The sequence below is a fragment of the Sorghum bicolor genome, chromosome 4 (assembly GCF_000003195.3).
Source record: "Sorghum bicolor cultivar BTx623 chromosome 4, Sorghum_bicolor_NCBIv3, whole genome shotgun sequence".
Taxonomy (NCBI): Eukaryota; Viridiplantae; Streptophyta; class Magnoliopsida; order Poales; family Poaceae; genus Sorghum; species Sorghum bicolor.
The window spans coordinates 66,485,202-66,722,698 of record NC_012873.2 but is presented as its reverse complement, the minus strand read 5'-3'; the positions used below and the strand labels follow the sequence as shown (position 1 = coordinate 66,722,698).

General features: G+C 44.0%; 27 protein-coding genes and 1 pseudogene across 39 annotated transcripts; 12 read left to right on the top strand and 16 right to left on the bottom strand.

Annotated features, from left to right (window-relative positions):
* LOC110434961 (26S protease regulatory subunit 6A homolog) lies at nt 5,714-9,560 on the top strand. Its single transcript, XM_021460074.1, has 9 exons — nt 5,714-5,975; nt 6,073-6,189; nt 6,678-6,785; nt 7,104-7,295; nt 7,399-7,590; nt 8,038-8,156; nt 8,627-8,714; nt 8,905-9,024; nt 9,159-9,560. The coding sequence occupies exons 1-9, from the start codon at nt 5,844-5,846 to the stop codon at nt 9,375-9,377; spliced, it is 1,287 nt and encodes a 428-aa protein (XP_021315749.1). The 5' UTR covers nt 5,714-5,843; the 3' UTR covers nt 9,378-9,560.
* Nucleotides 9,794-11,522, bottom strand: LOC8084659 (vesicle-associated membrane protein 711). The gene is made up of 4 exons (XM_002452951.2): nt 10,987-11,522; nt 10,574-10,764; nt 10,248-10,411; nt 9,794-10,093 (listed from the first exon to the last, which is right to left on the bottom strand). Exons 1-4 carry the CDS (start codon nt 11,225-11,227, stop codon nt 10,003-10,005), a joined length of 687 nt encoding a protein of 228 aa, XP_002452996.1. The 5' UTR covers nt 11,228-11,522; the 3' UTR covers nt 9,794-10,002.
* On the top strand, nt 13,078-15,640 carry LOC8084658 (vacuolar protein sorting-associated protein 55 homolog). Its single transcript, XM_002454681.2, has 5 exons — nt 13,078-13,328; nt 14,363-14,556; nt 14,641-14,680; nt 14,773-14,857; nt 15,259-15,640. Exons 2-5 carry the CDS (start codon nt 14,461-14,463, stop codon nt 15,455-15,457), a joined length of 420 nt encoding a protein of 139 aa, XP_002454726.1. The 5' UTR covers nt 13,078-13,328; nt 14,363-14,460; the 3' UTR covers nt 15,458-15,640.
* Nucleotides 30,443-36,714, top strand: LOC110434859 (annotated as a pseudogene).
* Nucleotides 38,304-43,723, bottom strand: LOC8056401 (putative clathrin assembly protein At5g35200). Of its 3 annotated transcripts, none has more exons than XM_021458600.1 (16): nt 43,457-43,723; nt 42,133-42,260; nt 41,956-42,025; nt 41,779-41,876; nt 41,139-41,280; nt 40,956-41,056; nt 40,620-40,703; nt 40,461-40,511; nt 40,313-40,378; nt 40,156-40,221; nt 39,968-40,048; nt 39,791-39,868; nt 39,481-39,627; nt 39,316-39,391; nt 39,112-39,224; nt 38,304-39,034 (listed from the first exon to the last, which is right to left on the bottom strand). In XM_021458600.1, the coding sequence occupies exons 2-16, from the start codon at nt 42,223-42,225 to the stop codon at nt 38,648-38,650; spliced, it is 1,653 nt and encodes a 550-aa protein (XP_021314275.1). In that variant the 5' UTR covers nt 42,226-42,260; nt 43,457-43,723; the 3' UTR covers nt 38,304-38,647. The 3 variants fall into 3 exon arrangements, with proteins under 3 accessions (XP_021314275.1, XP_021314277.1, XP_021314276.1); XM_021458602.1 differs by lacking the exon at nt 43,457-43,723 and adding an exon at nt 42,906-43,055; XM_021458601.1 differs by lacking the exon at nt 43,457-43,723 and adding an exon at nt 42,589-42,887.
* Nucleotides 48,164-57,500, bottom strand: LOC8056400 (N-alpha-acetyltransferase 35, NatC auxiliary subunit). Of its 2 annotated transcripts, XM_021458598.1 has the most exons (16): nt 57,174-57,500; nt 55,784-55,851; nt 54,946-55,104; nt 54,698-54,865; nt 53,497-53,650; nt 52,847-52,926; nt 52,177-52,449; nt 51,892-52,035; nt 51,393-51,527; nt 51,196-51,294; nt 50,513-50,569; nt 50,224-50,428; nt 49,176-49,294; nt 48,999-49,067; nt 48,813-48,911; nt 48,164-48,728 (listed from the first exon to the last, which is right to left on the bottom strand). In XM_021458598.1, exons 1-16 carry the CDS (start codon nt 57,289-57,291, stop codon nt 48,489-48,491), a joined length of 2,187 nt encoding a protein of 728 aa, XP_021314273.1. In that variant the 5' UTR covers nt 57,292-57,500; the 3' UTR covers nt 48,164-48,488. The 2 variants fall into 2 exon arrangements, with proteins under 2 accessions (XP_021314273.1, XP_021314274.1); XM_021458599.1 differs by lacking the exons at nt 55,784-55,851; nt 57,174-57,500 and having other exon boundaries at nt 48,171-48,728; nt 54,951-55,092.
* Nucleotides 58,965-61,230, bottom strand: LOC8084657 (formin-like protein 3). 2 transcript variants are annotated; one of them, XM_021458546.1, is made up of 4 exons: nt 60,182-61,230; nt 59,939-60,081; nt 59,594-59,646; nt 58,965-59,466 (listed from the first exon to the last, which is right to left on the bottom strand). In XM_021458546.1, the coding sequence occupies exons 1-4, from the start codon at nt 61,130-61,132 to the stop codon at nt 59,462-59,464; spliced, it is 1,152 nt and encodes a 383-aa protein (XP_021314221.1). In that variant the 5' UTR covers nt 61,133-61,230; the 3' UTR covers nt 58,965-59,461. The 2 variants fall into 2 exon arrangements, with proteins under 2 accessions (XP_021314221.1, XP_002452993.1); XM_002452948.2 differs by having other exon boundaries at nt 59,970-60,081; nt 60,182-61,219.
* Nucleotides 66,568-70,520, bottom strand: LOC8084656 (probable monogalactosyldiacylglycerol synthase 3, chloroplastic). The gene is made up of 8 exons (XM_002452947.2): nt 70,143-70,520; nt 69,866-70,038; nt 68,831-68,992; nt 68,610-68,751; nt 68,107-68,331; nt 67,930-67,992; nt 67,755-67,829; nt 66,568-67,285 (listed from the first exon to the last, which is right to left on the bottom strand). The coding sequence occupies exons 1-8, from the start codon at nt 70,518-70,520 to the stop codon at nt 66,998-67,000; spliced, it is 1,506 nt and encodes a 501-aa protein (XP_002452992.1). The 3' UTR covers nt 66,568-66,997.
* LOC8084655 (pyrophosphate-energized vacuolar membrane proton pump) lies at nt 77,305-80,565 on the top strand. The gene is made up of 3 exons (XM_002454678.2): nt 77,305-78,329; nt 78,692-79,071; nt 79,168-80,565. Exons 1-3 carry the CDS (start codon nt 77,526-77,528, stop codon nt 80,261-80,263), a joined length of 2,280 nt encoding a protein of 759 aa, XP_002454723.1. The 5' UTR covers nt 77,305-77,525; the 3' UTR covers nt 80,264-80,565.
* Nucleotides 81,087-83,811, top strand: LOC8084654 (putative tRNA (cytidine(32)/guanosine(34)-2'-O)-methyltransferase). 2 transcript variants are annotated; one of them, XM_002454677.2, is made up of 11 exons: nt 81,088-81,246; nt 81,338-81,431; nt 81,551-81,600; nt 81,686-81,735; nt 81,851-81,959; nt 82,039-82,099; nt 82,211-82,263; nt 82,521-82,613; nt 82,830-82,893; nt 83,115-83,222; nt 83,331-83,811. In XM_002454677.2, the coding sequence occupies exons 1-11, from the start codon at nt 81,220-81,222 to the stop codon at nt 83,573-83,575; spliced, it is 954 nt and encodes a 317-aa protein (XP_002454722.1). In that variant the 5' UTR covers nt 81,088-81,219; the 3' UTR covers nt 83,576-83,811. The 2 variants fall into 2 exon arrangements, with proteins under 2 accessions (XP_021314986.1, XP_002454722.1); XM_021459311.1 differs by lacking the exons at nt 82,830-82,893; nt 83,331-83,811 and having other exon boundaries at nt 81,087-81,246; nt 83,115-83,186.
* LOC8056398 (calcineurin subunit B) lies at nt 83,973-87,110 on the top strand. The gene is made up of 6 exons (XM_002454676.2): nt 83,973-84,355; nt 84,513-84,637; nt 85,641-85,737; nt 85,887-85,996; nt 86,167-86,241; nt 86,676-87,110. The coding sequence occupies exons 1-6, from the start codon at nt 84,286-84,288 to the stop codon at nt 86,724-86,726; spliced, it is 528 nt and encodes a 175-aa protein (XP_002454721.1). The 5' UTR covers nt 83,973-84,285; the 3' UTR covers nt 86,727-87,110.
* On the bottom strand, nt 88,181-92,153 carry LOC8084653 (heparanase-like protein 3). Its single transcript, XM_002452946.2, has 9 exons — nt 91,442-92,153; nt 90,837-90,873; nt 90,401-90,584; nt 90,159-90,307; nt 89,550-89,783; nt 89,272-89,461; nt 89,055-89,180; nt 88,831-88,930; nt 88,181-88,727 (listed from the first exon to the last, which is right to left on the bottom strand). The coding sequence occupies exons 1-9, from the start codon at nt 91,685-91,687 to the stop codon at nt 88,371-88,373; spliced, it is 1,623 nt and encodes a 540-aa protein (XP_002452991.1). The 5' UTR covers nt 91,688-92,153; the 3' UTR covers nt 88,181-88,370.
* Nucleotides 99,574-102,088, bottom strand: LOC8084652 (cyclin-B1-2). Its single transcript, XM_021458343.1, has 4 exons — nt 101,874-102,088; nt 101,669-101,769; nt 100,601-100,698; nt 99,574-99,938 (listed from the first exon to the last, which is right to left on the bottom strand). The coding sequence occupies exons 1-4, from the start codon at nt 101,994-101,996 to the stop codon at nt 99,838-99,840; spliced, it is 423 nt and encodes a 140-aa protein (XP_021314018.1). The 5' UTR covers nt 101,997-102,088; the 3' UTR covers nt 99,574-99,837.
* LOC110434974 (COBW domain-containing protein 1-like) lies at nt 102,908-108,737 on the bottom strand. The gene is made up of 10 exons (XM_021460127.1): nt 108,326-108,737; nt 106,419-106,484; nt 106,020-106,200; nt 105,633-105,829; nt 105,476-105,526; nt 105,307-105,398; nt 104,508-104,650; nt 104,115-104,197; nt 103,866-103,970; nt 102,908-103,353 (listed from the first exon to the last, which is right to left on the bottom strand). The coding sequence occupies exons 1-10, from the start codon at nt 108,623-108,625 to the stop codon at nt 103,210-103,212; spliced, it is 1,362 nt and encodes a 453-aa protein (XP_021315802.1). The 5' UTR covers nt 108,626-108,737; the 3' UTR covers nt 102,908-103,209.
* Nucleotides 113,954-115,508, top strand: LOC8056396. Its single transcript, XM_021458540.1, has one exon. The coding sequence runs from the start codon at nt 114,592-114,594 to the stop codon at nt 115,147-115,149; it is 558 nt and encodes a 185-aa protein (XP_021314215.1). The 5' UTR covers nt 113,954-114,591; the 3' UTR covers nt 115,150-115,508.
* LOC110434930 lies at nt 143,854-149,075 on the bottom strand. 2 transcript variants are annotated; one of them, XM_021459966.1, is made up of 9 exons: nt 148,483-149,075; nt 147,180-147,355; nt 146,905-147,086; nt 146,523-146,810; nt 146,367-146,425; nt 146,231-146,267; nt 146,085-146,156; nt 144,630-144,954; nt 143,854-144,538 (listed from the first exon to the last, which is right to left on the bottom strand). In XM_021459966.1, exons 1-9 carry the CDS (start codon nt 148,610-148,612, stop codon nt 144,146-144,148), a joined length of 1,662 nt encoding a protein of 553 aa, XP_021315641.1. In that variant the 5' UTR covers nt 148,613-149,075; the 3' UTR covers nt 143,854-144,145. The 2 variants fall into 2 exon arrangements, with proteins under 2 accessions (XP_021315641.1, XP_021315642.1); XM_021459967.1 differs by having other exon boundaries at nt 147,180-147,352; nt 148,483-149,073.
* On the bottom strand, nt 163,900-164,833 carry LOC8155353. Of its 2 annotated transcripts, none has more exons than XM_021460551.1 (2): nt 164,593-164,833; nt 163,900-164,477 (listed from the first exon to the last, which is right to left on the bottom strand). In XM_021460551.1, exons 1-2 carry the CDS (start codon nt 164,743-164,745, stop codon nt 164,274-164,276), a joined length of 357 nt encoding a protein of 118 aa, XP_021316226.1. In that variant the 5' UTR covers nt 164,746-164,833; the 3' UTR covers nt 163,900-164,273. The 2 variants fall into 2 exon arrangements, with proteins under 2 accessions (XP_021316226.1, XP_002489012.1); XM_002488967.2 differs by having other exon boundaries at nt 163,904-164,480.
* On the bottom strand, nt 166,050-170,111 carry LOC8155526 (probable protein phosphatase 2C 27). Its single transcript, XM_002488966.2, has 4 exons — nt 169,568-170,111; nt 167,802-168,002; nt 167,330-167,541; nt 166,050-167,004 (listed from the first exon to the last, which is right to left on the bottom strand). The coding sequence occupies exons 1-4, from the start codon at nt 169,646-169,648 to the stop codon at nt 166,431-166,433; spliced, it is 1,068 nt and encodes a 355-aa protein (XP_002489011.1). The 5' UTR covers nt 169,649-170,111; the 3' UTR covers nt 166,050-166,430.
* On the top strand, nt 179,329-181,797 carry LOC8056395 (F-box/LRR-repeat protein 14). Of its 3 annotated transcripts, none has more exons than XM_021458682.1 (2): nt 179,329-179,501; nt 180,087-181,797. In XM_021458682.1, exon 2 carries the CDS (start codon nt 180,144-180,146, stop codon nt 181,539-181,541), a length of 1,398 nt encoding a protein of 465 aa, XP_021314357.1. In that variant the 5' UTR covers nt 179,329-179,501; nt 180,087-180,143; the 3' UTR covers nt 181,542-181,797. The 3 variants fall into 3 exon arrangements, with proteins under 3 accessions (XP_021314357.1, XP_021314356.1, XP_002454718.1); XM_021458681.1 differs by having other exon boundaries at nt 180,082-181,797; XM_002454673.2 differs by having other exon boundaries at nt 180,076-181,797.
* On the bottom strand, nt 183,511-185,154 carry LOC8084650 (sugar transport protein 1). The gene has a single exon (XM_002452943.2). It carries the CDS (start codon nt 185,152-185,154, stop codon nt 183,574-183,576), a length of 1,581 nt encoding a protein of 526 aa, XP_002452988.1. The 3' UTR covers nt 183,511-183,573.
* On the top strand, nt 186,649-191,749 carry LOC8084649 (F-box/LRR-repeat protein 14). 3 transcript variants are annotated; one of them, XM_021460120.1, is made up of 3 exons: nt 186,654-186,808; nt 187,899-187,920; nt 188,792-191,749. In XM_021460120.1, the coding sequence occupies exon 3, from the start codon at nt 189,887-189,889 to the stop codon at nt 191,495-191,497; it is 1,611 nt and encodes a 536-aa protein (XP_021315795.1). In that variant the 5' UTR covers nt 186,654-186,808; nt 187,899-187,920; nt 188,792-189,886; the 3' UTR covers nt 191,498-191,749. The 3 variants fall into 3 exon arrangements, with proteins under 3 accessions (XP_002454717.2, XP_021315795.1, XP_021315793.1); XM_002454672.2 differs by lacking the exon at nt 187,899-187,920 and having other exon boundaries at nt 186,649-186,808; nt 190,070-191,749; XM_021460118.1 differs by lacking the exon at nt 187,899-187,920 and having other exon boundaries at nt 186,657-186,808.
* LOC8056394 (E3 ubiquitin-protein ligase RNF181) lies at nt 191,965-193,101 on the top strand. Its single transcript, XM_002454671.2, has one exon. It carries the CDS (start codon nt 192,385-192,387, stop codon nt 192,904-192,906), a length of 522 nt encoding a protein of 173 aa, XP_002454716.1. The 5' UTR covers nt 191,965-192,384; the 3' UTR covers nt 192,907-193,101.
* On the bottom strand, nt 194,594-201,388 carry LOC8084648. Its single transcript, XM_002452942.2, has 17 exons — nt 200,951-201,388; nt 200,714-200,870; nt 200,428-200,564; nt 200,177-200,280; nt 199,979-200,074; nt 199,764-199,854; nt 198,796-198,916; nt 198,525-198,721; nt 197,739-197,839; nt 197,612-197,667; nt 197,121-197,210; nt 196,925-197,024; nt 196,371-196,472; nt 196,223-196,292; nt 195,575-195,729; nt 195,305-195,359; nt 194,594-195,216 (listed from the first exon to the last, which is right to left on the bottom strand). The coding sequence occupies exons 1-17, from the start codon at nt 201,210-201,212 to the stop codon at nt 195,149-195,151; spliced, it is 1,962 nt and encodes a 653-aa protein (XP_002452987.1). The 5' UTR covers nt 201,213-201,388; the 3' UTR covers nt 194,594-195,148.
* LOC8056393 lies at nt 205,730-209,375 on the top strand. The gene is made up of 6 exons (XM_002454670.2): nt 205,730-205,994; nt 206,608-207,513; nt 207,611-207,787; nt 208,148-208,290; nt 208,722-208,832; nt 208,945-209,375. The coding sequence occupies exons 1-6, from the start codon at nt 205,824-205,826 to the stop codon at nt 208,988-208,990; spliced, it is 1,554 nt and encodes a 517-aa protein (XP_002454715.2). The 5' UTR covers nt 205,730-205,823; the 3' UTR covers nt 208,991-209,375.
* On the bottom strand, nt 212,142-214,661 carry LOC8056392 (RING-H2 finger protein ATL80). 2 transcript variants are annotated; one of them, XM_021459293.1, is made up of 3 exons: nt 213,982-214,642; nt 213,746-213,885; nt 212,142-213,141 (listed from the first exon to the last, which is right to left on the bottom strand). In XM_021459293.1, the coding sequence occupies exons 1-3, from the start codon at nt 214,141-214,143 to the stop codon at nt 212,751-212,753; spliced, it is 693 nt and encodes a 230-aa protein (XP_021314968.1). In that variant the 5' UTR covers nt 214,144-214,642; the 3' UTR covers nt 212,142-212,750. The 2 variants fall into 2 exon arrangements, with proteins under 2 accessions (XP_021314968.1, XP_021314967.1); XM_021459292.1 differs by having other exon boundaries at nt 213,746-214,661.
* On the bottom strand, nt 220,394-222,193 carry LOC8084647 (alpha-1,6-mannosyl-glycoprotein 2-beta-N-acetylglucosaminyltransferase). The gene has a single exon (XM_002452940.2). It carries the CDS (start codon nt 222,016-222,018, stop codon nt 220,657-220,659), a length of 1,362 nt encoding a protein of 453 aa, XP_002452985.1. The 5' UTR covers nt 222,019-222,193; the 3' UTR covers nt 220,394-220,656.
* Nucleotides 227,982-230,602, top strand: LOC8056391 (transmembrane 9 superfamily member 11). Its single transcript, XM_002454669.2, has one exon. The coding sequence runs from the start codon at nt 228,282-228,284 to the stop codon at nt 230,265-230,267; it is 1,986 nt and encodes a 661-aa protein (XP_002454714.2). The 5' UTR covers nt 227,982-228,281; the 3' UTR covers nt 230,268-230,602.
* Nucleotides 233,174-234,727, bottom strand: LOC8084646 (translation initiation factor IF-2). The gene has a single exon (XM_002452939.2). The coding sequence runs from the start codon at nt 234,571-234,573 to the stop codon at nt 233,935-233,937; it is 639 nt and encodes a 212-aa protein (XP_002452984.1). The 5' UTR covers nt 234,574-234,727; the 3' UTR covers nt 233,174-233,934.

Below are 237,497 nucleotides of genomic sequence, written 5' to 3'. Positions count from 1 at the left end.
CCCTCGTTTTCTTCATGTAATGCAAGCACATATAAAATGTAATAATGTTATTTGTGATTAAGCAGCTAGTTACAAAGACAGACTGCTCATCTAAAATTACATTAGGTGGAATAACGCGTAGATGATTGACCACCATTTTTACGTTATTTTGGAACTCACATTACATAGGCTAATCAAGCTCATTGCGCTTCTCCACTTTTGGAATGAGCATGATACTCGTCTTTGTTGATTACGAGGTCATCCCCTCTCAACGCCTGTAAAAAAATCATGGACACCTCCTCTCCATAGATATGCTTGCGCCTCTAGAAAAAATGAGTTGGGTACCCATCCGGCCGAGACGCCTTTGTTGGGAACATATCGAGTCTTCACCTCATCACTACTAAATGACTTTACAAGTTGATCTTCATTGCCCCATAGTGACTTAACAAGTACCTTGTAACTGATCCATCCGTGTCGTCCCTTTTGACATATAAAGCTTCTATAGAATTTTGTCATAACATTAGCATCTCATCATATTCTGTGAAGTCATCACCATTTATTAATCAAAATATTTTGTTTTGTTTTTTCTTTGATTCACACTCATATGCAAAGAAGCGTGTATTCTGGTCCCTCAGTGAGTCAGACAATGCAAGATCGTTGTTTCCACATAATTTCCTCCTATAATTGGGTTCAACAATTCAGAGGGTCGTTCTTACCAGATCCAACCATAGTTGATCTACCGGTTGACACTTGCCGCTCCTAGCCACTCAGACTCATCGACAAAGCCTCCGGCTTCTTCTACATCTCGTCGAGGGTCGTTTTCCACGACTAGTCGCTCTAAACTTGGGCTAGCATACCTCTAAACTCTTAGTGTATCTTCTACATTAACTCATACTAGGAATTGCTTGCGGCCTCTTCCAGCTAAGTTAAACAGTCTTGTGTTCCAGCGTAATTCGATGGGACCATGATTCAAAGCCACCAACTCAGGTACTTGACCACAAGAGTTGGGAACCTGACACTCCACTCTGTGTTAGCATGCACCCGGTTGACACGATAGAAGGAACTCTGGCCACTTTCTTCTCAAACGTCCATTTTTAGGGGAGCACTGACTTTATTTATTTAGTAGGATATAAGAATTATAAAATCCATTCAGAGGCTCCAGAGACCAAACATGTCTACCTATTGATAAATTTGTAGAGCTTATAGCTAATATATGGGCATTGATTTTGACTTCTGTCCTTTAAAGGCAAAATCCGCTCTTGTGAAACTCCTTACATTTATCTCTCGAACCATTGCTCCATATCTACCGAACTATCACCCAACAAACTCCTCACCGCTGGCACAATCACTCGTAACTCCCAAACGTCCATTTGTTAGAATCTCTCAAACTTCCATCTAGGATCAAGCATCTTGAAAGCTAGTTATCTGCTTTTTTAGCAACAACTATCTACCGACATAGGGTCTGTTTGGTTACCTGGCTATCTCCTGACCAGCTTTCTGGAGCCAACTTAAACCTGTTTGGTTGGCTGTACAAGCATGATAGCTAGGCCCCAACAATCCACCTAGGGGGACTTAGCCAGGCCCTAGAAAAACATAGGAGTTGGGTGTTTTTCTGGAGCCAAGCCTTGGCCAACCGTCCCTAGTGTTCCCTTCACCTTCTTTGGCAACACTCATAGTGAGCTTGGGTGCAGCGCACTCGGGTGGGGTCTCACATGATGGTGCAGCCATGGAAATCGGGACGAGACATCGCACTTTAGCGGGTCTCACGCGGTGCCGTGGCCATGGAATTCGAGCAGGTGGGCACGAGCATGGAACTGGTGGCCATGGAACCAGTTAGAGGCGACATCGACAAGGGAGGCGCTGTCAAGTGACCACCACTATCGAGATGGAGGACCATGCTGAAAGGTCCTAATATGGCTAGAGGGGGGGGTGAATAGCCTATTTAAAAATTCTACAAACTCACTAGAGCAAAAGGTTAGTAAATAACAAAGCGAAGCTTTTGCTCTAGCTCTAATGGGGTGTTTGCAAGCCACCTATCCAACAATTCTAGTTGATATAATCACTAGGCACACAAGAGCTATGTCACTACTTACACTAGAAAGCTACTTAAAGTTTCTATACAAGTAAGTAAGCTACTCTAGTTTGCGGGAATGTAAAAGAGATGGTTTGAACTTTATACCGCCGCGTAGAGGGGATGAACCAATCAATAAAAAGAAGTCCAATCACCAGGAGAAATCCAATGAACAATCACAATGGAGACACACAATTTTTCTCCCTAGGTTCACGTGCTTGCCGGCACAGTACGTCCCCGTTGTGTCGACCAACACTTGGTGGTTCGGTGGCTAAGAGGTGTAGCACGAACCTCGTCCTCACTAGGACACCACAAGAACCTACCCACAAGTGAGGTAACTCAATGACACGAGCAATCTACTAGAGTTACCTTTCGGCTCTCCGCCGGGGAAGGTACAAGACCCCTCACAATCACCGGGAGATGGCCACGAACAATCACCAACTCGTGCCAATGCTCCTCCGCTGCTCCAAACCGTCTAGGTGGCGGCAACCACCAAGAGTAACAAGAAAACCGCAGCCAAATCGATCCCCAAGTGCCACTAGATGCAATCACTCAAGCAAATACACTTGGAATCACTCCCAATCTCACAAAGATGTATAATCTATGAAGGAGATGAGTGAGAGGTGTTTGCTTAGGCTCACAAGGATGTCAAGTATGTTAGAATGCCAAGAGAGTGAGCCCCAAGCCGGCCAAACACGTATTTATAGCCCCTCAAACAAATAGAGCCGTTGGCTCTTTCACTGGGCAAAACACGGGGTCACCGGACGCTCTTAAAGTGGCACCGGACGCTCAACACTAGCGTCCGGTGCTCCAACGTCAGCCGCGTGTCAGAGTCTAACGATCACCTGCAGTGCACCGGACGTTGAGCAAGTTAGCACCGGACGCGTCCGGTGCACACCGGACTCATGCGCAGAGAGTTCCGCAAACCTGCGGGACACCGGACGCGAGCCACCGACGCACCCCGAGCGTCCGGTGCTCACCGGACTCACACCCAGAGAGGTTTGCAAAACGCGCGGACACCGGACTCAGACCACCGGACGCTCTAGCTTGCGTCCGGTGCCTGGCGTCCGGTGCCTAACCCTAGCTGAGCCAGGCAGCCTGCACACCGGACGCTCAGACACAGCGTCCGGTGCCTCTGAGCCAGCGTTCGGTGAGTGTTCCTCATCGAGAAACACTCCCGCGACTTCTCCAAAAATTTCCACCGGCGCAATAGAAAAAAATGCACTTTGTTTTCTCGAAAAGCGCCGAATCCCGCCTCGCAAGCTCGGCGGGAGGGAGAGAGGAACCCATCCTCTCTCTACCCTTCAAACTCCACCTCCTTCTCAAAGTGTGCCAACACCACAAAGTGTAAACCAACATGTGCACGTGTGTTAGCATTTTCGCAAACATTTTCTTTGAAGGAGTTAAGTTAGCTCACTAGGTTCTAAATGCATGCACATGAACAAAGACACCTAGTGGCACTTGATAACCGCTTAGCCAAAGAATTCCCCTCTTTATAGTACGGCTATCTATCCTAAATGTGATCACACCCTCTATGGTGTCTTGATCACCAAAACTAAAACCCTAAGCAATACCTTTGCCTTGATCTCCATAGGGTTTTGTTTTTCTCTTTCTTTTTTTTCAAGTTGAGCACTTGATCACCTTGTGGTCATCACCATGATCATCTCTTGCTCCAACACTTGGTATGTACCAACCTCATTTAGTCTACACACTTAGTATAGAGGTTAGTACTAGGGTTTCATCAATTATCCAAAACCAAACTAGGGCTTTCACATGCCTAGGAGAATGGCGCGAGCTCCTTCCAGAAGAGCTACAGGCCAGACGCGAAGGCGCTACCACGGAGCACCTCGATGCCGGATCTAGAGGTGGAGATGGCGCGGCGGAGGTGGCCGTCGTTCGCTATGCTCCGCCATGGTCCATGTTCGTGTTCGCTACGTGGTCACGGTCGTGGCCTGCTGTGCACTCCTGCCAGCCATAGTGCCATGGCACTGGTTGCTGCTGCCTTGCCCAGTGCAAGCAAAGAAGCAGCAGGATCCTCACGGACGTTGAGCACAAGCACGATAGAGAGAGAAGCCCACCACCTGTTCGATAGAATACTTCAAAGAGGTAACCTTACCAAGCTAAATATATGGTGATTCTATGCAAGACAAAGCAGTCAACCAAACAAACTCTTATCAAAGCCAAGTTAGTGATAACAGCGTAACCAAACAAGGCCTTCTTTAGTTGCGAAAAGTTTTTGGATTTTGGCACTGTAGCACTTTCGTTTGTTTGAGGCAAATATTGTCCAATCACGGACTAATTAGAATCAAAAGATTTGTCTCGTGATTTATAGGCAAACTGTTCAATTAGTTTTTGTTTTTGTCTATATTTAGTGCTTCACGCATGTGCCGCAAGATTCGATGTAACGGAGAATCTTGAAAACTTTTTAGTTTTGGGGTAAACTAAACAAGGCCCAAATCTATACTAGTTTGCTAAGGACAAGTCTAGCTTAAGGAGGCTCCAATCCTAGCTAGAGACAGGCCTAGCTTAAGCAGGCAGAAAAAGTCTACTTTAGGTCCCTCAATTTTCACTAAAGTCTAATTTTCATACCTGAACTCTAAAACCGGATTAAATACATCCCTCAACTTTTAAATCCGTGCACATTACATCCCTGACCTGGTTTTGGAAGCGGTTTTGTCTTTTTTTTATTTATTTCGGCTGAATTTTTTGAAAAATCACAGTAAATCACATAAAATTCATAAAATAGAAAACTCAATTTTGTTGGACTTCAGATGAGTAGATCTACACATTGAATATATGATATAGTATGTTTTAGTACAAATTTTTTATGCAGCTTTAGATTTATGATTTTCTATAATTAATTAGACTAATTATAGCTATAGTTTCTATAGTCCAATTATGATGAAAATTATATAGTGGGCTAATTATTCTATGATTGAGTTGTGGTAAAAATTTCATACTCATTGAATCATGTATTACTCAGTTATAGATTTATTCAAGTTTATGCTTGTTAAATCTTAATAGATCTATAACTAAGTTATACATGATCAAATGAGTATGAAATTTTTACCATAGTTTAAACATATAATAATTAGCACAACATAAAAAATTCACCACAATTGGGCCATACAACATATAGCTATGAATTATTCAAATTAATTATAGAAAAACATAGATCTAAAACTACAACAAAAAAAATTGTAGTAAAGCATATCATATTATATGTTCACTGTATAGATCTACTTAGCTAGAGTCCAACAAAATCAGATTTACTATTTTATAAATTTTATGTGATTTACTATAATTTTACAAATATTCAACCGAAATAAATAAAAATGAAAAAGACAAAACTGCCTTCAAAACCGCTCGTAAACATGTCAGGGACGTAATATGCATGGTTTTAAAAGTTAAGGAATGTATTTTATCCGATTTTGAAGTTCAAAATTGAAAAGTAGACTTTCGCAAAAGTTGAGGCACCTAAAGTGATCCTAGCTAGGCTTCAGCTAAGACAGAAACCAAACAGACCCATATGGGCCATTGCCACATCCGCATGCTTTCGGTCAACAATCTTGGGCTTTTATCCGAACGGGCCGTGGATCAGCCCAACCGGGGACGGAGCACAGCGCACACATGACACGTCCGCTTCGGCCATCGCCCATCCGCGACCGCGACCATCTTCTTCCAGCACAAGTCGAGGGCACCGCCCCGCATCTTCTTCCTAAGCAAGTCGAGCGCGGCGGCCACAAAACCCCCTCCCACACGCACCCCTCCGTTCCGCGCGATCAGCCGACCGATGTCGTCGTCGGCGCCCGCACCGGCCGCCATGGCTGTGGACGACGCGGAGGACGACCAGCTCGCCTCCATGTCCACGGAGGAGATCATCAGGGCCTCCCGTCTCCTCGATAACGAGATCCGCGTCCACAAGGTGCGCAAACCCTAGCCTAGGCCCCGCTGCGGGTGGCGCAGAGTGTATGGGGTATTCTGACTGATTTGGGATGTTTTGGGGGTGGGGGTGTCCATAGGACGAACTGCAGCGGTCGAACCTGGAGCTGGAGTCTATCAAGGAGAAGACCAAGGAGAACCAGGAGAAGATTAAGCTCAACAAGCAACTACCATACCTCGTCGGCAACATCGTCGAGGTTCGTTTCTCGCCTCAATTCGGCGACGCTGTTGATGGTTCATCTTTGTATCCCTTATTTTTGGTGACTGGGAAGTTATGTTTGGGCTATCTATCGATCTGGTTCAGTCCTGTTGGTGGGATTAAGGGATTTTCATGATTTTACTTTAGTTTGTACACACTAGTTAGACGCAGTAGGTTTAGTTCCAGGATGCATCTAGTTTGGCTCAGTAGCCCATCTGCTACTGCAATGTAGGAAGAAGTTTATAGCTACAACTGTACTAGTAAGGAGTTCATAGTTACAACAGTACTGATTTGGTTAGTTTATTTCGATGGCGTACATATTTGATGGCTTCTGGTGTGAAGTTAATATGAACTCTTGTGTATCTTTGAGTCGCTAATAATGTTCTAAGGTTTTCAGAATTCCAAGTTTTTAAGATTTAATAAAGCTGCATACACAAGTTGGGCACAATTGGCTCTGAATTCTTATATATTTCTTAACTGTTTCAGATTTTGGAGATGAACCCTGAGGATGAGGCTGAAGAAGATGGTGCTAACATTGATCTGGACTCACAAAGGAAAGGGAAATGTGTTGTTCTGAAAACATCTACCAGACAAGTATGTAAACTTGCCTGAAATTTCTGTAGCCATCTAGACCTTGACATATTACAAACTTTATCCATCAGTGGTCAAACGAGTGCTGGAATTGGGATCCAATTTGAATGCAATTTATTTGCCTGCTGATAACCATCTACTCCCTCTTTAAAAGAACAATGATTCATGCTATCCTGATTCCTGATTGTTAGATTTGGATTACATTTTTGTTCCGTATCCAACAATGCATATGTTTAGTTCCACTTCACATTTGTAATTGGTTGATTTTGTGCATTATGAATAACTCAGATATTCATTTTTTAATTCTTGGATTAAATGCAGACCATATTCCTTCCTGTAATTGGATTAGTTGACCCTGATAAGCTTAAGCCTGGCGATTTGGTTGGAGTGAACAAAGACAGCTACTTGATACTAGACACATTGCCCTCGGAGTACGACTCACGGGTTAAGGCAATGGAAGTAGATGAGAAACCTACAGAGGATTACAATGACATTGGAGGACTCGAGAAACAGGTAATTTACTTTCTACAACTGATGGACTGTTAGAGCGACACTATGGCTGAGTTTGTACATTCCAAGCAGTAATACGAATATACGATGTTCTGTTGTAACACAGATTCAAGAGCTTGTGGAAGCAATAGTGTTGCCAATGACACACAAGGACCGATTTCAGAAATTGGGTATTCGTCCCCCCAAAGGTGTTCTTTTGTATGGACCGCCTGGGACCGGGAAGACACTCATGGCTCGTGCGTGTGCTGCACAGACTAATGCCACATTTCTGAAACTTGCTGGCCCACAACTTGTCCAGGTAGGTAACTAAATCTGTGAAATACATTTTTTTTTGGAAATGTACTAAAGTATCATACAAATGCTAGGGCTCCTAAACCTAACCATTTTAGCATTTCACTTTTTTTTGCATGATTTGTGGGTACAGTTAGCCTGATAAACAACTTCTTGCAGTTTACATAATTCATGCAGTGTGATTCTAGCAAACTCTTTTTTTTTTGGCGATGTATTCCTTTAGACATTATTTGGTATCTGCATGCTAGGTGGGAATCGATGTTATAGGATGATTATCAGCATCAGATTAGGATATGATTACATTAAGTACTGATTCATGTATTTGTCCAATATAATGGTTGATGAGTTACATGAAATACTGCTGGGTCCATTATCAGTTCATGTTCATTCTTGCTTAGTTTTGTTTAGTTTTTTTGGATTAAATTTTCTTTAACATCTGTGTGAATTGTTTCAGATGTTCATCGGTGATGGAGCTAAGCTTGTTCGAGATGCTTTTCAGCTTGCTAAGGAGAAAGCCCCCTGCATCATCTTTATTGATGAAATTGATGCCATTGGAACAAAGCGTTTTGACAGGTACAACTCCTATTTAGTTAGTAATTCAGTCTGATGTCTGTTTTAACACCTTTTCACCTATAATGACAATGTTTATTTACACGTTCTGGTTTAATGATACCAGTTTGTGACCAAGTTTGATCATCATTTCAATTTTTAATTCTGTTTAGTCTATTTCAGTGTAGACTAGATTGCCTTGACCACTATCCTTTTAATATTTAAGGTATATTTAGTGAGTGCTCTGCATAAGATTTGTTTTTTTTTTAAAAGGCTAGATTAGATTAGTGACTGAATCTTGTTAATATTTGGTGTGGTCAAATTTTCCTTACACTATCAACAATGGCTGTTGGTAGTTGTGTTTTGAACATCCGATTTCCCCATCTTTTGCCAACATGCTAGATAAACACTGTGTGCTTTTGGAATTGCGTGTGACTATGCATTATATATCTGCTGTTAATTAATTTGTATTTTTTTGTTTCATAATAAAACAGTGAAGTCAGTGGCGATAGAGAAGTGCAAAGGACTATGTTGGAATTGCTGAACCAGCTTGATGGATTTAGCAGTGATGAGAGGATAAAGGTCAGCATTCAACCTTCAATTTATTAGTTATTACCGTCTTGATGCTTCGGCTCAGGTTCTGTTCAATTGGAGATTGAGAATGCACAAAAAATACATCTATTGATGATGATATTGAGAGATGAACTGATATTTTTCAATGTTCTATTTAATATATGGTGTACTGAATGTTGGATTGTTGTGTGATTTGTAGGTGATAGCTGCAACAAATCGTGCTGATATTCTTGATCCTGCTCTGATGAGATCTGGTCGTCTGGATCGTAAGATTGAGTTCCCTCATCCATCGGAGGAAGCAAGAGCCAGGATCTTGCAGGTATGGCTCTGGGCACTGAAATTTGTTGAAGCTCAGTACTGACCTGCTATCCCATACTGTTTTCCTCCAAAGACCCCATATGGTTTTTGTTCTTGCGTAGCAAAATAATGTTGTTCTATGTTTTGTTTTTGTAGATTCACTCGAGGAAAATGAATGTGAATCCAGACGTCAACTTCGAAGAGTTGGCACGTTCAACTGATGATTTCAATGGTGCTCAGCTAAAGGCTGTTTGCGTAGAAGCTGGCATGCTTGCTCTACGCCGAGATGCTACAGAGGTTACACACGAGGATTTCAACGAGGGGATCATCCAAGTGCAGGCAAAGAAGAAGTCCAGCTTGAATTACTACGCATAAGGGGAGCACCCAGTCCTTCGTGATCGTTCAGTTGTTTGTGACACTGCCATTGTCTGGATAGGCTAACTTATGATTTGTATTAAGCAAGCACTGTCCTGCTTTGCTTTTGTATCTTACTCCGTACGAGAGTATCATATTTTATCTATTATATTAATCAAGTGGCATCCAGATGTTTTTTTTCTTTGCCTGCCGTTTTTGGTTTGTTTCTTCTCCTGGAGAGTACTCGGGCCAGCATGTTTACTCTGGTCCAGATTGTTGATGCATCTGCATCTCTGTTGCATACTCCGCTCTCACTGAATAATTGGGATGATTTACTAGAGAGATGCATACTCCGCTCACCCTGAATAGTTGGGATGATCTACTAGTTGGTGACTAAATGTGCCATTAGCGTCCTGGGAAGCACTGAACATGCGAGATGAAATCCCAACAATCAGATTCACTTGGTAAGCAAATTTGTCCAAGAAAAAAAAAATCAGAACTGCTCGAACTTCAGAATCGGTCGATGGAAATGTTGTTTCCCTCGGTACTCCGTACAAGAAAAAAATTGCAGCACCGCAGCTGCTCTTACAGAACGAAGTTGTGACGCAGCTAGAGCTAGGGCCGCACCAACACCGCACAGGGGAGATCACGGAACACAGGATGGTAGGGTGAAGCCGTGACACATGTAGGCGAGCACGAGGTACAATATTACGGTGAGGATGAATATCACCGCGGCGCTGCAAAGAACAGTGGAATTACAGGGACGTCAGGTGAGGTGATCATATTAATTACTGGAGTATTAATCAACTAATGAAATGCGTAAGATCACAAACAGTATTAACTACAGTACACACAACATGCATGCCTCAGGAAGGTGACGTAATAACGTACGTGAGCTTGACGTTCCTCCACCACATGGTGTTCCTGAAGCGGCGAGCTTGGCGCTTGAAGCGCATGGTGTTCCCCTGCATGGTTGCCGTCTTGTCCACCAGCAGCTCCAGACGCTCACCCCTCTCCAGCACCCTGTCGATGTTGTCTATCATCACGTTCCGGACCTGCAATGCAAATTAGTTAATGTTTCATTCAAGCCGGCCGCCAAAGACGGACAATGCGACTTGCATTTGCAAGACAAACGTTGTTAATGATGAGCAAAATCAAAGCCGAATTCTGTCCAGACTATAGATGAAGAAGAAAAACGTACGTATATCTGTATATACCTGGTCGATCTCACCCCTCATGCGGTTTATCCTGTCCGCGCTGGCGTCGTTGGAGTAGTAGTCCATCTGCTGGGCCAGAACCCTGGAGAACTCGTCGTTCATGGCGTACGCGAGCGCGGTGAGCGCCGCGCGGCCGTACGCCTTGACGAACCTCCCGTGGATGTCCTCCAGGAACGCGAACGGAACACGCCCTGAAAACGCGCGCGCATGCAGAATCAACACGATGCCACATCGGTTCACTTCGAGTTTCGAAAACTCCGATCAAATTGCAGGCCAATATATAGTTTGCAGGATACTACACCGATCGACCGTGCTGATGATCGAAATCTTGTGTCGATTGGATCGGATCGGATGGAAAATGCTGGGAAGTTTGAACAATGGATGCATGGCAGGATGGATGCGCGTGCACTTACGCCCGGCGGCGTCGTCGGCCATGCAGAGCGCGGTGAGGCCGTCGGTGCGCTTGACGTGGAACACGTGGAGGTCCTGCGTGTACGAGACGTTGCAGTCGTCGCCACCGGCGCCGCCGGCGGGGAGGCGCTCGAGGACCTGCCTCGCCACGGCGCCCGCGTTGCCGCCCGCCGCCGACGCGCCGTAGTGCTCCGCCAGCACCACCGCACCGCGCGCCACCACGGCGTACTCGATCTTGCCCATTGCCTACCGCCGAGAATCGAGTGCCGGCCGGTGGTCGTCGTTAGTTTGGCCGGCCGAGGCGACGACGACCCGCCCGATCACATGCACAACACCCTCTTCTTTTTGTCTCCTCGATCTCCTCTCTCTCCCCCCCTCTCGCGCGCGCGGCGAAAGGGATCGAGGGGAGGGAGCGAACGGGTAGGAGGAGAACCTCCTGGAGCCTGCCTCGCTTGTTTGACCGGGGCGCCTCCCCCCACCCCCGCGCGCGCGTACCGCGGTCTATAGCACTCGCTACGGCGGCGACGGTGCGGATCACAGATTCAGTCACCCTGTGGCTCCGCTTATTTTTGGGACGGCTTGTGACGGTCACGGCCCAGATTGTCACCATAACGGTGTAAACCTCTTTTTTAAGGTCCAATTTATCTCTCTTAGTTGTCATCATTGTTAGATTTTGTTTGCTCTTTGAACTATAAGAGCAACTCCAACAGCTTTCCTATTCTTATTATAGAGGCCTTTTAGAACTTTTATAGCAGAAAAATAGACTCCAACAGATGTGATATTTGGTTTTGTAAAATATAAAGTTTGCTATCCCTTTATTTTTGTTGGCTATATATAGCTAACCACTGACACTAGCTATCTGATAGCAAGGCTGTTGCGAACCTCTTCTTTTTTAAGAAGTTATCTATTTTACAAAACGGCTAAACATTAGAATTTGGCTACTAATTTTAGTCAAGCTCTTGGAGATGCTCTAAAACCAGTTCTTTTACCCCCTCCATTCTTTTTTTTTTGTGAAACTACATGTGTTTATATTTTGTAGGCTTTAGGATTTTTGATTGAACTATTTTGTAGGCTTTAGGGCAACACACAAGGCAAAAAAGCACCTCCCTCCGTCTCTTTGCGTCCTCTCTGCAGCGCAGGGCCCATCACCACGAGGAAAGGGGATGACCAGAGTTGGGGATAGAGAGGGAGTTGCCGTAGTGGAGGAGGCTACCATCAGAGATGGGGGTGGCGAGCTCGGTCGCTGCGGCGGGCCGAGGTGGGGCCATGAGGCCTTCCCTACGGCGAGGTGCGACTGACGCGGTGAAGGTGGATCCGTGGCGGTGCGACGAGGTGCGGCCGACGCGACGAAGGCGGATCCACGGCGGTGCGGCGAGGAGTGGCCGCCACGACGATGGCGAGCTCGGTCTCTGTCCCTACGCCGTCTCCTTTCGCGACAGCCTAGCCTCGCCCTGTACTGCTCTTTCCATATGACGTCGTCACGCTGCCCAACCCCACCCTTCTCCAGCGTGGCTCCGTTGTCGGCCACCTCATCCCCTCCATTGTCGACCCCACTCATCCCCTATGTTGGACTGGTGCGGCGAGGTGGATCCATGGCAGGGGCACCCCGCTCGACGAGGAGCATGCAAGGAGACAGGCGGCCCTAGGGGTGTGCTTGGCTAGGGGTGTTTGGGTGCGAGATTTGTGTCCCCTATTGGAAAGGGGAAGTTTTATATGAGAGACCTTTTGTCTGTGCGTGATCCAAATCAATAAATGCATTTTGTGTTTGGGTAAGAGCTGTTGAAGACAGTCTTAGAGCTGTCTTCAGCTCTGCTTATACAACTTTTCTAAGAAAATTATATAAATATAAAGAAAAATCATGGTTAAGATAAGATCTACATAGTTTATATGTATTAGTAGTTTAGTACAAATGAAGGTAGAGAGAAATTGTTCGAGAAAAAACGCAGTTTGTTCTCTATTTCAGCTTGATTTGATCATTGTAGAATCTCATTATAAGCTGTGCAAGACACGTCCTTAAACTAGTGATTAGACACCCATCATAAGGTTTTTTCAGAAAAAAAAAACACCCATCATAAGGTTTGCCCCTCGCCGCCACGCCACTTGGTGGGCCGTCCACATCCACATCACAAACCCTTCTCCAACTCCAACTGCTCTCCTCTCATCCCGGCATCCCCTCAACCAAGTCTCTGGTGCCTCGGCAACAGCAGCAGCCTGCCCCCGGCCCCCGGGCGTGGTGTGGCGGCGCTTTCTCCTCTCCGGCACGGTGGCGGTGTCATCCCGGCTCTTCCGAGCGGTTGCGGCGGCCGTCTCCTCTCCTGCGATCCTCCTGCCGCGCACAGCCTGAGTACGCACCTCTCCTCTCTCCCTCCCTCCCCGCGTGATTTGGTGGTTCGATCGATCGGTGCGAGCTGCTACCTAGTGTTTTTTCGAAATTAGAATGCGCGATTAGATTGTACCTTGGAATTGGCCTGCGATTGGATCTCTGGGCTGGACAGAACCGGACCAGACCTGAACCCATCATAAGGAATCACTTCGCTCCGGATGGGATCGCACGGGAATTCGGATCGGATTGGCTTATACGCAGACCGCACTGCCGCTGATCCCAATCTCGTCACAATTTAGTAGTAGCAGATTTCGTTGCTGCATGTCGAGCTAATTCAGTTTATGCATCAAACCACGCTTCTGGTTTGGGTCCTGTGTTCTTCAGACTTCAGAGGCAAATTCATATCCAAAAAGGATTAGAGGTTCCTTCATAGCTACTCAGATTCATGTCCAGAAAGGATTAGAGGTTCCTTCATAGCACTCAGATGTGGAAAAAGTCCATGCTAGGGCCTAGGAGCGCATACATGCTTGGAAGTGTAAGCCTACAGTTTTCAGCCATTTTGTAAGTCACAAGTAAGTGGCAAATGTTGATAGAAGTGGAACTGACAGAAACTCAGAAACCTGGTCGTGTTTTCCTTCATCTTAGCGCAGTTGCTCTTTTTGCCTTTCGCTGTACATTGGTGTGCCCTGATGCAGCTGGTTCTTTAGTTACAATGTAAAATACTCTGGTTTACTAGAAAATATATCAGTTAAAAGAGATAGGATCCCAGGGGAATTGAGGTGTTTTGTCTAAATCAGTCTTCACGATTGAGTGTGCTACATATGACAACCATATACGGAGTAGTTGTGAGTTGTGACTGAGTCACTGTAATTTTCCTTTTTTTTAACTTCTTTCCACTCTCCACATTAATTTATTGGGGAATTTGTTTACTATTTCTGCATCTCTACATTAACATTTTAATCCAAGGTTATATTCTCCATGTTGGTGGATCATTTATCACCCTGTTTTTTTAGTTGCTTCCATGAAACTGCTCATATGTTCTTTGCCCTTCCCAGAAATTGTAGCTGAGGTTTGTTCGAGAACAAGCAACAACTTTGTGAGCCATTCGCATTAAAGGAGAAACTGTAGCCGAAGTAACAAACAGAAGGGCACAATGGCACTATCACGAAGTATGAGAACATGTTTGCAGAGTGGAAGGCTTGCCCTTCTTGCCATATTGGTCTCTAGTGGAATTGTCTTGCAAATCTTGGTAAGCATCTGACTTAAATACCTCTGTGCCGGTTCATTATCTTTTCCACTGTCACCTAAACCTATATAATTTTTGCTCCTTCAGGCTTGTGCTCTCTATAACAACTGGTGGCCAATGCTAACAGGTTAGAAAATTTTGTGTAACACTAGCAAACTAAGCTTATATCCTGATAATTGTTTGTAGGACATTGTAAGTAACCCTTGACATTTTGTGCAGTTCTGATGTATCTTATCCTACCAATGCCCCTCATATTTTTCCTGGGTTCGGATACTTCCTCAATCATGTCTAATGGGGGAGACAGGTAAGTGATCCTCTCTAGTCCATGCTGCTGCTTTTTCTTGGGGTCTTAATCACCCTTGTCACCATACTTTTTAGCACTATTTGTTGCCCCTCAAGATATGCATTGCCTTGCTGGAATTCATTTTAGAGGTTCTAAAACCAAGGTCCTGATCCATCATGGTCGGATTGTTTTCCTAAACAACATTTCTGGGGCACAAAATGAATAGAGTTCATTGCCATGAAACAGTTTTCTTGTTACGTTAAACCTGAGCATTGGCTTGCACATCCTTTGCTACTTGCTTGTCAGCTGTTGTGCCTGCCTGCTAATTGCTGATTTACATTCCCTAGGTTCTCTTTCATATCTTTCTAACTATTTTTTCATACATGGCGAAGTTAATTGGTGTACCTTTATTGCCACTACAGTTGGGTGAACTTCACAAAATTCTTGACGGGCGCATCAATAGTGGGGAGCATTGCCATTCCGTCGATCCTGAAGCACGCTGGCGTCATTGGATGGGGAGCCCTGACGATGGAGCTATCATCCTTTGTGGTCTTTGGCGTGGCAATCCTGTGGTTCATCCAGATGAACGGTGAAGAGGACGAGTACAGCGGTGTGTTCTAGACCAAACCTGCTCGTTCTCTTTCCAGCGTGATACCTTTGCAAGGTAGTTGTGAACTCAGCTGTACAGCAACCTCGGACCTTATTTAGTGATACCACATACCAATACATGTTTGGTCTGCAATTTTTGTGCCTGACATTCAGAATTTTGTTTACGTGGGATCTGAACTCTCACAATATTCCCTACGCCATTTCTAAGTCCAAATAGATGCCAAATCGCCGTTGCCACTCCGTCAGCGCCGGTGCTCGCACGTTCCCTGAGCATTGGCCGTAAGGGACGGCGCCGGGTGCGTGACATTGCACGGTCTGTTTCTCTGCACTAGCAACGGACCAGTTCACACTGATTGCGCGAATACCAATCTGATCCTGCAAAGTGCACACCACACCAAATGTTCTCGAGGACAGATCCTCCTGATATGTTTCACAAGAGCATCTTCTACTAAAAAAATTGCATATGATAGAGTGGAATGGGGTTTTCTAGAAAAAGATGTGTTAAAAATGGGTTTTGATCGAAGATGGGTGGATCTGATCATGGCCTGTGTGGCTGTGTCAAGTCTGTGAAATATAAGGCCAGAGTAAACTCAATGAAGACTGAAACTTTTATTCCAACAAGAGGCCTACGGCAGGGGACCCTTATCACCCTACCTTCTCCTCTTGGTGGCAGAAGGCCTATCAAGTTTATTGAAAGGAGCTGAAATAGAGGTGAGTTGCATGGAGTACGAGTTTGCAGGAATGCACTAGTGGTATCCCATTTGCTATTTGCATGGAGTACGAGTTTGCACTAGTGGAACGCCAGACGATTTTGACGAGCGCGCACACGCGAGAGCACGGAGGGAGCCAGGCCTGAGCAAAATGCGTGAATCGGCCGTTCCTCTAGAGCCTGGCCAAGGGGCTCCTTTTGCACGAGCGCAGCCTGGCCGAGGAAGGAGAACAGATAAACAATCACCGGATACCTATATCCAGGAGCCTGATTGAAGGGATGCAGGGAACCAAACATGCTCTAAGAAGAGGGTATGCAGTGTGTACTTGTGTACACTGTACAATGATAGAAACACGATGGCAATCGCTGATTCTACAAGTAGAGTTTTCCCTTCCTATAACAAATCAAGACTCCATCGCTTGTAAATAAACTATGCATAAGAACCCTCCTAATTATGTATAATTTATTTAATAACAATATCCTGTTCTTTCTCAAGGAAAAGAAGAAATCTTTCACGTGATCCTTTTGCGTGGAAATTGCGAGCAACAATAATAACCACCAGAGGATGTGCAAAACATCCCCCAAAAAGACAAATTCCGCCCGGGAAGGAAACCGCATCTATCGCGCGGAAATCGATTCCTATGGGAACAGAACGGAGGAGATTAGAGCACGACGGAGTGAGTAATGTTTCCTTGCAGGTCTTCTTCTGATTGCACCAGCATCATTTGGCTTAGAATTGAAGCACCCTATATCCTGTTCATTTGGCTTAGATTTGTCTGTAAAATTTTTGCAACAGTTGCTACGCGTTGCCCGTTGGTTGCGTGTCTGACTCCACCGTCTCATCTTACGAACACCATGCCTAATCCCGAACAGTGCCACTTCAGCTAGCTCATAATAATTCATGTTATCATTTTTCTTAGGTGGAAGAGAATATGAAAAAGAGAAGAGACTATCTCTTATCTCAACACCTATCTCGCTCAAAAAATGAGGTAGTCACCTACTTATAAAGACTTAGAGAAGAAGGAGAGAAGATGTAGAATAAAATATCATTTACATGTGAGGTTCATATGATGAAATGACAATGGCATGACTCATATAAGATAGATGCCGACTCAACTGTTGAGGACGCCCTAATGGTTTTGAGTCAGGCATAATCACAGTCGAACCAATGGGCGGACTTCGATTCATTCGTCCATAGTTCGAGTATATCGATAGAATGTTTAAACATGTGGTTCAGTCTTGGAACGGCACTAGTTGTATTGGGCAGGACACTTTTGATAACAGGTCACACTGTTGCCTCTGACCTAAAGAATCAAATGGCTCGATGGATGAATTACGGGCCTTAAAATTTTAAAGCAACGACTTTAACATGAAACATTGTTTCACCATCCCTTACATATCTATAATCCAAGAATTAAGTAAGAACACCAAGTCTCATCGTTAGGGCTAACAAACTAAACCGAGTCCTTAGCAAAACTGTAGTAACAAATATTGTCCTTAAGGTCTAGAAATATAAAACCTAGCAACTGAAAGGGCAAACTAGTAAAAGATTAGATTTTAGTTGTTAGCAAGTAAACATAACAAGAATGCAATGCAAGAGAGTGAACAAGAGTCAACTGGATTTTTATCTTTGGTATCAAGGTCAATGGACACCCTCATAAATGCATGTTGAAGCACAAATTAAAGAGTTTAAGTTGTCTTGAGTCAACAAAGCTCAAGCTTCACTATATCCATTTGCCATCTTCAAAGTGGCAAATCTCCCATTATGCCAGTGATCACTGAGACCGTTTAGGTCCTCCCAACTACTAGGTGTTATGTAACAACTACACGAGTTCTCACTTGACCAAAACAAACTACGAGGTACTCACTTGACCAAAACAAACTACGAGGTAAGCAGTGTATAGTCTACCCAACACTAGTCATCGTTGTAAATCAAACATAAGTAAGTGTTGTTTGACACAGCTTAATTTCACTAGTAAAGCTGTTTTTTATAAAATAGCTTCATAAGTAACTTTCTAGATGAAACTAAGCTATTTTTGGAAAAAAATATTTAGTAAAATAGTTTCACCAACTGCTTCTTATATAGATGAGAGAGAAATGAGGAGAGCTGCAATAAGCTAATTTTTCAGCTTCATCCGAACTCATGCCTTTGTAAGAGAAAAAAAAAGTTTCACTATAAAATTGTTTTAGAAATAATTGTTTGACAAAAAAACAGCTACAAAGAGGCCCGTAGTTGCACCAATCCAACCTGAAACAAACGGGCCCAGATAAAACGTAGACGGCAAATATAACCTATACTACTCAGGCCCAAAGAAAGCCCAACTGTGAAGGGGACAAATGTCCGCCAAAAATCATGAAAAAACGTAGGCAAGTTGCTGGAGACAACCATACTGGACCAATGCAATTTGGCATAGCTTAATTTAGATTTGGTTGGGTGCGCCAGGCCCGGTCAGCAGTGCAACGGCTGAGCGACGCTCGAGGGACCCAGTGGCAAGCCACTGTGACGGCCCCTCCCCCACAAAAGATAAATTTAATATCAAAGTGGGCACATGGCCCACATATCAGATATTAAACTGATAAGAACAGATACTACACTTGATCTTAGCCAAAAGGCCGAGAAAGGTATGCTTCATAACGGAGCCCTGCGCCTTATTTTATAGCTCGTTCGACTGGCTCATCCGCCTTCAGCTAGCGAGGTGGTACTACCTGCGAGGAACCGGACGCGAGGCCGAGCGCAGCGCAGCGCAGCGCTGTTGCTCTGCCGTTCGGAGTTGCATACGTATTTTCTTACGGCCCATTACGAAGCTTGCAGCCCACGCTGCTCGGACGGCCCAGAAGGTCGCCTTCTGGACTAAGCCAGTTCACCCCCTTCCTCTGGTGCTAAAAAAACAAAGTCAGAGTCCCCTCCCTCATCCTCGGTCTCTCACTCTCTCTCGTGGGCTCGTGGCTTCTTCGTGTCGGCGCCGCCCTCCTCGTCGGGCTCTTCCCCGGCGACGAGCTTCCACCTGGTACGCCCTTCTCCTTCCTTTCCGCTGTGTGAAACCGAGTATCACAAACCCTAATGTAAGTTATCTGTATCCAGATCTGATGTGAGTTGGGTCCTATCATCTGACACACTTACATGTTTATATACACACTGAATTCGAAGTTTTCGTTTTGCAAAAAAGAAAAAAAAATCGAGAGGACGTATGTACACTGTACACCCATTTCATATACTGGATCCGCCCCTGCTTCATGTTTGCTTGATAGCTATGAAATTCCTAGGCTCAAAGGAGCCGTCAGTTTGCGTCTCCAGTGTAATGTCGTCATGTTTGTGTTGTGGTTTATTCATATCTTGCTGCTTGGGGCCTTTATCCTCACTACTCTGTGATAAAAATGTTCTAAGAAAACAAAATGAGCAAAGTCGCATAACTCTGTTATGGAGGTATGTAATGCTGCATCAGATTGTGGGTGGAACCTGCACAACAAGCATAACAGACAAAAATGAAAAACCTAAATGTTACAGTTGACTTAGCAAGTTCACTTGCCTTCAGACTCTTCATGCTTGTTGGTAACTGATACTCTTATACACTTATTATGACTAAATGCTACTGATGACTGTATAATTTGATCCAGGCTGCTTTGTGGTTGAGGCACCATGCCTGCTGGTGACAACCCGCACTCAATTTCAGAGAAAAAGGCAGCATTGAGGGAGTCTCCGAAACAGCTCAACAATGTTGTTAATGAGCAACCCACAACTTCTCATTTTCCTAAAGACAAAGTTGCTGCTACAGTTGGCATAAAGCGACCACAACCTTATGGCCCCTTGAGTCTGACCAACCATCACACGCTGAGCAAACCAGGGGCAAATGACCATCTTGTGTATGTGCGGAGGAGGTTTGAAAATGATCAAAGCAAAGGGGGTACTTCTTCTCGTGGAGAAAGTGCCAGTTCTACTTCTACAAGCTTGAAGAAAGCTGGTGCAGGCAGCTTGCAGTCACAGGAACGAACTCTGAAGCATCAAAACAATACATCTCACGCCCAGTGTGCTTCCCAATCTGCATCTCCAGCTGCAGCTGCAGCTACACCCTCCCCTGCTTTGCAATCTGCAGTTTTGCCTGCTCACCATTCTTTTGGGAAGCAATCTCCAGGAAAGGTTGCTGCTTGTTGCTGCTTATACTATTTTAGCTTATTTTTAGTTAGTGTGTTTGGAAATTTAACTACTAAAGTGACTAAAAATTAGCTGGCTAAAATTTAGCAAGGGGTTGTATGACCCAACGTCTAGTTGTGGACCACAAGATGAATAGTTGCTCAGCTGAAAACTAAGGGCGTGTTTACGAGAAATACGAAAAACTCTATATTATGAGTTTTTTTTTAAAAAAAAACTATATTATGAGTTTTCATATAACTTACAAATACATGTACGAGATTTTGGTTGACGATGATAAGTAACAAGAATAACTGAAATTACCATAAAATCAGTATACGTTGCATCATAGTTACGAGAATTCTACATTATGAATTTTCCTCCAACCTAACTCACACTAGTATTTAAGAGCATCTCCAGGAGTTTGGTAAAATAACTTCCTATCTTAATTTTTTAGCAAAAAGAGAAAAAAGCCTCCTCCAACAGTTTGGTAAAAAGACTTTCTTAAAAAATAAAAAGTTGTCAAATATCCTCCTTAACTTATAAGTTTTTCAAAGTCGAGAGAACTCCTTATCCATCCTTTGTGGACCTTTTTTCACGTGACTTCTCGTGCGAAAGAGTTCTATTGCCACGAGATATATTGTTGGCGTGAATCTATTTCCTCGCTGGTCTTTGGTCCGGCCGCCACCGGTACAGACCTGCCGTCGTCTGGCCTTTGTCTTGCAGAGCAGAGCAGCAATGCCTCTCTATGGTGCCATTGAACAACACCCGGTAAAGCAAGGACGCCTGACGTGATGTACAGTCGCCGCCATGAGTGACATGATCGGCTCTAATTAAAAAAAATAGATGTTATCCTACTATAAAATTTAAAATTTTAGAAAGTCATTATTTGTAACTGTTTGAGAGGAGTAAAATTTAAAGTTGTTGTTTCTTTTATTAACTTGCTAGATTCATCAATTCAGCAAGTAAATTATAGCAAACTGTTGGAGATGCTCTAAACGTAACCAATCAACTTGCTTCATTGATTTACCAAAAACAAGACGTTTACAACAATGGCATGATCAAGTTACTACAATGAGCCTCCTATCAATTAAATGAGCACTGTCTCTGTGCTTGTGGGTTCAAAATAAAATTACGACCAATTTATCAAAACCTTTATATATGTACTCCAACTTTCACAATATAGGTTACACCAATAGAAACTAGAGTTGGACGTAACACACACCATTTATCTCAAGCAAATCAGCTCCTATTGATGTGGTTGGTGGTTAGAGAGGGTTTGTAGCTATTGCAGACCTCTTGAATGAGGTTGCTGGGGCAGCAGTAGTTGCTGGTGCTGCTGCTGTTGCACCATGTGCTGCTCTTGGGCCCATGAGGTGGAACAACAATACCTCTAGGTTTTGTGCCGAGGAGGATGGCCCAAAGTATTTGGAAGAGTTTGTTCGGTTCCATAGGAATCGTTGCAGCCCTTGAACAGTTTCAAGCTAGGATCAAGTGGATCCACTTCCTCCACTCGTTCCTCTACTTGGGCCAAGAATTGATCTGGATAACAGGAGGTCCGGTTTCATTCCGGGCCATGGAAACTAGGAAAAAAGAAGCTAGTTTTGATTTTAGGTCAGTTTTTATTTTAAATCAGTCCAAAACGAACACATTTATTCACATCTAGATTGAAAACGGGCTACAATAATTCATCGGGAACAGGCCTAAAAACAGGCCAATCCGGCCAAAACGAACGAGGCCTTAGTTGATGTTAGACCTGACTGACTACTACGATATCAAACACATGATACTTACTTTGGGCCTGGTCGAATTGGTGGACAACCAAACAAGTGGACTTGCGCCACTTGGGGCAGGTGTGCGGACGAAGCTGGGCCTTGTTTGGCCTTGTTTAGTTCCAAAAATTTTTACAAAATCTACACTGCAGCATTTTCGTTTGTATTTGACAAATATTATCCAATCATGGACTAACTAGGCTCAAAAGATTCGTCTCCTCAATTTCAACCAAACTGTGCAATTAGTTTTTATTTTCGTCTATATTTAATACTTCATACATGTGTCTAAAGATTCGATGTGACGGGGAATCTGAAAAATTTTGCAAAATTTTCTGGGAACTAAACAAGGCCTTAGTTCCGAAAAGTGAAAAGTTTTCGGTACTGTAGCACTTTCGTTTGTTTGTGACAAATATTATCCAATTATGAACTAATTAGGATCAAAAGATTCGTCTCGTGTTTGACAGCTAAACTGTGTAATTAGTTTTTGTTTTTGTTTATATTTAACGTTTCATGTATATGCCACAAGATTCGATGTGACGGGGAATCTTGAAAACTTTTTGGTTTTCAGAGTGAACTAAACAAGGCCCTGGCCTCAGCCATGTTTCCAAAACACGCCCTGAATTCTTCTGCAGAACCAATGCAATGGAAGAAGGAGCTATATTTTAATGTCCTACCATGCATGATCGTGTGAAATTACAGGGAACGAGTTGACCCTTTGGGGTCTCTCCGCTTCATGTTATATAGCGTAAGAATAGCCCCTACGGTGGCAAGTACAACAGATCAGATCACAACGTGATCTGGGAGATTACATCTTGTGATACAAGTTAACTTATACTACAAGAACAAGCTAACTATTCTAAGGAAAGCCTAGACTAGCTAGCCGTACAGGTTAGGAAACATATCTTCTAACATCCCCTCTCAATCTCAGCCACTTACAAGGTTGAGATTGCGTCTGAACTGTAAAAGCTTCACTGTTGAAAGAGACTTGGTAAATCCATCAGCCAATTGATCACTTGAAGAAATAAACCGAACCTCCAGTAGCTTTTGAGCTACTCTTTCTCGAACAAAATGAAAATCGATTTCAATATGTTTGGTTCGTGCATGAAAGATTGGATTAGCAGAGAGATATTTAGCTCCAAGATTATCACACCATAACCGTGCAACCTTTTGATGCGGAATGCGCAGTTCTGTTAATAGTTTCTGAATCCACATCATCTCTGCAGTGGCATTAGCTAGCGCTTTATACTCAGCCTCTGTTGACGATCTAGATACTGTGGCTTGCTTGCGAGCAGTCCAGGAGATTAAATTCTCACCAAGGAACACAGCAAAACCCCCAGTTGAACGCCGATCATCAACACATCCCGCCCAATCTGCATCTGAGAAAGCACTAACCATCATACTCTTTGACTTTCGAATATGAAGACCAAGTTTTACTGTACCCCGAACATATCTCAAAATCCTTTTGACAGCACTAAAATGAGTTGAAGTAGGTGCATGCAAAAATTGGCAAACCTTGTTAACTGCAAAACTGATATCAGGCCTTGTTAGAGTGAGATACTGAAGTGCCCCGACTATGCTCCTGTACCTCGTAGCATCCTGTGCACAAAGTAATTGACCATCCTTAATACTCAGCTTCTGTGTACTAGGAAGAGGAGTGTCAACTGCTTTACACTTGTCCATTCCGGACCGTGATAGAATATCAGTAGCATATTTACTTTGTGACAAAACTAGGCCACCAGAATTCCTCTTGACTTCAATTCCCAAGAAATAGTGAAGATCACCCAAATCCTTCAAGGCAAAATCCCGTTGTAGATCTAAAAGAAGTGCTTTGGTTGCGTCTGCAGAAGAACTTGCAACAATAATATCATCCACATAAACCAGTACAAAAATGATCTGATTTCCTTTGTTATAATAGAAGAGTGAAGTATCTGCCTTGGACGATTTAAACCCCAAGGAAATCAACTTGCCACAAAGCCTAGCATACCAAGCACGAGGTGCTTGCTTTAACCCATACAAGGCCTTTTTTAACTTGCACACATAGTCAGGAAAAGATTTATCTGCATACCCTGGTGGTTGGTCCATATAAACCTCCTCATCCAGCACACCATGAAGGAAAGCATTCTGTACATCTAGTTGACGTAGTGACCATCCATTTGTGACAGCAATTGACAGAATGAGACGAATAGTAGCCGCCTTAACAACCGGACTAAAAGTGTCCTCATAATCAATACCATATCTTTGTTTAAAGCCTTTAGCTACTAGTCGTGCCTTGTATCTGTCGATCGACCCATCTGCTTTGCGCTTTATTTTGTAAACCCACTTACTGCCAATAATATTTTTACCTTTGGGTCTAGGCACCAATTGCCATGTATGATTCTTCAGCAAAGCTTGATGTTCCACATCCATAGCTTCTATCCACTTTGGATCATGCAACGCTGCCTCTACTGAAACTGGTTCAGTAGTGACTGAATCTGCAAGCATGCCCCATCTAATTGTTCCATCAGTATAAATCTTAGGCTTGACAATACCTCTCTGAAGTCGAGTAACAGGTCTTGTAATCCCAGACCCTTCAGAAGGTGCAACACCAGAGACCACAGCAGTCACATCCGCACCGGCCGAGGGAGCAGACGCATCTGATCCAGTCAGATCTGTGTGCTCAGCAGCAGGTACCGACTCCCGCCCTGGATCTGATGCGGCGCGCGGAGGAGAGCCGGTGATGGGCAGCAGAGTCGGCGCTTGCGTAGAAGATCCGCTAGCCGACAACCCTGCTGTCCCTACGCGTGGACTCGACGTGGAGCGCGAGGACTGACCGGACGCCACCTGCTGTCCCGATCCCGATGCCAATTCGATTCGGTCGGTGTCAGGCGGATCAGCCTCGACCCGGCTGCTGTCACCCCGAGGGAGGCACATGTGATGACAATGATTGAAACCATGGTTTGACCTGAAAACATCACCATTTGAAGCCAAATTTTGAGCAGCTAATTGTTCATCACGCTGCCCCCTGAAAGATCATTAGTGTTAGTAGAAGCATATGCATTTGGATCAAGTACAGTAGCATCCCCATGATGAACTAAAGGGTTTCTAAGATCATTAGGTAAAAGAAGAATTTCCGCACGAAGTCGTGCTCCGGCATTAGGATGGAGTTTTTTGAAGGGAAAGACAGATTCATCAAAGATGACGTCTCTAGAGATGTATACTCGACCATCTTTTGGATCGAGACACTTGAACCCTTTGTGGAGAATACTATTTCCGAGAAAAACACATTGCTTGGACCGAAATTGTAACTTCCTTGTGTTGTATGGACGCAAGTTGGGCCAGCAAGCACATCCGAACACACGCAGATCAGTATATTCAGGATCACGCCCATACAAACGATAGAAAGGTGTTTCATTATTGATGACTCGTGAAGGTAGGCGATTGATAAGATAAACAGCATGAGTAAAAGCCTCATCCCAAAATTTCAATGGCATTGATGCTTGTGACAAGAGAGTAAGTCCCACCTCAACTATATGTCTATGCTTGCGCTCAGCTGAGCCATTTTGTTGATGTGTGTGTGGACATGAAACACGATGAGATATGCCAATGCGCTGGAAAAAGGAATTTAAAGATTGGTATTCCCCTCCCCAGTCTGTTTGCATAGATAGAATTTTTTTATCGAATTGTCTTTCCACTAGACTCTGAAAATTGCGGAAAGTTTGAAAAACCTCAGATTTATGGCGCAAGAGATAGATCCAAACAAATTTGGTATGATCGTCTATGAAGCTAACATAATAATTTTGCCGGCCAACAGATGCTGGTACAGGTCCCCACACATCAGAATAGACAAGTTCAAAAGGTTGAGCTGAAATATTCATTGATCTAGCAAATGGCAATTGATGAGCTTTGCCTTCTTGGCAAGCATTACACACATCTCCTTTATTAAAATCATTAACAAAGGGAATACTATGGCGGCTAAGAATGCGATGCACTATAGGAACCGAAGCATGACCTAGCCTATTATGCCATAAGGATGTCGCAGATCTAGCAACACCAAGGGCTTGCTTATTCGAAGAGCTACTTGGAGATGAGCATAGGGGGTAGAGGCCACCTTCACACCTGCCTCTGAGGAGGGTTCTCCTCGTCTCCTCCTCCTTTACCGCGAAGTGATGAGGATGAAATTCAAGAAAGCAATTGTTATCACATGTAAAACGATGAACAGATAAAAGATTTTTCTGTGCTTGGGGAACATGAAGGATATTCTTTAATTTGAGGGTACTGGAAGGGGAGCATAAAGTACTATGACCAATATGCATAATTTTCATACCTCCACCATTAGCAGCGTGAACTTGATCACCACCATGATACTTGTCGCGGAAGGTCAGGCGCTCGAGATCACCAGTGATATGGTCCGTGGCTCCGGTATCCATATACCAGTTTGTGTCAACACCGTAGTTTGATGTGGTTGCCGTTGATGCTGTCTTCTGTGGAGGACCATTGAAATTGGCATTGAACCGCTTGAAGCAGCGGTGAGCAGGGTGACCTTCCTTGCCACAGATCTGGCAGACAACTCCTGGCTGGAACGGTGCACAAGCTATGTTGCCACGGCCAAAACCGCCACGGCTGCCTCCACGTCCTCCTCCATTGGGTCCTCCGCCGCCGCGCCCACCTCTTGGCGCGCTACCGCCACTGCGGTTGCCTTTGGTAGCCAGATTTGCAGATGACTGACTACCACCGTTCCTCATCTCAAGCCGCTATTCATGAGAGACCAGCTGGGTGAAGAGCTCGGTGATGGAGATGGGCTCCACACGCGCCGCGATGGCAGACACGGTCGAATCATAATCTTGATCTAGACCGGAAAGCACATAGGACACGAACTCTTCATCTTCAAGTTTGCGGCCTGCCGCCGCCATCTCATCTGCTAAACCCTTGATCTTGGTGAAGAACTCACTTATGGTGGAACTTCCCTTGGTGGCAGATGTCAACGCCATGCGCGTTGAGATGATCTTCGCACGGGATTGTGACGCAAACAAGCCCTCAATCTTGGCCCATGCGCCCTTGGCCGTGACCTCCGTGTTGACGTGGCCAAGGATCTCCTTGGACAGATTGGTTAGGAGGTAGCTGAGGACGATCTGGTCCTTTGCTACCCATGAACCATACTCAGGATTGACGACCGGCTCTTCCTTGTCATCATCAGGTTTCTTCTTGGGAAGAAAACGCACCGGTGGCTGAGCTGTTGCTTCCAGCCAGTCGGTGAGTTGAGCTCCACGCAGCGCCGCTTGCACCTGCGCCTTCCACGATTGATGGTTGGTGCGGGAGAGTTTCTCCGACACCGGCAGCAGAAATGTGGTCAGAGAGAGCGCAGCAGATAGCGCGGAGAAAGAAGAAGCGAAAGCCATGGAGATTTTTCGTGAGAAAGAAGGCTCTAGATACCATGTGAAATTACAGGGAACGAGTTGACCCTTTGGGGTCTCTCGGCTTCATGTTATATAGCGTAGGAATAGCCCCTACGGTGGCAAGTACAACAGATCAGATCACAACGTGATCTGGGAGATTACATCTTGTGATACAAGTTAACTTATACTACAAGAACAAGCTAACTATTCTAAGGAAAGCCTAGACTAGCTAACCGTACAGGTTAGGAAACATATCTTCTAACAGATCGATCTCAAAGGGTGTTCTTTAATTTGTTCTTACCCAGTGCTGAACTGATGGGGAGACCATTTGCTGTCCTCATATGTTCGTTCGCAGAGATCCTGACGCTGACACCACAAAGGGAATTCCATCTGCTTCCTTACTGCTGACACACAAATGGGTCAATCGTTGACGACGACGTTGAACCGGATGACAAATGAGCTGCTGGCCGGTGAGCCCCGCGGCTCTCTTCGACTTCCTGAGGGCAGCTCTACTTTTTCTATTAGCCAACAGTATTCTTCTCTCACACAATAAATCAGTCAACACTCAACAGTAATTTCAGTCATAATTTTTCAGAACGGCGAACAAGTTAGTGGAACGAACCAATGCAGGCATGCAACCAATCACGTCACGTCATGTCATGTCAGCGACCAGCCCCTGACCTGCGGGTCCTCCACTCCAGGATCGTCGTCCTCATCTATCCTCCAGTACAGCAGCACCGGCCCCTGACGTACCCGAGCTGCCAGATGGGCTGGAGAATGGAGTCCAGGCCCGCGCGCGGTGATGATCACGTCGAGGGTCCGGCCGGGCACGGCACGCACAGCAACCGGGGCAAGCGCATCGTGGAGGCCAACGGGAGGACGACGAGGATATTTTGAAGCAGTAGTGTAGTAGGTAGGTGGTGGCCGGCCGGCGTCGTCGCACCACACCGCCTGCGGCGCCGCCCCTTTTGCATGTATTCCCTACTAGCGCTCGCCTGCCGGTTCGTCTGCCGATGACGGACGACGCCGGCACACGGTGGACACCGTACCTGCTGCTGGCACATGAATAGTACACGATAGATCGATGCCACGATGCAATTAATTGAGCGGACTGGAAATCCAGTTAATGTCTTCCGGTGTATGTAACCTTCCTTCCTATATATGCTAGCAAGAGGAGGATGTATATGTACTAGTGTCCGTTTCATCGATCGAGGGACAAAGCCAGAAAAAATTTTAGCGGGCTGAACAAAAGTTACACATCGACTTAGCTCTACTACTACCCCTCGTAAATATAGATTAATGATGAAATTCACAAAATATATTAAAAAATAAAGTTCTCAGCCCACCCTACCTTATAAATTTGTGTCTAAAATTAGAAGAAGAACACTAAGATTCCACTAGACCAGCAGCGGTAGGGGGGGCTGGAGCCCCCCTAGCCCCACTACTGGCTTCGTCGCTAATGTCGCGCGCGGATCAGACACAGAGAGATGATATGTACACATCGATCGATCGAGACCCAATGGTAACAAGTATATCCCAAAATGGTGACCTAGCTACCAGCTACCCGATTCCCAAGGATGCAAGTCGGTGTGGCCTCTAAAAATAACCCAACGCGTGGAGAAAAACGCTATGTATTGGCGCAATTAACAATCTGGTGCATGACTGGGAGATGTAAAAGTGTGGGGGGACGATGTTTATTAGTCTCGAACACTTTTAATAATTCAAATTGAAAATTTCTTTCAAAATAGATGCCGGTGACTACAAAATTGATATGTTGTTGTACTATAACAAAATAATTTTTCTTTCCTTACAACCTTTCCATCAATTTCAACAGTAATCCATAATGTTAATTAGTTTACGCCAACTAGCTTGCACACAAGCAATGCAATGCAAGCTTACTGTAACCTCGCTCATTGTCAAGCATTCAACAAGATCGCAAAGCTGGCATGCATACATATTACCATGGAATGGAATATATATATATATATATATATATATATATATATATATATATATAGACACACACACCACACACGGACCTCATCCTCACCCCCTGTCCAAGTCAAAGCCTCCTTGAAAACATGCATCACTAGCTGACGAGTAATTATTCTCCCAGGCTCTCTTTTTTGTTTTGCCAATGACTGACTATATATCCTCCATCAAGGCATGATCATCAAATGCAAATTCCGAGTGGTTTGCCAGGACGATCTAGTCTACGGCTATAAGACATCCTAGGGCACTCCTTTGAAGTGTACGTGTTGTTTGTATGACTTAAATCTTCTTCTTAGTTGCAATGATATGTAAATCTTTTGCATATTTGAGGAAAAACATGAAATCATCTCGGATCGGATAAAGCAGGAGCTAAGTCCTCGTCAGGTTCTCGGCACGAACGCTGCTCCCACACGCTACCGCCCCTAGCTAGTACCTCATACTATTTCTGTTTCTACCGTGCGCGTGATACTTGTTGCACATAGCTAGTATCCCCGGAGGCAAATGACCCCGATCGATACTTGTTGGGTCAGAGACGAACGAAGCAACCACCACTCGTGCCTGCCAGTACTTTGCCTCTGAGCTGCTTGCTACTCACAAGTCACACCATACCACTCCGGGTAAGTTTATTTTGCCCTTGAGGGCATATGTCCTCACTCTTCCACCCATTGGATTCGCTTTGAGAAGTGTGCAAACACACTTTGAGATGTGTGTTTGCACACTTCTTAAAGCGAATTCAATGGGTGGGAGAGTGAGGGCATATGCCCTTAAGGGGCAAAAAAAAACCACGTCCGTGCCACTCCGAAGTGTTTCCCAAAATATGGCCGTGCTGCCGGACAGGCTGGAGACTGGCGGAGTCCAGGCCCGCGGTGATCACGTTGAGGAAGGAGGGCGGGTCGTTGGTCACCGTGGCCGTGGCGTTCCAAGCGCTCGTCTGCCGATGACGGGTGATGGTGATCACGTCGAGGAAGGAGGGCGGGTAGCTGTCGCCGTGGCGGCGTTCCACTTCCACAAGGCGCTCGCCTGCTGATGACGGATGATGGTGATCACGTCGAGGAAGGACAAGGAGGGCGGGTAGCTGCTGATCGCCGTGGCGGCGTTGCACCGGCCGCTCGTCTGCCGACGACGGATGACACCAGACGCGGTGGACACCGTGGCAAGTGTCAGCCTCCTCACCTCCTTGCCGTCGCTGTCGCCATCACTGTCGCCGCCAGTTTCTTCACCCCCTCCGCCGCGTCCACCAACGCAGACAGCCTATCTTTTGGCTCATCACTCGCCGGCAACGAGACTCTCATCTCCAATGGCAGCGTCTTCGAGCTGGGATTCTTCACGCCAGAGGGGGCCAGCGGCAGATCATATTTAGGGGTTTGGTACTATGGAATTCCGGGGCCGACCATTGTTTGGGTCGCCAACCGGCAGAGCCCAGTGATCGCATGGACGAAGCTAGCGGTGGGGCTAGGGGGGCTCTAGCCCTCCTACCGCTGCTGATTCAGTGGAGCTCCTAGTGTTTTTGCTTCTAATTTTAGAGACCTTTATTTTTAGATATATTTTATGAATTAATATAAGACTACTTCAAGCTAATAGATTTTTTTTCTATTGTGAGGGGTTATAGTAAAGTTAAGTCGATGTAGCAATTTTTTTCAGTCCCTCCTACAATTTTTTCTGGCTTCGTCCCTGAGTGATCAGCTCCCACGGAGACGGAGAGCTACGGCTCTCACTCTCGTCCGGCGGGCAGCTCCAGGTCATCGACGGCAAGAGCAAGACGGTGTTGTGGTCTTCGCCTTCGCCGGCGGGCAACGTGACCGGCGGCGGCGGCGCACGCCTACTTGACACCGGGAACTTGGTGATCAGGTGATTCTTGGTTGCTAATTTGTTTCTATTTCGCCTTTACCAGTGTGTTCTAAAATATATAGATTGCATTGCAAAAAGCCCTTGCCCATTGAGAAAATTTATCATATTTGGCCTGGCGGCCCTGGCCACGGGGGTGACCATAAAAAAAAAGAAATTGGGCCCAGGGGTGGATATGGGCCCTGAGCTGGTTAATTCCAAAGTTCATTAGTGACTCGTCTCTTCAGCCCAATCGCGAGTCACCTTCCTTAGGCTCCGAGTCACCTTCTTCTAAGCTCCGCTGGACGACACGACATTCTCGTTCTATAGGCCGGCCGTACTTGTGATGGTTCCCCAGGATCCAATAAATCCACTTAGGTCTACGTTGCCGCGATATTGTTCTAAGGAAGCGGGTGGGCTGCTTTTTATAAGTTCGGCCCGGTTTTTCATTAAAGAAAAGAAAGGGGGGGAGGGATTGACCTTTCTAACGCATATTCCGTCGTACCGGCATGGCCCCACTGATTTGTTTTCGTCCCAGTGCCCATGCTCCTACTACTACTTATGCAGCTATTCAACCTCCCATAGATGGTAATGGTGCTTCCCCAGCAGATGTTCCTACTCCTTTGGCTAGTGCCAAATCAGGTGACTTTTAAGTTCGCTTCCGCTTCGTCGACCCCCGCTTTCGCGTTTGCTTCCCTCTAAGGCGGAACACTCCCCTACCGATGCATTTTGACATCTCAGGCCTCTTCGATAGAATTCTCTTTATTGAACCACAATGCAAGACTATATGAAGAATGAGAGTCTCACCACTACCATCTAGAATCGTGCACTGAAGAAAAGACATCAAATATCACTTGCTTTCCCTACCGAATTTGCGTCTTTCATCCATCAGAAAGAATAGCCCCACGAAATAGGCCCAAACACAACTCCGGCCCATGACCGTTTCTGCAGATGAAAGAAACCGTTTGCAAAATCCTTTCCTCGCGGCTGCTGCGGCGGCGGGCATGCGCCAACCAGCCGCGCCGCCGGCAGGCCTCTCCACTTGGTACGCGTACGCCTCGGCGCCCGTACCTCTCTCTCCGCCACGGTCGTTGACCCCATCACGCTAGCGGCGGACACAGGCAGCGCTCCCCGCAGCCAGGGCAGCCGCTAGTTTTTATGACACCGGTTAGCTGTTTGACGAAATGTCTTGCTCGCCAAACCTTGGCCACACAATTCCTTGAGGTACTGAATTATCAAATACCCCCCCTTTAATTAGATATGCAATCCTACAACAGTAATTATTCAGAGAAACATAGATACTTGAGGAATGTCAATTAAGAGTGATTAGCATACAAGGAGAAACATTTTTTTTTTTGATAAACTGATCCAAATGAATCACCATGTGATATGCGATAATTGTAAGCTTTATTCCTTGATAGGCACTCAGTATATTTAAGACCAAACAATATTATTGTGCAGGGAAGGACACTTAGTTGTCATGTAGGCAACACTTGCAGTGTAGTGTAAATTAAATAGGACATTGCTGTGTTTATATTGTTTCTACTAAATAGGTCTTAGCGGCAGAATCTGAATTAGCTTTGATCCTGGCTGGTCATGCTGTTTTTTTCCTTTCCTTTAGACTAGTGACGGTGTGATGTAACCCCCCCCCCCCCCCCCCCCCCCCCCCCGCCCCACACACACACACATACCTGATCCCCGTATGAGTGGGGTTGATGTATGGGGATCTTGTTTCTTCTCTCTATAATGCAAAGAAGCGCAGGAGAGAGGTTCAAAGGCACCAACACAGGATTTTTTTTAGTTGATCCGAAGTCCAGGATTCTTTTTTATGTTTATATAAAATCTCACAGTGGGGATTTCCCCTGCTGTATTTTACGCTAAAAAAAAGGTGTCCCAGTCTATGTTGTTATCCTTCTCTGGCTGTTCATTTCACTGAATTATTATTGAACTAATTGTCTAATCACCTTGCAGCAGATCCAGGAAACCGCACAGTGGGCAGGGCACCACAAGCAACTGATCGATCCAAATCGCATAAGAAAACATGTAATAATTTCTTGTCTTTGGTCTTTTGCATCGTCCCATAATACTATTGATGTCACATATAGTCTTTGCATTTACATTATTTGTTCTAGTTATTATTGCTGGATCTGTGCTTAATCTTTGCATTTACATTATTTGTTCTAGTTACTATTGCTGGATCTGTGCTTAATCTTTGCATTTACATTATTTGTTGTAGTTACTATTGCTGGATCTGTGTTTGCTGGAATCACCACAATTGTTATCATCAGTGTACTGCTTCATTGCTATGGACTGGTGCCTTGGAAAAGGGGTTCAGACATCGAATCCTTCATGAAAACACAGGGCAGCTCCCAGCCTAGATGGCCAGTGAAATATACATTTGCACAGCTGAAACATATTACTAGGTCCTTTTCTGTGAAGCTAGGCACAGGAGGATATGGTGCTGTTTACCGAGGCCAGTTACCTGGTGGATCTAATGTATTGGTTGCAGTTAAGCTTTTGACAAACAAAAAGGGCAGGGGGGAAGACTTTGAAAATGAAGTTACAACCATTAGTCGGGCAAGTCACTTCAATATAATCTCTCTCTTAGGGTATTGCTTGGAAGGCTCTCACAGGGCATTGGTCTATGAATACATGCAGAATGGTTCTTTAAATTTATACACATTTGGAAGCATAGATTCAGTTGAGACAAAACAACTTCACTGGCAGAAGTTATATGAGATTGTCGTAGGAGTGGCACGGGGTATAGACTATTTGTATACTGGCTGCAGAACACAGATTCTCCATTTTGATATTAAACCAGAGAATATCCTGTTAGACCAGAACATGTGCCTGAAGATATCAGATTTCGGATTAGCAAAGCTCTGCAAAAAAAAAGGAAACAGAGGTCACTATTTCTGGTGCACGAGGCACTATTGGGTATATGGCACCAGAAGTGTTTTCAAGACAATATGGAAGACCAAGCAGCAAATCTGATATCTACAGTTTTGGCATGGTGATTCTGGAGATGGTGGGAGCAAGAAAAAAGGAAAATCTTCCTGCAAGTGGTGGCCAAACCTTCCCAACTTATCTGATTGATCAACTAGATGAGTTTTGCAGCAATGTGACCAATGTTACTGGTGAAAGAAACAGTGACACTGAGCTTGTAAAGAAAATGGTGATAGTGGCTCTGCATTGTGTTCAAATTCACCCAGCACAAAGGCCTTCACCAAGTAAAGTACTTGAAATGCTTGAAAGCCAATATTTTAAACTGGAGTTGCCACCAAAAGTGGAATTCTCAGTAAGTTAAAACCAAGGTATTATTAATTCTTTTGTCTTGCTTTGTAGCTCTTAGTCTTTGTTGTCAGTATGCCAATATGCATTTTGATTTAACTAGTTTTGTTATAACAGCATATAAAAGTACAGATGTTGATTAGTTAAAATTGCAGTAGTTACGATGAAAATGATGCAAAATAATAGTAAAGTAGGATCAAAATATTGGTGCGTTCAAAAAAAAGAATCAAAATACTGGGGAAAAGTTATTACCTTCTCATGTTGAGTATAAACCATTGTTTTCTAGGAGGATTGAACTGTTTATAGTTGATATCTCGAGTAGCAAATCACTGAATTGTTCATCATTTATTCTCTAAAGTCCAATCAATTTTCTGTTATATTTTACATCTTTTACAGAAAATATCAACTCCATCGCTACAGAAACAGGGTACAGGCAAAAGAATATATATACTCCATCTTAGCTTTCTAATTTCTAATGTATATTTTTTCCTATAAAATATTATCATAGTTGGAAAACCTATTCGACTTACCTTAGTCACTTGTACAGCAGCAGCTTGTATAGAATATCCATGTTTTGGGTTTGCTTCTTGTGCCCAGAACGATGGTAAACACAATGGATATGTAGAGGACTTTGATCCTTTTGATTGCTTCTGCCTAGACAATAGAAAATTCCATTCCATATTTACTCATGAGTAAATAAATCAAAAAAATGTTTTCACTGACACCCTTACATTTCAGTTGCTTCAACAGGCGAAAAGAGAACCCTTTTGAATCAACTGTAACCACAGAATGAGGTTTAATGGAGCGTGGCGATGCCGTGCCAGCATGGGTTGGCCTCCTAGTGGACTCGTGAGTACTTATTGGAAATATGGGTGTGTGTTCTTCATATGTATTTGCATTCTTTTATGTGTGGCTGTATAATCACTCTTAACATATGGATCATACTATCCTGATAAATTTTCAAATGTTTGAAAGCAAATTTATTTGTTATAGTGACCATCCCATTCCCCTGGTTGGATGCTGATCTTGCAAGGCTTTAGATTGATAACAAAAACATTTGGCCACTTGAAAAATAACAAAGCTGACATGTGACATTCCATGAGACACTTCCATTAGCATGTGGCTATGGCAAGGTAAGTTAAAACAAGGAATGAACCACGCTGTAAGGTAATCGGAAAAACGAGCATGATCAAATGATTGTTAGAAGCTCTGTACAAATCTGTTTAATCTCAGCAACATGTTCCCTTGTACAACAGAATGAAGTATGTTTTCCACAATAATTAAGATTGTAGATAATCTAAAACTTGATAGCATCTAGAATTTCAGAAAATTATGAACCGTCCATTCACTCATTTTATAGTGAAAACTGAAAAGAAAGCAAACTTCATTGGGTCAGGAACAATATAGGATGTACTGGGCCAATCTTGTGTCATCCTTGGCGTTGTGTTTGCTACCGACACAGGAGACTCTACTCAAGTTTGTGCAGTTGTTCAACAGGGCAGTCTTCTAAATTTTCACACATTTTTTTTTCTGAAACTCATGTAATGGAAATGAAACGCTGGCCTTTTGCTCACTTTCTAATGAAAGTTTCCGTGCATCGTCAAGAGAACCAAACAGGAAGAAAAATAGAAAATTGTAGTCATAAGACAATTTCTTAATCTCTTGTATTTGTGCTTGAAATGTATTGGGATCTGCAGAGCAAACTTATACGGTTATACCTGTCACAAATATTATTCCTAGTCAGAAAATTAGGTTTGGAGACCCTAGACATCTGAAAGGTATGAATCAAGTGCAGTACTATGTTGTTGATGAGCTGATTAAAAATGATCATGTGATCTACTGTGATGCCTTGTTCACTTTACTTTTTTTTTCCTTGTGCAATCTCCTGATCAATATGTAAAAATTACCTGAATGACTCATCAAGCTTTCCTGACATTGCAAGAAGAATGCAGATCATGCTTGGCCTTGAATCATCATAAAGAAACAGACGTGTCTGAAACAAGACATGCATCCGTATTTTTCTATTCTCCTAGCCTTGCTGATAGTTCAAATTCACTCCTATCACGACAATAAAACCCATGACAATTTATTTATTTATTTACATAGAAGAGCACATCGAAATACAGGCAGTCTTGAGTAAGTGCTGGCTCAAATTTCTCGGTCAGCTTTGCATCACCAGTTCACCACAGCATGTCACCTGTCAATATCATATTCTTGAAGTGCTTGTATCCATAATCTGAGCTCATCATGCCCTCTTCTCAGTCACCCATTTTCTTGCCTCCAAAACCCACTTGTTTGATACCCAAGTGCATGCAGGTGTAATCAAGGCAACAAAGCTGGTGCATTAATGTTTCCAAATCTGAAAAATAATATACAGCATTTCATTATGCATGTGGCCCGCTCTGAAGTGATGTTGTGTGGTCATCTACTATGCTATGTATATTCAGATTATAAAGCTAGCGCTCAAGGAATACAAAGTACTACACTATGTGCATAAAAATGGCTAGTTGAGTTAATACTTAGGAGTATACACCCTTCTAGAAGGGTTAAAGGTCTCTGACTCTTTCTAGGTTAATCTTCACATATCTAGTTTATTTAGCTACATACATATATCAGTAGCTACATACACATATATCAGGTTTCAGGAGCCAATTGATCTCCATATTTTGGGTGATAATGAGACGACGAGTAATAAAGCCATCTCCAAGCAAAGATTGCAATTTGCAACTATATTTTACATGATCAGTGAAAGATGTCTTACTCTGAGCTAAACTGTGTTAAGCAGTTTAGTAATACATCCAAGCCAAGATAATTCGAGGTTCCAAGGTCCACCCTGCAAGAAAAAAATGTGAGGGGAATTTCAGAATTTGCACACATCCTTTTGCCCAAACTGTCAAATGATTCCAATGCTCAATTGTCTTGGAACTCCACATCACTGATATCATGGAAAGATGATGGCATTACTGCTGAAGCTTCTTCAGAATCATATGAAGGGTCATAGTCCATCATCGAGTTGGCCAGCTGAAATTGGAATTGACAACATTACATGTTTTCAAAAGAGCTGACATGTTAAGTAGCCAACAAAGGAAATAAATAGATGGATTTGAATGAACCCAACCTGCAAATTTGAAGAATTATAAGCTCCTAGCCTTCCCATGACATACCAGGCCTGAATTACCTTTATGTCAAGACAGCATGTTGTTTTCTGAATTAGGAGAATCCAATGAATGTATAATGCCACTTTACACCGCCAAGCAGGTCAACATCTCGACCTGTTGGTTCTCCAAAGAGCTCAAACCAAATGAATGAATTCAACAGGTTGAAGCTGCAATAATAAAAGAACAAATGTCAGTCAAGGAACTTGCTAAAGCTCTTATTTTAGGAAAACAAGGATTTCATCAATCCCCAGCTTCAACAGAAGGTGGGATCTAAGGTCTATACATTTGAAAGTGGAATGTACAAGAAAAAAGAAACATGAATATTCAGATATTGGCACAGCTCATTTGGACTTGAAGGATCAGACATACAAAGAGCAAGGGAAGGAATGCTGTGGCAGAAAATCTACTGCCTGTGACATGTGATTGCCATTAACCAGATTGAGTGTTGATTCTTCTTCATGAGCTAGTGGCCCAGATTTATAATCTTTCAATGAGGAAATAAACCGATTAATACCAAAGTTTTAGCATGTAAACGCTCGTTGGTTGAAGATGTAATTGAGGAGATGATCATCTATTTATACTAGGCCATTAAAATTACACAGGATCAAAAAATATGAAGTCAAAGGAGGGCAAATATTTCTTTTTGCAGAAACATGGAGCCATTTCATTAGAAGCATATCTGTTTAGCAGTTCAGGGCAAATACATCTTCTTCCTCAATCATAGGGCTTGGACGTGGCAGTATTGAGCCATCAAAGCATCAACCCTCCTTGGTATGACTCGTGAACAACCAGAAAAAAAGAAAAAACTGAACGGCTGTGGCCATCTTGACGCTATATCAGGTATGTTCTAGTTCTAGTCCTAACACAGTTCTTACAATGGAAAAGAAATGAAAAAAAAAACAATAAAAGAACGGAAGCTGTCTGTCAAAACCAGATAGCAGATTATGTGCAACTCTCTCTACATCATCCCAGTTCCAGAGTATGCGTTGCCTGCATGGAGCTGCACCCCTGCAGCGTAAGGGTGGGCGCCAGCGTGCATATATAGGTTGGCGAAAGGATTTGAAGAAGCTTGTTGCTGCTGCTGTGCCATCATCATCATCTGCTGCTGCTGTTGCTGTTGCTGCTGGAGCATGAAGGCATGTTGCTGCTGCTCCATGGCAGCCATCTGAACGCTGCGGGCTGCAGCCATGGGATTGGAGGCATAGAACGGGTCGTACATTGGCTGCTGAATCACTGGACCTGATGCTGGATTGGTCTCCCAAGGGTTGTAGCTTGCGTTCTGCTGCGCTCTTTGGTGTGCCTCATTGTATAGACTGTCAAGTGTAAGCAGGTCCAGTCCACCGGCCTGTAGAAAGTTGAATTAGTATGATTGCAGAGAGACCAAATGAAGTAAAAATTATATATGAATATCAACTTATATACCATTTTGCTTGATGTAACAGCATTCCCATTTGAACTGGGTGCAGTGACTAGGGCCAGCTCCCAGCTAGTGGCAACACTTTCAGTACTGGTAGGAGCAGCTTTGAGCGCATTATCTGACACAAAAAAAAAGTCCATGAATACATTTCAGGACATTTCTTGAAAACTTTGAATAACAAGCAAAGTGTAGGATATATAATTATATACCCTGTGGAACAATGGCCAAGGCCGCTGCATTCTTTTGATCTATTTCAGATGTGTCAGGGGTTGATTCATTGATTCCCTGCCAACAAAAAACGAAAGTATTAGGATGCAGTACCAGGAACATGATAAGAATCGTCGCCTTATTAGTGCAGTATCATTGAAAATTACCAGTAAATCTGTTGGTTCAGCCACAGGTGGGACTTGTTTAACTGGCTCAGGCTCAGGCTCAGGTTCTTGAGCTGGAGGTGGGGGAGGAGGCAACGTTGATGGTTCTTCAACTTCTGATTTTTTGTTGTACTCTATGGCCAGTACAGCCTAAAAACATAGAAATGGAAATAAAGAGGTCATAAAAATGCCGCCTTAAAATAACTTCAATACAGAGATCAGAAGAAGCTTTATGGAGGTATCAGAAAACTAAGATTCCAGGAAGATATTGTAGTGAAAACAAAATATCACAAAACTTATAGTGCTTACAAACCTGATTTCTCTGAACTGTTGAAGCAAGCGGAGCATTGCTCACATATTCCTCCATAGTTGCCAAGAACGATGCAGGCGGCTGTACATATTGGTGTTACCAATAGGTTATCAGTGAACTACTCAAAACAGAAAATGACAATACCGTACACACTGATGATCATAGAATTGCCAGCCAAACCTGTTCGATTTTTAGGAATCTCTCACCCCGCCCAATATGTATACTTTTACACACTTCATAAAATTCTGAAAGTTGTTCTGCCTGTACAAAAGTAAATAAGAATTTTTAGCCATTAAATGTGTCATTTCTGATGTTCTAATGAAAAGGTTTATGAATTAACTAACAGAAGAAAATAAATCATGATTTACCTGTTCAATTGCTCTTTTATACATGTCAAGTGCCCTTATTGCATCATCTCTCTTCATCTCAAAGAACTGCAGTTTGCAGAATATGCAAGTTACCTCAAGAAAATAAAGACAAATGAACATTTTTCCTGATTTTGAACAACAAGCTGGTAGTACACACCTTGTCAACAAGATTGAGTATCCCATCATTGATGGCTGTTTGGATCCTAACACTCTCTAGAGCAACCTACCATTAACAACACATAAAACAAGTTCAAGGAATGCCAAAATTACTAGTATGCTACTAACAAATTATCTGAAATCCTCACCATTGAAAGCGCATGCTGAATTATGATGTTATAAGATGATGCCCCTTGTGGCTGGAAAAAAGAAAGAAAATATCAGCAAGACACCTGTTAAATTGCAATGACAACTCTGAAACACAAGAACTGATGTATTTCTAGAGATGATAACAATGACTAAATCACCTGGCAACCAAGTAGTCGAAAAAGAAGCTGCTGTAAAGCTGGCAACTGATTGAGCAATCCACTTGTATCAAGATCCTGAATTTTCTATGGAAACAAGAGATTTCATAAATAAAATTACAAGAAGCCCCTTGCAATTCTATGCTGTAATATTTTTATTCAGAACTGCACTAGGGCAGCACTCAAGAATGCAACATAAAAAAGCTTGGGCAATCTAAAGCCTTGATCTACTGATAGAAAAAAAAATGATAAACCCAGCATATATAATACAACCTAAACCATGACTAAGTTTGGATAGCAAATGCTATTAACTAGAGCAAATTGAATTCGATTGCCTACCGATGGATCCTTTTCAACATCATAGTTCAGTACACGGAAAGATTCAAGTTTCTCCTCCAAATATAAAGCATAGTTGCGCACCCAAGCAGAGTAATCCCAGGCTGCATAACAACAAATAATCACAATAAGTCCTTGCTAGTTTGAATACTAGTTGCAGCATCTGGCTGTAAGTTAGCGAAGAACCTTCTGCACTGGAATCGTCCTTAAAGTAGGACAGATAGAGCATATGGGAGCTTGATCTTCCATAACTGATAAGCTCTTCACGGAAAGCAGGACCAACTTCCAGAAGAGCACGGTGTATGACAATTAATGTCTTCAGAGCAACCTGTCAGATAAAATGCAAATACGAAAGTTTAGTACCAATACCATGTCGCTCCTACTTTTGTGCATTCCCCTGAAAAATCTTAGCATCAGGAAACCTAAGCTAAAAAAATCATTCCCACGATAATCGAAGGCTAACCGTTTTTTACTCAAATGAAGGTTAAGCAGTGTGGATTGGGAAAAAAAAACATATTTTTCAAAAACTACTATTCAGAACAGATCCATAGTTAGAAGGGACAATTTCGTTATCTGGGACAGATCTCAAGTTCTCAACAGGAAAAAAAAAACAAGGTGTGGAAGTTAAATGGCACAAATGAGATATTCTCTGAACAAAAGGAAGTTAAATATTGCGGTTGCGGTCCAAAGGAAATAACAAACAATGAAGAACTATGTTCCATCAGATTATCTTGTTCCTTGTATAGGTAAATTCCATCCAGTGGATTTGAAGCGGGGCATAACAATCAACAGGACTACTCATATATTAACATCAGGAAATACCTACCGCCCAGTTGCGTGTCTTTGAAAGACGTCTACCAAGGGTGCGGATGCAGTAGGCTACATCCGCCCGAGGCCTTCCAGGTGACAGATGGTAGAAGATTTCTGCAGACCAGGAATGTGTGAGCAGAGGCATGGTGAGAATTCACTAAGACAGAAGTCTATGAATGAATGACCAGCTCACCTCTTATGTATTTCTCCTTTGTTGGATTCTCGACATGGTTTGTGGCCTTCACAATAGCAATGTCCAACTCCTGTCACAAGGACAGTAGCAAAACAAGAACGTTTTAACACATGGCTAATGCAGCAACGAGAGGTCCCGGAGACGAGCTTTGAAGTTTAGGATGGCGATCATCAGTACCTTGTAATCGCTGTTCACTTTTGCTATGCTAACTGTTGTGGTGTCCTTGAGAGCACCCATGTATTTTCTGATGCCCGTGCCACCTCCCGCCATGCTCCCTGACCTCTGCTAGTCCGCTGGCAGATGGGCTGATTCAGATGCAAAACAAGAACCAAGAGTGAATACATACGAATCCACCCAAAAAAAACATACAAATCAGTACCAATCTTTATATGGAGTATCAGTCCAAGACATAAGACATCTATTTAATGGCGTCATTACCATCTTGCATTTTCATTTTAGTTATACAAAAAAAAAGATAATCAATGAACGGAAATTGCTTGCGTTGCTTTAGAAAAGCAGAAAACAAAAATGATTACATCTAACACCGAGAGGAAAAGAAAAGGCAGAAATTCCATCGAGACGGAGTTAGGGAAAGCGCCAATTCGGCTGGCAAAAGGCAAAACCAAAGCTAACCTTACAAAAAAAAAAACAGAGCTTTCCGAGACGATCGATCTAGACAAGAGAAGATAGGAACGTCCGACGCCACTCCTTGAATATAACGGCGAAGCAGTGTTGGAAAAATGGAAATCTGACGAGAAGGAACGGGCTGCGATTGACCTCTGATCTGAATAAACAAGTTTTTTGAACACGAGAGAGAGAGAGAGAGAGAAAAGGAGACACCGAAATATCGGCACCAACGTATACTTATGAAACGATCTCCCAACAAAAAAAATCCTAAAAACACGGCAGGGAACACCGTTCGAATCCTGGTCAGTTGGTGGATTACCAACCGGCGAAACAAACGGCGTTGGAGCTCGCCGGTGCGAGCTGTGTAACTTGCTTCAGGTATTATAAAAGGTATGGAGCACTGGTGGTTTTCTAGACGAACAGACTTTGACAAAAAACGCGTAACCCCGCAGCACACAAAGAATGCGACTTGTTAGATGCGGGGCATAATTGAACGGTCACATCTGCCATGCCAACCGCAGCCTCTAGCAACGAGGCGCAAGTTGGCCGGTGGGAATCGGAAGAAGATGCCTACTCTATAATGAACTAGAACGGGCCAGATTATCCTCCTGCGACCATCTCCGGAAAGAAAAGCCAGGAGCAACATCTTGCCAAAGGAATGAATGAATGAATCGGGATAGACAGGACAGCAACGCGCACGACCAACTGAAAGCGAAACAAAAAATGGAATCTTGCAGCAGCGGGCGATCGGTGCGAAATCCCTCCCTCCTCCCTCTTCGGGAAAGGAAGGATCGGATGAAATGTATATAACCGAGCCGCGGCAGCCAGCCGCCATGGCCAAAGCCGCCCGCCAAGCAGAGATGAACGAACGAACCTGGCGCAGAGAAGGGCCCCGACTTGAGGAGATCGCCGGAGTAACGTAACTGCAATCTGCAGTGCAAGCCGGAAGCAGGGGCGGACGTCTGCCGGCAGGGCAGGACGCAGTGGCGGCGTTGTCTTCTCCCTCCTGGTGTGGTGTGGTGTGGAGTCTGGAGTCTGGACGGGAGGGAAGGAAAGGAAGGAGGAGGCGGGGCGGGCGGCGTGTGAAACGGAACGGGGGCGGGGCTGGCGGAGGGAGGGAAGAGGAAGCAGGAGCTGGAGCTGGACTGGACGGGGTCTTTTTTTCTCTGCCTGTGCCGCCGCGTGGTGCGTGACATTAGCACACGTGTTCCCGTGCGTCGGCCAGCCCCGCCTCTCTGACCAACGGAGAACAGACTCGGGCCTTCACTTTGACTTTTTTTTTTATTAGCCCCGGCGGCGTAGGAGGAAGGCTTCCCATTGCTTTTCTCATCTCGGATCGATAGATGTGTCTCCTCTTTTCCTTTGCTTTGCTTGCTTGTGCTCCTATCGATCTGGAGTTCCCAATTTTACAACGAACAAAAAGGGCGTTTCAGGTGGCTAGTTTGGTCATTAATAAAGTTGACCATTAGCCTGCGATTCCACGCTCTTTTATTTGCAGCTGCAAGCATGGAATATTGCCATATTGGCACGCTTCTTCTTCTTCTTTTGGTCTGTAGACAAATTTAGGCCCCGTTTGGTTGGCGCCACTAAAATTTACTTTCTGTCACATCGAATGTTTAGACATATGTATAGAGTATTAAATATAGACTATTTAAGAAACTAAAAACATAGCTAGAGAGTAATTTATGAGACGATCATTTAAGCGTAGTTAGTCTATAATTGAATACTAATTGCCAAATAAAACGAAAATACTACCGCCGTTAAACTTTAACACCCTCAACCAAATACCCCTTTAGAATATTAATATACAAGATAATATTAGATTGTTTATTAATTATTAGTAGTACTTCCGCTGATTGTGCAAATATAAGTTAATTTTGTTTGTTTTCGGTTAATTTGTTTCAATCCGCCGATGGTTGACACTATCTAAGAGTTTAGCTAAGTTTTTTTTTCCTAAAGAAGTATTAAAATCTACAATTGTGGCTAATATAATATCAAGAGCAAGACATACGTTAAGTGGAGAATAACAAAAACAATTTTAAAATGTATATGTTGGTGTATTCTTCTATAAACTGAGTTAAAATTAGATAAATTAGGATATGAGTAAACTGACTGGTTATTTAGAACGAAGGGTATAGACCGAATTCGATATAAATGATATTTTTGTAACAAATTAATTATGTTTCTTATACTCCGTATATTAATTTGATCTGATTTCATCTGAGAAGTAGTATATACTACGTTTGTTATACATTAGAATTATAACTTGGACTTGGAGGTGCTCCCCCGGCCGGTCCATTCAACGCAATGCAACGCAGCCCGCATGACGAAGCACGCGGCCAGTTGCAGCTGCACGGTCCCATCCCAACCTGCATGCCAAAGTTTGGTGGCGTCAAAGTCAAACTCATGGAAACAAGATTATTATATTCAGTGCACCAAAAAAGTAATATTACGGACGGAAAATACTGTACTAGAGTCATGCTTGATGCGGTACCAACCGCTCCTCATCGGTTACCAGTTTACCACGTTCTCACTTCTCCTTATTATTGCTAGTAATATGTTATGTATCTATATGATCACATATTATATAGATAATATACTCCATCCACAAATTGATTAACTGAAATTAACTAATTAAGATTGTTTGTTCGTTTGTGTTTATCTATCGAATCGTGTTTTTCTCTCCCAACAAATCAGTGAATGGTACTTTCAGTCATGACTTATAAGCCAAACAAACAAGCTGCATATTTGGATCTAACTCATAATAACTATAGATGCTTGATCCCTAATAGTTTAGCTAATTTGAATACTCTATCTGTCCATGAAAGCTTCAACTTTTAGAGTTGTCCTGAGTCAAACTTTTAAAACTTTGACCGTATTTTTAGAAAAAAAAACACTAATATTTATAGTACCAAATTAATACCTTTAAATTTATTATAGAATATATTTTCATAAGATACTCATTTTATGTCATAGATTACTAAGAAGTGCTGTATTCTAAGATTTATAGTCAAAATTTTATGTTCTTTTTATAAAGCTAGTCAAATTTAAAAAAAAAGTTTGATTAATATAGATTCTAGGAGTTGAAGATTTTAAAGACAAAGGGAGTACTCAACTAGAGTAATACTAGTTAATAATAATTATGACCAATTAGACAGAACAATCACTAAGGATGATGATCTCACTGCGCCCGACTCGCAACAGATGGCCCAAAAAATAGGCACCGAGAAATAATGCCGGGAGACGTTTGTACTGAGGACTTGTTTAGTTCCGAAAAAATTTTGCAAATTTTTTCAGATTCTCCGTCACATCGAATCTTTAGACGCATGCATGTAGTATTAAATATAGACGAAAATAAAAACTAATTGTATAATTTGGTCGGAATTGACGAGACGAATCTTTTGAGCCTAGTTAGTCCATGATTGGACGATATTTGTCAAATACAAACAAAAGTGCTACAGTACCTGTTTTGCAAAAATTTTTGGAACTAAACAAGGCCTGAAATTCAAAGTACTCCAGAAAATGAAAGGGGGCGGGTGATGTCACGATGATTCATGTGGCGAAATGCTACGTGTACTACGCTGCTATCCAACAGTCAACTCTCTAGAAGAGCTAGGCTGAATGTACTACGTATAGCAATTAATTTCAGAACTCACGATGACCATGCAAGCATTATGCTTTTCTCAAGATCTGCATGCAGTATTCTCAAAAGACGCTTATAATCTTTCGCAAAAGAAAAAAAGAAAAAAGAGATGCTTATAATGACAGAGTGTGTGTCGTGCTTATAGAAGTTATTATGGATCAGGTCGGAGTATTTCTCAGGTTTTCTTATGTTAGCTCACGTTATGTCGGTTATAATATGGATCGAAAATTAGTGTGTCCCAAACCGGCTGAGCTTGCCCTCTTTTTATTACCCGTGGCCGTGGTAGCATCGGTGCCCTCTTCTTCCCCGTGGTCCATGATTAGCGTGTTTGCTAATCACACTTGGAACTTGAGAAGTCGAATTCAGCGCACGCACTGCATGCATTAGCGTGGTCAAGCAGCCAAAGTTTGATGATGGCGTCAGTGCAAAGTCCGGTCCTGATATTACGCCGAAAGAAGATTCTGTGAGCAATTATATCGCGAAAAATAATCGGTCACGGTGTTCTTCAGGAGCTTGAGCAATAGTCTCCGATCCCCTACTCCATTCGCATCCTCCTCCTCCTTATCAAAAACCAATAAGCCAGGAAATTAAAGATCTGGCTTAATTGGTTGGTTCCATGCATGTCCACGAACAAACAGGAGTACAATAATCGATTCCATAAGGATGAATTCGTGTGTCAACCAACACCCACGTAAAAGGATAGTAAAAAAAACAAGTCAAGAAATGCGCACTGAATTCGTAAATGAAAAAGGGAATGCATTGTCATGTTTCGAGTGTCGGAGATGCTCCTACCAGTAGTTGTACTGCATGCCCGACTACGTACGTTACCTGCAGCACTGAATTTGAGATCTAAAGTCAACTGTCTAGAATATCCACGCTGAATAATTGAACATTTCAAAAACTCGTCATGGTCCTGCAAGTGTGCCTAGGCCTTGTTTAGTTCTCAAAAAAATTTACAAATTTTTTTAGATTTCTTGTCACATCGAATCTTGCGGCATATGCATGAAGCATTAAGGCCTTGTTGAGTTCCCAAAATTTTTCAAGATTCTCCGTCACATCAAATCTTGTGGCATATGCATGGAGTATTAAATATAGATTAAAAAGATAATTAATTGCACAGTTTACCTGTAATTTACGAGACGAATCTTTTGAGCCTAGTTAGTCCATGATTGAACAATATTGTCAAATAAAAACAAAAAGTGCTACAGTAGCCAAACCCAAAAGTTTTCGCGAACTAAACAAGATCTAAATATAAATAAAAGAAATAATTTGCGAGACGAATCTTTTAAAGTGCTACAGTGTCTATTTTGTAAATATTTTTGAAACTAAACAAGACCTAACAATTATGACGGTGCGCTGGTTGTCTCGTTTTGTGAGCAAAATGTAGCTAGTTTTTCTTTCTACTTCTTTTAGGGGTCAATTATAGAAGTCAAAAAAAATAGTACACTAACCTCCAAATGCTGCTATATTTTCAAACTGTGAATCTGATTTATTATCAGTAAAATGAGATCCATATATCACTACATATTAGTGTAATTTTATTAGAAGACATAAATTACTTACATCAATATAGAAACATGACATTATAAAAGCAGTTAAGATGCTTATAAGTTATTTATATTCCAGAGTCCAGACTCATCTACGGTCTACAAGAGAAACATTTACTTGTTCCACTTTGTTGGATTCATCAGCGTTTTTTACAACAAACTATCATCAGAACTTACATAAGTGATGTCTTGGTTTGATGGGCTAATGAAAGGAATATAAAGATGCGATCAGATTTTAATTTTCAAAATTGCTGCAGGACCATCAATTACAAAAAGAAGGGAAAGGGGCAAGATGAATGTACAATGCGAAGGCAATGTACATTGTCAAAATAATACTGCAGTAATAGTCAGTTATCACCGCGAAAAGAATTATCAAACAAGAGACCAAAAGTCGACCCTGTCATACCAGTCAAACCCATTGAAGTAAATTCGTCAGTGACGAATGATCACAAAAATTACACATCTGTATAATTATGTTTCGCATAGTAAGTGAACTCAAAATTTGCTTACAAAATAATGCCAGGGGCGAGGGCTTTTTCCCGGCATCTGATTTTCCTTGCCTACAAAATTGCTACATGGTGTTTGTGTACAACCTAAAACACATGGTGTTGCGCTCTGAAGAACCAATGAACATGTGAGCAACACGTGAACAAGATTTTTCTGCTATAACTATCAAGATGAGGGGTAAAGAATTGGCACATGATGCCATACTTGAATCATGATCTCTTCACAACTGCCACTGCAAAGTGAGGGTGGTGTGTAAACTCAAACGAGACCCTCAGAGATGGATCGCCAGCTCCAACTTGGTTGATAATATTTAGGGCTATCCTGTTGTGCTCAGCTACCTGCTCTATACGACGGACCTCGGCAAGTTTTTCTGATTCACTTGCGAAACTGCCCCTTAGAGAGGGGGCTATCTTCTGAATTTCCTTGAAGAAGTTGTATTTCACCAAATCCTGTGACAAAAAGTGATATCGAGGCTTAGTCAAGCTAAGCAGATGAGAGAACTGATAAAAGGGATTTCAGTAGCGAACACTCACCGATATGCCTGCCCGGGAAGATGATTCCTTAAAACTATAGAAGGAAATGTGCTCAGGGACTCGAGCTTTCAGAAGAAGATCAAAGTGCTGCATGAATCTCTGTGAAGAGTGATTGAGATTATGTCAGACTCGTTCAAGCCATATTTAAAAGGATGTTAGAAGTCACAACAATAAATCCAATCACACCTCTTGTTCAGTGTTAAAGATACTTGGTAATTGGAATGACCTACTTTCGTTTCTGAGAACAGCTAGCATCTGCATTAGCAATAAGAGAGTTATTGTTCAGTTTCATAGAAGATAGTTGTACAAATGCATGTTTTGCACTGGAATGATTTCCAAATGACCATATTTTTCCATATGTACCATTGAGAGTCCCTCTGATAGCAAGAGATAGCATTGAAGCAATAAACAAGAGGATGAAAATGTTATATCCCGAGCTGAATCCTTTGAGTGATCCTTCTTCTTTTTCCCCTTTCTTCGTGCTGAACATTTGACAATACATGTTAAGTTACACAAAATTTTACTAAAAGGAAGCCATCACATATTAGTGAAAATGGCATGGCATCCATTTAAATGGTGGAAGAGACAAAAACAAATGTTTAACTGTAAATAGACAACCAAACAGCCGCTACATCATGTTTTTTCATGTGATGTAATTTCAGGGGAAGAGGCTCCTCTGACATCAAATCAGAGAGATCAGATCTCAGCTATCGTCCTCTGATGTCTGTCAGAGGAGCTTTCTTCGGTTTCAGGTACTGTTCTGCTTTATTTGCCATTGGGCCATAATTTGACTCAAATCAATCGTGCAGCATATGGGACCACCATTTTTAAACAGCTATGAAGCATGCATACTCTGCTTTATTTTAACACGTGAGCATTTGACATAGAACTGGACTGCATATTTTGTAAACTGTATGTTCTCAATTTTGTAATTCTTAATCAATTTTTCCATTAAGTTTTCCTCTTTCTGTAATTACTAATCACTTACAATTACAACCAAACTTCAAAACACAGTTAACATAAAAGCAACAAAACATCTGATAGATATTACTCCCTCTATCTTAATTTATAAGGCATTTCAAGAATCTTGGAAAGTCAAAGCATCTTTAAGTTTGACCAAATTTATATAATAAGATAATAACACTTATGATACCAATTAAGTATCATTAGGTTCTTCATTAATTATATTTTCATAATATATATCTATTTAATTTGATAAATCTTTGTAATTATTTCTATAACTTTGGTCAAACTCGAGATGTTTTGACTTTCCAAGATTCTTGGAATGACTAATAATTTGGGATGGAGGAAGTAGTAACCAAGTCACCTTGAATGCTACGTGGCCATCCTATTTTAGTGTCTATTACATGTCTAATATGAGAGCAGGATCACATGTGACATCAAAACTTACAGGTTTCGCTAATAGCAAGAACTCGTAACTGCATCTTTTCTATTAGCTTTGTAAGCACCACATACATGTACCAGTACACCATACAATATTCGCCTGGAGAATATAGGTCAAGTTCGAAACCCAATGTGAGAAACCGAAAAGCAACCCAGTATGCATGCTCCTGAGTCCAAATAAGAAGTTGCTTTGATACTCTCATGCACATATTCTGCACACCAACCAAAGCACGTTGAACAATGACAAGTATATGAAAGTGATATTTATCTCAGAAAGCACATTAAATCAGAGATACCTCATTCTGCAAGACATTTCTAGTTTCACCGAACTCTCTTTTCAGAGCAAGCTCCAACTGCCACATGTATAAGCACAAAACATTAAAAGTGCAAAAGCAACATCATACACATGGGAAAGAAGCACTCAAATACTCAAACTATCGTAGTCAAGGAATAGTCACAAACTATTTGAGTATTGCAACTACACCTAGAAGTAGCTAGAAATATACAGAAGAGATATCATAGCAGGTTTGCAACATCCTGGTATGCCTTTATAGCAGTTATTAAAACATCAGTAGAAAAAATTCATCTCCTGATAAGTTTTTAAAAGAACAGGTCAATGAGAAAACATCAAAACTTGCTACTTTGGGTCCACGAGAAATCTAGAATACATTATTCGTGTTCTTGAATATCAGCTACAACCCCTTTTTTCACCTTGCCGCTCTTGGGTCTAGCATGGGACCTTCTTCAACGCTCCAAAATTTAATATGTCGTTGGCAGTGCAATGGACTACTATTTATTCGTACTAACTACTAAGAAAATTTTATTTAGACAACTGAGTTTTCTCAGCTTGTTTATGACACAACCAAATTTGTTTACTGTGCCTGACGTGATTCTTTTGCCAACACGAAAGCATAACTTACGTCTACTAATGTAAGCTGAGGAAAGAAGAAATAAGCAAAACACCATTAATTTCACACACCTGTATGGAAATAGTACTCCAATCCTGTAAACTCTTCCCAAGCTTGCGCCGTTGCCATGCAGTGTTTGTACAAAGAATTTTTATCAAGTTGACAACTAACTGCAATGTCATCATATTAATTAATCAGTCATAATTCCAGATAAATGAAGATTCAAAGTAACCATCAACAGAAGAGAAGAATGATCCTGGTGTCTGACCTGACCTAGCTGCACAACAAACTCATTCATCTGAAATTCCTTATCTCCAATAATGTCCGGTAGTGATAAAGCCCTTGAAATGACATCAGAAAACAAGTGTTCACCATAAAGTTTGCCATCTTGGACCAATAAAGTCTGCATCACGGCCATTTTTGGATCATTGTTAATGCAAGAAAGAAGCAGCGAATGAGATGTAGTAAAAGAATTCAAAGACTGCACGTTGTACAGGATGAAACAAATCATGTTTCTAAAAGATAAATGAACCATACTAAATTTTCAACCAAATATACAAAAGATAAAATCTTCCCTCGCTTTATTAATCCAAGACTTTCATAACATAAGACATCACTAATGTTTGATTATAGCATAAGACTTTTATCAGTGAGATATTAAAACAGTAAAAGAAGCAAACGATTACCTAACATTAAATTGCAAGTTAGTCATACACTACCAACTGCTGTAGTGCAGATGGCCCACGAAGAATGTAAGTATGACCCACCTGAAGAAATGCTCTAGGAACCAAATCTGGCACTGTTTTTTGGAACTGTACAATAAAGTAAAGCACATTCTCAAGCACAGGATCGAGCGACGAAGTGCAGATGACATCAAGATCATGCAGAAGCCTCTCAAAGTACCTGATGGCCTGAAACATAATTATTACAGCATTACATGGGAAGCTGCAAAAGTGTGTCCATCTTTCAGATGTGATTCAACAAAACATAGAAACTTCAAGAATAATTAAGGTAGGAACTTGGAGCACAATTAATGCCTAATTCATACTTACATCGCTCCAGCTAAGTACTTTTACCGCACGTGGTGGTGTGGGACTCAAAAGTCTGCTGTTTAAGCTAACATCAAAGCCAACAGGTTGACAACCAGAAGCAGTGGTGCAGTTTCCATCACCTTGCTGTAACGTAGTGCTGGACTGGGACTTGAGAAACTCCCGAGACTTAAGCATCAAATTAAGCTCTGTCAAGCATGAAGCAACATGCTTCCGGGCCAACTCCAATCCTCTTCCATGAGGTTTCCTCATGCACATAACAACATGGTAGAAATGCTACAAAACCACCAAAAAAAGGTGATGGAGGCATTGAAAGATGAAAGGAAAAAAAAACTTCTATACAACATCAGAAATGATCCTACAACTGAAAGGCATTGAAAAATAAATGTGTAAGGCAATTGCAAGCGTAATAGTTTGTCCTTTTCCTTCATTTCGTCACTGGATAAGGAGAGAAATCAAGAAAAGGCCAACAGTTTCATGTTATTTCTCAAAAAAAAAAAGATTCTATCATGAAATTGTACATGCTTACTGTGAAATCAGTACATACGTAATAACAGAAGATGAACATAGATAAACAAACTGCTTTCAGAAATGCATTTGTTAATTGACAACAATCAGAAAAAAACAGTCAACCATTTTTTAACAGAATTGAACAGGAAATAAGGGTTAAGACCTTACGAAAACGTAATCTGCATAACAGAGCTCTGCAGTAATCCTCTTCCAGATCAGGATTATCCTGCAGGGATTCAAGACCTGCAGCAATAAAATATTCCTAGTCAATATCAGGACATCAACAATCTTCATATATTGATTAAAAAAAGAATATATTGGTTTTCATTCATTTATATTTATATAGTCAACATAAGACAAAATCAAAGTATATTGAGCTTGTCAAAGTAATAATCCAATTAATTACCTCCTCATTCTCAATGTAGGCTTCTGCACTTTTTTTTAACTTATTTAGTATTTTTATGTCAAACCATTCTAAAGACTGAGCTAGAAGTACTTAAAAGTGAAGGACCTAGTTGAGTGTTCAGAAACTTTGCATACATGCATGAGAATAATTTGATGCAAATTAATTAGCAGTTAGCGCGATTTCAAGATTGAACTAAAGAAAATTGAGCTAAAACAAAGCACATATAGTTTCTCCTATCTTCAGTAACTGGCAACAATTCTTTTCTTCTTCTTTTTGCATCAGGGAAACTTAATATACAACAATTATTCAAATTGGAGCAGTTTCAACAATACTAATGATACTCATGACATTAATAAACCGAGAAAACCAGAATAAGATTATATAGCACATACACTTAATACTGATACCTTCTAGTGTTTTTTTCTTGGACAATGCCTGGGCTTTACATGCACGTAATTGACGAGATATTGTCTCTTCAACCGAGTTTAGAATTGACAGGCACTTTTCATCACCTTCATCTCTCAAAGGCAGCCCAAAAGACATAGTAAAGAGATCCTCTTCCTACAGATACATGAAAAAGGATTTGTCTCACAAGTGGAATCATGGAGTTACAACTGCACAAAAGATGTTGATATCTCGCATATCAGGTTAAACACTAATAAAAACTGATGCTCATATTGGCGTATGAATTATGTACAGCAGATCTCACACATTACAGCACTGCACCCTAAAGCACTAAATATAGCTTCCCTCCATAATCACTTCTGCAACTAAAAAAGTAAGAAATGTAGGAAACATTCAGAGACTAATGAAATCTACTCCAGTACTCCACATGCAAGCTATCAGTCACTAGCTGTCTAACAAGGTTATGGACAACATATACTAAAAACTAAATGAGAACATATCTAGTGCAAACCACAACCTCTGTGAAAACCTGTGCAAACCATGGCAAAAAAGTCATCTAAATTCACCAAAAAAATCACACATGTAGATGATATGATGATACACAACCCTGTAAAATATCTTATCCAAACTCGAATTCATTTGTGAGATATAAAAATAACAAATTTCTAGCAAATTCTGTGGACACCTTTCTCGCTTGAAATTTGTTATTTTTATATCTCACAAACAAAGTTGAGTTTGGACAAGATATTTTACAATGTTGTGTATTATCAAATCATCTACATGTGCGATTTTTTTGATGAATTTAGACAACTTTTTTGCCATGGTTTGCATAGGTTTTCACGGAGGTTATGGTTTGCACTAGATATGTTCCCAAACTAAATTGCACAAATCTAGAAACAAAAATGTTAATTTGTGCGACTCATTTGCAAGGAGATGCTAGCTTACAAAAATAACTCGTCAAGGTGATTGTCTTCAGATCCAAACAAGTTAAGCAGCATGGCAGATTAAAGCAATTTTCAAGAAAGGGTTTAGTGGAGATAGTGAAATAAGGAGGCTATAAAGAACGAACTTTGTCAAGATAGTCAATATGCATAAATTATTTCTAGAACCATCAAATTTCATATTCTTGACATGCCGTAGATTATGGATAAAAGTAACCAGAGAAAAATGGAGATAGATAGCATCCAAGGTCCAACACAGTACCTCATGAGTTCGGGCAGTAGAAACAACAGAAATGACAGCATTACAAGTAGCACGCAAAATCCTGCAAAAGCTATTTAGTACAGCATGCGATGAAGTTCTCTCCATTCTCATAAGGTAGATACATGTAAATACAGTCTGAGCTAGAGTGTGCCCCTTGTGCCATGTTGCCTGATAAATAAAGCATTAAAATATGTGGTTTAGTGAAATTGAAAAGGTTGCACATATTACATGCAAGAGGACTTAAGTACCTCACATGAGAAAAGATGATCCATGACATCAATAGAGCGTTGAACATCAAGTGTCCTGTCCAAGCTAAGTGGGATTGGTGCAACACCATCTTCTATGGCCTCTTCAACGGAGTTGTATCGACTTCTCTCAATTCCAGAATCCATTTTTGGATCCATTATCTATCAGGACGGAGTACTACTGAGAACTAAAATCAAGCAATAGATTGGAACAATAAAACAACAAACCATTGAAGTGCCTCACTCAATGGACCTCACCAGTATGATGTTTGGCTTAGTCATTATGACATTAGCATTATGAACTAAAATGCCCTTTGAAGCATTCATTAATATTTTGAAAGGTTCCTTAAACATGTCTTCCCTTTTGATCCATACCACATTTTGAATTGCCTACTTACATGCATGCTTTGGATTTTGAAATAGTGAGCGAGTTCGCTCGCAGAGTATGTAATTAATGTTCTGTCTCATAGTTTTCAATGAAACTGACATCAGTGAGAAGAAAAAAAAACTGACCAAGCCAATCAAAATTTTTTAAAAAAAATTGCCTATCACATCAATGAGTGAATTGTCAAGAGATAGCTTTTCACAAGGATGCATGCATCCAGATCCTCAAGTGACCCAAAAAGTTGAGTGACAGTCAAGAAAAGCAACTCAGGTGACCGAGAAAATACTATGTCTACAAGGAAAAGATCAACCAATTGCTAAATCATAATAATAACTAAATGCACAAAATAGTTCAGTAAAACAAGAGCATCATGAGCCTTGATATCCACAATGCAGAATAGAAAGGAAAAAGGAGATGAAGCACAATCAAATAGCAGGGGATGTGGTGCAGGCTTACTTCCAATGCAGACATTGCAGCAAATAGACTAAAGTTTTCTCCATGTACAAGTTCCCCATCCTGGAGATCTACAAGCATGAACAGTCAGTAGGAGACAAAATAAAAGATAAGTTAGCTATTAGATCTGAGCATAGGCTCAACTCTCAGCTGTCTGTTTCTATCAGTACGGACAGAGTCTGAGATGCATCTAAATCCAGCATCAACATTTCCCATAGTGGACTTTGGCAACAAGCAGCCCTAGAAAACGACAAACCATCCCCACTTGAGATTGAACTAACTAATTAGTTTTGAAAAAAGAAGACTGCACTTCTACCAAATTGTAAAATATTTTAAAAAGTGCACAGATATATTTTCATGTGCAGCATTTTAACTTGATTACTTTCTCGAAATATGTTGTTCAAAGCGCCAATAATTTGTACATAAATGTTTGAATATAATAATTCTATATTTATAGAAAAGTCACTTCCCAAACAAACTTCACGAAAGCACCATGAGGCAAAGGATACATAATGGAAGATCAGAAATTTTGAGCTCAATTTGAGCCAGGGGGGTTTGCACAGGAGCCTTGCCACCCACAAACTTGGTCATTCCCTAAGTGATCGCATCTTATACTTCGCTTAGTTACAGAACTAATCCTCAAATAGTGCCTCCAGGCACATAAGCAGACAAGAGAGGAACATCAAGTTTGCTTCTCTTACTGCACATATACCAGTAGGCAGTAGCTCTGTTGCAACCCAGGCACCTCAATGACTAACCAATGCTAGTCAAAAGACCTTCCTAATTTGTAAAACAGATCCATTAAAATCCATACAGCCCTCCTAAAACCCTTAATCCATCCCTAAAAGGGAAGGTTGGTTACATGTTATCAATCATGAATTGAGAAAATCAGTAACTCTCGGGGCATGAAACTACATGTTCTCGATTCTCAGGTCTTTCAACGACACATCACTTACAGGTTACCTCAGAATGGGCAGGTGTTTGAATCTAGCGTTTAAAATGCAACGTAAAACAAACACCAAATCCTAGGACCTAGACAACGCATTCTACAGAATATCCCTATTGCCAGTACAGTTCTCCCACTGCAACGGCAACCCATTCATATTTACTATTGAATCAAACACAGTATGCGTGTTTTTTTCTCTACGGTTTAAAATTGACTGGGTACATCCCATATGCTGCTGACACCAAAATCTCCTGAAGCAACCAAGCATCTCGCATTGCTCGGTGCAAACCAAAACGAGAAACCGTCCACACCAGTATCCACATACACCGAGATCTACACGCACGATCCACCGCACAACAGAGCCTGCATGCAAGGCCTCCGAACAACAGAGACTAGCACGTTTCACATCAGCAAACAGCAAGGGGAAGGCTCTGCCTCGAGGTTTACCACAGCAAGCGGCGGCGAGGAGCGGCGAGACGTCAGCCCAGACGCCCTGGTCGCTGGACGAGGGTATGGAGGGGGGCGGCGGCACGGCGGCCGCAGAGGACGAGGATCTCGCCTCCATGGAAGAGAAGCGGGCGGCGGCGGAGATCTGGAGCCGCGTCCGAGGTCCGAGGGATAGGTCGCGTCCCTTTCGCGCTCCTTGGCCACGGCGGCGGCGTCGGCGGCGGAGGGGTTCGGGGGTGAGAGGTTTTTACTGGTTGCGTGGTAGTGAGGGGCAGCGAGACGAGGAAGCCGAGCCGCCGGCCGAGGACCGCAGGTCGGGTCGGATTGGTCGTGGAGCCTCCTCGTTCTGATATAGCAGTCTTCAAATCAAAATTAGGCCTTGTTTAGTTGTTAAAAGTTTTTGGATTTTGACACCGTATTATTTTTATTTATATTTAATAAATATTATTTAATTATAGACTAATTAGACTTAAAATTTGTCTCATAAATTATAGATAAATTGTGTAATTAGTTTTTGTTTCTATTTATGTTTAGTGTTTCATGTATGTGCTACAAAATTTGATGTGACGATGAATCTTGAAATTTTTTTTGAATTTTTGGGTGAACTAAACAAGGCCTTAGTAGAATTTCTATCAAAATGATACTTCGAGTACTGCAATGATAATGTGAGTACCAAATTACAAACGGACAATGCATTTTTTTTGTGCTCTAGCATGATTATCATATGGTTCATGCATTTTTTACAAAAATTATGGTTTCAGCTTATTTGTTTGAGCTTATCAGCCGAATCTATTAGTCATTCAATAATATTTTTTTCTCACAACAAATCAACCGACAAATATTTTCTAACATGACTTATCAACTAAACGAACAAGACGGACGAAACTACAGACTAACGATGATGTATTGGTATAGTACTACATAAAAGCTACATTCCACTCGAGTATTCTAGCAAATCTACAAATTGATGATGACATAAATGGTATAGTGCTACAGAAAAGTTACATCTCACTCGAGAGGAATACTCAGATTCTTTTTTTTTCTCTTCTTCTCAATCTCTGACGCATACTCTAGCAAGATTGGCATATGGTTCACGCTTTTTTTACAAGAATTATGGCCAAGTTATGTCAAGCACAAACAAGAATTTTTGTAAAGCTACAAATTGGCGATGACGTAATGGTATAGTGCTATAGAAAAGCTACATCTCACTTGAATGTTGGAGCACTTGATTCTTCTATCTTCTCTTCGTCTCCCTCTCTTCTTCTCCATCTTTGACATCTCCTATTGGCTTAGAAGATATTTTGGACAGCAGCAATGACGCCACCGCCGATGGAGCGAGCAGCGAAGGCAGCGCCTGAGCCAGATTAAGATAGAGGCAACCATGGTCATGACAGTGGCGTGAGAGGGGAAGAAGATCGTCGTGGGCACGATAGGGTCTCATTAGAGGCCCATGACAACAAAGCTCCAACAAAACAAGGTGTTAAGAAAAGAAATCTGAGTGTTATAGGACCAATACACTCGAGTGATCATAGACAGATTCTAGTACTATCGCATCTGTTACTTCACATCCCTTGTCGGCAAATTCAGCGGGAGAACTAAGGCCGTGTTTAGTTTCGGAAGGAAAAAATTTCACGTCACTGTAGCACTTTCGTTTGTTTATGGTAATTATTGTCCAACCATGGACTAACTAGGCTCAAAAAATTCATCTCGTAAATTCTAACCAAACTGTACAATTAATTTTTATTTTCGTCTATATTTAATACTTCATACATACGTCTAAAGATTTGATGATGGGGAATCTTAAAAAAAATTAAGTTTTGGGGTGGAAGTAAACAAGACCTAAGGGCAAGAAGAAATCAGTTGTTAGAGAAGGCTGCAGCTCCTAGCAAGACAAGGAAAAACATAGGCATCTAGACTCCAGAGAAATGGTTATTACAAACAGCTTCAAATACAGCATTGCAATACTGGATCGAGCCATCTCGGGCCTGAGCGTTTCTCTTCTTGCCCTTGCTCTTCTTCTTATAATTAGATTTGGCCAAAAGAAGGGCAGATTTGTTCACCACCTCTATGCCTTCACCTTTCTCTTCTTGCCCTTGCCCTTGCTCTTCTTCTTAGATTTGGCCTTGGTGGTTGCTTTGCTCTTGTAGTCAGGAGCTTTGTACTCTGGCACATCGCGAAGCCCCAGCTTTGACAGAACAAGACAGTACGAATCCCAGTCGGTTCTGCGCAAGTATTTCAGGTATTTCTTCCTCCTTTGGACCATCTCCTGAAGCCCCTTCCTAGAATGTTTATCCTGCATCATAACACGGTGCACGAATTACTTCTCTGAATCAAGATTAAACAGTTCCAAAAGCATTGCTGCCAGATGTTGCAGTGAAACAGCACACTAAATCATAAGGAGGACCTAGGATTTTGCATACCTTCTTGTGTAGAACAGCTGACAGATGCTTGATTTTCAGAGTCAGTTGGGCAACTGGAAACGAAATATGGACATATCAGTAACACGCATGATTCACATACAAAAGGCATTGAGCCACAAGGGCATACAAATATACAATGCTCGACATCTTTAAACGTACATCAGAGCGCTATCAGACCTCATGTAGAAAAATAAATAAATTAAAGAGATACAAGGGATTGACAAAGCAGAAAGGTGTGTACTGTTTAGTTCATATATAGCTACAGGTTTGTTTCAGATATAAGAATCAAATAACAACCAATAAAGGTAAACAAACACAGAATCGTGGACAGGGTTAAGTGTTTACTTCAAACTCAAGAAGAATAAAGTGAGTTTACTTTGAACTCGTGCAGAACCACAGTCACTCTCGGACATCTTGAACTCGTCCCTCACCCTTTGGAGCTCCAATTTCATCTTCTCTTCGGATGACATATGATCTGGACGGAAGTACTGAAGATAACAGCTTTGATCAGCAGTAGTAGATCACATCCTATCCTAAGACTGTAAATAAGCTAAGGAATTACTTTGATAAAAGGCCAATCTCACTCACCTTCTCTAACAACTCCTCCTGCGGAGGCCGATCCATGTAGTCCAGCTGGCCGCCAAGGTTCAGCAGTGAACTCATGTTTACCAGCGGAGCCGGTTTTCTTTGTTTCTGCAGGTTCTCAATGCCACTCCGGAGTTCGGAATACGGGTGCCTGGCAGTGGCACTGGCAAACCGGTACTCCTGCTTCTCCAACTCTGCCAGCTTGGCGATACGCCCCTGCAGCTCCGTGAGCGAGAACCACTCCTTGCCGTCTTTGCCCGCACCCACAGGCCGCAGCTCCCCTAGCCTCTTCCCAAGCTCTTCGTGGCTGTAGTGCCTCTTAAGCGCAATGGCAGAGCCCTTCTCTTCCTGCCCCGCACCCACAGCCTTCGAGTTCCTCTCTAGCTCCGGGCGGAAGGTGCTGCTCGGCAAAGGGGTCATTAAAGGCTTCGACGAACGGGGGGCCTTGAGGCTCCCTCGGACGGCATCGAGGCCGAGCACCCCCTGCCCGGCGTTGGGGCCCTGGGCGACGCTGGCATTCTTGAACAGGTCCGCGAACAAGGGGGACGCTCCGGGAGCGGAGGGTGACGAGGCGGCTCCTGGAGAGGAGGTGGAAGGCACGCCGCCGGTTGAGCGGAAGTTCAGGATCATCCGGCGGATGTCTTCAGGGGTCCGTTGCGAAGGAGGAGCTCCGCGCGAGGGGTTGGGGCGGGGCAGGTTCGTCGGGATCCGGGGCGGAGAGGGCGACGCGGGAGACGTGTGGAGACTATCTCTGATGTCCTGGAAGGCCGAGGACGCCGGGTTCCGCGGCGCGCCAGGGTTTGGGGAGGAAGAGGAGGATGGGGACTGGGCGGCTTCGGGGTCGTTCGCCGGAGGTGGGGGCGGACGGAACGGCGGGTAAGAGGACGAGGAGGAGAAGGCACGGGTGGCGGGGAGAACGGTTCTCCTCCGCGCGGTGATCCGTAGCAGCGCCATGGCGGCGGGCGGGTGGAGCTGGGCTGGGGGCTCCGCTTCTTCTTCATCCCGCTATAGGGTTTTGGTGAAGACGACGAGAGTGCCGACGAGCGGAGTGCAGGCACTGCTGGGCCGCTACGTCGTCGGCAGGAAACTGGGCTGAAGCCTGAAGCCTGAGCCTGCAGGCCTCGTGGCCCATCTCTTGAGACAGCCTTGATAGGGTGATGGTCTGACCGGCGGATGGCGGATCCGGGCCTTCGGGGTTAGCGAGCCACCACATGCGTGCACCAAAGCTGCTGCCTGCGTTCGTCAAAGCATGAAAGGCATATAAAACTTGTGCATATTCCGTGGATCTTTTTGCTCGTTGTGAGATCCGGATATACCGAGGAATGTATACCAGTAACACCAGTCACGCTAACATGTCCACGTCAGCAGAAGTACATCCTCCCTAGATTATATAAGAGCATAGAAAAAAAAAACACATTTGGTTTCTAATTACAACTTTATTTAGGACTATTTGGATCAGTCTAAAAACTCCATGGTTGAGCGACTCTGAAAACTTTTAGAGCACCTTTACACATGCTCCATCTCGAAATAAAATAAGGGGAACCTTCTTATGCATTTAGCTTTTCACTCCAAAATTTGGTGGAGTTGAGTTGTTTCGCAGGGAGTTAACTTCATGGAGCGAAAAAAAACATAAAGCGGAGGAGTTTGAGACAATGTTGTAGAGCCTATTTGGATCCTTGGAATTGATTCATTCTAATAATTACAATTTGATAATAGATTAATTAAGCTAATAAAATTGTATATGGAATATATTTGTACATTATTGTTAGCGATACAAGCAACACATTTTATAAAGACTTTTATATGTATGCCATTATAGAAGTTGGTAATTACCTATAAACTATTAAAAAATGAGCTCTCACATGTGCCATTGCAAACTCTTTTGCCATTCATGTCATTTCTGTCAGATTTAGCTTTAACGGTGCCAAATCGTGAGTGTGAAAAGTCAAAAATACCCTCAAGACTGAATATGTAATTAATTTTTTTGAGCATTTTAATAACCTCAAATGAAAAACTCAGAACTACAAAGTTGTAAATTTCGACAATATCTATCAGTTTTGTATAAAAATTATTTTAATTGAATTCCATACAAAAAATATATGATTTGATATGATTAATCTGTCTTAGGGAAAATATTTTTATACAAAATCAAATAAAAATTTTTTTATATAAATATTGTAGATCTCGACAAGATCTATGACTTTCTAGTTTAGAGTTTTTTCATTTGAGATCGTTAAGATGCTCAAAAAATAATTAGATATTTAGATATGAGGGTAGAATATCAAGCTTTAACTGAAATGACCTAATCAATTAAAGTACAGTAGATTCTAATTCCTCTCAAATAAAGAACCGACCCTTACTGAAAAATAGTTTAACCATCACGAGAGCCCGGCACGGCCAAACGGAAGTCTCCTGTCGTGGCATCCGACTTCATGAGTCATGATACGTGCGAGACTGGTACAGTCACAGCCAATTATGGCACTGCACAAATCGTATCAAAAACTACGTACATGTGTACATACTTTTTATTTACCATAATAACAGAATGTTTAATGCCTCTGATGATCGCATCTACTGAGCGCACCATTTTAATGCATCTCGAGATTCCAAGGTCACGTGCTCGCGGTGCCATTCAAGCCAAAGGTAAAACAGCCGCAGGCAGCAATCAGCCGATCACGCTTCGTAGCTGTCCTGCTTCTGTTTCTCGCGAGCATGCTCATTGCGCGGCGGGTGCGGAGCGCGGAAGCAGAGCCACCCGCGCGCGACCGGTAAAACGGCTCTGATTTCGCGGGACGACGCCGAGCTGAGGCCTTGTTTAGTTCACTCAAAAAAACCAAAAAGTTTTTAAGATTTTCTGTCACATCGAATCTTATGGCACATACATGAAATATTAAATATAAACGAAAATAAAAACTAATTATACAGTTTAGCTGTAAATCACGAGACAAATCTTTTAATCCTAGTTAATTTATAATTAGATAATATTTATCACAAACAAACGAAATTGTTACAATACCGAAAACTTTTCACTTTTTGGAACTAAACAAGTTGGTTTGGTTACCACTGTGTCACTTGCGGGTGCGCGCGTCGGCAGTATACTGTGCAGTAGACTAGTAGACTGTAGACGAGACGTGGAAACGACGAGCGAGATAAAAACGAGGCCTCGGGTGCCCTGTCTCCCCCCTTCTCCTCCATCTCCATGGAGGAGAGGGAGGGCTTCCTCCACGTGCTGCGAGCGCTGCGGGACGCCGCGCGGAGGGTGGAGGCCGGGGAGGTACGAGGGCCGGCGCTGCAGGCGCTCCTCGCGCTCGAGGCCGGCGCCGACGACCTCCTCGCCGGCGACCCCGATATCGTCTCCCTGCGCCGCCTGCTCTACCGGCTCAGAGCGCTGTCGTGCTCCCTCGACCTGTGCAGCGAGGGGGCAGCTGGCTCCGGCTCCCTGTCCCTTCGCGCGCGGTGCCGCCGGTGCGCCACGCAGAGGGCGGTCGCGCGCGTGGCTGGCGCCGTCGCCGGCGAGATCCAAGCGTGGGTCGACCGCGAGGCCATCGCGCGCCTCGTGGCCGCGCTGCGCGACGGAAGGGCGGACGCGGCGCGCGCGCTCCTCGCGGAGCTCGAGGCAAGGCTGGTGTTCTTGGGCGGGCGGTTCGACCCGCGGCTCCAGCGCGAGCTGCTTCGCCACGGCGTGTTCCCGGCGGTGGAGGCCGGGCTCGCGGACCCCGCCGTGGGCGACGGCTGCGCGGCCGCGGTGCTGGCGCTGGTGCGCTTCAACAAGGACGTGTTCGTCGGGCCCGTCCTCATGGGCCCCGCCGTCGGCGCGCTGGTTGAGTCCGCGTCCGCGTCCGGGTCCGGTTCCCCGGCGGCGCCGCTGCGTGCGCTCAACGGCCTGGTGGACGCCATCCGGAGCCCGCTGGTGGACGAGCTCCACGCGCGCGGCGAGCTCCCGCGGCTCGTCGCGCTGCTGTGCGCGCCCGACACGCGCGCCCGCGTCCCTGCGCTCGGCTTCGCGCTCCGCGTCGGGTACTACGGCCGCAAGGAAGTTGTGGACGCGCTCCTCGCCGAGGGCCTCGTGAAGCGCCTCCTCTGCCTGCAGCGCTCCGACCTCGGCGGCTTGCTCGCGGACACGGACACGGACGAGGACGACGACGGCTGCCCAAAGGCGGCGAAGCCCGACGACGCCAAAGCCGGCGGGTCCTTCCTCCTGGCCTGCCTCCCCACGGTGTGGCGGCGTCGCGAGGGCGACGGCGACGCGGACATGGATACGGAAGAGGGGCCGTTCGTGAGCGCGGTGGCGCGGTTCGCGGTGCAGGTGGAGGTGGGCGTGGGGCTGAGCCCCCGGGAGAAGCGCGAGATGAAGCTGGAGATCCTGCGGCGAGTGCGGGAGGCGGCCGTGTCGCCGGCCGAGGAGGCCACCGTGCTCGCCGAGGTGCTCTGGGGCGCCACGCCGTAGCCCGTAGCGGTGGCGGCGGCGCGGGCTCCTGGCTTCACCGATGACCGTTGACCCGCGGGTCCACGTGCCGCGTACGCTGTTTGCTGGACTTGTGGTTGGTGTGCGCCTTTCCTCTTGTCCTTTTTCCCTAGTTTTTCCTTTTGTTTGTAGCATAATATAGTTTTTCTTTTTGTTTGTAGCATAATATAGCTTTTTCTTTAGTTAATCTTTCTGTGAATATTGTTAGATATAGATAGATCTCCCGGTGTAGATAGGACTTGGTATACGGGAGACGACTCCAATCCATGTACGCACATATATATGGATGATGTACAAGAGAGTCAAGATGTAACCATTTTTTATAGCCTGTGAAAAGAAGTGGTAGGAGGAAATGGTTCATGATGCAATGACAGTGGTAGATTCTATTCTTTGAGATTGAGATACAAGGAGCGGTTAAAGTTGGTGCAAAGTACTTATACCCGACTATAAAACAGAGCAATTTTGTTTCAACACTCTCTTCCTATAACATAACAAACTAACTAACAAACAAACGTTGATGTCTCGTCGGCACCGTGAGAAGAAAGTAAAGAAACCAGACGTTTGATTTTGATGGAGTAGAATGGTCGCGAGGAGTTGGATTGGAACAAGACGTGTGGCTAACCCGGCAGAGTTCAATTTCCATACGCCGAGGCCGACGTTGCTGCATTTGGCGCGTAGATGTGCCAGTTTCTAGAGCGTACCGGGGCCATGAGGTTCGTTTCCAGGCTTTGCCAAATGTCCGTGGGGGTGTCGGAGCCTAGCACCGTTGCTGCAGGTCCATATACTACATGGCATGGCATCGATCGCTTTCGCCCGCGCGTCTTGATCCAGATCCACAACTAGACGGAGAAGCAGGCAGGCAGGGAGCCAACAAAACCGAGCGGAGAGCGCAGCTGCTGCTCCACTGATGCACAGCACAGTGGCGGCAACGCATCGGCCGCCGGTTTGTGCGGGGAAAGAGACAAGGCAATTGCGATGGAGCAGACGGGTCGCGGTGGATCGGCGAACGCGACCTGACCGAGACCGACGATGGGGGCCGGGGGCGGGCGTCGCGCAGGCGCAGGTGTGAAGTGCGGAGGAGAAGAATGCACCTGAAAAAGGCCACCCAAATTGATCCGATTCTGGTGGCCCCTGTTAGGCATCAAGCGTTGCCTTTTGCCTTTCAAAAGGGCCGGGCTTCATCATTGTCAGGATGAGTCCCCGGTCCCTCGCACTCACGCTGCTCCTCTCCACTCGACTCCTCTCTGGACCTGAAATCCGATTTGAACATCCGATGGATGGATGGCTGGAGACAGAACGGCCGGACTCGTTCGTCCAATGACGGCGCAGGAACCTGGCACCGGCTCTGGTTTAATGTCCCTGACCTGCCGCCGCAATCGATACAGAAAGGCCAAGCAGTGCCAACCACTCATCAGAAAACGGCAGCACAGCATGAGGTCCTACTACACCTACTCTGCCAGTTTAGTAGTCGACGGGGTTCACGTTCACTTCAGTTTGTTGAATTCTTCAGTAAGCTTTCACTGAACTGAATGACATTCTGGTATCGAGTTCATTGCTCCCAGATAATGTGCATGTCTCAGGAGAATTCGTGAACATCAGATTCATCTGATCCATTTTGTTATCAACACCTGATCCAGTTTGAAGACCTGATGTAGCTGTACAAATAGAAGAAGGCATGTTTGGTTGCTGCCCAGGGCAACAAATTCAGGTCACAAGGCACTTGAAACCGAGGGCCTGGATTTCTACCTGGCCAGGCAAAGTTGCCTAGGCAACAAACCAAACAAGACCTAAAAGCGCTGTACAGATAGAAATTCAAGGCATGTTTGGTTCCTTAGGCACATTCAGTTCACCACCAAACTCATACACCAAAAAAAACATAGGGAGGTACAATTCTGATCAATCTGCAGACAAAAAGAAAAAGAAAAAAACTTCCACTCGAACAATCTGTCATCATATTATACACATCTTCCACTTACACGAACGGATCACGTCAGTTAGTATACACAATAAGGGTCTGACATCTCCATGCACAAAATTTGAGTGTATTTTACAAGCCACCACCACCAATTCCCCTTTCATGACGGGGGAAGCCAGAAACATGATATGAATGAATGTGTTCCTTTTTTTTTACAAAGTTAAAATGAAGCCAGCATCATCACACACGAGAACCTGTCAGTCAAACGAGCCTGCCCATAACTACCATGGGAGCACATGAACCGAAAGTTGTGGAATCCCAGTACCAACAGCTGATGAGAAAGACTGCATGAAGTTCCATTTTTCAGGTCACGCTGTTGGGAGAATGCCAAGTTCACAGTTGCAAGAATAGAATCCTAGCTAGACACAGCTTGATGGTTTCAGATAAGTTGGAGAGGTGTGGTTTCAGGTGATGGTATGAAGAAGGATGAAGTCAAGGAACTAGAGATCTGTGATATCACGCCTTGCTCCTGAGAGAGCCCATGAATGTCTCTGACAATGTCAAAGACAGCTTCTGGCTGAGCCAATTTCAGTGCATTTTCTGACATTTTTTTCAGTTCCTCTGAATCTGGACCAAACCAGCGGGCAACAAGGTTAGCAGTTTCCTTAGGGCTTTTCGAGAACACACCTGCACCATTGTCCACAACATAAGGGACGTTGCCAACTTCCTGTCATACGAAACATAAACGAATGTAAGATCACGTTGACACATTAAAATACACCTTTAATTCATATATATTGCATTCAATCAAAGTACAATTGTTTTTAGGATTATGCTTTAGTGTGCTTATGTGATAGAAAAGATATTTGCTAGTCCTGTTCAGCAGGAGTGAAGAACAGAGGGTCATGCCTTCCGTGAGATTATCCCTTTCCTAACAATCTAGATGTGGTATATTGCACAACAAAGCTTTCCAAGGAATGACCATAATGAAGTAGTTCCCCCTAGAAAAAGAACTAAAGGGGCGTTTCACAACAGCAAAACAAGGTACAGAATCCATACAATCTTGTAACAACATATGATCCAAACAAATCACACTGTGAGACCCTTTATTAAGGAGATCAGAAATGCAGAAAGACACACTTTCCGTGCAAATTGTGACAAAACTACATGAGTGGAGAATGATAGTAGGAACAAACCTGTCCAGGTATGAAGTCATTAAGGATTATAGGAAGACCCCTTATCAACGCTTCAGCAATGGTTCCCGGTCCAGCCTAAGAAACCACAGCAGAAGAGAAACAAAATTAGGAAAACCACAAAAAACTTTCGAAAGAAAGCAAACATGATAAGAATCAATAGTTGTGGAGGATATACCTTTGTTATAATGCAATCACAAGCTCCCATCCACTTCTCCATTTGGGTTTCAAATCCCCTAACCTGTTGGCAAAAGAAACCGACAATGAGTGAAGAACACTACAGCCATCTGGGCTATGGACCAATAAGTTTGAATCCTTTAGAAAATAATTAAAACAGCACGGTTCTAGATTATACCTTTACTGGTATTTTCCATTCAAGTGCCTGCAGTGAGGAGCTTAGCGTTTTGTTCCGGCCACAAATGACAATAAGCTGCCCAATTGGTTTTCCAAGCTCTTTGTCAAACAATGATTCTCCTAGAGCTCTGGCAGTCTTCTTGACAGGACCCATGCCCTCTCCACCTCCCATGAGCAGCACTGCAGGAAGCTCAGGATCCAATTCAAGCTCCCTCCTCAAATCATCCTGATATAAGTGGTTTCATACAAAAAAAAAAAAACTTAAGTTCCAAAAAAAATGATGACAACAGAATAGCATTTCAGACAATTCAATGCACAGACAAATATTCATCTGTTTTTTTTGAAACTTGAACGGTAACGCTTTTAGGAATACAGCATATTCATTGAACACAACAGGTCAAAACCTTGAAAAGTGAACATCTCAGCATTTTGGAAGACCATGTATGATTTATTGAACTAAACTTAGCAGGAATAGAAACATTATAATTAGTGTGAACTAAATACCTTAACAAGAACTGCACGGCAGAATGATGGTCGAATTGGAAGACCGAACACGCGAATTTGAGAAGGTTGTAGATCATCCAGTGCTGCCCGCTTGGCAACTTCTTCTGAGGGGCAGTAACATCTGTTCACATCAGCATGGAACCTGCGTTTTTTTTCTAATTGTGAGATCAAGTCAACAAATTGGTTTACTATATGTTTTCCTTATCATTAACTGAACATACCATGTAGGGTGGCATGTGTTGAGGTCCGTGATCACAGTTACAAAGACTACTCTGTTCTGTAGGCCTTGCCATTTGAGAACCCACAGAGGAATGTGTTGCATGAGAGGATGGACGCTAATTATGATGTCTGGCTTGTATTTCTTCAGTCCAGCCTCCACCTTCCTTCATCCATAAACAACAAGGCATTCAGAAAGAAAACAATAAGCAACAGATCACGCAGCAGATAAGATGTGGATCATGGTCATGGTATATAAAAAACAATGAAACAATTATATAAAAGGAAATACTGCAATTCTGAAAGGACATACTGTATGTAAGATAAATGCTGCACAAGGAATGGCAGCACCGCAATGCACTACAGATTTACAGTTCCCCCAACCCGTGTTAAGATAAATGTTGCACTAGGAATGGCAGCACCGCAATGAACTACAGATTTACAGTGCCCCAAAGTCCCCAAGAACCCATCTGGATCTGGTGCCAGAGTGGCCATTTTGGTGGCTTCAGGCACATGGCAGTGGAACCAATTAGTTTGTTGAGATTCTTTATCATCATGCTCCTGTCCTACACCCTGGCAGTGGCAACCCATACCAACAAGTGGCTAAACATAGTGTATCTCCCACCTCAGTAGCAGTTTATTTGAAATTGCATTTCAGTTGCAACAAATTTATATGATGCATAACAGTGATTTCAGCATGGATATTTTAGTATCCGTAGACAAGGTCCAACCTCACAATTTGATAACTGTACTCAAGAGAATTGGCTGGGGGTCTATACAATTATTAGTGCAGAATCACGCGTTTAGATCCGACATTATAATAAAAGGCGTATGCGATAATGACAAAACTTCTGGGCCATCCGAAAAATCGGGCGATTAGGTGAGCAATGTGCAGTATGCCACCAAACATGGATACAAAGCCACAATTGACTGTGTTGTTTATTTACAATCCCGATGCCGAGGATGAAACAAGGGAAACGTTCCAAGGACAAATCGACCTCCCAGAACCAAAAGCGCTGGAGGGGATACGTGTATCTTACTTGGCATAGAATGAGGCGAGTGCGGCGAGGTAGAAGTTATGGACCCATCTCGGCGAGGTGCTGTGGAAGGCCACCTTCCAGAGCTGCACGTGCTTCACCATGAACTTGTACGAGCTCTCCATGTTGTTGAGCGGCCACCCGGCGTGATCCTTGCACAGATCCTTGACGAAGACCTGGCAGGCATGCCCAAAACGATTGATGATTATTACGAAATCCGTCGGTGCATGCGAGCGGACAGCTGACGAGAGACCGTGGTGCAGGAGGACAGCGCACCCACCCGGTACTCATCGCCGAACTCGATCCGGAAGGCGTCCTTGATGGCCTCGGCGGAGGCGCGGTGTCCGCCGCCGGTGTCGCTCATGAGGATGAGGACGTTCTTGGCGCGGTTGGCCCCAAGCTGGACGAGCTCGACGGTGCCCTCCTCCTCCTCCCAGAAGGGCTCGTCGTCGTCGTCGGGCCCGCAGAACGAGGAGACGGAGGTGGATGCGGAGGCGTCCCCGCGGGCCCGGCCCGCGGAGGAGAGCTCGCCGCCGGCGTAGGTGAGGCTCTTGCGCAGCTTCCTCCTGGCCCTCTGCTGGTGGTGGTACGCCGCCACGGTCTCCAGCACCGTCTCCCGGATCGACCGCCCCCGTGGCGACGCCATGGACGCCGCCATCGCGGTCGCGGAGCGGAGGAGCCGAGGCGCGCGCGGGGGGAGGGGAAGCGCCGGATGTGTGGGAGGAGAGGAGAGGCGGGGCGGGGCGGGGCCGGGAGGGGAGGGGAGGGAGGCGAGTGGGCAGGAGAGAGAAGGGGAAGTTTAAAATTGGGGATCGGGAGAGCGGCGGAGGGTGCGCGGGGGGCTCCGAGCTGAGCTGGCACGACCGGGGACGGGGGAGGAAGACAACTGGAATTGAAAGGCGGGGGATGGTGGTGGTTGTTGTCGCGTGTTTTATGCGTGCTCGGATGCTCGCCTCGCCTGCGTTGTTGTTTGCTTGCTTTCTGGTGATGGACCGGGTTCGCCTGTTCCATGTTGCCCTTGATGATTGCAGGAACTCGAGGGGTTTCAGTGAAAAAAAAAAAAGATGCTGACGATCAGCCAAGACCAAAGAGCTCCTACTCGTGTACGAGTACGTATGTGCTTGGAAAACGTAATCGTCGGGGGGCACCCTATCTGCTTGGAGAAAAATACCAGCTCTACGGCAATCGTTATACATCAGGTACAGCACGAGAATTCAATTCCCTGGGCAGCAACGAACGATGGATCCACGCAACGCTACCGCGTGTGCGCCACTACCGCCGCTTGCTCCCCTCTCTTTGCTGCGTTTCCTTTCCTTCGGATAAACGGACCCGTCGTCTGTCTCATCTCCCTTTCAAGACATCAATTCCTGAAAGGGAAAACATACGGAGAACCGATGCCGCTCCCGTCCGTGCTACTGCTACAGCACCGTCATCTCCAGCCAATGGCTGCCTCGTCCTCGTCCAACGCCCAACGGTATGGGAGGCGCAGGAAATATCAGGGCCTCAGGTGCGAATACTAGCGTCTGTGAGGGTGGCCGCGCAAAAGCGGGCGGACCGAATCATTGGCATCGGTGGAAAAGATCCGGCGCGACAGGAACGTGGGGGTGCGGCAGTGCCCACGGATGGCTCCGCTGTCGCCGCACCCAGATTCCGGAATAATTCTATTATTCCCCCTCGGCAGCCGCTCGCGTCGCGTCCTCCCATCCCCACCGCGAACGAATCCGCCTGGTCCGTGGCCCGTGGCCGCTCGTGCTCGGCACCGAGCGCTTGGTCGCTACGCTACGCTACAGCCGTCACGGGTTTCCTCGGACGCGGGTGCGCGCGGGGGCTATTTTTGGCGTGTGGTCACGCCGTTTTCTGGCGGAGACACGGAAACAGCGCGCGGCGTGGGCGTGTCGTACTGCCACCCTACGTCGTCGTGGGTGCCAAGCAAGGAAAACGGGTTGAGTTGAGTCGGGTCTAAGTCTTGCCGGATATAGGCCATGTTTGGATGCATGGGTTAGAGTTAGATTTAGCTATTTGGGACTCAAATAGCCCTAAAGTATCCAAACATGAGGGTTAGATTGGGGTTATTTACATCTAACCCACCCCAAAAAACTATCCCCCCAAAGAGGTGCTTATTTGGGCTATTTGGTGCTATTTGAGGCGGGGCCCACAGGGAAAGGGATCGGCTGTGTCACACGGGATCCCTACTCGCGATGCCTCCCAGCCACGACTCCGCCCGGTTAACAGCACTGCCGTCTCCCAGCTCGCCTCTCCGCTGCCTCTCAACCGCGCCGCCACCTCCAAGTGGCGTCGCCCGCCTCCCAACCGTGTCGCCGCCTCCCAACAATGGCAAAACAGCCCACAAGGTACCATATGGAGCAATGGCAAAATAGCCCACCGCTAGCAATGGCAAAACGACATGCAAGGTACTATGTGGAGCAATGTCATTTGTGAGCGGGAGGAGGCCGCACAACAGCCGGCCACACCAAATCTAGCTAGGAAGGAGACAAATGAATGAAAAAGTACATTTATTGTCAATCTAACTCTTACATCCAAACACCTCTTTGGTTAGAGTTAGTTGAGGGCTAGTCATGAGCTAGAGAATAACTCTAACCTCTAACTTAGTTAGAGTATCCAAACAGGGCCATAGTCACGAAGATACGCTGGGATTGGTTGGTGCTGACGGATGGCGACCGGGGCCGGAAGGATATCGTGCAAGGCTGCAGCTGCTGCTAACTGTTAAACTGTTAAGCTAGCTGCTATAACTTGGAAGCTTGGAGAACGCTCTCCGCTGCCGTTTTCAGATGCTCATTAAATTAAATGTCTACTGATGGATAATGCACACGCTTTGCCTTGATTTGGAGATCATAACATAACATGTGTGTTATCTTATCTTATTATCTCTATCCAATTTGTATGTACGTATATATGTACTGTATCTCTAATATAATCGCTTGCAGTCAGTCGACGGACGCTGCGTGTATCGGCATAGAGTTGGTTTCGTACAGTACAGATCTGCAAGTATGCGTGGACCTAGCCTTTCGAGTTCTCGGCGTCGCACGCTGCACGGCTTCTGGGTGTGTTCTTCTCCGTCGTACGTGTACACGCGCGGTCAGTGCAATTAGCGTCGGTCGCATCATGTCGATCGGGCGGACGTGCAGTAAACTGACCAGCGTTTATATTTTTTTTTAATTGACGCTATACTGATTGGCCGTAGAATTGAAACTGCCTGCCTGTCTGCACGGTGTGCACACAAGTGGATGTCTGTGCGTCTGAGGCCTCCTTTAGTTCCACCCAAAATTAAAAAACTTTTCAAAATTTTCTGTCACATTGAATCTTACGGCACATCTATGAAGCATTAAATATAGATTAAAATAATAACTAATTGCATAGTTTGTGTGTAAATTAATAGACGAATCTTTTGAGTCTAGTTAGTTCATAATTAGATAATAATTGTCAAATATAAACAAAAATATTATAGTACCTAAATTAAAAAAAAAATAGATCTAAACAAGGCCTAATGCGGCAGTGCTAGACTATGCATGGTCGTCGCATATGGATCAGTCAGTCATCAAGAGACTATTGTACAAGTCAAGTCAAGCTATACAAGCTGGGCTTATGTTTTTGTCACCACGAGAAACGGAAGAGTGATAAAAAAAAATAAACAACAGGTCATCGATGTTATAACTTCTAAGCAAAACACCAGTTCTAGCTGGCCATATGTAGAAGCAAATAGATAGGGTGGCCTATTCATGTTAGTAGGACCTTTTCCGCTTAACCCCTACGGCCCTACCTTGGAGATCATAATAAAGGGATGATAGTATGGTAATAGTCTTTTTAAGGCCAGTTTAATATGACTATGGATAGCTTTGGTATCCGGCAAAACACTATCAACATTCTACACAATAATCTATAGCGCCTGAGCCCTCCCTACAGCTTCACCAAACAAAAAGCCCTTATCGTTGTCGGGCGACAAACATTGGCCATTCTAATAAGAATATGTACTAATTGTTTTTTGGACTACCACTCTCATCGAAAGAACATGCGCTTAGGGATACTGGCATTTGTGGCATTTGGGGGCTTCAGGCCCATTCCCAATACCCCTTACGCTTGGTGTTGATGCTTACATTTGTTTGATTCGGTAGATAGATGAGATCGATGAGGCAATGTCTCTCAGGACAATAGCAATAACAATAATAAGCCAACATGTTGAGAACTGAGCAAGAGAGCTTTCTACTCCCTCCTTTCCAAATTATAAATCATTCTAAGAATCTTGGAGAATCAAAGCATTTTCAAGTTTGACAAAAAAATATAGAGAGAAATATAAAGATTTATGTCATAAAATAGGCACACTATAAAAATATAACTAACAAAGAATCTAATGATACTTGATTGGTACAAAAAATATTATTATTTTGCTATATAAATTTGGTGAAACTTGAAAAACTTTGACTCTTCACGATTTTTGGAATGACTTATAATTTGGACGACGGAGGGAGTATATATCTAGCGAATGGTGATGATTGGCGATGAACCGACTGACAGAGTTGCTATAGAGTATAGAAAAAAGTCTATTGTTTTTGTCTTTTGATTTCCTCTTTGAACTCTCAAAACTGTTCAAATTATCTATCTGACCTGATATAGTAGGTAAGCGAGGCCCAATGAGCATTTCCGCGAGCTACATAGGCCTCAAAAGCCCATTTCATATACGGGCCGCATGGGCCCTCAACAAACTAGAGAGCTTCAGCACGCAGGAAACAGAACCAAAGAACAGTTGACCCAGTTTATTTGACTTTCTCTCGGACTCCACAGCTCATTCTTGTTTCTCAGTTGATCCTAAATTCCTAATTCATAGTATATCCAAATATGCTCAAAGGCAGCTGGCCTATTTTACGCTTTAATGCTGTATGTGCGACTATATTTCGCGATTCCGCATATAAGTTCATCGAGTTTGTAAGCAGAGCACGTCTGACGTCTTTGCAATCTACGGCAGCACAAAACTCTGGTGTCCGGGATTCGGCCCCCGGATTAGCAACGAGATGCTTAGAAAATGGTTCCTTTTTCGTATGATGATGGTGGAGTCGTCATTCGTCAGGCAATAATAATACACTGACGTGTTACTCGTCGTATGGCCAGGATGGTGACATGGCGTCGCCTTAGTGCCAACAGTTTTTCACGAAACCTGGACCGTAGGAAATAAAGTGCTCATATTTGTCTACTAATAATAACGTTTTAAAATAGTTGAGAACTTAAAAAGACGATCTTGATGTTTTGGAAAGCTAAGTGACAAGGTATCAATTCGATCAATCCACTTCTTTGTTCGTCAGAGCAGAGACCTAGCATACTGCTCTACCAGGTGTCCAGCGGCAGTGTTGGTCTCCTCCATGCATCACCACGGCGAGCAGTGGAAGAAGACCTGAAGCATTGGCCAACTGCTCATTCCGTCGTTCACGCATGTCGGAATGCTCGCAGCTTGTGTAGTAGGGTCAGCCAAGCCAAGCAAGCCGCATTGGAGATTGGACAACCATTTTTTTTTTAAAAAAAGCTCTCTTTTTTTTCCCCTTCAGAAGATTGCTGCATATGCGTTCATGTATTTGAAGGTGCAGCCGATGCAGGCAGCAGCATCACATCACATTATCCGAGCACCGGCCTTGTTTACTTCGCAAAAATTTTCAAGATTTCCCGTCACATCGAATCTTTAGTCGTATGTATGGAGCATTAAATAAAGACAAAAATAAAAACTAATTACACAGTTTATCTGAAATTTGTGAGATGAATCTTTTGAGCCTAGTTACTCCGTGATTGGACAATGTTTATCAAATAAAAATAAAAGTGCTACAGTAGCCAAAAAAACCAAAATTTTGCGAACTAAACAAGGCCCAAGAATGGATCAATCGATGACCCAGCCGGGTAGCGTTTCGCTGAAAGGTGAAAACTGCCGTGGCCGCGGGAACGAAAACAGGCGACGGCGTTCGCCGGGTGACCCCTGCCGCCTCAGTTTTGTTTGGGGCTTTAGTTCTCAAAACTTTTCAGTTTTCGAAACTGTAGCACTTTCGTTTTTATTTGACAAACATTATCCAATTATGGAGTAACTAGGTTTAAAAAATTCATCTCGTGATTTACAGGTAAACTGTGTAATTAGTTTTTATTTTCGTCTATATTTAATACTCCATACATGTGGCGTAAGATTCGATGTGACGGGAAATTTCGAAAAGATTTTGGTTTTTTGGGTGAACTAAAGAAGGCCTGGGTAATTTTACTGGGCGGCGCAGAGGCGAAAGCGGCCACCGCTCCTGTCCTGCGTCCTGCCGTGGCCCATCGCTATCGGAGGGAGGCAGGGAGCGGAAGTGGAACGAAACCCGACGGCGTCGCCGAGGAATCAAAGCCGACACCGGCGGCGCGCGCGGCGTCTGGTGACCGGACGGGCAGGGGCCAGAGAATCGAGGGGGAAACTACAGGCGAAGGATAAGGATGATCCCATAGAAACTGCGACCACTTGAACGCGACGTCAACCACGGCTCTCTCGAATGTTTAGGCCCTGTTTAGTTCCCTATCTAAAATTTTTTCATCCATCCCATCGAATCTTTGGACACATGCATGGAACATTAAATGTAGATAAAAAAATAAACTAATTACACAGTTTAGTTAAGAATCGCGAGACGAATCTTTTAAGCCTAGTTACTCCATGATTAGCCTTAAGTGCTACAGTAACCCACATATGCTAATGACAGATTAATTATGCTTAATAAATTTGTCTTGCAGTTTCCTGACGAGATATGTAATTTGTTTTTTTATTAGTTTCTAAAAACCCCTCCCGACATCCTTCCGACACATCCGATGTGACATTCAAAAAATTTTCGTTCCCAATCTAAACAGGCCCTTATCGATCCCACTTGGCACTGGGGTCTCTCAGCTTCGTTGCACTCCTTTTCCTTTGCCGCCACCATGGCATTCCGGTTGGGCGACTAATCCTCCCCCTTCGTTCTTTCAGTTTGATCTGCACGACTGGACCAAAAGCCTCTCGTCGATAACATTTTGATTTGATAGAATCTCTGCTAAAAAAAAGTTGCTAAATTTTAGGTACTTCAATGTCCAGACATAATCTTAGACAAATCAACTATAATTATAATATAATTAAAACGATAACTTACAGCTGAAAGGAGATGGTTCATAAATCTTTTTAGTCAAACAGTGACAAATAAAATTACGTGGAAAAACAACAACAACAAAAGATCAGGCACCTATAAAATATATAAGAGAAGTACAAACATTTTGATATAGGTGCACGTGGCAATTCAGGTGCTTGATGATTAAATAAAACTACTATTTTTTATATAGGTATATACTTTTTTTAAAAGAAAAGAAAATTGTATGTTCGCCTCCGCCGCGCGCGCGTCCGCTAGTCCCTGTCCGGGTACCCCCTTCCTCCGTCCCGTGCTCACCCGACAGCTCCGAGCCTCCGACCGGTGCTCGCACCACCTATATAAACGGAGCACCTCCGGCGAGCACCAGGACGAAAAGACCGAAAGAGAGAGCACACTGCAACTGCACACGCACGCTGACCCTCCGCTCTGCACGAGCTCGTCGAGCGCAAGCTTCAGAGTTCACACGCACCCCCAGGCCACTCACTTCACTTCTTTCCGCCGCCACAAGTGTACAGTACAGGCCAGGTCCGATCATGGCGATCCTGTCGGAGGTCGCCACCGAGGTGCTTATCCCTCTCGCCGCGGCCGTCGGCATCGCCTTCGCCGTCGCGCAGTGGGTCCTCGTCTCGCGCGTCAAGCTGGCTCCATCGTCCGGACGCGACAAGGACGTGCTCGCCGAGTCGCTGATCGAGGAGGAAGAGGGGCTGAACGACCACAACGTGGTGGTGCGGTGCGCCGAGATCCAGTGCGCCATCGCCGAGGGCGCGACGTCGTTCCTCTTCACCGAGTACCGGTACGTGGGCGCCTTCATGTGCGTCTTCGCCGCCGTCATCTTCGTCTTCCTCGGCTCCGTCGACGGGTTCAGCACCCAGAGCCGGCCCTGCGCGTACAGCGAGGGCAAACAGTGCAAGCCCGCGCTGTTCAACGCCGTCTTCAGCACCGTCGCCTTCCTGCTCGGCGCCGCCACCTCCGTCGTGTCGGGGTTCCTCGGCATGAAGGTCGCCACGTACGCCAACGCCCGCACCACGCTCGAGGCCAGGAAGGGCGTCGGCAGGGCCTTTGTCACCGCGTTCCGGTCCGGCGCCGTCATGGGCTTCCTGCTCGCGTCCAGTGGCCTCCTCGTGCTCTACGTCGCCATCAACCTGTTCAAGCTCTACTACGGCGATGACTGGGAAGGGCTGTTCGAGTCCATCACCGGCTATGGCCTCGGTGGGTCTTCCATGGCGCTGTTCGGAAGGGTCGGTGGCGGCATCTACACCAAGGCGGCCGACGTCGGCGCGGACCTTGTCGGCAAAGTTGAGAGGAACATCCCTGAAGATGATCCCAGAAACCCTGCTGTAAGTTGATCACCTGTTCTATCCACTTCTTTAAGGCCTTGTTTACTTCGCAAAAATTTTCAAGATTCTCCATCACATCGAATCTTTGGTCGCATGCATGAAGCATTAAATATAGACAAAAACAAAAACTAATTGAATCTTTGGTCGCATGCATGAAGCATTAAATATAGACAAAAACAAAAACTAATTGCACAGTTTATCTGTAATTTGTGAGATGAATCTTTTGAGCCTAGTTACTTCGTGATTGGATAATGTTTGTCAAATAAAAACGAAAGTACTACAGAAGCCAAAAACCAAAATTTTTGCAAACTAAACAAGGCATCACTTCACTGAACCTGCAAGTTGTTGTCTTCCTTCCTCAGGTGATCGCCGACAACGTCGGAGACAACGTCGGCGACATCGCCGGGATGGGATCAGATCTCTTCGGCTCATACGCCGAATCCTCCTGCGCCGCCCTCGTCGTGGCATCCATCTCCTCGTTTGGTGTCAGTCATGACTTCACCGGGATGTGCTACCCGCTGCTGGTGAGCTCCGTCGGCATCGTCGTCTGCCTCGTCACCACGCTCTTCGCAACCGACTTCTTCGAGATCAAGGACGTCAAACAGATCGAGCCTGCACTGAAGAAGCAGCTCATCATCTCGACGGCGCTGATGACCGCCGGCATCGCGCTCATCACTTGGCTGGCACTCCCTGCTAACTTCACAATCTTCAATTTCGGTGAACAGAAGGAAGTTAGCAACTGGTAAGCTAGCTAGTTAGTACTAATTTGTGTTTTCATGGTGAAATTCACTGTTACCTTCTGATGATTAACCGCGATGAGAATGACATTGCTTTGCAGGGGATTGTTCTTGTGTGTTGCAATTGGTCTCTGGGCTGGTTTGATCATCGGATACGTCACGGAATACTATACGAGCAATGCATACAGCCCTGTGCAGGACGTGGCCGACGCCTGCAGAACCGGCGCGGCGACCAACGTCATATTCGGGCTGGCTCTGGGATACAAGTCGGTGATAATCCCCATCTTCTCCATCGCCGTCGGCATCTACGTCAGCTTCACCGTCGCGGCGATGTACGGCATCGCCGTGGCGGCACTCGGCATGCTGAGCACGATCGCGACGGGCCTCTCCATCGACGCGTACGGCCCCATCAGCGACAACGCGGGCGGCATCGCGGAGATGGCAGGGATGAGCCACAGGATCCGCGAGCGGACCGACGCGCTCGACGCGGCCGGGAACACGACGGCCGCCATCGGCAAGGGCTTCGCCATCGGCTCCGCCGCGCTGGTGTCGCTGGCGCTGTTCGGCGCGTTCGTGAGCAGGGCGGGCGTGAAGGTGGTGGACGTGCTGTCCCCGAAGGTGATCATCGGGCTGGTGACGGGCGCGATGCTCCCGTACTGGTTCTCGGCGATGACGATGAAGAGCGTGGGCCGGGCCGCGCTGGAGATGGTGGAGGAGGTCCGGCGGCAGTTCGCCACCATCCCGGGGCTGATGGAGGGGACGGGGAAGCCCGACTACGCGCGGTGCGTGAAGATCTCGACGGACGCGTCGATCCGGCAGATGGTCCCGCCGGGCGCGCTGGTGATGCTGACGCCGCTGGTGGTGGGCACGCTGCTGGGCGTGCACACGCTGGCCGGGGTGCTCGCCGGCGCGCTGGTGTCCGGGGTGCAGGTGGCCATCTCCGCCTCCAACACGGGCGGCGCGTGGGACAACGCCAAGAAGTACATCGAGGCCGGGGCCAGCGAGCACGCCCGGTCGCTGGGGCCCAAGGGATCCGACTGCCACAAGGCCGCCGTCATCGGGGACACCATCGGCGACCCGCTCAAGGACACGTCGGGACCCTCGCTCAACATCCTCATCAAGCTCATGGCTGTCGAGTCCCTCGTCTTCGCGCCGTTCTTCGCCGCCCACGGCGGCATCCTCTTCAAGCTCTTCTAGATTGCTGCTGCTCTGGTGTGACTGGGTCTGGGACCTGCGGATGACCTGAGATTTGCTCCGGCGCGTGTAGTGTCAATAAATTTAAACCCTCGATAAAGAGAACGGCACGATTCCTTGTGCTTGTACGTACTAGTATCCCTACATTTGTAAATAGCTTACTTGTAAGGTCGCCTTGCAGTGTGTAAGAACCTGAGGTTTAGCTTTGTGAAGTTGTGTAGCTTTTTCCGGCATTGCTCGTCCTCCTACAGTACAGAGTGACCAGATGGTGTTCATCTATAACTTTGCGTGTTTTGTTGGGTGAATGTGGTGTAAATTGTGATCCCTGATCATTTGATGCTTTCACCAAGGAACGCGCGCGCGCCCGGGCGGCGGGCGCGGCACAGCCGAAACTGAAAGGGCAACAGCGAACAGAGAATCCACAGCTTAAAGAGGGCCAGTGTATTTAACTCTATTTTGGATAAAACTCCACATTTGTTGCTTGGAATATCAAACCTGGAGGACTGCAGACGACACGAACGCCGACTTGTGCTTGGAGAATTTAGCATCGTTCCCTGAAACCAGAGGACGCATTTCAGATTCATCACGGAAGCTTTAGCTATATACAGACCAAACGAGGCCAGTGACAGTATTATTCAATCCAAGGGGAGAACCAGGGCGGCGAGCACACACGACACCAGGCCGCTCCGCGCCACCGCCTGACGGCGACGGTGGCCTCACGCAGGTTCTGACCGCCACCGCTGCTCACGCTTCTGATTTCTGATTTTTTTTTTTTTGATAATTTCTGATTTCTGAATTGGAACGGCACGGTTTTTCTTGGGCCGTCTAAAGGCCCAGTGGGCTCAAAACACTTGGCGGCGCCACCTCGCCCTCCTCCGACTACTCGCTCGCTCGTCCCGCCCCGTCTTCCGCCTCCGCCTCCGCCGCCGCCGCCCTTGGTTCGCCTCATCGTCGTCGCCATGGGCAAGGCCTCCAAGGACAAGAGAGTACGCTACTTCCGCCTCTCCACCCATCTTCTCATCTGCTTTTGCGTTTCCCCGCTTCTCACCGCACCGGTCTGTGGCGCCGGTTGCTCAGGACATCTACTACCGGAAGGCCAAAGAGGAGGGATGGAGAGCTCGCAGCGCCTTCAAGCTCCTCCAAATAGACCAGGAGTTCAACATCTTCCATGGTATCAGCTTGACTTACCTGCTTGCTCACCTTCACGTGCTGTATGTTGTAGCTGTAGAAGACCACAACAAACAATAGCGATCTGATGAAAAATATCCCCTTTTCCGGTTTTCCCCGTAGGAGTGAAGCGCGTGGTTGATCTGTGTGCTGCTCCCGGAAGCTGGAGCCAGGTATCCTTGTGCCCGTGCCCAGTAACCCATCCGTACCAGTGCTTTTTTTGGGTCTGATTACTTGATTCCCCTATTGTCACTGTAGGTTTTGAGCCGGAACTTGTATGTACCAGCAAAACAGTCTCCTGATTGCAAGTAAGCGTCAGTGCCAGCACCCAGCAGTGAGCCACCGTCTGTTCTTGCATAATTTTGTTGCGGATATCTGATGGCCTTGTTTGCTCTTCTGGGTTCTGTTGTGTTATGCTTCTAGGGAAGGTGACCTTCCTCTCATCGTTGCAATTGACTTGCAACCAATGGCCCCGATAGAAGGTGTTATACAAGTGCAGGGTGACATCACCAATGCTCGGACAGCGGAAGTGGTGAGATGGAAGGAAAAGAGGTGTAGGTTTTTTGTTGCTGCAGTTTGGCTGTGACTAATTAGTGTGGATTTGCTGCCAGGTTATTAGGCATTTTGATGGATGCAAAGCAGACTTGGTTGTTTGCGATGGAGCTCCGGATGGTAAGATATCATATCAGTGCAAGAGAAGAACTCCTGCCGTCAACTATACCAAATTTTGTCACTAGTGAGAATTACGTAATAACATGATTATTGCTCTTTCGGTGACTATAGTTACTGGCCTTCATGATATGGACGAATTTGTTCAGTCCCAGCTTATACTTGCGGTTAGTTTTTATCCATTTGTCTATCTGCATCCAATCTGCGTCAGCATGTTCTGTCATTAATGATTCACATTATTTGTGGGATAAAGTTCAATTTTGTGTTTCGGTGTAGCAGCTATGTTGAACAACCACCTTTTTTTACCTGATTTCTGGAGAACTCCTTGCTCTTTGTCAATTATGGCATAACTTTATCATCTTCAGTTTGAATTGTTATGATGGCTTCTGTTCTCTATTTAATTTATGTACCACCTTGCAATTAGGCATTGACTATCGTGACTCATGTACTCAAAGTTGGTGGAAAATTTGTCGCAAAGATATTTCGGGGTAAAGATACAAGTCTCCTGTACTGCCAGGTAACATTCACTTTGTTTGGAAGTTCTTTGCACCATCAGATTTCATGAGGCTGTGCTGTTCTGCAGTTCTCCATCATCATTAGTATGAAAGCTTTGCTAGTTATGGTTCATGACCATGTTATCAAGATTATTTTCCCACACTGTGCCCCTTAACTTTGTAAATGATTGGACGAGATGGTGATTGAGGTTTTTATTCCTATCTGTGGCTTTATGCAGCTAAAACTGTTCTTCTCACAAGTTACATTTGCGAAGCCAAAAAGTAGCCGGAACTCAAGCATTGGTAAGTCTTATATCTTGCATTTAGTTTCATACACGTGCTCCTTATATGCTTTCTCAACATCCAGTGGTTCGCGTAACTTATGGTCACAGTTGTTGAACATGTTTGGGACATTTCTATTAGGCAGCCTGTTCCCTATATCGTAACATGGATGCATATCCTTTCAGTTGGAAAATGTGTTTGTGGTCTTATACATTTGGTTTTCCTTTTGATTTGTCAAACAGAGGCATTTGCAGTTTGTGAGAACTATTCACCTCCAGAAGGGTTCAAGGAGGAAGATCTATACCACCTGCTAGAGAAAGTAGGGACTCCTTCAGGAGTTGACGATTTAGGTAAGGACTACAAATGCTCATACAACACTCTGCTCCCCCGACTGGGCACACCATATAATGACATAATAGACAGGTGTACTCAGCTCTAATGCCATTCGTCATGTGCAGATTGCAGAAGCGGATGGCTCGAGGGACCAAACAAGGTGTATATCCCGTTCCTTGCCTGTGGGGATCTCAGTGGCTACGACTCCGACCGCTCATACCCGCTCCCAATCACAGACGGTGGCTCCTACCGGAGCTTGGACCCCGTCCAGCCTCCCATCGCCCCGCCTTACAAAACCGCCCTTCAGATGAAGAAGGCCTCCAGCCACAGCGCCAGCAGGGACGCCATGAAACCATCCACAGACTCTTGAGCTGCAACCTGGGCCAGCCTGAACCCCCAGGCGATGATGTTTGTCCCACACTGGTAGCATCGCTGGGTCCTGGACCTGGCTCTCTCCTGAGCCTCGTCTATTAAAAAGGAAAAAGAAAATTTGGGAACATTTTGTGTCGAGGTGGGACATTTTGTGGTAGTTTTGAGCTGTGGCTCCGCAGCATGTACCTGATCACTACTGATTACGCAGAGATCCTGCTTGTGTCCTTGTGCATATTTTGCCTTGTGTGGATGGATGGATGTAGCCTGATCTGAATCTGACATGGGCCCTGGATGACATGGCCTGGTCCTAACACAACATCAGTTGGACTAGTGGGCCTGAATGGCTCAGGTCTGACAACCTTCCCCAAGGGAGAAGAAATACGGCCCCGCGCAAAACGGAAAGGGCAGCAGGCCCGCGTATTTACTTCTGTCCAACCCAGCCGCGACGAGGCCCACGACACGTAAGCCAATGAATGCTCGGTCGCGGTGGCAGTGGCAGGCAGACTCGGTGTCTCCTCCGGCAACCTGAATTCTGGCACGCAAAATACTTCTTGGCATCGTCTCGTCTCGTGCCCTCCCTTGTTCCATCCGCACGAGGCCACCGCCCGCCAATTTCACCGCCGCGCTCTTCGGTTCTGCAAGCTCAATAGGAGGAGGCGGCGGCGGCGGCAACTGGTGGATCGTAGCGTAGGGGAAGGAAGGGAAGCCATGGGGAACGCGTCGTCTATGCTGACCCAGTACGACATCGAGGAGGTGCAGGAGCACTGCAACTACCTTTGTAAGCGCCGCGCGCTCCATGGACGATCCGACCCTTGGCCCCCTCTCTTTCCCAATTTTGGTTTCTTCTCTATATAATCTACTAGACTCCTATATATCTAATTCCATTTTCTTTTTGTGATAATAATAATTAGTGTTTTAATTTGATTCTGGAGCAGTCTCGCAGCAGGAGATCGTGTCGCTGTACGAGCGCTTCTGCCAGCTCGACCGCAGCGCCAAGGGCTTCATCTCCGAGGACGAGTTCCTCTCCATCCCGGAGTTCTCCCTCAACCCGCTCTCCAAGGTGCCACCACCCACTTCCCCTCGTTCTCGATAAGTTTCCTGTGGCTTTGTTTTTTTTTTATATAGTTTGAGAAGATATATTGTGATTTTGTCTGTCCCATTCCTTTTCATTTCATTGGCAATTTCTTTACTTGTGTTGTACTACGTTGCCAATTAGGCGGATCTTGGTCTTGCAGTACTACTACTGTTCTTGGATTGGTGCTGTTGCTACAGATTATTGTACTTTCCTCCTTTTAGTTTTTGTTTGCATATCTGCCCTCGGAGAGCTGCCAATTTACAACGCTCCCTAATGCTACTGAATATAAGCCATTTAGTCCTCATGTGAATCTGAAACCAAAAGAAAAAGGGGAAGGTAAAGAAGACTAATCAGCTGCTATCCACTTTAATTATAGCTTAAGGCCATGTTTAGAAAAGTTGTACCTTTTCCAAAAGCATCTCCTGGAGGAGTTATGGAGCATCCTGAAAAAGCTCGAGAAGCTTCTCTGAGTGAGCTTTTCTACGTTTAGAAGTGTAGCTTTTGATGCTTGTCTGCTTGAAGAAGCAAGGAGCTTCTGGCTTTTCGAGCTTTCTGGAGAAGCAAAAGTTGCTAGAAACACTCCCAAACATGGCCATGGCCTAATCCACATGATCACATCAACCGCACTGAGGGCAAGTTTGGTTGGGTTCCTCTGTATCTGCTGCTTTGCTGAAGAACAGCCTGAATTGTGCTTACCAGAACAACTTGACCAATAGGATACATATACACGGCTAGAACACTAGGCATGAACCCTAACAGCCTGACCTGATCTTAACTCAACTTTTTGTAGCAGCGTGAGCCACACACTCAGATTTGTACTGCGTCATGTAAAGAAGTTTGTCTCCAATAACAAGCTAATAGTTTGAGGTCAATCATAGTACTATCTCTGGATATCATAAGTTACATGACAAAGATCTGCAAGGACAAACACAACCAACATCTTGCTCTCGAGTGATGATTTTGATTCTCTCTTTTTTGTTTTCTTCAGAGGTTGCTCCGTATGGTTGATGGATTGAACTTCAAGGATTTTGTTGCCTTTCTTTCTACTTTCAGTGCAAAGGCCAGTCTTCGGCAGAAGATCGAGCGTAATACCTAACTGCCATTTTTGTATTTCATTATTTTCTTCCTACTTTATCTGAAAAGGAAAAAAAAGATGTTGAGTGATGAAGTCCTCAATCCTCATGATCACTAAATTTCTCATTTTTTCTTTTCTGTTTTGTGTTTGGTGAAGCAGTAATATTCAAGGTTTATGACATTGATGGCAAGGGAAAAATAACCTTCAAGGATCTGCTAGAGGTTTCACGGGACCTAACAGGGTCATTCATGTCCGAAGAACAAAGAGAGGTGCACATCTATTATTTCATAAACTTCTGCTAGTGAAATGCTCATAATTTCCCACTTCAAATTTTGGGCACAAGCACACTATCTCTGTTCTTGTTTTCACTTAAATTGATTGTATGGTTTTTATATGGAAGTATAATATCAATGTGACAAATCATATTGATTTCTTGCAGCAAGTAGTAACTAAGGTACTGGAAGAAGCAGGGTACACAAGAGATTGCGCGTTCTCATTGGAAGATTTTATCCAGGTACAGAAATTCTTTTCTGTATACATATCCTTTTTTCCTGAACATGCAAGAGAATTGCGTGTGGTTGTATTGGTAGGTAGTATAAACAATCTCACTTAAAAGCACGTTTTTCCATTAATTTCTTATTTGAATACACTTGTATCCACCTCAATCCATGTGTGTTGGAGTGGAACTTAAATTATTTTCCACCACAATCCACTCCAACACACATGAATTGAGGTCGATATGAGTACATCCAAACAAGCCCTAAGAGGGGAAGCAAACACAAATAAAGGCGTAAGTAAGCCAAATCCATGGCCGTATCCATATTCATCTAGAGACCTTGTGACCGTCTTATATGTCGCTAGCACTCATCAGAATGAGCTTTTGTAATATCAGCCTATTCGCTGTGGTCTACTAGACGTCTGAACCCATTTTCGTGTTGTTCTTTACAGATCATCGACCATCCTGGCCTTAAGATGGAGGTGGAAGTGCCAATCGACTAGTGAAATATGGAAAGCAAGCTTCAGTTTTGCCTGCAGAACATGGTTGTCCATACACAGTGACACAACAGGGCAATGAGCATCCACTTTCGTTATCTTCTTTGTTACTACTGGTCCACTTGCCTAAATCGTAATCTTTGTTGTCTTCGCCTTTCAAATATCCAAAAAAAAAGCCTCGTGATGAGATTTTCGTCGGTTCCATGCTGAGTGAATGGCATTAGAGAAAAGCAGATTTTTTTTTTGAGAGAGAGGAAAGCAGATTTTTTTTTGAGAGAGAGGAAAGCAGAACTTTTTTGGAGGAAAATCAGATGGGAAGCATATGATGAGGCCCATCCCTGTTGGTGGATGCCAAAAAAAAAAGCTTCGTGATGAGATTTTCGTTGGTTCCATGCTGATACTTGGAGTGAATGGCATCAAAGGAAAGCAGAAACTTTTTGGAGAAAAATCAGAGGGAAAGCAGATGATGATTTTTTTTTGGCATCCCTGATTTTTTATTTTTTAAGAATCAGGCATCGCTGATGGTTGATGTACGGTGTTGACGTAGATGCTGCTATTTTGGCCCACATAAGTCTTGGTCCATCCAATAATTTAAATTTTGGGCCCGAAACGAAGGCCCATCCACCGGAATAAGCTTGCGTGGACCTGGGTCTAATTCTCCCCTGCTCACAACCTGGGAAGCGGAAGACTCTGTTCATCACATTCATCCAAGCTCGCATCTGAAAGAAAACTTTTTATGTTTAAAATTAAATAAAAAGCTTCTTGATACAACTGTTGCGAAGAGCCCTAAACTGCATGTAAGGCGAATGAGCCATGAGGCGTACCTAACCTACATTGCGAGACAATCAGACAACTGACAAGCAAGGGTCAGTCAGAGTTGGAGTCTTGCAGATCATGGGGGATACTGGGTTCGTGTCGGCTGCCGGCAATAATTGGCATCTTGGAGTTTTGGCACAAGGCAAACTGACCTAAAATCCCGCAGGACCCATGCATAGTGACCGAGGACTCCGGTGGCTGTACAACGTGGGTGGAACTTGCAAGGAAAGCGAGAGGCTGGTGTCGGTGACAGACAGCTCAGTCAACATGAGTCCAAACTCTTGTCCACCAATGCCGTCAAGCGATCTTCTGTAGTTGCAGTGACAAATAGTGCCAGCATGAAAGTGAAACCTTTGCATATGCGATCATTTTTTTTTTTTAAAAAAACTCCTCTTTTCTCTGATCTGAGGATGATGAAACTAAACTTCAGTTTGCGCTTTGCAGAGAGAAAACAGCTTTCTGGGATTTACCGATCTCCCCGGAGAAGGTGTTTGGTCTCTTCTCCCCTATTTTCCCCTGTCTTTTTCAACCGTGATATGATCATATGTTTCCTTGCCAACTTGTCACCTTTTTCTGCTTTCTCAAACAAAATGATAGACACATGGACGACAATTGCAAACCTTTTCTTTTCTTTTCTTTTATTATTTCATTTCCAGTTTCCTTCCTTTTGCTCACATACTATCTGAACACTTCTCTCTCAAACAATGATAAATCACAAACCTTTCAGCCTTGCAGCTTACTTCACGGACAGGTGAACAAGCTTCGCCGTTCACCTGGACTTATCTAATCTATGATTCACACGGAGAAGGCTGGAAAAAAATTCAGATGAAAATTCTAACTACAGGCTGGAGCATAGAAGCTGGGGATGTGAGCGAACACAATGGAGTAAGGACCCACGGTTATGGGCTGCGTCCCCTCCACCTGCACAGGCTCCAGCTTTGGGATGTCCCCATTGGCGTCAGTTGCCAGAACATTGCCATTCAGCAACATTTGTTGGCTCTGCAGATTCCCGCCCTTGGGAGTGAGATGGTACTCTTGTCTCGTGAGCTCGGCCGCTTCGCCAAGCCCAGGAATTTGATAAGACATTCTGCTCTCCTTCCTTGCACTCTGGGTCTGTGCGCCTTGGCTTGTAACGCAGATGTGGTTTGTGTTGTTGCCATCAAGGTTGATCAGGAGTAGAGTGATCCCTTCCTGAAAAATTCAAGGAAATAAATTAAGCATGCATGGTTCAGACAGTCACTATGAGCTGTTGCCAGAAAGAAACAGGAATTTTCCATTGTATGTGCCCCCTTACCGAATTTTTCGCGCAATGTGCATAAGCACGGATCTTGTTTGTGCCGTTGAATGTCGTCGAGAGGACCTTGGTACCCATGAGGCGATGCCACAGTAAAGCACTACAACGAAAGCATAAAGATGTTAAATTATGATGGTGGGATTGACACATTATTTTGCTGCACAATTTTTCTCTCTCCTATCATTCACTGAAGCTTTGGAAAAACTTATGTATGTTTAGTCTACCTGTAATAGTCAGGATTTGGTTCAAATGTAGTTGTGTTGAGCAGGCCATAGTTCCCTCCAACAAAGGTCTGTCTACAATAAGTCTTTGTGTCATACTTTGATGCCATCCCAAGCTGATCCAGATACCTGAAACATCACCATGATAGTCAATAAACACTTCTTCTTCAGATGGTAACTTCAATTGCTGAGCATAGGAAAAAAGAAACTCTTGGCTTACCAGAAGCTGAACACAAATGCATCAGTTACAAGGTGGTGGCCACTGTTGTAAGCCCCTCCAGCCTCGCCAACCCAGGCCACAGTGGATGTACCTGCAGACTTCAGTATTCCCTGAAGATTGCTGAATGTGCTCGCCTCACCATCGAGGTAAGAAGGATCAAGAATTTTCTGAACCAGATGATCATCAACCCCTGATACATTCAGCAGTTTATTCAGTTATTATGCAGATTCCAAGTTGACGAATCGTGTACTATGAACTGTAAACCAAGGCGAGCATACCAGGGCCTAAATTGTAGATATGGTGAGTGATCGCATTCATTTGATTCGGCTTTGTTTTGCTGATGAGTTCGGTGAACCAGGCTGCATCAAAGAAGCCTCCTGGTGCAATTACTAGAGGCTTTGATGGGTTGCTTTGGTAGGTGCTGTCAATAATGTGTTTCAGGGTGATCACGTCTGCTGCATATTGGTCTGCATCAATTCGAGCTCCAACTCCACTGCCACTGAGTTCATTTCCTACAGGAACATTGTAGTAAGGTCACAAAGTACTATACTATACTGTAGTATGCAGAAGTACTGCTAATATTAGATTGCTTCTTAAGCAAAACCAGTGTGCAATAAAAGTATTACTTTTGTACATTAGTGTGAAAAGACAAGGAAAGCATCATCTATGATCTGTCCCCATAGCTCTTTACAACTGATAACCAATTATCAAAAGTGATGTTGACATACTTGTCCGATTCCTTTTCTAAGTACTTATCAGAATATTTCTTTTCAACATACTTATTATTACTCTCTAAATAAAATGGCATAAAAACCTGTCATTTGGAGATGACGTGAGGTTCTTTTCTGACAAAACCAACACAATCCATAAGATTACACAGAACATACCAAGCTCCCATCCATGTATATCATATCCTTTGTTCACGGTGTAGCGAATAAAAGAAGCTGCATTGGTGTAATTCCATGGACCCCCTAAAGAACCATCAGGCATTGGGACCCGTCCAGTCAGAGCATTCAGCCCAAAAATAACTTTTGGCCTGCAAAATCAAACAGAAAGTTAGGCAATCATGTCCAAAGAGAATGCAGTTTCTGAAACTGGGCGAAGGTAGTAAATGAGTAGACCAGAATACCCAGTTTTTTGGAAGAATGCGTTCAGCTCATCCCATCTATGCAGCGGCAGGCAACCTTGCGAGAAACCAAACATCGCTGACGTGTTCTTCACAAACGGGGTGCACGGTTGGCGAGAGTCACCGGTATCGTATATCACCATATCTTGCAAAGTGCCGCCCAGGCGGAGCTTCAAAGGGGAGAATGCTGCAAGTTTGATGAGATTATTATGCAATGATTTGGTAAATATCAAAGTATCAGTTCCATGGATTTTATCTTAGGAAAAGCAAATGCCATGGCTTTCAAAGTACTGCTGCTGCCGCTACACTTGGTTTGTTACCATCACATCAAAAAAGCGACGGCTTCTATATGTCAAGGGAGACCTTTAATTTCTCGATTGGATAGTAGGACAAATTTTCTTATGAAAGCGAAAGAGATGGTTGTCATTTGATGGCTTACCTTTGACGGCATTCATCAGGATTTTGTTAGAGAGATTCTGCAGGCAGGAAAATATTAAAGACCAATGTCAATCACCCATGTCATGGTTTGATTTGCACAAACTTCTACTCAATAGAACAAGTAGTAAACGCACAGTTGAGCACGCACGACACCAAATTAGTTAAAAATTTCTACCAACTCCAACTGTCATCTGTTCTTCTTTTGATGAAACTCTTAACCATTCTCTAGGCACTGGCATTAGAATATGATCAAGTAGCCAGTAGTGTTCATGTATGCTGGCAGGTTTTACATTTGCACATGATTGGTAGGAATAAAAATGCAGGGGCCCACATGCTACAGGACTGTGGTCTGTGGAATCAATGAAATGAAACTCCCTAGGCCATCAAATTCCAAATTTTTATCCAACAGAGGCCCCCAAATTAAAGAAGGATCCATGCCGACCAACAGAGAAAAATAAAAAGAAAAGATATTTCCTTGAGATCCCCGTCAGAGGTCTACGGGTTGTAATCCGTACCACAGAATTAAAGTCCACAGTTGAATCAAACACTGAAATAATCTGGCAAGATGCTACTCAGGTGTGCTGTGTGCTGTGAAGGTGAACTGACCAGGTTGAGGAGGGAGTCGAGGCCCCAGCTGCAGGTTCCGTAGTCGCACTTCTCCGGCGGCCACCAGTCCAATGTGGCGCAGACGAAATCGTCGTCAGTGACGGCGATGGCGGACCGCGCGTCCACGACCACCGCCTCGCTGCCGGCGAAGGCGGTGGTGCTCGTGCTCACGGTGGCGGAGCCGGCGAGCCAGAAGAGCGCCCACACGCAGAAGCCGACCATCTTGAGCAGAAGCCCCGCCGCCATTCCGCGAAATCAACGAGGCCAAGAATCAACAAGAAGGACAGCCCGGGTGGCCAGGCAAGAGAAAGCTTGCAGCCGGAAGGAAAATGCAGGGGAAAGGGGACAATCCCCTCTTGAAGGAATTTAAAGGGAACCCCTTTGCGCCAGGGAGGGAACAGGGAAGGTTCTTGCCGGCTACACCATGTAAAGCATCTCGACGCGGGGGAGCCTCTCCCTCTGCTGTGGTGTGGTGTGGTTGGTCAGTGGGTGTGGCCGGAGAGATGGATGCAGATAGAGCGCTGACCGTGGTGGTTCGGTTTCCCCTGGTTTCAGGGTGGGAGGGCTGCGCTGCTGCCGCCGGCCCGCCGCTTGCCGACTTTAATGGCAGTAGGTTCGACGGCCGGGGAAGCTTGGAATCTTATATGGCAACGAGAGGGAGGAAGCAGAAGCAGAAGCAGGCAACGCCAAAGCCCAAAGGAGCACTCCGCTCTGATTGAGCACAGCAGGAGCGCGGAGCAGTCGTACCTTGTCTCAAGGACACGATTAGTTAGCGCATGCGAGCTGTCAAATCTTCAAGCAAATTCTCATTTTTTTTGTCACAATATCTCTACGCTGCTATATTTTTTTATTCAATATTAATATAATAGTATTTTAAAAAACAACGGCACATTGTACAAATTTAAGGCTCTTTCACTTCACCCATGTCCAGAGCACAGTGCTTTGTAACAAACACAAACAGCGGTCTCGCAAAAAAAAAAAAAAAAACACAACAGCGAGTGTACTGCTGTTCATAAGGGTAGAAGGAAGCATATACTATTATGCAATTAAGATTGTAAACTACTCCTGTTTCAGAAGTTTGTTAGTAATGCCGGCAAGTGATCAGGGAGTAAATTAAAATGAAATGGCAGCATTGTCATGGTGCCTTTGGATGGAAATACATCATGGATTTGCAGAGCTGGAAAGATCATCTTTGGCAGCTGCAAGGACAGGCAGATGTGGAGTAGTAAAAAGTCTCTCGAGGAATCCACCAGTTTGTCCAGTTGCACCGTCACCCTTTTTTTAGCCTGCAGTTTAGCTTCACCAATAAAGTAATTCTTTTTCTTCAATTTCGTAAAGCAACTTCACAAGTAAAGCTAAAATTATTTTTATAAAGCATTTGGTAAAACAACTTCTCATAAAAAATAGTATAGAGAAAGCTAGTATTTTTTTGGGTTCACCTAGCTTCACCTAGAGAACTGTGCATGCTAGAGGAGTTAAAAAAAAGAGCTTCTAAAGAGAAGTTGTTTCATCTACACTCCCTTGGTAGGAGAAGCTGAAAACAACTTTGTGAAGCTATGAGAGATGTAACAAACACGCCTTTTCTCTATCTAAAATAAATAGTTTTAAGTTTGACTAGATTTATAAAGAATATTTTTATTATTTATATCTCCAAACTTAATATAAAAAATACTTCATCCGTTCTAAATTATAAGACGCTTTGACTTTTCTAGATTCATAACTTTTGCTACGCACTTAGATATATATCATGTCTAGATACATAGTAAAAACTATGAATTTAGGATGCCAAAAGATCATGTAATTTGGAACGGAGACTTACATGACATAATTAATTTAATGAAATCCATTTGACACTGTAGACATTAATGTTTTCTTTTATATATTTGATAAAAATTAAAGTGGTTGACTATTTTAAAATGTATATTTATTTTAGGAGCGAGGGAGTAGTGTTTTGTTTGTGACATAAGAATCTTTTTCCCCCTATTTCTTTATTTTTCTATACAATCCCTATGTTCCAACAGTCCTTTTATATACGACGGTGCACCTTGCTACAATATATATTCTTTATGTTTTTATAGTATTTTTACAAAACACAGAACAGGAAGAATGTTTTGGACTCCATGTTGGAACATAGGAATACATCTGATCCGTGAACCTAAGACAGTGAGAATATAATGTGAGATCAAATGAGTGATTAGAGATTTACATATATTTTATTTTTTTCAAGAGCGAACTATTCTACATGAATTGGATCGGGATGATCACGGACACAATCCATTTAGGTCCAGCTTCCCCGTCGCATCAATCTTACGACACATGCATTGAGCATTAAATATAGGTAAAAAAGATAACTAATTACATAGTTTATATGTAATTTGCGAGACGAATCTTTTGAGCCTAGTTAGACTATGATTGGACAATATTTGTCAAATGCAAACGAAGTTGGTACTGTTCACATTTTGCAAAATTTTTTGCAAGTAAACAAGGCCTTAGGTTAGGATAACAAGTTTTTTTTTGGAGCATGCATGCATGTATATTCATTTCATTATGATTAGGAAGCGTAGAGGGATGGAATTATATGCATGGCCGTGCGTGACTAAGTAAAAAGGATTTAGTAAACTGTCTCAATTCTGTGACGAAGAGTTTTTTTTTCTCAATCACGCAAAAGGCTTGCGCGTATTTTCATTAAGAGGGAAGGTTTGAATACAGCGAGGTAGTTTACATATGCAAGAACGCTCTTCCTCGCTTGTTACTATAGTCTAGACTATTCTCTGAACTAGACGCCCCAGCCTCTTGGCTCCTGCGAAGATCCATAGTTCGGCCTGTTGCTTGATCGTGTCCTTCAACTAGAGTCGGAGATATAGAGGAGCCTTGCTAAACAGGTCCAAAGTCAAAAGTTTATTCGGATCCTTTCTCATGCTCTGGATAAGGCTTTTTTAAAAAACGAGATCTAACCTAAAGAAACTGTGCTGTTTTTTATTAAGAAAAGAAATACATTAAAGAGAAATGGTCATCCAAATACGAGATCAAACCTAAATTCAAGTCAAGAGAGGATTTAAACCTGGGTGATTAGATGCACAATCACACCTCCCAAGTAACCATTTGAACTAGGCTCACTTCCTAGTCAAGAGTTTATTTGTTTTTGTTTTCCTTTCAAAACCGTTGGCATGTGAGAGAGTTTTTAAGTAAAACTACAGATATATATATATCCAGACAGAAATACACCTTAGAAATCACAAGCGACCGATATCAGCTCGGCAAAACCTCACTTAATCGTAATGTATTTGTTTATATGTCAGTTTATTTATTTCATCTCAGGTAGAGCTTAGTGTGTGAACAGAGGATTGATCTAGCTAGCTATATGCTGTGGATATTCATATAATAAGACATTTTACAATGGTTGGAATCGCTTTCAATTGCCTCCCATCGCTTCCGCTAAAAACTTGTTTCTTGATTTAATTCGTGGAAGAGTAATAACGTCATTGTACAAGGTTTTCTTAAACCCTAACCCCTATCATCGGCGGCGACGGCTTTCTATAACACGCACTAGTGGATGTCGGTGGATAGAACCCTAAGAAGATTAAAAAAAACTCAAGAAGAAGATTTTTATCTAACTAACTATAGTACTTGAATCATACGCCTTAACTATGCTACTCAAAATATTATTTTTATAATTATAAATTTACCCTTTTAATCTTCATCAAAAAAAGAAATACGAAAAAAAATTTATCACTCCTATATTTAGGGTCCTAATTCTCATAATTTTGGAGGTGATAGGAGACGATGTGACGTCTATGGCCCACCGACCATAGACACACATATTGCCTCCCATCGTCTCTCATCGTTTTTCATGTTCTGGGTCCATCGACTATAAACACGCAGATCGCTTCTCATCACCTCTCCAACCATTGTAAAAATATTCATATAATAAATAAATAAACATATCCAATGATTACGCGCAGATCTCAAACCTGTACTAGACAACTAGGCTTTATCTGCTCTCGGATCGATTTCTTGATCGCTGGCAACTTTATAGGGTTTTGCTTCAATTCTTTTCTAATGGAATGTTTTTATTTTGGTGCTCCTACTACCTTTCTTCAGGTTTTTTGCAAACCTTGAGATGCATGCATATGCATGCTTGCGGTTGCTGCGGTCACGGTCACCACCACCACTCCACACCAGATACTACCTGCTTCATCGGTTTTATGGTTTACCTGCATCGATCTCGTCATGATTAGCGGCGCCTGATCACCAAATTCACCATAAACTAATCGATCGTATCATGACCCTTTTCGTCAGCAAGCCATCGTTCATCATAATAGCTAATCCGGAGAAGAAAAGGAAAGGATTATTATTTAGCCAATGATGGACGTGCTAATTGCGCCTCTTCTCACACGATCGAGCTGTTTCGTGTGACAAATAGATAGGAGTAGAGTAGTACAATCGAGCCGGCAGGCAGTGAGCTCCGCGTGAGAGTTCATGACAAAATACAAATCGGTCCATTCAGTTCGTAGCCAGTCTCTTAAACATCGGTCCTGACAAAACAGCCGCCGTGTTTTGAGTGTATTTATCCCCAGTCATAGCACTGCTCAAGTGCATCCAGTATGTAATTATCCTTATCGTTTGTTTTCTGCGAAGAGTATGTTATTACCATTCCCGTGATCCTAATATGCGTCCAATAATTCAGTGATCGCCGGCGTCAGAAGAGACTGAACCTTTGACCACGCTGCTGAGTTCAGCTCAAGAAGAAACACACGTCGTCATCCATCCAAGATCCAAGCAGCAGCTAGCACACTCTCCCTGACGATGATCTGATCCATCAGTCTCTGGTCCTGTTTAGAATGATGATGATGATGATGGACCACATGAGCATTCCACCAATAATACAACGCACATGCTGACATGCAGCATTGGGCCTGCACATATCGCCGCCCATCAGCAGCTCACGTTTTGACGCATGTTCCGTCGCCTGAATCAGGACGGCAGAGCACGAGCAGGCTGCCAAAAAATGCAGAACTGCTCACTCCTGCCGTCCTAAATAAACAGTGTCACGGTTATGCGCGTTGCAATCATCCAACGCATCAGTGAAGAATGCCAATGGACTGCAGGCTGCAGCCGTCCATTGACAGTGCCATATATTGGGTGCATCATATCATTTTCCAGATCTTCACTTCACAGGCGAAAGGACATGACATGCCATCTGCAACTACTTGCGTCTCCCAGCTCTGCAATGGGTACGGTGCAGAGGAAAGGTTTTGCATGCAGATCGCAATCTGCAAAATGTGTGCCTTTTCTGACTTTGCCATGGCCTGCTTTTTGCTTTGCTTGTGGTTGTGGACGAGATCAGATAAGTGAGGGTGAGGCTGAGGCCAACCAGTCAGCCAGCTGCTGGTCTGGTCATAACGGAGCAGCGAGATAGGGTTTGATAAATTGGTTGGAGAGCTCTCGATCGATCGACATAGCCCATAGGAGATGGACATGGACCTCGCACCTACCTAACTGAACCCATGAAGTGAACAGCATCAGATGACTATCTGACAGAGGCATGCATCCGGTCAACATCCAGGACAAGCAAAATGTACACGCAGTTGCATGGAATCTTCAGTCACTGATCTTCTATTACCTTGTGAATGACATGTCCATTTAGTTTGTTGTTATGCTAAGTAGGCAGCTTTGTTGGTTAATTATCAAGGAAGAGTAGCGGGCATGGCAAGCAACAAAGAGAGGGAAGTATACGTAATGGATAATGTACAACACAGGCTTGTGTGTATTGTAGCTAGCTACTAGCACCTGTGATCCCTGTGATGATGTTCAAGTACTTGTCCATCCCTGCTAGTATATAGTATCATACATGTATATCTGTATATTCTGAATATTCATGCTTTGTTGCCATGCATGACGGTTGTTCAGCTAATTAAGTTAGCGCGGTAGCTGTGTGGACGCGAACATGCAACTGAATGACGGACCATGCAAAAGAGTAGCTCGTCGTCGTAGTAGGTAGTAGGTGTAGGCGCTCTACGTGTTACGGTGTCAAACTTTGGTGGTTCACTAGTTTGTTAGGGACTTTGGGATTAGATAGGACATTGCCCTGTCCGGAAGCAAGCAACTCATTATATGCATGCATTTTGCTTGGTGGACGCCAGTGGATTTCTTTATTTATTTATGTGTGTGTGTGTGTGTGTGTGTGTGTGTGTGTGTGTGTGTGTGTGTGTGTGTGTGTGTGTGTGTGTGTGTGTGAGAGAGAGAGAGAGAGAGAGAGAGAGAGAGAGAGAGAGAGGTGCTAATAAGCAACAGACGAAGCATGCTGTATAGGTATATCTCTTGAGCATTCAGATGGAGAAATGTTACTTTGACCAACAACGGAATGAAAAAGGTTTGGAACTCTATAAAGAGTGGGGGGGCTTTTAGTATTCCCTTCTTAACGGAACACTACGTGCTAAGGCAAAAGTGGGCTTTCAATATACTGATAGTGGCTTGGACCACCATGCATTCAGAATGAACAAGCAGCTAGTATTGAGTAATCACCGTTCCAAATACACACATTCTCTTGCACATCCAAAACCAAAGTCTCTAGTCATTAATTCCGATGCGAAATGTCCGCTCTGACCTTTATTAATTCATATGGGAAGAGAACGAGGAAGAGTACGAATGGTTCAACAAATTTGCTATAGCTTTTCTCAACAACAAACTCACTGGCTTAGGAGGAGGAGGCTAGACCCTACAACAATAGCATCCCTTAATTCGTTGATTCTTTTACTTGCATATGGAAAGAGAAGGATACGAGAAAGAATATAATATGAAAATGTTCTGCCAAAAAAGTTTCAATGAATAGACTTGTAGACCATGTGATTAGAAAAATAATAAGAATAGAAAGCTCTGAGGAAAACAGAAGCAATCCAATTATGTAATAAGTTAGACCAACCCTAGGAGTTGGTATGACTACTTCTCTATTAATGTCAAAAAAGGAAGAGAAAGGTAAAGTCTACAACACTAGCATCCCTTAATTCGCTTATCCTATATTAATATAAACTAGAAGATGCAAAACGGCTATGCCTCGAGCCCTTCTTTCAGTTTCAAAAAGCATGTAATCATCGGTTCACAAGTAGGCCAGAGTAATTATATATACCTAATAATGCGACCAAAACCTTTTTTTGGTTATTGGACTAATCCACAAGAGGCAGGCAGGGACCAAAACCCAGGGCCTGGTCTTGTCTTGTTCTCCATGCTGTCCATGCCTAGCTTTCCAGTGGCAACTACCAAATCCTCTGCACTGCGACCTTATTATTGGAGTAAATGTGCCGGGACCGGGAACGAAGCAGTTACGCGGCACTATCAGGACACCGGTGTTCTGTTTGCTAGAGAGACGAGAATGGGATAAGAGCTACGTAGATGCTTTCTTTCCAAGTGAAAAGGATGGCTTTCAGCAGGCACTAGCCGGGTAAGTCTCATCTGGGGCGCTCCACGCAAATGAAACTTTTTTTACATGAGACTTTGAGAGATTAATCATGCCTGCAGTATGAATCCAGATGAAAGAATAAGAATTGATTGAGAAAGAAAGGCCCTATTTAGATGCAAAGTAATTTTGAAGCATTGGAGAGATACTATGATTTGACAAAATACTTCGGCTTTCAAGAGCTTGCTTGGATACAACAATATGCATGGTTTTGTCAATACTAGTCTTTTTAGAGTTTTAGAAACTCTACTCATAACCTCTTTTATTGAACCACAGTTGAGTCTCATTGGCTTGTAAAACCACAGTTTTGTAATACAACAGTTTTCGAAAACTGCATCATTGGGTTTACGTAAATTGGATATAGGCACTGCTGGGGGAGAAATCCCCCCAAATGGATGGCAACCACCCAAACCGAAATGGCCGGCAGACATAGAGTGTTGAATACTTGAATGGCATAAAAAATGAATTGGTTAAGTTATGCCTAAGCTTCGTAGAGCAAGGAAGTAAGAAAAAAAATATCTCTCTATTTTAAATTATAAGACATTTTGGCCTTTTGAGATATGTAACTTTTGCCATCCATTTAGATACATGTTGTGTCTAGATATGTAGTAAAAACAATTGTATCTATAATTTGGACAGAGGGAGTACTACATAGAAAAGAACATGGGTTGCTCAGTACTGAAAAAAGAATACGTTCTTCAAACGTTCTTGGTTTAAAAGTACCGTTCTTGGGTTAATAGTACCAGACAATTTTTTTGCGAAAAAAACTATTAAATTTGGAATCGAAGTTCAAACTAGAAAAATATTAAATTTGGTGTTAATTGAAACACAACACTGAACAGATGCAAGCCATCAGTTTTCACGTTTCACGATCATAATATGGTCTATTGACCAAAGTACTGAACTGAGGTGCACAACGTGCGGCAGAACTACATTCACTGCCTCAATTGAAGCTAGGGCAGATAGGCCCCTTGGACAAACCAAGGCGAACCTCCATTCCGTGGTGCATATCCGGTTGACGGAAACTGTCAGAATCTTGAGGCACTGCAGGCCAACAGAAAAAGAAAATTAGCAGAACTGAAAGACAATTGTGGCAATAGGAAGAATCCCCAGATAGTACAAAGAGGGGGAAAGTTCAGTGCTACAGATAAAATACTAAAGCAGTAAGCACCAATGACCAGTGACAAATGAAACAGGTTTTATCACTTATCAGAGATACTGACCCTAAGAAAGTTATTGTAGCTATAAGAGACAAGCTCAGGTCAGACTGTGTTGTCACAAAGCATATAACACCTTTTCTAGTACATACATTAAATCATGTAAAACTAACAATCATGTAAACTGAATGCTCTTGAACTGATGACCTCTCCAACTTAAATTGCCGATAAGTCTCCAAGACTCTAAGTAACTGAATACTCTTGAACTAATGACCTCTCCAACTTAAATTACCAATAACCTCTACAAGACTCCTACTACTGATTTACAGGAACTCTTAACTTTGAATTAAGCCAGATAAATTAGTTTAACTTCAAAGGGTCCTCCTAAGTAAAACAGAATTACTGTTAACTATAGAAGGTTAAGATGATTAAAAACAGCAGCACTCTCCAGCTAAGAATATTAAGGTGGTCATGAACTATTGTGAAAATGCTTATACATGTGATAGAGAAGGAAAATGGCTTATCAATAACAATGACAGAATGTCTTACTGTTAAGATAATCTTCAAATCCAAAATCATCCAGGGAACCTGTCAGTGCCTCATATCCAAGCAAAGATGATGGCAAAGCACCAGGAGGTCTTTGGAACCTGGCATCACACAATATCCATCAGCAATGAAACTAACTGCTATTCACCAAGAAAACGATTTAAGCTAAATGTACTAAGTTGTCAAACAATGAAGTAAGGCACACTCCTATTTCCTTAGGCGGCCTCCCTCTTTTGTTCGTTCACAGTTGGTGTGAGAACTTAGGAGGACCAGATGAACAAAAACAATTGGAACATACGATTGCACATTGAAGCAGAGAAAGGTCTAGATATTCTAAAACCCATTTTGTAGTGAATATCAACCAAATGTTGTCCCAGCAATGTGCATATTTCATCTGCGAGAAAGTGGCACTTACGATACTAAGACTTAACATAAAACCTCACAGAACAAAAAAACTTTTGATAACAATAGGATAAGTTTTGCAATACAAGCAGCAGTAAACAAAATATCGCAGATAACTGTTACCATCATGAAGTTTCAAGTTTCAAAACAGACAGACATGGTATCGAAGATATTACAATAATCAAATATCAAAAACATTCCAATAAGACAGTTAAATATACAGGAAATGAAATCTAGGTACAGTCAATGTTGTGGTAGCAACAAATACACAGGACACTACAACAAGGCCATTCAGATTGTAGGTATGAAAATGGCTAACAACTTTGCCGCCAAATGCTGAAACCATGTAAACAATCCTATTGGTATACAGAGACACAATTGATTCCTCATCCTTACAGCATGACCAGAAAGTGATGCAAACATTTGAACGAATTCCATGCTTCAGAGGCCTATCCATAGGTATAGGTACAGCATATGTATATCATGAGAAAGGTAACAAAGTTTCAGGAATTCACCCAAACTTCCCCTCAGCACTGTCAATTCCAGTATCCACATTTTTTTTTCAATGCTCCCATCAAGCATTAACTACTACTAACTCGAAATTCGAACAAATTAATGGAGGTAAAATTTATTTTGCCGGTAAGAACCGCAAAGGGGGAAGTGAAAGACCTGGAGAGGATTTGGGCATCGAGATCCTTGCGGATGTTCAAGGCGGATCCGTAGATGGCCTCTGTCCCGAACTTCTTCTTGTCCGCCCAGAACTTGGCCTCCTGTGCGGGGGCGCGGCGAGTCCCCCAAACATGGGTCCCAGGCTCAGCGTTAGGGTTTCGAGGGCACGGACAAAGGGAAACGGAGGAGAGCGACGGATCCTTACCGATTGGATGGTGGACTGGAGCGGGTGCGGCGGCGCGAGGTCAGCCTTGACACCGGCGTTGAGGCCGAAGCGGAGAGTGTCGTGGGTCTCGCTGATCTCCCTCTTCATGCTGCCGCTCGCCATCGTCGATGCTCTCCGCCTGCTCCTCGCGCGCTCAAGAACAAGAACTTGCCTTGGCTTCTTTCTTTGCGTGGAAGAAAGGAAACGGAGGGATCAGGCGGTTTGGGCTTATAATACTGTAGGTCCCTGCCCTCTTTTTAGTCGTTTTGTTGGGCCGGCCCAACTGCGATCTGCCTATCCTGCTCGGAATATAGTCGTTTTTCTAGTTCCACTCGAAATTGCATCCCACAAACAAAATATGTCCCGGACTGATAAGCATACATGATACCAGGGAAAAGTAAAATAAATAAATATTAACAAAAAATAGTCAATTAGGATATAAAACATGTATCAATAGATAGATTGTGTAATCAAAGTACCTCTAGAATTCCTTAGCAAATGACAATATATTATGAGCATGGTTTTAAATAGCTCGCTATAGTTGTCGCTATAGCCTGTTATAGCTTTTTGAGACAGAGTGTCCCTATTTGCGTTCATGCATAATTTTGCCGTTATAGTCTAATATAGCTTTGATAATAACGGTTGATAAAACGTTAAACACCTTAACCTTAGCTTGCCATTTAAAACAATGATTATGAGAGATATTCAAAATGGACTTATCATTCTAGGACGGAGGGGGTAGACAAGCAATTGTAAGATATAGATCAGACATCGTTAGGTTGTTTCGGGCCTGGAACTGTTCCTACGTGGTACAAATTCGTGAAGCAAAGCATTCGACTGGGAATCAATCTGAGATAACCGCGAAGGCCTCGTTCGTTTGCAAGGAATTGATTCCCAGCTGATCGGTCTCTTCGATAATTTGTACTAGTTAAGAATTATCCCTGACCTGGAACGGTTCCAGTCTAGTTAGAATTATTATCAAAGAAGCGGTGAGACCGGGAATCAATCCCATATACCGACCGAGGCCGAATGTGAATTTTGAACGACTCTCGGTTGCTAACACGTACGACAGTATATATTATACCATGTGATATGATTTTCCTGAATCACAAAGACAAAGACAGTCTACAATCTCTATTGGTTACATGCAACACCGTGCAATGACACTATGATAGACTACTGCTGTTGTTTCGTGAGGATGCAAGGTTGCAATAATGCTATCGATTCGATACATCTTGCGTTCCATGTCATGTCAGTTATCGAGGATAAGTTCTGCAGCCACAAAGCTCAAAATCATGAAGCTGGAGATCCATCCCGTCTGTATCCTGGAATCAGTCTATTTCTTCAGTAGGCAATCCTTGAACCCCTTCTCCAGCTCTTCTTTATTGAGGTTCCTGCCGATGAAGACAATCTTGTTGATGCGAGGTTCATTTGGCTCCCACATTCTCTCAGGAGATCCCTGGAAAATGTCATGCACTCCCTAGCCATGCAAAAACAAACAAGCAATTCAGGTTCATATGGCTTATCAATGCCAGCCTGAGAAATTTTGGTATAATATTAAAATATCTGTCCAAGTTAAACGGTAACCGACAAGAATAAAAAAAAAAGCTTGCTTTAGGTTAGTTGTAAATTTGAAGAAATTCAGATAATCTGCCAAGCAAACGAAGATATAAAGGGATGATGCTCAGGACAGGTGTGGAGTTGCAAACACTGGCAGGATTGAATGGAATCATGGAAGATAATAGAAATGGCATGCAGGATTATGAAAGGAAAAAACTGTTTTGCTTTCCAAAATAAAAATTCAATTCTTCCTACCAACAATAAAACATCTAAATGTGATACATTATGTATAATGCCTTTTCACATTACTAAATACACATAATTTGATTTTTTTTATGGTCCACATAAATTGATTTTGGTGTGCTAGATGCCACAACTGTAGGCGTATTACACCAATAACAAGATAAAATTGTGGCATTAGTTAACACAAACCTGAAAGACAAATCGCTGTGGCATTCCACTGACAGAAAGTAGTCCCTTCATCCTGTATATATCCTCACTGTGTTCCAGAAGTAGGTTCCCCAACCAAAAGTCAGCCTGCATGAGTGCATTTCAAATTGCCATCAATATAAGTAACTCCGTATCCAACACTACAAAAGGATTTTGGTATTTAGACATCTCAATATTCATTTTATCAATTGACAAATATAGCAAGAGATGAGGAATAGTTTCAAGACTGGCCTTTTCAAGATCCATCTCCCCTTCGCAAACAATGCTCACAGAAGAAACACCAGGATCATGAGTGTGATCATGTGCATGATGATCTACAAAAAAAGGGGGCAGCATAGAGTTTACTTATCTTCATACTTGCGACTATTAAATCAGTGATAAGAGAACATTTACATATACAAGATTAAAGACAAGACAAGCTTTTCAATTGGGGCATAGATGTACACTTCATAAGGATAATTTGTGTCAAAATGTTCTCTTATATTTTTTGCTCAGTAATGGTTATGCACACGTCATTCCTAACTGCTGGTACAAGTGAGTGCTACTGATCATAGAGAATCAAGAGTTTGATACTACCATGTCAGTCAGGTCATGCCACAATAATGTTCCAACATCAAGGCTTACCATGTCCATGATCATGATCATGATGGTGATGATGGTCATGATCATGGTGATGGTCGTGTTCATGCTCATGCTCATGATGGTGGTGGTCATGGTCATGTTCTGCGTGGTCTTCATGTGACTTCTCAGCAACAGCACTCTCAATCCTGTAAACAGAATGATTTCCTTTATCCCCACAGTATTAAACTAGTAATTGTAAGAACTGCCAGAATACAAAATTTCATTGTTTTTTTTTTAAAAAAAATCTTTAATGAGATGGTACTGATTCTATGGCTAAATGTACGTTAGTTTTAAAATAGTTTTGCTCTCCCAATGCTAGCTGCTGAAGACTCCATACCGCGGCAACTAAGTTCAACTTTAAGCACAGGCCTTGTTTAGTTCACCCCAAAAACCAAAAAGTTTTCAAGATTCCCCGTCACATCAAATCTTGCGACACATGCATGAAGCATTAAATATAGACGAAAACAAAAACTAATTACACAGTTTGACTGTAAATCACGAGACGAATCTTTTGATCATAATTAGTCCATAATTGGATAATATTTACCACAAACAAACGAAAGTGCTACAGTGACCGAAAACTTTTCATTTCGCTAACTAAACAAGGCCACAGTTATGATCTCATTATGCTTCAACAACTCACATTATTTCATTATGGGTTTCTATATTAATTCTCTCTCCCCTTCTCTAAAGTAAATGACTGGGACTAGGCTGGAAGGGCACATAGCCCAAAATGTTCATTTAGCAAGGATATAAAATGCCAACACATAAAACAGTAAAAAATAAGATGAAAGAAAGGAACCTCTCCAGATCAAATCCTCCAATTCCAAGAACATAATCCAAATCAACTTTACCATACTCAGCTCGCTTCAAATTAGCCATGCGATTGATACCCTGTATTCAGAAAAGGAGAATATTAAAAAGTACAAACAAATGGTAATGAAAGAGCAAAATGAATATGCAACACTAACCCTTATACGCTCAACCAAGGACGAAACTTCAGGTTCATTGACCAGATCAACCTGCAGTGAAGTAACAGGGGTTAGATCTATATGTGCTACCAACAAGGACCCAAATTACAGAAAACAGTGTACTTAAATCACCGAACATTGATTAGAGGACCATAACCTTGTTAACTATAATTCTGTCAGCATAGGCAATTTGCTGAACTGCTTCGTTGACTATACCCTTGGGCTTTACTTCATCCAAATGAAGTCTAGCATGCTTTGCATCAACTAAAGTGACAACACCATCCAGCTTGACATCATTAAAAACTACATCCTCTGCATAGAATGTCTGTATAATGGGTGCTGGATTTGCTAGACCTGAAAAAATAGATAAAGAGAATGGGAGAGCAATGATTATGCGATCCATGGACAACCAAGGTAACCAAACTTTTCATGATTCACATTGCTTTCTGCTCAAAATTTATACAGATCAAAAAATTAATGTGAGATCTTCTCCTAATTATGGCGGCAATCTGCAGTTTGAACAATAAACTAACAAATTCTTTACCTGTGGTTTCAATAACAATATGATCAAACTTCCCCTTCTTCTTGTTCACCAATTCACCAATCATACGGACTAAATCGCCACGCACCGTGCAGCAAAGGCAGCCATTATTTAGCATCATTATGTCCTCAGCTCCAGCAGTTTGTGCAGCGACTAATGAACCATCAATGTCTACTTCTCCAAACTGCAATGTGAACAATGACAGTAAAAGGTATACCTAAGTGATTAATAGATCATGAACTACGTAAAATTAAGATAATTTTCTGCATTTGGCAAACTAAGCTTGTGTTCAGGAATCAGGAATGAAAAAATAATAACTGTTGGTCAGATACAAACTAATATAATTGAATTACTGAATGATATAGGTCATTTCGCTGACAAAAATGATTAATATGAGCATACCTCATTTTCAATAACAGCAATTCGCTTTCCATGGTGAGCAGTCAAGATGTGATTCAGTAAAGTTGTCTGCAAAGAAAAAAAAACAACTAAATATACAGTGCCAATACAACTTATACAAGTCATCCAGTTGAAATAAGCAAGGTAACATTCTGTGCCTTCAGCAGAATATAAGTGACTGTCAAATGTCCAAGCTATGAAATCAGTCATACTGTAATATGCCAATACATGTAGTAAAGCCCCAGAAAGAGGACTAAATTTCTAGCTTGATTAGAACAATAGTATCTCTAAGTTTTGCATGTCACTTGATCAAAAGGAAAAAAATAAGCACCCCATCCTAGTATTTCTACATTTTCGAATCCGAAGTTGAAGCTCTGGCATACTATTGGGCCACGTCGCCCTGAATTCTCTACCATTGGATCTGGCTGTGACTGGATCCAGCAGTTTAGCATGCCTCCATTGTCAGGTCCTTTTGCTTGCAGAAAATTTCAGAGGACTCCTTGTGTCTCTTGTCTTTTTTCGCATCACTTGGGGTCTCATCTCTCATGCCCTTTCAGTTTCAAATTCCAGTCAAACATCCGCGAAAGAATAGGCAAGAGCAAGAGGTGGACCCCATTAAAAAAAGTGACCTGAACACCACAGGTACTAATCTAATTTACAATCCATTTTCTCCTAATCGGACAGGAATGATCGTAGACAGTGCAGAGGCATTCGGGGTATCAATGGCAGGGCTGCAGGAGAGGCAGCAAGGTTCACTTATGATTTGCAGATATTCTGATCTGGTTCAAGGTTATTCATGGATACAAACATATTTATTAAAAAAATTCCTTTTGTGTAAGATCACTACAAATCTTTTGACTTGGACATAAACTGGGTGGCTTCTAAAAAAGGTTTTGGACTCCCTCGACAACATGCTCCGAACCATCTAGACTTCAGGTGGCCGTGTCATTGTGCTACTTCAATAGGTCATCTGGAATAAGATCCAAGTAATGACTATACTGTGTCAACCTTTTTGTTTGTATTCTCCTGTCCTTTCTTAATTTAGTGGCATATTATTTTTCCTATTTTGACATAAGCTGATGTCCCAAGCTACTGACTAGTCATTTTGAAGATTGACAAATCTTTTGGTGTAAATAATAGCTACAGTTCACTTTCAGAAAGGATGCATCCTTCGGTGTAGATAAAGGTTAAAACCAGCTTTTGATATATGATAGCCACAGAACCAGTTACATTACCATTTACCAATATCAAGTAGGTTGATTAGGAACTCAATCAAAAGTTTGGATCAATAGAGCTCCTCAACAATCTACGATATAGACTTTACTAAAGGAGAAACTGCTTCTATCCGACCGAACATATGGAAGCCGTCAAACTACTTGAATCAATGATTGCATGCTATCACGCTAAAGTACAATTATCTTTACTTTTTTTTACTTCGTCTCTGGATAATTGAATTTTGAAATCTAATGTTTACAATACTTAATGTGTTAGTATAATTTTGATTTTGATCAATGACATATGGCCGATATGAAGAGCAGTTTATGGCAACAAGTAACTAATAGGCTGATCTGTTCTTCTGCCAAAAAAAAATGCTGTGACTTATGTTAATATAGATACTATCTGCACCAGAATCAATCAAATTCAGCAGTGTAAGTGGCAAGGAACACATAGTGTTGCACTTGCGAGTAGCAATCAAAACCTCACTCTCATTCTTATTGCCACTGGCCCAATCGCAAGGGGAGGTACCCGCGTTTCTAGTCCAAACCGAACCATCACCTGGCTATAACTATAAGTAACAGTGCTTAATGCTAACTTAGCTAATCGTTTTGAGCGTAAGTCTAGCAACACATGGACTTTCACAACCGCGCACACAAACGAATGGTAGTACTGAGTTTATTTAGGGCCCAGACCTTGCCGGAACCGAGGAAGCCGGTGATGATTGTGGCGGGGATGCGATTGTCGGGCGGGATGAGCGTCTCCACCCCAGAGCACTCCTCCGCATCCGTGGTGGAAGCCGCGGACGCCACGAACCGCCGGCGCGCTCGCCACGACGGCACCCCCGCCGCCGCCGCCCGCGGTGCCGAAGCGAGGGAGTAGGAGCACGAGGCGGTGCGGAGGCGCAGGCGGAGGAGGGACGCGACCCGGCGCGCAGGCGACCCGAGGGACGCCGCCGCGGAGATGGCTGGGGAGGCGGAGCAGAGCGCCGCCATGGTGCGCGTGTGAGTGTGCGAGGAGGGTGAGAGCCCGAGACACAGAGAGGAGAGAAGCAAGTGGATATTTGCGGCCGGCACGGACCGAAAACCAAGACCAGTGGAGGAAGAAGCGCCCGCTCAGCTTGGGCGCAGCGTGCTGGAATTATCTCGGCGAGGCGCGGCACACGCGCGGGTGGGCTCTGTTGGGCCGGGTAGTAAAGGCGTATCTCACCATCCCCTCTGGTTTTCATATGTGGGCTTAATTGGTCCCACGCCAGTGGGCTCTCTTGCGCTGGGCCTGGGAAAGCTCCTTCTTCTTTGGTCCGTTCCTCGTTCTGGGCTACATAAATGGGCCGCCAGTGAGGTCTGCATGGCATCTGCAACTACTGAACACGCAGGTGGTTGTCTGAATGTCTGATCTAGGGCAATTGCTTCATCTCAAATTTCAAACCTGTGCTTTGAAAGAAGGCGAGAAGAAGTAGAAAACACAATAATTTCGCACTATTTTGAAGCGATTTCCCTCTTGTAGATCAACTGTTGACTAGTGCCAGACACCAGAGAAAAAAACCATCGCCAGGCACGGTGTCAGGCTTTCAGTGATTGCAGTTTTTGTTTTACCCACTCAATCAGCTTTGTGATCTACGATCTGAGGATAATTTTACGTCCCTGTCGCCTGCAGGTTACTGTCGCTGCCACCTGGTGTCCTCGGTTTGGACGAAATAAATTTACACATCCTCATGGCGGATATTGTAATCTGAGTGACAGCTACCGGGATGTTTCCTTGCACCGTACCGGCCCGTCGCTGCTCACGCTGTGAATAATGTCGTCGGTCGTAACTAAACCGCGACTCTCTCCTTTTTTTTTCACTGAAAATAACTAGTAGTATAGTAGTTGTTGTTTTCACCATGTACGTACGCGGACGACATCAATGTGAGAGAGACGCAGAGGCAGAGTGATCATCTGGGAACCGGATCTCGAATAAAATCAGATGTCGCCGTCGTCTTATCTAGAGCAAAGTGAATGAATTTCATAAAATACTAAACAGTGATACGACCGATGCAAATGGTAAATAAATAAAACTACGTATGAATCTAGTTACCTGGTTAATTTAACCTCAAGTTTAGCTGAAACCGGCACGATGAACGGGGAAAGGTAAAACCAGCTGCCGTTGCGCTTGCGCCTCGGCCAGCCTCACGACTGTGCCCCTGGCCGCCTGGCGCACACCCTCGAGCTGCTGGCCTGTTGAGACCCACTTTTGAAATACGAGTTTTTTGGGTTTTTTTTTGTTCAAATATTTTTGCCAGGTACTAACATTGTTGTATGGGGTCGGCATCCTTGTCAAAAAAGGGGGGGTCGGCATATATGTTTGCTGCAGCGAAGGAACTGGAGTGCGAGAACAAGTGGCGAGCGGGGGTGGCTGCGGCGGAGGCGGAGCCGGAGCGGACCGTCCTTTTCGACGTGGTTCGGTTGGGCCACGGTGACCCGGGCACGGAAAAACTCGACGCGCGCGACCGACCGTCGTCTGCCTCGCCGACCAGCTTGACGACGCCTGCACCTGCACCTGCACCTGCACCGGCACGCCGTGGAAACTTCAGGTCTCGCGCCACGTACGGGGCCGGGTACGTGTGGCGCGACTGCATGGGCGGAGGCGTGCTTGTCACTGCGATTATTCGTTCGCCGTGTCACCGACGACGACGAGTCATCGTGAAAGGTCGCAGTACGTTATGTTGCAAAAGCGGCAAGTCATAAATGGGAGCTACGTATAGTACAGTAGTAGTTTTTCTCTCCAGTTTCGCACGACAACGACTGACGCGCATACTGTCTACGCAATCTGTCCACCAAGCAAACGGCCGGCGCCGCGGCCGGCCGGCTAGCTAGCAAGAAGGATTGGCGCACGCGGCAGGCACGTACGACGCACGGTATAAACGTACAGGATCTGACAGGATTCCCGTAGACATAGCGCTACGCTGGCTGATACGATTCTCGTATCACGACTATACTTGGCAGGCAGGCACGCATTGATTCAGCTGAAACGTGAGCTTAATATAACAGTAGTTAGGATCAATCAGTATATATAGACAAACAATGAAACAAACACTACTGTCCGAGCTGGACGCAATCACGCTCGACCGATTAGCTAGTGGTAGCATGTGTCCCCAGTCCTGAGTACACCAATACAAAACCCGCACAAATTCAACATACAGACAGAACGCCACATGATTGCAGATCCACACAGACACAGCTAGCTAGCCCTGCGCCAATATATAAAAAGTAGCCGATTTCATTAGTCGCTCACTAATCAGTTCGTAGATTCGAGCTACATATACATGCGCAACACCCTCTAAACAAACCCCAAAGAATATGCAGTATAGGGGTATAGCTAACGTAGTATAATCAACTGTCATTGCAGGCGCGGCAGGTAATGATAGACGTGCACGAGAGGTGTCCCCAAATCTAGACGGCATGCCGCTACAGGCGAGCAGTAAAATAGCAGCGCCCATGCGCTGTCCACGCCGGCCTTGTCCCCCGCAAATGCGCCGGGGGAGTGGAGGTGCCCACGGCCCACGGCTAGCCGCCACGCAGCCCCCACGCCCTCGTCCTATACTGCCACGCCAGCACGCCGCGCCGCGCATCGCCGCATGACGAGCCGTTGCGCGCCGATACCCGTGGATGAGGCGACGGGCCTGCGTCCGCATGGGTGCTGTTGCTGTGTCTCCGCGGGCCGTTGCCGTGGCGGCGTGGTCCGGCACTGCGGCCGACGCGTGTGGTCACGCTGGCCCCGGCCCCGGCCGGCCATTATGCCCACGGAAAAGGCGCGAAAAGATCTGTCGTTCATACCGCGCCGGCGTATCGTATCAGTGGTGCTGGCATTGGCGAGGATCAACAGATTCCTACACAAATGATCAATATATACAAGACGAAAGGATTGGCCAAAATGGACGGGGGAAACGGCGACAGATACGGGCACGTTGCCAGGATGTATTCTTTTTTTTTTCCACGGGCTGATAGGTTCTAGCCTTGTGATCGATTCTAAGGCTAGCCACAAGGATTAAACTAACGGAAGCATGTGTCCCCAATCCTGAGTACATACAACAATCCAAAAGCCCCCCCGTTAATTCAAGGTACAAGACAGAACGCCATATGATTGCGGATCCACAGCTATGATGCGCACAAATAAAAAAGCAAGCAGCAGCCGGTTTCATTAGTCCCCTCGCTAGCTCACCAATCGATCAGTTCGTGGGTTCGAGCTACATTCACGGCACCCTTTATAATAAGCCCTAATAATAGTGTTACCAATCAGTATAGTATGCAGGTGTGGTTAGTGCTTAACAATATACTCAAATCCAAACGGGCACGAGAGAGGCGTGTGTCCCAGATCCACAATGCAGGATCAGTTGCAGCAGGTAGCAGCTAACGATACTTGGGCACCAAAGGTGTGTCCCAAATCCAAACGCCAAACCTGCTGCAGCCGAACAGTAAAATACTCCTACTAGGCAGGAGTGGCAGTGCCCATGCTACCGCTGTCCTCGACGCGGCCTGTGCTCCGGCGCGCCCACGGCCAGCCCTCCGCGCCGTCGTCCCATTCTGCCACGCGCGCACGCCACGGAGCCGTTGCGCCGCCGGGCCTGCGCACGTCCGCGCGCGCCGTCATGGGTTGCATACTTGCATGTGCTCTCCGTCGTCGTCGTCGTCGTCGTCGTCTCGCGCGTGCCCGTGCTGTGCCGGCGTGGCCCGCCCCGCTAGCGACGCGTGTGTAGTTGCCATACCCTATATCCGCAGGTATTGGTGGCGCTGGCCGGCAGGCGAGGATCAACAGAGCTTGTTACAGTACAGACGGCAAGGAAACGATATACGATGGGATTACTTACTACAAACAAATCGAAAGGATTAGCCACGAGGAAAGGAAACACGGACAGAGACGTGCACGTCGCCGGACAAAGCGACCCAGACACCACGTACGTACCATCATCACAAATGTCTCCGCGCAAAGCCAGCCCCAGCCCAGCCAGGATAGGAGCTAGCGATCATGCGACGCCTGTGTTCTGTTCTGTTCTGTTCTGTTGTGTGGTGCTTGTCGCCGAAAGCGAGCGCCACGCTTCCTTCACACGGACTGCATCCATGCCCACACATCCTGACCTGAAGCGGATACAGCAACGTCTCACCCTTCTCCAACCAAAAGCTGGCCAGCTTCGCCGTCAATGTCATGGCGGCGACAGATACCATCGCCCGTCGCTCGGCGGGCCAGTGGGAGTGGCCGGCGGGTCCGGTCCCGTGCCATGCCACATGCCAGTGGGCCAGCCAACAAGGCGAAGGTGATGCACCTATCCGCGCCAGGCAGCTGCTCTCATCACACTCACACCTCACACAGACAAGCGGAATCGGATGAATCCTATGGGCGGCGGGCTCCGTCGATGCAGCCGCGGGGCCGCCGGACCGGACGTCTCCTCTCCTGGTCGGTCGGTCGGTCGTTCGTTCGCGCGTCACGTCGGATTCGGATCAGAGCTTGGCAGCCTGCCAGCCTGGCTGCCTGCCCATGCTAACGTTGCTGATTGTTGTTCTCCGGTTGCTTTCGTGCTTTCTGTTTCTGTGTGCTCCCTCCGGAACAGAAGGCTTGGCATTTGTAACGAAAGAACCGGTGGGCTCTGCACACTGGAATGCGGAGGCTTGGTTGAGTGAAATCCAAGCTGAAAGTGGAACACCCACATGCGCACATAATTAATCCCAAACCAGTACGGTTTCAAAAGGACCGTTTCTTCTCCTTCTGCTCAAACGGATTACTGCGCTACATGACTAATTTCAGACATCACCTAAATGCAAACTGAGAAAATTCACCACGACTTTAGAACGCACAATTCAGACCCGCATATCTTCACACACACACACACACACACACAAAAAAAAACAGAGATCACACAAGAATCTGCGAGAGGAAAAAGCTGCGACCCCGTTTCTCCAAAAAAAAAAAAAATGCAGGCACAGATTCTCGAGAAGCTCGGTGGTGAACACACACGGGCGCTCCAAAAATGCAAGCACAGATTCTCGAGAAGCTCGGCATGAATAAAATCCTAGAATCTCTTGCGTGGGGGCTCCACACGGGCTGGATATCGAGCTGGCTCGTTATACTAACGAGCTAAAAGGCTTGTTTGGCTCGGCTCGTCAGTGAGCTTAAGCAGCTCGTTTGGCTCGCGAGTCAAATCATAAAAACATAGTACAAAAAGACTATAAATTTATAAAAACAATTGAGCAACAAATGCATCACATGCATACTTAAAATGAACTAAATAAAGTACTTTTTAAATAAAGTACCTTTTGCTTTAACAATTCAATAAACAAACTAGAGTTTTGTCCAGCCAGCCCACTATGACCACGACTGTGACTACATGATAGTCATACTCATACAGTTTAAGCATTATCCATTGACGAATAAAGTTAGGAATTTACGAATGGGCTAGGTCGAGCTACTAAGAAATATTTAGACATATAGCCGAGCTAATTTTAGTTACTAGCATAATAATTGACTGGCTCGTGAGCTAGCTCATTATAAAACAAGCTAACTTATTATAAAACGAGTCGAACTCAAATCGAGCTATTAACGAACGAATCGAGCGAGTTACGAGTTTTTTACGCTGCCTTACACACCATAGTGGTCGGTACCCTACCTCGATCGAATCCGGGACCAGGCCAAAGCAAGCATTCCGGTGTGCTGCCGGCGGGTCCCACCGGCCAGCCGCCCCCGATGGCGCCCACCGCTTTCACCTCCTAACCACAGTTAGCTCAACCTAACCCAAATCCAAACCCAAACCACTGGTTGGAGTTACCAAACTGCCCCCAACCAACCCTTATAAATAGCCTCTGCCCCGCTCTCCCCTCAGTTTGCCCAAACGAAACCACCAGCAGAGCAGGACACCACAACTCTCACTCCCCGCGCCCAATTCGGAGCTCCAACCGTCCAATTCGCTCGCCTGCCTACCTGCGATCTCTCCATGGCGACTGCAGCAACCACCAGGAGGCCGAGCGGCCCAGTCCTCTCGGCCGCGCACTACCGCTCCGCTTCGTCCACGCGCGTCTCGCTCCCCGGCGCCGGCGCCCGCGCGCGGCCACCGCCCGGGCAGTCCGTCAGCGTCTCGTCGTCGTCGAGGAGCCGGCGGACCTGCATGTGCTCGCCGACCAACCACCCGGGCTCGTTCCGCTGCAGCCTGCACAAGGAGCGCGTCAAGCCGGCGTCGGCGGGCTCCCACGGCGTCCACGGGCACGGACACGGCAAGCCGAGCTCCCCGCCTTCCCCTGGCGGGGCGGGCCCGGCCCCGACCACCAGCCGGCTGAGCGCGGGCAGGCGGATGGGCAGCGCGCTGGTGCGGATCGGCGCCGTGGAAGGCGGCGAGTGCGCGCGCCGCGCGCTCGCGGCCACCGTCCGACCCTCCCCCGCCGCGCAGCAGTCGCAGCACCGCCGTCGCGTCGGCGGCGCCCGGCCCCGACCCAGCCGCCTCTCCGACGTCTCCTTCGCCGGCGACCGCCCCGGCGACAACGGCCACCATCAATAAACCCCGCCGACATGTCATCGTATTCGTAGGACTAGCACTAGTAACAGTATAGCACTATAGCAGTAGTAAAAACAGGAGGAAGAAAGAAATCTCTCTTGCTGTAACTCTCTCAGACTGAAAGTGAGTAAGAACAGAAGAGCTTGGAGCTTATTATTGGAGCGCTGGCAGTGGATCAGGACTAGTTTTGGGAGCCTGATCCATGGATGGATCCTCATCCATGAAAAAAAAGGCTTTCTTGTGTACATAGAATTCCAGCCGATGAGCTGCGAGTACCCGCTTTGGATGAATTTTCTTGGATGGATAAACATGACCGAGGAATGGAGACAACTGGATTTTGCCCCAACTGTGGAGGCCACTCATGATTCTGTCCGGATCAACCCCCTGTCCTCCCTCTCCCAGCCTCTCTCTGGTTGTTGTTGGGTCCGCGTCCGTCTGGATAAGCTTGGGGCTCGTCGTTGAGTACGGGTGACGCCGGCTAGTCGCGTCCGCCGTCATGCCGCTCGGCCCCCGTGGCCCGTGCCAGCAGGGTCGGCGGGCGGGCGGGCAGGCAGGCAGGGTGTGGAGGCTTCCATTCCGTGGGCTTCCCACGGGGATACGGTGGGCGGCACGGCACACAACGGCACGAGCACAGCTAGGCGCTTCGCTCACCGGCGCTCTCTTGTTCTTGATGATGCTGGTTTGTTGGTTAGGCAGAGCAACACTTACTGTATCAGTTAAAGAAGCCTGTTCCTGTTCCTTCACCTGGAATCAGTTAACGACCGTGCATAATAACAAGTTAAAATTACAGAGATGAGACTTGTTTAGCTGCTCGTCACTTGCCCGTTGAACTGTGGAGATGAGATGACATAGAAATCTCCGCTCTATCATCCATATGAATCGCTGCAAATCTTCAACGCAGACAAACCAGGCAACTCAACTCGTGCACTAAACCCGGGGCTGCCGCTCTGGAGTGTAGGAGCAGCTGACTATTCACTGCTGCTACCACTGTCAGTGGTATCCCCTCAATTAAAAAAAAAAGGCGCGGAATATCTAACGGCCGGACCGGATTAGCCGAAGAATTCTTCTCCCGGAACGTCCGCGTCGCTCCATCAAGGCCTTGTTTAGTTCCAAAATTTTTGGCAAAATGAGCATTATAGCAATTTCGTTTGTATTTGACAAATATTATCTAATCATAGACTAACTAGGCTCAAAAGATTCGTCTCGTCAATTCCGACCAAACTGTGCAATTTAGTTTTTATTTTTATCTATATTTAATACTTCATGCATACGTCTAAAGATTCGATGTGACTGAGAATCTGAAAAATTTTGCAAAATTTTTGGAAAACTAAACAAGGCCCCAGGCGCTCGAATTCAACGCTTGACCCGTCGGAACGGAGAACTAGTCCAGCAGCTCGATAACAACCTGCCCGGAGGGAGCCCCCATCACCCCATGCCCCCGTCCCGCTCTCCCAGCTTGGACCTGATCGCTGCCCGGACATGGACTCGGCACCTGACGCCCGCCGAGCCATGACACGGAACCGAACACAACAGTTATAACCGCCGCAGAAACGTACCGGCAACACGTACGTAAATTGCTTGCCGGGGCCTGGAGGGCAGACGAGATCGTACCGACTCGTCGTCCCCTCTGACTTGGGCGCTGAGCACAGAGCCCGGTCCGTCCAGGGCACGGAGCAGCAGTTCCGCAGGCGCTCAATCGCGTTCGCGTCGGCGTCGCATCGCATCTGCAGCTTCCAAGGTGTCGGGACGAGCGAGACCGACCGCGAAGAGATCGCCAAAAAGAACCACGTAAACGGTCTGCGCCGGAGGCAAACCGCGCTCCCCGATCGGTGCCGCGGACACGTGCGATGCCGCCGCCGAGCGCGCGTGGCGCCGCCACCGCCGCCCTGCCACCACGAGTGCTTGCTTCGCCTGCCGCCGTGCGCGACGCCGCAGCGGGCAACCTCCATGTGCGCGTGGTGGGGGTCGCTGTGCGTGCCGACGTGCCGTGCTACGATGTTTGGCGAGATCATAGTTAAGAGGCATGCCGTGGTTATGATGGCTCCTGTACATGCATATCAGGTTCGTTCCAAGAGTTGGGCAGGCTTTTGTTTTCGAACGAACTCGACGTTACTACATGTCTTTCGGGTTGGAAATGCTAGTGATCATCCATCGCCGTCGGATAAGCACCAGCTACAGTGCATCACCACCCAGGCCAAAGTTTGGCATGTGACCGTGAAGGCATTAGGCATGATTGCGTCAACAAGCAAGACATTTTTAGATAGGAAATGGAACAGGAGTCGTCGTTGCGGCGACAAAGTCCGTTTCCCTCAGGCCCAGGTCGCGGACTTACAAGAACACGAGAAGTACTATTATCAGGATTGACCTACAATCGATCGTAGTATGGGTTACTACCCCTCTAGGCAGAGTAATGACGTTCTTGGTCTAATCCTCCGGCTTCAAACGCACAAAACAGAGATGCTGATGAGATCAAAGGAGTTCGAGATTCGAGAACAATAATTGGTGCATGGACGTACAGCATCCGAAGAAGAATTTACTTGATCCATCACTTTTAAAATGTGGGCCTTCTAGAGATGGAAACATGCATGTCCCTCTAGAAATCCCAAGCATGGTTTAACCCTGTAGGCAGGGTAAACGACGTTTACAATTTTTTTTTTGTCCTAACCTTCCGGCTTCGAACGCCAAAAAAAAAAGATGCTGATGAGGTTAAAACGGGTTCGAGGACAATGGTGCAAGGGCAAGGAAGCACAGTACAGCATGTGAAGAATTCAGCACTAACCGTAACTGTATGATTTTATAATTTTATTCAAAAAACGGCAATATTTTTATAATTTTATGATTTTATTAAAAAACATTTCTTAAAAGAGAGAACCGTCACCGTAGGCTGTCGCTAAAACGTCACCAACAATAGAGGTAGTACATTCTAAAGCACATGACACAGCTACTACTTCCTTGGCAATTTACTAGCTTGAGAGGAATTGTTGGACGACGATACAGGACTCACGATCAGGAAGGTCCATGAATTAATTTTCCTAACAAGTATTTTTCAATCTTTATCCCTGGTGCCGTGGCGCGGGATGTTGGATAGCAAATCCGTGAAAGGGATTTGAGGAAAACCAATTTAATGAACTAACTAACTCATTCCTATGGTCACAAATATAAATCCGTTTCAATTGAATTTTATATAAAGAAAGGCTTTGGTCATCAATATATAAATAAAATTTCATATAAGTTGACATTTTGTTGTGAAAACTATCTTTGTAAACCTACTCCTTCTGTCCCAAATCAATCCATAAAGTTGTTTTAAGTTAAACTTTTCTTTAATAAGTTTAACTGATTTATAGAAAAAAATATAAATGTTTATGACACTAATTAGTATTGTTAGGATACACCATAAAATATATCTTCTTGGTGGGCTCATATAGTTATATAAATTTCACTTTATAATTTGATAACAGAAAGTTTGATTTAAGACAACTCTAAGAATTAATTTATCTTAGGATGAATGTAGTATTGTTTTTGCTTAAATATCAAATCAATCAAGGGGAGTGTTCTCTCTGTAAAGAAACTCCATTCAGTGTCCATTCAAAGTTTCCAACAACCTTAAGTTTAACTTTTTTTTTTGTAATAAGTAAGCCTCTATTCTAAATTATAAGTTATTTTGGATTTAATAGATACATGCCTTTTTTTGCTATGTACTTATATACACACCATGTTAAATATATGTAGAAAAAGTTTAAATGTCTTATAGTTAGGACGGAGTATTATTATAGTTTATCAAAGAATACATTTCTGTAATACATTTGTCTTAATAAACAGTGATATTATTTTCATAAATTGAATTAAATTCAAGTCAGTTCGTCTATGACGCAGATCTAGGTCGGATCTCACCCGGCGCCCGCACCCGAGATTTGTTATCGCAATGGGCAAAGCTGTGAGTTGTGTGCCAGTGTCACGCACACGCGCTCCGGTGCGCTCTCACATAAGCAGATTCGGATCCTGCATCTCCTGCCACGTATCGGCATCGCAGTTTTCAAAATTCTCCGTCACATGCGACAGATGAAAATAAAAACTAATTACACAGTTTGACTGTAAATTACGAGACGAATCTTTTAACCATAGTTAATCCATAATTAGACAATATTTATTATAAACAAACAAAAGTGCTACGATGGCCGAAAACTTTTCATTTCGGAACTAAACAAGCCCGTGTCTGAGCATTTGTTTGCGAGAAGGTTCCTTTTTCTTTTTCCTACGCGAACTCGCGATCCCCTTTACATTAGGTCTTGTTTACTTCCTAAAAAATTTTGTATTTTTTTTAATTCTTCATCACATTGAATCTTATAGCACATATATGGAGTATTAAACATAAACAAAAAAACTAATTATACAGTTTGTCTGTAGTTTGCGAAACGAATTTTTAAACCTAGTTAATTTATAATTAAACAATATTTGTCAAATACAAACGAAAGTGTACTGTACTCATTTTGCCAAATATTTTGTAACTAAACAAGGGCTTTGTCCTTGTCGAGAGGAAGAAGATGCCGAACCATCTCTTAAATTCTTAATTAACCGGGCACCGTTAATTTCTTCGTTAAGAAGGAACTTAGTCCACAAGTACTCCGGTAGTGTAGTAGTACGTGTTGCACAATGAGGCGGTACGCAATTTTATTTTCCAAAGTAGGGGACCGAATGATAGATGAAAACATATATATACGCACACTTTGTATATAATGCTTTGTTTAGTTTCAAAAAATTTCAAGATTTCTCGTCACGTCAAATATTTAGACATATGTATAAAACATTAAATATAGATAAAAAATAATTAATTGTACAGTTTATTTAGATAAAAATCTTTTAAACAGGACCATTAGTATCAAGCCATGGTTTATGGTTAGAAGATATGCAGAGAAAGCTTATGCACATGGGGGTGACAACTGAGCAAGAATGCAAGATCATCTCGAAACTTCATGCCATGGGGGTGGGACGAATAGTAGTAGTAGGGAGTAAAGAGTAAGCAGCTCACATGCGCGTAATTCGACACGCACACATAAAGAACGTTGCTTTCGGATACCTCTCATGGGCGTCCTGTGAACATGCACGTCCACACCGCAACACACCAATCCACGCACGCACCCTCCCAAAATAAAGGTGGAAAAAGATGCTTTGTAAATTATAACGTACTCATAGGAGTACTCATAGGAGTACTTTGTTTCTTGAAAAAAAAAACGAAATCCTCAAGTGAAAATTATGGTAGCCTCAATTCCAACCAATAGCCATGAACATGAACACCATCTAAACAATTCCTGAATCAGCTTGCATCGACTTCCTCACAAATACACTGTTCCAGATTTGGCAGGCTACGAGTACAGTATTAATAAGTGTTTTTTTTTGTTCTTTATTGCTAGCAATAGTACAATAATCTAGCGTCGTCGAATCGATGCGTACGCGCGAAATAGTGGCGCACCATCAGCACTCGCAGGACAGGAGCAGCTGCGATCCAGCTTCCAAGCAGGCCGGCCGGCGTCAGAGGTTCATGAGACGCAGCCTGGACGGCCGCGGCTGGAAGTCCGCGACCCCGCGGCGGCGGCGGCGGCGGCGACCAAACTCGCCCGGGCCGCCGCCGATCCTCTGGAGCAGCAGCGCGCGCACGGACCGCCCCTTGGCCGCCCTGCCGGTGCCAGTGCCACTGCCGCCCCTGCTGCTGGCGCCGTGCACCGCCTCGCTGCCACCGCCGCCCGCCGATGCCGGACCGTTCCGGTGCCGGCTGCAGCGGAACGACCCCGGGTGGTTCGTCGGCGAGCAGAGGCACGTCATCTTCTTGGTACCGGCGGCTGCGGCGGAGGATCTCAGGACTCTGGCAGCGGAGGAGGTAGAGCAGGGTGCGGAGGCCATGGTGGTTCCTTCCTGGTGTGCTTGTTCTGGAGTACTTCGGGTGGCCGTCGCCGGGGCATGGGCGGCTGCTTTTATACGCGACGCGACGCGAGACCAGGCGGTGCGACCGTGCGACTGCGTCTAGCTGAGCCGTGGCTTGCCTTGCGTTCTCCTGTTCGTGCGTGTCAAAAAGGCCCGAAGCACCTGTGGTTGTACCACGCGGTGGGACTGGAGAGCGAAGCAAGGACCCTTTGTAAAATTTCAAAGAACAAATATATGGCGTAGAAAGGTTTGTTCAACTTCACGGGAAAAATGTAAATTTAACCTGAATCTATCCATTCAGCAGATCAGCTCACAATATTTTCTGCTATATTTTATCAGCCAAACAAATAAACAAATAAGGATCCTAGGATTTAGCTCGGCGAAATTTCACACGTAATTTCGTGTCACTGTCCGTTCCGTTGTGCGGGCACGGAACGACAACGAATGGGGACCGGTTTCACTGGCCGTTTTCCTTCGGCTCCGTTTGGTCCCTTAGTAAATTTTAGCTAGCTAAACTTTAGGTAGAAGTTCTAAACACATTGACTAAAAAGAGCTAAAATAGTTTAGTTCTATTAATCACCTAAGAGTAGCTAAAATAATTTTAGCTAGCTAAAATTTAGCAAGAGGAACCAAACGGGACCTGGAACTTGCTTAAGCGTGTCGTTTAAGCTCACTCGCTTGAACGCCTACTACAGGCTAAGAAACTTTAAACTGATCTCCATCGACCAATAAAATAGCACTGGAAGAGATTAGTAGTAACGTACAGGACATACCACTAATATAATGCAGAGAGTCAGAGACGAGTCCCGTCAGAAAAGTATATGCACACAAGCTGACACAGAGAAGATGTGCGCTGATGCATGATCGCATCAGACCACGTAGTGGAGGAACCATATCGGGACCGAAAAGTTGTTTTGCTACAAATTAATGAATATTTCTTTATCCTTTTTCGTTCTCGAAATGAAATGCTGCTTTCCGTCCGGGAGGTTTCTTTCCTGTCTGTCAGTAGCCCGAAGCAGAGCACCACCCTCTCCTCCTACCGGAAAGCGACACGATGATGACGACCATCATTCAGAAAGCTTGGAAATAATATACGTACGTACTCTATATTTTAGGCCTTGTTTAGGGTGAATTTTTTTAGATATTATAGCACTTTTATCTGTATTTGATAATTTTTGTCTAATTATGAATTAATTAGAATTAAAAAAATCATCTCACAAATTACAAGTAAATTATATAATTACTTATTATTTTTATCTATATTTAATACGTGTCACAAGATTCGATGTGATGTGAAATATTGATTTTTTTTTGTTTTTAGATGGAACTAAACAAAGCCTTATTTGGAAATCGCCCTTGCCTTGCTTGATCAGTGAAACGCACAAGTGAAGTGACTTTCTCGGCTTCAGTTCAAATGCAATGCAAGCATGTGGGCTTGGCAACCAAAAACCGTACAACCGCATTTGTCTTTTGCCTGTGGGCTGTGGCTGTGACGCCGACGTTTCTGCATTTGCCCAGCGGCCAGCTGCATCGGCCGTGACTCAGAACGCCTTCCTTTCGTGTAGGAGCTGCGCCTAACCATTTTGTTATTTTCCGCAAGTGCACTGTGCACGCACGCACGCACGATCCCACATTACGTGGAATCCTTCATCTTCTGATCGTCCTACTCGATCTGACAAGATAATATAAATACAGACATATGATTGTATGGTGTCCGCCATCCAGAGGAGGAAGGAAGGAAGACACACACATCCCATGTGGGGGAATCACGCACGCAACGCAAACACCCACTGATTCATGCACCTTCAAAAGCTAATTAATACTTTCTCCACATCCAAGTATAAAGTCATTTTTCTTTAGTTAATATAGAGGAAGTTTATTTAAAAATTTACTAACGCACTATACAATAATATACCAAATAAATACACCATCAAGATATATAGTATCACTGTTAATTTAACGAATCCGTTTTGGTGATTAAATAAATACACTTTTACTTTAGAACAAAACTAAAACCACCAGAATTTACGACGGATAAAGTTAAGAGGGAGTTACCCTCACATTGATCGGCATTACTGCCCCTCTAATGTTTTTGTTTGGGGTTTCTTCTCCTCACATTATGCCGATAAGTGATTAACCTTTCTTTTTTTTCTATTTTGATGAGTAGTTTACTTTTCTCAATACCAAGTTGTTAGGAGCCTCAATGAATTTAAAAACTTCAACCCGCGTTTTTATAAATAACAAATATTCGTTTTCTTTAATAAATGTTCATTTTTTGTCAATAACGACTTTTTTAGGCGCCCTGGACGAGTAGGTAGAGCATAGAGCATAATTCCACGCCTTGATGTTTATTCAAATATTATTAACAAGTTAACATCACGGAATCTTAGCGTCAGTCAGAAAAATACACTTCCATGCATGACTAAGACATGTGGTTCTCTTTCTTAGTACATGTACATGTACTATATATATATTGCCTGGTATAATATAAGGGAGAGAAACTTAATCCACTAGTTGCAAGTCAAAGTTCTCTTGTAGCATGATAAGGATGACTGGACCATCAACCACTAATCTCATCAATCTGCTTGCTTGGTTTGACCTCCCCTAAATCACAAGGATTTTCTTAATTTATTTCTTAACAATTCCATCACCAAACTTTGTGTATACTATAACAAGTGTTTCTGAACGGCACAATAACCATGGTCCCTCAACTATTACTCCAGGCTCAGTTTCATCCCTAAATTTTTAAAACGGCCATTTAGGTCCTCAAACTTTAGTTTTAGGCTCAATTTCATCCTACAATTATGAAGATGATTGTTTCAGTCCATAAATTTTGCATTTAAGCTCAGTTTCATCCATAAACTATCAAAGTGCATTTAACTTCTATTTTGAACTCAATTTTGTCTATTTGAAAAGAAAACATTATATTTTTGGCACAATTTCATCCATAAATTATCAAAATTATAGATCTGCTATTATTTCAATATATCCATGTATTGTTGAAGAATAAATAGTGTTCGATGCAACTATAATTGCTTCCACAAATATAAATTTGGTTGGATATATATAAATGGTACAATTATAAGGTAATACTAAAATAACAGCTTGGAATTATGAATGGCCAAGAAAGAGTTTTTAGATAAATATTATTTTTCTATCTTCAATTGCTGGTGGTGTTGGAGCTAATCATGTGCAATAATGCAGCGTTCCATGTACAACATAGACAAAGTTGAGTTAAAAATAAAAGTTTACATAATAAAATACACTTTGATAGTTTTTAAATAAAATTGAGCTCAAAATACTAAGTTTGAGGATTAAAACGATCATGTTCATAGTTCTAGGATGAAATTGAGTATAATAGTAGAGTTTGATGACTAAAACGGACGTTTTGAAAGTTCAGGGATGAAATTGAGCCTTGAGTAATAGTTGAGTGACTAAAATGGCTATTCTGCCTTTCTGTTCCATAGAAATGGTAAGGCAGACACCCATACTTGTTGTACACAGTAACTGCTGGGTCGATCAAATTCACCTTTACATCAGTACTATGCATGTATCTGCTGGTGATCAAACAATCATACCAATCCAGTGAATTTATTATTTTTTTAAAAAAAAGGTTAGCTGGAGCGCTGTCATATCATTTAAGAAAAGGAAGCAAGCCGAGTTTGACAATAGAGAAGAATAATCTTGGCAATGGAGAAGAACACTAGTGTTGCATGCCATTTGTTAGGTCACCATCTTTCACCCTCAACTTAGAGCAACCCAAAGCAACCCAACACTCAGTTTTTTTCCTCCCTCAGTTACCCACTGCTGAAGAGGGCAATACCTACCTTTCATCCAGACAACGACAGCTTTATTGCATATATACTCCGTATGTCACTTCCAAAGGCTTATCCAAAGCAATGTTTTTCTTTTGTGTGTTATTTTTTATCTGAAAAAAAATACTCAAGGCAAAGATGAAGATGACATTGCCATATTAATGGCCAGCTAATCGTTCCAGAGACTTTGCTGCTTAGCCCAGCCGGCCAAGACACGCTTCCACGTGAAGCCAAATTAACCTGATGGCAACATCTTGAGCCTGGATCAGAACAAACAAACACTGGTGGACAGCGACGCTAGCAAATTCCTTGACAGTTTCTCCAGGCACAGCTGTGTGAAAATTACTTTTAGATCTTGTTTGGATGTTACCGGATTCACTTCAATCCATGTGTGTTGGTGTGGATTAGTGTGGAATTTAGTTCAAATTCCACTCCAATCCACCTCAATACATGTGGATTAATATGAATCCGACTACATCCAAACAAGGCCTTATCGGGGATATTCTCCGTGCCGAAAGGTCAGTTGGTTTTCCAGATGAAACCAGCTTCTGTATGCGTGATCTGCAAATACTAGGACCAAAAATTAGTTAACGCTCATCAGTCAATTCGGTAGTAAAAATAGAAAATGCGACTCGGTGCTCCTTGAGTCCTTGTGAGATTTTTTCACATGATGATGGTCTTTGGTTTTCACCGACAGAAGGCGACCGCTTGCATGGCCCTTAGTTATCTGTAGCTGGTCGATATCAACTGTTTGTTTTTGTTAGGCCTTGTTTAGTTCTCCAAAAATTTTGCAAAATTTTTCAGATTCCCCGTCACATCAAATCTTTAGACGTATGCATGAAGTATTAAATATAGATAAAAATAAAAACTAATTGCACAGTTTGATCGGAATTGACGAGACGAATCTTTTGAGCCTAGTTAGTCTATAATTGGACAATATTTATCAAATACAAACGAAAGTGCTACTATTCCTATTTTGCAAAAAAATTTGAAAGTAAACAAGGCCGAACAATTTCACAAAACATGGTACAAACATTATTTTTTATAAGATGGTATATACATCTGATAGGCCTACCCAACTTAGCTTGCTTGGGACAAAAGATTTGTTGCTGTTGTTGTTATTACTGTGTTGTACGTACATCTGACAAGGCTAAACTAGTTAGACCTTGTTTAGTTCCGAAAAAATTTCGGATTTCGCTACTGTAGCACTTTTGTTTTTATTTGATAAATATTGACCAATCATGAACTAACTAGGATCAAAAGATTCGTCTCGCAATTTACAGACAAACTGTGTAATTAGTTTTTGTTTTCGTCTATATTTAATACTTCATGCGTGTGCCGTAAAATCTGATGTGACGGAGAATCTTGAAAACTTTTTGGATTTTGGAGTGAACTAAACAAGGCCTCAGTAGCTTTTCCGCTGGTTACAAATATCGGGCATATATTTTCTTTTTTGTCTTATCAAGAGGATATTTACAAGGGAAGGAAAAATCAGTCAAGATTGCTCAAAATTAAGTCCTTTAGAATACATCACGAAAGATGACCCATTTGGCCTCCAAGAGCCACTCTCTGCTTTTTCTAGTACGATAACAGAAGAATAACACGGATCACTGTCACAAAAGAACTCTTGGCAAAGATTTCAGTAGCTTTGTTGTTTCTGTTCGTTGCAATTCACACAATCACACTGCACCAGCTGTATACGGCTAGACACATTAATAAACAAGCACTCCATAAACGAGAACTAATCTGAAGAAGGGAGAGATAAACACCCTGCAATGGCTCTGACTGAAAGTAATGTTCGCTGATTTGTTGCGAAAGATTCGGCAGATAAGCTCAAGCGAACATAGCAGCGTCGAAAGCGATTCAGTTACATCGATCATCTATTCACTCTGTCAGATGAACTCGAGCGCGTATGATCAGAACTGCATAAGATGAGATTAACTCGAGCGCCTAACTCTGAACCGGAGGAGATTTAAAGTCGACGCTTTTGAGTGGAGCCCGTGAAGGCGAGAGAGACGAGAGGAGAAAACACAGCATTTTATATAGCCTGTTTATATCAGAAAGCGGGATTTTGGTCTGTCAGGAGTGAGGACCCACTGACCAAGCGTCTCGGTCATGTGTTCAATGCGGAGAAGAGGCCGGCCGGCGGCAGCAAAGCCGACGGTGTGACATGGCCATGAGGAGGCGAGACGGCGGCTCTGAACTCTGGTGCCCCAGCAGCGCACGGCTCCTGTGCTCCTCGAGGTCCGTGCATGGACCGTTCTTCTTCCGTGGCGCCATCGACAGTCGGTTTCGCGAGATCGTCGGTGGAAATTCAGGACGTCGATCCATCGGCGTATGAATGAATGGAGGTCAGGGTGAGAGCGGCGTTCTGGCCAATTACGGCCGGGAATGCATCTGCCGGCCGGCCCCATGACGGGTGGAGACATGAGAGAAAGTAATACTCAGGCTCCGTTCGCTAAGCCGTATTTTTTCTAATAGCGTTTTCAATTGTAATAAATTAATCATACTTTTCAAATCGGTACGGGCATGGATGGATCTATATAGAGAGTTGTGGGTGCGGGCGCACCCACAAAAATATCAAAAAATAGTGATTATGATCAAATTTTTACTATATTTACACCCACGTAAAAAAATCCTACGCACCTACAAGACAAACGCACCCCTCTCATATTTGCTCCTCCGCCACTGGGTACGGGCGTATGGCCGGTGCAACATTGCGGCCGGTGAAGATGCAGGAACAGGGAGCTTTTTCAGGGGGTCCTCGTCAGCCGGTTGCATTGCATGCATGGCAACTCGTCGAGCTTGGGACGGGACTGAAGTCTGGAGATGACACATCAGGCGTAAAGCAGAAGTCCAGAGCCAGCTCAGGTCGCTATTGACCGAGCCTTTTTCTTTCCTGACGATAAAATTGGAGGAATCCGCCTCCGCCTCTGGGATCTGACTCGGATGAGATGAGCTCCTAGCACTGCCCTGCGCGTGCGGCTGTGCGCCTAGTCACCGCGACGCGGACGCGCGCTGATGTGCGTGCAGGCACCCCCCCTGGGCGCAGGGCAATTGGCCATGTCAAGGCGCCACTCGGAACTGGCTGCCTGCCCAAGTGGCAAAGAGTAACGCAAAGGGCCTGTTTGGTTCCCTTCTCATCCCAACCAGGCCAGCTCTAGTGAGCCAGGCTGTCTTTGGCCTGGCTGGATGCATGCAGGAAGCCTAGTTTGGTTGCATGCATATGTGGAGCCAGGCTCTGATTAGATGTTGTTTGGTTGCCTGTACGAAGGTAAGCTGTATGAGATAAAAAATATTATAAGATTATGATTATAATTTTTATTTTTGTACGAATACACTCTTACATGTCTTATTTTATCTAATTATATCTTAATCAACTTTAAAGTACACTAATATCACCTGATATTTACTAATCATGCACTAATACACCGTTAGCCACGTAAGCGCACGAGCACGCGAGAGCACGGAGCGAGCCAGGCTGAAGAAAAACGGCCGATTCGAGCGTAGCTTGGGAGCCTGGCTCCAGGGGTCCTTTTGCATGCGCTAAGCCAGGCTAGAGAGAAGAGAAGGGAACCAAACATCGAAAAACTGCATCCAGAGAGCCTGGTTCGCCCATATGCGGGCAACCAAACACGCCCAAAGGGTACTCGCTCGCCGCTTGTGCTGTACTAGTACAGTACAATACTGCCGGTGATCTGCTCACGCACTGATTCCTTCACCTTCAAAAAGTTAACTAATAATTTCTCCACATCCAAGTACAAAGATAATTAGGTTAGTCTCAATACATAGTTTCATGGCACAGTTATCAAGACTATAAACTAAGTAACCGAACCACATGAGTTTCATGGGGATGAAACTCCTCTCTTATCTGATGAAACTCCTTCATTTAATGACCCTGCCAAGTCAGCAATTTTGCTTATGTGACACCCTATTTAATATGCATGACACTCTCATGAAACATACATTGAATCTGACCTTACGTTCGAAAAGTTCAAAGACAACTTTCTCTAGTTATAAGTTACACTGAAATTGTAAGAAAAATATATTAACGTACTACTCCAACTCATTCCAACTCCAACGTTTCCCCGCAAAATATAAATCATGGTGAATTTCATAAATCCGATTCGGTGATTAAAGACACTTTACCAAGAAAAAAAACTAAAACTGCCGGCATTTAGGAATTAGGACGGATGGAGATAAGGCCTCGTTCAGTTGCCGAAACGAAAAGTTTTTAAGTCACTCTAGCACTTTCGTTTGCTTGTGGCAAATATTGTTTAATTATGAACTAACTAGACTCAAAAGATTTATCTCACGATTCACAGACAAACTGTATAATTAGTTTTTGTTTTTAACTATATTTAATGCTCCATGCATATGCTGTAAAAATCGATGTCATAGAGAATCTTGAAAAGATTTTGGTTTTTAGGTGAACTAAACAAGGCCTAATTGTGAGTAACCTTTACATTGGTGATTGGTCGACACTTAGGTCGCTATATCATATAAGCGTTTTTATGATGTGACAACGTTTTTAAGAAGAGAGATGAAAGAAAGTCATTTTAAACAATTATCAACTTTGTACGAAGCACGAAATTAAAAGTTTATAAAACTACAGAATGACTTTTCATTGAGAATGGTTATTTCATCTATGTTCCATTTCATTTTCTATGACATGATAATTTTAGAAGCAACATCATAAAACTCTCCACTAAAACCGATCTTACTGTCTTCTTCAATGTTTCCGTGCTTAATTCCATATTCTCGGCACACCATTCTTAGAATATTATGTTTCTGTATTATGCTCGCTAGTACCTTTTTTTCTATTTCGATGAGTAGTTTAATCTTCTATTCTTCTCCATACCAATTATGCAACAAAAAACTTCTCTTCAGGTGCCTTATTAATGAACTTATAAAAAACTGCGCGCCTACTTTTCTAAAGTTCTATAGTTTTGTTATTAATAGCTCCTTATGTCAATATCGACCTTTTTTAGGCGCCCTGGACGAGTAGGTAGAGCAAAGAGCATACTCCCACGCATTGATGTTTATTTGAATATTATACAAGTTCACTATCATCACAGAATCTTAGCGTCGGTTAGAAGAACACACTTCCATGACTAAGACATGTGGTTCTCTTAGGGCACTCACAGTGCAGACTCTATCATAGAGTCTAAAGTTATTTATTACCTCGAACAATGTGGACTTAGAGTCTAAATAAGACTAGGAGTCTTGTTTTTTCTACCTCTTTCTTCAACCATTGGTGGTTGTGCCTCTGAGTTCGCAGTCATTCAGTTAGCTCCCAGGGTTTTTCGTTTCTCCGTTTCGTCCAATTTGGTGGGTTTTCATATCTTTAAGCTCAAAAACTTCGAGTGTTCCTGCTATAAAGTGTTCTTTCACCTCTGGGGTAATGGTGGTCCTCATTGGGACCTTGAGCTCAAAGCTTTCATTAGAGAAGATCAAGATTCTTGGATTCCTACCAAGAAGTCAGCATTTCAGGCATCAGCTCGTACTTTTGCGGAGGTTGTAAAATCAGTCCCCCTCTCGGGAGCTAACCGCATTCCTCTTCGCCAATCAGCTTTCGACAGACTTGTTTTCCCAGAGTTGGAGCCCACATTTCGTCTTGGGCAGAAGTCAGTCTTAGTAGGACAGAGCCACTCTCCCCTTGGCCATGGAAACAATGGGCCTGCCGAGACTTTTTCAGATTTGAATCTCAACTTGAAATTGGGACAGCCACCAACTACTCGAAATAACAGGCCTAAGTTTTGCTATCGATGTCTGTCCAATAAACATTCAAGGCGCAGTTGCAAATCTCTGATTAGATGTCACAAATGCATGCTTTTGGGACACATTGCGTTGAATTGCCTCGGGCAGAGCACCGTAGACAGCGGAATCAAGAGGCCTATGGTCAGCAATAAAGGAAAAGCTATTTGGACACAACCCAGTTGGTTCTACAAAGCTCCAAGCAAGCATCTTGGGGCAGGAGTAAGCAGCCCACCTGTCTTCTCCTCGTTTGCACATTGGTGGATGGAGGTTAATCCTCAAGCTGTAACTAAGCCCCCAGTGCCACAAGAAATACCTTGGTGTTTGCCTACTCTTTCTACGAAGGGTGGGCCTAATCCAAATGAGACCCATTTGACAGGTAACTTGCAGGAAGCAGGCGCATTTCTAAGTCTGGCTAGCCCGCCTCTTTTAGAGAGGATTAATATTGCTTCACCCCACTATGCCAATTACCAGAGTGCTCCTCATAACTCAGAAGAAAACCTTAATTCCAGTTCCTGGCTGCTTCACCCGGATCATCGCCTCAAACCTCAAGCCATGGCTTTCTTTGAGTTTTTTGGTTCAGGACAGCAATCCATGCAACAGCAAGATCTCAATCCCCAAACCCCCAATCAACTACAGCAAAATCTGCTGGGCGTTGGCCCAGTACAGCAACTGGCAGTGCAGGTGGAAGCAGGCCAAGAACAGCAACTGGCAGTGCCGGTGGAAGCAGTCCAAGAACAGCAGCTGGCAGTACAGGAAAATAATAGCTGGCCTCGTTGGCTTGAGGAAATCCCAGTTCAGCAGGCACCTGTTTCACCTGTCTTAGATCTAGAGATCAACTTGAATGAGCCTCCAATGCCTTTGACTCAAGATCTGAATGAGTTGCCACCATTGGAAGGCTCCGAGGAGATGTTGATCCACCCAAACCAAACAACAATTGATCAGCAGGTGGGAGAAATTTTAGAGATGCAGAGGATAATTCAGCATGCCCCAGCTCTGGCAGAAGGACACCTGGAAGCATTGGAGGAGGTAATTGAAAATCAGCATGACCTATACATAGTTGCACAACTGGCAATAGACCAAGATTCGAATGAGATCCAACAAGGAAAGGATCCCCAAGAGAGGATTGTTCATCCTGTAGAGGGTCAATATTTTGGAGAGGACCAACAACATCTTCCACAGCTAGTCCTAGAACTCCACCAGCAAGTGATGCAGGAAGTTTGTAATAACTTGAACCTGAATGAGGAAGTTGCTAATAACTTGAACCTGCATGTGAATGCTGATTTTCAGCCACTAGTCCTACAAGCCCCAACGGAAACTTCCTTGCACATTGAAATACCTGACGATGAAATGATGGATATGGATATGGAAAACCAGAAGATCCTAGGTCAAGGGCGACAAAATAAACATGGTGGCTTGTTTCAGAACAACATCCAGCTAGGGATGGCCACCACCTTCTTCACCAACCCACCAGAATCGCCATTGTCTGCTGAACCCTTCTGGTTGGCACAAATGGCGCCAAAATTTGGAGATAAGGCTGAGGAAAAAGACAAAATACTCATTGAGGTGCCAACAAAATGGCTAGGCCTCTTCAAAGCTCTTCTTTCAGCTCCAGCCCAACATAAATGGGCCAAACAACTGCTAGAGTCTAGCTTCCCAAAGTTGCTATTCAATGAAAATGAATGGACAGCTACTCTCTCTCTAAGTTGCAAACCTTGTGCTACTGAGGTTTGTGAATTGCTTAGGTGTGAACCTCTGATAGCTCAAGAAATTGAAGAAGCTATTTCTGAAGAACCGGATGAAATTATGGAGAATCCCTCACCAAACAAGAAAAGGGTAAGAAAGGGAAAGGCAGATACTCCTATAGTTGATTCAGCTGTTAGGCGTAGCAGCAGGGTCAGAGCAAACTGTAATGGCTTCAAGATGAATGTGTGCAAGGCTAGGAACTGTCCGGGCTGCAATTCTGAACCCCCAACACTCTCTCCAGCCATCCTTAAGAAGATTGGTACCTCAATGTGTGACCTACAGGATGATCAGTTGCAGGAACAGATATTGAGGAGCAAGAAAAAGGTCGAACCAGTTGGGAAGAAGCTCAAGAAGAGAAAGGATGAAGAGAAGAAGCATGATGACCATGAGGTCATCAACTAGCTCCGTAGAGAAAGTTTTACTTTTCTCCTCTTCTTTGGCTGTTGTCTAGTTGTTCCCCATGGTGCACAACAAATCTTGGAATCTACTGAGTTGGAATGTCAGAGGTCTAAACTCTGACAAGAAGTGGAATTCCATTAGAAACAAGATTATGGAAAGCAAAAGTGAGATTATTTGCCTCCAAGAAACCAAGAAGGAGACCTTTGACATCAACTTCATTAGGAACCTTTGCCCCTTAGATTTTGATTCTTTGGAGTTCCTGCCTTCTGTTGGGGCTTCTGGTGGAATTTTGGTGGTCTGGAAAAGTAATGCGTCCATGGGACAGCTGATCTTCAAAAATAGCTATGCAATTTCTATTGAGTTTACATCAAAGATCAACAATGATAGCTGGGTGTTAACCACTGTGTATGCTCCCTGTACCCCAATTGGCAAAAAAGAATTCCTGGAATGGTTTAGAGAAATCCAAATGCCCCCTGAAAAGGATTGGTTAATAGTTGGTGACTTCAACTTAATAAGGAGGCCTGAAGATAGAAATAGGGATGGAGCAGATGTTAATGAAATGTTTCTGTTTAATGAAGCAATTGATAAACTAGGCCTAATTGAACTTCCCCTATATGGCAGACATTTCACTTGGACCAATAAACAATTCCCACCTCTCTTGGAAAGGTTGGATTGGTTCTTTACTTCAGCGTCGTGGACAATAAATTATCCCAACACCTTGGTCAAGACACTAGTCATGGAAACCTCTGATCATTGGCCTTGTATTGTTGAAATCAGCACAAGAATTCCACAAAGCAAAATCTTTAGATTTGAGAACCACTGGCTCAACCATCAAGACTTCATCTCAGTAGCTATAAATGGATGGAGAGCCCCAGATCATATCTCTGACTCTGCCAAAATAATTATAGCAAAGTGCAAAAACTTAAGAAGAGATCTTAAGGTTTGGAAAACTCAGTTGCCAAAATTGGCACTAGTCATTGAAAGTATCAAACTGGTATTGCACTTCCTAGAGACAGTAGAACTTTTCAGAGACTTATCCCTACCTGAGTGGAACTTTAGGGATCTCATCTCTGCCAAGTTGATTTCTCTTTTAAAACAGCAAAAAACCTACTGGAAGCAAAGGGGGAAGATTAGATGGGTAAAAGAGGGAGATGCAGGAACAAAGTTTTTTCATGCACATGCCACTATCAGACATAGGAAGAATACAATTACCACTTTGCAGGATGGTCTTGGAAACATTTTTCAGCATCACGAGCAAAAGGCTGAACTCCTATGGAATGCCTTCAAAGAGAGGATGGGCATGACCGATTTCAACTACATGATCTTCAATTTAGGTGATTTTATTCAACCCGTTGAAGAGCTAGAGCAGCTAGAGTTGCCATTCACAAAGGAAGAAGTTGATGAAGTGGTCTCCAATCTGCCAAACAACAAGTCTCCAGGTCCAGATGGTTATATTAATGAGTTCCTCAAAGGTTGCTGGCCTCTCATAGCAAATGATTTCTATAAATTATGCAAGGACTTTTTTAGTGGTGAAGTCTGCCTCCAAAGCATCAATAGCTCTGCCTTAATTCCCAAAAAAGAAGGCCCACAGAGAGTATCAGACTATAGGCCTATTTCTCTTCTGAGTACCTCCATAAAGTTGCTGACCAAACTTATAGCAAATAGACTACAGAAACCAATCATGAAAATCATTCATAAGAACCAATATGGATTTATCAAGACAAGAACCATTCAGGACTGCCTAGCGTGGGCACTAGAATATATCCATATCTGTCATAAGTCCAAGAAGGAGCTAATTATCCTAAAACTGGACTTTGAGAAAGCCTTTGACAAGATTGAACATGGGGCAATTTTTGAAATACTCAGAGCAAAAGGATTTGGTCAGAGATGGATTAGCTGGGTGAAATCAGTTTTGAGCTCAGGAACTTCCTCAGTTCTGCTTAATGGGGTGCCTGGGAAAGTTTTCCATTACAAGAGGGGGCTAAGACAGGGTGATCCCTTATCCCCACTACTTTTTGTCTCTGACTTGCTCCAATCTGTGATGAACAAGGCAAAAGACCAGGGACTGCTTAAACTCCCAATTCCTCTCAGTTACACCACTGATTTTCCCATAGTACAGTATGCAGATGACACTTTGGTGGTAATGGAGGCCTGTAGCAGACAACTTTGGATCCTAAAGGCTTTACTTCACACCTTTGGTGAATCAACTGGGCTTAAGGTCAACTATACAAAATCAGTCATGGTACCTATAAACACAAGTCCAGCAAAATTGCAGCACCTAGCAAGGACCTTCAACTGTGATACTGGAAGCCTACCCTTTACTTACCTTGGTCTGCCACTTGGCCTCACAAAGCCTAGAGTCATTGACTTCTCACCTTTGGTCAGTAGATGTGAAAGGAGGTTAGCTGCAACCTCAATCTTTTTAAATCAGGCAGGGAGACTAGAGGTGACAAACTCAATTTTCTCAGCTCTACCAACATTTTGTATGAGCACTTTCCTCTTGCAGCAAACAGTGGTTGATCAGTTAGATAAATTCAGAAAGTTATGCCTTTGGAGGGGAGCTGACATTAATGCCAAACAAAAACCAAAAGCTGCTTGGCCAGTTGTTTGTAGGACAAGAGAGGAGGGAGGACTGGGAGTTCTAAACATCAAAACCCAAAATGAGGCACTGCTGATCAAACATCTTCATAAATTTTTCAATAAAGAAGACATCCCTTGGGTCTCCTTGATCTGGGAGAAATATTATAGCTCTAGAAGGTTACCTGGAACATCAAAAAAGGGCTCATTTTGGTGGAGAGATATATTAAAGCTTCTAGACAAATTCAAAGGAATGGCAAGAGTAGAGATTAATAATGGTAAGTCTTGCTTCTTATGGGAGGATCTATGGGGTAATGAAATTCTTATGCATAAATTCCCAGAATTGTTCTCTTTCATAAAGAAGAAGGAAATTATCCTGGCTGAAGGAATGGCTCAATCTCCCTTGCACAGCCTTTTCCATTTACCCCTATCTCAACAGGCTCATGGCCAAATGCTTCAGCTGCAAAATATTCTGGAGGGGGTTTCCCTGAATGAGTCTACTGACAGATGGGTTTACATTTGGAGCACGGGCCAATTTTCAGTGAAGAGAGCTTATAATCATTTGAGTGGACACAGGATGTTACACCCAGTTTACAATTGGCTCTGGAGAAGTTCTTGCCAAAATAAGCATAAAGTGTTCTTTTGGCTTCTTATAAATGATAGACTGAGTACTAGGGAATTATTGAGAAGAAAGAATATGGATCTTCTAGACTACAACTGCATTCTTTGCAATCGCTCAACTGAAGAATCACTCTTACACCTTTTTCTTGGTTGTCCTTTTGCCACACAATGCTGGGCTTGGCTCAACATTCAGGTTGATCACGACTCTGATCCCTTTCAGAACCTTCAGGGATTCAAAGAGCAACTAGGGGTGCCGTTCTTCATGGAGGTCATCATTTTAATGTGCTGGACTATTTGGAAGGCAAGAAATGACAAGATCTTCCGCCAGATTTATGAGAATCTTCAAATATCAAAACAAAACTTCAGAGATGAGCTCCAGTTTTTACTGCTGCGAACAAAAAGAAGCTACCATCCAGGAATTGATCAATGGATTGCAGATTTAACTTAGCCTGGTTCCTTTCGGTGGTAGCTTTGCTTTTTCTCATTTCTTTTTTCGTGTCTTAACTCTCCCTCCTCCCTTGCTCTCAGTTTTCTTTTCTTTTGTATCTTGATTTTTTTTCAATAAATATGTTGTAGGGGTGCAAACCCTTCCAGTTTTCCTCAAAAAAAATAAATATGCTGCCACATCAGCAAAATACCATAAATAATATGTAATTAATTGTCTTGGACTCTATGATAGAGTCTTGCATTGTGAGTGCCCTTACTTAGTACTCCCTCCGTCCCTGAAAGCTTCAACTCCTAAAATACGTGCCAGTCAAACTTTTTTTTAACTTTGACTAACTTTATAGAAAAGAGCATCAATATCTATGACATAAAATGAGTATCTTATAAAAATATATTCTATGTAAATCTAATGGTATTAATTTGGTACTATAAATCCTAGCGTTTTTTCTATAAATGTGGTCAAAGTTTTAAAAGTTTGACTTAGGACAACTTTAGAAGTTGCAGCTTTCAGGGACAGTACATGCATGTACTTTGTATATTGCCTAGTACTACTAGTACAAGGGAGAGAAACTTAATCCACTAGCTGCAAGTCAAAGTTCTCCTGTAGTATGATAAGGATGACTGGATCATCAACCACTAATCTGATCAATCTGCTTGCTTGGTTTGACCTCCCCTAAATCACAAGGATTTTTTAAATTTATTTCTCAAACGTTTCCGTCGCCAGGGTTAGATTCTATTTGGATTAGCTAAATTCGCATCCATTCCAAATTATAAATGATTTTAGTATTTTTAGTTCATTCGTATAGCGTATACCAGCATAGTAAAGCCATGAACCTAGAGAAGTCAAATGACTTAATTTGAAGTGGAGTGAGTAGCTTTTTATACTTTTTATAAGCTGGATGGTTGAATAGTTTAAAAACAGGTTATAAGTTGGACTATAAATTAAGTTGTTTGAATCAGCTAGATCTTTTTTTAGCGGCTAGCAATTAGTTTTAGTCAATTCAAACAGAACCTTAACAACAAGTGTTTCTGAATCATATAAATGGTATACCAGAAAAAGAAAGAAACATACTTGTTATACACAGTAACTCTTGTAGATAATTAACCTTTACATCAGTATGCCTGAACGTATGACTCACGAGTATCTGCTCCAGAGACTTTACTGCTTAGGCCAGTCTCAATGCATAGTTTACCAAGACTATAAACTAGGTAACCGAGCCAGATGAGTTTTATGGGGATGAAACTCCTCTCTCATCTGATGAAACTTCATTTAATAACCCTGCGAAGTCAGCAATTTTGCTTATGTGGCACCCTATTTAATGTGCATGACACTCTCATGAAACATGCATTGAGACTGGCCTTAGGCCAGCCGGCCCAGCCACGCTTCCAGTGAAGCAAAAATTAACCTGATGGTAACATCTTGAGCCTGGAATCCTGGATCAGAAGAAGCAGCGAAACACCAGTGGACAGCGACCTTAACAATTTCCTTGACAGTTTCTCTAGGCACAGCTGTGAGAAAATTACTTACCGGGGATAGGATATCTGCCGAAAGGTCGGTCGGTTTTCCAGATGAAACCAGCTTCTGCATGCGTTATCTGCAAATACTAGGACCAAAAATTAGTTAATGCGATTCGGTGCTCGTCCTTGTAAGATTTTTTTTACATGAATGTGGTCTTTGGTTTTCACTGACAGAAGGGGATATCAACCGCTTGTTTGTGAAAGATGCGCAAAACATGGTACAGAGAGCTGACAAGGCTAAACTAATCAGTAGCTTTCTCACAGGTTGGCACATCGCACTAGCTAGCATCCTTTCTTTTTTTGTCTTATCAAGAGGACATTTACAATGGAAGGAAGAATCAGTCAGATTGCTTAAAATTAATAAAGCCTTTATATACATCACCGAAAGATGACCCGTTTGGCCTCCAAGGGCCACTCTCTCTACTTTTCTAGTATCTCTAACAGAAGAACACGGTGACTGTGTCACATAACAACTAACCGAGATTTATCACCGCTAATCTAGCTTAGATTTTCCGTAAAGCTGCCGCACATGGAGACCTGCCGCCGACACGTACGCCTGCATTGCAGTTTGCAAAGGGATCGATCTCCGTCTGCTACTAGCTCAGGTTTCACGCGGTTGTGATCTTCGTTCATGAATCATGACAAGTAATGTGAGGTAGAAACAGATTTCTGAGCGAGTAGGATTAGGATCAGAACTGCATTGCGCCTAACTCTGAACCAGAGGAGATTTAAACTCGACGCAATTCAGTGGAGCCCGTGAAAGTGAGAGAGGAGAAAACCCAGCATTTTATGTAGCCTGTTTATTTATGTTAAAAAAATGCAGAGTTTTAGTCGGTCAGGACTAAGGACCCACTGAAAAAGAATCCGAGAGAGACCAAGCGTCTCGATCATGGCTTTGTTTCGGATTTGCAGTACTTTAGCACTTTCGTTTGTTTGTGACAAATATTATCCAATCATGTACTAACTAAGATCAAAACATTCGTCTCGTGATTTACAACTAAACTGTATAATTAGTTTTTGTTTTCATCTATATTTAATGCTTCATGCATGCGCCGCAAGATTCGATGTGACAGGAAATCTTGAAAACTTTTTGGTTTTTGGGGTGAACTAGGCCTTGTTTAGTTCACAAAAATTTTCAAGATTCCCTGTCACATCGAATCTTTGGTCGCATGCATGGAGCATTAAATATAGACGAAAATAAACACTAATTGCACAGTTTACCTGTAATTTGTGAGATGAATATTTTGAGCCTAGTTACTCCATGATTGGACAATATTTGTTAAATAAAAACGAAAGTGCTACAGTAGCCAAAAACCCAAATTTTTGCCAACTAGGCCTAAACAAGGCTCATGTGTTGAATGCGGAGAAGAGGCCTGCCGGCGACAGCAAGCCGCCGGCGTGACATGGCGGTGAGGAGGCGAGACGGCGGCTCTGAACTCTGGAGCCCAGCATTGCACGGCTCCTCTGCAGTGCTCCTCCTCGAGGTCCGTGCAAGGACCGTTCATCTTCCGCGGCGACACCATCGGCCGTCGGTTTCGCGAGATCGTCGGTGGAAGAAATACCAGGACAGACGTGGATCAGTCTCTGCAGGCAGGCATCCATCGGTGGTCTGGTCTGGTGAGGCGTGTCCATGACGCATTTTCTCATGCCTGCCGTGTGCTTTTGCCGCAGACATGGACGGGGAGAGCGGCGTTCTGGCCTCTGACGGCCGGGCATGCATCTGCCGACGGCGACGGGCGACGCCGGCCGGCCCCACGACGGGTGCGCGCATTCAGGGCGGTTTCATTGCCGACCCGGCCATGGAGACAGGAGAGAAAGTGAACACTGAGCCTTGTTTCGTGTCGGTGCAACCCTAGCACTGCAGATTGCGGCCGGAGAAGAAATGCCGGAACAGTGAGCTTTTTCAGGGCGCCCTGGTCTGCCGGTTGCATTGCATGCATGGCAACTCGCCGGCCACTTGGGATTGGGATAGGACTGGAGGTGACACGTCAGGTGTAAAGCAAAAGTCCAGAGCCAGCTCCGGTCGCCGCCATTGACCGTGCCTTTTTTCTTCGTGACGAGGAGATTGGAGCCCTGGAATTGGAGGAAAGAAATCCCTCCCCCTCTGGGATCTGACTCGGATGAGATGAGCTCCTAGCACTGCCCTGTGCGTGCGGCCGTGCGCCTAGTCACCACGACGCGGACGCGCGCTGATGTGCAGTGCAGGCACGGCAATTGGCCATGTCAAAGGCGCCAGTCAGAACGTTGGCACGGAAGGTTCAGGGAAAGAGTCAACGCAAAGGGTACTCGCTCGCCGCTTGTACTGTACTACAGTACAATACTGCCGGTGATCTGCTCAGCTGCTCGCTGTACATGCGACGACCGTGCATGGTGCGTGGTTACAGGTTGACTCTGGCACAGCACCATTGCAAGGGGGGCAATGGGAAGCTGGCTGCTGGCTTCGCCGCGGCAGATGCTCTGGGCACGAGCGACGAGTGCCCTCGTTCCTTGTCCTTGGGCTGCCACTGTCACTGTCAGTGCCAACAACAAGTTGAGACGTGCAGGCTGCAGGAAGTGCAGGTGCAGCGCACCTTGCTGTGCTGTCTGGTGAGATGGGTGGGTTGACTCTGCCGCTGGAGCCTAGAGGAGGAGCTGAGGAGGAGGATGGGGGGATGAAAATAAAATCGACCGACCGACCCACATGTCAGCGGCCCGCTACCAACGCAGGCTCCTGCAGGATATGGATATATGATGAGTCCGTCGAGGGCGCCCGTTCAAGTCAACAGCAGACCCTACACTCAATGACGGAGCCAGAAAAAAATTATAGGTGGGGCGAGTTCTAACGAGAAAATCAAGTTGCACGTAATAATTACAGACTACCGTCACACAAATTGTTCATGCAACCTGGTCCAAGGGAAAGGAAGCGTCAGACCTGCCTGCCGATAAAGACTGATGATGATATATACTCGTACAAAACTAGGGATTGCGTTCAGTTCATTCACGGGTACAACTTTAAATCCACATCATCCATATACTCCATACTCATACCACACATGTATGTCCATACACAGGCAAAGGAAGATTAAAAGGCTATCTAGCCTACGTTTCTAAAGAAATACTTCTACCTCTCTTTTTTTTTCGAGAATAATACTTCTTCTCATTTGGACACCAAGATCGGCCCATATAACTTGGACGTGGGCCTTCGTACACGATCACTTATTCACTTCGGACGCCGACGTGGGCCTTCATCTTTCGTAGCAACTTCATCTGAAGCTTTCGTATTGGTTTAGGTCCCTCAACTTTTGCGAAAGTCTGATTTTCATCCCTGAACTCTAAAACCGGACAAAATACATCCCTCAACTTTTAAACCGTGCACATTACATCCTTGACCTGGATTTGAAAGCGGTTTTACCTTTTTTTTTATTTATTTTGGCTGAATTTTTTTGAAAAATCACAGTAAATCACATAAAAATCATAAAATAGAAAACTCAATTTTGTTGGACTTCAGATTAGTAGATCTACACATTGAATATATAATATAGTATGTTCTAGTACAAATTTGTTTGATGCATCTTTAGATCTATGTTTTTCTGTAATTAATTAGACTAATTATAGCTACATTTTCTATGGTCTAACTGTGATGAAATTTATATGGTGAGCTAATTATTCTATGTTTGAGTTATAGTAAAAATGTTATACTCATGAATCATGTATTACTTAGTTATATAGATTTATTTAGGGTTATCCTTGTTAAATTATAATAAATCTATAACTAAGTTATACATGATCTAATGAGTATGAATTTTTACCATAGTTTAAACATATAATAATTAGTCTAACATAAAAAAATCACCACAATTGGACCATACAAACTATAGCTATGAATTATTCTAATTAATTATAGAAAAAACAGTTCCAAAGCTACAATAAAAACTTTGTACTAAAGCATACTATATTATATGTTCACTATGTAGATCTACTTATCTAGAGTCCAACAAAATCAGATTTACTATTTTATGAATTTTATGTGATTTACTATAATTTTACAAATATTCAGCCAAAATAAATAAAAATAAAAAAGACAAAACTGCCTTCAAAACCGCTCATAACCATGTCAGAGACGTAATATGCATGGTTTCAAAAATTGAAGGATGTATTTTACCCGGTTTTGAAGTTCAAAGATGAAAAACAGACTTTTGCGGAAGTTGAGGAAACTTCTTCCTTTCGTATTCCCTTCGATCAGCAACAGAGGAGAGCCCCCGTGCCTATTCACGGGCATTTCAGAACCCATTTCAACATGAGGCCCATAAGCACGTGGTGTCACACGTTAGAGACGAGAGGGAAAAAAAATATTCTAGCCCTCCAAACTACTCCCTCCATACTAAATTATAAGTCATTCCAAGAATCTTGTAGAGTTAAAGTATTTTTATGTTTGACCAAAATTATAGAGAAAAATACTAAGATTTGTAACGTAAAGTGAGTATACTATGAAAATATAATTTAAAAAGAATCTAATGATACTTAGTTAGTACCATAATAATTACTATTTTATAATATAAATTTGGTCAAACTTAGAAAAGTTTGACTCTCTAAGATTCTTGGAATGACTTACAATTTGGGATGGAGGGAGTATGTCTGATTTTTTCTCTTAAGAATAGCAAAATACTAGTATTTGATACTCCCTCCATCCCAAATTGTAAGTCATTCCAAGAATCTTGGAGAGTCAAAATATTTTCACGTTTGACCAAAATTATAGAGAAAAATAATAAGATTTGTAATGTAAAGTGAGTATACTATGAAAATATAATTAAGGAAGAATCTAATTATATTTAGTTTGCATCATAATAATTATTATTTTATCATATAAATTTGGTCAAACTTAGAAAAGTTTGACTCTCCAAGATTCTTGGAATGACTTACAATTTGGAATGGAGGGAGTAAGTTTTTTTAGAACACAAGGAATGTCTCTAAGCTTTTTTTTCAAAAAATATAGAAATAGTTTGGGATATGATATATATATATATATATATATATATATATATATATATATATATATATATATATATATATATATATATATGTATAATAAAACCATTCTAATTGATATCGAAACATGCGGTTAAAATGTTTTGCAACAAAAAAAGGATAATACCCAAAGTTTATGTCGCATTCATGGTGGTTGCCCCTCATTTTTTTTACTCTGCAAAGTTTTTTGAAACACGATTATAGATATTTTGAGAATTTTCCACATTTTCATAGATATTTTTGCAATTTCCTAGAGTTTAACCTATTTTTTAAAAAAGTTTCTAAAGATGTTTTGACGAGCTCTAATATTTTATTCGGATTTTTCATAGCCAAATCCATCTCGAGATTTTTTGAATTTTATAAATGTTACTCCCTCCATTCCAAATTATAAGACATTCTAAGAATCTTGGAGAGTCAAAACATTTGAAGTTTGACCAAAATTATAGAGCGAATTATAAAGATTTATAACATCAAATAGATATACTATGAAAATATAATTAATAAAAAACTTAATGATACATAGTTGGTATAATAAATATTATTATCTTGTTATTTAATTTTGGTCAAACTTGAGATGTTTTGACTCTCCAAAATTGCAGAAATATCTTATAATTTGGGATGGAGGGTGTAAATTTTTGTGTGGTTTGAAAACCGTATAAAGTATTTATCGATTCTTTTAGCGAGAAAAAAAAGAACAAAACTGCCTTTAAAATCACTCCAAATTAGAGTAGGGAGGTGATTTAAACAATTTTGAGAGTTCATAAGGATAAAATGGCTGGTTTTGGAGTTGGAGGGCAATTAGACTACGTCAATAATTCAGGGAGACGGTGAACACCTACGAACCAACCAACGAGACGACCAGTGGTCAGCAAGACAGCGACAACGGGAAAAAAACGATGATACACACAGATGAAGAGAAACGAACTGAAGAACATGCAAATATGCAATCTTACAGTTCCAGATCATGACTGTACACCACTAATGCCCAATCCCAACATAAAGGAGTTACATGCTGTCTGACCTCTCAAGTTCGAACCACAAAACCAGCTACAGTCAGTACGAGAATGCACATCAGCTTCGTCTACGAAAATCAGCAACAGCAACAGCAAGCAAACGAACAATCCAGGGTACATCCACCTACATCACTGAAACCCAACTAGCGCGGAGTATGCACAGCGGCACAGGCAAGGGAGGAACGGCCATCAGGTGCCCGGGACTGTTGGCGCCGGCTTGTCTTCCAGCGGGTACGGCTGGTGCTGCTTGCTGTACACGCGGTGGCGCCGCTCCCTGGCGTAGATCACCCAGAAGATGAGCGACAGCATCACCGCTGACGAGACCATCACCAGGCCCACGTACACCCACTTGCTGTAGCGCTCCAGGCCAGGGCAGTAGCCCTGGTTGATGGTCGTGAAGGTGTCGCGCACGAAGGTGCAGTCCTCCAGCTGGATGAGGAAAGGCCCGTACTGGTACAGCCCCTGGCTCACCGTCACGCCCGCCGTCATCTGCCTGTAGATGCTGGGCGTGACTCGCCCCACGGTGGCGCAAATCTCGGCTCCGGAGACGGTTTTGCTCTGGCATTCGTAGTTCTTCCAAACCTGCAATGTTGTATGCCGAGGCATGGATCAGTGTTGTTAGGCGCTCACCATCCAAGCAGGAAATAATGCAGGATAACAGCCGACGACTTACCTGGGTTGCATTGTACAAGGTAACCTCCCCTCGGGTGCAGTTGCGGTCCCTCAGATTAGGTGTGAATGGATTGCAGAGCAGAGGCATCAATGGCCCTGACTGATTGTAGTAGAAAGGTGTCAACTGTGGAGGGAAGTTTCTATTCGACACGTTGGTGATCACCTGGTTCACCACGTTCACCAGCTCGAAGGTGACCTGCCTGCTTCTGTACAGGGATTCGTTTGCTGTGGCAGGCTCGACACAGGGGATAACCTCATCCAGGGCGGTGTGTTCTGTTGGATGAGCAACCCACTCTTCCATCGCAACACAAGTATCTGAAACAACACTGTTTTGTACAATGTACAGAGAAGATGAGATACTGATATCAAAAGGGAGATTTGTTTAGTGGATCATAAAGGTTGCCTTTAAGAGGGTAAATGTTTTACCCAAAGTCGAAATCCCATGAAAATTATATGTAGCGGTTCGAACAGCTCCAGTTTTGTCTTTACTACTGATAGTTACATCTTACATGTTAATTTACAATTATGTACAAGTTTAGCTAGCAAAAAGCATTAACCTCGAATTTAAAAACAAAATTGTTCCCATGCAATTGATATTTACAAAAGGACATAGTTTGGCATGTAATACTGAAACATAAAAGGTGTTGCACATGATTTGGCTTACAAGCGAAATGCGACAAAGAAACTAAGGCCTTGTTTAGTTGAGGAGGTGAAAAGTTTTTGGGTATTGTAGCACTTTTTGTTTTTATTCGGCAATTATTGTCCAACCATGGACTAATTAGCCTCAAAAGATCCATCTCGTAAATTACAAAGCAAACTGTATAATTAGTTTTTTTATCTATATTTAATGTTTCATGCATGTGCTGCAAGATTCGATGTGACGGAGAATCTTGAAAAGTTTTGAGTTTTGGGGTGAACTAAACAAGGCCTAAGCAAAAGTGTATGTAGCTACAATAAATAACTAAAATATAGCTTACAAACTAAGCCCCTTCATAGACCTAAGCAATCTTGAAGATATGGAAAGAGATGTTTGGGAACATGAAAGATGTAAGGTTAAACAATCCAAATAATAGCGAAGTTGGGTTAAAGGCAACACAAGAAACAAGAAGACCTAGTCGCATAGACTAATGCAAAGATGTAGCTCTGAGCCCCTGAATGGAGTCCAAGATGTCATTGGATAGGCAATTGCAATGCAAATTGGTACCAGGAACATGGACTGATGATCACTTGATGCAAGTGCTAGATCATCGCTGTGCTAGCATGCTCCAAACAAGATCAGACTTCAATTTGAAAAAGACCTGGACCTAAAATCAAAAGCGCCAATTTTTTCTAATATATTCTAGGCTATAAAATATAAGGTTGATTGTACAAAACAGGGATAGCTTAATTGGACTTGGGATGCAAGTGTGCTACTTGGTGCAGTATTGTGATGTGTTTATTATATTAGAATACTTACTTGTGCAGAAGAAGAAAGACACCGCACAGGATAAACGTCCCAGTAACCAATATCCATCCAATAACAACCAAGCTGTATAAAAATAGGTGCAATGAATGATATCTCCAGTTTGTTAAAATAAAATCATAAGCAAAAACAAAACTTACACAGAGACAATGAATTCCAGACCAAAGATGGATAACACTGACAAAGTCAAGATTTACTATGTTAGCATATGTGTTTAGAAACACACAAAACAATGACCATTTTCTGGCCAGTATGGAAAAAACAAAGAGTACTCACAGAAGCCAATAAATGCCAGAAGAAGCATCACTGCTGCAATGACAATTAAAGCAAGGCGCCTGAAATAAAATTGGTGGACCACATGCACAAAATCCATTCTCCATCAGTTGCATCATTTAGATGATATCTCAATGATATGGGGCAGAAAACACTTACACTCTGTTTAGCAACTTTTTTATCCTCGCGGCATTATCTGTTGTTTTAATAGCAAGATCAGTAGCTGACGTGTTCAGCTTTCCTTGGATTTCATTTATCTGACTTTGGACATTAGGAGGCAGTAAAAAGGAATTTGCTATGTCAATCCTCTTTGCAGCTGACAAACTATCAGATAGGTTCCTAAGGTTGTCAACAGTATAATTTGCCTGGCTAACAACAAACTTCAGAGTAGTTGTTGTGCTCTTGTGGAATTTGCCCTGGCCATCGTATAACATAGCACATCCAGCACTAGCATTCAGTGAAACTTGATCAGCATATACAGCTCAAAATATGTGCAAGGATTCATGAAAGTGCCACATTATTATAGAAGAATGGAACTTACATTGCAGCACAAGTGAACAATATTAGAAGTATCAATGACAGAGCATATGCTGTTCGAGAATACTTGTAGGTGTGATGCGGGCAACAGAAATGACGGCAGCAAATCCCAAGCATAACCAGGAAAAAGATCACAAACCACGCCAGAGCAATAGCGAACAGCGGAATGGCTGTATATCCGACGGACTACCAACAAAGAAATCAGCGCAACAAATATCATATAATGCCACCAAATGTAAGCAGACGATAGAGTTGCATTTTTGGAAATAAATGACTTACAGCAAAATAGTGCACTTCACTGATATTCCAGCCGCCCGGGTATTTCCTGAAACCATTCAAGGGATCCTTTCGATATGTCCTATCTGCCGCCAATACAAAGGAGCTATTCGTAGTGACGTTGATGTCAGTAGGAGCTTCAGCAATTGACCTCCTTGCCAGCAAGCCAAATCCATCTGCTTTTGACAGTTATAATTCCTTGTCATACAAGAAGGATTGCTTCTGACAGTTATAAATCTCCCAACTGGGATAATAGGCATTTTCTACTGGTGGTTTAATACATCTACGTGCTTTTCCTTTAGTCTTTCACTGGTTTAATTATAACATTCTCTGCAGAATAAGTGAAGCAGTATTCAAGAGAGGATAGAACTTGAATAGAGCCATCTCATAATGTTCCCTTTAAATTAAATTTCTTACAAGTAAAGGCTAGGTGTCTGCGGGTACGTAAGAATTCAGTTATAATAAACTAAAACAAGAAATGGATACGAAAATCACTTGCATACCATTACAACACTCAGTACCGAAAACAGCAAAGCAGTACAAAACGGAAGGAACTGCAGCGCGGTAAAAGGGTAAATGGAAGCACCACAGGGCAGTGACACAAGACTGAATTTGCTCTGTTAAAAAACACTGAATTTGGGAACACTATACGTTGGAACCAAAGTATTCAAATCTGTAGAAAAGCCATTCGCTACAGAAAAGAAAAACAGAACTGATGCAGGGGGGGCATGGGGAAAGGAAAAGGCGAAGGGAATTTAGACAACCAAGAAGCTAGTTGTATTCCTTTCCTAGGGGGGGAAAAAAAGAAAAGAGAACCGCAATACAAGGAGGGAATGAAAGAACTCGAATTTTCCTTTTCCTTTCAAAAGAAAGGGGCACAGATTTGATACAGAACACTGCACATCACTAAGAACCAAGATTTGGCAGGGTCGAAGTCTAACATAGGATTCTTTCGGAGAATAAACCCTGTAAGGAGCAGAAGAAAAGGACACCAAACAGATGAACAACAACCTGAGGACCACAGAACACTAGAAAATTATGGGGACCGTTCCTTATGATGAAGAAGAATTCGACTTCACTCGGTACTAAACAAAAAGCTCTATCTTGTTTAAACGAACTGGAAAAACAAAACAAAGAGGCATGCAGAGGAACCGAAATCACGCTAAAATCGCACTGAATCAAAAGAACAAGCAAGCTATTATCTTCTTCTCTGCAGCGTACATATACCAGCAAAAAGAGTAAAACCAGGTGCGTGGTGCGTGTGTGTATATAAACAGGAGACGCGATAAGGGAGGGCTGCACGAACCAGAGTGGAGCGCGGGCCTCTGGGAGTGACGAGGGGCAGGGAAGCCTCCCGGTCCGGGATGTGCGCCGCAGAATGGCAGCGCGACGAGCAGCAGCAGCGCCAGGCGGACGAGGGGAACCGGCAATGCCATGGCTGGGCGTCTCACCGGCGCGGCGGCGGCGCCCTCTCTCCCCCCAGGAATACGGCGTGAACCCAACAAGATCGTACCACCACCTTTTGTCCGCGTCCTCGCCTCCACCCACGCTCCGAGAACAGGATGAGAAGTTGAGAACGAAGGAAAAGCTTCAGGCTGGCAGAAGAAGGGGTGGTAGGAGAACGAAAGAGATGGGGGCCGGGCCGAGGTCGGGGTCGGGGTGGTCGTTCCACAAAGATGGAAGACGGATGCTTTTCTGCTTTTGGTTCCTCCCTCCGCGGCTGTTCGTCGTCACCCAGACGCCCCCTCTGGCTCTGGCCTCTGGGCAAATGCACTGGGGTTAACGGGATTTTCGCCTCCCTGTCCCTTGTCTTGCGGGGATTAGATTCAGAGAGGCGTGTCCAAATCCAAACCAAAGAGTGGGATTAGGCGTGGGTGGCAGCAGGACACGGCCGCAGATCTGTCGGGGGCATTGCATTTCTGGTGCGTAGTAGTTGCGCGAGTGTGTCGGGGGCATTGCATTTCTGGTGCGTAGTAGTTGCGCGAGTGTTGTTCCCAAACTGCCCAGGGAGCGCGGTTAACTGGCGGCTGCTGGGAATTACCGCGCGCCTTGGATAACCAACTGCTCCGGACATTCACATCCGGCAAGGGCAAAACGGGGAATGGGCCCCAATGATTCCCAAATTGCTCAGTGTGCGGTTTTGTTTATTGCAAAAGGGTACTGTGATTGTTTGATGTGATGCGTCCCCATTAACCCCCTGTCTTTACTCCTTAAAGACGCACTGATGATAATCAAAAGTCAAAAAAGAATAATAATTAGGACACGGATTCGATCTTGCTGCTTGTACTCAGTCGATGAGCCTGTTGATACTGGAACTATTATTTACTAATTTGTTACGAGAATAAAACACTATTATCTAACAGAAAAAAAAATATAGATTATAAAACAAGCAAACTGATGTCGGCACCCGCCGATGCCGGCGCAGGGCCTCGCTGGTCCGGACACCGCCGCACCGGAGTCGTCGGAGGCTCCGACATCCGAATAAACCGCGCCGCGTCTCCATCGGTGGCCTCCTCGCGGTTGCGGTGGCGGCCACCATCAACGACTAGTTGCATGCCACAATTCATGCCTCGTGTACTTGCTGAACGCTCTTAAAACTCTAAAGAATTGTATCGGTGGCCAGCGGTGGTCTCCACGAGGCTAATCTCGTATGGTTTCCGCTGCAGTCGCGTTACGTACCATGTGCGGCCGGTATGGAGCCGCGAATTTCAATTTCTTGCGAGTACTCAAGTACGCAATGCCCAGTTGGCCACCTCTGTACTGTACACGGTGTGTGCAATAATCATGCACCGACGAACTGATTAGCGACGAGTACGTATATATTATCCGGGGCTGAGCATTCTTCGTGCACGAGGAAAGAACCTCTATCTTTATTTTCTTCTTTTTCCAAAAAAGAATCAACAGTGTTTTTCCCTTATAATAAATTAAGAGAAAAATATTTTTAGTCATGATTGTTTAGACCTATAGGTGACGTCGTGAGGAGACGGCAGAGCAGGCCGGGCAGTACCGCGAGAGTCGGAGACGAACGGCACCGGGCGGCCGGGGGTGCGTGCGTTCTGGTTCCGGCTGCTGCTGGTGCTGTTGTGCATACATGTTGTTGGTAGGCTCGGGAAGAAACGCGCCGTGGTCAGCGAGCAGGCGTGGAGTACGTACTCACGCACGTCAGGACGTCACGTACCTGTACTAGAGGGTGTATGAACAGCCAACAGCCTTGGAGCAGGATCATCCACTCCACTCCACTCCAGGTGGCAGGATGACCAGGTGCACGTCCGAGGGCCGCCCGAACATTCCGATACAGCTGGTCTGGCGAGATGAGTTGGCCCCGTTTTCAAATGGAAACCGTGCAGTCTGTTGGCCACGTGGTGCCTACCATCAGGTTTCCTTTTTTCGGGTGTGTGGTCATTATGCTTGGGACCTGGGCTGGTTTCCTCCGTTGCCCGCTGCACCTGGACCTGGTATCGTAGGAGAAATAATATTTGCCTCTCTGGCGTGGCTCTTGCAGCGCTGTCCGTATCCGGTACGCTGCATCTGCTATACGGCGTAGCTCGGCGTGTCGGACAGAGACGCCGCGGCGGCGTGTCGCGTACCTAACCTACTCCGTGGCCCGTGGTTGAGCACTGCCGCAGGTGAACCGCGTGCGTGCGCCGGTGCGCGCGTGCCTGACTACTGAACGAACGAAACGCATCGACGTGGGAGACGGGCCCCGCCCGCCCCGGAAGGAGGCAGAGCGACTCGCGGCGTCCGCCAAAATAAATCTGCAGTGGAGGCAGACAACGTTGTCTCGACTCGACTCTGCCAACGACGTCGACCAGCGAGCCGACGTCGGCGACGGGGCGGGGACGTGGACGGGGACGGGGACAGGGACAGGGACAGGGGGACCTGCGCTGCGCAGCTGCGCGAGCCTCCGTCGGTCGGCCTCGCCCGCGCGGGCGGCGGGCCTATGCGACGGGGACGGTCGCCTTCGCCACGGCCCGCCTGGGGGCCGCCGTGACAGGCCTGTTATAAAACATGTTGCCAGCGGTTGTAACCTTTCCCTCTCCGTCTCTCATGATCAATATAGTAGATGAAAGTAGAAGAACCAATAGACACAAGATAGGGAGACTGTTCTTTATTCCTCTGAATATTGGTGATTACAACATAGAGCTCCCACGTATATATAGTCTTGCCAAGGCCTAAGAGTTTTGGTAAGAGCCCACATACAAATGGACTAGGATTAAGATTCCTCCTTCTCCTTTCCTTCTAGGATCAAGTCCATATGTTTTACAACACTCCCCCTTGGGCGATTACCACGATATGCACATGCCTCATTAAAAACTCCATCCGAAAACCCAATGGGAAAAAAACGGTTCTTGGAGAAAAGAGTACATTGCATTCGTTAATTGTATTGCACATGTTGTCTCATTAAAAAACTTGTGTGAGAAACCTTCAAGTAAAAACTCACATAGAAAAAAAGAGTACAACATTTATCCTTCGTGGTCATGTATTCTTTAGGATATTCTATTCTTCATGAATAGATATTTATCTTCATGATTTATGCATAAACTTCAATGTTTTAGCAAATATGATCTACTTGATCTTTGTAATTCTAGTGGTTTACCTTCAAGGTAGATTTAATAAAAATATGCTCCCCCTCATAATGCCAATTTTTGAACTTTATTGTTCAAATCATACTGTTCACAAATGTGTGCTTAATTAATGGTATGCAGTACCACAATACTATATCTTTCAAAAGGTTGGCTCATAATTCTTCTATGAATTATATGGGTATAAATAAGAGCAATATGCTTTATGTATAAATGACCACTGATTAGTTGTGCAAAACAAATAAAAATTATCTTCAGGATAATAAATCCTTTCAGAGGATTATGGGGTAAATAACTTACAATATTCAATATCTTCTAGATAGTGCATCAAACTTATATTTCTTGTTTAGTAGATTTTAAATTATATATTCTACAAATCTTCAAGATTTTGATTATACCACTAAACAATAAATCCAGTCTTGCATTTGGTATTTAGGGAATAATTCAATTACCAAAATCACCATTATTTTTATACCTTCTATGGTACGAAAATCACAATATACACTTTCTGAGTGTTTCGATGATACCTTCATGGTATTTAGAATTCCTCAACTTATTATTTTTTTTCTCGGGTCTACATTCACTTTAGGGACTAATGGTGTTTTTCAAGAATCAACTGGAAAATCTTTCGTGGATTAAATCCTTTAAGGATGTTCTCATTTCTATTGAATAATATTTCTCTTCTATGAGAAATATTCTCTACTACATGAGAGTTTATTATGTGATATACATAATGAGATAGTGTTATTCACTACATAGTCATTCAATGACTATTCCTTCTACGACATGCTCTTCTTGAGACTTCAATATTCATTCAGGAATATATTATTCCACCTTAGATTTTTTAATACTTAGTATGAGATTTAATTTCCATATGTTGCGATTTCTGTTCTTCAGAAACTATATGGATTTTCAGGATCCACTTTACTAATTGCATATTTCATATTTATTTATTTCATTTGCCAGAGATATTGCAGAACATTTAATTCTTCTTAGTAGGAGATTCAACCTCAATTGCTTCCTTCGTTGACCCGATATAATCGCTTCAAGCGACTTTGCCATGGACTTTGTTTTCCGGATCCGGGTTCTCATAAGAGAAACATTTGCAATTATAGAGGTAGTGTTGTCGACAACTATTATTTCTCCCAATACTCTCACAATGTGAGATTATCCTATCTCTTTGTTATTTTCTAAACAAGAGATAATTTATTGTTCTGCATACCCAACACTATGGTGCGCGCGCTTAATGTGTTGGATTTCATCTTCATGATGATCCTCTTCATGAGGTGCCTAACCTTCTTCACGAGGTATTCTCTTCATGAGAATGGAGGAGTTTATTCTTATTTCATTTAACAAGTATACACTAAACTAGAATCCACAGGCGTCCCCGTAGATTTTAGCTTCATAGTATACACATTTAGTTTACTACTAGTAAACATAACTTCTTGTTTATAACTTTAAATTACTCCTCTCATTTCAAAAATATCTGGCATATGCTCTGCTTCATGCTTCACAAGAGCAAGTCAAACTATTGTTTGATTTAGTGCATGATACTATTCCTGCTTCAAGCTTTAAGGAATATTTTCTCTTAAGATTATTTTCCTTCTATGGAAATAATATTTGGCATTCAACATAGGCTTTCTCTCCCCCTAATGCCAATATTAGATCTTTAATAGCATACTTCAAAAGAAATCCCCTATGATGGGCTTAAAATAATTCAAATTCATGTATCTCCAACTACAAGTGGAGGCCCATTCATATATGCTATGAGAAAAATTTATATGAAATATTCACGCACATATTTAAATATGGGGGTTATTATACATTATATGCAGTGAGCTAGAATTCATAAAGTGCACTTAAGAATGTTCAGCATTCCTACGAAATCAAGGATGTTCTCCCCCTGATTTGCACATATCATAGTTTATAAAACTATTTTATTATCTAGCTTCTTTATTCTTTAGCCTAAAAAATTGATCCAAGTACTCATACATAAAAAATGGACCATATATTTCAAATGTATAAAATACGCAACATTCAAATTTACATGGAATTTCTTCAAGAATTTTCTAATTGCCATTAATGCAATATTCTCAAATGCTTTTTCTTAATAAATCCTAAATCATCTAGTGTTATCCACCATCTTAATTCCACAATAATCCATCCCTTCAAATTGGGTTACTTCTCCATTTAGCTAATTTCAGATTAACTCACTCCCCCTGATCTTAAGCCGCTTGGCTATAGACCAAAATATTGCTTATGTATGCAACACATGAAAAGCAAAATATTTCTTAGTTCAACGGGAACTATATAGACATAGCGTACTAGCTACAAATTTGGCTTCTTCTATGCTAATATCCATATAGGAGTGGAGATACTTGCAGCTCAACGAGAGCATAACATAGTAATACACATTCAAGTGTAATGTGGAATGTTGATATTCAATCGAACGTAATAGATAACAACAAAATGCAAAGCTACAAGCTTACTTGCAATTAGTGCCATGTAGAGAAAATTAACTCTGCCAGAAAAGACACGAATAGAACTTCAAGTCCTTATACATGCACTTAAAGATAGATTTAGGAAGGCTATGCCTATTAAATATATATTACCCACATTTTCTTATGCATTTACTTGAATTTCCTCCTCCTTTTCATGCCATAATTACTTCAAGTAGTAATATGCTTCATGCATCATCTATGATTAATCATTTCAAATGTTCCATAGAATTTAATCATACTTCTAGTATTCAATAGTTGTGGCATGAAATACACATGTCGCGTGTACTATTCAATATAGAGCAACATATTTAGGGTAGGACATAAACTTCTAGTTTTTTTTGAGCTGAGGTATTGAATAATTAGTTTATGGATTATACAATTTTTTGGCTAAATTGATCCTTCCGAGATCAGTTCATGTGCCAGTATAGTCCAATCATTCATGTGCTTCTAGGAAATTCAATCTCCCTTCTACCTACATGGTAGTATTGCACAAAGAACGATAACCTTCATGGTTAATAAGGCTTCTTTGTGGATAAAAATAATGCAAAACTTATTTACATAGGCAAAATAAGCAATTGTTTATATGTGAAACATATAGTTATAATTCATTCCATGTAAGATTGACACATATTACTGCAAGTAAGAATTGCAACTAAGAATATTAAATGCTTGATATTAGTCTTCAAGCTAATAAAATAACCATTAACTCTTCTACGAGTTTATAAAATCCACTTAATTCAACGGGAATTAAAACTTAAAGCACTGCCACCACTAATACTTCAGGATAGTAAAAGACAAAACAAGTCTATAAGCACATGATTTAAGTTCTTCTTCAAGAAAAGCTTAAATATTCTAATTTTTATCCACTCTTACATGTCTTAGCTTCTATGCTTGACATTTAGCAGCTTCATGCATGCTTTATTTCATAATAGTAGTGATATGTAATAATGATCCTTCTAGGAGTGCAACATATGCAAGTCATATATCCTGGTTCATAGAGTTGTTTAAAAATTCTAACTCAACTTCTATTTGAGTAATTTCCGATGATAAATTTAGATACTTCATGTATTACATTGCTCTTTGATATTCTATATACAATAGAAATTTCTTCAAGAATATTCACCGACAAAACTTTTATTTACCATCATGTCTTCCATGGTATTTAATATAGAGCTTCAGGCCATTGTATTTGTTTATATAGCAGCATATATATATCTCATAAGGTCATGTAAAATTGAACATTCAATTTTCAATAATACGAGATATCTTCTAAATTTTCTCATGCATTGAGTTCTACAAGACCTTTGAGATTTATTATGGTCATATACTCATTCTATTGAGAGTAATACCAGGAGCTATATTGCCTAGTCTATTACACTTCAGTGGTAGTAGAATATCCTACTAGGATTAACCATGACCATTGTTATATAATAATATTATTCAAAATAAATCCAGGATATTCCTTCTTCATGAAGGTATGCATATGTATATCATTATGACTGGAATCATTATGTGCGTATATGTTTACTACGAGTAAATAAGTAGCAAGATGCAAAAAGATAGTGGATGGTTATACAAAATACTCTTAGAAGCATACAAGAATCAGAGGGAGAACTCCTTGATTAAATAAGCCTGATTGTTATGTCTAGAAGACACGGTGATGACCATTCTAGAAGAATGTTCAATAAAATCTTGAAGATCATTATTGTACTCTTTTTCCTATTATGAGTTTTTCTGAAGTTTCTCATAAAGGTTTTAATGAGGCAATATATGTGCAATTAACAAGAACGGTGTATATGTACTCTTTTCTCCATAAACCGTTTTTTCCCAATGGGTTTTTCGGATGGAGTTTTTAACGAGACATAATATCGTGGTAATTGCCCAAGGGGGAGTGTTGTAAAACAAACGGACTTTGGAATATAGAAAGAGGAGAAGGAGGAATCCTAATCCTAGTCCGTTTGCTATGTGGGCACTTACCGAACTCTAGGACATATTCAGGATATATATACGTGGGAGATCCTTCATTGTAATCACCAATATTCAGAAAGCAATAAAGAATAGTCCCATAATTATTCTCTTGTGTTCGTCTCTGTGTTTGCGTTGGTACATGCTAATTTTCAGAATTAATACCAATCCTTCATTCATCCCAAAAAAATTATTATGCTAGAAAAACAAATATAAGCTTGTCAAAGGTGATAAGTCTAAGGTCTGCAGGATTTAAAAAGCTTATATTTCATACTATGTTTTCCATGTAATCATTCAAGATTTATTCTTACAATTACATGGTATATAATTCACAATGTGTGATAAATAAATGCATTACAAAAATCAACACATGGAATATATACATTGACATGAAATAAATATTGTAAATGTATAAATTATTAAATTATAACTCATGCTATTCTGGCAGAAATTTCGATTCCCCAAACTTCCTAAAATAAACTTTGTGAAGTCCATGAAGTCTTCATTAAATAAGCACGCTTCTAGGTTACTTTTATTAATTTCTGATTAATTTGCTTGATCGTCATTGTCCAACGCTTCTTGGTTTGGATCAGACCATGCAAACTCAGCCGGCTAGAATGAGTATTCAGAAAAACCCAAACCAAGTCCAGCACATTCAACCTGATCTAGCCGTGCGGTGGCTATAAGTGGAACCGTGCACGCAGACTGCGAGGGCGAGCACGTTGCAGGCAGCGGAGTTGCGTTCCATGCTCAATGGATAATGGCATATGGGCATATTGCAGTTTGCTCATCCACGTAAATATACGCCATGCTCGTGGTAGTTTAAAAGGAAGACAACACTGTCACGACCCTTCTAGGGCTGTGGGAATTTTAATTGGGTATTAGCTTCGTGCCTCCCGAGTGTTGATGAGGACGTCATACATATTGGCAGATTCTCGTTTAAAATTAGATCCATCCAATGTATTACAAATTGTAACATATTCGATGACCATATGTTTCTGTGCAAATTTATCACCGTTGTCAGCTTCCAAGCTGGCGACGCATCAGTGGATGGATGTTAAAATTTATGTGTACACACTATTCGTGTACGTATGGGTATATGTGTTTCGAGTATATGTACTTCCAGTATAATTCAACATGCATAATTTAAGTATGCAGATCGGCTCGAAAGCTGGCATAAGCAATCTTCAAGATTTTTTTTCATACCTCATAGTGGATGTCAATTTGATCTACATCACATGCCGCGTAGGGCAGTGGTTAGTAGATACATACCGCGTAGGGCGTTTGGCATTGTCGTAGATCTGTCTGCTTGATGACGACTGTGTATGTCGATGCAGTGCAGATTAGTAGCAGGTAGAAGTAGCAGATCTGTTCCGCTAACAACGTCGGGATGTCGACGTCGTCGAAGTAGTCACGTTCGGGACGTCGGCGGCATGAGCGTTGGCGTCAAAAGTCGGCGGCGGCTTCAACGGCGATGTCGACGTAGAGCTTGTCGTGCTGATAACGTGTTATAAAACATGTTGCCAGCGGTTGGAACCTTTCCCTCTCCGTCTCTCATGATCAATATAGTAGATGAAAGTAGAAGAACCAATAGACACAAGATAGGGAGACTATTCTTTATTCCTCTGAATATTAGTGATTACAACATAGAGCTCCCACGTATATATAGTCTTGCCAAGGCCTAAGAGTTTTGGTAAGAGCCCACATACAAACGGACTAGAATTAAGATTCCTCCTTCTCCTTTCCTTCTAGGATCAAGTCCATATGTTTTACAACAAGGCCGACAGACTTTGACAAGGAAATTTACGGGCCGCACAGGCAAGGACTGGGCTACAAGCAGGCGGCTAAAAACGCGGTGCGGTTGATGGCCTATGAGCGCTGTCCACAGGCCACAGCACAGAAATAACCCCAATAATACCCACTGATCAGTATATGTAAATAAGTCCTATATCTATACTATACTCCTAAAACTGGAGAAGCAAAACCCTCTCACATATCACTGTTGATGAACAGTGCCTCCTCACACAACACTGTTGCAAGCATAGTAACCAGTCTACCACCATACGATCTCTGACCAACCCACTACAGCCATCCACCTCTCCCACCTTCTAGAGTCTAGACCCTCCGCATCCCCTCCTGACTGCCGTGCACTCATCCCCGCGGCCAGTTGCGATGACACCCCGTTGGAGTGATCCCCGCCTACGCCTCCGCCGGCCGCGTGGCATGGCCCACCTCCGACCATCTCCCTCGCGGGCTTTGTCCTCGCGCACTCCTGCAGTGGCGACGGCCCTGTGATCACAACTTCACAAGGGTTATATACTCAGTAATTGCTATTAAGTTTGCTAACGACAATGCTAATATTCAATGCAGATTTCCTCAGTTATGTTTACAATCCATTTTACTCCTCCCGTCTGATAAAATATATAGTACGTACCGTTTTATCTGCTACTCTGAGCTACGAACTCTGCAATACATGTATTTTTCTGCAATTTCTATTAGTTGTATCTCTTGCTGCTTTCGCTAAAAAATATGTCTCTGTCTCAAACCTGCTCAATCCAGATATTTTCTTCTCAATGCTGGGCTGTCGGCCTCAAAAAATTACTGAAAGCTTAAAAAATTCTGTAAGTTTGTTCTCTATTTCTCTAACAATTTACTATGTACAACAATATGTAGCCACAGAGGATTCAAACATTCAATAAATAGCTCTTACTTGCGGCCAAATTTGGCATTACCATTTTCAGAATGCAGTGTTGAGATTCTCCATTGAATATTTCTCTACCTTTGTTTGCAGCCCATTGACTATAAATCATACATTGGTTCCTTAAGAACGCAAGTTCCTTTGGACTTTCAAAATTTGTCTGCTGAGAGAATCTTTCATGTTGAAGTACCTCTATTTTATGGACTATGATGAACTCCATATCTTCGACTATGTAGTATACAATTACTACTGTATCTATAAATTTAAAGGGTACTCATACGAAGATTTCTTAACATGAATGGTACATGTGAATTGTGATTCACCTAAGAAGCACGATTTTTCTGTCTGCTTGCCCAGTTCTAAATCCTGGATGTTTTCTTCTCCCTATAATTAATTGTCTTTCATAATCATACTCAGTCTAGCAGACCACATTGCCATGACAAATCTCACTCACAATAAGAACCCATATATAACTAATTTTACTATAATCGAATGATACTCTTCTCCTTCCATGTAATCATACGACATGCTATATTTTTCGCTTCGTGCCGTGCGAAGCACGGGGTACCTGCTAGTATATATATATATATATATATATATATATATATATATATATATATATATATATATAGCTACAGAATATCTAATTTTGTAGCCAGACCTAACCAATCGACTCAACCGTGCACCGAGCGTTGAGCGGTGAGCGTACATACTCACATTGATGCCGCGTGACTTGCCGAGCTGTAAACATGCCTTCAGCTTGCCTCATAAATCTAGCCATTTATTATTTATATTAAATTGGATTGATATATATAGCACATCCGTTAATTACGTTGCTTCCTAATTGCTTCATTCACCGCCCCCAACCTTCACACAAGAACTTGCTTCGTCCGCCACGGTCCACAGTTGCGGACTTTCCTGCAACCCGCCTCGCGTGAATGGCGGCGGAGGACCGACCGCCTCGCGTGGTGCGGCGCCCCTTTCGCCGGCGGCGGCCCCGCGACCAGGCGATCAGCGACGGCCCTGCCAGCCCGCGACGCGACCGGCGTCGGCCCCACTCCTCCTCGGCGTGACTGGTGTCGGCTCTGCCCCTCAGCGACGCGACCGGCGGCGGCCCTGTGCTTCATCGCACTGCGACCGGCGGCAACCCCTGCCGCTGCGGGCGATGCTTAGCCGGCAGTGCACCCTTGATCCGTGTGAACGCGCGCTCCGGCAGTGGTGGCGCGCCCTCGATCTATGTGCACGGTGTGCGCTCCGACAGTCGCGGCGCATCCTCGTGCATGACGCGCCCCAGCGGTGGCGCCACACTCTCAAAGGACTCGCACGCATGGCGAGCCCTGGTGGTGGCGGTTGCAGCACACCCTCGATTCATGTGCAGGATCACATGTCCGATGAAGTCAGGACATCACCATTCGCCAGTGCCGCCTCTTCGATCCTAACGATGGGGGCAGTGTTCTCCCAGTCCCATGCGGCATCAAAGGCATCCTCCCCTGCAACAACGACGGTGACGGAGAGGCGAGTGCGATGGCGTGTGCTAGGCATGCCTTGGGAAGTTGCCTGCAGACCTGCAGTCCTGCGCATCCAGCAGCAACCGATATGATGGTGTGTACAACCTTCACTAGTGACTCCCTGATGTCGCGGGCTCAAGCACTGGCAAAGATCCGAGATTCTATGATGGCACAAGATCTTGTGAGACGACGCCCAGTTTCTTTCTCATGAATTGGAGCCCGCATCCCATCGCTCTCGAGTAGCAATAGTGCAAGTTCTTGTAAATATTAGTGTTTGTATTGTCGTAAACAGAATTTTTGTGAATATTGATTATTATAGTAACTTATTCATAAAATTATGGTAATTTTTTTCTAATGCTAATTTTATCTGAAAAATTCAAATTATTTTAATAAGCTTATGACAGAATTGATCTCTCTCATATTCTCGTAACACATGAACAATTACATTAACACATGAACAATTACATTTGTTTAACTTATATACTACTGTTCAGTTACCCATAGCATGTAGAGTATTCTCGTAACCTATCCTGATTACCGTATCTACAACCCATGGATTATCGTATCCAGCCATTTTAAAATATCGTAATTATCTATGGTAAATTCTAGTAACTACCCATCCTGATTAAGGTATATAGCCACTTAAAATACCATAATTATTTTATGGTAAATTAGTTTTATTGTTATAGGAACAAGTTGATCTATAACAGAATTATAGTAACCATTTACTTGCTTCCGATGCACTTGTGTAGACAACGTACTAATAGCCAGGCAAACTTTTTTTTTGGCACGCAATTAAATCCATTACGGTAAACTATGACCTGCACGCACCTGGCGTTAATTACGCATCGGTCTAAATGCCGCATGCAACGGCAGGCTCGGCCAGATGCGCCGGCCACGGCCGGTCGTGTGTGAATACTGGTGCGCCGAATGGCCTGCTACAGAATAAAATATTCTATATATATATATATATATATATATATATATATAGTGCTATTCTACACCCTAGGTGTAGAATACTATTCTACACCAAACTACTATACTGAACAGATTTCAGTATCGTTCAGTATCCGCATTTCAGTATTGTTCAGTATTTCGTGGTCCTAAGTGTAGTGTTGGATGATACTGAACACTCTACAGTACTGCTCAGTATTTTTTCTGCTCAAATTTGACTTGCGGTGTAGAATACTATTCTACACCTAAGGTGTAGAATAGCGCTACCGTGTATATATATATATATATATGTGCTATTCTACACCCTAGGTGTAGAATACTATTCTACACCGAACTGTTATACTGAGAAGAATTCAGTATCGTTCAGTATCCGCGTTTTAGTATTGTTTAGTATTTCATGGTCGTGAGTGTAGTATTAGATGATACTGAACGCGGTTCCGTACTGCTCAGTATTTTTTCTGCTCAGTTTTGGCTTGCGGTGTAGAATAGACGGGTAAGGATGTGTGCTAGGAAACCCGCTAACCCAGAACACGTCCAGGAGAGTTCGGTGGACGAGGAACGCCGTCATCAGCCTGTTAGCTAGGTGCGGGCGCGAGGGCTGGCTGGGTGCTTGCGTGCGTACATTACTCGGCCGGAGTAGCTACACGCACGTGTAGAAGGATTTGCCATATATAGAGAGAGAGTAAATAATAAAAAGCAGTAATAAGCCAACAACACGTGCACATTGCTATTCATAAATTGAACACCCACCTTCGGAGAAGGGAAAAAAAATCTTTTTATCTGTGGAATTTGGTATTTGCTGTCCTTATGAGCATATTTAATGGTGATTTTCCCTTTAAATTTCTAACTTTGTGATTTTACTCCTCATTTCAAGCCTAAGCATAAGCCTAAGGCACGCGCCAGATACTAGCACGATATGGCACTGCACGAGACGGTACTACTGTTGCTGCTGCGTTCATCACGACGAATGCGAGGCGGGTGGGCGTGTATTGCTGCTCCCGGTGTGTGGGGATATACGTCTACTTTCACTATAGCCTTGTTTAGTTGCTAAAATTTTTGCAAAATAGATAATATAGCATTTTCGTTTGTATTTGACAAATATTATCTAATCATAGACTAACTAGATTTAAAAGATTCGTCTCACAAATTAGAGACAAACTGTGAAATTAGTTATTATTTTTATCTATATTTAATGTTCCAAGCATGTTCCGTAAGATTCGATGTGATGGAAAATCTAAATTTTTTTACAAATTTTTTTTGAACTAATATATTGACGTTAGATGGGACTACTCTAATTTTTCTTTCCCTATGCGCGTCAAATGATGACGATCTATAACCTCCTATTCTTTTACTCCCTTTGTATCCGTAAAAGTCATTTAGGACAATAATATGATCTCTAAAACTTAACTTTAACTCCTTGTTTTTATGAAAATATTTTATCAAAAAGTGGTATATATATTTATGAAAGTATTTTTGAAGACAAATTTATTTATATGATTTTCATATTTCTAAACTTAACAACTTAAAAGTTACTTGTGGTTTATATATTTTCAATATTTAAGTCCAAAACAATCTTTTTATGGATATGGAGGGAGTACATGTTTTATGGTTGACAGCGGTAGAAATGACCCTACATTTTTTCTACTGTAGTAGCGAAGCAACTAATATTAGATAGCCATTAAAGTAGGTCACACGCCACATTCTCTAGCCTCTACTACTAGCTAGTCCTCTACAGTACTTAATAACAATATAATAGCAAACCAAAAGGATGATAAGCTGCTTGATCAATTACGTACCCAATCATGAGCTGATAATTGGGCACGTGAAAGTAACACCCCGAATACTCTACTCCATCACCCACGTCCCGTCCAGCCATGCATCCACCCTCCGGCCCGGACAGAAAGGACAGCCCCGGCGAAGAACACTGCAGCTTATCCGGCACCTGCAGTGCCCAGCTGAGCACACTCGCGCTGGCTAGCTGCCTCAAAGCACGCCTCCACTGTTGGAGTCGGTACTGCCTGCTGCTCTGCTCAGTGCTCGCACGTAGCGACGTCGTTTGCCCGCGTCTGTGTCTGCACTCTACGCACTCTCTGAAAATCTGCAGTGCGCGCCGGTGGCCGCCCCGTCGTCTAGGGCCAATTTACAACTGCCGACCAATTGCATCGCCTCGCATATGGCGCCCTTACGTTACATTACATTACAGGTCACCAGTTCACCTTGAACCTGAAACCAGGGCACAAAACCTCTTCCTGATAGGCTGATAATTTTTTTCTTCTTCTTTGGGAGTGGATCTGTCGAGAGGGAAACGGGGGAAAAAACGAGTTTATGCAGTTGTTGCCTTGTTGTTTCATAAATACAGTAGTATCTTCTACCTCAGCTCTGCTCAAGTAATTAATTGGTGCTGATCGATCGACACACAGTGGATTCCTAGCTGGCTGCCCTTATACATGCGAGTCTCTGAAACTCTGAAAGTATGGTCATGTTGAAGCAGCGTGAGATAGTCAATGTTCATAGAATCACATCACGTCCGATGTCAGCTTTCATTCACATGCAATGCACGGCACCACAGCATGCATGCATGCACACTGAGAGCATAGGGAGATTTGCTTTTGGCTTTGCCAAAAAGTTAGCGCATCAAAACTGTTACATTTCCCTTCTAGGAGATGAAAAACGAAAAAAGAAAAACTATCTGCTAGCTCGCTACTCAGGATCATCATATCAAAGTAATTGAGGTAACTATGGCAGCAGCCTACAGCTGCTGATGACTAAGCTCTAGTACCTAGCCTACTTCCTCTTTGCACAAAGGGGATCGGAGAGAAACAATCTGATCTGAGCAACCAGGCCGGCCAGGGGAAGTCTAGGCTGCAGCTGCATGATGCATGCGTTGCTCAGTGGTGCCTCGGTTCGTGGACGCTGGCGCCGTAGTAGTCCTCGTGGAACTCAGGCAGCTTGTGCGCCGTTGCCTTGACGACCTCCTGCCCAGCGACAGAGACAGCAACAGCGACGCTCCTCTTCGTCTCGCTCTCCCCTGCAGGTGACGACCTCTCGCCGCCGGGCGCGTTCTTTTCCGTAGTCAACGTCTCGCTTGGTTTCTGCTGAAACATCACAAGAACAAAGGCACGTCAGCACCCACTCGAAACAATGGTCCAATGCATGAAAGGATCCAGAGATTCAGACAGTGGCGAAGAAAAAAGCAGGATCACTTACATTGGCAACGTTCACTTGCTGCTGCTGGCTGACTGCCGCGCGGCTCTCGGCGTCCAGTCTGATGGCTTCAACCTCCATGGCGGTCGTCAGCAACAGAAGCAGGAAGACGGTGGCGGCAGCTGCCAATGACAAGGAAGTGCTAGTAGTCCTCATTTGTATGCGTAGATAGAGGTCGCCGAGTGTGTATGGAGTAACACTTTCAGAGCTAGAAGAGGAAACGACGCAGGAGCTGCTAGAAACAGGCAAAGTGGTCTGAACCATCTGGCCTACGACATGCCATATTTATACATCATCTTCCCACTGTGATTGCTGCACTCATTCATGCCTATCAGGATCGATCCAGGAGTGGGCTGTCTGTCCACACCCTACGCAAGGTACTACAGCATTTTACTATAAAACTGGCTGTGCTGTCTGTACCACTGTCTGCATGTCGTCAACTCACATACCCATACAAGAGTGCGAGATGGTAGCTTAGTCTATGGCACCCCTGTCTCCCTTTAGGGACGGCCGCCTGCGCGAAATTTGGGCCGTGTTTAGGCCGCCGGTCCCTGGATTAGGTCGCGCTGATGCTGAGCCCGCAGGCACTAGGACAAAATTAAGACAAACCCTTCCACCGGCCGTCGTCAGGTTTTCTGTTTGGTCCCTGGCGCCGCGTGCATCATCGCCCCTGAAAAGTTGCCCGAATGTCGCGCAGCAGTCTGGCTGCGTATTTGTTCGCGTGTTCCTTGTCTCGGGGAGACGAGCTACAGCTACAACATGGTTAATTAGGCTGTGGCTGGATCGTCCGGGTGGAGCCTTTCAGATGTTTCTGAATGTGTGCGTGGCAAACAAATGTCTCGGGAGTCAGACAAGGAGGGCTGTCCTGTTGTGTGCTACTAAAGAAAAAAAAGAGGCTGTCTGCATTGACCTGGGTCATGCTCATGCATGGAACTGTGACACCATGTCACCAGTAGGAGCAAATGCTAGGTTAAGAGGAATCTATTGAAGATTAGCTTAAAAGCAGGCGTCAAAAGGCGTGTGGGCACACGGGTAGATGACCTTTCTCGGTTGACCATGCAATGCAAAGCTAACGACGAAGTTCACAGTCACGCACCCGCCGGTACAGGGAGGCAATCAGGCGGGCACCGGTGGTCTGTCAGCTCCGAACCGAACCCAAGTCGTTCTCCAACAGTCTCATGACAGGTACTCTTCGTAACCGATTTGATTTCGACGGGCTTGCTATCATGCTATGGCAGATCGGATGGTACGATGTGAAATCAATCAAATCTGGTCCGGGTTCCCCTGTCAGATCTTGTTATGAGTACAGGCTCACTGTGTCCAAATTCTTGAGCACATGATGCTGCTGACCTGACTGTTTCCAACTTATTTTGCGTCTGTTAGGCGACAGCACCTGTAAAACCTTGTAATAAAAACTGTAGAAACATGAACCGAATAGTATGCGTCTGAACATGGATCTGTAGATCTGAATCGGTGGGGAGCACACATAATAGAACACCAGTTCGATTACATCGATAATTCCAATCATTGTTTTTATTTACAGAAAATCAGGGGAAAAAACATCACATACTGAGCCACAAAAGCCCCCTGGATGCACACTGCTAACTCGTCCTTAATAACTAGCTCCAACATTCATATTATTTACAGCATCTCACAATCAGTTAGTGAGATCTCAGGCTCGTTGGTTTATTCTGAAGGACAAGAATAGTGACCCACCCTGGCATGTCGACTGACCGTGGAAGAAATAACAGCTCCAAGATACCGGAAATCGCTACTTACAGTTAACACTCAGCAACGTAGCACACATCAGGAATGAACGGCAGCAATGGCACCACCGTGCGTCATTGGCCTTCCAGGAGCACTCTGAGGTTGTGAAGCCCTTCGGCGGATATGCTCCGTGCGACGCTGCCTTCCCTAGTCCTGTTCCATCTGCTCTGGGGAGGGGCATCCTGGTGGAACGAGACCATCACTGCCGTCAGGTTGTCCCTGGCGCCCCGCCGTATCGCCTCTTCGACAATCTCCCTGCAGCACAGCCTCAGGTCGTTGTGGTCTTGGAGCTTCCGCCGCGCGAAGTCCACAGCGTTCTGGCTCGAGAAGAAGTCCCAGATGCCGTCGCTGCCGATGATCAAGAACTCGTCGTCCTTTGTCAGCGTGACCATCTTGAGCTCTGGTTCAGCGCTCAAGGGCCCTCCTGGCTCACCCATCTCTTTCATGCCCTCGAGATGCCAGTCGCCAAGTGCTCTGGTGACAGCCAGCTGACCATTTAGATAACCATCATCAACATAGCCACCAAGTGACTCGACACGCTTCCTTTCATTGATGCAGCAAGGCCTGTGGTCCTTGGACATTTCCATGGCAGTGCCACGCCGTGAGAGCACCGCTCTGCAGTCACCGGCATTGGCCACCAGAAGGGATCTGCACAAGATATGCTAGCAGTTAGCACCAGCAATGACGTCAAATAACTAACAATTGTGTCTTGTAAGCTAAAGAACTTTTTGCACTCAACCTAAACTCAGAATCCTATGGTTCAACCATTGAAGAAAAACTCTGATGCCCTTCAAGTACCTTCTAATGGAAGACTTAATCCCACAAAATCCATGCCCAGAAACAGGCAGAAACCTAGGGTGAACTAAATCTCTACTGCACGCTCTAAATTTCTGATCAGATTTTGCAGCTTCCCATCATGTGATTAAACAGCACAATAAGTAGATAAACCACAAACAGGAGTTACAAGCGATACCTTCCAAAAATCATTGCTGTAAGTGCTGTCGTTCCAGAAGAAAGTCCCTTCTGATGAGAGAATTTCTCTGCAAACTTACTATCAGTTTGCACAAATGACCTCTTGACAACCTTTTCAAGCTCAAGAGGAAAATCAGCATCTTCAACGATGACCCGTGGCAAGTTATCACGGACATAATGGGCAGCATCTTTGCCATTATGGCCATCAAACACCTGTGAACAGGAATCAAAGCCTGTGAGAGAACTGAAAAATAGGACATTTCATATTCCTGCAAGTACGACTACGGAGAAGCAACCCTCTAACTGGTACTGCTAAAAGAGGTTAATACACAAACTCCTAATTTTCGAAAAGGTACTAATTTTCAATGAGTGCATTAAAATTTACAATGAAGGTAGATTGCTTCAGAAGAACCAAAAGCCATATTTCCTTGTTGAAGAAGGAATTGGATATTTAAGAGTGAATAGGTAATTACCCCATAGAAGGAAATTACTTCATCATCCACCGAGTTATAGCCAAAATTCTTTGCCAGATCAGAGATGCACACATGGGCATCTTCCATGTAATCGCGACTTCCAATATCAGACCAATCCCCTGACCGGATGAACGGAACAAAGTTGTTCAGCTTAGTCTGCTTGAACTCAACAGACACCGTGTTCTCACAAACTCTCTCCATCTGCATATTATCAAAAGAGGATTAGAGCCTAGTGAAAAAGACAAACATGAGAACGAACAGGCTAAATCCAAGACAATGAATAAAATTCTACTCCCGCATTCCCACCCTGACAGGAACCAGAATTCCCTAGATATACTTGTTACCATCACAGAGAAAGTGCAGTACTTAAGTAATCATACAGCTGGTTGATAGCAACGTAGAATCAGAAGCCCAATTCGGTAAAGTTATGTGACAGAAGGCAAATCATAATTGGACAGGAAAGGCTACATGTAACCATTTCTAGAGAGGGCCCTAATAAACAAAACACCGAAGAATGCACAGACGTACTACGTGTCACCTTGTCTTCCAACCAAAAAGGTTATAACATCATAAAAACTTGGCAAAGGAGCAAACAGCTGTGGCGATATGATAGGACATCAGAAACTCCGGTTGTTCGTCTCAGTTGAGCTAATTAGCAGAGCCATGTAAGGCCTACAGGTGGACATTCTTGCGTGCCACTCCATAATCCACTTCCTGTTTGCAACATCGCTAGCATAGCAGGTAAAGGAACAAAGCTACCCCATTAAGGTCTAAAGGGCACCACGGGCTACCAGATGACATTATGTATACCTGAGAGCTATAGATAGACTGATAGAGTACTATAAAGAACATAGATAAAGAGTTGTCCACAGAGTGCCCAATCATCAAGAGTGGACAACATGACCTTTGAGTATGTGACCCTTTTTTTCTTCCCCTCCATTGAGGAACAAGTAAAGTACCAACTGAACTTTGCCATCTATTTTTACATGCTTAAGAACCGACTAGATGGCGGATTATCAACAGCTATGTCTATGTATCAAAGAGTATGCCATCCTCTAAGGGTGTGTTAGTAGCATCACTAAGGCTTTGATCTGAAGTAGATGAAGGACGCAGGAGTAGTACCGTGTGAACTTTGCAGTACTGAATACTGCTTGGTCGAAATGAAAAGACTTGGCAGACCAGTACATCACATGCACATATCATAGGTACTCGTACCACAAATTCGTCACAGAATCATAAGTACAAAACAACAGGGCAATGCAGAAACAAACAATTGTCCCACAAGCTAGTAGTACAACCACAAAGACTTTAGTAAAAATTCCCCCCCACGCAACCTGAATTTTGTGCTAGAAACTTGTCCCCGTTGAACGATTCAGAGCATCTCCCCTTTTCACACCTACTATACTAGTGTGTGAGGGAGAAAAAGAATTAAATTGAAGCTAAGAATACGGGAGTTGTTTAATTCTACTGGCGTTCCAATAAATATTAACTAACTTGATCCTAGTCGTACCTATACTCTATTACCAAACAAATATTTCCAGAGAGGAAGCATTTGCATTTCGACGGGAAAAGGGTGACCCGGAAGCAACCAACCACCACGGAGAAAATGAAAGTCAGTTCCGTGCCCGCAACCGACCCCGCGGTTGGGCGGCCGACGGAACCGCGGGAGGGAGGTTCGCCGGCGAGCGAAAAAACAAGAAATTTCATCCGGCGAGCAAGCGAGCGAAATAAAGAATCAAGGGCGAATTACGGGGGTATATACTCACCGCGGCACCTGCGCGCCTGTCGATCTCCTGGTCTCCGAAGCCGAGCCTCCCTGCTGCGTCGTCCAGCTCCTCCACGCACATGTCCAGGCGGGGTACGGTGGCGCCGCGCGATCCCGAGTCCCGAGTGAGCGAAGTCACGAGCGATCCCTTCCCTCTCTCTCGCCGACGGCTGGCGAAGAATTGCGAAGGACGGAGCTGGCTAAGAAGCGCGAAGGAGAGTCCTGGGCGGGCGGGGAGCTGGCTAAGAAGCGCGAAGGAGAGTCCTGGGCGGGCGGGCAACGGAAGAAGGAAGGAAAAGGGGCGGCGATGGAATCCGAGGCGGAGGCGGAGAAAGCGAGCAGGAATCCGAGCGTGTGGGAGCAGTGCGGCGCAATGGGAGGAGAGATATAGCGCGGGAGGGGGAGGGGAAGAGAAGATGCTTGGGAATATCGCGGATTTGGAAGGGGATTAACGGGGGCGATTAGCGCGATTGCTGCTGCGGCTGGTGGGGGTGTGAAAGAATCGATGAGGAGGAGGGAGAGAGGGGAACGAACGGCAGAATACAGGGGAGACGGGGGTATTTATGGAAGCAGTAGCATGCCCAGAGCAGAAAAGCACGTGGTGGACGTGCCAGATTTTTTTAATACCCCTCCCCTCCCTCTCTCTATAGATAGATTTTTATTTATATATTTGATTTAATCTTGTTCAGCCTGCGGTTGGGTCACGCACGGGGGGGAGGCTATTTAAATGGATTTTCCGTTTTCCACACGGGGTTAGTTTTGGGAGGAAACAAAACATACCACCCATCCACAAGCTGATCAATTACCTACCATGTACTCAATCCATCCCAAATTGTAAGTCGTTTGACTTTTCTAATATCAAATTTGACCACTCGTCTTATTCAAAGTTTTGTACAAAATATCACTTTTTTTTGTTGTGTATTGGTTTATTAATAAAAGTTCTTCAAAAATGACTTAAATTTGACTATATTTGCACAAATTTTTTTGAATAAGACGAGTGGTTAAACTTGGTGTAAAAAAAGTCAAACGACTTACAATTTGAGATGGATGGAGTATCTTTTTATTGCTCGTTCTTTTAAATGGTAGCAGCGTTCCTATCCTTTACATCTAGGGCCTTGTTTAGTTCAAAAAACACCTTACAAAATGTACACTGTAGCACTTTTATTTGTATTTAACAAATATTATTCAATTATAGACTAATTAGGCTCAAAAGATTTATCTCGTAAATTACAGATAAACTATACAATTAGTTATTATTTTTATCTATATTAATGTTTCATGCATACGTCGTAAGATTCATGTGACGGGGAATCCAAAATTTTTTTAAAATGTTTTGGAACTAAAACATGGCCTAGAACTAGATTATGCTGCTTGCAATGGCCGGCCGTCTCTAGATCAGGATAACCTAACATAGCATCCATCTGCAAGATTAATTACCGTGAATCCTTTTATTGCTCGTTTTTTTAATGGTAGGGATGTTTAGATTCTGAACGTCTAGGACTAGATCATGCTTTTATTACTTGTTTTTTAATGGTAGCTGCGATCAGATTCTGAACGTCTAGAATTGGATCATGCTACTTGCAATGACCGGCCATTTCTAGATCAGGGTATTTGGTAATCAAATAAGCCTGTGGTAAATAAAACCAAGGAAAACAGATAGCTAGGAAAGAAGAAAAAAAAAAGAAGTAAATGTCGGCAAAGATATTTGAGGCAATGCACATGCCACTCGATAGCTAGGTCTCCATAATAAGGGTACGGCAGGGTACAGAGCAGTAATTACGTGCTTTTGAGAGCAATGAGATTATGTACTCGTATATGGAGTAATTGTGAGGCTGTTGTGCTCCTTGGATCGTAGTCGGTTGAGGGCAGACAGTGCATGGCGTCAGTGCTCACCTCACCGGTGGCCGGGCCACTGTTGTTTCTGTTTGCTAGCTTGTTCGTCCCGTCCCTGTGGGTGTCCTGAAAACCGTGTTTCTGCTTCGTTGAAAAAAAAGAGTATATATAGCCATTGCTCACATGAATCACACTTACAGTACTATATTGCCATATATATATATATATAATTTACCCTATATATATATATATATTGCATATGAGTCATGGCCTTGTTTAAAAAAATCTGTAAAAATTCCAGCTATATATATATATATATATATATATATATATATATATATATATATATATATATATATATATATATATATATATATATATATATATATATATAATTTACCCTATATATATATTGCATATGAGTCATGGCCTTGTTTAAAAAAATCTGTAAAAATTCCAGCAATCTGATTTTAATTTGGACGTAGATTAGAATTGTTTGCTTCTGGATCCAGCTATGCCTGCTTCCAGAACATGATCTAAACAGATGCTACGTGACCGATATGTGACCATTACAAGTTCGTAACTTTTTTACTCCAATATATGTACCGTTAGTCACACAAAGGCCTTGTTTACTTCCGGAGCCATTTTACAAAATAACCAAAATTTTCTATCACAATAAATCTTACGATACATGTATACAACATTAAATATAGATAAAAAATAATTAATTACACAATTTATCTATAATTTGCAAGACAAATCTTTTGAACCTAATTAATTTATGATTGGACAATATTTGTTAAATACAAACGAAAATACTATAGTATTCATTTTGTAAAAAAAATTATAACTGAGGCCTTATTTAGTTGGAGAAAATTTTTGAGTTTGGCTACTATAGCACATTCGTTTGTATTTGTCAATTTTTATCTAATCATAAACTAACTAAGCTTAAAAGTTTCGTCTCGTAAATTTAAGTTAAACTGTACAATTAGTTATTACTTTTATCAATATTTAATACTTAATGCATACGACTAAATATTGGATGTAGCAAACAATCTTAAAAATTTTGGCCAAATTTTTAGGGCTCTTCGGTAGCTAGAAATCGTGAGGAAAGGCAGGCAGGTAGGCAGGCAGGCAGGTGGCGGCAGTGCTGCAGTGGGTGGAGCCGTGGAGGTCAACGACAATCGGTGCCATGATGAATGGAAACAAAAGGGGGGCCTCGACGCATGCACGAAGAATCACACTCGATCCACCAAACGCACGCACGCACGCGTGCCACGCCACAGGATTTCGAAGCACATCCACTGCAGTGCGATGACGACGACGGACAGCTTCTGGGTTTCTGGGTCGTCGCCTAGTAGGAGTACAGTACAACGTGTGATTCTGGAGGCGGACACGCGTGCGAAGCAGGGCCGCTTCCGGCGGACACCTCACTGCCCCTCGCCTGTGCGTGCGTGCTTCATCGGCTCGTCAGCTTGACACGACACGCCAACCGACCGAGACGGCGAGACCCACTCGATCGCTCGCAAGTCGCAGCAGAACACGCACGTTGTATATTAATTAGTTTTGAAAAGTTTTTTATTTAGGGGTGTTTTTGAAAAAATTTTGATTTAGGGGTGTTTGCTTGGAGTATTAAAGTTTAATAAATACTATAGTATTTTTATCTTATTTGAAAATTAATGTTTAATCATGGACTAATTATTAGACTTAGAATATTCAAATTACTCTCTAAATGTGTTTTTAATTTTGTAAATAGTTTATATTTAGTACTTCATGCATGCGTCTAAAATGAAAGTCGAGAACCAAACAGGGCCTTAGCTACGGTAGCATTTCGTTTTAATTAGCAATTAGTGTCTAATTATATATCAATTAGGTTTAAAAAATTGTCTCGTGATTTATAAGCAAACTGTTTAATTAATTTTTATTTTTGTCTACATTTAATGCTCTATACATGTGTCTAAATATTTAATATGATATGTGAAAATTTTTGGGTGAGAAACATTTCAAAAAAGAAATTTTTTGGATGTCACAATAGATGTATATACATTTGAAGTATTAAACGTAGATTAATTAAAAATAATAATAGCTCATATAAAAACTATGAGATGGATTTATTAAACTTAATTAATTTGTTATTAGCACATGTTAATTACTATAGCAATTATAACTATAGCACATGTTAATTACTATAGTAATTAAATGCTACTCCTCCCTCCTCACGTGCCAACGATCGACTGTGGGGATGACGGTGATAGAAGTACAGTGCAAGGGAAGGGCAGTGTTGGGAGGTAGGATGGCTAGTGTAGTGGTAGGGATAAGGGAGAGAAGGAAAGGAGTAAGATATATATAAGGTATAATATATGATAATTAATGAGGAAGAAAGTAGGGAAAAAGAGTGTTATGGACATTTCACTCCTTTGTGCATTTTTTAAACAACTGCAACCAGTGAAAAATAATTGTAGGAGAGAGAGGGGTGGGGCAACACTAGCGAATGGGTGGACGATGCGGTTGGCGATGAGGTTACTATCCGTCGACCGTGGTGGACGAGGCTACTGACAGCAATGCGGTGAGGATTAGAGAGTTAGGGTTTATGTGTATAGAATTTGGAGGTATCCTACGACTTTAAAATAGGGGGCCAGCGGCAAGGCTAAACCAATGGTTGTAGGTGGAGGGCAGTGAGTGGGGCACGGAAGACGTCGATGAGTGAGTTGTAGAGGACATTTGGTTGGATGGACCGTGTTATAGGGGCAAGAAAAAGTGTCGACTCTCTCCTTGATTTGAGATTAGGGGAGGAAAGGGGAAATGAGTTGTGACAATAGGCAGTAGGCAGCACAGCTAGCGGAAGGGACACCATTTGCTAGGGGAGGGGGCGACGAGTGAGGGTGGAGGTGGTGAACGGTGGTAGAGGATGATAGAGCGTGAAAAATGAGCACCGCTACTTTGAATAACGCAATTGATTGAGGAAGAAGACCATCACTGTTAGATGTGCAACATTTCGATGATAATAATGATCGGATCACATACCTCTGGAGACAAATTTAACTTTACTATAAACACCAAGATACTCTGTGTTGCCGTGGAAATGATTAAGAGTTTGAAGCTAGTGGGATGACATATCTATTAATAGCAGATGTTGTAGATGGCTTGAATATTGAGGTATACTTGTATTTATAAGAGAGACCTTGGCAACCAACAGCTAACAAAATTAAATTTGTCATTGACTAGTATGGAAATGATCGATCGATATTGGTTGACCTCTTGACATGCCCCCGTCGCATGTGTTCCACGACGCAGACTGCAACAACTAACCGCTCCAGCCTCGCTCCCAACCTGTATATCACTGCAGCGCACAGGCCTTGTTTAGTTCACTCTGAAAACTAAAAAGTTTTCAAGATTCTCCGTCACATCGAATCTTATGACACATGCATGAAACATTAAATATAGACGAAAACAAAAACTAATTACACAGTTTAGCTGTAAATCACGAGACGAATCTTTTGATCCTAGTTAGTCCATAATTAGATAATATTTGTCACAAACAAACGAAAGTGCTACAGTACCGAAAACTTTTCACTTTTCGAAACTAAACAAGGCCACACACGAGTTGTTGGCTCGTCGTCAGCTGTCAATGGCACAGTAGTGGCACTAGTGCATCACCCCTGTGATCTGCCCACTCCATCCGGTATAAGCGTTAACCAACGGGCTATTTAGTTGGTAAAAATTTTTAGTTTTAGCTACTATAATTTTTTTTATATTTAATAATTATTGTTAAATCATAGATTAACTAGATTTAAAAAATTTGTCTCGTAAATTACATATAAAATATATAATTAGTTATTTTTTATTTATATTTAATGTTCAAGTATGTGCCGCTAAATTTAATGTGACATAAAATCTTGAAAAGTTTTTGGATTTGGGGTTTTACTAGGGCCTTGTTTAGTTTTCAAAATTTTTCAAGATTCCCCATCACATCGAATCTTGCGGCACATGCACGAAGTATTAAATATAGACAAAAACAAACACTAATTACACAGTTTGTCTGTAAATCACGAGACGAATCTTTTGACCCTAGTTAGTTTATAATTGGACAATATTTGCCACAAACAAACGAAAGTGCTACAAACCAGGCTTAACATGGCCTCGTGGTGCAAACTTGTGGTGGAAGAAACTGATATGCATGTGTACACGAACATAGATCATGGCCCATTCTTGCAAGATACGAAAGCTTTTGGTGACAATTATTAATAATAATGCAGTGCCGCCTTTCCCAAACCAATGGAACACACACGGATGCACATGTATCGTCGTCCGCCTTTCTCAGATATGGTCGTGCCATACTCTTCCAACATGTAGGCCTTGATCAGGCCTTGTTCAGTTCTAAATTTTTTTTGTTTTCGTGTATTATAGTACTTTTATTTTTATTTAGTAAATATTATTTAATCATAGATTAAGTAAGTTTAAAAGATTGATCTTACAATTTACAGACAAACTGTATAATTAGTTTTTTATCTATATTTAATGCTCATGCATGTGCCGCAAGATTCAATGTGACGAGAAATTTTGATTTTTTTTGTTTTTTAGGCGAACTACACAAGGCCTTAGTTTCAAAAAAATTGCAAAAAATTTTAGATTCTCCGTCACATCAAGGTCCTGTTTAGATCCAAAAAGTTTTTGAATTTTGATATTGTACCACTTTCGTTTTTATTTGATAAACATTGTCCAATCATGGAGTAATTAGACTTAAAAGTTTCGTCTCGCGATTTACAGACAAACTGTGTAATTAGTTTTTATTTTTCATCTATAAGATTCGATGTGACGGAGAATCTGGAACATTGTTTGGTTTTTGGGTGAACTAAACAAGGCCCGAATCTTGAGGTGCATGTATAAAGTATTAATATAGATAAAAATAATAACTAATTACATAATTTACTTATAATTTACGAGACGAATATTTTAAACCTAGTTAGTCTATAATTAAATAATATTTGTCAAATACAAACGAAAATACTACCATGCATATTTTGCAAAAAATTTTGAAGTAAACAAGGCCGTAATCTCGGATTGCCTTTGGTATTGTTGCTATTGCATGCCCTTATCTCTTCGCTCCATCGATCTGCAGTGCACGCGTTAGCTTCCAGGCATACAGATTACAGAAACAGAGACTTGTTCTACATACACACCTGGTGGCCGCAGGGGCGTGTGTGGAGTGTGAGACGACTCTTGTGCTCGAAGGAACTGCACGTTGCTGTATCTTTTGCTGCAAGTTCTTGCAAGGCACTACCACTAGAGGATAGTCCACTCTCACTTTGGTGCTATCCATATACTAGTCGCCTTTTTCAGGTCATGCGAGACTGAATATTTATTGCCTTTTGCAAAGGGGAAATGGGGGCGCCACTACGCCCAATCCCGATCTTTGGCGGTACCACTATAGCTATTAGCTACTTCCTCATCATCATCTCTACTACGTACTCATATCCATTATCCGTAATGCGCATGCACTGCATCTTTCACTCAACCATTTCTCCTATCCTATGTATGCACATGCATATAATACTTCTCAAGCTTTCAGGGTTAATGAAATATTTCTTTCAGCACAAATAAATAAATAAATAAACGTCTTTAACACCCTCTTCCCAAAAACAAACAAACGAAGGAACAAACGCTGCTGAGTTGTGTTGTCTGGAAGCAACTGCATGCAATGCTGTCTAAAGAAACAAACAACGACGGAAGGAACGGTGGATAGATGTGCCGATCAATCGGTCGCCATCACATCATTGGGATGACGGAGGAGATCATCGATGATCTGGGATATTGGATGGATGGATCATCCGGAGGTTTCCGGCAAGGGAGGGAGACCGACCGAGGATCGGTTGTTCTCCAGTCCAGCGAATGAACAGAGCCTGAACATTGCAGCCGCACGTTCTGCTTTTCAGCAGATTCTTTAAGCTGCCCCGGTTCACACACCTGCCGCCGGACGTATTCGTCGTCGTAATCGATCGATCCTCCAAAAAGACCATCATGTGTATTGCAGTAGGATTCTCTCCATGCACATCTGACCCAGGATAGGATAGGCCACACACAAACAGACACTCTGCCTGCCGAGCATTTTCTTTTCATCACAAAAAAGTATTGCTGAATTCAGTAGTCTGCAGTGCACACAGGCAGATTCTTTTAAAACTTCTGCTTTACATACAAGTATTATTCTATGCTTTTCTTTATTTCAATCATGACCGCTACTAGAGCAACAATCACTAATAATCTATATTACACGGATACTCTAAGGGAGGTGGCGTATCCGTATCCGATACTCGTCGGATACGCGGATACGGATACTCGGATACAGTATTTTAGTGGATTTTCTTTTTGAGAAAATGTGTATCCGCGTATCTGATACGTACTGTATCGGATACTCGTATCCGTACTCGTGTAACGTAGCTAATAATTGCTCAAGTTTCCTCTAGCTAATCATCGCTGACTGAATGACGACGACGACGACGGTGATATATATCCTCCTCCCCCCCTTTCTTTTCGAGATGCAAAAAAGGATCCTGATGGGTGTTGCATTGGGTGCTCGTAACGCTTACGCAGACAACGCCGAGCGGGCCCTGTGGAGATCGCGGCGGAGTGCCGTGTGGGTCCGGATCAACGAAGGAAAGCCCTCTCACCGCCCTCGTCCTTTGTCCTCTCCCCCATCCTCTCCTCTCCCATCCTCTCCTTCCAAAAGCTGGTGATGGCAACGGATAGGAATAGGATAGGGCCGGACGGCATAAAATCAACGCCGCGAAAGTGAGAAGAAAGATCAAAGGCACACATATAGCTGATCTTTTGTTCTTAGCTAGGAGTAGCTTTCTTTGTTTTTTTATGAAAAAAGGAGTAGCTTTCTTGGTACCCAACCCAATATATGGCGTGGATTCTGATTCACCAATTAAGCAGCAACTCCCTCACTCCAGGTCGGTCGTCGTCGCTCTGGTGGATTGCACAGAGCTCAGCTAATATAACTCTTCAGTTCAATGTATACAACGTTGGCATCTCCTTTAAGAATTAACCTTTCCTGGACTAAAGTATATATAGAGTATGCAATTATGCATGTATGTGCTGAAAATGCTCCACCCACCACCAGAATGGCCTTTTTATTTTCTGAGGTTTGTGGTTTGTCCTGTGTGGAAGACCTGCTAGCTTCTTTGGGTTCAAATTCAACTATGAGGCTGGACATGGTTCTTTTCTTTTTCTTTAGGGCTAGACTAGCTAGATAGATATATATACTGCTAGATTTCAAAGAGGAAATTATTAATGCCACACTTTTAATTTGTGTCACTCTCTCTGGTGTTACAGGCTGAAGCTATTGCCTTGCTTGGCATCTATCCGCACAATAAAATAAGCCAGTTTTCAGGAACAAGTTAAAGGAAGCAGTTTTTCAGCAGTCAATGACTGCGGCTGTGACTGAGCATTTCACACCTAGTAATGTGTCTGGGCAATACATTTGTGCATGGGTCCATTTCATTTATTTTTAGGCCTCCGTTCTCTAAAATTTTATCTAAGGTCTTGTTTAGTTTACCTCAGAATCTAAAAAATTTTCAAGACTCTGCATCACATTGAATCTAATTGCACAATTTACCTATAATTTATGAGATGAATCTTTTAAACTTAGTTAATTAAATAATAATTGTCAAATACAAACGAAAGTACTATACTAGTTAAACCCAAAAATTTTCACCAACTAAACAAGACCCCTAACTAAAATGTTCTCGAAAAGTTTTTTTTCCCAGACCTGCATGCCGCTCGATATGAGTTTCCAGATGCAGAAAAAGATATCTCCAATGTATGGCTGAAGACCAGCATTCGGCCCACGTCATATGACGGCCCAGCCCAACTTTTGATCGGGACCACAAAGAAGATATTTTCCTTCAGCTCGAAAAGTGGAAAGGAGGAAGAAAATATCTCACTGACGCCGGAGGCCGGAGCAGAGGGGGGAGGGCCGACCATGTGAGCGCCGTCGCCGCCGTTTCGGTCCTCCTCTGCTCTTCCAGCCGTGCTGGGCGCCGCCTTTTCTTGATCCCGTCCCTAGCAGCCGGCCCCAGCTTACGATTTTCGGTTCCTTGAAGGTATGATTCTGTTCTGGCCTGTTGGTGCCTGACCAATTTGTGTTGTGATCGGGCTCCTTTTTGCGCGCGTCTGCGACGGAGGTGGAAAATACTCCAGCATAATCGGTTCCTTGCTTATTTGTTAATTCTGTAATGTCTGGACCTCGAATTCTAGGCTGCAACATATGCTGCTGGGGCCTGGGGGCTGGGGTAGATGTTTTTTATTTGCTCGATAGAACTGTCAGTTTAGGATAGTCGTTGGTTTCATTTGATTACTAGTCAAGTGCTCCTTTCAACATTTAATTTCAGTTTGGCATGGATGTTTGCTTCTAGACCCTGTACTACTAATTCGTTGATTTGTTCTAGGTTAATTTGCTATTTGTTTCAGAAATTTCTCCTGATGCCTAGGGTTTTAGTTTAACTTGATGGTGTTTGTAGACTAACGTATTTGCCTGCTCAGCGATTTAGGGGAAAAAAATATTACGGCACCTCTGTTCACGTTGTTAGTGAAAACGAACATATGCTTCTTGATGAGTGCTTCTGCTGCCGTATGATTATACATCATTTCAAATGTTTTTTTTCCTGATCACTCTAGTTTCAGTCCAGCACTCTGTGCCTGCTCGACAACCTGAGATTACTCAAGCAGTGTAGCTCCACTAGGTGATGGAGGGTCTCCCAGAGCCACTGCTTGCGGAAATCATCAAGAGGATTACGAGGACAAGCGATCTGAATGCTATTTCCCTAGTGTCAAAGCACCTCTATAATGCTGAGGCCGAGGAAAGGGTTACCATCCGCGTTGGATGTGGCCTTCACCCTGCAACAAAAGCCTTGTCATCACTCTGCTTCCGGTTTCCCAACTTGTGGAAAGTAGAGATCAATTACTCCGGTTGGACCTCCAAACAAGGGAGGCAGTTGGACAACCAAGGGATTCTTGTGCTTTCGTCTCAGTGCCCTTTGCTGTCGGATCTCACATTAAGCTTCTGCTCCTACATTAATGACACTGGTATTGGACATCTAGCGGATTGCAAGAGGCTCAAGGCCCTCAGGCTGAAATTTGCCCCAGCTATAAGTTCTAGTGGGCTTCTTTCGGTAGCGACCGGGTGCAAGAATCTATCTGCTTTCCATCTCGTTGACTGCATGAAAGTAGGCAGTGTGGAGTGGCTTGAGTACCTTGGCAGAGCCGGATCAGTGGTGGAACTTGTGGTGATGGACTGCAAGGGAATCAAACAGTATGACCTCCTAAAGTTCGGTCAAGGATGGATGAAGCTTGAAAAATTTGAGTTTCAGATCAGCAATTGCTGGTCATCAGGGACTCCTTCTAACTCTTCTTATTATGCTCACCACCCGTATAAATATGATCTCAGTTGTGAAAATCTGAAGGATTTGAGGTTGGCGCATATAGATATAGCTATGCGGATGTTGGGGCATATTGTAGCTGTGCCACATATTGGACTCCATTTTCTTTTGAGGAAGTGCAAAGCATTGGAGAAACTTTGCCTGCACTATGTTACTGGCTTAGAGAAGAGCGATATGATTGCACTGTTCCAGAACTGCAGCACCCTTAGAAGCTTCACACTCCACGAATTGCCTACGCTGAGGATGCCACTGACTGATGAAAGCCTTGTGGTTCTAGGTCGCAGCTGCCCTATGCTTGAGGTTGTTGAACTGTCCTTCACAATATGTTCCAATACCTATCTATCAGAAATAGGCTTAACACAGGGTATTGTGATGCTGATTCAGTCTGCTCCTGTCCGTGTTCTAATGCTTACTGGCATCGGCAATTTTGGTGATGAGGGAATGAGGGGCCTCTCATCCGCACAATTCTTGGAGACACTCGTGCTTGCGGATTGCGAAATGATAACTGATTCTGGGATAAGTTTCTTATCGTGCGCACCGTCCTTGAGCAGTCTCACTCTCCAACAATGCAATAAAGTAACTGATAATGGAATGGCTGAGCTGGTACGTTCGCAGAAATTGGAGTCTTTGACTGTTGTATGCTGTCATCGGATCTCTCTGAATGGCGTGCAGGGGGCTGCCAGATCAGTACACTATTCCGCCTAGTCTGAAAACTTCCCCCGTTCAGAAGGGAGTACATTGTTCCAGCAAATATTTACACAAAAAGGGGACATCTCGTCATGGCCAGGGCGGTACAGGAAGAATGAAATAATCTTTGGGCGTTATGTTTGCCTATTCTTTGCCGTTATATTAGTAGCTATATGCTGTATTAGGGAAGTAGTGACTTTGAAGACGGGTGATGCTATGGTGTATTCCATCTGGTAACTATGAAGTTTTCTGTCAAATCCTCTTAAGTTCTGAAGCTCGTATTGACACTTGTTTTTTGAGGAGAACTGGAGGGGCCGGGGCCCCTACAGGAAAACTTTAATAAAAAATAAGAAGAACAAAACAGTTCAGAAATTACAACAGGGAAACAGAAAGGTTACAGAAGCCGAGCAAAGGGAATATTGCGTTGTTTATTTCTGGAATGTCTTGCGTTGCTTCTCGACAGAGAAATTATTGGGCACAAGGAAAGAAGAATGGTTTTATATGAAATGTGCAGATTTGTAAATGGACGTTTGCAGAACAGAAGGTGGGAGAACTGGAGGAGGCAGGAGAGAAACTGCCCTCACCCAATATTGTTTGATCAAGGGTTTCGATTACCGATGTAATTTGTTATCCCTGAGATAACTGTGCAAAAATCACCGAACTTGGCCCAAATTAAACATGCGCTACTTGTGATAAATTTGGTATTTTACAGCAAAGCCAACTGCACACTAACGAAGCAAAGTACAAAAAAACATTTTTAAGGTGCTGGTTCGTCGTTCAAAATAAACCTCACCTTTTTCATATGTCGATCAAACCATGCTCTTAACAAAAACAGAACAAACAAAGAATAATGTCTTGATTAACTAAGACATATAAACATTATACTAATAAAGCCCACGAACTAATTTAAGGGTCACTTTTTTTTAACGAAAAAAGCTCACAAACTACTTTTGCAGGTAATATAAACAACTATAAACACGCGAAACCTTCTTAAGAGCATCTCCAACCATTATGCATTTAAAGTTATACATTTTAGGCAAATTGCAAACCCTCAAATGAAAATGGCAAGGCTAAAATCGGGTGATCTCCAACCGTTATGCAAAATGCCAAGTCCATCATCTTTTTTTTCTGAAAATTTTGTTTCGCGGCACTCCTTTCCGCGCGGCCAATCGATCCCGCGCCAAACAGCCCGCCGTCGTCTCCCGTTCACCAATTCCCGCGCCAACAGCCGCGCAGTACCGATCGTGAGCTGCGCAGTTCGTCGTTCCTGTTCGCAGTACCGATCGCAGTACCGATCTTCCGTTCCGTTAGTTCCCGTTCACGTCGTCTGTTGGCCATCAGTTCGTCGTCGTACAGGTTCGCCCCTTGCTCCAGTACCGATCTCCATCAGGTCCTGTTCCCCATCAGTTTCCGGTCGCCGCCATCAGTTCGCCGTCAAGGCAGGTCGCCGCTATCAGTCAAGCCGTTGCAGCTTGCGAGCAGCAGAATTTCGTGAACCCAATCCCATGATCCAATCCCCAAGCCACCAACTGCAGTACCCAATCTCATGATCCAATCCCCAAGCCGCCAAAAGCAGCCCAACCCCTAAGCCGCCAACAGCAAAACCCTAGATATCGCATTGATGAAGAAAGCGTACCTGGCCGGCGTTGATGAGGAAGGCGTTGTAGATTCGTCCTATCGCGCGCTGCGTCGTCCTATTGTGCGCTGCTTCGTCCAAACGCGCGCGCGAAGCTGGCGAAGGAGGACGCACGATGCTTCTCCTATCGCACGAAGTGGTGGCGGCGCGAAGGGAAACCGCGCGAAGGGAAGAAAAAAGCCCGCGAGGTGGAACCGAGAATCCCGTGATCTCTATTTGCATAGCCGGACTCCTTTGGCATATATGCCAAGTTTCCCCCTCTAAATGCATAGCTATGTAAAATGCAAAGTCCAAATGCATAACGATTGGAGGGGTTTTTTTTGAATTTTATGCATTTTGGTAAATGCCAAGTCCATTTGCATAATGGTTGGAGTTGCTCTAAGGACAAGCTAACACTGAAGATTATTAAATCTTCTACTTCTTTGCCTCGCCGACGCAGCCCAGCTCGATGTCGACTCCATGGCCGTCAGTGTCGTCGCCGTCGTTGACAAACCGTTTCCAGTACCAGTGCGTCTTCCAGACGCCGGCCATGTCCTCGATAGGCACACCCTTGGTCTCCGGCAGGAAGAGCGCGACGAAGAGAGTCATGACGACCACGCAGGCGGCGAAGGCGAAGAAGAGCACGAACTTGAGGCGGCACAGCATGGGGAGGAAGGCCTGCGCCACGGCGAAGGTCATGAGCATGTTGACGGCGACGGTGATGCTCTGGCCCGCCGGCCGCACCTCCAGCGGCATCACCTCGCTGGGCACCAGCCACCCCAGGGGCCCCCACGACCACGCGAAGCCGGCCACGTAGACGCACATCACCACCACCGTCGCCGCCGCGTACCCCGCCGGGACCGTCGCCACGCCGCTCCACCCGAACTTGGCGCCGATGAGGGCGCCCACCGCCACCTGCGCCGCCAGCATCTGCGCCCCGCCCTCCAGGAACAGCGCGCGCCGCCCGACGCGGTCCACCGTGAACACGGACACGAGCGTGGACACGAGGTTGACGAGCCCGGTGATCACCGCCGACATGAGCGACGCGGTGCCGCCGAAGCCCAGCGTCTTGAACAGCACCGGCGCGTAGAACATGATGACGTTGATGCCCGTCAGCTGCTGGAACAGCGGGATCGCCACCGCCATCACCAGCTGGGGCCGGTACCGCCGCTGCCGGATGTCGCGCCACGGGTGCGTCACCGCCCTGGACGCCTCGCCGGCCGCCACCAGGTCGTCGTACTCGGCGGCCACGTCGTCGGTGCCGCGCACTCGCCGCAGCATCCGCTTCGCCTCCTCGGGCCGGCCGCGCTCCAGGAGGGAGTTGGGCGTGTCTGGGAGGAACAGCGAGCCGACGGTGATGATGGCGGCCGGGACGGCCGCCAGCCCGAGGCTGAGGCGCCACCCCCACCCGCCGGCGATCTTAACCGTGCCGTAGTTGATGAGGTTGGCCAGCAGGATCCCCAGCGTGATCATGAGCTGGAACCCGTTGTTGAGCATGCCGCGCATCCGCATGGGCGCCATCTCCGACAGGTACACCGGCACGCTCTGGTTGGCGAACCCAACGCCGACGCCGAGCAGCACGCGGCCCAGGATCAGCATCGCCACGTTCACCGCCGCGCCGTTGAGCGCGCACCCTGCCAGGAAGGTGACCCCGCCGGCGAACATGGACCACTTGCGGCCGGCGGCGCGGGTGACGGAGGCCGCGAAGAGCGAGGCGACCAGCGCCGACACGTAGAGCGACGACGTGAACAGCGTCAGCAGCTGGCTGTCGAACTTGCAGTACTGGTTGCCGCCGTCCAGCAACTCTGCCTGCTTCTGGTACACCGACGGGAAGAAGCGGCTGAGGAAGGGGTCCATGGACGTGACGCCGCCGGAGATGCCGATGTCGTAGCCGAAGATGAGCCCGCCCGTGGCCGCCACCGTGCACGCCATGAACACGAACTGGGTCAGCCCGCCGGGGTAGTCCTGCCGCTTGCCGGCCGACGCGCTTGGCGCCACTGCCACCCCGCCCGCCATTGCCACCACCACTCACAAACGGTACGTATGTGGATTATGGAACCGATTTCGTGATTCGCAGGACTCTGCAATGCAAAGACGATTTGACCGATTCTTCTCTCGTTGATTCTGGATTCGAGGGAACAAGCCGTCGTGTTGTTCTATATTTATAGCTAGTAGGTTGGTATGTGCATGTCGGAGGCAGCTGCAAAAACAGGTTCGGTTTTGCCGATGGATTCCGATGCGAACTCTGATCTGATGAAGTGTTTCCTATCGTATTCGGTATAACATCGGCTAAGACGACTTGCAATTTGCATGAATAACACTCAAAAAAGTTCGGATTCCTGTGTAACATCGAAATAGTTTACATGCCTTATTTTTTTTTATTTTTTTAGATAATGGATAAAAATTCGGTCTCTAACTTTCTTAAAAAAAAATCCGGCCTCTACATCCAGTTATCCACAAGTGGATATACACAGCCGTTACATGCCTTATATTGCACTTGTTTTATCTTTTGTTCCCTGTGTGTCATAAAAGGAAAATTTTGCTCCTCCATCATATCTTCCTCAAGCCTGTTGTTTCTCTAGCTACCTGTCCTCCTGCCTAATCATGTTACCGGACCTGTCCACGTTTAATGCCGGCATGAGATATTGAGATAGCTACTGGAATTTTATTAGTAGAACCGTAGGGGACTCTTGCTTTTCGGTGTTTAGTTTGCCATAAAATATAAAATACAAAATGACGACTGCTTTAGAATGATGAATTGCAAAATGTCAATTTTTTTAGGTTTATGTTTAATTTTATCCAAAATGCAGAATTTACTACCCTCATAAAGGCCTCTTAAGGCTCTTTTGTTTTTTTTTTTTGCTTCTTAAGGCCAAAATCCAAAATACTAATCACCTCTTTGCCAAAATTTTTACATGATGTTTAGTTCTATTATGCAAAATGATGGATCAAAACCTAAAAAATTTTGGAATATAAAGGGGAACCAAACACCCTCTAAAATCGTGTGCTTTCCTAGGGAAACTTGGAAAGTGGTCTCCGACGTGACTTGTCGGCCTAGTGCCACATATACTATCATCCCTAGATACAAGTAAATATAAAATCTTCTAACCGTAGGGAAATACACCCACCAACATATTAAAAAATTTTTCACCCGCTGCCAAAATGTCACTCGCTACCGGGTTTCAAATTTTCTTATATTTTCAAAAAGACAAACACAACATCTATGCCAAATGTCCAGAGTGCCAGCTTGCTTTCACAGAACACGAGCAAACTCTTTCTTCAATTTGAAAATGCATAGGTAAAATCGATTTTTTTTTAAAAAATAAGGGCATGAACATCACCAAAGCACCAAACAAAAAAAACGCTATGAATTAAAGATTCTCGGAAAAGGTAAAAAAAAAGACTGAAAAATTAGAAAAATCTAACGTACTATAGCTATCTAAATTCCGGCCCAGTCCTTTCCCAGCCTAGCCCAACTGGTAACTGCCCAGCCCATCCGCATCGCACAGCTGCGGTGAACTGCTGGGGAAGTGGGGAAAAAAAAAGAACGCAAACTCAGATCACTCCGCCCGACGACTGCGAGACGAATCGTAGGGTTTTGTTGGGTTGGACGCGGCGTCCCATGGAGGAAGGACGACGCCGCGGAGATCGATCCCGCCGAGTGCCAGAGGTACTTCTTCTCCGCCGCGTAGCCGACGTACACTCGCACTGCCGCCGTTCGATCCCTCTTCTTTCTTTGTGCTAGAAAGTGCGCCCCTTTTTTAAGTTTCGTCTCATCACGAATTAGAAACCCCTAGTGCCGATCGTTCGTATTATGAACTAGAAGAAAACCCGCGCCTCCGTAGATCCAGCCAACCTGATTTTTGAATATTGTATTTTCCAATTGTAGCTGGAGACTGAATTGCAACCATCACTCTGCTGCAGAAAGGGCCATGAACTGATAATAGTCTGTGGTGTCTTCTGTAGTGTTTAACTGAGTTCAATAGTGAAGAGATGAGGAAATAAAGAAAATTATACTCCTTCCTTGATTTTTTTTTTAATTGTCAGACTGGATTGCATCCCGCAAACTAACTGTAGGTGAGCCAAACTGCATTGTAGAAGACTTTCAGTTTGATGAATATACCATATAAATCTGAGATGGTAGTATCATGAATGTATGAACAATGCTCAACTTGTCGACTGCGGCTGTTTATCAGTTGCAAGTTTGAGGAAGTGTGTAACTGAGTTAGCAGAAATATTAGTTAGAGAACATTGGTTGCTAAAAAAACTATGATTTGTTCTGTTGCTCCTCTTGTTCCTGTTACTATATTTTCTTTGAAAGATGCATTAATATTGATAAGTTGAGATTTGAGAGGATAATCTTGTTTGTAAGAGTGGTAATATTATGGTATGGTAAAACTTTTGTTTGCTGAGATTTTGAGAATAATTGTGTATTTCTATTTTCTGCATGTGCCCAATCAAATTTTGTTATCTCAGGAGGTCTGGAGTCTATCATAGATATTACTCAATTTGTCGACAGGCTTTTGAATAAGCTGTGAGATAGAGCTTGTGTGTATACTATATAGTGTGTGATGAATAAGCATATATTAAATTGTTCATGTCTTCACTTCATAAGCTTCTTTTCTGTTCTTTGTATGTTGAAGGTCTCAAGTTATGACATAGTATTAACCATTTTTTTATATTTTGAGGTACAAAATAGTTGTTTAGGAGGGTGAACTATTATCTATATTTGATCAGTTCCTTGTTTTTCTGCAAAACAGCATAGCCTCGCTAATGGGAAGGGTATGTATCAATTTTCAACAGTTGGGTCACTTCCTAATTTCTGATTGGGTGCATGTATGGCAATGTGCTATTGAAAATGGCCAAAATCTGTTGAAAGAGAACCAGAGTTAATAAAGTGAGTGGTAAACTTCAGAACGATCAAAGAACTGTATGGTACATGGAAATGCTTACCGGCCTAGTGTTCATATTTCAGTTTTTCTTTTTCAAAGTACCACTGCAGGAACACTTATGATGAAATATCTACTTGTATATGTGTAAATTTACTTTCTAGATTTCAGATTACAATCTACTGCAGATAATATATACAGCAAAAGCCACAATAAAAAAAATCTGATTATTATGCACATTGTGGCGTGGCTGGTACAAAAGTAATATAATATCTAAAAAAATGGAGTGTGACCTGTCTTTTTCCAACTAAGTAGCAAAGATTACCGAGTATGAATTGTGTACTCTCATATTAGTGAGACAGTTTCACTATACCTATAATTCTGTAACACTACTAAACAGCATGGTAGTAAGCCTTCATTGCAAGCTGCAGGCATTGCACCTGCAGTCTTACCCAGAACAAATCACAGTATCCAATATGATGAGTGCCTGTGAGTTGTAGCTCCTGATCACAAGCCGCCATCATCTTAAGCTCGAGCTATGCTGGAAATTGCAGTATGACAGAAAAAAGTGCTAACAAGTCATGCAACAATAGTTGTCTGATTGAAAAGTGACCCCAATATGAAACCAATCTATCAGAGGCTAGCACATATTAACTCATTTTGTTCACTTGCTTTTTATAAACCGCAAATAGTATCAGGAAAAAGCTATGTTTGCATTTGCTAGGATATACTCACAGGCATGTCGTCAAACACGTTGTTTGCAGATGGTGTAGGTGGTTGGGATGCAGTCCCGTTCGGCTTGGGGACAGCAGGTGACTCTAGACCCACCGGTTACCCGTTCCGTGCAGCCGCAGCGGGAGTGCAGGCGTGGCCATGGCTGATGCCACGCGCACAGCCTCACCAGCATAGGCGCAGCAGCCTGCTACTAGCGCAGATCAGTGAGTAGGGGGACCTCCATGTGGCGGTGTGGTTCGCGCCTCGCGCGTGATTGAGGTCGGGGTGGAGGCTTGCTTAGGCGGTTGTCCTGCCTGTGAGCAGCACGGCGCGTGAGGACGTCCCACGCGACGCTCATGTCGATAGCGGGTCAGATCCACCCCACGGCGTGGTGGTGCGGTAGCCCAGGCCCTCGTCCATGGCGGGGCAGACCCGCTCCCCCCAGTGTGGCGGTGCGATGGACCTGACCCCCGGCCATGGCAGGGCGAGCAGCCTCGGCCACCGCACGGCTGCTCCCCCAGTGTGGTGGTTGTGGGCGCGACCACAGTGGAGCCTCGGCGCGGCGTCGGATGGTCGGCTGGAGGAGACGCTACCTGAGACCCCACGGTGGAGAGAAAGGAGGCGACGTGGCCCAGTCCCTAGCCGGAGCTTGGCCCTCATTTTTGTCTTATGGAGATTCTTGGCACTGTTTACTTGCGCACTGCTTTGATAGGAACACTCTTATTCTGCTATGTCTGATTCGGTTGGTGTGATGTTGGAACCAACCTCCAAGCACAATGGCGTGCTGGAGCAAAATAATTTTCAATTTTTTGAATGCAACTTGCGGTTACCTGATGAGTGCTTCCTAGAACATTTCACTCTATCAATGCAGGTGCTCAGCACGTGTAATGGTCAATTTGGATTGGTTATGTCGTGGACTTCTACTCTCTCCAATTCCTCAGTTTGTAGACTCTGTTTTTTAGATTAAGTGTAGGCTCTGTTTATGCTAATGTTTCAGCAGTTTCATAAACAATTGGGTGTTAGTTTAGTCTGCTGTTAGGCCTTTTCTTTGCTCGGCGATCTAGATACATATAAATTGCTGGCTTAATGTTATCTCTCAATCTGAACACAGTCACTAAAAAAAAAGTTTAAAACTTCATCATAACATGCTTATCCTTGAGCTTGGCCACTGTGGTTTGATTATCTGCATACGTTTAATTCTGATTTGCTTATTTCACGACTCTATGAGTACCTTCTCAATGGAGGATCTCCAAGAGCCACTACTGGCAGAAATCATTAAGAGGGTTACCAGGACAACTGATCTTAATTCAATTTCACTTGTGTCGAAGCGCCTCTACACTGTTGATGCAGAGGAAAGGGGCACGATCTGTGTTGGCTGCGGCCTTCACCCTGCGACGGAATCCTTCTCATTATTGTGCTCCCGGTTCCCCAACTTGTGGAAAGTAGAGATCAATTACTCTGGTTGGACGTCCATCGAAGCCCAAGGGAAGCAGTTGGGCAACCAAGGCCTCTCTGTGCTGTCATCTCACTGTTCCTCACTGACGGATCTCAGCTTAAGCTTCTGTTCAGACATCAATGACATTGGCCTTGGTTATTTGGCACATTGCAAGAAGCTGATGGCCCTCAGGCTGAGCTTTACTCCAGCGATAACCTCAGATGGCCTTTTGTCAGTAGCGGTTGGGTGCAAGAGTCTATCTACTTTCCATCTTGTTGACTGCATTAAGGTAGACAGCGTCGAGTGGCTGGAGTACCTTGGCAGAGCTGGATCAGTGGTTGAACTTGTGGTGAAGGATTGCAAGGGAATCAGCCAGTTTGACCTCCTAAAGTTTGGTCCAGGATGGATGAAGCTTGAGAAGTTTGAGTTTGAGATCAATGGCAATTATTGGTTATCAGGGCCTCCCCCTGATCCTGCGTCTGATGCTCGCTACCCCTACAAATATGATATCTGCTGTGAGAACTTGAAGGATTTGAGGTTGGCACATATTATAACTATGCGCAGCGACGATGAGGGTCTCCCAGCACCAACTGCGCAAGAGATTGGACTCCGTTTTCTTTTGAGAAAGTGCAAAGCATTAGAGAAACTTTGTCTGGACTATGTTGTTGGTCTAGATGAGGACGAGATGATTGCTTTGTTCCAGAACTGCAGCAACCTTAGAAGCCTTTCACTTCGCCTCATGCCTCTGCACCAACGGGACTGGCATTTCAGGACACCACTGACTGATGAAAGCCTTAAGGCCCTTGGTCTCAGCTGCCCTATGCTTGAGGTTGTTGAGCTGACCTTTACGTTTTGTTCGAGTGGGTATCCAACAGAAATAGGCTTCACACAGAAAGGTATTGTTGCACTCATTCAGACTTGTCCAATTCGTGCTTTCATGCTGAATGGAGCGAACATGTTTTTTGACTCGGGGTTGGAGGGTATTTCATCGGCGCCATTCCTGGAGCAACTTGAGCTTTTGGATTGCAAGGGGATAACAGATGCTGGGATGAGTTTCATCGCGCATGCCCCGCGCTTGAGTAGTCTCACCCTCCGGAAATGCCAAGATGTGACTGATAATGGAATAGCCAAGCTGGCACATTCAGCGAAACTGGAGTCTCTGACCGTTGTAGGTTGCCATCAGATCTCCCGGGAAGGTGTTCAGGGGGCTGCCAGATTAGTTCGCTACTCAGCTGATTCTGAAAGCCATGATAGTCTCAAAGGAATGAAACTCACAGGCAAACCAACCGCACCGCCTGTTCTGGAAACCTTTGCAGCTTAGCCTGTCTGGAAACACTTGCAGCTTAAAGGGGTGGAAGTTGAAGAAAAGACATGATATCGGAATGGAATGGAATTATTATTACCTATATGCTTCTTTCCATTTCTTATATAATATAATAATAGCTTTAGGTTCGGAACTGTACTATTATATAATATAATAGCTTTAGGTTCGGTAATCGGTGATTTATTCGGATTATTTCCTTCTCACTGTATCTATTGCAAATGTAAATGAGAATATATTTGTTAGAAGGAATTTTATGTTGCTTTTCCTTTTGTTTCATTACACGATGCATTTTCTGTTGGGTGCTTTTCATGATTATGATGTTCCATTATCCCCCTTAGAAGTATACATAGTTTGTTTTGCTGTTAACTGAAACCCATTTTGATTGGTTGTTTAGCTTCGTTTCAACAAATTCATTGAATCATTTAGCAATTTCTTAATAACAGGTTCAACCCAAGTACCCAACAGCGTTTCATACAATTGACCGAAGCCCTACGCCTGGACTCTCTGCTCATGCGGAGGTGCCTGTAAATATCATCTCCGTCCGTCGGGTCGGGCCTTTCCTTTTGGCAGCCCACAGAATTGCGGCGGATAGGGAATTCGAGGATAGCTACTCCAACCAGACTCCGCCATACTATGCTGCTGCTGCTCCTCAAAGTTATCTTATCTGCCATCCCTGTCCCCGTCACTGCACCGTCAACAAAACGACTGCTGCCCTGCCGCGGCAGCCAAAGCAAACCGAAGCGATTGCTACTCCTATTTAACAGACGGAGCGCGGGGCAGAGGAAACGAGTGAATACTACTACCGCCACCATTGCTAGTAACGTGCAGAGAGAGAGAGACACACACACACAGCAGCGCAGGCGACGACGACAGGGATCGGAATCATGGACGACGGTGGCGACTGGATCACGGCGAGGTACCTCCTCTCGTCGATTCTTGGGCGGAACCCGCTGGTGGTGGACTACGTCGACGAGGAGTCCTTCCCCGTCGACGACCCTCCTAGTCCTAGTCCCTCCTCCCCCTCTTGCGCCCGCCGCGCGGAGCCGCCGCCGCCGCCGGTGCGGGCGCCCGCGGGGGTGGCCGGGACGGTCTGCGCGGTGTGCACGGAGGAGATCGCCGCGGCGGACGCCGTCGTGCGCCTGCCCTGCGCGCACTGGTACCACCACGGCTGCATCGCGCCCTGGCTCGGGATCCGGCCCACCTGCCCCATGTGCCGCGCCGAGCTGCCGCCGAGCGAACCCGAGGCCGGCGGGGAAGGCGCGGGGCGTGCCAAGCCGGCGGCGCCCGCTCGGGGTGTTGCCGCCGCGGGGACCAGCACCGGTGCGACCGCGACCGCGGCCGCGCGCGTGCGGCGGGAAGCGTCGCACGAGTACCTCGCCGTCGCCGGCGGCGTGTTGTCCGGCTGATCCCATCGATGGCCGCGTCCACCGGCCGGCCGCCGAGTAGATAGATTAGGCGCGTGGACCGAGTCGTGTGAACTCAGAGCTCCTCTTGTATAAAGCAAATTGGGTATAAAAAAGAAAAAGAGGATATTTCGACCCAAATTATTGTCTTGTCATTTGCCCTGTTCTGGAATGATAATCGCGTGTTTCGTATTGAAATTTGGAAGGAGTTAAATGCTACAAAGTTTAACCAACCATTATTCAAATTGCATCAATATAATTAAATTCAAAATACCTCCACTTTTTAGTGGGTCTTATTTAGCTTTCCATGACTTTTAGCTGATCAGATTTCGAGTCGGATAGCGAGTGACAGACCAACTTTTGTTCAAGTCTCAAGGAATAACTTGTCAAAAAAAAAGTCTCAAGGAATAGTAGTGTAGTACTGTAGTAGTACAACAAGTAAACAAAGCGACAACCCAACGAACCGGTTGCTGGTGCCGCGTTTTGCGCCATCACGTACGTTGGTGCTTTGCTTCACCTCCACTTGCGATCATGGCTTATTATTGAGCGGACTGCGTCACGAGGTTTTCTTTACAAGAGTACTCTTATGGTTTGAACATATCACTAGCTTTCACATAGAACAAGTACCAAGTTGCTTTATCGCCTTATCATAACATAGAAGTGGGCACACAAATCATTCCATTTAACAACTTTTCCCTTTTTTCTAAAAAACATATTCGTCTAGGCTGCAGCGCTTGCACGACGGTTTTTTTTTCCGGGGGAAACAAGCAGATACTTTAAACGCACTCCTATGTTCAAAAAAAAAAATGTTGTTTTAGAATTTCAGATATCTTATATGATTACTTGTTTTATTCAATTTTTTATAAGTATTATATATTTTGTCAAAACTTATTTTATTATTAAAGATACTTATATTTATTTTATAATTTAAAAAAAAATAAATAAAACGAATGGTTAAATATAATGTCTAAGTTAAAAACATCACTCGTTTTAGAACGGATGGAGTATGCGTGACAACCATCAAATCTGAACATAGATTCTACCGCTGCTCACACATGATACGTGGAGACGTCGTCATCCGCATACCAAACATGATAAACCCACGAGCTTCCGTCGGTGGGCGCTCGTGTGTTTCGCTGTGCGCTGAGATGATCATCACCAAGGCCGACGGCGATGGATTTGCTCGCCGGGTAGACGTCCCTTGATTTGACGTTTATATATGTCGCAACTTGCGAGCTGCCGTCAGTCGTTTCGTTCGGCCTTGTTTAAATGTGAAAAAAATTTAGATTTCGCTACCGTAGCACTTTCGTTTATTTGTGGTAAATATTGTCAAATCATAGACTAACTAGGATCAAAAGATTCGTCTCGTGATTTACAGACAAACTGCGTGATTAGTTTTTATTTTCGTCTATATTTAATGCTTTATACATGTGCCGTAATATTCAATGTGACAGAGAATCTTGAAAACTTTTTGGTTTTCAGGATGAACTAAACAAGGCCCTAGTAGCTCAGCTCCCTCCCAAAGAGAGACGTGCTGTTTACTTCAGTAGTTCTATACATTCTCTCCACTACAGTCTACATGTTCTATACATCTATCGAGTATCGTCGCCTCGACGATGCAACAATCAAGCAATATAGATAGACATATTTGCGAACTGAACGTTCAGACTAAGCAGCAGCAGCCAGATTCTTCGTGACAAAACCGATCCACTCGAGCTCAAATTATCACCTTGACTCCATGCGTTATTTCGATGGGCAGCTGACGTCCCCATTGACAACAAACAAGCACGTCGTGATTTGCCAAAAAAGGGGCATATTCTTTAGACCATCCTGGACTAATGGACTAGATGGGACTGCCCTTGATACAATCTCTCTATACATGCGAAACGTCTGTTAAATACGTTCTATAAAAAGATGTTAGTGTAGAGAAATGGTGAAGGATTCCAGTGTCAGACTTGCTTCGCTGCTGAGGATTACCCGGATAAACAATGCATCTTTCTGAACCACATTCGTATCTCATCAGCTGCCGCTGGAGAATTATGCTAACCTAACATTCCCCATTGCAGAACTATCGTAAGCCGAGATACCATAACCAAAATCACATCAGCAACAGGTCACAGGCAAATACCAGGTAGAGGGAATGAACCACCAAAGATCAGAACTGAGGCATCTACATAGTTGCACTGTTAGATTCCCCTTGTAGGTTTGCATTTCATGGAGAACAGCTCCTGGGGGTAGCAGATGATCACACAGACACATGCTGCTCCACAACTTCTTTAACATGTGGAAACCGATCAGCCCATCGCCTATAACCTGCACCACATACTCCAAAAAAGGGTAAAGTTCGATTTTGTTTGTGTGCATTGAATGCTTACTTTAAGTAACGGAATAGCATGTTTACCTGATACAATGATCTGCTTCTGGTTGAATTGCTCCCTGTCATCATCAGGGATATCCTGCAGTACAGTACATCATATTATCAGCAATTCAGCATATCCTGTGTATCATAAAACTTCGTCCTATGGTCCTGAATTCGGTGCTGTAACTTACTATGGTATTTTGATGTTAATTGAAATGCCGGGGCATAGGCCCTTAAACTCTAAAACTTCGTCCTAGTGAACAATCACCCTATAAATGAAACAGTCCCAGATACAAAATAAAGACTATTAACCTGTTGCAAACTTCTGATAATGAGCTCAGCCAAACTCCCAAGGGTCTTGGCGTCAAAATGAGAGCAGCTCAATAGAAACTCTTCTGACGTCAACTCCAACAGCATTGCACATAAGCAGGATGCTGTCATGGTAACTGATGAGGCATCTGTGGTTCCTATAAGCAATAACATAAAGTGTGATTGATTCGCATGAATAACACCAAGAAAACATATTGGGATAATTTTTGCTGCCGATTAGTAAATACTTAATAATCGTGGATCAATTATCATTCCAGCACCACATAGGGAAAGATGACAGGTTTCTCACAAGTCACTACAGGCAGTGATCAAAGCACATCTATTTCATGATATGATACCCTGACTGTATGAGCCAACAAAGGAAATAATACATGAAGTCTGCCTACTTCCAGATTATAATGTTGGTGTATACCTCAGATGCTGACAAGAGATAGTCATCCATTAAATATAATGCGATAATGTGGTCAAGGTTTCTTTTTGTGCAGTTAAACCAAAGTGATGAACTTGCCAGAACAGAACACTGAACGACTACAGGCTAGCAATGACCACACAGAATTGTATCATCTAATCTATGATGCCCAAAGATACATCATACATGTTTAAGCAAGATGAAAATAATTTAGAGCATACCAGCCCATGTAACAAGTGCCTTTAGAAGGCGAATGAAGCGAGAATCCACTGGAATATGAACACTCTTCCTCTACAAAAATATAGCAAAAACTATTAATTTTCCCATGGCATGCAGAAAAATGACCTTTCAGAAAATCAAGTCACTTACATTAGACATGAAATTTATGATGGTGTCACATGCCAAAAACATGCTACCATTGTCAATCATCATTCCATCCTGCTCACTCATTTTAACAAGGCAATCTATAACCTGCAGAGAAACACAGACAATCAGCTGTTCACGTCCCAGCATGTGGAGTGCTAATTATGCCGAACAAGATGTCTCTGTTAATAGTTGAGAAGTTAACTGCAATCTCATGTATTCATGTCAATCAATAAACAATTAAACATCACATCAACATTTGATTGTCTTTACAGGGCTACAATCCACTGGAGTCATAACGTTCCATCACATATTATAATCCTTCTAATTGCTAGACATTGGCTCTGGAGATCTCTATTCCATGTTCATCTTGAAACAGAGTTCATGCAACTTTTACATACTGGTGGTATCATGCAGGCAAAAACAAGAAAGCACCTACTTACCAATGAACAAGCAAAACGAAGTAAGCTGACTACGAAGATAAATTCATTTGAGGAACAAATACAAATGGAATCAATAATCAAGTTTCAGAAAGTTGAGAAGGAAGCAATTCTACTTACTGCCTTATAGCCGCCAAATGATGCCAAAGTTCTACACCCATCAACCTCCATTGTTATTTGGGATAGCATTGGAAGCATGAAGCAAATAGAATAGAAGGGGCTGTTGCAAGAATAGAACTTCATACCATCAATACTTTGCATCATGAAAGTAGACGTATATATACACCTTCTGAGCACAAAATAAAGAAGAAGCAACCTTGATTCATCTTGACCTTCTATAGAAAAGATAAATTCCAATAGATTTCCAGTCTTCTCCTTGCAGGCATATGGTGCTTCTGCCAGATAACTGCAACAGAGTAACACACAGATGTGATATTGAATCGAGGAAAATACATTGTACAGAAGCTTGATCTGGACACTTTGACATTGAACTATTGAAGAAACAATTGGGTTCATGGACAAAAATGAATTGGCAAAACTGTACACATTTGTTCAAAAGGATGAAAACCAGCTTGGCTTTTATAATAGGAAAGCCAACGTTGTTGAAATGTTATAAAAATACACACAATTTATTATGACAAGCAATATGGCCATGCGGATGAACTAATGTTTATTTAAAGTCACAACTAAAGGGCCTGAACAGCAAGTTGTGTTAAATTGCTACAGATCAGGAACAATTATTTACTAATTGAGGAACAAAAGGATACTCGAATTATCAAAGAACAATAATATGAGCAAGCAGCACACCTTCCTACTATTCTTGCAGCTGCCAAAAGATCATCACCTTTCTGTTGACCATGATCCTGTCACATTTTCATCTTCAAGACATCAGCTTACAATACGAATGTTACATTTGGTTGATAAGAATATGTACCTTTGCGTCCTGAAGAAAATCTAAGACTAAACTGATTGTCTCATTTAATCCCGTAATGGCCTGCATTATGGTACTTTCATGGATGGTCTGAATTGGTGCACCTGCATACAGTTTAATCACTTCTTAAAGAAGAATGGTTGGTAGAGGTACAGTTATCTTAGTAGACTTTCTATGAGCCATTGAGATGACTCCCGACTTCGACAGAAAGATAGGAGAAACAAAAAGCTCAAGGTTATGAATTAGGAAATAAGGGAAATGATAAAATTTCAAGCCCAAAAGCTTAGATGCTAGCAATGCCAGAAATTAGTGCCATTATATTCTAGAAGTTTGGGCAATTTAGAAACATAACTAAATTGCCAAATACAACAGATAGTTGATACTCATATACCACTAACAAAATTCGAGCTCAAAGTAGATGATGTAAATCACTGAACTAGTAACTATTTTACTCTTGAATGTGTTATCAAATTAGCCTGCCTGGTGAGTGGTGAGTGGCGTGCAGTGGCACTGACAATTTTGCCAAAACATTTAGCACTTTAAGGAAATGTTCTCCCAATATTAAGATTTCCTTAAGAGTGCTGCATCAGCACATACATCTCCATTCTGATGTGTGTTCTGTAACCGCCAAGGTATGTGTACATGATACATGGAATGGATTATAAAAGACTAGTGATGCAGAAATGGAGAACTACCAGCATTGGATTGCACTGACAGAAAATACAGAGACTCTAAGCTTCCTGGTTTGATGCCCATGGAACAAAAGTACACAAGAGAATGGAAACATACCTTCACCACTACTGGCATTTGATATCATTTTGATTATTTTTTCTATTAATGAAAATAGTATAGCCAGGTTTCTCTGTTTCTGACAGATGGCTTCATCTGTCTGAGAAGTTTTTGACGACTCATACTTCAGATAAGCAAGCTCATTTAGCAGGACTGCCACTTCAACCCTTGCGGATTCGAGGACAAGCAACATGAATCTGTAGAAAATCACAAATTGTTATGGAAAATTACAGAACATCCCAATAAATACAGGAGATAATGTGAAACTTACTTGTCAACAGGCAACACATTTTGATTATCCGGGACATGAAAATCTTCTGACAACCAATTCTCGCCTAGTATGGACATCATGCACTCCGCCAAAAGAAGTGTGTGCAGCTTTTCAGAGGATACTGAACAGTAACAAAAACATTTTAACATCATGAGCATCTCGAAAAGAAAGAATATACTAGCATGGTTAGGTTACACTCTTGTACCCTGCAGTACGCCATGCATTCCTCATACAATGGTAGGGCCAATTTGGCAGCACTCCGCTCCACGAGATTCGGGCAAGCACTGCCAAACACTGCTGCTCCTGCCCACTCTGCGCATGAAGTGCTCTGGCCATTTTGCACCATGGGTGGGGAGCAGAAAAGGACCTCTCCCCATGCTCCGCTCTGCTCCTGTCATCCTTGTCCACTACCCACCACTCGCCTCACCTCGCCCCCCAACCGCCTTTCTCTCCCTCCTTTCTCTGCCTCCCTCCTCCCCCACAGATTCGGCCTCCCCAGCAGCCCTTCTGTGCCGATTCACAGCCGGCAGCCATGATTCGTGAGGAGGAGCAAGCCGGTGGCCAACACCGATCCATGCAAGGAGGAACTTGATTTGCCGCTGCCGACCCTGACCCAACAGCGTGCTGACTGCTGACTCCATGCCGCTGTCGCGTGCAGATGGAGTGATGAAAAGCTCTACCAAACAGTTTATGCGGGAACCTAGAGCGGGTAGGAGCAGGAGCTAGAGGGACAGGGAGTTGCTTTGGAGCGCTACCAAACTGGCCCATAGGTAGCCATAAACAGAAGAAACAAACAATTCCAAGATAACATATGGGTAGCTAAGCATAAATCAATGTATGGTGCTCTTGAAACAAACTGGCACATATTAGCATTGTTGCCTTCATCCATGAAGAAAGCACCTCATTACTAAACCTATAATGTTTTGGCAAAAAATGATATCATTTATAAATATGGGGCCCGGACATACCAACACGATTTTGGAGAATGGCAGTGATTCCAACTCGAATATGAGATTCCCAAATTGATGCCGGTATTGATCTCAAAGAATCATGAAGTGGCTTTAATTCCAACAACAAAACAAACATGAAGGGTTAAAGAAAATCATTCAAAGAATTTATCAAATATCATGCATAACAAAACGTTCGACGTTCTTGAAATAAAACAAGGGAAGGTAATCCTTACAGATTCTTTTTGGGACAGGAGGGTGGTAAGCATGTGCAGGGCATCAAATTTAACTGCAGTATGGAGAACAGCAAAAAGCCTGGCAAGGCAGGTTACCTGAATTGCATTGAAAATTGGAGATCAAATCATCAGTTCAGTTTAGGAATGGTGAAACAATAAATACAGAAAGATTCATGTAACCATTCCAGTCAATCATACCATGCTAGTCATGCCTTGCAGTTTCTCCACACTCATAGTGTCAACTTTGAGTTTATGAACTAGTAACTGCATTAGGTTAATGGCAAGTTCTATGCACTTAGAACCTACAAACAATATAATCAAGAAAACCATATAAGAAATTAAAGCATCAAACTATATTGAACGCCAATTAAACAAACAAAATAGTAATTCTTTTTCACAAGTTTAGAGATGAAATTGACAACAAGATACAGGTTAAGAAAATTTAATACCATCTGTTAAGCTTAAGATTTGAAGGAATATCATGTCTACTACACCAGGCTCACAAAACTTATATGCCCCATCTTCAGAGGCTATTGCAATAAGTGACAGAAGTTCAAAGCATTCTTCAGTGATTGCTGGATCAGTCCTGTACACGATGTAGCATAAACAAACATGAATTGGTTGGCCTCGGCTCTTAACAGATTCAAATCGATTGCAAAATAATAAAAATGTTTCACGTGTACTGCTATAGTACTGAGTATGGAGCATCAGAAGCACAGAGAGCAAATTTCTTACGATTTCGTGATAACCTCGGCGACTAGGGGCACAGTGGAAACGACCCCCTCGTCGGCCGCAACCTCCGGGACGCGCGCGAGCCCTGCGAGCACGGTGACGGCGAGCCGCAGGTATGCCTCTCGCTCCTCCTCCTTCCCGCCCTCCACTTTCCCTAACCCTGCGCCCACAAAGCAGAATTCGTATGAGCCACTGACCTCCCCACCAGACAACCACAAGGCGCGCTTCCAGGCCTCTCACCGGTGTTGAGGAGGCGTCGGAGGAAGCGGGGCCCAACGGCACGGTAGACCTTGGAGACGGCGTCGCTGTCGCCCGCGCGGCAGAGGTTGGTGGCGACGAGCAGGCCCGCCAGCTTCTGCTCGTCGCGCTCGCCGCGGAGCAGGCGGAGGCAGTCTTCGAGCGGCGGGCCGGAGGCCGCCATCGGCGCAGCGGCGGCGGCGGCTGGTGTAGGAGTGGAGCAAGGTGCGAAGGGGGAGTTAGGGGGAGGACCGGAGGCCGCCATCCGCGCAGCGGCGGCGGCTGGTGTAGGAGTGGAGCAAGGTTCGGGAGCGCGCGCACGACGACTGTGGGCGGTGTGGCGGCCTGTCGGGGCGAGCGAGGAGAACGGCTGCGCCGTGCCAGCTGCCAGGGAACGAGCGCTGGACTAGAAGCGCCGGGAGCGGTGGGGTTTCTTCTGGGCTTCCGGATCATGTGCGTTAGGGCATGTTTAGTTCTTTGAAGAATACAAAATGTAAATACTAACTACTTTTTTGAAATAATAAAATGTAAAATACTAAAAATTTTAGAATTATATTTAGTTTTATTTAAAATACAAAAATTATTGTCTTCATTAGAGCCTTTTAAGTCTCTTTTTGGTTTTTTTTTGTCTCTTGAGGCCACAATTCAAAATAAAGAATAGCCACATTTTTGCTAAAAAAATTTACATAGTGTTTAGTTTTATTATAAAAATAATTAACCAAAGTCTAAATTTTTTTTATAGTGAAAGAGAAACTAAACATCCCCTAACTCTTATAATTGTACTTTCTACTATTATTGGACGTTCTAATCTAACTCATATACAATAACATATAACATATGAATCATGAGTTAGCGTTATATATAGAAGACGTGAGATGTAAAGGCGTGGAAGATGGCAACGGGTATCCGAAACCCGAATACCCGACGGGTTTTACCCGATAAAGAGGCGGGTATGGAATGAGTTTTCTACCTGTGGGTATGTTATTGGACAAAATCCTATACCCGTCGGGTATGGCGGGTACGGGTGTGGGTGTTTACTACCCATACCCGCCTATCCGCGGGTAAAAAATACCCGTTAAAATAACTAGCCACCATTGTCATTTTAGCCTATATAGCACATGAATTTGATCTAAATCCAACTAAACAATCCTAATATATATGTATATGAATTTGATGTTGTGATATGAATATTAGTTTGTAACTTGTTGGAGGCTTAGTATGATTTTCTTTGTGTAAATATATGATATTTATATGTAATTCTTGGGTATACTAGCGGGTGCGGATTACCTGTCGAGTAGAAATTACCCGCGGGTGCGGGTATTGAATTATTTTTCTACCCATGTGCGGGTACGGGTAACCCGATGGGTAAAATTTAGACTTCGCGGGTGCGGGTACGGGTGGCCACTACCTCGGGTACGTACCAGTTGCCATCGGTGGTAGGGTTATTATATCGGATTTGGATTAGATTTACTGATTCTTAGAGGATGAACTCAAGCCTCGAGGTGAGTTTGTAGAAGTGTCGAGAATTTCTTTCTCCCTTTAGGTTGGTTTCATCCTAACTTCCCGTATTAACATAGTTTGTTTTCACAAAAGTTATGATTTCTACTAAATACGTTCCCATAAAAACTCAAATAAATATAAATAAATTCCCGTATTGTCCTGAAGGCGCCGTGGAGAAGAAGGGCTGAGAAATGAGAACCGAACCAAGGGGTTATGGTCTCTTGGGCTTATCACTGGGCCAAAGCCCAAAGCAACGTAAACAGACCCCCACAATTTTCCAGGCCGTTGACCGCTTCGGCCAGTCCAGCACCGGTTACACTACTACACTTGAATAAATATGTACAGTAAATGATAAGTACTAAAAAAACTTGAATAAATATAAATAAATTCTCTCACAGCCACATGAATAAAAAGAGATGATACTGTACCCCCGGTCTACACGAACAGGCACGCATGCATGAGAATATCGACTGTATGAAACCGTGCTGACATGCATTATTGTATTATTATTAGTACGTATATGTGGTAATCTCTACCGAAGCAAGGTGATTTCTAGCTTATTATTTGTATGATGAAGTATGGTATCCCGGAGTCCTATCTTAGGTGTCGTAGCGTCGGAAATGGTACAACACCTAGCTGGCGTCTTATCTGCCATTCTATCGATGTACTAGTACTTTATTTCTTATAAACGTAATTAACACTTTTTATATAGCATTGTTCCACACGCAATGCTGCACACAACGTAGAAAAGAGAAACTGAAGTCGTTGTATACATGTGTACACTTACCTAACCTACCCTTCATTGCGAGCCAGGTAAGCCCAAGATTCATGGAAAAAAAATGGGTGCGAAATCTTGTTTATTTCAGACAATAAACGTGGCGTAACTGCATTTTTGGCTTCACGAATATTAAAATCTGGGCAGTGAATGGTGGTCAGTGTCGACTGCCAAATTAGTGGCCGCTACCAGACACTGGACACGGAGCATATATCCTCGGCGTCTCTGATGGGCAAAGCGTACCGACCCATTCCATAACCCCCTGCATTGGTTTGTTCGTTTCCATTTGTCTTGTTTTATTTCATATATTTTAAAATAGCCAGGTACACCATGCCCATAAGGCCATAACTAAAGTTTTATGCAATCAGTTGCACTCTTAAGGGCGAGATTATCATAATTTATAAGGCGTTGGTTATCCCGTCCATTCGGCTGCCTGCCAAGCGCTGTCTCTGTTGTGGTGGCCTTGTCGCCGTCTTTATTTCCTTCAAAGAAATCCCTCGTCAGACAACAAAGCATGCATATTTATCTGGAAAAAAATGTATATAAAGAAAGAAAGAAAGAAAGAAAGAGAAGCATATTTGATTGATCCATCCTGTGCACGAATCTTGATGGGCTCTTCCCAGCTTGCATTGCAGCCAGCATCTGCCATCAGCACTGTTTGTGTACTTCTCAAAGTCCAGCAGTACCCAAGCCTTTCATCATTCGGTGTACCAGCAGCAGCTCCTCTTATGGCCGTCGTGCTGTGATATGATTTCCTTTCTGAAAGAACATGTGGTGTTATGATCCATCTGGGCCATTGGCTCCTTTGTCCATGGTACTACCTGCTAGACAGGCTCTAGGATTTGGACAACACTGCGAAAAGAGTATCTCCGTTTGAGAAGCATGGGGGTCACCCACAGCACAAAGCCATGGCAGACAGACAGGCCAGGGGCCTGCACAATAACCCCGAAGCAGTTGATCTGAAACTCTGAATGAATCATGGTCGTCAGTTAGGTAATCGCAGAGAAATTGCCGTGTCCTTCCGTTGGAGTTGGACTCTGCAGAATGCAGCGTTGGACATTTGGGTCAATCTTGTACTTCACATTAATCACAACTTGCTGTTAGGCCAAACTCTGAAAACCTCATGAGTGAGTTTCAGAAACAATTGCAGAGAAGGGAGACTACTGCTGCATCCAAATTTCAAATGTGAACGAACAGGCAGGCAGGGAAGTCATGCATCATCTGAAGTCTATGTCTGTACCGAGCACCAGCTATGGTGTTCTGCCTGGACAGGAGTACATGACTGCTGGCCTAGGCATGGTCAGCCCGCCAATCAGAGATTTCAGCATGCAGTCTGGTGCACTGAACTGACTTGCTACTAGTTAGTCTTTATTAAAAGGCCGTAGCAACCTAACTGAATTGTTCCGGTGCTCTGAACCGGGAAGAAAGAACATAGCAATGCAGTTAGTTTAGTTGCATGAGAGAAAAAAAAAATTGAGATCTGATGGGCCATCTGGTCTTGTCTTGTATATATATGCTATATATATAAAAAATAAAAAACAAGGTTGTTATGCCGGTGAAGAAAAATCATCTTGCTTGCACTTGCACGCATGAAACGCCGAAACGGTGTGGTTACGACGTACGTTGCCCTTAGCCCTTTGGCAAGTGGATGCATGGGTGTACATAACAAGCATCATGCTGCCAACGAAAGCTAATGACTGATGCTTTACATAATGCTTTTTACTGTAGCTAATAACATGCGTGCTTCCAAAAGCAAACCACGACAGAATGAAGGTAAAAGATTTATGAAAATACAACATTTTTGCTATGTCGTATCCAGTGAAAAGCTTTCCCCCTACACTCACTTTAGTGAGCATGTTATAAGGAAAAAGAAAGGGTATTTCAATAGAGCTTCACATCTAAATTAAATCATTAAATGTGTTGTGAAAAGTAGATGAAGTATTCCTTCATCACACTCAAATTTCCAGTTACAGCAGTTTTACCTGGAAATTAAATCAAAATACTCACTGTAACCTTAGTACAACCGGCCAAGTTTAACTCCAGCATAAGTTGACAGTAACTAACATTATGGTGTGCAAAAAATTCCTTTCCATGCACACTCTACTATCTAGGAAGAAGAACACTAAAGAAAAAGGAAGCGAAATAATCGAGTGCGAGGGTGAAAAATTTCAACTAGACGGCAGGACTATGCAATCCCAACTACCAACATGAAACTTTTGCGACGATACAGTAAAAACTAGTGGCAGTTGGATTTTTTTTACACTAGAAATATAATAAATATACGAGGACACGAAGACAGAGCTTGCACTTTTGTCTCGGTGCCAATTTTTCCTGGCGCAGATGGCGTGAAGGTCAACTTTACTTGAGACGACGATAAACCACCAGAGGTTATTATTGTCCACAAGGCAATTAATCTAGCCTAGCGATAAATAACGTGCACTAATAATAATTTTTTAAACCAAAAGCGAAAAATATAAAGCGACGGCACGGCCCCGCACGCACGGCACTTCCGAGCGATTTCCTCGTTCTCTCATCCGCTCCCCTCTCCCACTAGGACAAGGGGGGAAAAGCTCGAAAGCGCAAGCCGGCGAGGCGAGCGAGATGGGCGCCGGGAGCAGCCGCGCGGACGCGCCGTCGCGGCGCCGGGCGCGCCTCAGCCTCGGCGGGTGCTTCGGGGCCGGATCCTCCTCGTCCGCCGCCGCCGCTGTCGCCGCCGAGCACCGCGGCGGGAGCTTCACCGCGGCCGGGCCCTCGTCCTCGCGCGCTATCGAGGTACTAGTCCCGGTACCCGCGCCGCGTCGAGCGCCGGTAGCTCCGGCACCGCTGGGGTCCTGGCCTCGGCCGCGGATTAGTCTCTGATGAGGTGCGGATTCGCCGCGGGTGGAATCGATGGTTCTGACTTATGAGTTTCAGACGCCCTCCGCCCCTAGGTTGTGAGATTGGAGAGCGTGGTTTTGTGTAGCTGTATGGAGGGCGAAGCAGAAACTTGACTTAGCTTTTGGAGCTTTGAGCTGGTACTTTGCTCTTGTTTGATTATATGATTAGTCTGGAGCAGTTAGCTCATGCTCTGAAACTTTTGCGGTCCTACAACCTTCATTACATATATCTGCGACTTGCAAAGCATGAATTATTGCATTTGGTCTTATCATGTGCCTTTCCATAATGCACATGAATGAAAAGTGGATGGCTCCTATAGTTAGTCTGTGCACATTAAAGGGTCTGGGCCTCCAAATGACAAACTAAAGCAGATTTGTGGAACTGGAACATTGTGTGTGTATTTTCCAACTGTTTTCTGTTTGATGCTTTTCTGTTAGTGATATACTGCCTTTAGTCCCCATGTATTGTTTCTATGCTGGTATCTGATGTCAAGATGGTATTGTTGTAGGTACAATCTCGACAGTCAGGGCGACCAGTGAGTGCCCTGAATTTTCAGGCTTCTCTGGCTGCTAAGGATCTCCAGATTTCCAGTGAGTCAAATCCAAGGCTGCATTCGTCTTCAAGCACCATAAGCCATCATCTCAGATTCAATCACCTCAACTGTCATGAGAACAAGGAAGATGGCCTGGGGACTGAAAATGCTGAAACAAGTGGCCTTGAAAGCTCATCTAGGAAACCTGTCATGGTTAGGGGAAGTCTCAGTAATGAAGCTGTTAATAGTGATGTATCAGGAGAAGGAATAAGTTTTATAGGATCAGAGTTGGAAAATGTTCCTAGCACAGTTTCCACTAATGAAATTGGTGACTCAACTTCTGAATCTGGTTTGGGCCCCTCGTTGATGACATCTGAAAGGATCATGTCTGACTTAGAAGGAGAGATATCTCCGCAAGGGACCTCATCAACAACTGTCATGACAAGTGAAAGATCAGATGTATCTCAATCTAGCTTAACATCTATGTTTCCTAACTCTTCAACTGCATCATCTGCGACTGTGGAACCAATGCCAGATCCGATCCCTACCAGAGCAGATGTCCCCATATTCAGTGGGCCACATGGTGAGACTGGAGGGAGTATATTACATGATGACATGATGAGCATTTTCTCAAATGATGGTCTAGGACGCTTTCGAGATTCTATCAGCAGTGAAACAAGGAGGAGTCACAGAAGGATTCTATGGGATGCATTTTCCAGGCGCGGCTCAAGAGGTTATCCAGAATCTGATGCTGATGACCTTGGATTTTACAGTACATGGCTAGACCTTGGTGATGACATTTTTGAAGAGTTGGGGGAATCAAGATATTTTCATCGCAGGCGACATGGTTCAATTAGAGTAAGCCAGTATTCAAGATCCCGGGTAATTGTTATGCTTATGCCTGCTTTGTCGTATATTTTTCCTGTTATGGATTTTGCTGATCCATCTCGTGGTCACACCTTATTCTTCTTTGTTACAGATTAGGGAGCATCGCCGTGCTGTTTTTGATAGTGGTAATGAACAAAGCACTGCGGCATGTCCTCTGGGGATTCATCCAATTGGGCGATGCACCTGTGATTCTTTCTTGATTGCTGAAGAATCTAGTGCCCGTGCAAGTATATCAAGAATTGTCATGTTAACTGAGGCGTTATTTGAGGTATCCTTTCCTTCGTGTTCATTCGATTATCATTAGCATTAACATTCTATCATGTTAACTGAATTTTTTGTGAGGCCAATGGACATCAATAAAGTGTGCAAACAATCATTGGATGGTTCAGGCATGCTTGAAGCACAGCAGATAGACCATTTTTTAAAGTAAAATTTTTCTTATAAATATAATGAAGCGCAGTTCTCCTGCGTTTTCAAGAAAAAAAAGTAAAGTTGTACGTTAGCTATGGAAATTCAGAGGAAATTGTTGGCAGTGTGTGAACTATGAACTCCATTGCTATTGTCGCATTTTCAGTATATTACTAGTTTACTCTAGCCATGTAATAATGGCCTACACCATTCTTTTCAGGTGTTGGATGAAATTCACCGTCAACCTGCATCACTTTCACTTTCCATGGTCTCTGTTCAGGCTCCTGAATCTGTGGTTAATTCGTTGCCATGTAAGAGCTACAAAAAGCTTGAGACACCCCAATGCAGTGATGATATGGAACAGTGAGCTTCTCATCATTCTAATCTCTCTCTAAATTTCCTAAGACATAAGTTTTGCATAATAAAACAGAGCATATCGCGCTGACTGATAAGTTTTGCATCATACATTCTTTAGTACAATTATTAGAGTTGCTTGGAAAGGAAAATATATCCCTCTCGCCTTAATGGGCATCGGTTTTTCCTTCCACATTTGTGATCAGTTAGCATCTAATGTTGGTTTTTACTGTCAACCTGTTCTGTGTACCCTATAACCTTTGGGCTATCAAATAGCCTTGCAAAGTTATGATGTTTTGTTGTATTTTTTTTTGTATCACAACAGCTGCGACCACCTTGCAGTGTAGATGCCTGCTGCCTACCCCTGTTCCTTTTGTCATTCCTTTGAGGTTTCTGATGCTGAAACCTAACATATCAATTTCTTTTTCTTTCCTCATCAGGTGCCATATCTGCCTAACTGAATATGAGGATGGAGACCAGATAAGAACTCTTCCTTGCAAGCACGAGTTCCACCTGCAATGTGTTGACAAATGGCTGAAAGAAATACACAGGTATCCGTCCTGGTTTGTTTAGTTCTGTTATGCATCAGAATATTGGCTAGCAAGGCATAGGAAGCGTTATGGATCCCCTCCTCACAACGTTCCGGTCGTCACAATGCTGCAGGGTGTGCCCTCTGTGCCGTGGAGATGTCTGCGAAGTCGGCTCATGAAGACCTTGGTGCTGCCATCCCTCCTTGCGGCACTGGCGGATAGAACATCATCCCCCGCTGCTTCCTGGTTGAAGCTGGTTGGGTCAGGCAACGGCGATCCTGTCAATTTGGACAGTTGACACCGCAAGAGCATGTCAGCTTTGACTGTCTCCCTGCCGAAGAGAATGGCCAAATCCTGCGACCGATGCGTCGTTGTTCCTGTCATCAACTTTTAAGATACAGACTTTGTATATAGCTTTTGTAGCCTCCCCCCGTGTATGACAACCTGTACATATTTGTAAATTCTAGATTCCAAAATTCTATTCTCCTAGTCCTACCCTGATGCCGAAGCGTAGCTATTTGGTGCAGGTAAATGAATGCCAGCATCCGTCACCGTTTCTTTTCATGCTGCGAATGTGGTCTGAATTTTTAAATTTTATATGTAAACGGTCTAAATAAATAGAGTAGCAGAAAATATACACTTCACAAACGACCATTCCAATACAGATTTTGCCCACGATCTTGGGGAAATTTTTTTGCCGATAATCAAATTTACAGACCAGGAAAAAAAATTGGATCACCAGGACCTTACAAGAATGCAATGCAGAGACCGCTCTTGTTACAGGGACCAAAATACAAGAAATCATTGTAGAGACCAATCAAGCACTACGGACCAAAATTTGAGTCCACTATTGTTACAGAGACCAAGGCCTTGTTTAGTTCCCAAAAAATTTTACAAAATTTATCAGATTTTCAGTCACATCAAATCTTTAGACGTATGCATAGAATATTAAATCTAAACAAAAATAAAAACTAATTATACATTTTGGTCGGAATTAAATCTTTTGAACCTAGTTAGTTTATAATTGGACAATATTTGTCAAATACAAACAAAAGTGCTACTATTCCTATTTTGCAAAATTTTTTAGAACTAAACAAGACCCAAAATACAAGAGAGCAATGTAGAGAGAAATCAAGCGCCAGGGACCAAAATTTAATTTGTTAGAATTGGCAGGGGGGCCAAAATACAAGAGAACAATGTAGAGAGAAATCAAGCACGAGAGACCAAAATTTAATTTGTTAGAATTGACAGAGGCCGCGCGAACGCGTACCCCCTCTACCACAAATTACGACGTCCACTCTCCCACTTGGGGAGATGGTAGACCAGCGCACCCACCAAGTGCAATGAGGGCCACTGATCTAGGCCATAGGCCTTCTTGATCGCCCATCGACCCCGTCCAGGTAAGTATGGAGCAACGTTGCACCTGGGCCTCATTATACAGTTGTCTCGTCCCCTCGTGCCACCGTGCGGCGCCGAGGTGGGACTAATCCCGCACGTACTGGCACTGACCGGGACACCCGAGTGAAGTTAGACTGGGCCAAGCCTGGTTGTTGGCCTTTGTAGCGCCGATCTGAAGTTGACTTCTTCTCCGAGCCGATTCCTCGCACCCGAAATCTGCCACGGCGGGACTTTGTTCCATGGCATCTCAAATTCTCCTTTTGTTCCATGGCATCTGAAGATTAAAAAAAACGGCAGGCGCAACAAAATTTTACACGACACGTGCAGCAGGCCCAAAAGATGATGGCTTGTTCCTTGGGAGAGTGAGGAGGATTGCACTATCCCTCGTCACACCGGTCAGTGATTAGCTGTGGCATCATCCTGGCTGTCAACTCAAGCAGGCGATCGAAAAAAAAATAAATCTGCTCGTCATATCCTAATCCTAACACACACGAGTACATACACGTACGACGGTAGATCTTGTTGCCCCCACTCCGTGGTAGCCAGGGGTGGAGGAGAGCTAGTAGAAAATGAAATCTCAAAAAGAATAAAAAAAAAGTAGAAAATGTGAAGGTGGTACGGTATTCTTACAATCTCTTGATCCGCTAGAAAAGTAATATGGCGAACATATGTAATATTAGCAGCCGAATTTTGAGCGTGGATAATACTTATGTTGACTATAAGATCCGTCTCTGGTGGTGGCTCGAGATCGAAAGGAAAGCGTCGTCGTACACGTTCAGAATTTTCATGGCCTCTACAAGTCCGTGATTGTGACCGTACCACCCCCGGCCCTGGGTGGTTTTGCAGTCCAGTGCCAGCGCGTGCGTGGTGATCTTGCTGCCATCTATTTCTTGTCCGTTTTTTCTTCTTCTTTCTTGCATTGCTTTCTCACGCCATCACTCGAGTGCGGTGTGTATATATTTGAAGTCCACGACGGCCGGCCGGTGGTGCTCTCTGACAATGCACGCACCACGGTATGAGTAGTTGTGGAATTTGTGATTTGTGGTGTGACAAGGAGTATATGCATATATACGTGTTCACCATGGTCATGCGTATCAGAGTATACTCTTTTTATCAGATTATACATACTACGTATGACACAAAGGATCTTGCCTTACTACCAGTCGTCAGGGTCTATTTGGTTGTGTTGGTAGTAAGGCAAAACACCCGTCTTGACTCCCCTGACGTCCAATATGAGTTGTATGGAATTAATGAGATTGTTGCCTGAACGGCGAGCGCTGCCTACAGGGACACGCTGCATACTAATACTAATACTAATACTAATACTAATACTAATACTAATACTAATACTAATACTAATAGTTCTAAACTGACTTCACCAAATCATTTGATGATTCATCCTTAATTAAATTTTAAACAATTAACTATGTGAAAAGAGCAAATAAAAATGAAGATACCTGCAGCCCGACGCAGGTTCTTAGATTCCGCAAGTTTGTGAATTAGCGAGAGAGACGACAGGAAAGTCAGAAGTCGAGAATATCGAGAAATATGAGAAAGACCGATCGTATTCTTATTGCGCTTTGTGGGTTATGGTTTTCTATATAGGCTGAACCACACATGATGGTCCAAGACGTCTAAGTTGTCTTCAACCTGCATCGGATACTCCAGGAGCCTTTTCTTCTTTTTGCACTAATGTCTAAAATTTCTATAGGGTGTCAGATCAGCCCCAAGAGGACCTAGGGCGACCGCCTTAGCTCGTCTTAGTGGTGGATCCGCCTATGGTTACAGGCTATGCGCGCGAGACCTATCTATTATTGAATGGTAATTTTTACCCAATCTAGACCAGTTGACGCGCGCGCGCGCACACACACCCAAACAGCATGGTGATTTCGTACAAGTAGAGGTGCCGAATTGAAGGAGGAGATGGTGTTGTGCCACCAAACAAAGATGAACACACTTGCAAGAGAGGAAGAGGTAGAGCGACGGGTCTAAAGAAGAAGAAATGTACTTTTTTGATGTAGCACAGAGCTCTGAACACGCGGGCTTGTTTGGTTTGATACCTGCCACTGCCGGTCAAGAAGCCAGCCAGGTATCCATGTACGCCGCGGGAGCTCCCTGCGTCCGCCAAATTTGCCAGGACAGGACCAAACTAGCCCGAGGCAAAGCCGCAAAGGCAAGGGCAGCAAGCAAACAGCCTCGGAATGCGTTGATCAATCCTACGGCGACGTACTCCTGCTGTCCTGCACCACCACTCCATATTCTGATTCCGACGTCACACCACACGCCTGCAACAAGGTCGATCGGAGTGCAACCGCGACCGTTACAACCTAACCGCACCGCGCCATCTCGTCCGTGCATGGCGGCCTTCCCTTGACACGAGGCACGCGTCCCACGCGCGGCAGCATGCGCCGTGACCATCCTCTTGTCGCCGCCCGACCTTGCTCCGATCCGTCGCCGGCCCGCCGCGTCGTGGGTGGCAGGGCAACAGCAGCAGCCGCCGCCGACGTAGGAGGAGGACGAAGGCGTCGCCGCGTCGGTCAGTCAGCTGGTGGGGCCGGCGCCGGCGGCGAGGTGGACGTGGGCGCGGCAGACGGGGCACCGAGAGACGGCCTGGACCCAGGGCACGGCGCATGACCAGTGGAAACGGTGCGCGCAGGGCAGGCGCGCCACCACGTCCCCCGCGCGGAGCTCCTCCAGGCACACCGCGCACTCCGCCTCCGCCTCCGACTCGGCCGCCGGCGGGCGGCGGCGCCAGCTGAACCGGCACCCTCCTCCTTTCCTCGGCTTCGACGACAGCGACGGCAGTACCTCCCGGTGCAGCAGCACGCCGCAGGGCGCCGTTGCCGAGTGGTGGCCGTCGCTTCCGCCGGCGCCGCGCGTCGCGTCGTCCTGCGGTTTTGCCGGCGGTGGTCGCGTGCTCGTCGTCTGATGCCTGCACATCGAGTTGTATGCAGATATGGTACCGCCGTTAGTCCTGTGGGATTCATTTCAGGCCAGCAGGGAATCTCACAGATTCCATGGTTACTCTGGAAACGACGTAAATGGAAAAATTGTGTATCTCATCTCATCTCATCACAGCATTACAGATTATAGATTCTCATGCAAAATTTGTCTTGGCATTTTGCTGCAGAAAGCGCATAGATTCTCATCATTGAATTCTGTAAATTCATCTAGCAGTAAACAGTACCAGCATCTACTAACAGTATATTCGCTTGACTGAAAAATCATGATTGAAAGTATTGTTCGCTGATTTATTATCAGAGAAAAGCACTGCTGAATACCTGGTATTGGTAAATTCGACTGATAAGCTCAATCGAATAGAGTGTAAATTGAAATCTCTGGCTAGGATAGCCAACCATCATATTCATCTTGCCACTGTCGGGTCATTCTTTTTTTTTGATGAAAAAAAACATCACTATTGAACGCGGCATAAATCAGTGAAAAAGCTACTAGCTACCACAAACGTAAACGTACAGTAGAGATGGAAATGGTGCGGCTCTGAATGAACAGCCGTACAGCAAAGCAAAGCAGCGCACCTCTTGAGCACCACAGGCTGTCTGTGTCCCCTGAGCTTGTGATCCAGCCTCTCCTTGGCCTCCCGGGCGTCGCTGCCCAGCGTCGTCATCCACGCGCACGCCATCGCCGCCGTCGTGTCCCCGCACGCGCCGCTCCACACCTGCAGGCAACCGCAAAGCATCACAAGGACGCCACCCACCACATGCAGACGACATGAACGAACAGACTGATGGGTGATGGCGAGCAAAGTTCTTGCCTTGGACGAAGCTGCTGCTGCTGCTGCCGACGACGACGAACCAAGCCCGCCGGCGTACAGGCACAGGGACGGCCGCCGCGCCGCCCCCGACTCCGACGACTGCCGCACCCGCCGCCTCCGCGCGCTCTCCACGCCGGGGAGCATGCCGGCCATGATGACCATGCGCCGTCCGTCGCCCTGCACGCGCGAGCGCGCCTACCGGCACAGAGAGAGAGAGAGAGAGAGAGAGAGGAGACGACGAGTCGACGACGACGTACGACGACACGCCACCTGCGAGCGCGTAGCCTACCAACTAGCTACCTATACCTAGTACTACCTAGCCTGATTGCGATGGCGCTGCCTGCGTGCTGCACAACTCGACCGGCCCTGCGGCTGCTAGCTACGAGCGATTGGTGTGCGTGGAAGCCCTCCGTCGTGCGGAGCAGGAAGAAGACGACGAACACAAGCATCATCTCGAGCTCCCACGACGACGACGACCAATCAACAGCGCCATGGATCCTATTTCGACGGGGAGCAGCAGCACGAGCAGCTAGCTTTTCTATCCAAAGAGAGGATCGGAGGAATTCGGAGGAGGAGGAGGAGAGCTCATGCTGATGGCGTGCCAAATGCCAATAGCCCAACCACCTGCCTCTGCCTCTGCCGATGACAGGACGTATTTATATGCGTCACTAGGTAACAGGGATCTCTTAATTATTTCATCAAGCTAGGGACAGACACAGCTTACTATCGGACCTGTTTGGCTGCCGCTGATGCTAATGTGGATTTGGTGTGAGAGAAAAATAGTGTTCCATGGCTGAAAATGTAGCGCTGATTTTCATCTAGCATTGCATGGACAACTCTCAACACGACAAAAGAAAAACATTGTGGGCCGGTAAATATTTGTTGTTGCCTTGAGGAGAGAGAGGATCATTAGTCGTATAACCTGAGGTAAATGTGACAAAATCACAAAAATGAAGATTCGAATGAGCCGACCTATTTAGACGCGTGGTTGCTGATGCTCTTTTTGTGTGCTCTTCCAGTATTGTGAAGCTAATACCAACCAGTGGGTTATTTTTGGCGTGCAGATATTACCAATGACGGTTATTATAATTAGGAAGTACTCCTATGCTTAATAGGCGAAGATTTCGGCTGAAGCTATCGAGGAAGCGCAGGATGAGGATGGTAACAATCTCAGGGCACATATGCTATTCATCTCGGACACTCACGGCCTAGTCTTGCTGGTGTCTTGGGAGCTTTAGAAGGAACGCAACAGCCGAATTTTTGATGGGATCAGCGAATCGACTTTCCAGGTGCTGCTACAAATCAGGAACAAGGTAGACGCGCCGATCGCGGCTGGCTACAGCAAACTCGCCCCGCTCTTCCCTATGCTTGCCTAGTGGTCCTTGCACGCTTTTTCTCCCAGTAGCGCCGAGTTTGTTCTAGCTTAGTACATCTTTACAGCTGCACCGTTTGAGTCGGTATTTTGTGTTCGGTGTGTTCTGTCCTGCAGTAACATATTGTATCTCGCTTAAGGTTACATCTTTTGGCCCGCTGCAACGACATTTTGGCCGATGAACGTACACACTTGAAAACAACGGGCCTTGACTTAAGAGAGTGTGTACTGTACAACGGGAGTGTGCGTGACGTTAGTTACACAGAGAAGAGATAACCATGATAACACCATCCACCAAGGATTTACGCAATGCTTGGTATTAATTAATTCTCTAAAAAACGCTTCTCTAAGAAGCCCTACAAAATAGATGAAAATCATGGTCGTCTGACCAGTACTCAAACTTCTTGTTTTACGACGATGAACGCTGTGAGGAAAAGTACGATTAGGAAAAAACTACTAATAGTCAAGTGCTTATTTTCAAGCATGCAAATTAATGCTCCCACGATCCTAAAGTGCAATGCAAAGACATCATAGATAAGAATTCTGTGACAATATGGTGTAAATCAAGTAACACATGCAACCCTTGCTGGATCACAATGCAAAGGTATATTATAATTACTATATTTATAGATCGTAATAGACATGAACAATATTGCTTTATGAAATGAGTTGGGGTTACGTCATCTAGAACTTTTTTAATAGACTAGGACAATTTTTGAATACTTGAATTACCTATGAGGAGCTGTTGATACCACTGACAACTTTTTTGTAGCATACCACAACCGCAACTACCTATAGCAATGTACAAATGGCAAGGTAAAGATGGCAAGCAACCTCGTGTCCTCTTCTCCTTCTCCCATCCGAAAAAAAAATTGTAGCTTTAGGTTTATAGGATAAGTCAAACTCTCTTAAGCTTAACTAAGTTCATAGAAAATAATACTAAGTTTATGTCCCTAAATGGATTTACTATAAAAATATATTTTTATAATTAATCTGCTAATATTTGTTTGATATAAATATTATTCCCCTGCTCTAAACTATAAATCATTTTATCTTTTTTCATGTGCATAATTTTTGTAATTTATATCTAGGCATAGCTTATATGGTGCGCAACAAAACCTACATACCTAGAAAAGGTTAAAACAACTTATGATTTGAAATGAAGGAAGTAATATTTTAAGTATAGATTTATTTAATAAAAATTGAAATAGTTTGATTCCACTACACACGAAAATATCTTTTTTAACAAAGGGAGTAAACAGGAGCAAAAAGGATATACTAATAATAATTAATAATACAATGATAAAATTATGTCGTGCGGATTCATTGGAGTTTGGAGGTCCCGATCCTGTCACTTTGGACGAGACGCTGGGGTGCGGGTTGCCCATGGGCCATGGCAGACAGAGACAGGCACGGGGGGCGCCCACTAATCTTCGTTTGCAGCGTTCGAGCGGCCATTTTCAACATTATTTGTGGCGCCCACGCACAAATGCAGTGGCCGTGCGATCGATCGACCATATGTAACAAATTAAACACTGTTTTTCCCCCATCAAAAAACGACAACGAAAATGCCTCAGAATCTTTTTCTTGGAACTGTCCAGTCGATCGTCTACCCAATCACACGTATTGCTGAAGCGTGTTTACGTGACTCACCAGTAGAGATGTATAGTATATATCTACGTCTTGTTTCAAACAGGAGAAGATAAAAAAGAAATCTGACGAGATGGTAATGCTGGTCGATAGAGTGCAGATTAAGTGACCACTGATACTAATAATGATAAACAAAGTCATCATGGCGATAACTGCATGGGACATGGGGCTTTCCGTGTCATGGTGGCGTGAGACAGGGGCTTCCACAGGGCAACTGTTTAGTAATGCATCAGCAGCTGTCCACAGGCCTTGTTTAGTTCCGAAAAGTGAAAAGTTTTCAGTACTGTAGTTTTTTTGTTTGTTTGTGACAAATATTATTCAATCATGGACTAACTAGGATCAAAAGATTCGTCTCGTGATTTACAGCTAAACTGTGTAATTAGTTTTTTGTTTTCGTCTATATTTAATGTTTCATGCACGTGCCACAAGATTCGATGTGACGGAGAATCTTGAAAACTTTTTGGTTTTTAGGGTGAACTAAACAAGGCCTGAGCCTGAATAAGATAAGGTTAATGGTTGAGTGTTCCAGAATCCAGATACCCTCTCATGTGATTGCCGGACTCGACTCGTCAGCGTCCATGTCTGTTTCTGCAGGAGCTGTGCTGCCGAGCGACCGTCACGAGGGAAGGGAGAATCAATCGTGTGGCGGAATCTTGAGTTGAGGAGGATGCGGATTCCACTGCCTTTGGATAGTTGGATGTAAAGGCAAACGCGCTGTGTCTTCGTGGATGGCAGCGTTCCCACACGGAGCAGATGCTGTCATATGAATCCTTCTGGCATTACAATTCCATTCCACTAGAGTTTGCAGAATTTTGCATCACTCTAGATAGTAGATTCGAAGGAATTCTGCAACTCTAGCCTAATACAACAAACAGAACGCATAACAAGAATTGTGTGCTCGTTTCATTTCCAGTATTACTGTCATGAGAACAAGAGCCAGTGAAGTCGGTCCGGACTGTCATCGCATGGTTAAGTGATTCAGGACCAATCAGGATTTTCTAGAGTTTAGATGGCACCACAAGGGCTCAATCCTCTGGCTCTGGGCACTCAGCACTCAGCAGCAGCACTGCTCATCTTGACCTGGATGCAGGAACTGGCGGCAGTCTGGCGGGCGAAGATGATCGCCATGTGATTTGTTCTGCTGCTGGTATTGGTCATGTTTCTTCTGTGCCTGCTGGGGCCTGTCACAAATGTTTCTTCAATGACGGCACCTGGATTCTGTGGAGAAAACAGAGACATGTCGTGATGCAATAGTAGAGCAGGAACAAGACCTGCAAAGACTGCCTCGGGTCGGGACGACGCCACGCAGATGCAGCGTGCTCATGTGTGTTCTGCAGCCAGCGTGAACCTGTAGTTTTGCATCCCTTTCTGCCTGCAGGCCAATGCCCTTGGTATAGTAGAAGCCAAAGCACAACGGGAGGAAACAATCCAGAGCTAAACTAATTACATTACATTGATTGAATTCACCTCCTTCATTCACTTCTGCAAATATAAAGAAAAAGGTTAAGGATCAAATTACCATATGAACTCAGTAAAGAAAAACTAACCGCGGTAATACAAGGAAGAAATGTGAAAGGCTTGTTCTGTTGGCCATCAAATAATGTGAAAGGCTTGTTCTGTTGGCCATCAAATAAATAGCAAGCAGTACATCTTTCTCCAGAATAACAAATGGCCTGCATTCATGTAACTTCAATTCCCCATCATTGTTCATCATTTTGTTGTAAGTTGTCACATTGAGATGATGAGCAGGCTGCTCAGACTCAGAGGCGGGCCAGCCCAAGTCTAAGCTGAGTGAACCCCATCTTATTTCAAAACCATCTGTAGTTCAGTTCATGAAAACCTGTATCCATCCTATCAAAACAGCATGCGGGTGGCCTGGTCTGACCCAATCGAATACAAGACCACTTCAGGCAAGGCAGCCTAGAGTCCTAGACAATCTGGGTTTTCGTAATCCTGGCCATCATTTGTTAAACTCTAATTGCCACAGGTACAGGGTTATAAAGTTAGACATTTATAATATATACTCTCTCAAGCAACAGATGGATGCCATTATGAATTTAGCAAGGCATCCAAACCATGGACTTACTGAGCCATTTGTTCACCACTTGTTTGACTGCACAAATTCTAGGACAATACTCGGTTTTATCTGGAGACACTACATCTGATTATTTCTTTGACAGCTAGCTTATAATTGCGTGTCTTTATATTAAGAAAAAGAAGATAGCTAGTTTATCATAGTTTCATTGTGCCCACAAGCTCTATAAATTCAGACAATGTGTTTCATGAATTTCATCACTGAACTAAATAGAAAAACTAGTATTATTTTTGGCAGCAGAAGGTCACTATAAACATATGCTAACTACACTTAATAAATACTGTTAGGTAAGTGTAGCAAACTGCAACACCGGAAAAACTCCATATTTTGTTGGCCAATAATTATCTCTGTACTTTGCTCAACACTTGCTAGCTGAAAATGGTCAAGTAAACAGCATGTGGGTGGCCTGACCCAATTGAATACAAGAACACTTTAGGCAAGGCAGCCTAGATCCCTAGATAATCTGGGTTTGGTAATCCTGGTGAGCATTTGTTCAACTCTAATTGACAGGGTTATAAAGTTAGAAATTTATAATATACTCTCTCAAGCAACAGACCTTCACTCAAAAAACAGATGAATGCCTTATGAAGTTAGGATGGTACCCAAGCCATGCAGTACTGAACCATTTGTTCAACATTTGTTCGACTGACGACTGCAGTACTGCACAAATAGGACATACTCAGTTAATTCCAATTAATTCTTTGACGACTAGCTTATATTTTTATCGAACAGGCAGGAGAGCTGCATATCTTTATATTAAGAAAAAGAAGATAGCTAGTTTACCATAGTTTCATGGTGCCCCCAAGCTCTATAAATTCAGACAATGTGCTTCATGAATTCCATCACTGAACTTATTAGAAAAATTAGTATTATTTTTGACAGCAGCAGGTGATTATAAACATATGCTAACAACAGTTAATAAATACTGTTAGGTAAGTGTAGCAAACTGCAACACAGGAAAACTCCATATTTTGTTGGCCAGTAATTATGTATGTACTTTGCCCAACACTTGATAGCTGAAAAATGCTCAAGTATCAAAGACAAGAGTAGAAAATTTCATATATGAAATCAAGGAACCAGAACAGAATATCACAAGAGCAGCAAGAAGCAAAATAACACATAAAGGAGCAAGTGACCAAATAAAATCATACAGGGAACAATGGAATTCAGAAGGTGCTAGCAAAACCTACAACGTGACTTACATGACTGAAATGGAAAACAGTTGATCAGGGGTCCTCTAATTATTCTTGAACATTAAATATCTGGACAAATTAATACCATAAACAGACATAATGTGGCAGATTCTTAGCACTAGGTGCTGCAAACAAGCTTTATTCATATCATTGAGCTCAAGTAAATGGTACAGCTCAGGAAGGCTCATCCCAAATCTAGCACCAATGTCTGTCAGCCAAAAACACTAACTACTATACAAAACTTTGTTGATGCACAGCTACAAGCTATTTATAGCACAAACCGTGTATGGATCAAAGGGCGCATGCCAAACAATATTACAACAGTGGCACTAGTTATGCAAAAAAACGTGTGCCTATACTCTGAATTACAATGATGATGGGTCTTTAACATGGTACATGTATGCAAAACTCAAACATAGCTCACGATCACGCCGGTCACCCCAGCCACCCCATCCTTTGAAACCAGCTTGATATCCCTCCTGCCTCTGAATTACGCGGACTGGCCAATCAGTTTTAATATTAGGGACCTTATCAGCATCCTCTAATTCCACAGCTCCTGAACCATTATCCACACAGACATTGCTCGAACCCTGACCTTGGTGCAGACCGCATTTACCAAAATGCGTAGCACTTCTCCTAGGCCCCCTGAGACTGTAAACAGGAGCTCCAAACGACGGGTACACTGTTGCCCACATGGTTATATCCCAATTGTACTCGTCAAACGCACAAAACTGCTTAGCCTTGGCATGAATCTTCCTCCACACTGTTCTATTGAAGGCATAGCCAATGTTACCCATCTTCTCGGCGACCAAGCTCTCCCAACCTTCACCTTTCGACTTAACATCAGACGGCGCCAGATTGATAGCGTAGCACTGGGGGCACTTCTTCGGCTTCAAATCCACAAGCAGCTGCGCATTCCGGTAGGCGTTGGGGAAGATGTAGTGGTCCTCCTCGATGAAGAGAATGTGGCCATCGAAGTCCCTGGTCTCCTCCATCCCATCCCACACGGTGTTCATCATCCACCACCAGTGGTGCTTGAGGGACACGATTCTGGGAGCCCGATGGTTGCCGTACTGGTCCGGATCGCCCCGGCACCCCTTCTCCTTGGCCTTGTCGTTGCTCCGGCAGTCCCCGGGGCTGACGCCGGGGAAGGCGTCCGGGAAGAGGTGCGGCGAGTAGGGCGCGAAGACCTGCTTGACCTGGCAGAAGTCGATGCCCTGCACGATCTTGTCCATCTCCGGGAAGTAGCCGTCGTGGCTGACGATGAGCAGCGCCTCGCCGATGCCCTCGACGCGGGAGAGGCTGTCGACGACGAGGCGAAGGTAGCGGGGCCGGTTGTGCACGTAGAGCACGACCTTGAGGTGGCCATCGGGGAGCGTCGGGAAGCGGTCCCTGTTGCGTGGAGGCAGCGCGTTGCGCGCGGAGAGCGAAAGCGACAGCGGGCTCTGCCGCGGCAGCCGCGGGGTGAAGGTCGGGTCCAGCAGGATCTTGCGGTGCGCCACGCTGTGGTTGGCGCTGGCGACGGAGGAGGAGGAGGAGGAGGTGGTGGTGACGGTGGCAGAGCCGGGCCGGCCCGCGGGCGCGGGGAGGCCCGTGCGGCTGCGGAGGAGCTCGGTGACGGCGAAGACGGTGAGGACGACGACGAGGAGCAGCGGCGCGGCGCGGGAGCGGAGGCGGGCGCGGTGGTAGGGGTGGTAGGAGGAGGATGAGGAGGCGGCGGCGGGCATGGCGAAGAGCGGTAGAAGGCCCCCCGAGATCCTGAACTGAGGGGCGGTGGGATGGCCGGATCTCGCGCCGCCGGCGGTGGAGTTTGTTGGCTGCTGGAGCTGGAGGGTAAGGCTCGTCCCGAGGAGACCGCGTCCGCGACACGACACGACACGATTAGGCGGAGCTGGGAAACCAAAGCATCAGACTTTTCTTCGCGTGCCGCCACCCGCCCGCGACTGTTGCCTTCTACTTTTGCAGTGTTTACTGTTCCGTTTTAACGGGTTTCCATGTTTTCCATTTTATGCTTTATACTGTAATATTCCGAATTTCAACTTCTTTTTGGAAATGAGTCACAACTATTTTCACGATAACTGATAATTATAACTGATGTTCTGAAGTTCAAATTTATCCTAAAATAACTGATGCTTTCGAGTGAAACATGAACTTATTCGTTTAAAATTATCTACAAATCTACTAACTATTCAATAAAAAATTAATAAATTTTTACTTGTCGATCAAGCTGATGGGTCGTAGTGACCATTCAAATAACTAACTAATAACTAACTATTTAGTAGTATTTTCTTCACAACAAATCAATCAATAGTAATTTTTGTCATAACTTATTAGCCATTGATACATGCTTTCGTGTTTATTTGTCCCGGGAACGATGGCAAACATTGTGCGCATGTGTCATTAGCGATCACCTGTCATATTGTTTGAAGTTGTCAGTCATAGCAGTGTCTTTCTTTCAAAATATAAAATTAGCATACAATACTTTCAGACCTTGTTTACTTCCAAATTTTTTTGCAAAATAGAAATAGTAGCACTTTTGTTTGTATTTGACAAATATTGTCCAATTATAGACTAACTAAGCTTAAAAAATTCGTCTCGTCAATTCCGATCAAACTGTGCAATTAGTTTTTATTTTCATCTATATTTAATACTCTATACATACGTCTAAAGATTCGATGTGACGGAGAATCTGAAAAATTTTACAAAATTTTTGGGTAACTAGACAAGGCCTCAGTCATATCTTTTCAGTCAAAGGAACAGGATGTATAAATTTAAGACTAATAATACAACTGGTTTGTTGCCTGTAAGGTTTTTTTATCCTTCTCTCAACCCACTCATATAGTAGGGGCTCTTCACTATTAATACATAACTCACTTGTCTCTCTCATAGAGTTTTTTAGTTCTTATGCCCAAACCAGCGGTAAACTTACAATCCATTTCTCCTCTCTCTCTCCTTCATTCTCTTCTTCATCTTAACATTTAGTCAACTTACAACCTGTTAGTATACTTACTCTAATATATTTTTAGAAACTTAAAACATCAGTTATTTGAGATGAAGAGAGTATGTGTAATGCTCTGAGATTTTACAAAGATTTTAAGGTTTGTTTAGATCCCATGTAACTAAAATTAGTTGCTAAAGTTAGCGAGGATCTTGTTTGGGTCATCAACTAATAAGTTAGTTATGCCTTATCTACCACAAAGCTAGTAAATACTTTAGCTATTAGCCGTTTTCATCCCGACTAAGGTCATATTTAAATGCAAAGTGTTTTTGAAGTATTGAAGAAACACTATGGTTTTACAAAATATTTTAGTCCTTAAAAGCTACTAGGTGTTTAGATGTAACAAATCTTATAGTCTCTATAACTATGATTTTATTAAAACTGTAGTCTTTTAAAGTTTTAGAAACACCACTTATGACCTCTTCTTTTCTAAACCACGATTTTGTGTCTATTTATTAGCTTATAAAACCACAATTTCATGATACAGTTTTAAAAATCCGCACGATACAAACAGAGGATTCACACATCTAAACTATTAGCTATGTTAGGTAGGAGAAATTAACTAATAGCTAACAATTAGATGAGTAGTAAGTAAGATATTTTTTCTAGAAAAGATGGGTTAGCTAACTTTTGCAGCTACCTATTAGTTGCATGAATAGGTCATTAACTAATAGTTAGTTGGAAGGATCCTAAACAAGGACTTAAAATACAAGTAGCGACTTTACTTTTTTTTCTTATTTTATTCTTTCTCTCATGAGATTACTTGAATCCTAGCTGATTTTTGTGCCAGCTGATGAAGTTGTCAGCTGTCGGGCAACATGGGAAGCTTTGATTTGGTTAGCACGAAAACGACAAAAAGAGTCATGTGATGGTTTCGGTGAGTTTTTTTCCTAGTGCCTTTGCAAGTATTATGATCGAGAACTTTATGGTTTAGTGATAAATGACATACTTCCTCCGTCCTTGAGAAAATATCACTATGAGATACGTATTGATCAAAGTTTCTTATATTTGATTAGGTTTGTAAAAAATATTAACAATAATTGTCTCTCTAAATAAGTTTACTATGAAAAATATATCAATGATTCATCAAATAACACTAATTATGCATTACGAATAATAATATTTTCTTAAATATTTGACCAAAGTTAAAAAAATATTTAACTTTTTTCAAAAGTGAGAATACCGCTTTTTGTAGGACGAAAAGAGTATAATAGTTGCTATAAGTTGCCTCTCACCCAGTCACCTGAACTTACTCAATTGTTATGGTCCATTTGAAATATACTCGCTCTGTGTTTAAATCGTAAGTTGTTCTAGCTTTTTTAAGACATTATCTTTTCTCAGTATCTAAATATGCATTATGTTTAAATATATACTCCCTTCATTTTAAATCTTAAGATGTTTCGTCTTTTCAAAATATGTTATGTATGTAGAACAAATAAAGCGAGTTATAAATTTATAATTTGGAATTGAGGGAGTGATAAAAGCTACGTATCTAGAAAATCTTAAATAATTACCTCCACTGAGTATAATGGATGTGTGCAGTGATTCTCTCCCAGTTCATCTCTCTTACATGGTAAACTCGTTCACATTTTGAGTCCCTCGTACTTAGCAAGGACCTATATCACATTTATAGATAGACATAGGCGAGCTACTCTAAGAATGCGACTTATATGAGCGAATAAAGGGACGTGATATAAGCTGTATCGACGTAAAACCTTTCTAGTAAAGCGGTAAAAACATTTATCTAAGAAGCTGTATAAATAAAGCAAAAATACATTTAAAGCAAGCTGGCTTGATCTAATCTTTATGATTTAGTACAAATAAGTGCTGTCTGCAGTGGGAAAAATGTGTCCAAAACATTGTGTTGTAAAGAAACATGTCGTTTGGCAACCATCACTAGTCACTACCGTGCCTACTCTAAACGAGAAGGGGGAAAAACAGAAGGTTGCCTAAGCGGCTGAGGCGAGGCCCATTCGGATGGGGCAGCGAGCACGCCGTGGCCCGTGGGCGGTGGGCGAGAGGGAACAATTGGCCGGGACGGGTCACAGCTCTCGAAATTTGGACCTCGGGCAACCAGCGAAGCCCGGCCCTCACGCCGCGACGCTGTCCAGCGCGCCGTGCGCGGAAGCCCAGCCACGGACGCTGGCCGCGGTGCCAGAACGGCGGTGTCGGTGGGCGGCGCCCGCGGTCCGGTCCGCGGCTCTCGTTCTCGTCTCCAACGGCGTTGGTCCGGGACGGGACGGGTCATCTCGTACAGTACTGAGTTTGGCTTTTGCCCGATCAGGGAAAAGGTTTACAGACTAAAGCCTTGTTCAGTTTGCAAAAATTTTTGGATTTCGACACTGTAGTATTTTCGTTTTTATTTAACAAACATTGTCCAATCATAGAGTAACTAGGCTTAAAAGATTCGTCTCGCGATTTACAGATGAACTGTGCAATTAGTTTTTGTTTTCATGTATATTTAATGTACCATGCATGTGCCGCAAGATTCGATGTGATGGAGAATCTTGAAAATTTTTGGAACTAAGGCCTTGTTTACTTCACCCGAAAACCAAAAAGTTTTCAAGATTCCCTGTCACATCAAATCTTGTGGCACATGCATGAAACATTAAATATAGACGAAAACAAAAACTAATTACACAGTTTAGCTGTAAATCACGAGACGGATCTTTTGATCCTAGTTACTCTATAAATGGATAATATTTATCACAAACAAAATTACAGTACCGAAAATATTTCACTTTACGGAACTAAACAAGGCCTAAACAAAGCCTAACTGTCGGGCCCTCTAGAGTCCAGCGTGTCATGGAGGTGCCTTGTTGAGGAGACGTCGGCGTCGAGTGTGCTCAGCAAAGTCAGCAGCACCATGGAAGTAGAAGAATCACTGTTGATGCAGACACAAGGAACACTGACGCCTGACGGAGACGGAGGAACACCCACCATGCGACGGCAGGGGACGGCGGCTGGCATATAATACAATGTTTACTTCCACCCAAAATTTTTCAAGATTCTCCGTCACATCGAATCTTTAGACACATGTATGGAGTATTAAATATAAACAAAAATAAAACTAATTGCACAGTTTGATCGAAATTTACGAGACGAATCTTTTAAGCCTAGTTAGTTCATGATTGGACAATAATTAACACAAACGAACAAAAATACTACAGTGCCGTGAAAAAAATTCGCCCAAAAACTAAACAAGGCCCAACCCCGACACGGCGGCAAGGCAACCATCTCCAAGTCACCAGGCAATGGCCCAAGGGTTTGAAAACTTGGACACATGCCGAGTGGAGCCAAAGGGTAGGGGTCTGTCAACAAATAATCTTGTCTTACGTGCGACCAAGCAGTAAGCTCGTGGAGTCATGGCTTCGTGGAGTTGACCCAGACTTTAGTATGGATCTCGATCACGACAATGAGACACCTCGGATCTGAAAATTGGAGCGGAGAGCACCGCCCAAACCTTTCCTTGGACTTTAGGGTTCTGCAGTGGGGTTTATGTACAATTACAAGGCTTAGGCCCTGTTTAGTTCCCCACTAAAAAAATTTTCATCCATTTCATCGAATCTTTGGACACATGCATGGAACACTAAATGTAAATAAAAAAAACTAATTACACAATTTGGTTGAGAATCACGAGACGAATCTTTTAAATCTAGTTAGTCCATGATTAGCCTTAAGTGCTACAGTAACCCACATGTGCTAATGACATATTAATTATGCTTAATAGATTTGTCCTGCAGTTTCCAGACGAGCTATGTAATTTGTTTTTTTATTAGTCTCTAAAAACCCGTCCCGACATCGTTCTGACACATCCGATGTGACACCCAAAAAATTTTCATCAGCAATCTAAACAGGGCCTTAATTACCCTTGTAAAATTCCATTTTCGAAAACAGAAGCCTAATGATTAATGATACATACTCCTCTGAAATGAAATGGCTTACATGTCTCGCGGATTATATATCATGAAGTTTGATTGTTTTTCCCTTTTAAAAGCTTTATCTAAATACAAAGCTCGGTTAGTTACATTCTTTGTGGCGGAACATGCTTGATTGGTTTCAAATCTATAGCCGTAGTCAACAAGGCTTTCAAATTTGACGATGTTAATTTTTTTCGCTAGTAGGTGATGTACCCGTCGAAGCTGAGGAACCTATGATAACTTTGTCAACCTCAAGATCTGCTGACTCGACAATTCGAATATGCTCATGGAGATATGATTTGTACATGTGTTTACAGGCGTGTGTGTGCTTGTATACATAGAATTTACAATTATGTGTCTGAATGTATTAAAAAGACATGTGTGATTTTAAAAAAACAAATAAATTATGAAACTCTCTTGGTCCAACAACATATTCAACAATATAAGGTAGCACTAGTTCTAAGTTTAAAAATATATAGATAAGAAAGCTTGCAACAAGCAACATTGAATCTCATGCTCTGTGATAGAGATATGTCATGGAATGTACGAGGCTCTCTTTAATCCATGCTAATCTCTTTCTTTTTACACTATTTAATAATAACTGAAAAAAAATCAATTCAGCCAGCTCCAAGCTACTATACATCATTAAAAACATATTGTAACAATCATCAAAGGTAGAAACTTTCATGTTTCCTCCTCCACAAAGGCCGAAAGCCCCCACGGTATTATCAGCAAAACCCCTAGCAGAGGGGCAACGCCGGGAATTCACAACCGAAGAAGCTTCGACACCCAAAATCCTCCCCGTTCCTTCCTTCCCTCTTTCCCAGTCCCAGAGTCCCCTAGCACCAGCGATGAACGCCGTATAAACCACACCACGGCCCCCGCTTTCTCCCCCGTGTGATTTCGTCCCCGCCCGCCCCGCCCCCCACCAGATCTGCTCCGCCGCCACCGACACCCCCTCCTCGCCTGCTCCTCGCCGGAGCAGGGCCGGGCGCCACAACCGACCCATCGCCCACCGCAGATCCTACTGCAGCGGGGCCCAGATCCGCGCGCCCCCCGTCGATCCAGATCCATGGCCCGCCCCGGCGTGCTCCTCCTCGTCGCCGTCGCGGCGGCCGCGCTGCTCGCGGCCGCGGTGCCGGGCACCCAAGGGTTCTACCTCCCGGGGAGCTACCCGCACAAATACAACCCCGGGGACTACCTCAACGTGAAGGTGAACTCGCTCACTTCCATCGACACCGAGATGCCCTTCAGCTACTACAGCCTCCCCTTCTGCGAGCCCCAAGACGGGGTCAAGGACAGCGCCGAGAACCTCGGCGAGCTCCTCATGGGCGACCGCATCGAGAACTCGCCCTACCGCTTCCGCATGTACACCAACGAGTCCGACGTCTTCCTCTGCCGCTCCGCGCCGCTGGGCGCCGACGCCTTCGCGCTCCTCAAGAAGCGCATCGACGAGATGTACCAGGTCAACCTCATCCTCGACAACCTCCCCGCCATCCGCTACACCAGGAAGGACGACTACCTCATGCGCTGGACGGGGTACCCCGTCGGGATCCGCGTCGGCGTCGACTACTACGTCTTCAACCACCTCCAGTTCACCGTCCTCGTCCACAAGTACGAGGACGCCAATGTCGCGCGCGTCATGGGAGCCGCTGACGCCACCGACGCCATCCCGTCCGGGGCCAAGGACGCCGCGTCCTCCCCTGGCTGGATGGTGGTCGGGTTCGAGGTCGTGCCCTGCAGCATCAAGCACAACCCGGAGGACGTCAAGTCGCGCAAGATGTACGACCAGTACCCCAACAAGATCAAGTGCGACCCGACTACTGTGTCCATGAGCATCAAGGAGAACGAGCCCATTGTCTACACCTACGAGGTGAACTTCGTGGAGAGCGATATCAAGTGGCCCTCCAGGTGGGATGCCTACCTCAAGATGGAGGGGGCCAAGGTGCACTGGTTCTCCATTCTCAACTCCCTCATGGTGATTGCCTTCCTTGCTGGTATTGTGTTTGTCATTCTGCTGAGGACTGTGAGGCGTGATCTCACCAAGTATGAGGAGCTTGACAGTGAGGCGCAGGCGCAGATGAATGAGGAGCTGTCTGGGTGGAAGCTTGTGGTCAGTGATGTGTTCCGTGCACCAAGCAACCCGATGCTGCTCTGTGTCATGGTTGGGGACGGTGTTCAGATCCTCGGGATGGCGGTCGTGACCATTCTCTTTGCTGCACTCGGGTTTATGTCCCCAGCCTCCCGGGGAACCCTGATCACTGGCATGCTGTTCTTCTATCTGGTCCTTGGAATCCTAGCTGGATACGCTGGGGTTCGTGTATGGAAGACGATCAAGTGCGGGGATCACTCTGGGTGGGTGGGTGTTTCATGGCGGGTGGCCTGCTTCTTCCCCGGCATTGCATTCCTGATCCTGACCACACTCAACTTCCTGTTGTGGGGAAGCCACAGCACTGGTGCCATCCCCTTCTCATTGTTCGTTGTGCTGCTTCTGCTCTGGTTCTGCATCTCGGTGCCGCTCACGCTTGTTGGTGGGTTCCTTGGTGCCAAGGCGCCACATATTGAGTACCCTGTCCGCACGAACCAGATCCCTCGTGAAATCCCTCCTCAGAAGTACCCATCCTGGTTGTTGGTTCTTGGTGCTGGCACACTGCCCTTCGGCACCCTATTCATCGAGCTCTTCTTCATCATGTCAAGCATATGGATGGGCCGTGTGTACTATGTCTTTGGATTCCTCTTCATTGTCTTGCTGCTGCTGGTTATTGTCTGCGCTGAGGTTTCCCTGGTTCTGACTTACATGCACCTGTGCGTTGAGGATTGGAAGTGGTGGTGGAAGTCATTCTTCTCATCAGGATCAGTGGCAATCTACATTTTCTTGTACTCCATCAACTATCTCGTTTTTGACCTCAAAAGCCTGAGTGGACCAGTGTCTGCGACCCTCTACATTGGTTACTCGCTCTTCATGGTGATTGCTATCATGCTGGCAACTGGCACAGTTGGGTTTATTTCTTCATTCTGCTTTGTCCACTATCTTTTCGCATCGGTGAAAGCAGATTAAGTTTCTTCCTGCTGAGGTTTGAAATTACTCAATTGAGAGGTGAGCAGAATGGACACTGAAAAGTTTGTAGTCACAAATCTTAGTTCATGTCATCTTTTGGTATACAAAAGCCTGAATAACTATTGTAAGGGCTACTAGGATTCATCAATGGATTTATGGAGAGGTGTTAGCAGCTTGCTCGATGTAATAGATTGAATTGCTTTATTCACATGTGGCGTTACTATAATTGTTTAGACTCCCATTACTATATCTCAATATGTATGCTTAGGACCATATCTGCTTCAACTTATGTTCATTGACATTTTCCCTGAATGTTAGATCCAGTTATCACCGCCTGCTAATAGATCCTTGCAACTCACATAATTTCTGTTAACCTATGGTTTATTTTGACCAAGTTTACTTAATCTGCTTATGAATATGTATGTGCTGAGTGAAGTATCACGGCACTGGTTTTGAGCACCTCACAACATGCAGTCTTAGGTAGTTTTGTCCATCTTGTTCGTTAGGCAACTTTCATCTAACTTATTATTACCTGTATTTAAGATTACCCAATTATATCAGAGCCTGATAGCCTTGTGATCAAAGTAACCGTGCTTTTTTTTTTCCTACTCTTTTCTAAACCCTTTAATCACTGCAAACAATAATTTCATAGTGCTTATGTATAACTGTTGTTAATCAACTCTTTCCTAGTCAGTAATTTGTCTATGCCCTTAGCTTCAAACCAAACAGAACAATAACCCAACTGTTCTTCAATTTCACAGCCTTAATAGTGTCTGCTGGTGTATCCCGTTGTAATCTAGAGTTGTCTAGTTTGTTTGGGTTTGTTTTGTTTTGTTCCTTGATAGATGGTCTAGCATTCTAGTTTCTGCATTTTGCTTTGCTAATGGAGCACAGAATTGATGCATCTGGCTGTTTCCTTAAGAGTCCCATGTGTCAGGTTGCTAGAATGCGGAGGTTTTCTCCTGCGGTCCTGCCACAGCAACTTGTTTGTAAAGATTGTATTGTACGTGTTTGTGGGCTGTCGATGATGTTTTTTCCTCGGTGAATTTGGCAGGGGATTGCTTCGTGTATTCTAGGGATCGCTGTCTTGCTTTCTGAATCTTGTGTGTGATGCACACCGTCGGCACACACCACAGGCTTTGGGTCAACTTTTGACCTAGACAGATGCTCTCACGGATCTGTGGACCGTGGGTTGTAGTGATCTTTTCTTTATATACACATCAAAGACGATGCATTTTTAACTGTAAAAGTCACCGAGTTCTTCTCCATATTCTTGAGATGAGATTTTCAGAGTTTTTCGGACTAGCATGGTTGATTCTCGATTCGAGCTCCATGGTTTGGCCTGCAAGATGGACTACGATAGTACAGTACTCTGGTAGTCTGATTAGTAAGCTCTTCAAGGTTCACGCTGCTGACCCTCTGGTGAAGTTCCAAATCCACTAGAAATCCTTGTAGAATAGTCAAGTACCCCGTTTCAAAGGGGTACCCGTTGAAAATCGTTTCAACAAATCCATCCAAAAAGTTAAAAAGTTTCGAACAGGGCCAGTACTGTCTCTAATAGGTCCTGCAGAAATGCCTCCATGGCGTGGTTCTCCTTTCATTGCTCTTGCTCGGGAGTAAAACCTTGTTTTGATCATGTTGGAATTGTGCATGGCAAACGCCGACGACCGTTTAGGTACTCGTCTGTATTTTGAGACATTATTGTATAATAAAATCGGCACCCTAGAAGAATCTTCATGGGTTCAGGAGGTTAAAAAGTTCCGTTAACTCCCGTCAGTTGGTCACTGACGACGCACGAGATGTCAATTGGTTGGAGTAACGAATTAGCCATTCGTTTTCATTGACGTAGATATAGTATATCTATCGCTTTCGAAAACTAATAACTCGGGGCGATTGATTCTCGCTCAGCACCAGCTCAACGCACCCAACCGACCTAACAAGAGGTCGGCCGGCTGCCCAACAAGATGGTTTTGGTTCCATTCGTTTGCTCCTCATCGTAAGGCCATTTGCCCCCGTCTCCCAGCCACCACAAGAGTGGCAACGACATCCACCCATCTGATGGCCTAACAACCGCAGTAACGACACGTACAGCGCCGTATGAGTATGAGGTCGCCAGTCTCCCGCTTGCTGACGAAACAAGGCCTTGTTTAGCATTTTCGTTTATTTATAGCAAATATCATTTAATTATGGACTAACTAGACTTAAAAGATTCATATCGCAATTTACAGACAAACTGTGTAGTTAGTTTTTATTTTTTATTATATTTAATACTTATTGTATGTGCCGCAAGATTCGAGAGAATCTTGCAAAATATTTGGTTTTTGAGATGAACTTAACAAGGCCCAAGATTGAAAGCTCCGAGGGTTATTACTTCTTTTTCTTCAGTATTCCAGCAGCGTCCGGCTTACGGAGTCAAAATTGACTGAGCACAGCACGGCGAGCCGGCGAAAGCTTCAGCGGTGGGTCAACAACCAGCAGGTCAGAGTCTGCAAAGGAAGCTCCTAGACTACGCACGTTCAACCGCTCCAGAGAAGAATACTTCAACCTGCACGCAACCAGTTTGGTGCAGGTGGCCATCACGTATAGAGCTGTGTATGTGTTCGTGCCATTCCAGTTTGGTGCAGTTTAGGTTCTCGCCTCGAAACGTTAAAAGTTCAGAACTTCAATCGGAAGAGTTTGGCCTTCAAACAATGGTCTTGGGTAGAAGAGTTTGGCCTTCAATCCACGCAGTCTTGTGTTAGCTGAGTCTTAAACAGTAAACTAGAAGGTTTATGTTCAATCCACGCAAACTCTTGTTCAAGTCTGAAACAGTAATATAGAAGGAAGACATCTCCCCAGCTTCAAGCAAGAGAGACACATAAAGATAAGAGATGTTAACCATTCCTGATCAGAGGCACCAACACAGATTTTCCATACCTAAATTTACCACTCATATATATATATAGTAGTATATCACAGCTAAGCTGATAATAGATACAAACTTGACATCTTACATAAGAGAAGAACCTTCACCTGACCTACTAAACATCACATAACTTTAGTTCATGACTCACCTAACACAAAACTCACACAGATCAAACGCACACCAAACCTTAGATTATTGCAACGATAAACTACCCTGAATTATAATCAGGTCGTCTACTTAAGATCACCTAAACCAAACAGCTATTTCAGACACTAATTTAATCCATCCCCTGAACCAAACACCACCACCACCATCACTAGAACACCTAGAAGCCAAGCTCCAAGCTACTGTAGAACCAAGCAGCCAACAGCTAGCTACCCAATCTAGCAGCCATCCTTCCTTTCTTACTCATAGTTATTCTTCTAACCTAGAGACATCAGCTTTCCATTGAAGCGAACCGAACTGCAAGCGATATGTGAACCTAACCGAAGTCCGCCACCAAATCCAACCACCGGAAGCCCGTTGGCCAACCTTTCCTCTGAAAAAATACCGGAAGAGGTTGATCGGAACGGTTACCGGGAGATGTGATCTGATCCGATCCGGAGAAGCTAGCTTTCCATCGGATCCAACAACCGCCCATCAGGCGCCAACCATCCATAGATCAAGGAACCACCGGAGACGAGGGAGGAAGAGTAGAAGAGACGAAGCCGAAGGGGTGAACGAAGTAGTAGACAGAGGCTGGTCGAGAGAACGTCAGCCGTGTCAGGCGAGCTCGCCGATGCGGAGGAGGCACCGGAGGCCCCGGGTGGCCTCGGACTCCGCGCGCCGGAGGAAGAAGGCGGGCATGGGGAGTGAACTCGGCTCGGGCGCCGCGGCAGAAAACGCCGGGCCGGCGTACACGGCCGCGCTGGATGCGGCGGGGGCGGACACCATCCTCTTCGTCGGCACCACGGCGGGCGCCTGTGGCCCGATCCGGCCAGTGGAGCAGAGAACGCGCTGGTCAACCGCCGCGGCTAGCGCCACGGGGGGCACGGCCAAAACCGGCGCGGGAGCGGGAGCCGGCGGCTCCTCGCCGCGCTTGAGGATCCGGACCTCCTCCATGACAAGCCGCTGCTTGGACTTCTCCTTGGTGGGGGACGGCTGCTTCCGCGACGAAGCAGCCGGCCTGGCCGGCGGCGAGCGGCGGCCGGGCGCCACGGGCGCCTTAGCGGGCGTCACGGCCTTCTGCACCGCCGCAGGCTTCGTCGAGGCTATGGGCGCCGCGGCCCTAGCGGGAGGCGAGGACGCGGCCGCCGGCTTAGGGCTCCGGCGCCGGCGCGGCTTCGCCGGGGACGGGGTGTACGCGTCGAGATGCATACGGTTGTTGAGCGCGTCGTGGGATCTGAGAACCGCCGTGGCCATGGCCGCCGGGTCGGTGTCGCTATTGAAGGAAGATTCGCGAGGGCGGGGCTGCTGCCTGGCTAACCCTAAGCGGAGGGAGGGGAACAGAGGCGCGGGGGCGGAGGGGGAGAGAGATGGAGAAAGCAAACGCGAGACGGGACGAACGGGTCGCGGTGGAGCGGGTTATATGGACCGGAGCGGGCGAGGTGGGGTTGCGTTGCGTGCTTGGCTAGAATTTTTCTTTTTTTGTTTTATTTATTTTCACATGATGATGATGATGATGAGAAAAGGAAATCGATTTTTTTTTTCTTCGGCTGGGTCGTCGGGCAGCGACGTGCGAGCGAGATCTTTTTTGGTTTGTGCGTGGCGGGGAGGGGAGCCGTCGGATGCGAAGGGACGGGCCGGCTGCGGATGCCGTGCCCGACGCGTTCGGGGTAGGCCCGGCGTCTGGCACCGCCCGCCTTTGTTGAGCGGGGCCCGCATGCGGCCTCGTGTGTGACTCATCGGTGTGATCGGCATGGGCGGCCTCGATTATTTTGGTGTGCTGATGAGGCTACGCTCGTGCCCTTGCTGTTTCTCCGAATTTCAGGCCATGCCATCGGCCAACAAAAATATCGTTTATTTTATTTAAACACTTTCAAATCTAAGTTTTTTGGAAATAGATAGATATTAGATAAGTACTTAATTAAAACATGGTGATGATACTTATTACTCATTGAAAATATTAATACTTTTCCATATATTCAGATTAAACTTAAATTTATTTGAATCTTTGATACTTATATTCTTTATTATAGTGTGCGCATTGCAAACAAAATTAAGCTTAGGAAAATTTGAACATTGCTGCAGTGAGCACCCCACCTAATGGTGCAGCTTGCGTTCAATATCTTACTGTTTTTTATGTACTTCTTTCCAATAAAAAACACAAAAAATTATATTTACTTGTAAAACGAAGGGAGTAGATGTTATTATCATCCTTCGTTTGACGAAAATCTATATCTGTGGCAGTACTGTAATTTGTCGAGAACCTCTGCACCAAACTTTTCACATGAACCAATAATAACCTAGCGCAAAAAAAATAAAGCAGCAGCATATCCTCGCAAAAGAAAACAAAACAGCAAAAAAAAAACAGAAAAGAGAGAATAATGGTAGGGGCAGCAGTACCGGTAGTTGCCGTGGGAGCCGCGTAATGGAGGAGGTGGTGGGCCAAGCGACAGCTGTGGTGCCGTTTCCAGCGGCGGCCTGCAAGGCGGTTTCCCAGCAGCCGCGCAGGGCCCAGCCACACGGCCCCCGGCGCGTCCGCATTTACTAATCCCCACCTACCATAATTAATTATTTTGTCCAATAATCTCCCCACCTCCATAATTGATGCTCGGCATCTTCAAGTGTAGTTGGCGTAAACTAAACTAAACAATCGATAATTTATATAAATACTAATCACAAGGCTATACTTACTCAAATGACTTCGCATCATTTGGCAGCGTCAACATGGGATTAAAAAATCACATAATTTAGGATTCGTAATCTCACTATCATCCATGGTCCTCCTGGTTACTTCATAATCATGGGCCTTGTTTAGTTCACCCTGAAAACCAAAAAGTTTTCAAGATTCTCCGTCACATCGAATCTTGTGGCAAATGCATGAAACATTAAATATAGACGAAAACAAAAACTAATTACACAGTTTATCTGGAAATCACGAGACGAATCTTTTGATTCTAGTTAGTCCATAATTAGATAATATTTTTCACTTTTCGGAACTAAACAAGGCCATGATTTAAGACCTCTTTAGCCTTTTGTCATTATGCCATGGTGGGGCCCATGCCGATGAGAGAGAAAACACGGCACCCAGTACCTTTCCCCCACCTTTGGCGACCAAGCCTTGCGCTTGCTGCGGGCCCAGCACTTCCCCTCTGCGGCCCACATGTCATGCGTGCGAGCGGGCCACGCAAAGGTGCGCGAGGGCCGAGGGGAGAGGTATCGGTTTCGTGACGATTATTTTAATAAGTATAGAATAAAATAATATATATACTAGCGGCTAAAGAAAAAGCTGGGGGCACGTAAGGACGTGGGCCCGTGGCCTGCTGTGGGTGGGGGACAGAGACAGACAGCGAGAGGAAAGACGATGCCGACATGCGAGCGTCCGCCTCCTCGCTCACGTGCACCGCATGCACCTCCACCACCCACTTGCACCGGCGGTTGGCCATCAGGGCAGGGCAGGGCAGGGCAGGGGGTGCGAAATGGACACCACTCGGCGAGAGCTGCCGACCTGACCCGCGTATGTGTACACCGCATGTATCGCTGGAGCCTGAAGGGATGTACAGTCCTCTGCACGCAGCTACGGAGCCAGCCACTCCGGCGAATGGCGAACGGCGGCGACGGATCGTTTGCTGCTCCTTACTGTATCTACGTGCGAGCAGTGCCGGTCCTACCATACAATTTTGAGGGTTCTCTGGCGAATATATTGTAACGATCCCTAAACTATAAAATTTAATAACAATATAAGTTAATTTTTTCGTAAAGAGAAAGCAAATCCAGTCATATATAGACAAACTACACTTCTTGTTTTTTTATTTTCTTTTCATGGTCCTTAACAAATGTTTCTTAGACAACGTTCTAAAATTCTAGCACCTGACCTAAATTACAAGAAAAATATAACTATATGAGTATAAAATACTAGACAAAAATTGAACAAGAAAAAAACTAGTGCCTAGACAATTGGAACATGAACAGAACTAAGATTCATAAATCATAAAAAAAATAAAAGAGTAGAAGGAAATAACCAAGATCACATGTCGTAGTCCTCGTCAAGCCCTGCTAGCTGGTCGCCGCTATCGTTTGGATTTTGTAAGGCTAGAACTCGGGTGCAGAGGTTTTAGTATTATCCACTACACCTCGTGATCGCGTGATGAACTGATGAATGTGTCGCTGATGCCGCTGCATCT

Coding starts and splice junctions, on each gene's coding strand:
- LOC8084658 (XM_002454681.2), top strand. CDS start 14,461: ATGGCACTATCACGAAGTATGAGAACATGTTTGCAGAGTGGAAGGCTT. Junction 14,681..14,772: donor CTGGTGGCCAATGCTAACAG/GTTAGAAAATTT, acceptor CATTTTGTGCAG/TTCTGATGTATCTTATCCTA. Junction 14,858..15,258: donor ATGTCTAATGGGGGAGACAG/GTAAGTGATCCT, acceptor TTGCCACTACAG/TTGGGTGAACTTCACAAAAT.
- LOC8084650 (XM_002452943.2), bottom strand. CDS start 185,154: ATGGCGGGCGGGGTGGCAGTGGCGCCAAGCGCGTCGGCCGGCAAGCGG.
- LOC8084652 (XM_021458343.1), bottom strand. CDS start 101,996: ATGGCGAGCGGCAGCATGAAGAGGGAGATCAGCGAGACCCACGACACT. Junction 101,770..101,873: donor TCCAGTCCACCATCCAATCG/GTAAGGATCCGT, acceptor GCCCCCGCACAG/GAGGCCAAGTTCTGGGCGGA. Junction 100,699..101,668: donor GATGCCCAAATCCTCTCCAG/GTCTTTCACTTC, acceptor GTGTGATGCCAG/GTTCCAAAGACCTCCTGGTG.
- LOC8155353 (XM_002488967.2), bottom strand. CDS start 164,745: ATGAGGACTACTAGCACTTCCTTGTCATTGGCAGCTGCCGCCACCGTC. Junction 164,481..164,592: donor AGCAAGTGAACGTTGCCAAT/GTAAGTGATCCT, acceptor GTGATGTTTCAG/CAGAAACCAAGCGAGACGTT.
- LOC8056398 (XM_002454676.2), top strand. CDS start 84,286: ATGGGGAACGCGTCGTCTATGCTGACCCAGTACGACATCGAGGAGGTG. Junction 84,638..85,640: donor CCCTCAACCCGCTCTCCAAG/GTGCCACCACCC, acceptor TGTTTTCTTCAG/AGGTTGCTCCGTATGGTTGA. Junction 85,738..85,886: donor TCTTCGGCAGAAGATCGAGC/GTAATACCTAAC, acceptor TTGGTGAAGCAG/TAATATTCAAGGTTTATGAC.
- LOC8084654 (XM_002454677.2), top strand. CDS start 81,220: ATGGGCAAGGCCTCCAAGGACAAGAGA. Junction 82,100..82,210: donor TTGCGATGGAGCTCCGGATG/GTAAGATATCAT, acceptor CGGTGACTATAG/TTACTGGCCTTCATGATATG. Junction 82,614..82,829: donor CAAGTCTCCTGTACTGCCAG/GTAACATTCACT, acceptor GGCTTTATGCAG/CTAAAACTGTTCTTCTCACA.
- LOC8084659 (XM_002452951.2), bottom strand. CDS start 11,227: ATGGGCAAGATCGAGTACGCCGTGGTGGCGCGCGGTGCGGTGGTGCTG. Junction 10,412..10,573: donor TGAGGGGTGAGATCGACCAG/GTATATACAGAT, acceptor TTTGCATTGCAG/GTCCGGAACGTGATGATAGA. Junction 10,094..10,247: donor TGGAGGAACGTCAAGCTCAC/GTACGTTATTAC, acceptor TGTTCTTTGCAG/CGCCGCGGTGATATTCATCC.
- LOC8084653 (XM_002452946.2), bottom strand. CDS start 91,687: ATGGCGGCGGGGCTTCTGCTCAAGATGGTCGGCTTCTGCGTGTGGGCG. Junction 90,874..91,441: donor TCGACTCCCTCCTCAACCTG/GTCAGTTCACCT, acceptor TCCTGCCTGCAG/AATCTCTCTAACAAAATCCT. Junction 90,585..90,836: donor CCTGATGAATGCCGTCAAAG/GTAAGCCATCAA, acceptor TCAAACTTGCAG/CATTCTCCCCTTTGAAGCTC.
- LOC110434974 (XM_021460127.1), bottom strand. CDS start 108,625: ATGGCGGCGCTCTGCTCCGCCTCCCCAGCCATCTCCGCGGCGGCGTCC. Junction 106,485..108,325: donor GCTTCCTCGGTTCCGGCAAG/GTCTGGGCCCTA, acceptor TTTTCTTTGCAG/ACAACTTTACTGAATCACAT. Junction 106,201..106,418: donor TTGCTGTTATTGAAAATGAG/GTATGCTCATAT, acceptor TTCACATTGCAG/TTTGGAGAAGTAGACATTGA.
- LOC8056396 (XM_021458540.1), top strand. CDS start 114,592: ATGGCGACTGCAGCAACCACCAGGAGGCCGAGCGGCCCAGTCCTCTCG.
- LOC8056394 (XM_002454671.2), top strand. CDS start 192,385: ATGGACGACGGTGGCGACTGGATCACGGCGAGGTACCTCCTCTCGTCG.
- LOC8084655 (XM_002454678.2), top strand. CDS start 77,526: ATGGCGATCCTGTCGGAGGTCGCCACCGAGGTGCTTATCCCTCTCGCC. Junction 78,330..78,691: donor ATGATCCCAGAAACCCTGCT/GTAAGTTGATCA, acceptor TTCCTTCCTCAG/GTGATCGCCGACAACGTCGG. Junction 79,072..79,167: donor CAGAAGGAAGTTAGCAACTG/GTAAGCTAGCTA, acceptor ATTGCTTTGCAG/GGGATTGTTCTTGTGTGTTG.
- LOC8056392 (XM_021459292.1), bottom strand. CDS start 214,143: ATGGTCATCATGGCCGGCATGCTCCCCGGCGTGGAGAGCGCGCGGAGG. Junction 213,142..213,745: donor CAGCCTGTGGTGCTCAAGAG/GTGCGCTGCTTT, acceptor CTCGATGTGCAG/GCATCAGACGACGAGCACGC.
- LOC8084657 (XM_002452948.2), bottom strand. CDS start 61,132: ATGGCGCTGCTACGGATCACCGCGCGGAGGAGAACCGTTCTCCCCGCC. Junction 60,082..60,181: donor AGGAGGAGTTGTTAGAGAAG/GTGAGTGAGATT, acceptor TGTTATCTTCAG/TACTTCCGTCCAGATCATAT. Junction 59,647..59,969: donor TGGTTCTGCACGAGTTCAAA/GTAAACTCACTT, acceptor TTTCGTTTCCAG/TTGCCCAACTGACTCTGAAA.
- LOC110434961 (XM_021460074.1), top strand. CDS start 5,844: ATGTCGTCGTCGGCGCCCGCACCGGCCGCCATGGCTGTGGACGACGCG. Junction 7,296..7,398: donor TTGGAGGACTCGAGAAACAG/GTAATTTACTTT, acceptor GTTGTAACACAG/ATTCAAGAGCTTGTGGAAGC. Junction 8,715..8,904: donor GCAGTGATGAGAGGATAAAG/GTCAGCATTCAA, acceptor TGTGATTTGTAG/GTGATAGCTGCAACAAATCG.
- LOC8084646 (XM_002452939.2), bottom strand. CDS start 234,573: ATGGCCACGGCGGTTCTCAGATCCCACGACGCGCTCAACAACCGTATG.
- LOC8056393 (XM_002454670.2), top strand. CDS start 205,824: ATGGGCGCCGGGAGCAGCCGCGCGGACGCGCCGTCGCGGCGCCGGGCG. Junction 207,514..207,610: donor GCCAGTATTCAAGATCCCGG/GTAATTGTTATG, acceptor TCTTTGTTACAG/ATTAGGGAGCATCGCCGTGC. Junction 208,291..208,721: donor TGCAGTGATGATATGGAACA/GTGAGCTTCTCA, acceptor TTTCCTCATCAG/GTGCCATATCTGCCTAACTG.
- LOC8084649 (XM_021460120.1), top strand. CDS start 189,887: ATGCTTATCCTTGAGCTTGGCCACTGTGGTTTGATTATCTGCATACGT.
- LOC8084648 (XM_002452942.2), bottom strand. CDS start 201,212: ATGGCGGCCTCCGGTCCTCCCCCTAACTCCCCCTTCGCACCTTGCTCC. Junction 200,565..200,713: donor GCCGAGGTTATCACGAAATC/GTAAGAAATTTG, acceptor CATCGTGTACAG/GACTGATCCAGCAATCACTG. Junction 199,855..199,978: donor TCCTGTCCCAAAAAGAATCT/GTAAGGATTACC, acceptor TTGGAATTAAAG/CCACTTCATGATTCTTTGAG.
- LOC8084656 (XM_002452947.2), bottom strand. CDS start 70,520: ATGGCGGCGTCCATGGCGTCGCCACGGGGGCGGTCGATCCGGGAGACG. Junction 68,993..69,865: donor CTCGCCTCATTCTATGCCAA/GTAAGATACACG, acceptor TTATGGATGAAG/GAAGGTGGAGGCTGGACTGA. Junction 67,286..67,754: donor ATGACTTCATACCTGGACAG/GTTTGTTCCTAC, acceptor TTCGTATGACAG/GAAGTTGGCAACGTCCCTTA.
- LOC8084647 (XM_002452940.2), bottom strand. CDS start 222,018: ATGCCCGCCGCCGCCTCCTCATCCTCCTCCTACCACCCCTACCACCGC.
- LOC8056395 (XM_021458682.1), top strand. CDS start 180,144: ATGGAGGGTCTCCCAGAGCCACTGCTTGCGGAAATCATCAAGAGGATT.
- LOC110434930 (XM_021459966.1), bottom strand. CDS start 148,612: ATGGCATTGCCGGTTCCCCTCGTCCGCCTGGCGCTGCTGCTGCTCGTC. Junction 144,955..146,084: donor GTCTTTCTTCTTCTGCACAA/GTAAGTATTCTA, acceptor TGTACAAAACAG/TGTTGTTTCAGATACTTGTG. Junction 144,539..144,629: donor CCTTGTACAATGCAACCCAG/GTAAGTCGTCGG, acceptor ACAACATTGCAG/GTTTGGAAGAACTACGAATG.
- LOC8155526 (XM_002488966.2), bottom strand. CDS start 169,648: ATGTGCGTGGAGGAGCTGGACGACGCAGCAGGGAGGCTCGGCTTCGGA. Junction 168,003..169,567: donor ACAGGCGCGCAGGTGCCGCG/GTGAGTATATAC, acceptor GATAATATGCAG/ATGGAGAGAGTTTGTGAGAA. Junction 167,005..167,329: donor ACAGCAATGATTTTTGGAAG/GTATCGCTTGTA, acceptor TATCTTGTGCAG/ATCCCTTCTGGTGGCCAATG.
- LOC8056391 (XM_002454669.2), top strand. CDS start 228,282: ATGGCCCGCCCCGGCGTGCTCCTCCTCGTCGCCGTCGCGGCGGCCGCG.
- LOC8056401 (XM_021458600.1), bottom strand. CDS start 42,225: ATGGCGGGAGGTGGCACGGGCATCAGAAAATACATGGGTGCTCTCAAG. Junction 40,704..40,955: donor ATGTTGAAAAGGATCCATCG/GTAGGCAATCGA, acceptor TTGTTTCCATAG/AAAATTCAGGATCTTGATAC. Junction 39,392..39,480: donor CTGAACCAACAGATTTACTG/GTAATTTTCAAT, acceptor TTTTGTTGGCAG/GGAATCAATGAATCAACCCC.
- LOC8056400 (XM_021458598.1), bottom strand. CDS start 57,291: ATGGAGGCGAGATCCTCGTCCTCTGCGGCCGCCGTGCCGCCGCCCCCC. Junction 51,528..51,891: donor TTCCTAGAGCATTTCTTCAG/GTGGGTCATACT, acceptor GCCGTGATGCAG/ACTTTATTGGTCCAAGATGG. Junction 49,068..49,175: donor TATCAGAGGGACTCTCAATG/GTACATATGGAA, acceptor TTGCTAATGCAG/ATGCTAGCTGTTCTCAGAAA.